We start from the raw sequence: 288,358 nt of genomic DNA on the forward strand, positions 1-288,358 counted from the left end.
TGAACCTCAAATTTTTTCTCTGTAAAATGAGGATAACACTTATGATGCCTACCTCAAAGTGTTATTTTTTGAGGAAAGCACTATTTGTACCTTAAAGTGCTGTGCTAAATATCAGTTATTGTCCTCATTACCAAAGCCTGCTACAGTATCTCAAAACCTAGCCTTAATAAGTAGACGATCCTATCTACATTTTGTGTGGTTGATTAAAATCTGTGCTAATGCTTGGGTCCCAACAGCCTTTGGTGACTGCTGACATGGTGCAAGGATCGTGTGGTGAATGATAGGATCATAGATTTAAATCTGGGAGAGACTTTAAAGGTTATGAAGTCCAACTCTCTCATTTGACAGGTGAGAAAAGTGAGGGAGGCCGGAGAGGCTTAGTAACTTGGCCAGGTTCACAGAGATACTAAATGTCCCAGGAGAGTGAGCTTTGAATCAAGTCTTCTTGATGAAAACTCCAACATTCTATTCACTACATCATGCCACCAAAGTCCTTTTATATTCTAAATCTGTTTTATTGTTTATATTGAACATTTACTACCATAAGAAAACATATAGATTCATGTTTTCAAAAAGTCCTATTTTGTTTTAATATCCAGGGCCACATTTATAACATTGTTTTTATGGAACCGACTATCCACCTTGTTCCTCCCTGTGTCATATTTTCATGGCACTGATTAACAGTTGGAGAAGGTATCCACATAAAAAAAGAAAAAGAAAAAAGTGTGAAAGTAACCAAAGTGCACCCGTTCAGTGAGGGCAAGTCTGGCCACCACTTGATCACAAGGAAGTCCCATAGGCCTTTCCTCAGAGTTAATAGATTCTTTTTTTGGACACAATTCTGAGAGGCCTGGAGATCTTATTTCTCAGTCCACAGCATATTAGAAGCAGTAAGAGTCAGGGCTGGTGATACAGGAAGGAAAAGACTATTGGAAGGAGACAGTCATCATTGCTGACAGCCTAACAATCAAGGGAGGAAACAGAAATTTTTTAAAAGGCAAAAATAAAAAAAAACCTCAGCAAAATGTTTTTTAGTGTTTGGCAAACAGATTTGTTCATCTCAATTGACTCTGTGGACATCAACCAGTGATCACTATTCTTAATGAGGGTATTAAGTAATTGAAAAAAATTTAAATAACGTTCATTATACTCTGGATAGGACCTACACTAATGCCCTCCTCTGCTTCATCATGGTGTTCAGGAGACCCTAGGATCCTAAAAGAACACAAGTTCTGGAAGATTCTATTGAAGTGAGGCTCCTTAATAGATTGACATCAGAGAACTAGCCTGGTTATTTGGAAAGATTCAGCACCAGAATAGTGCCTGTCATGTGACTGGTTTTTTGATGTGGGTTTTTGTCCACATCGACTCATGAAGACTATTTGGAGCTGATGTGATATGATACAGTGGAGAGAACATCGGATCTGAAATCAAAGAAAGTAGGTTCAAATCCTGGTATTCATGCTCACTTCTTATATAAAATGAGAAGTAAGAAAGTCAGTTAATTTCCCTGGGCCTTAAGTTCCCTGAGGAACTTTTACAGTTCCTCAACTGTAAAATGAAGCTATTGGACCAAATAATGTTCAAGGCCTAGCTCTTGACCTGTGATGTGGAAAGGATACAATTTTCATCAGTAGATATTCTATAAAATCACAGTCCTTTTGAAGCATTGAAGTGACCAATTTAAGAAGGCAAAGGAGTTCATAAATTATATTTCTGAATATTTTCCATCCCCCCCAAAACAGGATTTTTCAAAATTTGGTGTACATTAAGAGGTGAGTTTGTGTTATCCAAAATATTCACATATGTGGTTCATCCAATTTATCCTAAAATATTGGGAAAATGAGGTGTTTCTTTGGATCAAGAAGGTACTTCTCCTATTTCTGGCAGAGTATGTACCTAGTAGTGGGTAGGACCAAATTGCAAATTCATTAATTCAGATGCTACTTATATTTTGATTGTCAGTTCTAATGATTTGTTTGAGTTATAGATATCTGACTTTCTTACAATAGTTAGTGCCAGAACTGACACAATTTAGAATTTCCATTACATTTTTTCTTTGTTTTTTGAATGGCGACTCCACTAAGACTTTACTTAGTGGAATTAGGAATACTTGGGCAGCTACATGGCATAGTGGCTAAGGGTACTGTCGCAAGACATGCAAGACCTGAGTTCAAATCTACCCTTGACTGACTTATCATGTGACCTAGGTAATCTACTTAATCTCTGTCTGCCTCAGTGTCCTATAATAATATAGCGTATTAATAATATCACCTACCTTCTAGGGTTGTGGTGAAGATCAATTGAGATAACTTACACATACAGCACTTTGCAAACTATGTAGAAGTAAATTACATAAAAATATAAATTCCATATAAATACTAGGCTATTATTATTTTTTCCATAGTGTCAGTCATCATCATTATGATCATCACACCTTCAAGTCCCAGCTAAAATTCCACCTTTTACAAGCAGCCACTCCTGATCCTCTTTAATTCTATTTCCTTCCCTCTACTGATTATCTCCAATTTATCCTCTATATAGACTGTTTGCACACAGTTGTTTGTATGATGTTTCCCCTATTAGCTCTTTTACCTTCCTTTGTATTCCTGGCTCTTATAACGATGCCTGGCAAATAGTAGGTGCATAATAAATGTCTATTGGTCTACTGACAGATATAACATCGACATGAAAAAAAACATTTTTTTCTTTTTAAAAAATTTATTCATTTATTTTTAGTTTACAACATTCAGTTCCACAAGATTTTGAGTTTCAAATTTTCTCCCCCTCACCCCTCCCTAAAACAGCATGCAATCTAATATAGACTCTAGATAGACATTCACATTAAATGTATTTTCACATTACTTATGTTTCAAAGAAGAATTATAACCAATGGAATGAACTACAAGAAAGAAGAAACAAAACAAAAGAGAGAAAAAGCAAATAGTGTGCTTTGATCTGCATTCAGACTCTATAATTCTTTCTCTGGATGTGGATATCATTTTCCATCAAGAGAACTTTTGATTTGTCTTAAACCTTGAATTGCTGAGAAGAGCCAAGTCTATCAAAGTTAGTCATTGCACAATGTGGCTGTAACTGTGTACAGTGTTCTTCTGGTTCTGCTTCCCTCACTCAGCATCAGTTAATATAAGTCTTTCTAGGCTTTTTTGAACTCTGCCTACTCCTCATTTCTTATAGCACAATAGTATTCCATTACATTCATATACCACAAATTTTTCAACCTTTCCCCAGTTGATGGGCATCCTCTCAATTTCCAGTTCTTGGCCACCACAAAAAGAACTGCTATAAATATTTTTGTACATGTGGGTTCTTTTCTCATTTGTATGATCTCTTTGGGATACAGCCCTAGAAGTGATATTGCAGAGTCAAAGAGTATGCCCATTTTTATGGTCCTTTGGACATAGTTCCAAATTGTTCACCAAAATGGTTGGATCAGTTTACAACTAAATCAACAAAGCGGTAGTGTTCCAATTTTTCCACATCTTCAGAATTTATAATTTTACTCTTTTGTCATATTAGTCAGTCTGATAGGTGTGATGTGGTACCTCAGAGTTGTTTTGATTTGCATCTCTCTAATCAATAGTAATTTAGTGTTTAGATATCTTTAATTTCTTCCTCTGAAAACTGCCTGTTCACATCCTTTGACCATTTACCAGTTGAGAAATGACTTGTATTCTTGTAAATTTGACTCAGTTCTCTCTATATTTTAGAAATGAGACTTTTATCAGAGATACTAGTTTTAAAATTCTTTCCCTGTTTTCTGCAAGAACAATATTTTTAATAGATTATCTCATGCTGAACATTCATAATCTCTAAACTATGTAGAAGGAAGGCTTTCAAAATATGAAAACAGTGGTAAAAATCAGAACCATGTGGGAATAAATATGTATTGTCCTATCCTATGTGCTACTAGAGTAGAACTTAAAACATTTTTAGCGAATATACAGAAGACAAACCCACGTCTCAATGTTTTCATTCAGTTATAACAAACTGATCATTTAATCCACCTATACAATAACAATGCGCCAAATGCTAAAGATAAAAGAATAGGATAACAGAATAGCACTTGTCCCAGAACGTTTCTGCCTGAGCACCATAGAACACAAGAAGAGAAAGAAATGAAAATAACTATCACAATCATTTTTTAGGAATCTCATAACCATGATCCTGATAACTGACATTTACATGGAACTACCAGCTTCGAAAATCATAACTGGTATTTATGTGGGCTTTGCAAAATTCTTTATTCAAACAATCTCTTGTGAGAGTCTCATCAGCCCTGTGACATAAGTACTGTGGATATTAGTGTCTCCATCCATCTTTATAGATAAGGAAATTGAGTTTCAGAGAGATTCAGTGATTTGCCCAAAGTTACACAGGTAGAATGTGCTGAAGCAAGAATTTCGGACCTAGTTCTTTCTAATTCATAACTAAGCCACACTGTCACTCATGTAAATTGCACAAATGATAACATTTGATATTGATATATTTTTCTAACAATGGCTATTTGGCCTAGAAGATAAGACTAAATGCATTTTCTTTTTTAAGTATATTTGTAAATGATGACAAAAATCCAGATTAGAAAAATTTCAGCATAAAGTTAATACAAAATGAAAAGGGGGCTCACAAGTTTTTCCTGAAAAAGCAAATGAGGAGTTAATGGAGTTGGTTATATCATATACTGAAAGGCAATATGAAACAGTTTCATGAGACTTTGGGGCATTTTGTATTGCAGTATTCCTGAGAAGTAGTTACAAAAAGACCACCATGAAAATAACTGCAACTTTTATACAAATATATGTTACAAAGAATGAAAAAGTAGAGAAATTTTATGAAAAACTTAATAAGACTGTCCCAATTAAATCAATATATACTTTAGTGCTTACATGCTTTCTTTGAGACCCAAATTAAAGTATGAACATGGAAAAGCATAAAATGGAACATGGAAAGCATCAAATAACATTACAAAAATTGAAATTTATTATGTTTACCAGATTTTTAAACATGAGTTTTAAATTGAAGTCATTTCTGTACCATTTGGCTCTATACAATCAGAGCTCTGACTTAGAGCAAAGATCAAAATTAGTACAAAGCTATAAGAATAAAAATAACAAAGTATATGCCATTCATTAAAAAAAATGAATCCTGATCTATTTAAATATGTTATTGGCCCTTATCTTCACCTTGCTCCCACTAGAGGCATGAAAATGTAAAGAAGAAAATGAAAAAAAAACTTTGCTAAGAATTTTTTGTCAAACTCTTTATATTAATAATAAAGTGTGGAACCACCACACTTGGAAACCAACATCACAGTCTCAGAGATTATTATAAAGGAGGAAGATGCACTAAAGAGAATGATAGAAAAAAGTAGATGGGTATGATGGATATGATGATCAACTTAGCTATTATTATCAGTACAATGATCCAAGATAATTCCAAAGCACTTATGATGAAAAATGCTATTCCCTTCCAGAAAAAGAACTGATGGAGTCTGAATGCAGGCTGAAACATACTTTTTTATTTTCTTCATTAATCTTGTTTTTGTTGGGGTTTTATTGTGAGTTTTTTATCTGTTTTCTTTTGCAACATGGCTAATATGGAAATGTTTTATATAACATCACACATACAAACTATTTCTAATTGCTTGCATTCTCAAGGAGGGGGGATGGGAGGAAAAGAGGGAGAAAGACAATATGGAACTCAAGATTTTGAAAAAGGAATGTTAAAATTTTTGGTTTGCATGTAATTAAGAAATAAAATAAAAAGTAAATGTAAAAAAAAGGTGGGGAAGGGAAGCAAATTGATTAGAACAAATGTGGGTAGAGAAGCTTTGTGCTTCTAAGGTGACACAATTATTGGGTCACAAGTTATCTGAAGGAGTCAAAAATACCAAAGGTTTGGAAAAATATTGAATACTACTAATGCCAATAAAAAGGCATTCTTTCATTTCCCAAGTCATTGTGTACCACCAGTCCTAAGAGGACAATATGTAAGTGAACCTTAACCTCCCATAGCAGCCATCCACTAACTGACCACATAGGTGAGACATGTTTTGAATTAAAAGTGAAACACTGCTATAAATTCCTTGCATTTCTTAGAACCTTTCTTGGACCTCCCTTGTACTCAATTTTAGATACTCTTTTGTAGACTCTTGCTTTGGTCTTTGATTCTGATTCTATTTCTAGTCTTGGATCCTTAACAAAGGATTCTTGATATCCACTAACTACTTCATCAGAAAGCCATGCCCTTCTTCTCTGTCCCTTTTTGCACGGTTTTCTGATAGTCTGGTTCTGATTGTTTCCTTGCGTTAGTCTCTCTCAGACTAAGTTGACTGTTGCTCTTGACCACTGCTGACTTTCTATGAATGAGCTCTGTCCCCCTTAGACCTATCCTGATTTGCTACCGGTTAACAATTCTCCACCTATAGTACTTTGCTCTGATAGACTGCTGTCCATTCCATGCATTTGGCCAGGATAGAAGTATTTTGAAGCTAGTGAAAGTAAAATAAAACAATGGGTGTTTTAAGAGAAAACTTTCAAAACTTACCTCCTAAATTTTACTAAAATAGGAGGGGCCATCTTCTGGAATCTTGGTCACCAGAAATGTGCTGCTATGATTCATAGAAGACAACTTTAAAATACATCTGCCTCTTTGAAGGTCTAATTTGTCAGGGCATTTTGCTAATTAATGAGACATAAGCTATTAATAGTTAATTTTAACTAAAAGTGAGGTATCCTACTTCCTACCTGCCACTTAATGGATAGCATCCCCACCAAAAAGCTACCCAAAGATTATACCTGATATATAATGTGATCTCATCATCTCAAATGGATGCAATGTTACTTTAAAGCATTCTATAAATGCTGGTCATCATAGATTATTATCAGCATCCTCAAAACCCATGCACAGTGACTAGGACAGTCTAGCTAAATTGTTTACTCAAGTATTTTTTTAATCTCTATGTTTCTGAAAAGCTTCCTCAACTAACTTCTGCTTTCTCTTAACAAGTCCTATCAACAGGATCTGTTTATTTGTGCTGACTCAATGGAAACAGAATCAGAGTTGGGAGAAACCTCAGAGGTTATTAAATCTAAATAGTACCTGGACAAGAATCCTCTCTGCCATCCCCCCCACTTCATACATGATGATGGCTTCTCCTTCCTTTACTAAAAGACCATGAATAAGAGGGAGTCTACAACCTCTCAAGCGTAATTGCTCTTCCCCAAGTCTTCTCTTTTTTTAAACTAATCTACTCCAGTCTAAAATTACCCAATCTAGTCATCTCCAAGATGACTTGGCAAAAAGGCAAAGGGATTCCGGGAGAGAGCTAATTCATCTGAAAATCAATGACTCAGGGAAAGATTTCAATTTGAATGGCCTGTATCTGGTAAGCAGGCTTAGAAATGAAGGCTAAAAAAAGTAGGAAGAGGAAGACAAAGTTTTTGAGGGGGAAAAAAAGAATTCTAACTCATGTAAAGTGCTTTGTAGACCACAAATCACGATGTAAAAGTTGGCCATTATAGAGGCAAAGGTAGAAAGAGTCTTCAAGATACTGGGATCAAGTTCTAGTTCTGTCTCATAAATTAGCTATGTGACCTGGACAAGTCAATTCACTTGTATGTACTTGGTTTCCTCAGCTGTAAAATGCTAATAATAGTATTTCTACTCTCCTACCTCACAATATTGTCACAAAAATGTGCTTTTTAAACTTTAAAGCTTATGTAACAAGTAAATATATTATTATCATTATTTATTTCCTGCTATCATTGCCTCAAATAAACTTAGATAAAACAATTTTAAAATAATTTTCTCAATCATGTTGCCAGTCATGAGAATTATGTGTGTCAGACCTCCGGTTTTTACTTTCATTTTAATATTTATAACAATAAAATATCCTAAGAAGCATATGGAGGTATTTAGTATATCCCTCACATTTGTACAGTAAATATGATAAAATTGTACAGTAAACTGTACATTATTCACACACATTCTTTCATTTGATCCTTATAACCCTGTTAAATAACCAAGGCAGCATTTGTTAACCCAGTTTCATCATAAGATACAGACTTAGAGACATATTATTTACCCTTGTTCACACCACGTCTTCTACTCTAAGTCCAAAGCTCTTTCCACTATATTATTTTGCTTGTAAAAAGGGGTTGACTAGTGGTTCTCCCTTTCCACTGTAAACAAAAAAGAAGAAACCAACTTAAGCAGAAAAAAAATATGCAATTTAGCTATAAGGAAAAATTTCCTGACAGGATAAATTGTTAAACATTAGAATGGGTTACTGAGAAAGATTGTGCAATCTTCTCCTCTTATTGGATCTTTAAAAATAAGATAGAATCTTTCTGCTCTGATTTAAATGCAGCTTTGCCTGGAGAAAGATACACTACAGCAGAGGTGGCAAACGCTTGGTTTTTGGACCACATTCAGTCCACAGCATGCCCAAGTGTGGCTCAAACCAGATTAACATGTAATAGGGAAATATTTAACAAAATAAAGATACAATAAAACATATATAATGTTAATATGTATTTTCCTTAGTTGATATGCATCCCACAGGGATATTTATGTATCATTTAGTTTCCCTAATTTCTATCTGAGTTTGACACCACTGAACTAGATGATTTAAGAACTCTTGAGACTTGGTAATCTATGATGTGTGATTGTCAGAATCTGATTTTTTTCCTAGTGCTCTATTCATTAAATCACTAGGTGGAATACAACTAGCCATTGGACCTCTTTCCAATAAGTTAAGAGGAACTATATGGTTAGCTAGTCTATGCATGAAGCCAAAGAATTATATCAATTCCTGTTTTTAAATTTATTTGACCTGCTTCAGAGCTACATAGTCATATATTCTGGATCAAAGGAAAAATACAACAAGCTATCAGAAAGAGATTAAGAACTAATGAATCACCCTCACACAAGATCACACAAGACTTGGCAGTTACTACCATAAAGGAAAAGAGATCTTAAAATATAATATTCTGTAAGTCAAAAGATGAAGGTTTACAACTAAGAATAATTTACCCAGCAAAAGTGAGTATAATCTTATGGAAAGGTGAGGAAAATAGTAGAGCTTTAGTAGAATATAGGGCTTTCAAGCATTCCTGAAAAAAAACAAAACAGTGTTAAGTAGAAGCTTTGAAGCAAGAACATAAGATCCAAGAGAAAAATTTTAAAATAAATATTGTAGAGCATTAGAAGGAGCTACACAGTGATGCAGTACTTCAGTTCTAATAGGAGCAAAGAAGCATGTCCCTTAAAAATCTTAATATCTTCAAGGGTCATTAAAAAAGATTAAACAAGACAGAAAACCTAGGGTTATTTATTTATTTTGGTGATGTTGAGAAAGAAAAGGGAGGGAAAAGAGAAGAAACTAGGCAAGAAAGGACAAGGAAGAGAATGGAGTGTACAACCTCACACAACAGGAGTACACAAGATGAGGAATATATAAACGTGTGTGAAGGATTAGGTATAATAGTCATTGTATAAGCCTTATTTTCACGTGAACTGGACAAAAAAGGATTGAACACATATATGCACACACTTACACCTTTATACAAAGAGCTGGATATAGAAATGCATTATACTCAACAGGAAATGGGGGTCAGGGAGAAGATAAAGAGTTTGAAAAGGAAGATGGAATTAGTCATAAGCAAAACAAACTTCAATGTCAAAGAGTAATATATCAAGGGACGATTAAAAGGGAAAAAAAATAAAAAGTAAAAATTTACAATCAGTGACCTGGTGTAAAAGAGTTAAGAAGGGCAGCAAAGCAGGCAGGTGGTCAACAAGTATTTATTAAGCACTTAATATATATCAGACACCAAGATAAGCTTTGGAGATATAAATATAAGCAAAAAGACAATCTTTGTCCCCAAGGAACTTACATTCTAATGGGGAAAAAAACACGGAAGAGACTTAGAAGGTGTGGAGTGGGAGAATAACGGATACCCCACAGGACCAGGCTTCACTGGTTGAGCACACTCCTCTTTCACCACATTCTTCTTCTTTGTAAGGGGCAAGGGGAATGAAGAGAGGAAAAATTACATTTTAATAGTATTCATATTAATAGTCATATCCATAAAAATAAATAAGATGAAATTATCTTATGATAGAAGAATGAATTGGAAAGTGTAACCCAACAATTTTTAAAATTGTTTAAATAAAGACAGGAACAAAATCTATTGTATTTTAGGGACACTAAAACTAAAAATCAGGGTAGTTAACAAGATATCAAATAAAGTGACAGTAAAAATAGAAATGACTAAGAAGAGATAAATGAGAAACCACATTATGAATAAAAGCACATTAGATAATGAATCAGTAGCAACACTTTATACCCTGAATGGCAGAGCATCTAAATACTTAAAGTAAAAGTTAATAAAATTGCAGAGAGAAATAGACAGCAAAACTGTAATGATATAAAAACTCAATGTACTCCCTTCAGGTCTAGATAAATCTAAAGAGGCAGCTAGATGGCATAGTAGATAGGAAGCTAGACTTAGGGTTAGGACAATCTGAGTTTGAATCTTTCCTCAGATACTTGCCAGTATTGTGACCCTATGCATGTCACTAAGAATCTCTCAGATTCAGTTTCCTAATCTGTAAAAGAGGGATAATTATAACATATACTTCACAGGCTGTTGTAAGGCTTAAATGAAATATCATATATAAATAACTATGAAAACCTGAAAGCACTAGATAAATGTTAGCCATTGTTGTCATTATTATTATTCACCAGAACTAATTTAAGGTCTTAAATGGAATTTTGGAAAAGTTAGACATTATAGCTATTTGGCGATTACTGAATGGGAATAATCAAGTCAAATGAAATTAATAAGAATTTATTAAGCACTTGCTTTGGGCCAAGCACTATGGATACAAAGAAAGGAAATATGATCTCTGCCTTTAAGGAGCTTACCTTATAATGGGGGAGAGAGCATGAAAACAAATACATACAAACAAGTTATATGTGGGAAAAACTGAAGATAACCCAGATGAAAGGCATTAATATTAAAGAGGACAGGGAAAGTTTTCTTGCAGAAGGTGAGATTTTAAATGAGACTTAAAGGAAGCCAGGGAAGCCAGAAGGTAAAAATGAAAGAGTTCCAGGTATAGGAAACAGCCAGTGAAAATGCATGGAGTTGGAAAACAGCTATCAAATAGATCTGAATACATTTGATCCAAAAAGGAAATGTTCTTATTTTTCAGCTGTGAATAATGCCTTTACAAAATTTGAATTTATGTTAACATATAAAATTTCACAAAATGCAAAAAAAGCAGAAATATTAAGCAATCTCTTACTGATCATGATGCAATAAAAGTTCTAGCCAATAAAGGAGTTTTGAATGAAAGATTAAACATAGAGACTAAATAATTTAATCCTAAAGGATCAGTGGGTCCAAGAACAAATCATAGAGACAATAGAAAATTTCATCAAAGAAAATGAAGATGTGACATCATAGCAAAACTTCTGGAATGTAGATCAAGAAATCCTTAACAGAAAATTTTTATCTCTAAATATTTTCATTTGAGGCATCTAGGTGGCATAGTATATAGAGCACCAGATTTGGAGTTAGGAAGACATTAGTTCAAATCCAACCTCAGACACATACTAGCTATTGGAACTATGAGTGTCACATGACTTCTTTGAGCTTCAGTTTCCACATCCATAAAACTGAGATAATAATAGCATCTATCACACAAAGTTGTTGTAAGGATCAAATAAAATAATTTACAAATAACATTTTGTAAATCTTAAAGTATTCTATAAATACTATTATTTTTTTCATCAACAAAAGAGAAAAACAGATTAATGGATTGGACATGCAACTAAAATAGCTAACAAAGCTACAAATAAAAAATAAATACCCAATTTAAAATCCTGAAAATAAAAGAAGAGATAAACAAAACTGAAAGCAAAAGATATCCCCATTATGTTTATAAATAAAATTAATGACTTTTGGGGGGGGACAATTAAATAAACAGTTAACTAGTCTTATTATTTAAAAAGGAGGAACATCAAAGTGTTGGCATCAAAAATGAAAAATAAGAATAATTTACAATAAATAGAGATGAAACAAAGGAAAGCATTAGAAACTATTTTGCCTAATTATTTGACAACAAAAGTGATGAGATGAAATGGATGAATATTTACAAAAATATCAAATACTCAGACTAGCAAAACAATAAAGAGATTATTTAAATAACCTATTATCATAAAAAGAAATTGAATAAGTCAGAAATTAACTCCCAAAGGAAAAAACCCCAGGACTAAATGGATTTACTAGTGAATTTTATCAAATTCTAAAGAACAGTTTATTCGAGTATTATACAAACTATGTGCAAAAACAGGAAAATGAAGTATCCTATCAAACGTGTTCTGTGATACAAGTATGGTTTTGATACCTAAACCAAGGAGAGAAAAAGGAAACAGTGTTCTGTCACTAGAATTCTCATGACAGAACAGGAGGATAAGGATGCTCTTTCCCTACTTCCCCTCTCTCCTCTTCCATATGGAATGTGAACTCAAGTAGTACAGCTTGTGCCAGAACGCTGAACTGCTCCATTTTATCATTGTGAGCTTGAGAGGTTTGGGGTATTGGGCAGAGTTGACTGGCAGCCAAGGAGAGTTTCCTCATCCAAGAGAATGCCACCAACGGGGAAAAAAAGCTCAACTCCTGGCCTAGCTTGCCAAGAGACATGAACTTTGAAGAAGACAGTGCAGAGGCAGGATAAAATACAAAATGATTAATTCACAGACCTGCAAAATACTTCATATTTAGATGGTTTTAAGTATTAATTCCTGGCACAGTATGCCAGGAGTTAATGCTACTATTTGTTTATTTTGCTTAACACTTGTCAACATAAGCTTTGTGAAGCTTTTGTGTTGGTTAGCATTTCTTTCTGTGCATGTACATGCCTATCCAATTACCCAGTTCTTATGATGTATTGAGTCTCTTTCTACTTCTCACTTTGGGGAGACCCTAGACATGAACCATAACCTACACTCCCCAGGACACAAGGTTAGAGGATTTAATAACCCAAAAATTATGTGAAAAGGGACCCCAAGATTCCCCTTCTGAACCTAGGCTGGACTGCTCACACAGGCCCAGTGAAGACTAGGGGAAAAGAATAGGAAAATTCTTTAGCTCCTGAGGCTCAGCAATGGCTTTCTATTGTTAGACATTATCTAACTTGAGAGGAAAATTTCCAGAGCATATTTAAAATCAACAGAGAAGTCCCCCACCTGCTGGAAACAGTGAAAAACATTTGGGACGGTGGGTGGTTAAAGAGAATTGGGCAGAAGGAAAGGAGTTAGTAATCAGTTCGCCCTCTTTCCTCCCTCCTGTGCCTGGGGTTCTGAGAACTGATCTTTGGAGCAATATGTCTAAAATGGTGTGGGTGTGATCTTGCTACCCACTTCTTACATAAAAGAGTGAGACTTCATAGGCTTATAATTGTTAAAGTACTGGGACAGCCTCCAAAGAGAGGCTCTCCACAAGTAAAATGTATGACTTAAAACAGCTTAGACCTAATTGAATAGTGAATTTCTAACATAGCAGACATGTGGGAAATATTGCATAATAAAAAAGTCCCCCTTTATGTTTGTACAGGGTATAATACATCAGTTTTTCAATCTCATCACAACAGAACCTGTATTTTGCAAATGTCATTGGCTTGATATCAATGTGTCTTGTCTTGGTTATTCAAGACATTGATAGTTGAGGTCTTCCTGGGAACAAAAATCTCATGGGTAAATGTATATTCAGTACACCACCTTTGGAAAGAAGTATTCATTCTGAAGAATCTTTTGCCTTATATGCTAGAGTTAGCTAATCCCTCAGTCATCAGTATCTTAAATTAAAACCTACCCCAAAGAGGAAGCATTAATTAACAATGCCTGTTCCCACATAATGTCAACTCAGGTCTTGAAAAGAGTACTGGCATTTGAGCAGTTTGCACACATGGAAAGGTTTGGGCACTGTGATGGTGTTTACTGCAGCTCTGGGGATGATGTTCAGAGATGATGGCCCATCTTCTAGGCTGCCACTAGGTGGTAGTATGAGAAGGACAGAGATTCCTGGGCCTTTCAGATCATAAGACCATAAATTATGCTTTTTCACCACTTAAACTCAAGTACATAATAGGTAAGTTTTCTTTTAACTTAGCTATTAGGGAAAATTATTTAGATTTTTTTGTTATGAATAAATCCTTTATGTTAATACCATCCATCTATTTATATGTTATCTTCTCCATTAGAATGGAATGCCTTAGGGGCAGGTACTGTTTTTCTGCCCTTTTTTCCTATGGCTAGCACTTAGCACAATGTTTGGCTCACAGTAAGTGCTTAATAAATGCTGAGTGACTGAAATCTGCGTATTTGTGTGTGTGTGTGTGTGTGTGTGTGTGTGTGTGTGTGTGTGTGTGTGTGTGTCTGTATGTCTCTGTGTCTGTCTCTCTCGTCTGCGTCTCAGTCTGTTTCTGTCTCTTTCTCTCTATGTGTGTGTCTCTCTCTTTTCTCAATTAATTCATATCAGTTTTATTTACTTCCTTGTGTACATGCTACATTGCCCTCATAGAATATAAGCTCTTTGAGGTCTACGATAATTTAATTTTCATCTTTATCTCCACATGCCTAGCATGGTCCCTTATATATAGAAGAGGCTTAAGTGCTTGTTGAATTTAGTCCAGTCCTATAGCTTCAGTAACTGTTGTTCCAAGAGTGTCTTCTTATTAAATTCCTGGTGACATCACAGTGCAGAAGAGAGTGTACTAGGTCTAGTGTCATAGAAACCGGGTTCAAGTCTTGGCTCTGCTCTCTACTTATGACCTGACTTTGGTCCAGTTGCTTCCCTTCTTAAGGCCCCCATTTTCTTCATCTGTAAAATGTGAGGCTTAGAAAGTATCCATAGCAGTGCTTACTGTAGGTCCATAGCAGTTCTTATGGTAGTAGCCAAAAAAAAAAAAAAAAGGAACAAAATGAATAGCCAATTGGGAAATTAAAAACAAATGTGGTGGTATGTTAATACAAAGGGATATTATTGAACCATGAGAAATTAAAGATGTGAGGGATAGAAGCTTGGGAAGACTTGTGTGAAGTTTGAGAAAACTTGTATAAATTGATGTAAAATAAAGAAGGCAGATTCAATTAAACACTATACAAAATGAACAAAGTAGCACAAAGGAAAATGACACTAAAAGAGATAAGAATACTGATGACAAACCTTGATTCCAAAGGACTATTGATGAAACTTACTTCCCTCCTTCATGGAAGACTTGAAGTGATGGACCTATGTTATAAGAGTTGGTCAATGGGTCAGTTTGTTTTGTTTAACTGTTTTTCTTTATTATAAGAATAATTCTATGTGAGGGAAGTAATTAGGAAATTATTTTTTTAAAAAGCATCAATAAAACAGTGTATAAATAAATACATATAGTTAGATATAATATTATATATATAGATAGATAGATATATAATAGATCTCTCTGAGATCCTTTCTAGTTTTAAACCTCAGGATTTAGGAGATGACTGATCTATTTAGGTTGAATTCAATATGTTAAAAGTAAATGCAGTGTAGATACTTCAATTTCTACATAAATCTAAAGTTACTCACCCACAGACTCTGGTTGATCTGAACTGGCTATTCTGTAAGCCCTTTATTACTAAAAAATCTTTTTGAACCCAACCACCCCCACCCAAATCAAGCAACTTAGGTTAGTTTATGATTGTTGTCATTGTTATTAATAAATTTGGTTACTATTTTTTTTGTTTTTATAGAACTCATTTCTGAGGAGAGGAGACAGACAGGCAGGCAGACAGATACAGAAACAGAGAGACGCCCAGCAGGGCTGCCTCTCCATAGAATTGATCCTTCCCTTATACCAAAGAAAAACAGTTAAACAAAAACAAGTGATGGAATGATTACACCAGAAGGTAGGAGTTGTTTTATTATCTCTTCTCTAGGATCATTACTGTTTTTATTTACTCAAATATGACCTCCTTTTTACTGATCTTCTCATTTTCATTGTTGTGGTGATCATTGCATATGTTTCTCTTCTGGTTCTGCTTACTCCATTCTACATCAGTTCATGAAAATCTTTCTGTGCTTCTCTAAATTCCTCATATTCATAATTTTTTTACTAAAAAATAATATTCTGTTACTTCCACATCTTATATTTTGTTTTTCCCTTGCCCAATCAATGGTCACCTACTTTGTTTTCAGGTTTTTCCTCCCATAAAAAATGTTGCTATAAATATTTCACCATATATTTGAACTTTATTTCTGTATTTTATTCCTTGAGGTATATGCCCATTAGTGGAATTTCTGGGCTGAATGTAATTAATAGTAAAATAACTTTTTCTTGTTTAATTCCATATTATTATACACAATACTTAGGTCTAAAATGTCACCAAAAGTGTATTAATGTGCATGTCTGCCCACAACCTCTCCTGTGGGGAACTCCTTCCATTTGGCAAGTATTTGGCCAATTTTCAAAGTGTGGAGCAAAACCTTGAGTTGCTCAAAATTGGATTTCTCTTACCATTCTGGAGCTTGTTTTAATCTGGTCATTGACCATTTACAATTTTTTAACTATTCTGTCACCCCTTACTAAGTAATGGTTATTTGGATATCAAACTTTATCAGTAATATTTGATGCAGATATTTTTCCCACTTGACAGTTTCTCTTATTTTATATATTATTGATTTTGTTCACGTCAAAGCTTCCTAATATTATGTAATTAAAATTGTCTATTTTGCCTTTTACCATTACCCCTATTCCTTGTTTGGTGAAGAATTTCCCCCCTTAAATGATGAATGTTGGAGAAGATGTGGGAAAATTGGGACACTAATGCAGTACCAAATAGTTTTCATGATTACTGTTTAACAATATAGTTCAGGATCTGATGAAGCTGTGCCATCTTCATTCTTACTTTTTCCATTAGTTCCCTTGAGATTTTATACCTTTTGTAGCTCCAAATGAATTTTATTATTAATTTACCCAGCTCTATAAATCCCCTTGGTAATTTTATTGGTACAGCACTAAAGCTATAAATTAATTTAAGTAGTATAATTTTTATTACGTTTACATGTCCCACTATGAGCACTGAACCTCACCAATTATTTGCCTTCCCTTATTTTTGTAAATAGTGTTTTGTGGTTACGTTTATCTAAATTTTGAATATGTCTTTATAGGTCAACATTGTGTAATTATTATGTAATAAATTTGAATGAAATTTACATTATTATTATTTTCTTGTCTTTTTATTATAAAAAATACTAATGATTTTGTATGTTTCTTTTGTGTCTTTCAGGTTAGGTTTTAATATTTTGTATTCTGTTGCTTCCACAGACCAGCAATGATACATTGAAAATATTACATGAGTCCTTTCTCTAGGGCTCCCTAACCATTTTTATAATTAGTGGTCTGCAATAACATTTTATTTAATGTCTTATAACACTGTAGTTTGGGTTAGGTGGCCTACAGAAAGATTCTTAGCTAAAAGCAGGCAAATTCCTATCCCCAATCACCTCCTCTGAGGGTAGTTTAATGATTGTCAGTAAATTTTCCCTTGGCCTTGGACCAATGGGAGAAATAATTAATTGATATAGTATAGGGAGCATGACAGTTGGAGTTACAAAGACCTGAATTCAAAATTTGCCTTAGTTATTTACTAGCTGTATGATCATGGATAAGTCAGTTTCCTCATCTGTAAAATGGGGATAACAGTAATTACTTCACAGGGTTGTTGTAAGTATTAAGTGAGACATTTGCAAGGTACTTTGCAAGCCTTAAAATGCTATATAAATACTAATTTTTATCATTATTACCTCCAATAATGGTCTCACCATTATATAGAAAGAAAATGGATATTAGGCATATACTAGAAGTTGTAAGAGATATATTTTTAATTTATGTATTTTCTAAACTCTACATTTTTAAAATCTTTTCCATTTGTTAATCAGTCCCTTTTCTTGGGGATGTATGCAGAGGTGTTCTTGAGCCAGCTCTAACTGGCTTTGGAGAGCTAAGTGTTAGTCTTCAGTATAAGCATTTTACATGGCAAAGAGCAAACACTACAAAGCATCTATTACTTTGTTGATTATACAGACAATAAAGTAATGGAGAAAAACTCAGTAATGTAGATTAAACTTTTCAATAATCTGGTTGTTAAATATTTATCAGCCTACCCTTGTATTATGATAAATCCAGGTGATGAAATGTAAATTTCCATGCATCCAGTACTTCAATATACAATTTAAAGTATAATTATTGACAGTAACTAAAAGATTTATATTTTTCTGGTGGCTTTTTCCATGTATATCTGTCTTCTTTCCCTATTTAGTTTTTAAAGTCCTTCAGGGTAGATATCATAATTGTCCACTTCTTTTCTATTTTCCCACAGTGGGAATGTTGCTACCTAACAAACTGATTTTGTTCACTTTTCTAATGAAAGAATAAGTGAAGAGAGAAAATGAGATTTGGGATTTTCTGTGGATTTTAAGTATACCTATAGTCTGTTTCTCAACGCCATGGTGACCAGAAAGTTGAACATAAATTAATACACATTCCAAATTGATGGTTTTTACTTAATTTTTATTAATTTGATGATTAGGGGAGGGGGAAATAACCAAGACATAACTTGTTTAAAGAAATAAATCAGAACAATTGTTCTAAAGAAAAAAAGTAAAATCTAATATCTTTTTTCTTTTTCCCCCCAGGAACACTGATTCAGAACTGGGTTTTATGGTCTTATTAGGCAGAGACTTCTGTGGATTAATTATAATCTGTGGATGAATTATAATCTGTGGATGAATTATAATCACTTTTTTCATAATAGCAGCTCTCTTCTCTGCTACCTCTGTCTGAACCTAGCTCTGCTTCTCCAAATTCAATGTTGTCAAGCCAAGGGGGAATAGATCAGAGATGCTGCTTTTCCCAACAAATACTAGCTAGGGAGGCTTTGGGTCTCCAAGGTCTAAGTTCAGTTCTAAAGGGTATATTTTCTTGTCTCTGCATGTGGTTAATTGCCATTAACACTAAAGGGAGTTACTCATGAGCATGCAGAAAAGCCTATACCCTTAAGATTTGCCCAAGCATGAATTTCATGGTGCCAAAGTAAACATATTTTTCTCTTTGGCTCTATCTTCCTTTCCTTATGAGCTGAGAATGCTCATACTTGAATAAGACTTGAAATATTGAAATGTCAATGCTTGCTGTTTCTTACCTGGCTCACCCAGAGAGAGTAGTTTTAGACAATGCAGTCCTCTTCACCTATTTGATTTTGAGACCTAGATCACCATTGCTTCCTTTCATGTGAGATATGGAAACATCCTCAGATTGCAAGGGTTTTTTCCAGATTCTCATTGCCCTCAATTTTCAAATAGGTGGGAAACTTAGTGGGTATATTCCAGTGGTGGTAATTGATAGATTTTTCTAATGTTAGATCAAGGACTGAGTCACTGTCATTCCAGGTCTGGAGAATTCAAATTCTGGGAATGTCAGACATTGTCAAAGCAATCAGTTTCAAATACCTACCTTAAATCATGACTTGGGAGTAAAACAGGGGTAAGAAATTTAAAAGAAATACACTCTTAAACTCTTTGAGACAAGACAGCAAGCTCTAGAGGACTGGTTCTACCTACCCAAAAAGCGAAATAAACCTAAGCTATAGACAGCCTTGTTTGTGCAGCACTTAATGGGCCCCAGGGGGAAAAGCGGCAGCTGTTTAACCGGGAATGCCTATCCAATTTTTTTCTTCAAGCTCCCTGCTCTGTTTCATAGATTTCAAGGCTCAAAAGGCCTGAATATGTTTGCTGTGGTTGTAGAAAGAACTTTAACATCCTAAGGGTCTCTTAGTAAATTTCAATCATCCCTATCTTGGTATGTCAGCAGCCATTAGTAACAGTAAAACATTTCCTATTTCTTTGAACTTAGTCATGACTATGCATTAAGTAAAGGACTTCATACGTAATTAAATCTTCACCTGAACTAGGGTTGGAAATTAGAGAAATAACAGTAGAGAATTTGTTTTTTTAATTCCTTTTAAATATTTAATGACTTCTATAATCACCTAATTCTCTATTTATTTTGGCATGAATATAAACTCCTAATACCGCGGAAGATCAGCAGTAACTTGTGAACTTAGCAAGTCACACGAGGTGGTGACAGGAGCTCACCCAAACCTCCACAAGTCAGTCAGAAGAAAGTTTTGGACTCAGGTCTCACTAAGTTCACCCACTGACTGGAACCATACTTCCTCTTTTCTGTTTATTTTGACATACAAAGTACACAAAACAAGCTTGTACTTTCCTTTTGAATACTGTTATAGTTGGCCCAAGTAGTAATATAAAGCAGTTCAACAGGTTTTACTATTTGAAAAACTAAAATATTGTAAATAAAAAGTATCTACTAAACCTCAAGCTGGGAAATGAAAACCTGCACAACAACACCACCAGCCATAAAACAACCCTAATCACTAGCCCCAAATTTTACATGTGTATGTATATATATTACATACATATATATGTAAAATATTCTTTATGCTTCCTCTCTTTCCTTCTATTCGTCTCTATGGAGCACTGTGCCCTGTTAGCACAATCCTTTTGCCCTAAAGGACTGAATCTGCAGAATTTGGGGTGAAGAGAAACAGCTCAGGCTGCAAAGATCATTGGATTCAGAGCTGGATAGGACCTTAGAACTAACCCAGAGAAGTTCCCTGAAGCAAACAACTTTCCCTCTTCGTTGTCCTCTGCCTCTTGACTGAACACACCACAGACCATACCCTGTTCCATCCCACTTATTACAGTGGCTGTTCCAAATTTTTTCATCCCTCTTCAAACATTCTAAAATGTTAATCCCCCTACCCTCTTACCTAAGAACTTTGCCTCATATCTTACTGAAAAAAAAAAATTTGCTTAGAGCTCCCTTTTCTTCCCTCGGTTACATCCCACATCACTCAAATGCCGTATGCCACTATCTTCTTTACTTCTGTCTCACATGAAGAGGTGGCCCTGCTTCTTACCAATGCAAAATATAATGTGCTAGGCAGGTTCCCTAAAGTACACAGAGTGAATGAGCTATTTAGATGGGAGCAAAAGACCTCAGCTCAACCAAGAGAGAAGTACCAAACTCACCCAAAAGAAAATTACCCCAAGTCTCTAGGGAGGCAAACAAAGTCAGGAACATACTGAAGAGTCGGCTTTCCCCTAATGTCTACAAATTCCAAAGTCTCTCTCCCTCCTTCCTTTCTCCCTCCCCCCGCCCCGTCTCTCTGTCTCTGTCTCTGTCTCTGTCTCTCTCTGTCTCTAAATAAATGGGAGTAGGGGGAATAGGATACAGGTAGCAATGGTAACTGTTAACAAAATATTTTTTGAAGCAGGTTTATCTGATAAAGACCTCATTTCACCAACAAATAGAGAACTGTATCAGATTTATAAAACTGAGCCATTTCCCAACTGATAAATGATCAAAACACATAATCAGTTTTCAGACAAAGTAATTAAAACTATCTATAGTCATATGAAAAAGTATTTTAACTCATTAATAATTTGGTGAAAGGCAAGTTAAACCATTTGTGAGACACTACCTCATGCCTATTAGATTAGATAATAGGACAGAATAAGTAAGTGACAAATGTTGGAGGGGATGTAGGAGAAATGAGGCATTAATGTACTGTTGTCAGAGTTGTGAACTGATTAAACCATTCTATAGAGCAATTTGGAACTATGCCCAAAGCGCTATAAAACCAAGCATACCTTTTGACATAGCAATACCAGTACTAGGTATTAAGATCCCAAAAGAGATAAAAAACAAAAAGGAAAAGGGCCTATATGTACAAAAATATAGCGGATCTTCTCTGGGGGTAAAGAATTAGAAGTTGAGGGGATGCCCATCATTTGGGGATTGGCTGAATAAGTTGTAGTATGTAATTATGATGGAATACTATTATACTATAAGAAATATGAACAGGATGCTCTCAGAGAAACCTGAAAAGACTTACATGGGTTAATGCAAAGTAAAATGAACTGTGTACAAAGTAACAGCAATGTTGTAAGATGATCAGCTGTGATTGATTTAACTATTCTCAGCAATACAACAATCCATGACAACTTTGAAGGACTCAGGATGAACATCCCCAGAGAAGGAACTGATGGTATCTGAATACAGATAAAAGCAATTTTTTTCACGAGTTTTTTGGAATGTTTTCTTTCACAATATGACTATTATGGATATGTTTTTGCATAACTACACATATATAACTTAAAAAAAGAATGTCACCTAAAAATAAATAAATAAATTCTAATGATGCTAAAAAAAAAAGAAGGAAAGAAATGAATGGATAATGCGGAGGTTGAAGAAATAAATGTAAACAATTCTTTCCAGGAGTTTGATGTGTTGAAGTATTCCTTATTTCATTTATGTATAGTCATATGTATATATTATGGAGATGTAAAGATATTTTTGTCAGTTTGATAAACACACTTCAAAGTTGTTTCCTAAAAAAGAAGGGGGGGAGTTCCTTTATTGTATTTCCAATGCTTTGGAAGTGCTTTAATAAGTGATTTTTATAAATATGTTAAAATCATATGAAACTCAGTCACAAATGGGCTTAAAGACTATAAAGCATCAAAGTAGAAAGAAGTCACATTGTTCTCAGCTCAGGAGGCCCCCTAATGCTACCTGAGACAGAAGCATGCACTGTCATGATGCTGCTCAAGACAGAGAATTCTCTATACAGTGGCACACACCTCAAAGAAGTTGCTCTGGATGGAGATGCACACCTCAGGGAAAATGCCCCAAAACAGAGAACTGTTCTTGCAGCTACTTGCACCACTCTCCATTGGGAATGAAGGAAAGGATAACCTCTGTAGCATCATCTAACTGCTGCAAAAGCAACCTGTTGGGGTGTAAGCTCAGTTTTCACATGGACAGTCTCAGGCAGGTAAAAGTGAAGACTTCTAAACCTCAGAGTTCTGACGAGGTCCCCCAGGGAACAGCTGGGAATTGAGGAGTGAAACGCGAGCTATCTTGTGTATTTCTACCTCTTCTCAGTGGGAAACTTGCTGGGGAGAGCATCCCACCCTTGAGATTGGTCCATGGTCTGAGCACACCTGTTGTTAATTAGCTAGGGACTGAGAGCACGCACGGTATTCACGTGCAAACTATGCGTCGGGAGAGCTTAAGTAGGGACAGGAAAGCCTGAAGGCCCTCTTCATGCTGAGGGGCCCTTGGAGGGAAGAGGGTCCCTCCCCTCTTCCACTCCCATCCTCTTGCTGTATGATCCTTGCCCCTTGGGAGAAGGAGGGTTCCTTTCTCCTGGGGAAGAACTCGCCCTGCATATGGATACATAACTAAGACCCTGAATAAAGCCTAACCCTTGTTTGACTCTGGAAAGTCTCTTCTCTCAATACATTTATCCAGCTGATCACTGAAGACCAGTGAAAAGGTAAGAAGGTAGCTCATTCGGCCTCTAGGCCGAACAGCAACCGGAAGAGGGGTGACAGTCTCTGAGGAGGTTCATCCACATCAAGGAAGTTTATTGACCTACAGAAGCCAGGCTGTAGCCTCTCTTTTGGTGCATGTGAAAAATAAAGTCATTTCTTAGTGTTCAGAAATCAGGCTTGAGCCTCTGCCTCAGTTCCAGTACTTATTAAAGCAAGGAACACTCTCACGAACTGTTTGGGGATTGTTACTGAGCTGTGAGATTCTCACCTTGTCCACTGGGTTTTGGTGTCATTACAAAGCACTTCAAGAGTCTCCCTGAAGAGTTGAACTCAGTGTTTTTATCTGCCTACTGAAAAAATGCATTTCTACTTCAAAATTTCCTTAAGATTTTCCCTACTGAGTAACAGAATGTGAAATCAGCCTACTTTGAAGAACTTAATCATGTGTGAAAGTAAATATTACTTTATAAACTCACTTTCACATATTAGTAGTTTCCATTTTAAGTTGTTCTCTGAAATTTGTTAAATTACATTGAATTGAGTCAGCTTGATCTGACTTTAAATCCCATTTCCCTTCCATTTAATCTTAAGAGATCTGTGTTTACTGGAAAGATCCCTGGTTTTGGAGCTCCATGCCTTGGGCTCAAATCTTCTTGACTTTGGGCAAATCACTTGATTTTTCTGGGCTTCATTTTTTCCATCTTTGAAATGGAGCTGGACGAAATGATCTCTAAAGTTTCTCCAGCTTTAAGGACTATAATTTACTCCGAGTTTCAGAAGATAATTCAGATTTTAAAGAGAGCATAAAATATAAATGCAATTGTCATGAAAATAGTACAACATTTATTCCAGGAAAGCTTCCATTTTTTAACTTAATTTTATTTTCCTATGAAATTAAGGGCATTCTTTGCATGAACAAAATTCATTTATCTAGGATAAGAAGAGGAAAAAAATCATTCCATCAAATATATCTGATAAGAGTCTGATATCCAAGCATATAGGGAACTTGAACAAATATATAAAGCTGAGCCATTTTCCAATGAATAAATGGTCAAAAATATGAAAAAACAGTTTTCAAAAGAATTGTAAACTATTAATAACCATATGAAAGATTTCTCCATGAGTGGGAACAGATTTAGTGAAGACTTCTCAGTAATATGGAGACCCCTCCTTAGAGTAGAAGAGACCTTAGGTCCAGGTTTTGATTCCTCTAGAGTCAGATGATTTCCATATAAGGCTATACAGTGCATTAGGATCAATTATTGGCTATGGCTCACTAACTCCTCAATACCTAATTTGCATATGCGCACACAGTCTGCAGTCCTCACTTTGGTCTGCCTGATTTGCATAAGTTCTCAGCCCAATTTGCATGAGTCCAGTCGCAATCAATGCTTCATGTGCATATATCTATACCCTTTGACCCAGAGATGCTACTTCCAGGCATACCCTAAGGAAGGCAAAGACAGAAAGGTCCCAAAATATTCATTACAGAACTTTTTTATGATTGCAAAGAACTACAAACAAAATAAATGCCCATCTAATGGGAAATGGCTAAAGAAATTGTGATACATGGAAGTAACAAAATATTACTTCATCACAAGAAATGGTGAATATGATTAATTCATATAAGGATGGGAAGATTTATAGGAACTGATCCAGAGTGAAATATAAGGAACAGGAAAATACATGTCTATAATGTAAGTGGAAAGAACAAAAAAGAAAGGGGCGGAAGGAGGAAGGAAAGAAGGAAGAGAGGAAGGAAGGAAGGAAGGAAGGAAGGAAGGAAGGAAGGAAGGAAGGAAGGAAGGAAGGAAGGAAGGGAGGGAGGGAGGGAGGGAGGGAGGGAGGGAGGGAGGGAGGTTGGGAGGGAGGTTGGGAGGGAGGTTGGGTGGGAAGAAAGAAACTGAATGTTATATAATTATAATGATTATAATATAATTATAATAATTATAAAGTTTGGCCTTGGAGAAGAAAAGAAAAAATCACCTCCTTCCACTGTATAAACTGTCAGACCTGGTTGAGGTGTCAGATAGTTTGGAAGAATTGATTTTTTCCATTTTTAAAAAATTGTTTGTTTCAAGAAATGTTGCTGGATAGGGGAGAAATTGGGATATATTCAGAAATGAAGGGAATATTAAAAAAAAGACAATAAAATGTTTTTAAAAGAAATTATGAACAATTTACATCAAAACAAAGAAACTAAGGAGGATTTTTCAGGATTTCCTTGGAGAAATATAAGATACTAAAGATAGATAGTCTTTCAAAGAATTCATCACTGTACTAAAATAAAATCCTAAATTCCTGCGGCATTGACCTAGGAGGAGATATTTCCAAAAAAGGACTATCCTTTCCACCATATTTGGAACTGGGAACATTTGCCCACCAATGAGTCAGTCTGACACAAGATCATCATTTCTGAATATGCATTATAAAAACCAGTTGAAGTTGTTCACCTTTGAACATATTTTTCTTTGAGGTTGAAATTTTGCCATAATGTCATATTTGTAATAATTATTTTATACTAGTATAAAATACTTTCCTATTGTAACAGCATTTTAAAGTCATAAATGTTAAAGAGATGGGGAAATTATCCTAGGCCAATAGTCATTTAATCCAAGTACCCATTCTACAATTTCCTCTAGATATCCATTGTGACATTTAGCTTTCCTGTTAAGAAGTTTCTTCCAAATACTTTGTGTTCTCCATGGTGTTTCCACTGCCTCCACTAGTATGAATCCTAATACCTCCATACCTTAACATATTGTGAGATTCTTGCCCATGTTTTACCATAAATTACTTTTGCTGCTAAAAAGGACTAGAATAAGAATGTCTGGAGCGCTGGAGACCACCCAATTCAATCAAGAAATGTTTATTAAGTACCCACTATTCACTAGGCACTGTGCTAGATGCTAGCAATACAAAGGTAAAGATTAAACAGTCCCTGCCTCAAAGAGTTTATATTCTACAAAGGAAGAAAACATAAACACATATGAATATATCCAAAATACATATAATATAAATGCAAATTTTTCTAGAAGAAGAGGTGTTAGCAACTGAGGGGATCAGGAAAGGCTACACACATCAAGGAATGTCATTTGAGCTTGACTTTAAAAGAAATCAGAGATTCTAAGAGGCAAAGGTAAGAAGAGAGGACATTTTATGTAAAGCAGGGGCAGTTAATGCAAAGTTATACAAACAGAATATCAAATGTAATATGAAGAACAGATAGGAGGACAGTTTAGCTGAACCGTAAAATGATCAAAAAGGTGTAATATGTAATAATAAGATTATAAGACAGGTTGGAGTCAACTTGTGAAGGGCTTTAAAAGTCAAACAGAGGACTTTGCATTTGACCCTAGAGGTAATAAGAACCTTCTGGGATTTATTGCCAAGAGGTCAGACCTGTGTTTTGAGAATAGATCTTTTAGGAATTAATCAGAACCAACACTAAGCCTTAACTTTGTCACTGAGACTCTTCTTAAAAGAGATAATATAACAGTAATTAGTACAGGTTAGGAACTAGGCCTCACTTTTAGGATCAAGATTCTTTAAGAAGCCTCTGTAGCGAAAAAAAAATCATAAGCTCTAATTGGTTAATTCTTTTAAAAATGATACACCATTCTATTTGAATTTTCCAGTCAAAAATACCATTAGAATGAAAGAACATGCAACAAAGGGACTCCTTTTGATAAGTGATTATACAGAGCCTGCAGATAAAGCTCTCTAATGCTGTGGTATGTCCTATTATAGAGAATCATTTTAACTGCTTCAGATGTCAGAATTTGCACATCAGATCCAAACCTCGATAAGATGAAATCCTATTGCTACAGTCGACAGATATTGTATATTACATATTAGTTTAAAATACATTTATGAAAAATATAATGTTTGACATATACTGTTTTAAACCAATAATAAGTTGTATGCTGTAAAAAAAAAAAGTATATTTTGCCTGATCTAAAGCAATAACATCTGAGGATGAATTTTCTGCATTTACTTGTCTGTCATAAATGCATTTGAATGCAATATACAATGACACAATGTTCTTAATAAAACTAAATGTTTTTTAATAAATGTGCAAGTGACTTGAAGAAAAGTCTTATTAAAAAAAGAATAGATCTTTTAACATTGCATGAACACTACTACGGATACAAGTCACCCACTAGTTAGTTATCTTTTATTGTTGTTATATGACTAAGTCATTAGTAATAATAATAAGGTAGTAAAAATCCATTTTAATTTGATCTATTTCCTAGATTTTTAAATTTGTATCATGTGAGAAATCAATGTGGTTAATAAAGCAGAAATTCTGCCTATGCCTAATTCAGAGAGAAAGAGCCTCTGACATTCAGAAAAGTATAGATCCCCACGTTAGACTTCCATGACTTCTCCAGTTACATAACTGTTTCTGTGGCTTGTAAACAAATAGTCCCACTGCTTGACAATTCTGGGAGCTGTGCAGTTTTGTGCTGCCACAGATTTCTCTGTGGAGGTTGGGTTGCCGAGTGTTTTAGTCCTTCCCCACCCCCTCCATTCATTTTCCTTTTTTTCCTCTTTCTTCTCATGTGTAAGTGGGCTTGGTGAAGAGAAAATTTCAAGGGAATTAAACGGAAGAAATAAAGGCACTGTGAATATAGACCTGAGACTACCAATTTATACACCATAGGCACACAAATATAAAAATTAAAGGTCTCATTGTAGCCCAAATTCGCCCACATTGCACATATATTGTTGTTGGGGTTTTTTTTCCCCCAAGACCCTTTACACTCTTAAGCATATGCTTTCATATAAAGTAGGCTTTGGTTCTCATCTTTCTCCCACACAAGTAGCTCTCATTGACTTCAAAGAGAGCTCAGTATGCAAAAGATACGGGGGTGTAGCAAGGGATGAGAATCAGGGGTAGTAGGCAGAATGTGGGTGAGTTAACATTAGAGGCAGTACCTTCAGAGTTACCTTTCTCTGGCATATTAATATTTATAACCTGCACTGCAGGCAATTATAAGTTTTATGTATTGGTGACTGTCTAGCAGATAACCTAGTTTAAAACAAATCTGATTCTACTTTACAGAAATAAGTCAGAAGGTTCAAGATTGTTGTGTTATGGATTTTTTTAGCTAGTATTTCTAAAGAAAATTAATTGATTTGTCTAGGTCATTGTTGGAGGTAACATCTACATTAACAATATCTATTAATAATCCATTCAGGTATTTGAAGTATATGTCTATAGACTTTTGTTTGAAGTATACATCTATAGACCCTAAATGCTCTCTGGAAAAAGCAGAGGATAGAGTTTGGTTCAGACCTGTGATTCCATTTATGTAGAGAAATGCCTGTGCAGAATACTCCTTCCCACTAAGGAAGACTGGTAAAGGGTCTATAGCTTAGAATCTTAGTGTTTTACATGGGTTACTGAGCAGTCACAGAGTCAATATGAGTCCAAGGCAAGACACTGCCACTGTGTCTCTAACAACCTACTATAATACAGGTGTGTCATATTATGCATTTACTGGGATTTTGTATTGCTGATGAAATTCTTCTAAAAATGGCCGAGTCCTTTCATGAAGCACCTAATACAGCCTTAAACATTACTAAGCTACAATGAATTAAGGCTCACAGCACTTCAATACTCCATGTGATACCATTTTTTTTCGAGCTCTTGAGGAATCTTCTGGACTGTAAGTCAAAAGAGTTGGGTTTGAGTCCAGATTCTGCCACCAAATGCCCAAGTAAACTGGTGCAGATAATTTTAGCTTCTGAGTCTATTTCCTCATGTGCAAAAAAAAAATTGGGAGAGGAATAATAAGACTTACAGCCTCCTCTCTACAAGGTTGTTCTGAGGAAAGTGCTTTGTAAACTGCAAAAGTCTTACATTAAAGCTATTATTATTAACCATAGCACTACAGTTTCTAGACAAACTTAGCAGAGGAAATTGAAAGCTGGAAGTGAGTTTATATTCTAAGCCTCTCATTTTAAAAATGAAAAGGTTAGACAGGTAAATGACTTCTATGAGTTTACACAGGTATTAAGGAGAAGAATGAGGCATCAAACCCAGGTTCTCAGATTCCAAATCCAGCTTGCTTTCTACACATATCCCTTTGCAATCTCTCCCCTCCCCACTTGCAGAAGGACATACCCTTTGACAAAGCTACAGGTGTTTAAACCATTCAAGAAATCACTTTTCTCATCTTTATCTCTACATCCCAGAGTTCCGAGCCTTGACAAATATAACAATTTGAGCAATCCAAAAATGGAAAAGGCTGTCTCAGAGAGTCAAGTGAGTCTGTCTTTAGAGACCCTTAATACTTAATAACCACTCATGGGGATGTTGTAGCTGATAATTTGTGATTTGAGCTGACTTTAAACTAGATGATTTCTTGAAGTCCCTACTATTTTATCTCTATTATTGATTAATAATAGCTTTCCAAACTCCTAATTTCACAATTGTTCTTTGAATCAAATAAGTGTTAGCTCATATAAGTACATAAAATCTTCTTCCCCTCCTCCCATCACCAATAGTCAGAATAGTATCCTGTCATCACACTGGTTCCCAACGACTATTTGTTGAATGAGTGGCAGAATGGATTACACGGTTAAAGTACATAAATATAGTTTAAAGTAAGAGCTTAACATCATTATATATTTTCAAGCTTCTTCAGCCTTACTAAAGGTCAAAAAAAAAACCCACAAAGCCTTTAAATACATTTTGGAATCACATATTTTAGTTCATACTCATTTTTACATCTCAGGATAAAAGAAGTTTTCTTCTTCCTCCTGATGTTTTCAGGCTTTATTCTCTTCTCTTTCTCCTCAATCCCTCTGTCTCCTGGAGTTCTTTAAACAGTCTTGGTACAAAAGAATGTTCAGAACCTTGAGAGCTTTAGTTTCCTGGTGGTCTTTTCTTTTCAAAATGCACCAGGGGCGTTGGACCAAGCTGTGCAGCAAAAACTTTTGAAGTAGCCAAGACCTTGTCTTCTGCTGGTTGTAGTAGCTTCATCTCCTGATCAAGGAGTGAGAGCAACTTGTAATTACAGGAGGTTCAATGTTTTCTTTTAAACATAAGAGCATCCTGAACAGTTTATTGGTGTAATAAGTAGCTCTCCATGTGTAAAATTTTAATTGTAGCTCTGATATTGCTTCACATGATCCTAGTTTGAGAACAAGGGCAGTTCCAACTTCTGGCTACTCATAAGTTAAACTGGGAACGTGGGATAGGAGCAAGCATTCATTAAGCATCTAATGTATGTCAGGCACTGCGCTACGTGCTTTATAAATATTATCTCATTTGATCATTGTAACAACCCTGTGTGATAGGTGCTATTATTATCCCCATTTTACAGCGGAGGAAACTAAGGCAAACTTGCTACAGCCACACAGCTGAGTAAATGTCTGAGGTTGCATTTCAACTCCGGTCTTACTGACTCCAAGTCCAGGGTTTTATCCAGTCTGGCTGTGACAACTGGCTGCCTGGGATGGGATCTGCCTTTCTCAGGCCAGGTAGTCAGAAGTATCAGGAGCAGGAGAACTATTCCCAAGCTGATCCTTACCTTTGTGCACCACACTGATCACACCTTTCTAACTCTGCTACAAGTATTAAAGATTTCAGAAGAAATTCTGGAAAGAGTAATAGGTTTATTCTGTAGTTTTAAAAAATTGATCATCAAATTTTATATTGTTAATTTGTAACCTTCCTTCTCAAAGTTCTTTCTTTTCTTCTTCCAAATATTTCTTTTCCTTCAAAAAGGCAAAACCACTAACTAAAGGAAGATAGTCAAATTGGAAAGCTGCTTTTTTGTTTTACTTTAATAGTCAAGAAAATTATGAATATGTGAATAAGATTTTACTATGCAACTCATTTTACAGTGGAGGAAATTGAGTTCAAGAGGTTAAATGGCCTCTTGGACATATATGCTGCTCCTGATTCTTAGAGAAGGGCTCCTTCCATGACATGTACATTCTGACAGTTATTTTCTTCATGTCACTAGATCGTGTGCTGAAAGTATGATGACCCTATGTCTAGGGTATTGAAGAAAAAAATGCTCTTCACTTGGGGCACAAACCTGTCAGATACAATTTTATTAATTTAATTATTTTAATTTTGAGCATCCATTTTACCTTTGAAAATCTCTCTAGAGTGGAGATGGGAAACATACAGGGGGGGAAATCTAAGCAATGAAAATACAAAAGATGTCAATACAAAACTATTTTAAATAAGCTAAAAAACCCATTCAAATCCCACTTTCAGCAGAAAGTCTACTCTAGCTCTCTCCCCTCCTCCATTCCCTTCCTTCCAAGTTTACTTTCCGTGATAGATAGATAAATAGATAGATAGATAGATAGATACATAGATACATAGATAGATAGACAGACAGATAGATAGATAGATGGATGGATGGATAGGTACCCATGCATATATGTTTATATGTATACACACATATATTACATACATGTATATCTATTACTATTTGCATTTTATCCTTCCTATTTCCAACCCCACCCCCACACAACATGCCAAGAATATAGGATCCCTGAAAGCAAAAACTGTGTTTTGTCAATTGACAAAAAAAAAAGGAAGGAAGGAAGAAAAAGTCTCTGACACAAGGCATTTTCAAGTTAAAATTTATAGTGTTTCCAAACAATAGAAAAAATTCTACAAGAAGGTAAAAGATAAAACATAGTAACAAGTTCAGGTAATAGTTTGATTCATCAGACAGAACATCAGTCATTTAAAATGTCGGCATGCCCTGGAGAAACATTTTCCTAAACCATTCAATGCCTCCAAGGATTCTCTTGTCTAACTATTCAAAGGTGAACTCAGGAAATATTTCTATTAAATGAATTAGTCAAAAATTTCTTCCTTCTCTTATTCTAATCAGGTGCAGATCTCTGAAACAATGGACAGTATAGATACTAGTAGTGTCAGAATCCCCACAGTTAGGTGTTAGGCCTGCCTTTGCTGGAATGTGGAGATGACATTAGATAATTAGCTTAGTTACCAAAGAATTGAGAGATCAAGGTCTACAACCAATGAGAACCACAGTAGCATTTGGGGCTGTGGTGACAATGAGCATTGGATAGACCTGTATGTCACATTGACAAAGGTCTAAGTCTCCAATAGATGGAAAAGGAAAATTTGTGGAGAAGTTAACTGACCCAACGTCTAGTGTTAGACTATTTCTATCATAGTACCAGATCATTCAGGACATGTATGTATTTCATTCTTAAAATGTTATCTTGCATAATGCTCTATATAACTGTGAATAATTGCTAAGATTATTATTTAAGCTACATGAAAAAGAGGTTACTGACATAGGCTGTGGATACATGGTTTGGCTCTACAGTGGGGTCATAAACCTAGGACCAGAACCACTAGTTTTGCTACTCACAAAATAAGATAAACCACAACAAAGTAGGACAACTGAATTTTGGGGTCTTACACTCAATTTGTAGTGATAAGGTAGATCAAGATGGTGTGAGTGACAGAATATCAATGACAGGATATTTAAAAAAATATTTTTGACTCATCTGCCATGAAATGCTTCCATGGTGACAGTCTATCCCCCTTTTCTATTTCACAAATCTTATCATGCTGTTAATGATCCTCATTCAAAAAATAAAACTCTGCACTATCTGGAGACTGATCTATTTAATTCAGTTCAACAAGTGTGTATTAGATACCTACTCTGTACAAATCACAAAGTAATGGGTGCTATTCCTAGCAGATGGCTATTTCCAAAAGGGTCTGTGCCTCTAGGGTAACTCCCCTGGGAACACCTATTTGGTTCTGTTAATAGAATTAGTCCAGCTTCAAGTAGCTCACTGTCTAGTAAGAGAGATGAAATATGTGCACAAGTGACTATAAGAAATACTGGCATGAAAGGAGGTCATAAAAGAGCTATAATAAGCTTTAAGAATTCAAAAAAGGGAGAGAATTTCTAGCCTAGGCAATGAAGGAAGGGTTCAGGGAGAAAGTTGGATTTGAGTAGGTGGATTGGAAGGAGAAGGTGTCTCAGATGTAAGAAATGACATAAAAAATGAATATAAAGGTATACCCATTAAATCAACTAACCGGGAAAAATAAATTAAAAATTGTAAGCCAAGCAAAATAAAACAAAAAGGAACACCAATAACAAATGGAAAAGAAAATAATAAACATTCATGAAGTGACTAATATTCAAATTTTAAATAATTTTCAAAATAATCAAAAATAAATAAAATTTTTAAATAATGAATGTTTTTTAAAATATAATTTATTTTACCTTTTCAACATTCACTTCTACAAGATTTTGAATTCCAAATTTTCTCCCCCTCTCTCTCCTCCCCCCAACCCAGGGCAGCATGCACCCCATATCCACCCCTTTCCTCAATCTGCCTTCCCTTCTATCACCCCCCCCCCCTTCCATCCTCTTCCCATCTGTTTTCCTGTAGGGGAAGATAGATTTCTATATCCCATTGCCTGTACACCTTATTTCCCAGTTGCATGCAGAAATAATTTTTAACATTCATTTTTAAAGATTTGAGTTCCACATTCTCTCCCTTCCTCCCTCCTCACCCACATTATTAAGAAAGCAAGCCATTTGATGTAGATCATACATGTGTAGCCATGTAAAACACTTCCACAATAGTCATGTTGCGAAAGACTAACCACATTTGCCTCTATCCTGTTCTGCTCTCCATTAATCACATTCTCTGCCTTCACCTATCCCTCCCACAAGAGTGTTTGCTTCTGATTACCCCTTCCCCCAATCTGCCATTCCTTCTATTATCCTCCCTCTCCTATTCCCTTCCCTCCTGCCTTCCTGTAAGGTGAGACAGATTTCCATACCCAATTGAATGTGTGTTATTCCCTCCTTGAACCAAATCCAATGAGAGTAAGACTCACTTCTTCCCTCTCATCTCTGTCTTCTTCCCCTCCATTGTAAAAGCTCTTTCTTGCCTCTTTTATGTGAGATATTTTACTACATTCTACATCTCCCTTTCTCCTTCTCCCAGTACATTCTTCTTAACATTTAATTTTATTTTTTAGGTATCCTCCTTTCATATTTAGCTCACCCTGTGCCCTCTGTCTATACATATACATATACACATACACACATACACACTTGTATGTATGTATATGTGTGTGCACGCACATGTATATATATGTCTATGCACATATACATGCATACACATACACATATAATATATACACATACATACATACATACATACATATTCAGTCTACCTACCCTAATACTGAGAAAGGTCTCATGAGGAACAAATATCATCTTTCCATGTAGGAATGTAAACAGTTCAACTTTAATGAGTCCCTTATGGCTTCTCTTTCTTGTTTACTTTTTCATGTTTCTCTTGATTCTTGTATCTGAAAGTCAAATTTTCTATTCAGCTCTGGTCTTTTCAATAAGAATGCTTGGAAGTCCTCTATTTAATTGAAATACCATTTTCCCCTGAAGCATTTTACTCAGTTCTGCTGGGTAGGCGATTCTTGGCTTTAATTCTAGCTCCTTTGACCTCTGGAATATCATATTCCAAGTCCTTTGATCTCTTAGTGTAGAAACTGCTAAATCTTGTGTTATCTTAATTGTGTTTTCACAATACTTGAATTATTTCTTTCTGGCTGCTTGTAATATTTTCTCCTTGACCTGGGACCTCTGGAATTTGGTTACAATATTCCTAGAAGTTTTCCTTTTGGGATCTCTTTCAGGAGGTGATCAGTGGATTCTTTCAATTTCTATTTTACCCTCTAGTTCTAGAATATCAGGGCAGTTTTCCTTGATAATTTCTTGGAAGATGACTTCAAGGCTCTTCTTTTGATCATGGTTTTCAGGTAGACCAATAATTTTTAAGTTATCTCTCCTGGATCTATTTTCCAGGTCAATTGTTTTTCCAATGAGATAATTCACCTTATCTTCTATTTTTTTTCATTCTTTTGGTTCTGTTTTATATTTTCTTGATTTATTATAAAGTCATTAACTTCCATTTTGCTCCATTCTCATTGTGAAGGAATTACTTTCTTCAGTGAGCTTTTGAACCTCCTTTTCCATTTGGCCATTTCATTGGCTTTTTGGATCTCTTTTGCCATTTGGTTCAGTCTATTTTTAAAGGTGTTATTTCTTCTGCACTTTTGGAGTCTCCTTTAGCAAGCTGTTGACTCATTTTTCATGATTTTCTTGCATCATTCTCATATATCTTCTTAATTTTTCCTGCGTGTCTCTTACTTTATTTTCAAAATCTTTTTTGAGTCCTTCCATGACCTGAAACAATTTCATATTTTTCTTGGATGCTTTGGATGTAGGAGCCTTGACCTTGCTGTCTTCCTCCAATTGTATGCTTTCATCTTCCTCAGTGAAAGAAAATACCTTTTCACCAAGAAAGTAACCTTCTATAGTCTTATTTTTCCCCTTTTTCGTCATTTCCCAGGCAATTACTTGACCTCTGAGCTCCTTCTTAAGTTGAGGGTGCACTGCCCCAAGTTTCAGGGGCTTTGTGCAACTGCTTTCAGAGATATCTCCAGGGACCTGTAAATTGTCAGCTCCTCCAATATGGTATGATCAAAGGCAAGGTGTTTATTCCTCCAAACACTCTTTTGTGCCCTGGATCTGTGAGTAGGGTTTCCTTTCCACAGCCACCACCAGCTCTGCCATGCCAGTGCTCCTTCTCACCCCAGGACTGCCACCTAGGACTGCAACCCAGATCAGCTGCTAGATTCCCCCACCATCTATAGGTCGAGAGTTTCAGAAGCATCCAGCCCCTTGCAGCAGTGGCTACCACCACCCTGGGGCTAGGGCTAGGGCTGGAACCAGAAGAGGTTCCTCTCTCACCCAGGTGAGAGAGCTTTCCCACTGACCTTTAAAGATGTCTTTGGTGTTTCTGTGTTAAGAGGTCTGAAAATAGCAGTGCAGTGATTCCGTACCCTGAGGCCTGCTCCAGCCTGCATGGCCTACTCTGGGCTGTGCTTACCTCCAAGCCTGTGCAATAGACTCTTTCTGTTGGCCTTCCAGATTGTCTTGGGCTAGAAATCTGTTTCACTCTATAACTTGTGGCTTCTGCTGCTCTAAAATTTGTTCAGTCATTTTTATAGGTATTTTGAGGGGTTTGGATGGAGAACTCCAGAGATTTGCTTCTACTCTGCCATCTTTGCTCCATCCCTCTGAATTTTTTAGTAGAATGCTTTCTATAGTTGTTCATAAAATTGTCACTGTTTAGTAAAGGTCAACAAGAAGATATCTTAAGAGGGAAATAATTTTCCTTTTTAAGAGGAAAACTTACTTGTTCAAAATGCTACTGGGAGTCAAGCTCTTTCTGCCATTTCTCCCCAACTTCTCTGGCAGGAAAGTCTGTACCAGAATGCAGAAATTTATCCTCTGGAAATCACATAATCATAGATATAAAGCTAGATGAGGATTAAGAGGGAGGGTTCTTAAGCTGTGGTCCATGAACTCCTCCCCCACAAAGAGTTTGTGGGCAAATTTCAGGAGGTTTTTAAACTATGATGGGGAAAATTAAAATTAATTTTAATATCATTGATTTCTTTTGCAATTATTTGTATTTTTATGCTTTTAAAATATTATTTTAGGAAGAGGTCCATAGATTTCACCAAACTGCTAAAATAGGGTCCATTAAACAACAAGAAAACTGCTTTAGAAGCCCTCCCATTAATCAAAGCATCACTTTTGTGTGAAATTCAATATTGAGGGGTTCAAAAATAACAACAGGCTGTGTGGTTGTTTAACATGCTGATGTGTAGAATACTAAAAGGAACTTTCTGTCCTACAAATCCAATTGTTTTGCTTTTAGTTTTGTGATCTCTCTGGATAACATGATCTGTCATGGCATAAGCTTTCCTATTCCTCATCCAGAAAAATATGGCATTGCTGTTATGACTTAACTATGAAGTACCTGGTTTTCTTCTGCTCTAATTCATTATTTGACCAAATTTATGCTCTAAGGTAGATAGAAATGTCAAAGAATCTTAAATGTGTTCGATATCAAAGTAATTTTTTTGGTCATGAGAAGTCAATATAAATACCATCTATAAAATTACAATGGTATCACACCAGGATAAAAGTTGGGTGGAAAGAGAGGAATTCTTTTTGAAACAAAAGGAGAGACCTAATCCCAAGCACCCAAGTGATGAGACTGAATGTATGTGAACCTACATTTCTCAAGTAGATGGCCAAAAAACAGACTTCTGCTAATTCATCATGTCGAAAGGTAAAAAGCAGAGACTATCATGGTTGACTAGCATTTGTTACAATACATGCATGTTAATATGGCACACTTTGGGATTTTTTGGGATGTTCCAAATCTCCATAAGGAAGGTTCCCACAGCAATGATGACGTGTCATCAAGATGTCAAGACAGGTCAATATTGAGTCTGTCATCTTGCTCCTGCTTCTTGCTCTTCCTCTTATAGACTTCTGAAGCACATAGAACCTTTGAGGAGGTCATCATTTCCCTCCCTGTGTTCTTGGCAGAGTGGTTCAATCTTTCTCGACTTTCCAAAGGAGAAATTCCCTTTCTTCTCTTCTTGGTTTGGGGCAATTTTTAATGACTGTACCTGTTTGTTATGCTGTATGACCTGCATTTCTACATCTTCATTAGATCTGATTGCAGATCTCTATCAGATGTCTTTTTCAGCAGTGATGTACAAAAAGGTATGGCTCGATTTAGAAACTGAACTGCCAAAGGTGGCTGCACATATTTAGATTTTTTTGAGGATGGTTGAAGATTTGTTTCTCAAGGACAATTTGGGGATTTCATTCTGGCCTTATTGAGCCTCTGAAGGATCATTCACTTTTGTATCACAGCATCATAACACTTCTTAAATTGTAAGATAAAATATAAATTATGTACTATTTTACCTTGATGCCCTTTTCAACATGTATAGTTTTGAATGATACTTGCAAAGGTATAAAATTATGGATATATTCATGTTCCAACTTTGCTTGAAGTTCTACTTTTTTCAAACTAATGCAGATGGCAAACACCATCTCCACAACAATGGGCAGCTGTTGAATGGAGTTTTTTTGACCTTTGCATAGTTTAAAGATACTATATCATTAACCCATGCAATGATGTCTTATCTGATCATAGTCTCAAGTCATTGAAGCAGAATACACAACTGCCATTTCCCAACATAAGCATCAAGGCTTATAGCCCAGTAGTCAAAAGGAAGTATTCCCTGGCCTGTGGCACTGTCTCACTGCTGTTACCTTCTCTCTCCCTCCCTTTAGTTTCCCCACACTGGTCCTTGTTCTTATATATGAGAATATAGCTATAATAATAGTAGTTCACATGTATTACAGAATTTTTCTGTGTATGAAATATCTTCCTCATTAAATCTCTAATAGTCAGAAGGTATCATGTCCTGTCTAAGTTTTCTTTTTTCCTTGCTAAAAATTCCCAGGTCCCCAAACCATTTCTCATGTGACATATTTCCACATTCTTTATTGTCCTACAGTTTTTTTCTGAATGATCTTCAATTTCTCAACACAGGACGTATTTGGCAATAAAGGTGAAGGATAAACAAAAGATATAAATAATAATTTAGTTACTCATTCAGAAGTCAACTCCAGATGGTGAATAAGTGCAAAATACATAGCTGTATAGTGGATTCTTAAATAATGCATCTGTATAGTCGATATGCTTCAACATTACAAATGAATACAAACTTCAAAAACACAAATCACAACGCAAATTTCAAAAATGACAAACTAGCATTTGGGGGCTGCCATTACTATCATACACTGAGTCTACTATAACCAAAAAAAAAAAAAAACCAAAACCAAAAACACTAGGTCTTTTTCAAGGGGCTGTCAAACCAAGTTTCCACTATTCTATACAGGGGCAGTTGATTTTCTGAATGCAAATTTAGACTTAGGGAATCTAATCTTATTAAATTTCATTGTTTTTTTCTCATTGCTAGGATTTTGAACCTGGATTCTGACAACAAAACTATTTTCCTTCCTAGCTTTGAGTCATCAATAAATTTGACAATATAGCACCCAAGTCGTAATTCAAATTACTAGTAAAAATATTTCACAGGACAGAGCCAAGTTCAGAGTCTTTTTGGAGGCCTCTAGAAACTTCCCTCCAAAATGGCATGCTAAATTACACACACACACACACACACACACACATATACATAATATGTGTATGTATACATGCATATACACATGTATATTTTATATATTTTCTAAAATTGTTCTTAATATAGATTCATGGTTTTTCATACAATCACCTTTTTTTGGTTCTTTATATCTGGAAATCTTTCTATTTATTGACATTTGTGAAGTTCACAAAAATAAAGAAACTTCCCTCTAGGTTGGCATTGGACACTCTTCGAATAAGATTGGTTAACTAAATAGAATTTCATCTAATCATATGCAGCCCAAAGTTTTCTATCTTATCTGCAACAGTATCCAAAATGATATTTAAATACAAATATGAAATCAGGGTCTTCATTTTTCATTGATCCATTTTGCCACAACTAAATTTAGTTTGCTAACCAGAATTACATTATAGCTTTATTCAAATGAAATTAATTTTTACTGAATTTAATAAGCATTTGCTGAAAAGGAAAATATTGTATGAAATGATGTAGCATAAAGAAAGTGGAACCAAAAGGATAATAGAAACAATCATAGCTTTGATTATAGTGGAGCCATCATAATTTGCCCCTAGAACTGAAATTTAGAGAGCACTGATGGTGCCTGTATGCTTTCAATTACAAGTGAGCTTAGTTAGCAACATGAATTAGTTAAAACAATAAGGTACCATATGACACTAATCAGCTTCACCCCAGGTGAATTTCTCTCTGCTCCATCCCCTGGAATGGGGGTGGGAAACCTGTGGCCTCGAGGCCACAAGTGGTCCTCTAGGTCCTCAAGTGCAGCCCTTTGACTGAATTCAAACTTCTCAGAACAAATTCCCTTAATAAAAGGATTTGTTCTGTGAAACTTGAACTCAGTCAAAAGGCCACACCAAAGGACCTAGAAGGTCACATGTGGTCTCAAGGTCACAGATTCCCCACCCCTACCCTAGAAGTAAGACCCTTTGGGGAGGTGACTGAAGGTCTGAGGTCTCTTCTTTCTCACTTCAAATGAGTTTTTAAAGTTAATCTGAGAACAACTTCCCAGAGTTTACCTCAAGCACATTTTTTGGTTCTTTTCCATATTTCAGAAATGCTAGTTATGTTTCAATAAGTACCATAATGCAAATGAAGACAATACTAGAAGGAAACCAAATGCATGTTAAAAAAGTGGACAAGTTGGTAAGAAATCAAAGAATACATCTTTTCTTTCTGTTAAATAGTAAGTTACAAAAACAGAAAGTGGCATATATTCTCAGTCACAATCATTTTATTAGGCGGCTTTGCTACTTTCATAGACTGTAACTGCTGTGCATATTTGAACGTTAGTTGGGCTATGTCAACTAGATGGATCAATGATTCTTCTTAAAAAAAAAAACTTTTCATCACAAACTTGAAAACAATTTAAAAATGGGCCGCGGTCTCTATTTAAACCAACAATAAAAGAAATCCACATGATCCCCCTCAAAATTCTAAACTCAGAAATTTGTGGTTTTCAGCACTCTAAGGATTTAATGAGCAACGAGCACATGGCGCAGTGGATAGAGTGCCAGGTCTGCAGTCAGAAACACCTGAGTTCAAATCCAGCCTCAGATACTTACTGGCTGTGTGACCCTGGACAAGCTACTTAATTCTGTTTGCCTCAGTTTCCACATGTGTAAAATGAGCTGGAGAAGGAAATGGCAAACCACTACAGTACATTCGCCAAGAAAGCCACAAATGGGGTCACAAAGAGTCAGACCCAAGTGAAACGACTGAACAACAAGAGTATGGATTTAATACTAACCAAAAGAATAGTTTCTTCCACCATGGAATTGTTACTGACAAATCTGCCTTTAAAAGACAGTAGATTTTCCTGGATAGGTACCAGAATTAACATAAAGTGCCCCTTAGGAAGTGGATAGTGTTAATTTCAGGGTTTGATTTTTTTTCTCCTATTTGAAATAGCAGAATGGAAACTAAATAGAAAACAATGTCTCAGATTTGCAAAAATCAGATGTCTAGTTTCTGTAGCAAATGATAAATTTTGTGAACATTAAATAGTAAGAAAACATACAATAGTACAAATGATGTCTCAATCAGCATTAATTTTTTTAGAATAAATTTGAATTCAAGGAGATTGTTCAAAAAATAAAACTACCTCTGTGCAGAGCTCTAAAGGAAACTTTTCCACTATTACTTTTATCAGGCATAAATGATAACTTCTCTCTTTCCCATCCTACTCCTACATTTGATGGAATATTTCCCTACCTACTCCCTGAACCCTTGTGTCTATACATTAATTATTCATAAAAATGAAGCAAATAAACTTTAAAATATATTCAGAGTTATACATTACAAAAGCATGAATATATGTTCTTATACAGAATATCTCAAAAGTCTTAGTGCAGTTTTAAGCTTTAATAACTTCAGAAGTATAAATGCCACAAACTTATAAAAACATCATTTGAAAGGTTAATTATTTTAATTTGTTTTCTATTTATGTGGTTTTATGAATTTTAAATAATAAATTTTAGTTTTAATTTTAAGAAGGTGAGCTATTTTGTCATGCACTGAGTGATGATACTTTCTCAGACTGGTAGAGCAGTAGAGGAGGCCCTCTTGCTTAGTCACCTGCTTCACTTGATCTATATCAGACTTTTTTTTGTGGGGTCATGTCAAAACTGTCATGTATGCATCAAAACCTCCTTCTCTGGATCATCTTACAGCTAGAATTACAAATATAATTCTTTTAGTTACTAAGCAGCAGCTGATGAGAGTTTTAACAAAATTTGAAAATTCAGCACAGAACAATGGTTATAGAGGACTCTAGTGAGAAACAACAATATTTAAAAATTTTAAATAATTAAACTTTCAAGTTTTAAAAAATTTGTAATATATCATATATAGATATACATATGTATATATTTCTAAACTTATTAAAGCATTAAAGCACAGTAAGATTTTTGGCATACCCTGAATTTTAAAACTGGAGACTTCAAATGTAATTTCTTTCAAATAATTGCTGGTGTTAAAGTTCAAAATCTTGTTTTATTTCGTAGATCAACATAAGTACCCACCATGGAATATAAACACAAAACACAAAACACCATTTCAGGGGCCAATGGTTTTAAGTAAGGGAAGAGTATGATCAGAGTTTTTAAAGATAGTGGTGTAAAAAATGGCAACATTCTAACTCTGCATAGCTACTTTCTGTGTGTCAGTTATATTTTTAAAAAATTGTTTCTAGTCGGATTCATTCATCTGATAAAATCAGATACACTATATATAAAATGAAAAGAATGGCCAGTATAATAGCAATGTGGCACAGCAAAAAACCTGGCTCAGAAGTTATCTCTGATGCTTGCTTCCTGTATTATCATGTCTAACTCTTCTCCTCTGGGGTTCAGTTTCCTCATCTATCATATGAGGGAGGTAGACCAGATAACCTCTAAATTCCATCTCTAGATACAAAATTCTATGACTGCTGAATCAAGGGTCCATCAGTAGTGATGAAGCATTTGATTCAAAAGAACAAAATGGTACTTTCTAATAAGGTGTTTCCAATCTGTACATCAAGATAAATAATCCTAAAATAAGATTTCTTGAAAGAAAACAGAAAAGTCTGTGTTCAACGATCTTCTAATCATAAATGTCAGGTGAAGTAAAGAGCGAGAAGGGAATATCCAAATCAATGAAGTCACAAATGTATTTGAATAAAGGATCTATCTATAAAAAACTGGGTTAACAATTCCTTGCCTGAAGTCAAGGTTCTAGAATAGGTACCTTGAGATACGTTCTATGAGCCTTTTCTGAATCTCTTTAAAGCTAATGCCTTCTCCCTATTGATTACCTTCCTGTATACTTTGGTTTGTATGTATCTTAAGTCACATGAGACTGTGAACTCCTTGAAAGCAGGAATTGTTGTTCACTTTTCTTTGTATATTCAGCACTTCTCATAGTGCCTGGCAAATAGTAGGTGCTAAATAAATGCTTGTGAACTTGTTGATTTGATTCCAGGAAATAATTATTTTCAATTGTTGTCTATTAAGTATTCTCCTCTATAAATATGCTCAACAAACACTTTTCCAAAATTTGCGCACACAGTTTATATTCATCTTAGGCCAAACTATCTTGTGCTCTAAATCAGTGGTGTGTGATTAAATAAGGTTTTACAAGTATAATGAAAGTAACCTGATGTCTCCATGTATATTTCAAAATTATATTAGATTCCTTGGTTATAAAAATATAGTTTTGTTCAATGATTCTTCAATCATTAGTGTCAAATGAGGCATAAAACAGGGAGAAGTAGGGACATCAAAGATATTAGCCATGATTATGGAGATCCAGCACACAGATCAAATTGAGGAAGGAATTCTTGTGGATGGAAAGATCCTTCTGATGCTTCTGTTTGGGCATGATTTTGTACCAGTTGCATTTAGCTCCAGAATACTTCAGAATTTCCTAGAGAGGTTACATAACAGCACAAAGGAGTTTGACTTAACTATCTCACACAAAAAAAGAAAAAACAAGTGGATAACGAATGTTGCTTATTGATGATAATATGCTTACAGAGTCTATAAAGCCTGTCCATCACTGAAGGGGGTGAAGGAGAATGGACTGGCTCTCTCTCCACTATGCCAAGGTCCCACCTCTAACATATATTGTCTATGTTATGCTAAGGAAATCATTCAACTTCTCCAGACTGTAGGCTGCTCTTTAAGACTATGACTTGCTAAGATGGCGAATAGAAGGCTTTTCCTCATGAAAAGATTCCCTAAGTCAGAGTCATCACAAATCAGTTCAGATCCATATCCATATCCCTATCTCTATCCCTATGAAAGACATGAGAAATAATGAGTTGGGCCCAGAACTGAACAAGAGGCAGAGAACAGGTTGAAGAGACTTTAGGAAATTGCAAATTTCTCTTAATAATTCCAACCTTCTCTTGAAACAAAGGACCGAAATTTTAATATCGATATTCTATTGGTGTCATATGGCTGCAACTCATGAAACCCTACAATGTTTGAAGAACTGGAAATTAGGAGCACCCAGAGAGCAAAGGACAGGTAAGCAGCATTAGCAAGCTATAACATATACAAACAAGGAATTATGGAAAAGAACTAAAGTAAAAAAAAAAACTCAACTAAGAAACATGGTGCCATGGAAAGCATGCTGGATTTGGATTCAGAGGACCTAAGTTTAAATATTGCCTCTGTCACTTATTACCCATGTGACCCCAGACAAGGCATTTAATCTCCCCAGACCTTAGTTTACCCGATTGTAAAATTAACTATTTTGACAATCCTATGATATGCTGAGGGTGGGAGTTCACAGATGGACATAGATTGTGCTTGACTGATATCTTTACAATGTCAAGAGAAAGCAAGAAAAGCCCCCAGCACTCTGAGTAGAGCCCCAGAGTCTAGCTTGCCAGAAGACATGAAAAAGAGTGCCAAAGAGGTAGTAGCAGCATTGGAGAAAATATCCATGGATGAGATAGAGAAGCTCCAAGATTCTTCTGTGCATTGAAATACTGAGTTCACTCAGTATGTATCAACTATCAGATGCAGTAGAAACAATGCCAAGCCTGGAGTCAGGAAGAACTAAATTCAAATCTGATCTCAGATGCCTAATAGCAGTATGTCCTTGGGTAAGTCACAAACCTCTCTCTGCCTCACTTTCCTCGTCTGTAAAATGAGAACAATAATGGTACCGACCTTGTAGAGTTGATATGAGGATCAAATGAGATAGTATTTGCAAAACACTTAGTGCATGGCACACAGTAGGTGTTTAATAAATGTTTATTCCATCCACTCAGAGTGAATATTAATGCAATATAGTTTTATTTATTTAAGACTATGTTACATTACCAATGCTTTATATGAACATTGACACTGCACTTCAACCTACCTTGTCCTAGATGACTTGTCCCTTACACAAGCCTCACAATTATCTGCCTCCATGCTTTTGCTCGCATAATTCCTCATGCCTGAAATGCCCTCACCACTTCCCCAGTTCTTCCTTTTGAAATCCCACCCATCCATTAGGGCCTCTTCCTTCTTCACCACACTCCCAAGTCAGAGATGATATTTCCTTCCTCTGATCTTAAATAGCATTTTTTAACTTCTTATACTCTTATTCCATTCTATTCTTCATCATAATTACACCATAGTTACTAGATAGTGTTGCATATTTTTGTGTGTGTGTATGTGTGTGTGTGTGTGTGTGTGTGTGTGTGTGTGTGTGTGTACTGTAGTCCTACTAGATGCTGCACAAGGGCAGGGATTATGTCTTAATTATTTTTGTATCTCCCCCAATGCCTAGCACAGTGCTTTGCATTTAGTATATGCAATAAACATTTGTTGGATAAATAAATAAATAAAGTTCATAAAAAAGATAAAAATGACTTATACACAGAATAACATTGAAAGAATAGAGCTTAAATTTTCTAAATAAGAAAAACCTATTATCTAATTGTTACTAGGGTCATGAGTCCATCAAATCCATACTGTTGTAGCAAATAGTAATTCAAAATAATGTGGGTGAGGAATATGATCACCTTGAAGTTGGTTTAACTACAAAACACATAATGACCCAATTATCTACTGGGCCTCATTGAGGCATCATATTGACCATGGATTCTCAAAGGGCATGCTGATAGAGAAAAAGCTTTGTACAACTCCAGAAAAGTTTCAAGTATGGCATTGTAAAGGCTTCAAGTACGACTCTAAGAATGAATGATATCTGTTGATCATGAAAAGACCAGCCTCACTAAATTTGGGACAAAGGTCAGATGACAAATGATGAATATTTTCAGAAATGGCATTTCTTGAATCTACTATCTCCCATCTACCAAGTCTTAGAAAGGGCTATCAGTAAAAGGATTGTAGGCACCGGTAAAATAAATTATAGATCCCTGAATAACAGAAATACAATGTATGCTTAGTCCCAGCAAGTACCTGTACAAGTGATATAATAATAACTTCTAAAATAGCTCACATTTATATAACACAGAGTTTACACGGTGCTTTTGAAAACTGATTAAATTTGGTTAGCTCAGTATATATATATATATATATATATATATATATATATATATATATAATGCAATCAATATGAATTATTTTTTGTGAAACCAGCTTCCTAGCCCAAAACCTGTTTGTAGCTATTATCCACCTTTGATCACTAATTTCAACATTCTGCAGGGTAACAGAAAAGAAAAGAAACAAGACAACCCAGAGATTGAGGGTGGGAATGTGAAATCTTGCTTAGACATAAGGATCCTATGGATTAAATCTGAAAATGGATACAGGAGTAGAACATGGAAAGACAGAGGAGAATGGGTACTCTGGACTGAATCTATCCTTCTAAAGGCAATGGAGAGATTAAGCTCTGAGTCTTTTCTGAAGTTTTTCATTATCAGTCTCCAAGCTTCATAACAGAGAAGCTCTGTCTATTCAACTATATTTTTTTCTTTTCCCTCATTTTCTAAAGCTCCAGCTTGAATGACAGAACATCCTTTTGTTTGACAATCTGGGATTTTAAAACTGTTGAGATAAAACTTACTGGTGTTGGAGAAGACATTTCTGCTAATGGTCTGATGACTGTAAATGCTTTTTTTGGTCATTATGATGACTAGCAGTATTTTATTTTCCTGACTTAGCCTCCTTAGGTTAAGTAAACAATGAATATGTTACTGACTTGGGACAAAGAACATATGCATAGAAATGCTTTCCAAATGCCTGGTAGACATCAGCCTGAGAGTAGCAGTTCTGACATATAACACCAGTTTAATCCAGGCTAACCAAACTGAATCTCCACCTGCTAGTCTTAGAGCTAATACTGTATATTTCTTCCAACTGTATTGACTCTGGACAAAAGTACTCTGCTAAAAGGAAGTCTAGGATATTGACTTTTTGGGTTGCCACAGCATTTAGCAATACCCTAGGCATCGGAACTGTCTTATTTAGTATCATGCTACTCACTACAAGGAAAAGGGATCTAGAAAATATGCTTTCAATATTTCCTGCCCTAAATCAAACAACTCTTATTAGGCTATCGCAACCTAGAGAAGTAATATTCCAAGAACAAACACCATCAATAGGATTGTCTTTATAAATGAAGATGAAAAGCATGTCTTAATGTAGTTATAGGAAGTACATATTATACATATACGCTGAAGGATCTATATCTCATCATATAACTGCTCCCTTCAGACACACAAATTGCAGTCCATCCACACCTTGGTATCCTATGGGACTTTTCCCCATATCCTTCTTGGAATCCTCTATGAGGAGTCCCCAACATTCTAGAGGCCTTCCACTAAGTCTCTAGGTGGCACAGTGTATAAAACCCTGGGCTTCCATATAGCCTCAGACACTTGCTAGCTGTGTAACCCTGAGCATAACATTTAACCTCTGTCTGCCTTAGTTTCCTCAAATGTAAAATGGGGGTGTAATAGCACTAACCTCACAGGATCAGATGAGATAGTATTTGAAAGTTCTCAACACCATGCCTAACACATAGTAGGTACTTAATAAATGCTTGTTGCCTTTCTCTTTTCCTCTTGACTCGACCATAGGTAGCAACAGAGCACATAGACTATCCATTTGTTAATTGCTTGCTCTTGTAACATGATTTCCCTATATCCTCCTCTGGTCACTTATCTCCTTGATGATGTCATTTATAATGTTTTTGATGCACACTTCTCCATTAGTAATATGATATTCACATTCACAATTAACCTCCCCATTGCCCTTAGAGGGACATATAAATTTCATTATTTGGTGACCAATTCTGTGATTTGTAGTAACGTACCATCATCAGAAAAGTATTAATGTTAAAAAATAATGGGTCTTTGTTTTCGTTTAGTTTAAGAACACCAAAAACACTGAGGAACTTCCAAAATGCAATCAAGGCCACTTGATTTCTCCAATTTAATTCTAGGATCAGTTCAATGTCCATGTGCAGTATCCATCTAGGACATATGTGCTGATGATGGAACCATTCCATAGGTTGTCTATGCAACCAAATGCGATAATTATATAATAGGCATTCTTCATTGGCCTGGGTTTACGATATGTATGAATATATATATATATATAGAAGTATTTAGAGGTAAGAGGAGACCAGAAAAAAAGCCCAGTCTATAAGAGCCTACATATGGTATTTGACTCAGGCAATCCCCAGGTAGATTTTGCAGCAGAAGCTGGCATTAACACTCCCCAGTTCCACCTTCACTGTTACAGTCAGTCCATGAGGCATTTCTTTACTATGTGGTTATCAGACCAGAACCATTTTCAGAATTCTGTCCCTGCTTCAAAGTCTATAAGAACACTTCATTAGCTAAGAACTCTGCAAAAATTCATCAGGACCAGGCCTGATATTCTGAAATGAATTATGTTCTGCTAGCCACGTGATGAAGAGGAGGTTCTGTGACTGGCTCATGGGGTCATGCTTGCTGAATGGTACCCCATTAAACTGGTATGTATTAACATAAATTTGTATATGTCATGTATCTGTTACATATAAATTCAATGAATACCTATATATCTGTATATTCTTATTTCAACTAATCAACTAATCAGCCTGCATGTGACTTGCATGATTGAAGTCCACAACTTCAGCCATGTATTCTGATCCTGTGTAATTCTTTTCAACAGAGAAGACTAGATGTGATTTTACTGGTATAGGGTATTTCCAGATGAGGCAACTCCATGTGTTTATGCATGTCATTGCCTGCTCTGTAACCTGTAGTCTTAAAGCAAGAATTCTTAACCATTTATCTGTCATGGAGTCCTTTGGCAATTTGGTGAAGTCTTTTTAGAATAATTGTTTTAAATGCATAAAATAAGTATATAGAATTATGAAGTAAATCGATTGTATTGAAATATTGTTAAAATGCTAACATTTCAGGTACACCACTATAGGCTAAGAACCTCTCTGAGAATTATCTAAAGAATTCTCGTCAATATCCTTCCATAAATGTGGATGATCCATCCAATTTTTCAGAGGTCCACCTCTCAGTAGTTTAATAGTTAATAAATGCCAGTGTAACACTAAGGATATTTAATTAATCATTTGCTGTCTATTTTGTCATCCAATAACTAGTTCACATCTTTGTCTGGTGGCACAACTACTTGACTTCTCTTATGCCTCTTCTTTTGGGTAAGTTTCTATTAGGAATATGCTAAAAACTACTACACCCCATATACATTTTCCTATTGTCTTTTAGGTCACCCAGAATACTGGTTCTTCTAAGATGATGGTTTTCCACAACACATTATCAGTAATACAGAAGCAGCTTGAGATTGCTGAAAGTGCTACACAAATTGCCTCTTTAGATATTCAAAACTAGCTATTCCATAGACATCTTAAACTCAACACTTCCAAAACTGAATTCATCATCTTTCTCTCCCCCCCAAAACACTTTCTGAATGCCTAATTTTCCTATTACTGTTGAGGGTACCACCATTCTACCAGTCACTCAGGCTTACAACCTAGACTCCTCATTCTTTCTCACTCCCCATATCCAATCAGTTATGAAACTCTGTTGTTTCTACCTTGAAGATATCTCTCCTATATGGCCACTTCTTTTCTCTGACACAGCAACTACCCTGGTGTTCCAAAAGCCTGTTCCAATAACCTGCTGTTTGGTTTCCCATGCCCCTCCCCAACTCCAGTTCATTCTCAAACTAATCCTCCTAAAGCACAGATCTGAGCATATCACGTCACTATTCAATACACTCTGGAAGCTTCCTAGTCCCTCTCTGACCAAACAGAAAATTCTCTATTAGTTTTCAAAGTCCTTCATAAGCTAGGTCCTTTCTACTTTTCTAGTCTTCTTATATCTTCTTCCCCCATCACATACTCTGCAAGGGCAGCTAGGTGGTGCAGTGGATGGAGCACCAGTGCAGGAGTCAGGAGGACCTGAGTTCAAATCTCACCTTGGACACTTGACACTCACTAGCTCTGTGACGTTGGGCAAGTCATTTAACTCCAATTGCCTCATCCTGGGTCATCTCCAGTCATCCTGATGAATATCTGGTCACTGGATTCAGATGACTCTGAAAGAGAAGTGAGGCTGGTGACCTGCACAGCCCTCCCTCACTCAAAACAGTCAAGTGCAAGTCATGTCATCATTTCTCTGATGGCATGGTCTTCTTCGGCAATGAAGGAAGGACAAACACACACACACACACACACACACACACACACATACACACACACGCTGCAAGCCAATGACACTGTCCTTCACAACACTACATCTCCCAACTCTGAATATATACTCTCTATACCCCATACCTGGAAAACTCTTACTCTCCTTGTCATTATTTCCTAGTTTCCCTGAATTCCTTAAAGTCCCAACTAAAACCCCATCTTCTTCTAGAAACCTGTTCTGATCCCCTTTAATTCTAATGCCTTCCTTCTCTTGATTAAATTCAAGTTAGCCTTTTATGCATTATGTCTTGTTTGAAGATAGTTGTCTGCCTGTTGTCTCCCTGATTTGACTGTGATCTTGAGAGCAGGGATTATTTTTTGCCTTTCTTTGTATCCTCAGTACTTAGCATTGTACCTGGCACATAGTAGGCACTTAACAAATAAATGTCAATTGGCTGACTGATAATCCAACTGCCTCTTATTCAATTCTAATTCTAGCTCATTGTCTGTTTTTAGTGTATGCCCAAGATCTTACATTTTGGAGTTCAAATATGGTTATTCCACTGCCATCAGTCAAGAGGTTAAGTTGCTCAATAAATGATGGATGATTTCATAAGCTAATAAACTCATACATTTAAAACTGGAAGGGCTTTAATAGTTATATAGTTGGACCCCCTCACTTAACATATGAGGAAACTGAGGCCCAAAGAAGTTAAATAACTTCCCCAAGATCACAGAAGCAGTGACAGAGCTGAGATTCAAACCAAGTCCTCTGATTCTAATCCAGAGTTGTATCCATTGTCCCATGCTGCTTAATTTCACATCTATTCATTGACCTTCCAATTTCATCTCCAAACGCTCTCAGTATTTACTGGTTTAGTTGAGTCACATAGTACAAGCTACTCTATGCTTTATTTCCCCTCCTTTTCTTTTTATTCTCTACCAACTAGATTAAGGTAATGATCAGACTAAGATCTCAAGTTCACATTTGACTAGCTGAAAAGAACTTTTGAAGAGTGTGGTCACAGAAGGATTGCGTAGTTTTAGGGAAATTATTATGCAAGATTAAGAGACTATTATTCCAATTTGATGAAACAAAATATTCATTTTTACCTTATCCTGAGCTATGTAACTATATTTTATCATTTTGTTAAATCCCTTTGTTCAGGAATCCTTTAAATGAGGACTTCAAATTGACTTAAGGAGAGAAATGTCTGAAGGCATGGGGGAATGGGAAATATGTCAGTTTGGACATTCCTCTCTCAAGAAGAATAATGCTTGAATATAGAATAATGACAAATTAATAAATATATTTCTGGCAGGTTTGTGCCTATAATATGAAGTATAGTATTAATATCTTATTTGATGATCATTATCTGCTATAATGCTTTGCAAATAAGCTCGTACTCTAAACTTGTAATGCCTTTGACTACTATATCTTTCCACTTGGCAAAGGGATCAAATGTTAGCTGGATGAAAATGTTTTTGAACTATTACAGTCTTTGTTGCATGAATTATTTTTCATTTATTAAAATTCCTTAAGAAATGGTGACAAATAGAAACAATCTCTTCACTTTTATGCCTTTTCCACAGGTTGCAGAGTTGTAATTACATATACCATCTCTTTTTCATTTTTATATTTTTCATTTCAATGTTAATTTTAAGGAGTCAATGACGAGATTGCAAACAAAGAATTGATTCTGAAATAAATCCTATGTCAGGAACTGTTTCCTGAATAAGACATAGACAATTTCATTATTTGTAATTTTGTTCAGTGTTTAAAATATCCAGAACCTCCTCAGTCCATTCTTGGAAAAAAATATTCAAGATATGAGATATATATATATGCATGAGACGAATGAATAACCTATAATAATCATAATTAATAATAGCTAGCATTCATGTTGTGCTTTATGATTTGCATAGCAGTCTATATGTTATCTCTGTAGCCAGTTCTTGCACATAACCATGTCACCTACGGAGGCACTCATGTGGGAGACAGCAGAGACATACTTCTTGGAGAAGACTTCTTGCATTATTCTACATTATAGGTAAGAATAGTCTCTCTCTCTCTCTCTCTCTCTCTCTCTCTCTCTCTCTCTCTCTCTCTCTCTCTCTCTCTCTCTCCCTCTCTCTCTCTCTCTCTCTCTTTTTCTTTGTAGAAGCCAGGTGTACAGACCAGATGGGCTATGGACTTGATATTTTGTGGGACGGATGCTGTCTAGGAACTAAGATAAACTGTGAATCTAATCCCCCTCCTCCAGAAATAAAGGGAGGGGAATTATGTTCCCAGGTGCTAAGAAGATGTTTATATGTTTGTTCCTGGTAAACCTTTGAAGTAAATTTTCCTTTGTAAAAGAAAAATTGACTGTTAAATGGTACTGGGAAACATCCAAAATTGAGGGAATGAAATCAATGAGGGTTTGAGCTAATGGCAAAAATCCTAACCCCTTTCAAAGGTACTGGAGAACATGGGGGAGGGGTAAAATATAGCATACCTAGCCTTCAGGCAATTGGGATGAGGGTATTCATCAATATATCTCATTCAATCCTTATAACAACATTGTAAAGTAGATGGCATTATTATTCCCATTTTACAGATGAGGAAACTGAGGCTGGGAGCTGTTAAGAGACTCACTTAGGGTTACACAGCTAATCTCTGAGGACAAATTTGAATATAGTTCTTTCTGACTCCAAATCCAGTCTATTCATTGTGTCAGTCTACATATTTTGGCTCATTTAATTTCTTAGTCCCAAAACATATTAGTAAGCACATTTTCACCATCCTTCACTATTTACTTTCTCACTAAAGCATCCAAGTATCAAGTTATATATTGACTTAATTTGGTGAATTTTGTCAAGTTTTCCATGCACTGCCACAGATGTTGACATATAAACTACCACTATTATACTGATGGTCTTTTTGTTTAAGCTTTTCATGAGTTTTATAAGAAAAAATAGTCATAACTTCCATAAAATGATGTTTCCTTTTGCTCTTCGGTTAACAGTGGAACTAGTTTTCAGAGTGAATAGCTAGTTTAAATGAGTCATTTTGGACTTGTGTTTGCACATGTCTCCTATCTTTATCCTTTCTTTCCAAAAAAGCCTATGAACCATCTTTTTTTATGGTTTAATTTATGGCAAGAAATCAATATGAATGTTATTCAGTTCCTCAAGTTCCATTTCAATGCAATGGTCATTTGATAAAGATCTCATCTGAAGATTATTAATGTTAATATGAATATTTGTCTTAAAAGTGTGTGATTCTTAGCACTCACTGCTCCTTTCTGACACTCCACCACCATCACTGACTGCAGTGATCTTTGTACTCATAGATCAATTTCTAATATATGGTGGTCATTTTACTATTTGCAGTTACACTTCAAAATATAACCTAAGATTCCCAATGTATTCATTCCCTGAAGAAAAATACTTGGGTTTTTAAGGGCAGTAAGCAATAACAAATATGAATTTAAAAAGCATTCTTAGGTACTTACAAAATGTACAAAGCACTGTGCAAAATTTTTCTTTATTCTAAAAAAATACATTTTTTTTAGCTAAAATGTTTACTTAAGAATAAAAGTCAACTTTCTGAGTATCTATTTTGTTAAATGCATACTATTTTATCTATGGCACATTTTCAAACTATGATCTTACTACTATTGCAATGACACTTATGTAGAAATCAAACGTGGTATAAATATAGTATTATGTCACTTTTCAAAATAACATACTTGTTAAAATAATATTAATAACTTATACCAAATATATGATAATGAATAATTCAGTACAGTATCCCCACCTGCTGAATATTCATAAGGTATACATATTTTCATTTCTACATTTAATGGGCCTCATACTGGACTCACGTTTCCCATATTACTCAGGTTCATTGTAGATGAATTGTTTGAGGTACGATCCCATACAGACTCTATTTCATAGACCAGGCAGGAACTGCTAATAAAATAGTAAAGCATTTAATTGAAACACACTAGAAAAGGGAATAAGAGAAAAACAGTAAGATCATTTATAGCAGCACCCCTTCCCCATCTTGTCCTCCTCCTTTAATTAACTGTGAACAATTTTCCATTGACACACACCAATGGGGAAGAAGAAAAAATTCCTTCTGCAAAAATTCATATTTTGCGATGAGGAAAGACTACCTTGTATTGAGGCTTTTGCTAACAGTTGGCTTCTGATGCTGTCACTCTCAAAAACCTTGCCTACATTGCTGCTCATAATCTCTAAAGACATTTCTTGGTCTATATTTTCCCAAGCTTATTTGCAACCATTTATCTTACTTCTTGATCACTGCTACTTTTGCTAAATGTTATTGCTCTTTTATATTCTCCCTAGAGAGTCAGGCAACATGGTAGGGTAAAAGCACTTGACCTAGAGTCAGAATCTTCACAAATCCTGGGAAGTAGCTGCTATTATTATCGCCATCTTAAAGCCGATGAAATAGCAAATGGAGTTTAACTAGCAAACATATGAGCCCAGATTTTAACCCATATCTTCCTGACTCCACATCCAGGTCTCTATCGACTATACTACCTCACTGCTCCAGCTTATTACATTATAAGATCCTTAAGGGCAGGGACTGTATTGTTTTTCATCTTTGTGTCATATCCTCATGCCTAGTATAATGCTTTGATCATAATAAGCATTTATTGTTAGATTGAATTGCTTTAATTTTGTACCAATTACACATATATCTTATATGATAATATTTATAAAGCTCTTAGTACAGTGCCAACACATACTAGGTGCTTAATAAATATTTATTCCCTTCCCTTCCTTAGGCTGAATAAGACGTATACACAGATGGGTATCATACAAGGTAGAATGTGATATAGGTAAAGGATAAGTCAAGACAAAACACTGTAAGAAATATGAAAAGAGATCATATTAAGCTAGGGAAGGTGTGTAATTGAAGAAACCTTTTTGAAAAAGGTGGCACTGGATCTGGCCTTCAAGGAAAAGGATTTCATTAGGAAGGAGGAAAATATAAACAGCTGGATACTTACTAGCTGCATGACCCTCAGCAAGTCACTTAACCTCTGTGTGCCTCAGTTTCCTCAACTGTAAAACAAGGATAATAACAGCACCACCTGAAGGAATTATTGGAAGAATCAAATGATTTAATATTTGTAAAGTGTCTCCCACAATACCTGGTCCACAGTAGGTACAATACAAATGCTTACTCCCTTCCCTTCTTTGACTGAAGACTTCATTCAAATTATGACTTTCTTAGAGTCACACTGGTATAAAATCAAACACAGATTCATAGATTTAAAGCTTGCAAAGACAGTTCAGCTCAGCATTCTCAAACCTACAGAGGCTTGAAATGATTTGCTTGATGTCACACAGGTAAGGAACAATGGCATTTCAACCTAGGATCAAGTTACCTTGTGGATCTATATCGACTACAAACTATATATTTTTGAGCTCTGCCTAACATGTTTACTTTTAATAGTCTCCCAGAGGACATAATTAGTGCAGAGCAAAGGTACTTAATGAAATGGCAAAGTAAGAAAAAGATCAATGAATATTTTCCCAGAAACCTAATGTGTCTTCTACTACAAATCCATCATCAATAGGAAGAATGAATATCAGTAGAAAATGTTTATGGAGAGGCACATGTGTTGGTTGTTGTCCTTTGCTCATGAAGAGGACCAAAATGACATCACCATGTTGAAGTCAAGGTACAGTGTGACTAATCAGATCAGTACAAGCTCAATTGGTCTACCACAGGTCAAGCACAGATAATCCACATGAACATTTGGAGTGGAAATGTCTCTAAATTTGCACATCTCATGGGTTTTTTTTTTCTCAGTTAATGCAATTCTACTTTGCTCGTAGAGCACAGCATCTTCATTGAGGCAAGCACACTGTGCTGGGGGTGGGGGGTGTCCTTTGCCAGTGTCTCTCATGACATGCAATCGATTCCACAGTTCTTCAGAGAGACATAAGTTCTCTTCAGAGAGAACTTCATGTGAGCTCTTTCCTTGCATAAGTTCTCTGTAAAATGGTCTTTTAGGCAAATGTATGTATGGAATCCAACCATGGCCAGCCCATCAGAGTTGTGCACTCTGCCATAGGGTTTGAAAGTTTGGCAGTTTAGTTTGAGAAAGCACCTAATTGTCTGGTACTTTATTTTGCCAGGTGATCTTCAGAATCTTCCTAAGACAATTCAAATGGAAGCAATTCAGTTTCCTCAGCACAGTGGCTATGTGGACCTTCAATTTTGTAAGCAGTCTAATACCTCTTCTCTATAACACTTTCCTTCAGAGCCTCCCAAACAATGATCTAACTCTGGCAATGCCAGAATCTATTGGTACATCCCTGGAAAGTATGCTGCCAAAATAAGTGAACTTATCCACAGCATTCAAAATTTCTCCATTCACTATAACACATCAACGGTATGGGGATGGCTGCTGAAGCCTATGTTTTCTGGGTGCTAATTGTTAAACCAAAATTAGCACAAGCAGCAGAGAATCGAGCTTGTTGCGTTTAAACCTCAGAGGCTGCATTGAGTGCACATATGCAGGCCACAGATGTGAGCAGAGTGGAGGGGCATCCAGGTAAGAAATTTGTGGCCAGGGCACATGCTCAGATGAACAATACATGTCTCCAACATGGTAGAGCCATTGATATCTTGTGGATATGTTATCATGATGCTCCTATCAGGCCTTCTATCTGCTGGTAGCCATTGGACATTGCTCTGTCAGACACATCTCCACTGGATATATATAGTCTCTGGTAGACTTGAATATTGACATGTCAATCATAATTCTCCTAGCTTCTGTTACTCAATTGAAGTCCTCATAGGACTTACTCTTTTAGTATAAGACCAGAGGTTTTTTTATAGCTCCTTAAGAGAATCAATAATAAGGAGTAAGTCTACTCAAACCTTGCCATTTTTCTCCATACTGAATGAACTGTCTTGTTCTCTCAGAGATTTGGCTAAAAGGCAAACAGGAGGTTCTCAACATCAAATGCCAAGTCTTTGGGACAAATAATCAAAAACTTCTAAGTTAAGTAGCTAGTAGACTAAATCTCAAGTCTGTCTTTTCTTTAAACTACATTTCCTGATCATGGAGCTTGAGGTCTCTATGAGTAAGTATATTCTAATTCAGTGTGAGTTTTCCCCAATCCATCCTGAACATTTCTGAAGGCTACCCTTGGTCCATGTTAGTGTTATTTGCCTAATGACTACCAAATAGCTCTGGGATTCAGGGTTCCCTGATTTTTTCAACTCAAAACCTCTTCAGTTCTCTCATATACATAAGGGACCAGGGAAAAGCCTCAGAGATAAATCTACTCTCCAGGGGTAAGGTCATGGTTTCCTCTATCTGCCAAACCATACTCTTGGCCTTTCACATGCAGATGCTGCCAGCAAAGCTTGAGTAAACTTTGGGCTCACCTTTATAATATTATCAATCAATCAACAAACATTTCCTAAGCACCTATTCTGTGCTCAATACTAGGGATACAAAGAAAGGACAAAAATAATCACTACTGCCAAGAAAGTTATATCCTAAAAATAGGCTACATATACACAAATTAGTATGAAAGGATGCCTACAAGAAGTGGCATTGAGTTGAGTCTTAAAGTAAGCCAGGGATTCTAAGAGTCAGAGGTCAGGAGGGAGAACATTCCAGATACACTAACTTGAGATGAAGTAGTCCACTATGGCTGGACCAGAGTATGGATGGAAGGGAATAAAGTGTTTAAAAATACTAGAGAGATAGAAGGCCAGGTTGCAAAGAGCTTTAAATACCAGAGAGAGGAGTTTATATTTGATCTTAGAGAAAACATTTTTTAAGTACAGAAGAGAACAGAAGGAAGGCCAGAAGGAATCACAGACAAACAGAACAACTTAGAAAGTTATATGCTGAACTTTTTATATACTTGTAAAGAAAGCTGTATATAATAGAGATTCACATTTTCTTGTAAAGTCTTTTTCTGTTCAGTGATATAGATAGAAATAAATTTATTTGTTTAGGTTCAGAACTTTTTAAAATTGAAAAAGAATTGGGAGTCATTGGAATTTATTGAGTAGGGGAGTGACATGATCAGATTCACTTTAGGAAACTCACTTTAGCAGCTGACTGGAGGATAGATTGAAGTAGGGAAGAGATATGAAATGGAGAGTCCAAGCAGAAAGATATTGCAAGTCTAGGCAAGAGGTGATAAATCCTGTAATAGGATGGGGGCTGTGTGAGTGAAGAGAAGATGTGAGAGATGCTATAGGGAAAGAAATTACAGGGATTGGTGCTTCATTGGATAAATGGGGAGAATGAGAGACAGGAGAAAAGGCTAAAACCAAAGTTGAGAATCTGGTGGAGTGGAAGGATGATGGTTCTCCTTGACAGTAATAGGGAAGCTCAGACAGTCATCACCATCCCACCACCATCATCATCATTATCATCATTGACATTTATATACTGCTTTGAAATTTGTATAGTACATCATCTGTCATTCATGACCCTGTGTGATAACTAGTATATGAGGAAACTGAGACTCATGGAGGCTGAGTGGCTATTTTACACAGCTAGTGCTTAGTGGAGATGGGATTTGGTTCCAAATCTAACACTCTACACTAGGAGCATCAAACTCAAATAGAAATAAGGGCCGCTCAATCACATATGAGGATCCCTGTGGATCACATACTGGCTTAGAAAACCACCTGTTTATATGTTTCATTTTTTTTATTAATTCATCACCAAATTAAAATTAGAGAGGAACTATATTTTCATCTGGTTCTGGCCATACTTGGGAGTGTTGTGGGCTACATGCATCCCTGGGCTGTATTTTGATACCTCTTCTCTATACCATGCCTCTGAATGACAATACTTTTTTTCTATTTAGAATTTAATAACATAGATCAATATTGTTTCAGATTTCTAAAGTTAAATTTTTTCTAGTTTATTCTTATTACAGAGCACCAAATTGCAGATGAACAAGCTGCTTCTACAGTCTGTCATTGGGTCAATGCAGATTGAACTGAACTTCGTAAATACCTTACATCTGTACAATGATGTTTTGTGTTTACAGTCAATATACCAATTCACTGAAAGGCTCTGGAGTGCCTTCAGAGGCATAAGAAAAATTCAAATTATATCTGATATGATGTTTTATGAAGAAGTGGGTAGGTGACTTCAGGGTCAGGAAGAACCAAGTTAAGTCTCACTTCTGACATGTCCTGGGTAGTACACATCAGCTAAATGACTCTGTAGATAGAGCATTAGACCTTAAGTCAGGAAGACCTGAATTCATATCCAACCAAGGACACTTACTATGTGATCCTAGACAAGTTACTTAACTTCGGTTTCAATTTTCCCATTGTAAAATAGGGATAATAATAACCCTCTTGTTAGTGTCTGTCCCTTCTATGTGTAGTAGATTCATTGCCAGGGAATACTCCATGAGATCCTTTAACTCCCACTCAAAAGGGCCTACCTAGGACTTCTGGACCTCTTGAATTGACACAGTTGCTTCCTAGCTGGAACACATTCATTTCCGGTTACATATGAACTGAAAGAAAATACAAAAGAGGCAACCCAAATTTAGGCTTAGGCTTGCTACACTAACTTTAGTGATTTAACTAAATGTTATATGCTCACAGTTGCATGGAGAACAAGGTGACAAACAGGTCAAATTATTCCTTTCCCCACCTCCATCTTGAGAAGTGGCACAAACAGTACTGACATGATTCTCAGGCAGAAAGAAAAAGCAAAGTGTAGGCAGGTGAGAATACATTCTTTTAAACATCCATCGGAGCTGGTCAGTCTACATAGTCAATAAAAGAACAACTTCAGCATCTCAAAATGCAAATGAGTCCTTTACCTGTGGGTCACCCATGATCAGAAAGAGACCCTGAAGCTTCCATGAGGCTGACTGAAATCAGTAAGGGAAATTCTGAATTTATTCTATGGAATGGCCTTCATCACATATGAGAAATATAATAGACATCATGTAAATTTAGGACAGAGCTTGAGTGAATGATAAGGTATCAACATCAGAATGGGTTAGAGTGGCTTATCATTGACACTCTCAGTCAAGTACAGCGATAGGAATGTGTAGACAAACGCACTTGGGAATAGGTCTCTTGTCCTCACTCCAGAGGCAAGAAGTGTGGGTGGTGGCCAGGACGTGTGCTCTCCTCTCTCTGGAGAAGACTCAGAGCTACTGAGGGCCTAGGTTTATCTAAGATTTTCAGACAAAGGACTTGCCATGGCACCTATTACAATGCAGATAGGGCAATGGAGTGAACAAATATGAACCTGTAACAAAAGGTGGCTTTCTAAAAATTAAGCAGGAATAGTTACTCAGAATGAGAAAGGTAAAATTATAATTATGTAGCACCAACAAGCTCACTGGGGAGTTTCACATGCTATTTCTAACAAGAACTGAGTTTAAGCTTTGAGCAAACCAGAAGTCTGTAACAGGACAAAGGAGAATCATAGTCTCCCTCTGACTATTCAACAGTCTATATACACATATATGTGTATGTATATATAGTATATAAATCTTATATACACATATATGTACACATATGTTTGTGTTTATTTATACATATATTCATATTTAAATTAATCAACAAACATTTATTAAGCCCTTACTACATTCCAGGCACTGATGACACAAAAACAAAAGTAAAATGCTCATCCTTACCTTCAAGGAGTTTACATTATAATGGAGGAGACAATATTCACAAAAATATGTACATACAGATTAGATATAAAATTAACAGAAGCTAGTTTTGGGAGAGAGGGCAGGGGAGAGCAGGAAAAGCTTCAGATAATTTACTATAGGTGCATATGAAGAAAGAGTCCAAATACTTGTAGTCTGCCCATTTTTTTCTTCCCATCCTTCTGGGGAAAATATTTAAATTATTTTTTTTTACTACATACTTTTTTTTTTTAAAGAAGAAAATGTTTAGAATAAATTGGCAAATGGGATAGGAACTGGGCCTTGACTTCAGAGCACAATTCCCATTAAGAAAATTCCTTCTACCAATGCCAATTGATACCTTATAATTTTATGAAGGTGCCTAGAGCTACGAATGGTTAAGTGACTTCTTCAGGGTTACCTAGCCAGTAGGTGTCAGAGGGAGGACCTGAACCCAGCTCTTCCTGATTCCAGAACCAGTTCCTCTATCTACTACTCCAGGAAAGTGGAATTCCTACTAGCTCTTACTACCTTTCTCAATTTTTGGAGTAAAATATTCAGGACAATAGATGATCACCTACTGCAATCAATATCAAGAAATATTGACTAAAAAGATTTTCAAAAAAAAATTTTAATTGAATCGTGTAAAATTAGGGTTACTATAACTGAAATTCTCTGAGGTAAGAAACTGTCTTTGCAATCAGTAAGTATTTAATAAACATGTACAATGTGTCAGACAGTTTGGTAGGGGTGGTGAAGTTACAAAAACAAAAATGAGATAGTCTCTACTCTAAAGAAGTTCACGTTCTATTAAGACAACATGCACTTATATAATTTATGCAAATATATGTATCATACATATATACACAAAATACATAATTGCGGGAGGAGAGCACTAAATAGCTGGGGGCATCAGGAAAGCCTTTATATGGAGGGTAGAGCTTGATTATTGATGTAAAAAGGTATTCTAAGAGGTGGAAGTGAGGGGAAATTATATTTCAGGCCTGGGGGTACCTTTGCCAATGCTAAGACATATACCATGGGAAATTGATCATTGTGAGTAAAGAATAATGGGAAAAGTCAGTTTGGCTGAATTGTTGAGAGTGGGAAAGGGTGTTGTTAGGAGTGTATTGGTAAATGTTTAACAACCAGTTCTCCAGGGGACAAAGTATATGTATGACACACTTTTGAACTGAACCTGCACTATTAACATCTTCTACATAACTTTCTAAGTCCAGATAAGAAACAAAACAATAAAGCAAGGCCTGATTTGTAGAATTTGGCTATTTTCGAGGTGTATTATTCTCACTGAATATTCTCACTGAAATTAAGTATGCCCCAAGGAATGAATGTAAAATAAGGCTAGAAAGGCAGGTTAGGGTCAAAGGCAACTAGAAGGTACAGTGGAGAAAATATTGGTCCTGGAATGTGAAAGATGTAAATTCAACTCTTTCCTCAGAAATTTACAAGTTTTGACTCTGGATTAGTTACTTAACCTGAACATCAGTTTTCTCTTCTGTAAAATGGATATAATTATAGAATATACCTCACAGAATTGTTGTGAGTGTAGTGGGGGTCGGTGCATGCACAGAGCCCATCAACTTGTTAATACAACCTCTTCACATGGTAGATGATAGGGAGCTTGCTTCTGGGAGTATCATGATGACTTACAAGGGAAATAAATGCCTTGGAGAGAATGTGAAAGATGTGTAGACTTTCTGTAATTAGTTCCAACCAGCTAACCCCATGATGAGGAGGAAGCTCTCAGATATGCTTCAGAGGTATGCAAAAAGACTTGTCAGCATCTGCCTACCCTCTTTTGCTTCATTTGTCCTAGGGGGAATCTCAGTTCTTTTCCTTATGGTGTTTGGTGAGATTTCTTCCGCCCTTTGTAGCTAAACTCCTTAAATAGACAGGCTACAAATGGTATATCTACTCTCTCTCCTCTTGTTCTGTTCTTAACCCCTCATAAATCTGGCTTCTAACCTTATTCCCCTGACGCTGCTGTCTCCAAAGTTACTAATGCTCCTTAGTTGTCAAATCCAAAAGCCCTTTCTCAATTCTCATTCTCATTAATCTCTCTGCAGCTTCCATTGATCACTCTCTCCTCCTTGATAGTTTCTTCTCTCTAGGTTTGTGGACACCACTCTCTCCTGTTTCTCCTACTTACCTTGATTGCTCTTTCTCTATCTTCTTTGCTGGATCCTTTTCCAGACCATGTCCCCAAACCCTAAAGCTGTTCCTTCAAGGTTCTGTTCTGGGCCCTCTTCTCTTCTCCCTCTATACTATCTTATTGGTGATCTCATCAGCCCCCATGGATTTAATTACCATGACTATGCTGATAATTTTCAAATCTACCTAACCTGCCCCAAACTCTCTGCTGATCTCCAATTTCAATCTAGCAAATCCAACTGCCTTTCAGAATTGAATGTCCAGTAGACATCTTAAATTCAAGGTGTCCAAAACAGAACTCATCATCCTTCCCCTTAAATCCTCCCTTCATGCCAAACTCCCCTATTATGGTAGAAGGCAACACCATCCTCCCTCCCAGTGCCTCAGCATCTACTTCCACATCCCCCTCCCCACCCCCACCAATATCCAATATGGTTGCCAAGGTCTATTGATTTCATCTTTGCAACATCTCTCCAATACTCTCCCTTCTGTCCTCTGACACTGACATCACTCTAGGGCAGGCCCTCATCACTTCATGTTTTCCTGGAGTATTGTAATAGCCTGATGGCAAGTCTGCCTGCCTCAAGTCTTCTCTCTTCAGTCCATCTCCCATTCAGCTACTAAAATGATTTCCCTAAAACACAGGTGTAGGTCCACTCATTCTCTCTCATCCTCTCTGTCTCTCTCTGTCTCTCTTTGTCTCTCTGTCTCTGTCTCTGTCTCTGTCTCTGTCTCTCTCTCTCTCACACACACACACACACACACACAACCTCACACTCACTAAACTCCAGTGGCTTCCTATTCTTCTAGGATCAAATATAAAATGTACTGTTTGGTATTCAAAGCCCTTCATAGCCTAGGCCCCTCCTCCCCTTCCAATCTCCTTCTACTTTACTCCCTAATATAAGCTCTTTGATCCAATGACACTGGTTGTCCTGGTTATTCCGTGAACATTACACTCCATCTCTCGACTCAGGGTATTTTCTGTAGGTGTCTCCCACGCTCTCCCTCCTCTGCTCTCCCAACTAGCTTCCCTGGCTTCCTGCAGGTCCTGACTAAAATTCCACCTTCTATAGGAAGCCTTTCCCAGACTCTCTTAATTCTAGTACCTTATGTCTGCTGATCATTTTCTATTTATCTTGTATATACCTTACTTGGAATCTATTTGTTTGCATGTTGTCCCCCCCATTAGACTGTAAGCTCCTTGAGGATAGGAACTATCTTTTGCCTTTTTGTATCCCTAGCACTTAGCAAAGTGTCTAGCTCATTGTAAGTACCTAATAAAGGTTTATTAATTGAAAGATTGATATCAAAGGAGATTAAGGAGTAATGAAACAGGAGAACCAAAGGAAAGCAGTATCACAAAAACCCAGAGAGGAAAGAGTATACAGGAGAAAATGGTGGTCAGCAGTGTCAACTGCTGCAGAGAGGTCAAGAAGGATGAAGACTGAAAAAAGGCCATTAAACTTGGTAATTGGCGAGAGCAGTTTCAGATACGTGATGAAGTTATCAGACTGTATGGGACTGATGAATGAGTGAGGGTAGGGGAAATAGAGATGACAAGTATAGGTAGCTTTGACTATGATTTGGCTAAGAAAGAGAAGTACGTGGTGATATAGACAAAGCACTGGACCTCAGTCCAGGACCAGGAAGACCTGATTTCAAATCCCACTATCAAACTGCAGGTACTCACTGTGTCACCCTAGGCACAGCACCTCTGTTTGTCACTGTTTCCCTATCAATAAAATGGGGATAATAATAGCACCTACTTCCCAGTGTGTTGTTAGGATAAAATATTTGTAAAGTGCTTTGTATAAAAATGCTAGCTTACACACACACACACACATACACACTGATAATTTAAGGGAATAAAGATTAAAAGGAAATAATATTCGCCTTCAATTTTAATGTACTTTTTGCCATATAAAAATTATCTATGAAGATTAAAAAGAAGATAAAACTTAAGATGCACAACAGATTGTCCTTTGAAATATGTTAGTTTTTCTCCTCCAACCTTAATAATAAATACTATAATAATATGTAGTTAATACATAATGATAAATAACAAAGATAATAAATTTGAAGCTATGCAACAGATTTTTCAGGAATAGCTTTTCCTTTTGTTAAGCAAATAATATAGAAAGGCCAAAAAAACAACCCATGTAAACAATTTTCCCAGTACTGTGTTTTTCTTATATGCCTTTCCTTATTTTCACTTATATAGAAGGTTGAAGATAGAGAATACATTTTAAATAAATACATTTATGTTATCATAAAAATATAATTGTCTAAAGGTTTCAAAGATAAGCAACATTATTCATTTTTACGTACTATTAATTCTCCTGAACCAGGAAATTTGTAGAGGAAGGATGTAGTTTTTGTTTTTTAATTTATTTGATTCTTTATTCATGGAACAAAAAAAGCACTTTCACAACACAACAAAAAAGATGATTGCATGTGAAACAGCAAACTCACCATACCCAACTTGCTATTCCTTTTAAATATATCATAAAATTATCATGTAAGTTTTTTTCTTTTTCTTTTCCTTTTTTCTTCCCTTCTCCCTCCCGCACCTAGTGATGGCTATCATTAAACACAAATATGTGTATATATGTGTGTGTGTGTGTGTGTGTGTACACACACACACACATATATACACATGCATACACATATGCGCATATATATGTAAAATTATTCTATATATACTTCTATTTATCAGTTCTTTGTATGTAGATAGAACCTTTCTTCATATGTTCTTTATAGTTAATTTGGGTATTTGTAATAGTCAAAATCACTTATTCACTCAAGGTCAATCTTAAAGCAATGTTGCTGTTACTGTATACAATATTCCTTTGGTTCTGCTCATTTTTCTCTTCATTATTTCATGTAAATCTTTTCATGTTTTTTTTAAGATTATTGAGCTCATCATTTCTTGTAGCACAGTAGTATTCCATCACAATCATATACCACAATCTGTTCTGCCATTCCCAACTTTATGGGCATCCTTGCAACTTCTAGTTCTTTGCCACCACAAAGAGAGCTGCTATGAACATTTTAGAACACATGGGTTCTTTTCCTTTTTCCTAATCATCTCTGGAAATAGACCTAGTGGTGGTATTCCTGGGTAAAAGATTATAGGCAGTTTAATAACGCTTAGGGTATAATTCCACATATAGTTTTTAAATGATTTACATTCACTTATGTTAAAATTTGGAATATTCCTCCCAAATTGCAATTTCAAATCAATTCAACAGTCATTAAGTGCAAAATATATGCCAAGCAGTAGAAATACAAAAATTAAAAGTCAGTCTGTCAAGAAACTTCAAGTCTTTTAAAAGAAATGAGATGTATACATAAATAACTCTAATACAAATAAAAATATAACGCCTCTTTGTTGTTTAGTCATTTCAGTTGTGTTCAACTCTTTGTGATACCATTTAGGGTTTTCTTAGCAAAAGTTCGCCATTTCCTTCTTCAGATCATCTTACAGATGAGGAAACTGAGGCAAACAGGGATAAGGGACTTGCCCAGGAACACACAGCTAGTAAGTGTCTGAGACCAGATTTGAACTTAGGAAGATGACTTTTCCTGACTCCAGGCTGAGCACTCTATCCACTGTACCACCCAGATATCCTGATAATGCCTCCATAAAAGACCTAATGCCATGCCTTATTGTGGCATGGAGGTAATAAAAGCAAGATAACGAGTTATTATGTATGTCATATAGAGTCTTCTTGTTCAAGGAAGTATTGGACTACATGGACTTGGATTCTGTGAAACTATGAGAAGGGAAGAGGCAGGCTTTCAGAGGAAATTTTTCTACACTAAACCATATTTTTACAGTCACACAATTGGCTAAAAGATGTAGCAAATATAAGAGCTCACGTACAATAAGAAACCCTAAGTTCACTAGTTGAGTTTTCCACTGTCACAGAAGATATCTGGAGCAGATTCCAAGTCAAAGAGAGATATAGATAATGAAGTTTTCCAGAGGCTTCTCTTTATGGATGACATTGTGCTGGTTATAGCAAATCCTGGAACACTGTGGAGCCTTTTGGATGAGAGCCATAACCATTCAAAAGATTTTGGCCTAACAATCCATACAAGCAAAACCATGTGTATAAAAAATGCCTATTGTCAAAATTATAACATACAGTATGATGGACAGCCTGTACAGCTCATTCATCAGTATATATAACTTGGACAGACACTTTAAATGGGTAACAAGTTGAGCCCAGAATTAAACAGGAGGGGCAGAGTGGGCTAGATTACCTATGAGAAACTGCAGAGCTCTTTTGATGAGCCCAAACTTTTCCCTAAAAGGAAGACCCATCTTTTTCATACCAATAGTCTATGGGTATAGTGTGGCTGAGTTATGAAATACTGTCGTCACCAAAGAATTTAAAATGAGTATTATTTAAAGGGCAACGAAAAGGTACATACTGGGTATGAGCAGGCTACAATATATAAATAAGGAACTATTGATATCATCAAATAAACATATAATTGAAAAGGAAGATGGATTGGTCTGCAGCAAAAATGAAGGATAACTGTTGATAGAGCAGTAGACTTGAGTGCTGTTATCACAATGTCAAGAAAAAGTGAGGAAAGGCCTCATTTCATCGGGTAAAACTTCCATGGTGAAATTATAGTAAGAAACAGATAAAAGTAACACAGAGAGTGAAGAATGGAAGGTTATAATTTGCATCACTGAAGGAAACTCATGTCACTTATACCTATAACAAATTCTTTCCATAACTCCAGCTACTGAAATACTGCTCTTCATTTGAGGTACGGCTCAAATGTCACTAGTGCCAAAAAGCTTTCCTTGATCCCTTCAAGACACTGAATGAAGAGTGGTTACAAAGAGTCAAAGATTCCACTAGAATTTTGAGTCTGTATGATTAAGAGAAAGGTGTTACCTTTGAAAGAAAAAGGGGTGAGTTGAAGTGTGGCTTCTGGGAGGGAAGATGATGATCTCGGTTTTGTACATATTGTGTTTCAGGTGTTAGCTATGCTTCTAGGTATAGAGGCACCATAAATAATTGGAAAAGTGGGCCCTTAGATTAGAGGGTAGGACTAAAGATAGATCTGGTAGTCATCTGAATAGTGGTAAGAACTGAAATGGCAGGATTGAAGGAGATTTCTCAAGGAAAGATGGAAATGAGATCAAGGACAGAGTTTTGAGGGATGCCCATAATCAGTGTGAGGAAAAGAGAAAAGGAATCTTGTTTCAAGAGTACTACTGAGGAATGGTCAGAGGCAGAAGGACCAGGAAGGAGGAGTATTATAGAAGACAAGGTAGGAGAGAATAAGCAAGATGAAGGGAATAAAAAATTGTGTTAAATGCTATAGAAAGTTGAAGGAGTATTAAGACTGGCAAAAGGAAGAGAATATGGTAATCTGATACATAAGATATCTGAAATACTTTAAGTTATTGTTTCTAGATATATTCTAGGTAAGTAACCAGTATTTACTGGTTAGGGTTAGGGTTGGTTAGTTACACGGTTACACTGGTTAGAAACACAGTTTCTAAGGAAGAATGTTCTGAATTCCAACTTGGAACCTGGGATGTTGGTAACTCATCACTGTTGCCTAGCAGGAAGGGACTAGAACATCTCCCCTTCCTTCCCTAACCCCAGTGACAGCAGCCTTCCCCTTCCCCCCCACCCAACCTTTTTTCCTAAGCTACTGTTGAAAAAGGAACAGCTGAGGTCCATCAATCATCTGGTCTTCACTTCCCCACCATTCCTCATGGCAAAGGCCCACAGCTCACAATCATCCTATAAGGTTAGTTATTTATGGGGCCTACCTATAGTTTATATATGAGAAAAGAGCAATGATTCCTTTGAAGTGCTGTTCAAATATTTTGTGTCTGGATTTTTTTTAAAGCTAGAGTAATCCTGTATTAGGACAGCAAGGTGAACACTGAGCCCAGGGTTGGAAAGATCTGAATTCAAATCTGGCCTCAAACACTTATTAGCCGTATGACCCAGGGCAAGTCATTTCACCCCTATTTGCTTCAGTTCCTCATCTGTGAAATGGGAACAATCTGGAGAAAGAAATGGCAAACTACTCCCACGGAATTGCATACAGTTGTAAATGTCTGAACAACAACAATCCCTGTATTATGGATCAACAAACAACAACACCCAAAAAATTTTCAAGGGCGACTGAATTTTTGGCGTCATTCAACTTAATAAGTATTTATTAAGCGCCACACCAAATACAGCAGGGTGTACCATAGAAATGTTAATGAAGCTAAAAGTATTGCTGTAGAGATTTCACCATGCTTCAATAAATTAAATTATAATACCGGACAATATATAGAGTCAGATGGGCAGTACCTCAGATAGAGCACTGAACTTTGAGTCAGAAAGACTTGAGTTCAAATTCTGCCTTATTTACTATTTGTAGGAACCTGAGCAAATCAGTTTACCCCTGCCTCAGTTTCCTCATCTCTAAAATGGAGATAACAGGACCTACCTCACAGGAGTATTGTGAAGATAAAAAAACACATGAAAAGTGCCTTCCAAATGTTAAAGTACTACAGAAATGCTAGCTAATGTTTTTAATATCAAATGTAAAAATATGTAATGAAGACATTGTAAAGAAGAAAGTGTAAATCTATGGAAGTGGTAGAAATGTATCTTGAAGAATTGGGATCAGTGGAGAGAATTGTAGATAAAGAAGTTGAGATATTATCTTCACAACCCTGTGATACATGTGCTCAATTTATAGTCTAAACAAATGGTATTATTTTTAAAAGTTGGAAACAATAAGCACTTCTTTCTGAAGTGGAATGCTGGTTATAGGTGTGGTGACCATACTTTCTCAAGCAAGAACTGAGCCTGAAGACCATGTCATATGAAGATAGTTTGGAATTAAATTGAAGTTTTTTCAGACTATTTCAAAAATTTAAGAAATTAGTCTGTGCAAGGCACTGAGCTAGGTGCTGGAAACTTTGGATATTTAGATTGGAGAAGATTAAAGAGAGAAAAGGTAACTTTTCAAGTATTCAAATATTTGTCAGGTGGCAGAGCAGTTAGATTCTCCATCAAGGGGGAAAGGAGTAATGGCAAGGCAATATCTCAAGTATCAGGGGGAAGCAAAGAAGGAAGAGGGAGGTAATTCAATTTAATTAGATAAATCCTTGATGGTAATTAGATTCCCACTCAAGATGCTCTCTGGTGTATACCCAGAGAAGGGGGAGGGGTGGTAGCTTCTGTTTGCACTAGAGTTTGGCAAGAACCTTCTAATTAGGAATCAAAGGCAGCTAAGCAAGATAGCTTCAACTGATGAGAAGCAGGAAGCCCACCATGAATAAATTAACTTCATTTGAGAACTTCTCTGAAGCAACTTTGCAAATAGTTCATTTAAGATTGTAATAAGCCATAAAAGCCATTAAGAAGAATGACAAAGAGGATCTCACTGAAAACAATTATGGAGGAAAAGGTAAATTTTACAGTCACTTGCAGAGAGTGGATTGTAATTTGGGTTTCTGCCAGTACCAAATTAACAATTAAAAACATACTAAAGGGAAGGTGGTTCTCCCTCCTAGAGGCCAAGTAAAAAGGAAGCTAGATCATCTCTCTACTCTTTAGGTTAGTGCAAAATAAAGTGTTCCTTAAAATAATGGGAAAAGGTATTTTAAGCAGGAAACAGAGAAGAAAAAGGATCCAAAGAACTAGAGGGAAATGTTGAAAGATATAAGAACAAGGCACAAATCAGCAAGGGGAAGAAAGACATTTGTAGTTAAATTATAAGAATAAGGCTTGAAATTGAAGAGGGATTGGGACACTTGGGAAATAGCAGTTTCATATGCTCCAAGGAATGATGGTATGGGTCCACAGGTGCTTTTAAGAGAGGTCATCAAGCACAGATCAGAAGAAGGGAGGTTAAGCAGCGATGGTTAGTGGCTGTTGACTGCCTGCTGAGAGATACCAAGATGGCTATTTGCCAATTTAACATAAAGAACAGAGATGTCTGTTCTCCACCCTGGGCATGTGTCCATAATATGATGGAGAGCCACTGAGACTTGATAAACCTGATACTACTATCCAGTCCTGGTGATTTATGGGGAAAGAAATGATACTACCAAAAAACTCCAAAAGCTTTGCTAACCATTATGAAGTACCAGGGAAGGGACTAAAGACTTTGGGTGCAAAAGTCAAGTTTATATCCCTGCTGTTGATTGAAGGAAAGTTTATTAGAAAAGTAGGGTAGGAAGTTACTAACAGCTACCTTAACCACCTTTTCATCCTAAACTCAAGTGGAATTAATCCAGGATCTTAGCCCCAAGAGTTAGGGGAATAAGCAGCGCCTCCCAGGCCACTGGCCATGACACCATCATGCTTGTGAAAATGTGACCTGGAAACTGCTTCTAAAAGTGCTACATCTCCTTCCTGCACAGCAGCCACAACACATGAAGGCAACAAAGTACTTAGCACTATTGAATGGTTCAACCATTTTCTGAAATAGGTATGGTTTTGAAATAATATTAAATAAGGTGAATTACTATCTCCTTTGAGGCTGTATCCCAAGGACTATTCCGTCTGACTGTTGAAACCTATGGAAAGAACACTGGCTCTGGAATTAGAGGACCTGTGTTGAGATCTCACCTCTGATATTTACCACCTGTGTGACCTTGGACAAGTCACCTAACTTCCCTCGACTTCATTTTACTTATATGTAAAATGAGAGGGTTGGACTAAATGGCTTCTGAGGGTCTTTCCAGATCTAGAACTGCGATCCTGTGATCTCATATATTTATCATGTTTCCCTGGAGAACTGCTTCTGAGCAGGAATTGTCTGGTGAATTTCTTATTCATATGCTCCATGCTTTGCACACTGTAATCACTTCAATGAGTTTTTATTCATTTATAGAATTGTTCCCCATAGCTCCATGGTTAAAAAAAAGTGAAGCAGTGAGTGAAAAAAAATCAAAGAAATAAATTTTGGTTCCATTTAAGGACAAACTTTCTAACAATTAAAGTTATCTATATATTAAATAGATTACTTCAGGAGGTAATGAGTTCCCCCTTACCAGAGATCTTAAATTAAGGACTGAGAATAGTTGTCAGAAATATCATACAGGGGATTCCTGAACATTTACAAGTTAAATTAGATGACCGTTGATGTTTTCTGAGATTCTATGATTCTGAAACATAGCATAAGATATACATTTAACGGAAATAGGAATGCCTTTTAAAGTGATATAATTTTATATTCATATAGTTTCCTCTAAACTAAGTAGTTGTAAATTTTTTATTTTACTGTGTACTGTAGGTAAATGAAAAACAGTACATTATAAAGAAATATCATGCAGCAAATCAAGCAATGGAATTGGTCCTTATAGTACAACTATATATGGGACATTTTATTTTTTGCAGTTCATTTAGAGGAAGAACTTATGAACATAGTTCACCAAAATATGTCAGTAAAAATCACAGCAATCTTAGTACTTTCATGAGATGTCTAGATACCGAGAGAGCATGTGATTGACAGTGGATACAGAGCTGGGGTCAGAATGTCCAGAATTAAAGTACCCCTCTGATACCCACTGGCTGTGTGACCCAGGCAAGTCACTTAACCTTTTAGTACTTTATCTAACTCTCTAAGACTATGTGTAGCAAAGGTGCTAACTTGTATTGGTAGAGAGTATCTTTATCCAAGAAATCCCCATATCAATGAAATAATAGATCCATTCTCTAACCCTGCTTGTAGATATATAGTGAATAATCTGTCCTCCATGTAAAAAAACAAAACAAAAAACTTTCAAAAGAAACCACTGTGACCCTGAGCCCATAACCCTGTTTTTGTGACAGTTCAAGTCTAAAGATTTTCTGGCTTATCTTTGACTTCTTAAAGTTCAAAAGGCTATCTTAGGGGGCTATAGAAGCCTGACACTGCTTATATTGAGCAAGTCAGCATGGTTACTTTTCCTGTACTTTTTTTTTTTCTCATTCTTCTGAACCCTTTTCAAGGGAAGGGGGGAGAGAAGAGACAGGAAGAGAAGACAAGAATATGCTCTCACTGAGATGGTGCCGGTAGAAAAAGTCCCAGAATGCTATGTGCTAAACTGGTGCAATGAATAGGAATGGCTGGTGGAAAAAAAAAGGGCCACTACAAGAGAGCCATGGGCAGGTTGGTGGAGAGCAGACAGAGTGCTGGGCCTGATATCAGGAACATTCATTTTTGTGAGTTCAAATCTGGCTTCAGACACTCCCTAGCTTTGTGGTCCTGGGCAAGTCATTTAGCCCTCTTTGCCTCTGTTTCTTCATCTGTAAAGTGAGCTGGAAAAGGAAATGGCAAATCCATCCAGCATCTTTACCAAGAAAACCCCAAATGGGGTCATGAAGAGTCAGACATGACTGAAACTCATTAACAATCACTACCATCACCACCACCACCACAACTACAACAATGAGGAAGCCAGAATGGAGCAGAATAGCCATGAAGACAGAAAGAAAAGAGCTCCATGCGACATCACAGGCTGGAGATGGGAGGAAAGAAAGAAAGGATTCCCAGAAGGGACTTACTGTAGACATGTGGAATTCTGGGCCGCAGATGCAAGCCCCTCAAATGGTGACACAGTAGCAACTGGAATAAACAAATGATATCTGTGGAAGCATGGAAAGCAGCAAACAACTACAGAATTTGGTAGATGTGCATAAGGATGCAGAATCTTTGTCACAGGACCAGCAATCACAATGTACTCATCCTGTTAGGACTTCCCTATTGATGCTGTGAGTTTGTTCCCTGCTATGACCCTTAGGTCCAAGTCCCATTTATGTCCTTATCTGCTTTGTAATAAACATTTTTATATCCAAAGTGCTTCTTGGTTGCTTCAAATTCTAGCAGGTGAGTTGGCTGGAATACATTACAAAGGGGCCAAATTCAGAGATTTTGAAAGGTACCAACAGACTCTCTGGATGGAGGCAAGAGGCAATCATTGAATATCCTCTAAGATCAAATTTATTCTAGCTGAGTAGAGCATGTGGGTTCCATATGAATTCCACTGAATGGCATCTCCTTGAAACTTTCTTGTTCTTTGATTTTTGTGTGTCACAAAGGATTTTTTGTCCTACCTCTGACCATTCTGTCTCTAATGATGCTTTTTCCTTAACTTGATACCTAAACATGCACATTTTCTAAGTTTCCTCTCTGCCTCAGTGACCCCATTCAATTTCACAGCTTACTTCATTGTAGATAGCTCCAAAATTCATCCTCATACTTCCAACTCCATGTATATTTCCACCTAGATGTTCCATCAGCATCTCAAACTTTTCTAAAACTACAACAATCACTGACCCTCCCCCCCAAAACCCCACTACAGTTCTTTTTTCTTATTTTCCTAATTTGGTTAAAGCTATTACCATTGTCCAAGTCATAAAGACTCAATCCCTACCTCCACCCCCACCCCCAGTCATCTTTTACTCTTTTTCTTTTGGTTCCACATTCACTCAGAAGTAGTCTTCCTTCTTAAGATTTCTATGTCTGTCTATTCCCTTCAATCCCCACATGGTAATAGGTGGTTATAATACACCACCATATTATAACCATAATACCATGGTTTCATGATTGTAACTGGTCATTCTCCTTCCAGTCTTTCTCCCATTCAATTTCTCCTTACTCTTCACTGCTACTCCTACCAACAACTTTTCACATTAAGCTTGGGGGCAGGGTTGGGTAAGGCAGGTCCCACATCAATCCCACTTTTGGTTAGGGTATAATGCCAAAGTGATACCCACAGCAACCACTATGGATATGCATGCATATTTCTAGGGTAAATTTGCAAAATATAAACTCTCTTCCTCAAAGTTGAAACCAAGATATTTATTCAGATACCAGAAAGCCAGTTTCACCATAGTAACAACAAAATTTGTTCACATTGCCAATAAAGGGAGCATAGTCATCCCCAAGCCTTCCCTCTGTCAAGCCTCCCCACAAACAAGCTCCCTTAGGCAAAACCACTACCTCTCTCACTCATGCTAGTGCTCTTCTCTGCCTCCTCTCTCTCTTAACTTTATCTCATTCTTTCCTCCTGCTGTACCCTTCCTGTTCCACCCTTTCAGTAAGCTCTTCCCACCATCAGCAACATATGACTCAAGCTGTGGGCTGGCCCAAAGCAGGTCACATGGACTTATTAAGGGGCAAAGAAGATCTTCAAATTCCCTTAACATTATACAGGGCCAGAGGGTTCTGGATATTTATGTATTCCTTGCAACCTCCTTGATGACCACAGGTCATGGAAGATCAGGCATATGTCTTACTGGCCTTGCAATATTAACTGTCAGAACTAGAGGTCCAGAACATTGGGCTGTGATGATACCTGGGTCAGACCTCCACAGAAAATAAATCCCTGGGAACACTGATAAAAGGAAAATGACTGGTTTAAAAAAATAACTGTAAGCACTAGAATCATCTTTCAGGAATCAGGTCAGTGCTGGAGAATAATTCATTAGCATATTCCTTTAACATCTTGGCCCAGATGAAATTGATCCTGGAGATTCATCCACAGGATTTCAAAGATTTGTCCAAGGAGGAATTTTGTGGTCTTATGGATAGCTGGGCTACCTGCTTGATGGGACACCTTGAAGTGTGGAGTTTGGCTCAATACTTGATAAGTTAGAAGCATTCTTGGCAAGAGTGCCAAGCCAAATATGATGATTCCATAAAGTTCTAGACTGCCAATCAATAGATTTGCCACCTACAGCTGGAGAAAAGATTTATGCTGAGCTATTCAACCTCCTTCTTAGTGCTGGGTCAAGGCTTACTTTGGAACATGTCAGACTTTTGCGAATAAATTTATAGAAGGATCATCTGTTCCTCTCAAAGATAAATTTATATAGATGGAAAGAGCTGATACCCTGCCTGCCCTGATAAGGCACTGCATCCATAATGAGTACAGACTCCATTCCTGCCTAAGACTATTGTGGTCTTTTCTGTGATGAGTCATAATCCTCCCCATCTTCTGAACTCCACACCAAGGGTCACATCCAGGTACCCAGTTGGTACAGAATCCCTGCAGCCTATAAAAATCTAATCTTGGTTTCCAGGCCCCTTGGGACAGCACCTGACTCATCTGTTCTGTTCTTCAAGCTAAAATTCCTTGACTAACTAATGTTCTGGGTCCAGGAACTTTAGAGAATTTCCTACATACTAACTTGGTCTGGCAAAGGCATGAGCCTACTCAACACTGGATATCAATAGTATTGCAAATGAGAGAGAGAGAAAGACATCCTCTGAGATAAAAATGAGTGACCCACAAGACCCAATACCTATGGTGATGACATTACTTTTGACCTAAAGAACTGACTCAATTCAACTCCCAATTCTAAAATATATTGATAGTCTAAAATTGTGGAACTCAGTGTCCCCAACATTGCTTTGGGGGTCATTTTCTCATATGCCACCCTATCCTCTTCCATGAGCTAATCCTAAACAAATTTATTCCTCATTTGGAGCATATAGGCAACATCTCGGAGTAATATGGCATTCTACCATTGTCCACATCGACCACAAGAATGTAGAATGCCTTCAGACTTCCCACTAGTTCAATCAATGTAAAATCTGTTGAAATTTGTTTTTTACGAGAGTCAACTCCATCAAATTCACTGGTGTCTAGAAGAGGATATCTATACTCAGGCCTGGCCATTTGTTCTCTAGGTGGGCATAATACTTGTGACTCAAGGAAAACTGATCTCATATGGAAGCAAACAAGCATTTATTAAGAACTTACTATGTACTAGACACTATGCCAAGTGCTGGAGATAGAAGGAAAGGCAAAAAATAGTCCTTGTTTTCAATGAGCTTGCAGTCTAATGGGGGAGACAGTATGCAAACTATTATGCATAAACAAGATACAGAGAGGATAAACTGGATCTCATTGGGAAGGCACTTAGGTTAAGGAGGCATGGGAAAAGTTTCTTGTAGAATGGGAAACTTTAATTAGGACTTGGAGGAACTTAAGAAGTAGAAATAAAGAGGGACAGAATTCCAGGCATGAGAGACAGCTAGTGAAAATGCATGGGGTGAGAAGATGGAGTGTTATGTTTGAGCAACAACAAGGAAAGCAGTGTCACTGAATCACAGAGTATGTTAGGGGGAGTAAGATGAAAAAGACTGGAAAAGTAGGAAGGAGCTAGGTTGTAAAGGGCTTTAAAACCTAAAGGGTTTCACATTTGATCCTATAGGTAACAGGGAGACAGAGTTTATTGATGACATGGTCAGATCTGTCCTTTAGGAAAATCAATTTGATAGCTAAGTGGATGACAAACTACAATGGGGGAAGACTTAAGGCAGTAAAGTCAACCAGCAGGCCATTACTGCAATACTCTAGGCATGAGGTGATAAGGACCTGTACCAGGATAGTGGTAGTGTCAGAGGAAACAAGGGGGCATATATGAGGGATATTACAAAAATAAAAATAACTTGGCCATAGATTGAATATGGGGGATGACAGTTAGTAGGCCTGGATGTCACTTAGCCTCAGAGGATTATGGTGCCCTCAATAGTAATAGGAAAATTAGGAAGCAGGGAGATTTTAGAGGAAAAAGATAATGAGTTCAGTTTGAACATGTTGAATGTAAGATTTCTATAAGACATCTAGATGCCTATAAGATATCAACAGGCAGATGAAGATGTAAGATTAAAAGTCAAGAGAGAGTATTCTGCATAGAGATGATAATTCAATCCATGGGAAGTGATGAGATCACCAAGTAAACAGGAGAGAGGGAGAAGAGGAGAGCCCAGGGTAGAATCTTGAGGGACAAGCATAGTTAGCAGGTGAAATCTGGATGATCTCATCAAAGTAGACTGAGGACAGCCCAGAAAGGTAGGAGAGAGCAAGGAGAGTGCAGTGTCATGAAAACCTCGAGAGAGAAGAAAGTATCAGGGAGAAAAGAGTGAATAACAGTGCCAAAGGCAACAGAAAAGTCAAGAAGTATGAGTTTTAAGAAAAGGCCATTAGATTTGGCAATTAAGACACTATTAGTTATTTAACTCCTGCATCTTCATTCAAACTTTCCACATCCCTCCTGATGAGCAGGAGTAAAGATGGGAAAGAGGGGTGGCATCCATCTCTGCGGAAGTACTGGCAGCTACAAAGGACGTTGCAGTGCAGCCAAATCTGCCTTTTACTGAAAGAAATTTTCAGGCTCCATATCGTTCTTTCACACTCTACTCCCAGTAAGGCCACCTGCTTCTTCTACATTCAGACTGTTCTGTTCATAACATTCCGCACCCTCCCTGCCCCGCCAATAAATGTCCCCCTTTCTATGTCTGATCACCTTCATTCTGATGGACAGACAATGGTACAAGCCAAAGAAAAATACTCCTAGTGCTAAAATTACTGTCATGAAGATAACTTAATTGTCACAATGTCCACTGTGGAATTTCATTTGTCCTTCATTTGCTTAGTCCATATGTTGACTCACAATATGCCCTTCTATACAAACGATGACTTAAATTCATAATCTCTTCCTGACACTCATGCTATATACTTCAGTCTCCAAAGTCAATGATTTACTGAGAGAATCGAAAGCTTCCTAGGTTCACTTGTACTTGTATATGTGCAGCCAAAGCACATACAAATAGGGGGCCTACTTCCACTGGTAGCCCTTAAACATTAGTATCAGATGTGGCTATCAACCTGAAACTCCTGTACCATCAGATCTTCTCAGAAAGAGATAGAAAGATCAATAAGCACCTCTTTTCTACTAGCCAGAGCTACCCTCCTTATTTGGTAATCACCTCAACCCTGAACTATACCCTCAAATCCACTAAAAATGGATTGGCAGGAAGAATGTGTGGTGCTGCATATCTTTGACTCAAAGAGGCATTAGAATCACCTGAAATACCTGCTAGATTGACATATCTGTGGGCCTGAAGAAAGGATATGCCCTAGATTTGGCAGTCTTCTCCCACCAATACAACCCTACCACTCCAGAGGCTTGAAGCCTAGGGAAGCTTTCTTGTGAGGAAGAGTGGTACACAACCGAGAGAGACGAAGCAGATGCGACTAAGTCATCAGGATATGACTGAATTCTGTCCATGCTAGTGAAGAGCACCAGTGGCAGCTAGACTTCCCCTGAAATAAAGACCTAGACTTCAAAGAGGCAGATTGACTTTGGATACAGTGTTAATTTCTCCTACTTCCTGAGGTTTAGAATACTAAACTTCAGCATATTTCCTTGGCTTTGAGCCCTGAGTGGTAACTGACTCATCCCTTATCTTAGCTCTTTGAATATTGGTGCCCTCCATTCACTCTGGTAACTGAGTTGAAAAGATACAAGATACAGGTAACTGACTTGTCTTTGAACTCCCCTGCTCCCCATTTGTCTTAATCTTTATCTTTATAACCCAATCCTCATAAAGATTAACCCTCCTCTCCAGTTTCCTTAACTATTGGCATATGCCAATCTGGCTTCAGATAGAATCTGACACCTCCCACCGCAAAATCAACAATTTCAAATTGTCTTCTGTGCTTAAAAGATGAGGTACTGTTTCCCAACAGATGGTATGAATGCGCAATAAGCCGAAAACCAACCAAACAGGTGGTTATATTCTTCTACCAGATCTGAGACTGCTATGCCCTGAGAATTTTTGTAAAAGAAAATATAAAAGTTTTGCTCATCCATCCCATTTACAGGTTTCCTAGTCCTATCTGTGACAGGGAGGGAAAAACATAAGTGTCTAGGATCTATCATAATGAGCATACACTCAATGACATAAGTATTTTGAGACTGACCTACTCTGTAATGAACTCCAGACCTGCTGGACCAGATGGTTATCTTTATCAAGATGGATCATTGTGGGAGTGTGGTGTGGATGGAGAAGGGACATCTACAACTTCATTCACAAATTACAAGATAGTGGGAAGATAGTATTCCAAATGCACTTTTGTCAGGGTAAATAAGTCATACTGTTTGAGTCTGCAGAGTTCCTGTGGTTTTTCAATAGTTCATGAACTCTTTCTTTCTAGGGCATGTGGAACTGGGGAGTAGTAGTCCATCTGGACCATATCCCATTTGACTCTGAGAATACTGACCAATATGCCAGTCCAAACTGTACTTTAAAGCATTGCCAACTCTACCTCTTTGCCAAGCTGGAAAAATGCCACCCAAAGCAGTGGGAAACAAGTTCCTAGACATTATCATAGGCCAGCAGGGGATGTGGAAGGAATGGTCTAATGGAGTGTTCAGGATCCACTTAGCCCTATTCTGTTGAATCTTTTTATCAGTGATTTGGTTGACTACATAGCTGACATATTTATCAGATTTACAGATAATGTGAAGCTAGGGAAGTTAACACACTAGATTGACAATGTAATCTATTTGTGGGCAATAGCAGTTTGATTTTTGTCCTTGTAGCTCCACTATCTAATACGCAGTAAATACTAAACAAATGCTAGTTTAATTGAATTGGACAGAATCAAGATTCAAAAAGGTCTCAGCAACCTAGAACAATGGGCTGAATCTAATGGGATGACATTTATCAGAGATCAATGTAAAGTTCTCTGTTTGGATTCCAAAATTTAACCGAACAAGTACAAATGGTGATTTATAGCTAACTGAACTGGGTGATTAATAAATGTTGAATTGAGTTATGATGGATTGTGAACTCAATAGGAGTCCAAAATATAAAACAGCACCTTAAAAGCTAATGTCATCGTAAACTGTATTAACAGATACAAAGTGTTCAGAACAAGAAGTGGTAGTTCCACTACACTTTGCCTTGGTCAGACCACATCTAGAGCATCCAGAGCCATCTGTTCTGGGTCCTTCCTTTTAAGAAGGGCACTGAGAATCTGAAGCATGTCCAGAAAAGGGCATCAAGGTACTAATAAGATTAGAGATTGTAACAGACCAGGATTGTTTGAAAGAGCCAGATGTTTTTAACCTAAGAAGATATGGGGATGGGGGGTGTAGGTAGGAGGGGGTTAACTGGGATTTGATAGCTGTCTTAAAACACTTGAAGGGCTGTCATGTTGTGAAAGGATTAGAATTATTCTGCCTGTCCCCAGAGTGTAGGAGCAATGTGGGTGAAGGGGGTGAAGGAGTTGCAGAGAGGCAGATTTCAGCTTGATGAAAGGAAAAACTTTTGAATTAGAGCTATCTTAAAGCACAGTGGGATGATTCAAGTTCCCCTTCACTGGTGGTCTTAAGTAGAGGCTAGATGCCTAGTTAGGGATGCTGTGGAGGGGACATTCCTTTTTGGGTACAGCTTAGAATCAATATAGTAAAATAGAACAAGTAATGGATTTGGAATCAAGACCTGGGTTCAAATTCTAGCCCTTCCACATACTATTTATATGACCTTGAGCAAGTCCCCAAACCTCTCTCTGTTTCAGGTTCATCTGTAAAATAAAGGAATTGGAATAAATTACCTGTGAGGTCGTTTTCCAACTCTATTATCTAATGTCTTCTGAGGTCCCCTTCAACAGTGAGAGTCTATGAAATAGCCTTAAGTTAGAACCACTGCTTCAGTGAGCACTCCCATCTCAACCAAAGATTTTAATGGTATTTCATGTTTGGTGATTAGTAATATTCTTAGCCCTGGCAACCAATCTCACCGACCTAATGAGGTGTATCTGAAGGAATTCTGCAGGATACCATAGGCAGAAATTGACTGTGGTAAACTCAAGCATTTATTTTGGCTTTATCTTGGCCCCCATATTAACTTGACTAGACTCTCTCAAATCATTCTTACTGATTAAAGATGCTTCAGATATGGCAAAAGGAGATATCTTCTCACAAGTTGCCAGTAGTGTGGTTGAACTGGTTCATATTGGCTCAAAAGAGCTGACTATTAAATTTCAGTGTACTTATATCTTAGAAACCAGCAAATACTACAAATCAGACTTTGTTGATGACTTAGAGCAGGGGTGGGAAACCTGTGGTTTTAAGGCCCTCTAAGTCCTCAAGTGTGACCCTTTGACTGAATCCAAACTTCACAGAACAAATACCTTCATTATGGTATTTATTATACATATTGAATGTATTTATTAGGGGATTTGTTCTGTGAAATTTAGACTTAGTCAAAGGGTCACACTTGAGGACTTAGAGGACTGCATGTGGCCTCAAGATAGCAGGTTCCCCACCTAAGACTTAATAAAGTGATGGAGAGCCTTTGGGTACTTCTGTAAATCTACTAACTGTAAAGACTGAATTTGATTCCTGAAGGCAACATTTGGAAGAGGACTGGCATCTCACATTATTATATATGGACCATTATATATGGACCTAAAGCAGCATCTCTGGACTGCCCAGAACTGTAATTTGTGATCTTAAGCTGGTTCAACTTCACCATAGTTTATATATCACAAGATGATAACAGCTGAAGAGCCAACACACCATTGTAGAAGCTGGAATATGGACAAGTCACTGCACCTTCAGCCACTGTTAACAAAGAGGCTAGAGTCAATCCACTATCAGAGGGCTCAAGATCCCCATGCTGAGCCCAGCTGACCACCCTTCTTGAAGTTTCCAAGTTGAGAGAAGATCCATATCCATTGTTTTCCTCTACAGATGTTCACAATCCTGTATATTTCCTAGGAAGGTTCAAAGGAGAGTGATGCTTTTGTCATGAAAATCAGGCAAACTGGACCACTCCCCTTTCCTCAGCATGTTTTACCATACTGAAACATTTGCTCTTACGATTCCACATGCTTGGAATACCCTTCATCTCCTCACTCCAGTCTCTGCCTACAGACACCCTACACCTGCTTCAGGATCAGCCTCAAATGTCCCTTGTTGAAATCTGCATTCCAGTCAGAAGTGGCCTCTCCTACCTCTAAACTTACACAGCATTTAGTTTGTCCTACTCCTGAATTTGTTAAATACTGCCTTGTACCGTTGGTATTTGTGTACACACCTTCATCTTCCTGACTACATTGTATACTTGAGGGCATTGGATACTTGTATACTTGAAGACTACAATGTACACTTTATACATATTGAATATGTCTACATGAGCATGCAAATAGTTGTTGAGTCCTGAACAAACTTGTCATTAAAAGGCATGTGGTTTGTTCTCTGTTATGTCTTAATATAGTTTTAGAGCTAGATTAAAATAACCTGCAAGTAACAATAATCTTCACCAGTTTGATACACTTTGGGGGATAACAAAGACATTTGTCAAATGTTATTCCAAGAGTAAAAAAAACTCAGAGCTCTTTTAATTTCAGTTCAGCCCTCTTTCCTTATCCCCACTTTGCCAATGCAACGATAAAACAGATTTAAATTCCTTCAGCTCAGGGATTGTCATTTGGATGTTATTGTAAATCACAGACATTTAAATAATTATGGTTACCTCAATGAAAACTCAATAAAAGTACTTAAGCAGTAGTTAAAGCTCGAATCTCACTTCTTGGCCTTTTAGTTTCCAATTTATGTGGTGGTCCAACTCTGAATTTAGTAGTTAGTCAAGCCTCCCTCGTTTCAGAATCATACTTTCAATAACTCAAGAAGCCTGTTTTAGACAGTTAACTCCATCAAAATATTAACATATACTCCCTACATATCTTACAAAGATAGTGGGATAACTAATGCCAATAATTTACTTTTGACGGTTGTTCAATCAATCCCAACTCATAACCCAACTTGGGGCTTTCTTGGCAAAAATGCTAGAATGGTTTTGCCATTTTCTTCTCCAGCTCATTACTCACATGAGGCAAACAGGGTTAAGTGACTTGCCCAGGGTTATCCTGTGTCTGAGGCTCCTCAGGTCTTCCTGACTCCAGGACTAGTACTCTATCCAATGAACCACTTCGCTGCCCCTTTTGACTATTTGTGAATTTCATTACAAAGATACATGGAATTTGTGATTGTAAAATATGTGCTGTAAATATGAACATATTAAAGTATTTTGTTGTCCTTCCACCCCACCTTCTGTTTTAGTTATCTTTTTTGAATTTAAATAACTTCTTTTCCTTTTATTGGATATTATCCTTATGCAGATTTAAGTTAAAAATGAAAAAAGTGGTTTTGCTCTAGTGAGATAGGTAAAAGCTGAATTTTTCTGGGGGTGGCAGCTACTAACACGAACGAGGGAGCAAATGTTACTTTTTATCTTGTTTGGTCTACTAAGGAAATTGGAGCAAGGGTGTATTGGAGCAAACTCCATACTGGCTGGCTAATTGTTAAATTTTCTGTGTGAACATTTACACATCAGAAATAGGCAATCATTGCAAACGAGGGCTTGTTTTGTGAATTGTCTAGACTATCAAGTGTTAAAACTTAAAAGTGTCGCGCATATATTATGCTCCCCCATCATCCGAAGATTTAACATTTACCAGCACCCCCGGTGCTACCCTCAACACTGCTTAAGCTCAGAGGGTAAACTAGTAGTAAGTGGCATTTATATATCGCCTAAAGATTTTTGGAGTATTAGATCCATTATCTCTTCGGAGCCTCACAACATCCCCCTGGAGCAATCAGGATCACTCCTTTTTCTCCCCGGGGGTTTGACCACACCGCACCAAAGAACTAGAGGCTGCTGGGAAGAACAACAACGCAGAGGCTGCTGGGGCCTTTTCCCGGGTATGGAGCCGCGGCCCCCGTCCCTCCTTCCGCACCATGAAAGCTGCGGGGGGTTCGGACACGTTGTCCTTCAGCTGTGGGGTTCCCCACGGCTCAAGGCCTCACGACTGGGGATCTTGATTTTGCTAACTCATGCGAGGGCGGGGGATAGGGCGTTGGGGGCGTCGCCTCCGGGGAGAGCAACCCCGGGGCGCTCGGCGCAAAGCCTGCGGCGGGGCTAGAGTCAGAGCGGCGGCCCCCTCGCCGGGAAAGTGGCAGCTTCTAGGCTGGGGGTGGACGTCAGGGAGGGGGCCCGAGGGTCGGTGGCACTCTGAAACACCGGGGCAACGTGGCACAACTCCAGTCCTCCCACTAAGCTAAGACACACACACACCTACGATACTCCAGTTCCCCTTTTCCTTCCCCTGCCCCCTCTTCTTCCTCCTCCCCCGCCTCCCTCACCCCACGTGACAGGAAAGGCTACGACAACCTACGTCACCGGCATCGCCCTCCTTGTTTCCCAGAGGCTTCCTCCCGCGCACAGCACGCACGGGGGCGGAGACGAACGCTCGGACGAAGAAGGGGGAGGGGGTGGGGGGCAGGAAGGAGGATGAGAGAGGGGCGGGGCCTGCGCGTTGCTCCTCCCCCTCTTCCTTCCCGAACCAGAGGGAGCTCCGGGGCCTCGGCCAAGGCTCCAGCTCCGCCGGAGGTTCCCGGATGTGCGGCGGCGCTCCGTGAAGCTCCGCCTCCGCCGCCCCGCCGTGCCCCGTCCGTCGCCCCCTCTTCGCCGCAGCATCGCGCTCTCTCCCTGTCTCTCCTCTCTGTCTCTTTTTCTCTCTCTCTCTTTCCTCTCCCCTCTCCCTCTCTCTCGCTCGCTCTCTTCCTCCCCCTCCCTCTCCCGCCCTCCTCCCTCTCTTTCTCGCCCGGAGGTTGCGGGTCAGTGCGAGCCACCGCAGTGAGCCAGTCAGCGCTCCGCCCCGGCGCGAGTGCGAGGCTGCTGCCGCCGCCGCCGAGCCGCCCTCCCCCTCTGCCGGCCCTGCTCTCCAGCCGCCCTCCGCCGCCCCTCCACTTCTCTTCCTCTCCTCGTCATCCGTGTGGTTAGTTTCTCCTCCGCGGACGCTCCCTCCCCTTCCCCCTCGCGCGGCCCTCCCCCGCGCCCCCCCAGGACCCAGAGCCCCGACCGGGCCACCCCGCCGCCGCCAGCTGCAGCTCCTCCCTGGGGATCCAGCCCGAGAGCCGACACCCGCCCCTGCGACCGAGCCAGCCAGCGAGCGGCCGACCCAGCGTCCGACATGGTGAGAGAGAGGACTCCCCCCAACCCCCATCTCGGCGGGTCCTGAAGGCGGGGGCAGGGAGGCGGGGTGGGGGTGCGTTGACACCCCTGCCCCCACCCTCGTCCGCTCTGCTCCGACCCGCCGTCTGTGCGTGTGTGTGCGTGCGTGTGTCTGTCTGTCTGTCTTATCTCGGTGGGGCCGAGCTCGCGTGGGCCACTGCAGGTCCGCCCCCGGGCCCCCTGGGCAGGACCGAACCTCTCCTGCGCCTCTCAGCCTCCTTCGTCTTCCCTCTGGCTTCTTCCCTGGCCCCCCCCGAGATTTCCCTTCTGGGAGGACACCCCGCTTCTCGCACTCGTCGGTTGCTGCAACCTGCTATGCCACCCACACCCTCGCCCCTCCAGCGCCAGCTTGTGCCCCCCCAGTCCCTCTTTACCCCACCACCTCCTTGCTCTTTCTCCCCAGATCTGCCTCATCTTACTCTTTCTCCCCCTCTTCGCTCTTGATTTCTTTTCCTTCCCCCTGGACCTTTTTCCTCTGTTCCCCCGCCTGGGAATGTCGGCCTGATTATTTACCTTAAGAAAATAAAAACAAATGCCTGGGGGCGAATAGCATTGTAGTGCCTGCGGTCCTTTTTAGCTGGTATTTCTCTCTCTGCCTTGACTACTGAACAGGAAGAGTCTTAGAGGGAAGGGAAGGGAATAATCTTTTCCTTTCCCGTCTCCTGTTGGCATTTATTTTGATGCTGATTGCAGCCGTACGGGAGTTTTCTTAGTGGGCTCCTTTTCTCTCAAAATGAGCAAACAGGAAAAGTCCAACACACATTTAGTGGTAGACCAGAGGGTAGATCCAATCCCGAAGGACAGGAAGGATTGTTTTGAATGTTTGCTCATTACCACGGATTTTTTCCTTACTACCTCCAAAAATATCTCTCCTGCGGTGGTGGTTGTTTTTGAATCATGGCGATTTAAATTTGCCTTCCGAGCTCTAACGTTAATCCCCAGACAGGATTCACTGCTGTAGTGTTGGAGGCTGACGCTAGGGGTGTGTCTATTGCTTCTGCCAGCATTGCCAAGAAATCAACGCCCTGTTAGATCTGCATTTTGCTTTACCTATACTTTTCTTTCCTTTGCTCTACTGCTGTAACTTATTTTTTTATTATTAAAAAAATCTGTTTTACATTATCAGTATTACATTATCAAACTAGACACGTGATGCTTCTCTGGAGCAAGCTTATCAGTTTTGAAACCAAGAGTCTAGCAGTGTTACTTCCCCTCACATTTTCTCTAAAACTAACAGGGGCTTTTTAAATGAAATTTGATGCTAAGGAATATTTTTTGCTGTTATGATTTCACAGAGTAATATATGTGGTCAAGTGTTTTTCTATAAAAATTTCAAAATGGGACTACTAAGTCGTGGGAAAGAAAAAATATTGATTTATTTTAGGGAGGCACAACAAAATTAAGCTTATGAAGTAGGGTTGTTTTTTTTTTTTCATTTTAAAGGCCTGTACAAGTTATAAATGAACTCTCAATGAACTCTGAGCAATATAATAGAGAAGTGTAGTTTGTATGAGTGTAATAGCTGTGACATGTAAAGATCTTGCCAATACAGTAATCAAAGAAGATCCTCTTTTTTTCTTTAAAAATCTTTATATTCTTTAAATATTGCAGAGTTTAGATTCTATTAAATTTTTGTAGGAAGAAAATGATAAAAGATCAGATTCTTGAATAGAATGCACCTTTTTATCTGTCTGGCCACTAGGAATCATTGTCAGAACTTTGTCATTGGTATTTTAGTAGTTTCCTTGGATTTATGCTTTTTACTTAAGAATCAGAAAACTATTGTTTGGTGAATTAAATTGCCTTAAGTTTGACCTAAACATGAATATATAGTACTTTCATGTGATTTTAGTTATGTAGTATATAGCAGGGCTGAAATCAAAAACTCCCTTTGATATTTGATGAATTTTCAGTAATTGTACTTTAGTTGTTCAATTTACTCCTTTCCTAATACAATGTATCTGGTTAGTTTTGTACTACTTACTATCTCTCTCCCCCCTTCCCCCCCACTTACTCACAAATGACTATCTGTTCTTCATAGAATATCTTTTTCAGTATGTACTTCCTGATTCACCCTTCCTCCTTTTTAATTCTACCCAATACCTCTCATCTTCATTTTCTAAACTATATTTCTGGATCTAGGAGACTGGAAAAATGATTTTTTAATTGCGGTCATGCAGGATTGTTCAATGGAGTACTTTTCTGCCAGGCTCAAGATGCAAACCTTTCACTTTATTTATAGAAGGACCCTAATACTTGGGAAAAGGAATGTCTTTAATTGAGTTACGAACAAACTTTATGTCTTCTGACCCTTATTTATTATTTTTCTGAAATTAGTTTACTTAAATTATCTTTATAGATTTATGGTAGAAACCATGGGAGTGGTTGTAGGTGATTACTGCAGGAATCTTAAGAGATCCTTTGGGTACAGCGAGGGGTGTCATGAATCTCTTTGGCAGTCTGCTGAAACCTGTTTACCCCTTCTCTCAATAATGTCTTTAAATGCATAATGAAATACATAGAATTACAAAAGAAAACCAGTTATGTTGAAATATAGTTGTCAAAATGTTAAAAAAAAACAAGTTCAGGGACCTCAGGTTGAGATCTCTTGATTTAGTTCCACCACATTTTTCAGGTGAGAAAATTAACAGCCATAGCTTTGTTTTTAAAATGAGAGGATAGCACTAGATGATCCCTATGGCCCATCTAGTCTCCATGAGTCCATGAGACTGAGAGGTCAGTGAGGATGGAGAGCCAGACAAGGAAAATGCAGCATAAAAATAGCCAGGGGAGAAAAGTTGATATATGAAGTACACACTGAAAGGGATCTCAGAGTTCATCGGTTGAATGCCTTCATTTTACTGCTGAGGAAACTTAGTTGCAGGTAGGTGAAATGACTTTCATAAATTACATTTCTTGCCTTGTCCAAAACTTGGTTAAAAAAAATAGATCATCTACTGAGAGTGAGAGGGATGAGATTTGGGGGCTTGAGCAATTTAGATAAGATATGGAAGAGAGAGACAGAGACAGAGAAAGTAAAACTGTGAAGATTGCCAAAGAATAGTTAAGTCTTAGGTATAGGTGAGAAGAGCTAGGGGAGTAGATGAGGGACCTGTTCAAAAGAGATTGAGAACCATTGACAAAAAAGAAAATTGTTATCTCTAACAGTTTTTTTGCTTTGGGAAATTTTATGTGGCTTCTGAGGTAGAAATTATTCCTCAAACAAGTGACTCGGGATGTGCAGATAAAAAGTAAGTGGGAGCAGTTGGCTAGATGAGGTTGAAGAAGCAATAGTTGCTAGCACATTTACCAGAAATATTAGACTGTTTCTGTCATGCGTCATTTGTCACTGTTGACCACCACCTCCTCCTAAATACTCTCTTCCCTATTCTTTCATGCACTGCTCTCTTCTGATTCCTATCTGTCTGAATACTCTTTCTCTGTCCTCTTTGTTGAGGCAACATCTTTTTGCTCACATTCATGGATACCCCAGGGCTTTGTCTTATGCCTTCTTTTTTTCCTTCACATTCTTTTGAAGTTCTCGCCAGCTTCTGTGGATATAGCTGTCTCTTCTATGCAGATAACTTCCAGATTTGAATATCTAGCCCCAGTCTTTCTTCTAGTCATTTGACAGCTGCCTATTAGATACTGCCAAATAGATGTCCCATAGCTCAACAGATACACAACAAAAGTTAATTACATTCCTCCCAACCATCCTCTCTTACTAACTTACCATTTTTTATTGAGGGCACTGACATCTTTCTCCATGTTTATAGCTGAGTCATCTTAAAATATTTCCTTCTCACATCCAGCTAGTTGCTAGGTCTCATCAGATCTACCTTCTTTCCATTAACACATCCACCACCCTTATTTAAGCCTGGATCATCTCTTGCCTAGACTATTATTAAAGCTTCCCAGTTGTCTCATTGCTTCAGTCTCTGTGTAGCTGATATTTCCAAAGCACAGAATTGACTGTCGTTCCCCTGCTTGAAAAATTTTGATCTCTTTCTTATAAAAAATACAAGCATAGGTCTAAGACCTATGATTTCAATAGTATAGGGACCTTCCTCTATCAGTCTTGGCTGGCACCTTCTCTGCAATATGTAGTCTTAGAACAGAAGTTGATAACCTGTCTTGTGTCATGGACCCCTTTGGCAGTGCTTGAAACCTCTGGATGCTTGTAAAGACATAAAATAGAATTCATAAGATTGCAAAGCAATTAAATTCAATCATATTGAAATAAAAATGCAGTTTTTTTCTACCCAAGTTCATGGACCTCTTGGAATCTATCCAGAGACCCCAGGTTAAAAACCATCATTGTAAAAAGTTGCCTAGAGCACTGAAAAGTTAAGTGATTTGTCCAAAGTCCCCGTGTCCCAGGATGTGTCAGAGGTAGAACCTGTACCCAGGTCTTTCTGGTTTTGAGACTGTCTTGCTAATAGACCACATCTAGTTTCCTATTCCAAGTTTATTACATATTACTCTCCTTCATGTACTCTGTGTTCCTGACCTGCTTGCTATTCTCCATACATGATATTCTATCTCCTGAGTGTTCTTTGCATAAGCTGTGCCCATGCCTGGAACGTACTCCCTTCTCATTTAAACCTTGTTGATTCTTCATCTTCCTTCAAAGCACAGCTCAAGTCCCACGTCCTTGAAGACGATTCTAATTCCTCTACCTTCCCCTAGTTGTTAGTGCCCTACCAAGGGAATTAGTGTGTATGTGTTTATGTAGTATTTATATGTATATATAGTATTTAATTTCTTGTAGATGTGTTCATTATGCCTCAATACAATGAAAGTTTTTTAAGAGTGGGAACCATTTTGTTTGGTCTTTGTATTCCCCAGTTTCTGGTGCATAGTAAAGTACTTAATAATGCTAATTGAATGGACACCAGTATTCAGTTTTTAATTGGACAAGTATTTGAGTGATAAGTAGTTTGGGGTTGACAGATGAGGTCAGAAACCAGACTGGAGAGAATTGAGAGAATGAAAAGGAAAGAAGTGTTGGCAATCTAGAACATAGAACCAGATTCAGTAATAGGAAATTTAATAGAGATAATGTCTCAGTTATGAAAAATCAATTTCAGGGTGAAGTTATGACATATATTAGGTGCTGTGATTAGATTATAGGAACATTGGTCACAGCTGGAAGCGATCTTAGAGGATATAATCTGTCTTTCTCCTTTTAAAGATGGGAAAACTAAGGTTAAATGACTTGCTCAAGGTCACAGAGTAGCTATCCAAAAGAGCAATTTCTGCCCAGGTACTCTTAATGCAGGGCCAGTGATTGCTTTTTCCAAGCTTAATATCAATCAGCAGTGTGATTTGGCAGCCAAGAAAAGTAATGCAACCTCAGGTAGCATTTAGAGAGCCATATTGTCCAGGGCTAGGTAGGTGCTATGCTCTGCCCTCACCATCTTATAGCTGTTGTATTGGGTTTAGTTCTGGGTGCCATGTTTTCAGAAGGATGTTCGTAAGCTGGATAGTGTCCAGAGAAGGAGAGCCAGAATGATGGCAACTTCATGACATCTAAGCATAGGCTGAAGGAATTAGGGCTGTTTAGCTTAGAAAAGAGAAGATTTAGAAGAGATATAAGAACTTTCTTCAAGAATTTAAAGGCCTCGAGGGCAGAACTATGGACAATTGGTAGATGAGGCAAATTTAGGTTTTATAGAAGGAAGAAGTTTCTTGACAATTAAAGCTGTCCAGAAGTAGAATGGGTCACATTGGGGGAGGGAGTAGGTTCTTCCTCACAAAAGGTAAAGGCTTACTGACCATTTAGGTATCATGTAAATGGGATTCTCATTCCAAGGAGAGGTTGGAACAAATTGCCTCAGTGGTCCTTTCCAGCTCTGAGATCCTGTGATACTCAGCTCAATACACTATCTTAGGTTCTGTAGGGAATAGGGATAAGGATTGGACGTGTTATTTTATTGATAAAAAGAATTCTTGATGAGGAAGCTCACTCTTATCAGTGCTGGTCAGCACTTTCTGTGCTCTTAGAGAGTTGCTTAGAGCACTGAGATTTCAAATGACTTACCTAGGGTCCTACAGCTGGTCAGTTTCAGAGGTTGTACTTAAACCCAAATGTTTATGATTCAGAGACCTGAATGTAGAAGACCATACTGCTTGTGGGATACAGGAGGATAGTCCCTGACCTTCATTTAAAGCCTCTAACCTAAAAGGGAAGGTTAGCTACATATAAATAAATTCTAGTACAAAGTATGATATGAAAGTATAGTACAAATGGTGTGCAAAGTCTATGTTAGTTCAGAGAGTCAAACAATTATTAAGCACCAACTATATGTCAGGGACTGTATTAAATTCTGGGGATACAAAGAAAAGTAAAAGCCAGACCATGCTCTCAAGTTAACAATCTAAAGAGGAGATATGAAAACAGTGTACAATCAAACTAGGAGGGCATGATTCTAAGTAGTAAGAAGACTGGAAAGGTGGGTGGTCAGGGAGTTAGGTCATGAACAGCTTTGAATGCCAAACAGGATTTTATATTTGATCCTGGAGGTGATAGAGACCCACTGAAGTTTCTTGAGTAAGAGAGTGACATGGTTAGACTTACACTATAGGAAGACTACTTTGACATCTGATTGGAGAATGGACCAGATAGGGCAGAGACTTGTGGCAGGCAGAACAACCAGCCAGCAGGCTTTTTCAGAAGTCCAGGTTTGAAGTGATGAGAACCTGCACTGGGATGGTGGCAGTGACTGAGGAGGCTGTGAGGGAAGGGGGATAAATGAGATTTTATGCATGTAAAATTGATAAAACTTAGCAACAGACTGGATATGGGGGGGAGGGGTGAGAATGAAGAATCAAGGAATACCACAGAGATTGGGAACCTGGGTCAGTGGGAAGATGGTGGTATTCACAACAGTAATATTATATTTGAGAGTAATCTTTATAGAAATAATAATGAAATCCATGGGAACTGATGAGATCACAAAATGAAATAGTATGAAGGGAGAAGAGGGGCTAGGACAGAATTTTATGGGACATTCACAGAGAGAGTAACCTGGATGAAGATCCAGCAAAAGAGATTGAGATAGAGCAGTTGGAAAACCAGGAGAGAATAATGTCATGTGAACCTAAAGAGAAGAAACTGTCAAGGAGAAGAGGGTGATCAACTATGTCCCAGGCTGCAGAGAGGTCAAGAAAGATGAAGGTTGAGAAAAGTCCATTAGATTTAGCTATTTAGAGATCATTAATAGCTATGGAGAAAGCAGTTTTGTTTGAATGATGAGGTTATAGAAGCCAGACTAGAGAGTTAAGAAGAGAATGACAGAAAAGGAAGTGGAAACACGCATTGTAGATGACTTTCTCAGAGAGTTAAATCACTTAAGGCTGAGAAGTGGAGGGCAGTTAGGGAAGGGAGAAGTTGGTATTTGAACTGGCACTTGAAGAATGGGTAGGAATTAAATAGGGAGAATTGGGGAAGTAAACAGTGTAAGTAAAGACACAGGATCAAGAAACCACTGGGCATATTTAGAGAACCACAAAGTAGTCTCTAGGACATGAGATTGAGTGAAATGGAAGACTGAATCCCAAGTTAAGGAGTTTGGAATTTCTTTGGTGCATAATGGAGAGAGATTTTTTTTGTGCAGGAGAGTGGCATGAACCTTATACTGTGATTTAGGAATATTAAATTGGCAATAGTGGAAAGGAAGCATGGCATAGGGGAAAGAAAGAAGGCTAACTTTGGAATTAGGCTTTGTGACCCTGAGCAAATCTTTTAACCTTAGTACTTCAGACAGCTAAGTATAAATGACAGAAGAATTGCTGATTGGCAGCAATGGATGGTGTTATAACAGCAAGCACTAGAAATTCCCTACATTGGTGGAATAACAGTCTTACTTCCTCCTTCTCCCTTTGACTTGTCTTTCCTTCCTTCCTCTTCTCCCATTCCTCTAAAAATGATAACTATAACCACTTATCCATGCTAGAGAAACCTGTCATCTTTGAGTCTTCCTTCTCCTTCAGCTCCCCACCTCAACCCCACCATATCTAATAACCAAATCCTATCATTTCTTTCTCCACAATCTCATTTATTGTGACCATCATCCTGATTCAGGCTCTTCATTATCTCTCACTTAGATAGTTCTGACAGCCTTTCTCCAGTGCATTCTAGATGTGTTAGTAAGTAATACCTTCAAGATTAAATTCTTTTGAGAAGCAAGTAATCACCCTTAATTTATCTAATTTGTGAACCAGTTTGGATAAGTATGGAATAAATATAAATATAAAACTTTTGTGAGATGAGAATACTTTATAATTCATTTATTGAAGTTTACATTTTAGGATGTTAATGTAATTCTCCTTCATGAGTTTTTGTTTCAAAGTTAACTTGATTTCATGGTGCAGTTTTGAAAATGATATGTTAACTTGAAATAAGCTGCTCTAGCTCTCCCTCTGTTGCTAAATATTGGTATGCACTTGAGGAAGTCACTTTACAGTCATGGCATTCAGTTACCTTATCTGTAAAATGAAGGGTTGAAATAAATGATGTTTTCAGTGCCCTTCCAGTTCTGGGAGTCTTTCAATGCCCTTTTCATTCTTCCATCATGCTTATGTGAGGGAATTTTTGCAATTGCTGTTCATGAAAACACTGTTGTTTGTTGTTGAAATAATATTAAATCTGAAGCTCTACTTCTCCCTTTTTCTTTTGGAGTATATTTCTGTTTTGTTCCACCCCACTGATTTTCCTTCCTCAAAATGCTTCCAGTAGTAAAAGTGGTTGAGGCATCTGGTAGCACAGTGCTGGGCTTGGAGTCAGGGTGACCTTCATTCAGAAGCAGTCATTCAGAAGAGGCACCTATTAGCTGTGTGACCATGGGCAAATTACTTACTTTCCATTAGTTTCATCATCTGTAAAATATGGATATTAACAGCACCTACCTTCTGGGCTGTCATGAGGATCAAATGAGATGGTAATTGTAAAGTGCCTATAGTGGTAAAGTACAGGGCCTGACATATATAGGAGGGGCTTAATAAATACTTGTTTCCTTCCTCCCTTCATAAGCATGTTTACATAAGAAAGATTTAACTTCGTCTTCATTTGAATATTGGCTTATGGTTCTGCTTTATTTGCTTTACTCAAAATATGAGTACTACTTGAGTTCAACTCCTACCCTTAGTTTCTGGTCACAAGACCTTGGCCAAATCAATTGAACTATCTCAACTTTAGTTTCCATGTCAGAAGAATTGGGCCCACATCCTACTGTTGATACTTCTCATCCTCTGCCATCTCCTTCTCCTTTTGCTTCAGTCTTTCTCAGCATCAATCTTTTGCAATGAATCCTGGCTTCTCATTATGCGACCAAAGTACCCCCTTCATCTTCAGTATTTGTCCTTTCAATGAATAGTCAGAGTTAATTTCTTTAAGTATTGACTGATTGAGTCTCCTTGCTGTCCAAGGAACTCTCAGAAGTCTTCTCTGGTACCACAATTCAAAACTGTCAATTCTGAGGCTCAGCTTTTCTTATAGTTCAACTCTCGTAGCCATACTTTACCACTTTGAACCTTGTCAGAAAGGTGATGTCTCTGCTTTTTCGCTTTTCTTTGCCATAACTTTGCTTCCAAGGAGAAAGCATGTTTTAATTTCATGGCTGCAGTGATCTTAGCGTCCAGTCTTCATCTCAGTAAGCACATAGTAGGTGTTTAAATGGATCTAGTTTTATTTTACAAATGAATATGAGGTTCATAAATCTATGTTGGGGTTAGGGATGGGGTTTGAATTTAAGGAAGCATGTTGTGGTAGATAGTGAACTGAATATGCAGGTGCCTTTACTACCTGTGTGACCTTGGGAAAATCATTTTATCACTCTGAGCAATTTCCTCTTCTGTAAAATAGAGGAGTTGATCTCAAGATGACTATTGACATTGCTTGTTAATCCAGATTTGAGATGCTATGATTTTAAAATCTATTATGAAGAGAAATAGTTGACTCTTATTTTAAGGGGATAGTGGGAAGGAGAAAAATGAAGGTGAGTGAGCCTCAGATTTTTCTAATTAGTGTTTCTTCAAGATAACTCCTGACTTGAGCTCTACTCCTTGTATTATGGTAGTAGTTTGCTCATTGCTAGTTATTACTATCTTGTAGTCTAGGAGATTAGGATTGCAGATTTAGAGCTGGAAGGGACCTTAGTGGTCTTCTAGTCCTGATGCCTTATTTTTACAGATGAAGAAACATAGGTCCAGAGGGTCACACAACAGCAGATTGTAGATTTGAACCATAGTTCTTGACTTTAACTTGGCAGTCTGTTATAAAGCTAGAGAGCTTCCCTATTGCATAGCAAATAGGTCTGTGGCAACTAAATTATATACCACAGCAATACAGCTACTGAGGAGGGCTTACAAATAAGAGAATCTTAATTTTAGCAGGTAAAGAGAATTATAGAACTGTTGTAATTGCCTGCAAATTGTGCTGTGTTTGTGTTTCTGCCACAGATAATAATTGTATGTTATTAAGTGAAGATTAGGCTTACTGAAAGAGGAGAAATTTTTTTTTTCTTCAGTTTGAGGAATGCCTGTTGTTCACCTGGTCACATAAGATGAAGTATTCCCTGGCATGGTGGGAAAAAAAACAAACAAAAAGAAAATGAAGTAGCAAAAGTCTCCTGAAGCAGATTCAGTGAGTGTGAAGTTGGAAGGTGGAAGAATATGATGAGAAAGTTAGAAAAAAAGGGACCTGTGAGTAGTTGGAGCTATTTAATAGGTCTGAAACTCTTCCCAGAAAGAGTGAATTTGGAAAGATTTGTTCCGTGGAAGGATAAGTGAGATCTATAGATACCACAAAAAGTAAAGACTTTAATTACTGGCCTTAGAAAATAAAGGTTTGTCCTGGTTATATGTGACTCCTTGCTGAAAAGTTGAGAGGTAGCCATATGAAAACATGAGGTAAACAGTTAGGAAATGTTCTATATTCTTAGACTTTGTATTGGATTGAAGGAGAACTTTCTGAGATTTTTCAAACCAAATTAACATTACTTATTTCTGGTGATTTATGTGTAAACAAACAGTTACTGCCAAAAGAAACTTGGAAATCATTTCTAGATTATAAAGAACTAGGGAAGAATTGAGATGGGGAGTGACACAAAATGATGGTTTTCATTGTCACCATTGCTGGTGATTGGAAAGTGAGGACCATAAAAAAGGCAAGTAGGATATGAAAAGTGAACAAGAAAGTTTAATTAGAGGATGAGATTTTCCTTTCTGGACTGTGGTTTACGATGAGGATACTAGATGATACTTTTGGCTAGGGATGGAATATTTTTAAGAGGACTAATTAGGAAGAATGTATTTTCCTTGAAGCTGGACAATCTGATTTAGAAGAAAATGCTGTAAATGGAGGGAAAGGAAGAGAAGTGCCCATATTGCGTGATTACATTCTCATAAAAGTAGCAGATGTAAGAATAGCATTATGGTTTCCTAATAAGCCACAGAAGATGATAATAGGGAAGAAGGATCTAATAGGGAAGAGGGATCTAAACAGTAACCATGAGCTCAGAGGTCTATACAGAAGCAAATACATGGAGTATGTGTAATATATGGAGATTTCAGTGTAAGGAGATAAATATGACTTAATGCCACTGAGACTTGGTGGGATATGACTTAAAATTGGAATACAGCAACAGATAGGAATATTTAATGCAAAGCATGGAGGAGTGTTATGATATTGTTAAGCCACAGGGACCTGGGTTTAAATTCCTGCTGTAATACTACCTGTGAAACCTTAGGCAACTCACTTATTCCCTGGTCCTTGATTTTCTTATCTGAAATCTGGGGGGTTCAACTAGAGTATTTCTAGGTTTTCTTTTTGCCCCATGTCCTATGAAGGATATTGAACATCAAGAAGATAGTTACCTATGTGAAAACATAGGAACTCAAAGGAGAATCATGGTATTGAGCATTTAGTTGAGTATCAAACAAGTAGGTGTATAATACTAGCTACCAGACTAGCTAAAGGAAATAGACAATTTTCTGGTATAGATCACAAAGATGGTACAGAGACCAGATAGTTGTGATAAGGGACTTGAACCTGACCCAAGGATGTCCTTGCCTTGTTAATTTCATCTTTCAGAAGGTGGAAAAATTATTAAGGAGAGGTGTTATTCTGGTCCTGATTCTGATCAGTTCCTTCTTATGGGAACTTGGTGAAGTAGAAATGTTAGAAACCTTGGAAGACAGTGAATCTGCTGAATTCATGATAAGGAAAGACTTCCCAGATAGAGTCTGTACTTTTAACCAGTGGTTTCCAACATTTTATAGTATGAAAATTCGATAATTCTTGAAGATCCCCTCTTAGGCAACTGGTAATAAATACAGAGTTCTGGCAAGATCCTTCAAGAATGAAATTAGGAAGGCTAAAGCCTAAGATTGTAGGTGTAGAGCTGGTCAAGACCTTAGAGGTGATCTAGTCCAACTTACTTATTTTACAAATGAGGGTGATCTGGCTGTAACATCTGTCACTCTATTGAGTGCCATTAGTCTATTAGTCAGCTAATCTGACTGACTATTTGAGGGTGTTCCTTTCCTTCCTAACTTGGTCCTTCATCTGCATCTCTCTTGAATCTGTTCACTCAGAGATGACCCAATTGTAGCCTACTATTTTTTGCTTGAGGATGCAAAAGCGTTAACCTGTGTTACCTTGGTGTAGTAGGCTTGTCAGGTCCCTCCTCTGTAACACTCAAAAGTAGACATTCATGCTAAAGAAGCAGTCTTGTGAGAACAAAAAATTATGATTAATACTGTCCTTGATTTGGACACTATGCTGCTTTGCTTGTGTAACCCAAAATTACATTAATTTTTTTCAGTTGTAGTGTGATGTAGTACAGAGATGTACTACAGAGATGTTAAACACTGAATGCTGCCTATGATACTCCTGAGTAGACCTGAATCAGATGAAATGTAATGGGGAAATATTTAACAAAATAAATAAAATACCATGTTGTTCATTTGTGGTTTTCTAAGTCAGTACATGCTTGCATGGTGGCCCCCATTTCTTTTTGAATTTGACACCACTGGTGTAAAAGGCCAGTTTTGGAGTCAGGAAGACATGAGTTTACGTCTTCTTTCCTCTAAGCCTGTCAGCTTTGTGAGAGGCCATTCTCTTCCTCATTTCATACCTAGCCTTGATCACTGAATGAGCGTTTTCTCAGTCAAATTTGAGACCTGTTAAAGACCTTACTTTAAAAAGGCTAAAAGTCTCCCACTCTATCCAGAGCCATCTTGATCCATGTCTGACCACAGGACCCAGGTGGCTCCAGAGGAGAAAGCGAAGCTGATGACTTTACACAGCCCTCCCCTATTTAAATTCAATTCACTTGCATGTCACTGCATCACCTTCCTGATGTCATGGTCCTCTTCAAGAACCACAAATTACAACAATCAGTTTTGTGACCATGGACAAGTCCCTTGCAGCTCTTAAGAGAGTAAGTTACAGAGAGTTGTAGATTTGCATCATTAGGCAGTTTCCATTCTGGGGAGTTCTCTATCCTAAAGAATCAGAGGTCTAGATTCCTCCTTCGAAAAAAAAAAAAGACGAGCTGTAGTACATTGAGAGAAGGGTGACAGGCATGTTGGAGGGATTGGAAGCTATGCTATTATATAAGGATTATTTGAAAGAACAGATGATGTTTAATTTGGAAAAAGGGAGACTTGGCAGGGGTAGATAAGATATGTGGATACTAAAAGTATCAAGTGTTAAAATACACTAGTTACTTTGTGACCTCGCTGCTGTTGATGCTTCCTCCAATAATGCAGATTGCAGCCCACTCATGCCTGCCTATTCTTTGTAGCTCTTACATTTAAGTTCCTCATGAAGGGCTTCACCTGTGTGCCAGGTGGCTACCTTGCTTTAGACCATCTACTCTCTTGCTCATGTTCCTAATAGTAGCTAGCATTTATATAGTGCTTTAAGGTTTGCAAAAAAGCATTTTTGTTTGTTTTATGCTATTATCTCATTTGATCCTCACAATAGTCCTGAGAGGTAGATGCTTTTACTATCCTCATTTTACAGGCAAGGAAACTGAGCCAGACAAGTGACTTGATTAGGGTAACACTGCTAATAAGTATCTGAAGTTGGATTTGAACTCTGTTCTTCCTGATTCCAGGTTCAGTGCTCAATCCTTCATGCCACCTAGCTGTTACTTTGATACTTTTTTCCCCCCACTTCAGTGTAGTAATTACATTTGTCACATACCAAGCTTGCTATTGCTCTCTGGGTCATACTTATTTTCAGTTCTTTGAAGGTTATAGATATTCCATATCTTTTAGCCATATTCCAATAATACTGACATAAAAAGGTGGGCCTTTGTTTTAGGGAGCTGTCTGGGGCTACTAAAAAGAACTTTGTAAATTAATATTTAGAAATATTTGAGGGCCTGTCTGGTGAAAAAGGAATTAGATTTGTTCTGTCTACTTGGTGTCAGAGGCCACCAGTCCATGGAAATTAAAGAGGGAAGGCGGCAGATCTTGGCTCACTATAAGAAAATATTCCTAATAATTAGAATTGTCTCAAAATGGGTTGGGTTATTTCGTGTGGGGTGATGGTGTGGTGGTAGCTGACCACCAGAGATTTTCCTTTGTTACTACTACAGATTTTCAGGTAAAGATTGGATGATGACTAGTTGGAGATATTGTGGACTAAATTTGGGCTTTGGGTAAAGTAGTACTAGAGTGCCTTTAGTGTATTAGGCTTATGGAGAAAGCCCATGGGTTTCTTTGATTTCCTGTGGTCTCAGATCTTTTGATTAAGCATTTTAGCATATGGTCAATTGGTCACTCATCTGGCTGCTATTTTCACTTGTTTTTGATGAATGAACAACTGCCATAGATACACTAAATGCAAATAATTATAAAAAATAATAAAACTTTTGTATGTTTTTTTTAGTTAAATAATTTTCAAACTTTTTAAAAGTTGTGGTATCACCTATGTGAGTATGCTTTCTATCCTAGAATTCATATCCTAGTTAGGTGTTGAGGTGGTGTTAGAAGGGATGTAGCATGCAATAGATTAACTTAACTATACTTTTTTTTTAAAGAAATCCTTTGATAATTTCTTATGTCCTTAACGCATTTTTTCTGCCTACCCTCCTTACAGTTTCCTAGTCCTAGTTTGTTTACCACTTAGCATGTTATTAGGTGTTTATTCAATTTAACACATTCTTTATTTTTAAAATTTTACCCACCTTCCCCCACACACGCACATCAGAAAGAAATCTCTTGGCACAAATAAAGTAGCTTTATAAGGTGAATACAATAATTAGCTAATCAAATCTGAATAAATTGCACAGATTGCACATCTCAAATTTACAAGATTATTTGAAATATGAATTTCCATCTACTATCACTAATAATGAATCTCATCCTAATTATTATTTTGTGCCTTAAGATATTTACTAAAATAGTATGAAGATATCATAATTAGAAAAACAATAACAAATTGAGTTTTTGATGCCCTAAACAAGTTGTCACTATAAAATCACTGCATACTTTCCTATCTGTATACTTTCAAAAAGCAAGCAAACACAATTTTCTAACCTATTTTAAGATCTTCCAAATGAGTTCCAGAGTATTTAGAATACGTTTGTTAAAAATACAAAAATGAAGTACCTTCCAGTTAGTTTAGAAGGAAAAATTTTAGACATCAGAAAAGATGAAAATTTGCTAATCAAATATCACCAAAAACTTTTACATAATAGGTAGATGGCATTGAACATTACTTAGTAAAATGCAGCCAGCATTTTGTTTTCTTTCCCCCCCCCCAGAAATGACAGCCATCAAAACCAAGTATTGAAATAAACTGAACCTTGGAATCAGACCTTTGAATTATTGTATCATGAGGTTATTTTCCAAAACAATGAAGCATATTCATTAACATTGCTCTTAAACTTTTAATACTTTTTTGGTGAAAGCAAAATTTTTGTACCCTGGGATACAATAAAATTAAAATATATTTCCTGCTGAAATTTTTATTTGTTTATAATATATACAGAATTGGGGTAGCACATGTTATAAATCATAAATATATATGTATATATATATATATAGAGAGAGAGAGTATGTGCTCAATAACTTTTTTAATATAGGATTACAGGACCAAAAACATGAAGACCACTGAGTATTTAGGATAAAATTAAAGCTCCAACGACTCCGACTCATCTTTCCAAATTTATTTCACCCTACTCCATTGCACTTGCTTGATGTTCTAGTCAAATAGGACTGGTAATTATTCTTGATTTTATCCTGCAGTCTTCCACCTCTGTTTGGTAGTATGAACTGTCTTGGAATTCATTTCTTTTATTTCTTTGCTTATTGAAATTTTATTACTTCAAGGCACTTCTCACAAGGTGCCACCTTCTCTAAAAGCTTTAATTACAATATTCATGTCTTCTTTAGAAGAACTAAAAAACATTTTCCCCTTAAAAGCATATATAAACATTGCTTCCTTTCACAATTTGTATGTTTTTAAAAAAATTAAATACACTAAAAATCTTATATAGCTTGCCATAGAAGAAATAATATTAGAACATGCTGACTAATCATTGTACCTGGAAGAGGAGCTTGTTCTCTGAAGAATATATACATTGAGAGTTGGAAACTATTTCTTTGGGATGAGAAGTTAAAATAAGTCCAGAAAATAAGAGAGAAACCTCTGACCTAGAGTTATAATGTTGAATCTTAAAAGAGGACTACATATTTCAAAATTTTAAAAGAAGTTTTGAGTTGATGCCTTCTGTTTTCATAAATTGTCATGGTTATCCCAAGTGCCCTTCCCCCTTCCTCTCCCAGAGAGCCATCCCATATAACAAACTATTTTTAAGAGAGGAAAAAAATTAGAACAGCTGATGGGGTGGGTTGGGGGGGGGGGTATCCTCTCATTTTTAATTCATTTCCTTCTTGCCCTTTATAATTTTGTTACATTCACTTTTGATTTTCTGTATATGGTTCTTGTCATTTACATTGTTACAATTACTGTGTATATTGTTTTCTTGGCTCTGCTTTCTTTACTTTGCATTAGTTCATATAGATCTTTCCTTCCATGTCTTCATCATTCAAATAATTTCTTACAACACAATAATATTCCACTATATTCGTGTACCACATTTTGTTTAGCCATTCCTCATTTGATGGGCTTGTGCCTTATTTTCAGTTCTTAGCCTTCACAGAAAGTGCTGCTATACACATTTCGGAGTGTGTGGAGACTTATTTCTTATTGACAGCTTTCTTAGAGTATAAGCCCAGTGATAAAGTCTCTTGTTCAGAGGGTATGGACATTTTAGTTATAAGTTTACATGATTACATATTTCTTTCCAGAATGGTGGTACCATTTCACAGATCCACTAACAGTGTGTTAGTGGGTCTATCATTCTATAAACTCTGCCTTTTTTTGTCATTTTTGCCAGTTTGCAGCGTCTGAGACAAAACCTCAGGGTTTGTTTGTTTTTTTTATTTGCCTTTCTCATTGTTAGTAATTGAAGCGTTATTTATATGGTTAATAGTTTGCAGTTCTTCTCTTGAGAACTGTTTATTCATATTCTTTGGCCATTTATTTTTTGGGGAATGGCTGTTAATGTTAAATATATTTTTATTGTTTATATATCTTAGATACCAAACCCTTATCAGAGAAATTTGATGCAAGGATTTTTTTTTTTTCTGATTCAGCCAGTTCCCTTCTATCCTAGATGCATTTTGTCTCTGAAGAAGTTTTTCAGTTTCAAGTAATCATTTATTTTATCTTTTGTAATTGCTTTAATTCTTGTTTGGTATAAGAATACATCTCTTACCCACAGCTGTGAGAGGTATGTAATGTGTTTCTCTTCCAATTTAAGGTTACATATCCATTTAGTATGTATTGTAGTGTGTGGTATAAGGTATTGGTTCAAAGCCTAATTTCTGCCAGGCCAATTTCTAGTTTTTGCAGCATTTTTTATCAAATGAGGAATTTTTTTTAGGTAATTTATGTTTTCCACTTTATCAACTACTCAGTTATTGAGTTCTGTTATTTCTGATTCTCTCCTATCTAATCTGTGCCGTTGACCAACCCAGTTTTTTAATTACATACCAGATTGTTTTGATGACTACTGTGTCATAATATACTTTAAGGTTTGGAAGTACTATTTCCCCATAATCGCTATTTCTTTTCATTATTTCCCTTGATAATTTAGATTTTTTTGTTTTTCCAAATGAATTTTATTTTATCAGGTTCTATAAAGTATTTTAATTGGTCATTTGATTACCGTTAGCAAAAAGGTATAAATTAATTTTGGTAGTGTTGTCATTTTTATCATATTAGCTTGGCCTAGCCATGGATATTGAATATTCCTCAAGCTATTTAAATTGTTCTGTATTTCTTTAAGCAGAACTTTGTAATCATAGACGTCTTTTTTGTGCTTTCATCAGTCAATGCCCAGATATGTCATGCATTTCATAGTTATTTGGAATGGGATTTCCCTCTTTGTTGTTTCTTGTGTTTTATTATTATATAGAAGTGCTGTTGATTTTTGAGGATTTACTTTGGAGCCTGCAACTTTGCTCAAGTTCTTAATCATCTTAATGAGTGTTTTTGATGCCTTAGGGTTTTCCAAATAAATCATCATGTCCTCAGCAAATACAGATTGTTTAACTTCTCTTTACTGATCTTTATATCTTTCATTTCTTTCTTATTGCTATTGGAACCATCTCCAGAACCACATCATATAATACTAGGGGAAGTGATCATCCTTGCTTCACTCTTCTATTTATTGAAAAAGGTTATAGTGTGTTTCCATTGCTTCTTTTTGATTTTAAGTAGATTATTTTTATATTTAAAAAAAAAACGATCCCTCTATGCCTATACTTTGTAGGGTTTTTAGAACAAAAGAATATTTTTCTGCATTTATTGAGATGATTATGTGATTTTGGATCAAATTATGTTGCTTGTTTTCCTAATGTGAATAATGCTTTCAACTCTGGTATAAATTCCCCTTCCTCATAATGAAAGATTTCTTGGATACATCACTACAGTCTATTTGACAGGATTTAAGAAAATTTTTTTGAGTCAGTATTCATTAATGATATTGGCTTTAGTTTTCTTTCTGTGTTTTGTCTTGCCCTGATTTAGGTATTAAGGCTGTATTTGTCTCCTGAAACAATTCTGTTAGGTTCTTTATCAGTTTTACAGAAAGATTTGTGAAGCATGGTTACTGTTCTTTTAATAGTTTGATAGAATTCTCCTGTGAATCCATCAGGACCAGGAGTTTTTTACTTTGATAGTTTCTTAACAACAAGATCTACTTCTTTTTTGGTTATTTAAGGGTTATTTAAGACCTCTATTTGGTCTTCTTTTAGTTTGGGTATTTTATATTTTTGAAGGTATTCTTCTATTTCTTTTGTGTCCTCAGTTTTGTTGGCATGGAAAAACTACATAATAAATGCTGATTATTTTTATTTCATATAGTTTTGCTATGATTTCACTTCATTTATTTGCTATATTTTATTCAGGTTACTAACATTTTATCAATTTATTAGTCTTTTCAAAGAACCAGCTTTAGTTTTATTTATTTTCTTGTTTCTAATGTATCTGTTTCTCCTTTAATTTTTAGTATTTCCTTTTTTGTTCTTAGTGTAGGTTTGTTGTGATTTTCTAATTTTTAAATGCACATTCGGTTCATTAATTCTCTCTTTTTCTGTTTTGTTAATGTATATGTTTGTAAGGATTTGATTTTTTTCCCCTGAGGACTGGTTTAGCTGCATCCCAGAAATTTTGAATGTTGTTTCATCATTTTCATTTTCTTTTCCATAGTTATTGTTTCGATAATTTTTCTTTTGACCCATTTGTTGGTTAAGTCTCATTGTTAAGTCTCCATTTCAGTCTGTATGTTTTATTTTGCAGTCCCTGAACCAGTTATGCTATTTTTATTGCATTATGGTCTGATGAATATATTAACTATTTCTACCTTCTTATGTTTGCAAATATCTCTGTACATGGTCATATCTAGTACATGGTCAGTTTTTGCAAAGGTTCCATGTGGTGTTAAGAGATGTATAATCATTTGCTGCCCCATTTAGAAAATACCGTTAAGTCTTAACTCTAGTTTCTTCAGGTATTTGTTCAGTTCCATGTTTGCCCTTTTTGTCAGACTAAGCCAAAACTAAGAAAAGGATATAGAAGTCTCCTGTCATTATTGGGTTACTATCTTTGTTTTCTCCTATCTCAGGTAATATTTGCTTTATGAATTAGAATGCTAAGGCATTTGGAGTGGATGTTTATTACTGATACAATTTGTTTGTGGTTCCTTTCAGCCTAAGATACTTCTCTTGTTTGTAAAATATCATAAAAATATATTTTTGAATATTTGTTTTTGCTTTGTCAGTATGAATGTGACTCCTTTTTTTGGTTGTACTTGATGCCTAGTAAAAAAAATTTTTCTGTCCCCTCAGTTTTATTTTGGGTGTGTCTTTGTCTTTTAAATGTATTTCTTGTGTAAGCAACAGATTGTAGAAATATTTCATTGGTTACTTTTCAATATTATTGGATTGCTTAATCCATTCATGAATGAGTTAGGTTTATATTTTCTTTCATCTGTCTTTGTTTTTTTTTGAAGTTAGGATTTTTCTCCTTTTGCTCCAAGTACAATTCTCTACTATGTTTCTTCAGTAGTAGTCTTATTCCTATTGTCTCTCTTTCTCATTATTGATCCCTTCCTTTCATCTGTTACCCTTTTCCCCTTTGAGATTTTATTTAGTAGTTCTTATAGTCGTTTCTCCCTTTTTTCTTATCAGCCAAATAGATTCCTCCTTCCTCTCCTCCCTTTTGACTAGTCCTGTTCATAAGTTTTTAAAATTTCATTGTTTTAGATGCTTTGCAAAGAGGATTTCTTTCTCATTGTCCATCCTTTCTGTCTGCTCTAGCCCCTGTTCTCAGATTCATGACTGCTATAATTATTGGTAGCAAATTCACTACTGTTGACATACTTGTTACCAGTTCCCCATATTAGTGCTTTGAATGATCTACCGTCCTCCTTGACAGCTGTTCTCAGCTGCTCTCACACCCTCTTACTGTCAGGCTTCCATTGTTGTAACTATACTTTGTTTACATATAAGAACATCTTTCAAAATTGTTGCTTCAATATGAATTGGAAGTGACCAGGTACTAAAAGAATTGTTTTTTCTCTTTTCATAGTAACAACATTAGACAAATTTGGGTATTATTTACAAAGTTAACTTCTTTTAGAACTTTTTCATATCTTTTAGCTAAAAATTCTTTAGCTTTCCACGTTTTCTTATGTTGTAATTAGACATTTGGCCCAGTTGTTAATATTTTCAATTGTATTTTTGAAAATAAAAGTAAATGTTCATTATTTCAAAGACCACAATTTAAAAAGAAATATTAATTTGGTAGAGCATAAGACTGTTGTACTTAGTGAAATCAAATGAGAAGAATCAGTGGTTATCTCTTGTGAACCTGTTATATAAAAAGATCTCTGTTCTAATAAATCTTTGGTACCTGCCCATATATCAGAAGTAGCCTCTTCATGCATTCTTTCTTTTTTTTTTTTTTAAATCTTATTGTTTAATGTGAATGTTTACCTCAGCCTTCACAGAGACTGGAGGTTGGGTAACCAGCCAGGAGACTTTTCTAATTGCTTAGCCAAGATAATATAGGAACCTGATTTAGGTTGGCAACTCTGGAGATAATGGGACTTTTATAAAGAGAGATGTGGCAATAGAATATATAAGACTGTGTACTTAATTTTGGGGAATGAGGAAAAGTAAAAAGTTGTTGGTTTTGAAGTTTCTTACTTGTGACTAGAAGAATGGTGGTACTCTCAACGCAGAGAAACAGGGCTTTTAAATTGTGTGGTGTAGATTATAGGTGCTATAGAAGCTCAGGATGGAAGGAAGTTCTAGAGCACTAGTCTTGAAGTTTTCATGCAGAAGCTAGGACTTGATATAGATTGTTTGGGTTTGTTGAATATGAGGCAATACTGGACTCTCATGTGAAAAGACTCTAATAGAAGATGTAATGGTATAAGCTAGGTCTGGGAAGTATCAGTTAAGTTATATTTAAGTGAAGTTCAGTTCTCTATCAAGAGACATATCAAAGTTTAAAAAATAATTTAAAGTTTAATTTTTTTCTTTAAATAAACAAAAAACCTCTCTTCTCCCCCTATCCCCCAAATGTCATTCTTATCTTGCACAGGGACAATTTGGGTTCTCTTTGGATTGTGTTGTTTGTATGGATGGCAGAGTCTTGGAGCAGCTGCTGTGGCCCCCTCTATCTGTGTAAGCAACCTGATGGTTCTTAAAGCTTGATCTATGCTTGCTCATATTAGACTGAGCATGTGCAAAAAAAAATGTTGCTATTCTAGCTTTTTCCTGGTGCTCTTGGTTCTGACGTTGAAATCCAGGGATATAGAAGTTAATTTCCCAAAACAACTGATAATAGTTGGTTCCTTTGTTCCCATCCACCTGTATCTCAGATCTTGTTCTCTTCTCACCATAGGCCATAAAAGTAATAATAATAATGATAATAGTATCATTTGTGTAGTGCTTTGAGGTTTGCAAAGCACTTTATACACATCTCATTTAATCCTCATAATCCCTTGAAGTAGATACCATTATCGCAGTCTTCCAGATGAGGAAACTGAAGCTAAGAAAAATTAAATGACTTGCTCATAGCAAAGGTAGAATTCAAACTCAGGTCTTCCTAATTTCCAAATTCAGCATTCTATCTTTATACCTTCTGGCTGCCTAAGGAAAACTCAGTTTGACTTACAGACTTTTAAATTTACTTGGTACAATGAAAATGATGTTAATTAACAGTGTTAAACTCCAAAGCAATAGCCACTTCTGGAAATGTTTGAATTTAAAATTTTTTTTCCCTCTCTTGTCTCCCCTTTAATCTCATGGGGATGGGACAAGCATACATAGTACATAGAGTACTATTACTATATTTGAAGTCAGGAATATTCGAGTTCAAATTCTGCCTCAGAATTTCATTGTTTCTTTTGCAGAATACTGTATTACATTCATATATTGTAAATTTTTTTAGCTATTCCCACTCCCCACCTCACCACCCTCAGTTTACAGTTTTAGCTACTATGAATAGAGCTGCTGTAAGTACATTTGTGTGTATGGGTACATTTCCTCTTTATAGATCAGAGGTTCTGAAATGTTTTTATGTAATAGATGTGCCTTCGGTGATTTGATGAAGCAATGGAGCTCTTCTCAGATTGATGTTTCTGAATGTGTAAAATTAAATGTATAAAACTGATATATTAATATATCAAAATATTGAGGGGGAGTTCATGTACCCCAAGTTAAGGACCTCTGAACTAGATCATCACTATGGTTCCTTTTAACTGAAATTCTGTGAGACCAGGAAAGTTAGTTAGACCTAAGAGGAAAGACAAGAAGAAAAGGTACGGTCAAAGGCAAGTGGGTGAATGAAATGAGGCAGAGATAAGAACTAAGGGGAAAAAACACACAATAAGTTTTGAGGTGACTGTTAAACAAATTAAATTACATTTGTCTTACCCTTTTATTTACTTGGACTTTGAGGATAGAGTAAGTTATATGTTATCATTTCCTTTTTGAGTTGTAAATTAGTATGTAGTTGCTACATCTTCATCTTTATATGCACAAATAACACACCCTGGGTAGTTTACTATTGCTACTGCTACTGTTACTGCTGCTACTATTGCTAGTTATATTAAATAGCATTAATATAGCTCTTTGGGGCTGTAAATATATATTATCTCATTTTGTCCTAAGAACAACCCTGTGAAGTAGATATTATTATTATCCTTCTTTTAAAGATGAAGACATTGAGACTGAGAGAGGTTAAGTGACTTTTCCAGGGTCACCAAGTTACCAAGTGTCTGAGGTAGGATTCCTATTTAGGTTTTTCTTTCTCTAAGTCCAGCGTTCTGTCCCACTATGCCACCTAGCTGCCTTTCCAAATGAAATATGAAAGAGAAATAGAAAACATTTTTTCCCCAATTTATTTCTAGTTTTCAACATTCACTTCCATAAGTTTTAAATTTTCTCCCCCATTCTTCCCCTTCCCTCTCCAAGATGACTTGTAATCTGTTATGGGCGAAAATTTTTGTGTTTGTCCTTCATTTTTGAAGAGGACCATGACATCAAGATGATGACATGACTTGCAATTGACTTTGATTTGAATGAGGGACAGCTGTGCAAAGCCACTAACCTCACTTTCTTCTCCTAAGCCATCAGGGTCCAGTGGCCTGATACTCAGCAGGATGACTGGAGATGACTCAAGATGCAGTGGGAGACCCTGGCCCTTCCAGGCTAAGGTCTTATCACATTCTCACTTTGAGTGAGATACACCCATTCAATGAATAGGTTTCTTTAAGTAGTTACCCAAGGGATGGCCCCCTTAATAGAAAAAAAAAAAATCAAACTGGGAGGGGAAGGGGTTCTTGGGTAAAAGAGAAACAATTACTATTTTAGTAATTACTAAACTATTAAAACAGTACCTTGCACATAATAGGTGCTTAAATGTTTACTGAATTGAACAAAAGGGCCTTCCAAAGAAAAGTATGAGTGAAAGTACAGAAACGAGAACATGAGACATATACAGCAGACATGCTAGTGGTCCAGTTTAGCTGGATCAAAACATATATGTAGAATTGTGTGATAAAAGTGTAGAATCTAACATGATAGTATATTTCCATACAATTTTATCATTATGCAAACTACATGATTCATGCCATCTTAGAATCTCAAAGTGATTTTGGTGCATGCACAACCAGTCGTTAAATTTACTTTTGGAAGGTGTCTGAATCCTTTCAAAGTCTGAATAAAATAAGTTTTTTTTAAAAATTGAATCTGACTCCTTCAAAATCCAGTTTGGCCAATAGTTAGTATGGACTGCACATGTAAAAGGTTTGCTCTTTTCTTTTAAACAAATTCTAATGTTGATTCAACCTTTCCATTGCACTTACCTCAATTATAGTGTACCTACCCATAAAACAGCATTTTTAATAACTATCTCCTTTTGTGAGAATCAATCTATTACTGATTTAAATAACTTTAAAACAGATAATTAAGAGATTCTTTTTTCCAATATAAAGATTTTTAAAAATATTTTGGAATGAGAAATTAGACATTTGGGGGCTAGAAATGGAAACTATGTAAAATATATATTTTTGCCCCTAGGTTTCAAATTCAACTATGACAGACTGACAGCTGCAAAATGTTCATTATCTGACAGTTATTTGGGGGATATGTGTTATGTTTAGTGAAAAGCTAATGTGTTGGTCAACTAAAATTCAGTTATATAATATTTTATTAGTTACAATGCAAGTAAGTCTCTTTTTTAAAAAAAATGAAATGTATAACCAAAAAAAAAAAATCACCAAGAAATCAATGAAATCCCATAAAAGAATATTGATTTGTGCCTGGAAATAAAAATAGTTGACCTGCAGAACTAACTTCTACTAATTTGATTTTGTGAACAATAGTTCACATCTGGAGCAGGTAGATGGCTCAGTGGCGAGAGCTCCAGGCCTGGAGTCGGGAAGCCTTGATTTCAGATCTGACCTCAGACACTTAATAGCTGTGTGATCCTGGGGAAATCACTTACATCTGTTTGCCTCAGTTTCCTCCTCTGTAAAATGAATGACAAAGGAAATAGCAAACCACTCAATGTAAAGAACATATAAAAACCTAAATCAAATTGACATACAGTATCTCACACTATTTTAATTGACATTGCAGTAAATATTCCCAAAATGCAACCTCATTAGTTGCAGTGCTCGTGTTCAACATGCTTAAAATACTTGGGAAATATGACAGGTTTTTGTTTTTCACTATAATGTTAAATTTTTATAATTTTAAAATGTGATTTGTGTAGTTGGAAACTAACAATATAAATAATATTTTTAAAAAATTATTTTTGTAAATAAAATATGTAGGCCATTAAATCTTTTATCCTAAATATGTTATTACTTTAAATGTTTTATTACTATAAAATATTTTGACCCTAAATTCTCAGATGCAACTTTATTCACAAAACAATTACATTTTAAAAAAGTTTATTCAGGAAATTATGACTTTCTAAAAAGTCTTATGTATGTGAAACTGTAGTGTGCTGTTAAAGCATGGAAATGAATGTGTAGAAATGGAATATTTAGAATTGTTCAGTTCATGTCACAAGTTCCAAACCTGTTATTAAGAATTGTGTGTGTGTACTGAATATGAAATATATGTATTGTATATTTGTTAAGAATTTATGTATATTTATATTCTGTTCTTTATATATAATGGTTGTTTTTTTCTTTTGGTAGATTAGAGTATTTTGGACAATAATTGAAAGACTTTGGTATTTCATTATTTTCTCTGGTTTTACAAAGGATGTCAAAAAAGTCAACAGACTGGCAAATACTGTCAAGAATGACAAAAATATATGCAGAATAGTCAGTTTCTGGGCCTCCTTGACTGCTGGGTGCCTTGCCCACTTCCCTTCCTCTTATCTCCCCTGGAAGTCAACCATACTTTAGCATATAAGTAGATGGAAAAGCAGGTTAGAGCACAAACCAGAGAACATTGGGTATTTGGGGGCGGCTTGTTATGTGTGTGTGTTCGTCCTCTGTTGCCGAAAAAGACCATGCCATCAGAGAAATAATGACATGACTTGCACTTGATTTTATTTTGAGTGAGGAAGGGCTGTGCAGGTCACCAACCTCACTTCTCCTCTAGAGCCATCTGAATCCAATGACCAGATATTCATCAAGATGACTGGAGATGACCCAGGATGAGGCAGTTGGGGTTAAGTGACTTGCCTAAGGTCACACAGCTAGTGAGTGTCAAGTGTCTGAGGTGAGATTTGAACTCAGGTCCTCCTGACTCCTGCACTGGTGCTGTATCCACTGCACCACCTAGTTGCCCCAGGTGGCTTGTTTTATGCAAGGGAAAAGAAAGAGGAGCAAACAGGAAGGGGATGGAAGAATGTCAGAGACAAACTTGATACCTTTCACAGTTTGAAGTAGTTCCTGATTATACAACTCACAGACATCATCTGTGCCACCTTTGGCATGGACATAATACTATAGGCACTAGTGGTAGTGGCTTCTTAAATGACTAATGCCATTTTGGTAATGTGGTTAGCTTATGCTGAGTGTTAATGAGGACCAGAGTTTAACTCTTACTTGTTTTCACTTCTGAATAGTAATTCAGTCTGTGCGTAGGTGATAGTGCACTTTTGATTAGTATTTTGTTACATGATTAATGTAAAATCTTGTTTTCCATATAGCATATTTTGCCAAATACTATATCCATTTAGGTGGACATAAGTTCAGTAATCACAAGCATTTCAACATATGCAATTAAAATGTTGCCAAAAACTGTGTTGTACCCTTTTTTATCTTGATCTTTCAGTGTCTTTTTTTCCTTCTGTTTTTTAATCAAGGAACCTATTGTGTATATAAGCCTTTGAAAATTGACCATATTTGTAGTGACTTAATTTTAGGATCATAGTGGAGGAGGGAAAATATCTTGGGATGTAGAAACCTTTGGATAATTTTATTAAAAGTAAATTTATTTGATGTATTTTAAAGGTACACTTTAATTGTACTTTGAAGGTTTGCCTAGTGTACCTATACAATACCTGTACAATAAATTTGTTTTTAATAAATATTTGTTGAATTTATGAATCAGGTAACATTTGAACACTTTTCTGTGCACAGTACCCTCAGAAGCTATGTGGATATCTTTGAAAGATGCAAATATATTCCTTTGCCCTTTCCAGTTTTGTTTGGTTGGGGAAGACATGTTCTTGTAAAACAACCTTAACAAATGCAAAATGGTATAAAGGGAGTACTCATCTGATACCTGCAGTTAAGAGGTTTTTTTTTCTTTTGGTCCAGACCTGTGTTACCATTGATGTAGGGGAATTTCCAGCAATAAAAATCCTTTTACTACTTCAGAGCAGTAATCAATCTGCAACAGATAACAGTCTAATTTGCCTCAGGGATTGCATCCTGAAGCTAGGACTTCTTATCCATTATACCACCTCAAAGTTTTGTAGGGAAGTAAAAGTTGGCCTGATAGGAAAATACTAATGAATGTGACAAGTTATAAAATAATCCCCACGTAGATATACCTCTTAGATTAACACTAATGTCTACTAGCTCTATCCCTTCCATAAACCATCCTTTTACACTATCTCTTTTAGAGTCTATTATACAATATTCTAGGTGTGAAATGGTGAGGGCCTGCAGTGATGGCTATTGGAGGAGGGAAGGAGACATATTTAAGAGATGTTACAAAGGTGCAATAGATAGGTCTTGGCAACAGAGATAATGAGGAATCCAGGATGATTTCTAGGTTGCTAGCTTGAGGGACTGGGAGGGTGTTGCCATCTGCAGTAATAGGGAAATAGTTCAAGGAGAAAGATAGTAAGTTCAATTTTGGATATGTTGACTTGAAGATGTCTGCTGAATATCCAGTTGAAGATGTCTGAAAGGCAGTTGAAGATGTGTGATTAGAGATCAGTGGAGAGGTTGGGGCAGGATAGGTAAGATTATTCAAGGAACACTATTTAGTCTGCTTCATAGTTCTGTAGAACTCAGTTTATTCTTAAGGCTTTGAAGCTAAATGTGCTCCTATTTACTGTTTTCTCCTTGTAGTAATCTCATTTTATCCTGGGCATTATGAAAGACAATTGTCTTTATCTTAAGGGAGTTTATAGCTTTGTTGGATTATCCCCAACAGTCCAACTTCTGCCTGGATATTCAACTAAACCCCCTGTGATTCTCTGTTCCCCCTATATCCCCACTTATTCCCTGCTCTCTCTTCCCTGGAATACTGTGCCTCTTCAGCTTAGCCTTTTTGAACCCTTAGATTCATTTGAGACTCAACTCAAATGCTTTCTTCTTCAAGAGATCTTTCCTCTTTCCTGCTCCACTCCACCCAACATCACTTTGTATATGTTGTGTATGTTACTCATCTGTGTGTCTGATGTATCTCCCATTGGTATGCAGGCACTTAAGGAAGGACTGTTTCATTTTTGTTCTCATGCTTCCAGTCCCTGGCATATAATATGCATCCAGTCAATAAGCATTTATTTAATGACAGCTCTGTTATGTACTCTGCTAGATGCTGTGGCTACTAAGGCAAAAGTGAGAGACCGTTCTCAAAGAGTTTACGTTCTATAGAGGGAGACAACATATGCTTATATAAATGTATGTACAAAATAAATACAACATATACCACTTTTTGGGAGGGGGTGGGGGCACTGGCTTCTGGAGAACTAGGAAAGGCCATGTGTAGGTGGAGGTGTTGGAAGTGTTTGAGCTGAGCTTTGAAGGAACCTAGGGATTCTAAAAGGGTAAAGGGAAGGAGGGAGAACAAAATAATCTGGGCAAATGTGAAGTTGTCAAGAAGGCCAGTTAGATTATAGTGCAGAGTGTGTAGAGGGCAGCAATATGTAATGAGCCAGGAAAGGTAAGGAGGACCTGGTCATGAAGGGTTTTGAATACTGAACACAGAAGTTGGCATTTGATATTTAGAGGCAATAGGAACCTACTGGAGTAGCAAGAGAGTAATGTGATAGAGATGGTAACTGAATCTAGGGAAGTTGAGGTCACCAAGAGAGTGTGAAGAGAAGTTTACCTTTATTTAGGGATTACTATGTGGATAAAGGTCCAGGAATACTGAGAAGGGAGTGTAGAGGAAGGTAGAAAGAGAGACAGATAGTAGGGTCACAAAAAAACCTAGAGAGAAGAGAAAATCCAGGAGGAGAGGGTGGTTGACCACTGTTATGTGCTCAAGAAAAATCAAGAAAGAAAGGCTTTGGGGAAAGGCTATCAGATTTGGCAGTTAAGAAACCTTTGGAAATTTAGGAGGGGATAATTTTAATGTAGTTGGGAGCTAGATTACAGTGTCAGAAAGTGCCAGAGAGGAGGGAAAATGTAGGCAAAAAAAAGCAGATAGCTTTTTCTAGGAGTTTGTCTGTGAAAGGGATGAGAAATAGACTGTTAAAAGGATCAATGTGAGAAAGTTAAGTGAGGGTTTTTTAAGTGTAGGGGAGGTGTTGGTCCATTTGTAGGCAGCAGTGAATTGAACTAGTTGAATTGAACCTGAAAGATTGAAATTGAGGGTGGGAGATGATTTGGAAACATTGCCAGAGGAAATAGGAAGGGATGGAATCAAAACTACATATAGAGAAGCTGATCTTGGTGATAAAGGGACCATCCTTATCAGAGACCAGAGGAGAGCATCACTTGGATGATGTCAAGGAGTTTTGAGATAGAAGGGGAAAAAAGGGTTGGCCTCTATTTATTCACTAAAGTTTGAAGTGATGCTCTGCTGAGAAGAAAGGGAGGTGGAGGAGCCTGAGGCTTGAGAAGAGAATGATAGGAACAACTACTATGGGAAATGCAGTAGAAAATCAGGGAAGAATTAAAGGATTGCCTTAATCTAATGAGTAAACCATTGAGATTAGTTAACATAAATTTCTAATGGACTTATTTCATTACCACATGATTAAATTTGTGGTTGGATGTTTATAGGCTTGAGTCAGCAATTTATCCACAAGAGAGAAAGGGATTTCAAAGCAGAAAATAGTGTTATATGTTCAACAGGTTAACTATAAGGTCAAGATTGGGACGGGAGGAAAGTGAAGCTAGAGCAGGGATAATGCGTGTTGAATGATAAAGTAAGATAAACACACATGAAAAAATATAAAGAAAGGCAACACATAATTACTGCTGCATTTTATAAAGTGTTTAGTTTCATCTTTTCAACTTAAGGATTCTTGGCAAGTATCATTTCTGTAAAGTCTTACCTAATTTCCCCTTAATCCACTGGTATTTTTCATTCTCCCATCATCATCTTGCATTTATGTATTATGTAAATTTTGTATTTCTCAGGAGAATACAAGTGCAGTGGTGTAGAAATTAACTGGGACGCAGTGAAATAATTAAATGTATCAGCATATGATAAACCTTACACTTTTTACGTCTTTAAAAAACTTTTAATAAATTATATCCTCCTTTTGCTACAGCAACTTGCTTTACATGACTTGGCATTGAACGTAGGAGGTTTTTGACTGACGTTCTTTAATTCTTCATCACAAAATCACACTTATCACATTGGATATTATTTTTACCTTTAATAAACAGTATATTTTTCAAGTCTAGTCTTGATTATAGTCAATGGCTTTTCAGTGGGTTTTAATTTAAATTAGGTAAATTGTCAGTCTGTTGAAGTATGCTTACCTTTTTCTCCTCAATACATATCTTAACTTTTTTCTTTAATGATGGGTCGGTCACATGGTGCAAGATTGTGTTTCAGTATTCTGTCACCATTTGGGAATTTCAAAAATTCTAATAGTTTTGCTTCTTGATTTATCAATATATTTATTGGAAAAGACTTCTGGAAGTAAAAAAAAGTCAGCAAAACATAATTTTGAATATTTTTCAATCTGATGCCTAGATTTTAAAGGTTCACCTATATATACTTTTTTTTGATAATTTGCCTTAAATGAAAATGTGAATTTAATAAATAAAAATGACCTTGCCTGACTGTTTGATACTCTAGTCTTTGTATTTTCTTTCTATAACAAATGTCTTTTCTTCATGGCAATAGTTCACAGGTTTTATGTTCTTTTTACTGGATTTCTCACTGTTCTTTCTGATTCTGGAGTCCTTTTCTGCACTGGAGTAGAATTAATGACAATCCCATCCAATTGCCAGATCCCTCTGAAGGTGTTTGTTTTCTGAAGATTCATTAGGCTGTTTTGCATCAATAGTTTGTCTTGATGATGGTGCTTGTTTTTAAGCACATTTTCTATTGGGCTTTGGTGGGGCTATAATCCTATTTTATTATATAGACTTGAATAATCCTCAAAATGTTTGAGTTTTTTCTTCCTCTAATAATAGTTGAGTTACAACTTCTGCATATTTTTTGAAGTAATATCCATTCTTAAAAGCCATAGAATTAAAAATACAGCCAAAAAAAGAGCAATGAAATGCATATATAGCACAAAATTCAGCATCCAAGTGTCAAGAGTTGGGGAAACCAGCTCAGTTTAGTTTCATCTGGTCACAGTCTAATGTTATGAGTCAGCCTAGTGTCAGTAAAAGCACACATGACCACTGATGTCACAGAAAGAAACCATATTAAAATTATTGCTTATCCCAACTAATACATTCTTGTGAGAATTCTTACATGATAGGGGAGATTTAAAGAAAGATGTCAGACTTCAGCTGAATCTTAAAGGATCTATAGGACTTAGACAGAAAAGAGAAGAGCATTTCAAACTAGATGAATAATAGGAGTGAACTAAACTCTTTGACTAAACTGTTGACATTCTTAAGTTTTATCTGTCCAGGGATTAATAAAATGCATTGTTCATGTAGATGTTTTATAAACTTATGTTGAAATTAATTGAAGGCCAGCTAGAGAGGTTAGAATGAATACTGACCTGTACAAAGTAGAGAGTACATGTATAGATACAGAAAGCGGAAGAAGGCAGGCAGTGGAAAGATTGAAAACAGTTTAAACGTGTGCTTACAACAGTATGTCTACTCTCTACCAGCTGTTCCTTAGCCCCATTAATTTCTAAACCTCTTTGCAATCTTGTTCCAAAATTACTCTCAGAAATTACCAGCTACCTCCTAACTGCTAAATCTGATCACCTTTTCTTAGTTCTCATTCTCCTTGACTTTTCTAACCCTTTTTGATACTGTCCATCTCTTACTCTTCTTTGTTAGTCTTCCTATGGTGTCAATGTTGCACTCTTATGTCACCTGTCAAACTGTTTGGTCTCAGTTTCCTTTGCTGCATCTCCTTCCCACAGAGCCCCCTTTCCAAAGTATGAGTGTCCCTAAAAGTTCAGTTCTGGGCCTTGTTCTCTTCATCTTGTCATCTCTACAATGATGACTTCCAAAACTAAAGGTCTCTCCTGAATTGCAGTCCAACTTGCAAACAGAGCAAACAATTCTAAATATCTTCACCTTGACGTACTATAAGCATTTCAGACTCAATATGTGCAAAATTGAACCTATTACCTTCACGTGTCCTATTCCCAAAACTGCTTCTCCAAATTTCTCCAGTTTTATTAACACTACCATCCTCCCAGTGATAGATTTATAATTGGAATAATTTTTAACTTCTTCCTTTTCTTTTACCCACCTCTACCCTCTCATATTGAATAAGTTACCAATACTTTTTGATGCACCTCTGTCTTATTCTTTCTCTTCTTTCCACCCAGTGCATGACTCTAGTTAAAGTTCTCATCATCACCTCATACCTGAATTAGTTTCTTCCATAATCTCCAGAGCTTCCAAAATAATTTTTCTAAAGAACATAGGTTTGACCAGGTCACCCCTCTGCTCAAAAATTCTTCATGGTTTCCTATTGCCTCTGAAAAAAATATTACTTCAGCTTAGGTTTTGATTCTGTTTCCATCTGACCTTTCTTATGTCATATTATTCTCCTTCAGAAAAGCTGTGTTCCAGCCAAGTAAGACTAATGGCTGTATTCTCTATATTCAGTCTTTGTCTCTTTGTATTTGCACAAGCTATGCTCTCATGCCTCAAAATAATTTCTCATTTCTGACTTTTAGAATTTTTTCCTTCTGAATTTCAGAACTTCTTTCAGGTGTCGCTCTAAGTCTTTTGTGATTTTCCTTCTTCATGTTCCTTGTGCTTATTTATATGGGTTTGTTTTGCATTTTGTTCCCTCAGTATAAAAGCTCCTTGGAAAAAGATATTGTTCTTGTAGCCTCAACTCCTCCATTGTAATACTTACATACTTTTTTTTTTTAATTGAGGGAAGGGTCCGGACCGGTGTATGGAGTTTCTAGTGCTTGCTCTTCCAGTGCACATATCGCCCATCTACAATTTAAGCTTAGAGTTACCTGAGTCTGCTAAGAGGAGAAGTGAATTGCCTGTTGTTGTATGACTGGTTTGTGTCTGAGGCAGGCCTTGAATCCAGGTCTTCCTGACTCCAAGGCAAAAATATCCCTTGTTTCACTGTGCCATTTTGTTTTTCTGCTTTATATGTCATCAGTAGAGTGTTAATACATGTTTAAATTGAATTGAACTTAATAGTTGAATAAATGAAGTTTTCATTGTAAAACATTCAGGAGTAGTATATAGTTTATCTTTGGCCTGATTTTTGATGAAGGATTTTAAGAAAAAATAGTTAATGTCTAATACCTTTAGTACTCCAAACAGATATTAAAAAGGCAGACATTTAACGTTCACCTTACCCTCCCAAGTTGTTTTGACAAGTATAGACCTGCTATTGACTAGATTTATTTTGTAAGCTAATAATAACAGCAATAATGCATGCTAAAAGCATATTATCATTAACTAATATTTGAGTATAAGTTGGTAACACCAATAGTAGATGATTTAACCAAAGTCATATTAGATTTAACATGCTAGGAAACTTTAATCACTGAGGATATTTTGCTTATGTTGTATTTCTCTCTCTTGGTAAGAAGAAAATATATGAAAGAACACCCCATATCCCCTCAGTATTAAAATATGTCCTGAGGAATCTCTTCAGCGTGGGTTGTCTTTCCTCCTCCCTCCCCTTTCTGCCCTTCTCCCGAAATTAAGTCACTGCTGTTGATCTGACTTATCATCCCCAGAACAAGTCACAAAGTAACAAGAGCTGAGCTAAGAGGGAACTCAAGAGGGTATGTCCAGCCCATACCAGAAGAATTCCCTTTGTAACATACCCAACATGTGGTCACGTAGTTTCTGTTTTGAGTCTTCTACATATACTGATACCATATTCCTTTCTCATCTCTTTGTAAGTCCCTAGTGTGGAAACTCTTGCTATTAATGTGATTTCTTGTAGATCAGATACCCTTTGGAGAAGTTATAAGTCCTCAGACCTATTTGGTTCCCCTGGCCTGGATTCAGCAGCATCTTCAACTTAGAATCTAGAATTTCAGTTAAATGACAATAGAGATCTTTTGGTCCAACTCTATTCATTTTATAGATTAAGAAAATGAGGTCCACAGAGATTATATGAATATCCAGAGTCAAATAGTAAAGAGCAAAAATGACACTAGGAGATATTTCCTACCTTCTGTCCCACTTAACTTTATACCGCACCATTATCTTCCTCTCCTTTCCTTCCCAACATCCCCTTTGCAAAGAGTTAAACTGTTCCAGTTATTGTTTTTAGGCTATTTAGCTATTTGTAGAAAGGAAGGTTGTATAGTATACCCTATAGTCATTTTGAGAGAGCAGTATACTTTATTTAGTAAATTACAGAGCAAAAGGTACTTTGTAATGGTCAAGGTACAGAGGATTAGGAAGTTGCCCTTTAATTGGATTAAAAATTAAGAAAATATCTTTTTCTTCAGGTCAAAATAATCCATCAGTATTCTTGAAAACTTTATATGCAAAACTAAGAGATCTATGTTGTCATTGAATCACAATAGTAAATAAAATTGATTTTCAAAATGATTTTATGAGGAAATGCATATTTTTGACAAAGAAGAGGTACGTTCTCCAAACATCCTTCAAAAAACAAAACCCAACACTCTTTCGCTTCCTGCTGTAACTCTCCAGTTTTGTTTAGTACTACTTTAATCTTTAAAGTGTCAGTCAGGGTTAAAATAAGTAGAAATAAATTTTATAGAGGGGTACTGTAAACCTCTGAATGCCCTCAAAGGGTATGCTGTCAGAATAGTCAATAAAATTTATTTATTAGATTTAATTGAGACATCATTGCCTTATTTGGTTGTACTTTTTAATACTAACAAGCTATAAGTATTTTGTTGTTATTAGAGGACTCCTTGTTTCTTCCATTTATAATTGAATGTCAGTTGATTTATAAAACTCTTGGCTCTTTATTCATAGTCTTGCAGTATATGAAATAATTGAAACATCAGAGTTTCTTGGTTCTCATTTCTATTTCATGAAAAGCATGATTATATTCAACATCATTCAAATTATAAGATTGCATAATTTGTTTAAAAATAACTGTAATTATTGTAGTTGATATATACATTGAGTGGAACCTAACCCTTTTGCATATTGGTACCTAATATATGGAAAAACAGATATAAAAGCATGTAGCTTGAAATGCCACCTTGTGCTTAGTACATTGATGGTTACCACAGAAAGTAAATTTAAAAGTAAGTCTGGAAAAGGTTTTTTTTTTTAAACGAGTGACCATGAAGAAATACAACACTAACCTCTTAGAGTCAGAGGATTATAGGTGGTTTTGTTGTTGTTCATTCATTTTAGTAGTATACAACTTTTTGTGCCCCCCCCCCCTTTTTGGGGGAGAGGGAGCAGTTTCTTGGCAAAATACTGGAATGATTTGCCATTTTCTTCTCTAGCTCATTTTAAAGATGAGGAAGTGAGGCAGATAGGGCTAAATGACTTGCCCACAGTTACACAAGTGTAAGTATCTGAGGCCAGATTTGAACTCATGAAGATGAGTCTTCCTTAGTCCAAGCCCTGTGTTCTATCCACTGTGCCACCTACCCTATATAGGTGGTTAATATTTTCTTAAACATTCTTGTCTTGATTTTTTAAATTTTGCACTGCTGTTCTTGTTCTTCCGTAATTTCTTCTGTTCTCCTTGACCTTTTTTTATGTTTTTCATTTTTTTCTATGGAGTGATAAAAAAAAAAATTAAGTTGGAGGTAGGAGAAGATGACTAATGGTTTAAGAAAAATTACAATATCTTTTTATTATAAGCCCTAGAGTAGCAAGGGAAATGCACTGGACTGAATCAGGTGACCAGGTTTGCCAAATGAGCTTTGTTAACTGTAAGGCAGGTCCTCATTTGTACATCTCTCTTAGGAGGAGGTTGGACTAGATTTTAAAGCTTTTCGACCCTCCACCTCCACCCCAAAATATTTAATGGGGTTCTTTGTTTACAGAAATAAATGATCTTCTAGCATCTTTGTGAAAGGAAACAAAGATTTAGATAATTTTAGTGAAAATGGATTAGTTCTTATATACTTACGGATTTATAATATTGCTCTTTACAATAGTGAAAATTTCTACCCATCTTCTTCCTTTAACTTTTGAAAGAACCTCCCCAGTGCTCTTGGAGGCCTTCTTCCAAGTATTCAACTGGATATTATAACAACACCCCTCCTTTTCTGATGCTACATTTCCTGGATATCTTTTACTATGAAACATGAATTTGGAGTTGGTCACCATTGGACTAAAGTTGAAAATTCAGGGAACCACATAGCGTTGACCTTTTAGGCCTTTGCACTAGTCCAGTTGGGACTAATAAAAAGTTACCTATCCTGTAGGATAGTGGCAAGGAATTAAAGAGAGGGAGTCAAATCAGGCAGCTAGTGTCATTGTAATAGCTTTCTGACAGGCACTGTGCCAAGTACTGAGGATACCAAAAAAAGGCAAAAAACAGCCCTTGTTCATAAGCAGTTTATAGTCTAATAGGGATGACAGCATGAAAACAGTTATGTTTCAAAGATAATACACAAGATAAATTGGATTATCACTCCAGTAAGCCTGAGGAAAAGAGCCTAGCTTCTTGCTAGGACCTGCTGTGTTGACACCTCCTGTCCCAGTCCCCCCAGAAGTCTTTTCAGGCAGAGATTGAGGTCCATGAAATGTAAATTATTCAGATTGTGAGGAACCTGAGAACTTTGAAGTCCAGTCCCCAGGAAAATGAAAATATAAGGCAAAAAAAAGATTGAAATTACCAAAAATCTCAAAAGTAAGAAAACTCAGAGAATTTGAGTATAATACAGCAGATTAAGCTAACAGAGAAGATGTTAAGAACAGAAGGAACTGTTCCAGATCAGCTAAAGGAGTCCAGACATCTATGAATAAATATTCGAAGACTACAGAAAATTAATCAACTTGATGAGGCAGAGGGCCCTGTAGATTCCCAAGAGAGCATGGAACAAGATAGTCCTGAATGGCTTTTAAAAGAGAATGTTTGTCTTGCAACTGGACTTCTATGACTATGGAAAAGAGAGTTGGGTTGATGACTGTACAAATGTACCTCACTTAAATCCAATTCATGCACAAGTCAAGACATCGCCCTGTGATGTTATTAGCCTTCAAAAATGAACAACAGACTGGTTAAATTGAACTGTTCCAATGACAAAGAACAAATTCTGCAAGCAACTCAGAGAAAGACCTACAAATGTAAGGGAAAGAAAATTCCAATAATGAGATCATTTGGCACCCACCAGAAATCATAAGAGGGAATGGAATAATGTGTTTTAAAAGAGCTGAGTAGCCTGAGCCCAAACTGTAATGGTGGAGAGGAAGGAAAAGAGGGGGAAAGATCAATGTTCAATGTAAAGACATTTGAAGAATTTGTAGGAAAAAGAAAAAAAAATCAGACCTGAAAAAAGTATTTGATTTTCAAACACTCCAGACAGAAATACAATCAAAGGATACAAATACAGCAACCAAAGATGTCAACAAAATATCATGAGCAGGACCATTAAAAAATTGTTTCTAAAAAGACATAAGGAGACAGGTAAAAGCAGAAGTCAAATAGAAGTAATGGTGAAGAATCAATTCTGATCATCATGAAATGAACCTTTCAACATTCTCCCCACAAATGAATCATTGGTTTTTTGTAGGACTGAATTAGAGAATGGGAAGGCACGTAAAAAGGAAGAGCAGAATATGTGATATGTCGTAGTCAAGTCAAAAGCTAACAACAATAGGACAGTAACTCTTGTAATCCTTCAGATAGAAGAGAGCTTACAGGAAACTTGGTTAGGTGGCAAAAGGAGGGACTGAAACAGGAAATCTTGTTTCAGTGGTGGTGGGACCACTGATGAACACTTCCATTGGGAAGGAAGATACTCTCTAAAGGAAGATGGGGAGTTTACAATGGGGTATAATCTGTAAGGATCTTGGTGCTTAGATCACTTATCCTAACTGAGGAGATGGGGATCGGAGCTCTTGGTAGCAACTGACATCAAGAAGAGTAGGAAAGCATGGATGCAGGGGCTTTTACCTATGTAAAGGATAGGAGAGATCAGACCCAACAGCAGTTTGGGAAATCTCTGGGAATTTTAGGTGACAACCGGGCTTAATTGTGGAATGTAGTTGTTAAAACATCTAATGTTGAGCCACAGTAGATAGAGCTCAGGGCCTGGAGGCAGGAAGATCCAAGTTCAAATGTAGACTGAGGCACTTTCTAGCTATGTGACACTGGGTTAGCCATTTAACCATCTGTTTGCCTCAATTTCCTCAGTTTAAAATGGGGATAATAGTAGCATTTACCTCACAGGGTTGTTGTGAGGATTGAATGAGCTGTTTGTAAAAAGTGCCTAGTACAGTGCCTGACAAATAGCATAAATGCCTATTTCCTTCACCTTCCCTTTTGCTAACACTTGGAAGAAAAAAGTCAAGTTCCAAACCTATCCCTTTTTGGGAACTGAATTTGGAAACGTTCTCATACGAAATCTGCCACTTGTTAAAGACACCTACCTTATCCCATATGGCTGAATTGTCAAAGAAAAAAAGTAGCAATGCCTCATCCCTCCCAAAAGACTCCAGTCCACATACCATATACCCCCTTAAACGACTCTTATTTAGGCCTATCATCTCTGGTTTCTTCAACCATACTTCATATAGCATGAATTTGCTGTTATTGCTTATCTCTTCATTCAAGGATCTGCCTGATCTTTATAATTTTGTTAAATTGACTTTTAATTTTTTGGTGTGTCCTCATTTCCATTTATATTATTGTGTTTACTATGTATGTTGTTTTCTTGGCTCTGCTTATTTCACTCTGCATTGAATTGTATTTAGATCTTAGCATGCTTCTCTGTGCAGTGCTATTCGATTACATTTGTGTACATTCCCCATTTGATGGGCATCACTTTATTTCCAATTCTTATCTATCACAAAAAGGCCTGCTATAAACATTTTAATCACTTTATTTGCATAATTCCAAATTGCTTTCTAAAATGATTATACTGTTTCACAGCTTCATCAACAGTGTGTGCCCATTTTTCCACATTCAAGTGTTACCATTTTGGGGGTCATTTTTACTATTTTGCAGGGTGTGAGGTAAAACTAGAATGGTTTGTATGGCATTTCTTTTATTATTAATGGTGCATTTCTTCATGTGGTTGTGAATACTTTGCAGTTCTTTTGAGAAGTATTCATATTTTTGAGCATTTATTGTGAAATGGTTATTATTCACATGTGTATATTTATGTATATGCATGTACACATATGTATATCATACACATATGATACATAGGTATACACACGTGTGTATGTATCTAAGTATGAGAAGATATACATAGATAACATGTTTTTGCTTTGTCAAACAGCATGGTTTCAACTCCTGCTTCTTTGGATTCACTTAATACATAGTAAATTTTTCTTCATCCTCAATTTTACTTTGTGTATATGCCTTTAAAAAAAATGTGTTGCTTGTAAACAACAGATTGTAAGGTTTTGTTTTCTTATTCAGTCTGTCATTCTTTTTTGTTTTATTAGATTGCTTAATCCATTTGCATTTAAAGCTACAAAAGTTAGTTTTATATTTTCCTCCATATCTAAAACTGGGGTTTTTAAGTTGTTTTCCCTCTCTTCTGCTGTAAACATAATATTATATTCCTTCAGTTATTTTACTTTAAATTTTTTTCCCACTGGCTCTCTTCCCCTCACTCCTGATCTTCTCATTTTCCTTTCCCTCTAGGGCTTTGTTTATTAGTTTCTCTCTTGGTTTTATCTGATTAAATATTTCTACTCCTTTTTTTCCTTAATTAGTCAAGCAGATTCTCCCTCTCTCCTCTTCAGTTCATCCTGTTCATTCATTTTTTCATATTTTTTTCCCCACCTCTTTCAAAAGAGGATTCTTTTCCCTCTGTTACTGGTTTTCTTTTTCTGCTTACTCTAAACCCTCATTCTCTGATTCATGGCCCCTATAATCTTCTGGTATCTTTTTTCTCTCTCTCTTTCAAAGCTTCCATAGTACCCATTCTAGGCTGTATCCTTCAGGAACTGTCTGCCACTGCCTTATAGGGTTTATCCCATGAATTCTGCTTTTCTGTGGTGCCTTACTCTCAAAACAATGCCAATTATTGCAGTTATCAGAGAGATCTCTGCCCCATGGTAAGGAACCTCCTCTCCAATCTCTGTCTGTATCCTTTCTTGTTGACCTTCTTTTTTCCCCTCTACATTTACCTGGAACCTCCCTGAGTCCATTTTTTCTTTTTCCTCCTAGTGCCAATTTCCCTCAGAAGTTCCATCTCCCAGTGTAAGTAGACTTTTCATGCGACAAAACCTTTAGTCCTCATACAGTGTAATGTTCTCATTTCCCTTAACCCAAAGGAGTACTCATCATTGGAACCCCCTGCTTCCTCCAAAGTAAGACCTCTTTCTTTTCCTCCTCTTTCAGGCTTTACCCCCTTTTCTTCACCTATTCTTCTGTAGGATCTTGTTTTTCTGAGACCAAAGAGGTCACCCTCCCCTTACAGATAGCCCTAATTTACTCCTCTCTATTCCCCTGTTCCCCAACCACCCCGCTTTCTTCTTGTGTCTGCCTGTATTTCAGTGTAGTCCCACACAGGAAGTTTTCACAATATGGTTCTGTCCATGATGCCCTGTCTCAGTTCTTTACTGATGCCTCTCCCAGATTTCTGCCTTCACCTGTCTCCTTGTGTGCATTGTGAAAGAAATCTCTTACTAGTCTTTCAGTTCTCCCTCAGTTGCTGTTGTTCTTTGCATTTATTCACTTCTGCGTTTCTTTGTTTGGATGTTTGAGATGCAAATAATCTCTTCAGTTCCAATTATCTTTATAAATATGTGTCAAGAACTCTTCTGTATTACTAAACAGTCATTGTTTTGTCCTGTATGGTTTAGGCTTAGATTTTCAAGATAGGTCACCCTGGGCAGCACCCTGCGCTTCAGTGCTCTTTGGAACACATTATTCTATTCCCCCTTTCTTTGTAGTGAGTGCGGAATATCATTGCTTTATTCAGATTACTTTGATGGCTTGCAGAACTTGTTATTTCTGACTTGAATTGCAGTCTTGGGGTTTTTCTGGATGCTATTTGTGAATTCTTTCTATTGGAATTTCATTTTCTATGTTCAGAAGTTCTAGGCAGTTCTCTTCTATTATATCCTTCATTATGGTGTTAAAGTTCTTTTGTCCTGTCAGGTTCTTCTGAGAGACCTATGATCCTTGGATTATCTATGTGTATCTTGTTTTCCAGATCCATATATTTTATTTGCATAGTGAGCACATTTTATTTTGATGTTCATATTTTTTGCTACTCTTCTTCTAGATTGTCTTTCACTTATGTATTTGCTTTCCCATTCTCTTTTTTATTTGTTTGTTGAAGCTTGCTGTTACAGATTCAAAATGTTCTGTTCTGCTCATTTTTTTATTGCAGTGCAGGATGTAAATTCTGCTCTTGTAATTCCGATGTCTTATAAACCATGGTTACATGTTATCCTGAATTTCCACAGAGTCTTCTGTCTTATCAAGTGTTGGATCATTTTCCTACATTTTGCCGTAAGATGCCTGAGTGCATTTACTTGATCTAGAGGTCATGTTTCTGTTATTACTGTTTTTCCTGTTGACTTATCTGTTTATGTTTAATTATTTAACATAATTTGAGACTTCTTCTTCCTGAAATCTTTGGTATTTTGAGTCTTTTTTCAACCCTGTGTTTTGCTTATTGCTTACTTCTGACTCCCTCCCCCTCTGGGGTTTCCTTGAGGACTGGATCTCAAATGTAGCCTCCTCCCACAGTTCACCAGTCTAGGTCTCTGCTCTACCTGAATTTTCGTTGATCAGAATTGACCCCAACTGGATGCTATGCTCTTCCCCCAGCCTTGGTGGGAGAATAAGTATATCTCTTCTCACCCCTGCCCCTCCTCCCACCCCCAAAACTTGCTGGTGTCCATGTGCGCGTGCGCGCGCGCACACACACACACACACACACACACACACACACACACACACACACACACACACACAATCCTTTTCTGGTGACCAGTCCCACTCCCCCGTCTCCTTAGTTCTTTGGCCAGACATTAGCAGTTAAGAGCTGGTTACCTTGGCACCAGCATTGGTGCTTCTTGGGTATATAGTCCCTGTCAAGGTTTTGCTACCAAAACACTTTGATTAAATTGGCTATTGAGGCCAAAGAAACACCTCTACAAGCTGGAACCAGGGTCTTGATGGTACTAGAAGGAGGAGAGGTAGGTCAAAGGTATAAGGGTGAGTTTTGATATAAGCCTATATGGTATCCTTGAGTCTGTTATTGTAGCCTCCCTACTGGTAGTGGAGGGACGGGGGGGATACTGAGTTGTTCAGTGAACATCATTTCCTAGGCTTTGGATTTTGTTTTTAACCTTATTCTCAATTCTTGTCATCCTAGACCATGGAAACAACTGAAGTTGCACTGTCTTTGGCATATAATTTCTGTTCTGGGGAGGTTTGAAAAGTAGTGGGGAATTAGAAAAAATGCCTAGTCTGCCATCTTGTTCACATGACCTGGAAGTGCTTCACCTTTTCTTATATATATATATATTTTTTTTTACAGTAATTCACACCCATAGGCCCCTAATCTCTGTAAAGAAAGGAACTATACTTCTTTTCTTACGTCTTCTTCAGGCCAGGCTTGGTCATGGCAATTATAGTGTTCAGGGGTTTGTGTATGTATGTGTATTATTTTCCTGATTTTACTTACTTATTGGCTTAAGATTTATCTGAACTTGTTATTATTAATTAGCCTTTCTGAAGTATAATTACTTTGGTTTTTGTGTATAAACTCATTTTTTGCATAGAAAACATGTAGAATTTTGCCATTTCACATGCTCTGAACTAAAATATTTACATTTAGCATATCATAGGACCAGTTGGTTATTACTAATCAGACTTTTTTTTTTAATTTCAGGGAAATGAAGCAAGCTACCCCCTGGAAATGTGCTCACATTGTAAGTCAATTCATTATTACTGTTTTGACCTTTTTAAAACCAAGCCAAGCATTTTAAGTGTTTAAAAATGATACTAAATTTGTTGAGTAATTATAAGCTGTTGACATATTTATTTGTGTTTATTTTAAAAATGCAATATAATTTGTGGTAGTTCAATTTTTGAATTAATTTTTCTCGAATTTTGGCTATAAACTGCTCTAAGGATTTAATAGGTTAAATTTGCTTCCCCATATGATGGAAAGCTTAGTTTTAGTTGGACCAATTCAAACACTAGAACACAAAAAATGGCTGATGTAATTATCCAACCTGTTACTCCCTTTGATAACACAAAGGGTTAGGGATAGGGAGTAAAAATAGAATGGATGAAAAATACTATAGGAAAATGGAATGGATGGAAATATAAACTTAATAATCAAAACTATGAAAGGTATAAACTCATCCATAGCACAGAGAAAGACAATAGGTAAAAAAGCAGCATCTAATAATGTTATTTCAACAACATTACTTGTAAACAGCACGCTTAAAACAAATATTCACACAATTAAATAAAGAACTGGAACAAAATCTATTGTGTTTCATTTGGCCTAAAAAGCAGGAGTAACAAAAAATACACTTGGCTAAAAAGTAGTTAAGGAAGCTCCGGAGCATTCACATACAAAATGGTAGTAAAAATATAATACTTTAAGATATATGTCACATATGTGTATATTTGTGTGGGTGTATGTGTATGTGTGTGTGAAAAAGAGAAACCAATAGCTTTTCCTCTATGGATAAATAGTCAAAAGATATGAACAAATGTTTCATTTTTTATTATTATTTTATTTGTTTTCAGTGTTCTACAATCACTTCCATATAACTTAGATTTTTTTCCCCTTCCCTCTCCAAGACGGCATATAATTTTATATAGGTTCTACTCATACATTCCTATTAAATACATTTTTACCTTAGTCATGTTGCATAGAAGAATTAAAATGAATGGGAGAAATCATAAAACAAACCAAATGTAATACGAAAGAAAATGATCTGCTACATTGTATGATTGAATTCCATAGTTCTTTCTCTGGATGTGGAAGGCATTTTGCCTTAAGAGACCATTGGAAATATTTTAAGTCCTTGCATTGCAATGAAGTTCTAAGTCTACCAGAAAAAATCCTGGCACGCTGTGGTTGTTGCTGTGTACAAAGTTTTCCTGGTTCTGCTCTTCGCTCAGCATCAGTTCATATAAGTCCTTTCAGGCCTCTCTGAAGTCTTCCTGTTCATCATTTCTTACAACACAATAGTATTCCATTACATTCATATGCCACAATTTATTCAGCCTTTCCCCAATTGATGGGTATCCCCTTGATTTCCAGTTTTTGGCCACCACGAAGAGGGCTGCTATAAATATTTTTGTACATTTTATGATCTCCTGGGGATACAGTCCTAGAAGCAGTATTTCTGGGTCAAAGGGTATGCGCAATTTTGTAGTTCTTTGGGCATATCAACAAATATTTCTCAAAAGGAAAATTGCAAAATATTCACAGGTACATGAAAGAATGCTCCAAATCACTAACAGTGAGAGAAATACACATCAAAATTATTCTTGCGATATGCCTATCACAAAGATAGGCATACTGGTGCATTATTGGTAGAGCTATGAATTTATACAATGATTTTGGAAAATAATTTGGAATTATGCAAATAAAGTAAATAAAATGTCCATCCCCTTTCCACAGAGATTCTGTTACTGGAATTACACCCCAAGTAAACTATTTGCAATAAAGTCCCCATATATACCAAAATATTTATACTAATACATTTTGTGATAATAAAGAAATGGAAATAAAGTAGATGCCATTCTATTGGAGAATGGCCAAATTGTGGTACATGAATGTCACGAACATTATGGTGCTGTAAGAAATTATGAATGTGATAAATGTAGAGAAGCAAGATCTATGTGAACTGGTCCAAAATAAAGTAAGCAAAGCCAAAAAAAAAATAGACACAATGACTACAACAGTATATAAATAGAAACAACAACCACACATACAAAAATTAAAAGTTAATATTGCAAAATGAAGTGACTTAGAAGATAAAGAGGATACTCCCAACCCATCCTTCAGTGACGTGGAATATTGCATATGAGTTGGACTTTTTCATTTTATTTCAGTGGTTCTCCTGAAAAATTAGCTTTTGACAAAATCCAGAGCTCATTTTTGTTAAAAACATTAGAATATGTAGGAGTAAATGAATCTTTCCTTAATATGCTTTTTTTGACCTTTTTTTAATTTGTAATGGACCCCTTTGGCAACTTGGTGAAGTCTTTGTATTCCTTCTCAGAATAATAAGTGCTAAATTTCAGTTAGAGGTAAGAGAGAATAAAGATGCAGTTTTCTTTTTCCCAGCTGAGTTCACAAACTCTCTGAAATCTATGATGGACTCCAGGTTGAGAATTTCTGTGGCAAATCTGTCTAAAAACAAGAACTAACATTAAATGAAATTAGGAAAAAGTAGAGGCTTTTCCAGTAAGATAAGGGATAATTCAAGTATGACTACTGTTACCACTACTATTCTACATAATTCTAGAAATGTCTGCTAAAGTAGTGTGACAAAAAGGTGAGTAATAGGCATAAACAAAAAGGAAATAAAACTGATGATATGGTGAACTATCTGGAAAACCTAGAAGAATCAACTGAAAAATTAATTGAAACATTAACTTCAGCAAAGTTGCTGATTATAAAATAAATCCACAGAAGTCATCAGTATTTCTTTACATAGCCAAAAAAATCTAGTAAAATAAATTAGATGAATTTCACTCAGAGTAACTACAACTATGTATTAAGTATTTGGGAATCTCCATACTAAGTATATACAGGAACCATATGAGTACAATTACAAAACCATCTTTACAGAAATAAAGGTTAGGGTATATATACTCTTTTTCTCATCTCAACCTGATCTTTAGTTTCCATCTTTCTTTATTGTGCATTTAGTATTAAGAAGTACTATATCTTTGGGTAATGTTACGTAGAACTTATTGTATAAAATAGCATTCTTGTTTCCTGTTCTATCGTTTTAAAGTCTTGTGGGCTGATGCTTAGTTTTAGTATTCTAAAAAATTTTTAAAAATAATTTGCTATATCCTTCAATAAGGTAAGACCATTATCTTAAAATATCCTAAATAATTTCAGTTATACTTCTGTACATTTTCCTGCAGTATATCTGTGGAGTTTTTTGTTTTATTTTTATCTTTTTGATATTTGATAGAAGAGCATATGATATTCTGAGCTTAGATAAACTTTTTATATGGTGGTAAAATATTAATTCTTGTTTTATTAGGTGACACCCACTTTTTTGATATGACACCCAGCTTTTTTTAAAAATATGTTTTGGTCAGAGATGGTGACATGATGTCTTTAGGAACTGGCTTATAATTCTTAGACTTGTTTCTTGATTGTAACTGATAGATGAATAAAATATTCTATGAAAAAATATTTTATTTCTGTCATTTTCATAGCACTTTCATTTTCAAGTCAACCCTTCTCCCCACCTAAAGAGCCAGCCCTTGTAATAAAGACTAAAAAGGAAGAATAAAAAGGAACTCAGCAAAAGCTACCAACACATAAGCAGTGATTGGCAAGATAGTATTACATTTCCATAATCCCTCAGTTCTGCAAAGAAGGAAAGAGTTAGATTTTTTTAGCTCCATTTTTTCCAGTGCTTCTCTAGGTCTGGTATATATTCACATATAGTTAATTAATTTATTTGTTTGCAGTTTTCAACTGTCACTTCCATAAGTTTTAAATTTTCTCCCCCTCCCTCCCTGAGGTGGCATGCAATCTTATATGTATTCCACATATACATTCTTATTAAACACATTTTCACATTAGTCATGTTGTATAGATGAATTAAAACAAATAGAACAAACCATGAGAAAAACCAAATCAAAACAAAACATAACACAAGAGAAAACAGTCTGCTTCATTCTGTGTTCCGATTCCATAGTTCTTTCTCTGGATGTAGATGGTATTTTGCCTCAAGAGTCCTTTGGGAATGTTTTAGGTTCTTGCATTGCTATGAAGGGTTAAATCTATCAGAAACAGTCCTCACACACTGTGGCTGCTACTATGTATAATGTTCTCCTGGTTCTGCTCATTTCACTCAGCCATCAGTTCATATAAATCTTTTCAGGTTTTTCTGAAGTCCAACTGTTCATCATTTCTTATAACACAATAGTATTCCATTACATTCATATACTACAACTTGTTCAGCTATTCCCCAGTTGATGGGCATTCCCTTGATTTCCAGTTCTTGGCCATCACAAAAAGAGCTGCTGTAAATATTTTCATGCATGTGGGATCTTTTCCCATTTTTATAATCTCTTGGGGATACAGTCCTAGAAGCAATTATTGCTGGGTCAAAGGATATGTACATTTTTGTATCCCTTTGGGCATAGTTTCAAATTGCTCTCCAGAATGGTTGGATGAGTTCACAGCTTCACCAACAATGAATTAATGTTCTAACTCTCCCACATTTTCTCCAACATTTATCATCTTCCTGTTTTGTCATGTTAGCCAATCTGATAGGTGTGATGTGGTACCTCAGAGTTGTTTTGATTTGCATCTTTCTAACCAATAGTGACTAAGAGCATTTTTTCATATGGCTATAGATAGCTTTAATTTCTTCCTCTGAGAACTGCCTGTTCCTATCCTTTGACCATTTATCAGTTGGGGAATGAATTGTATTCTTGTACATTTGACTTAGTTCTCTATATATTTTAGATATGAGACCTTTATTACAGACACTAATTGTAAAACTTCTTTCTCAGTTTTCTGCTTTCCTCCTAATCCTGATTGCATTGGGTTTGTTTGTGCAAAAACTTTTGAATTCAACATAATCAAAATTATCCATTTTGCATTTCAAAATATTCTCTAACTCATGTTTGGTCATAAATTTCTCTATTCTCTATAGATCTGACAAATATGCTATCCCTTGCTCCCCTAATTTGTTTATAGTATCAGCCTTTACACCTCGATCATATTTGGACTTAATTCTTGTATTACGGTGTCAGGTCTGTCCCCAGTTTCTGTCCCGCTATTATCCAGTTTTCCCAGGAGTTTTTGTCAGACAGTGAGTTCTTATCCCAGAAGCTAGGGTTCTTGGGTTTATCAAGCAGTAGACTGCTATAATCATTGACTACTGTGTCCTGTGTACCTAACCTATGCGACTGATCTACCCTTCTGTTTCTTAGCCAGTACCAAGTGGTTTTGATGATCGGTGCTTTATAATACAAATTAAGATCTAGTATGACTAGGCTACCTTCCCTAGCATTGCCTTTCATTAATTCCCTTGATATTCTGGACCTTTTATTCTTCCAGATTTTTTTTTATTATTGTTAATCACACTACAATCAGGTTCATTTCTTTCTATTTTCACTTATATTTGTTTTCTTTGTTGAACACTTGTTTTCTTGGTTCTGCTTGCTCTGCATCATTTTATAATCCCATGCCTCAGATTTTTTTCATATTTGTCATTTCTCGGGACACAGCAATATAATTCATTAAATTCATGTACTACAATTTAGTTGTTCTCAGTTTGATTTCTAGGCATGTTAGTCATTCCCTCTTAACATTGCTGCCTCAAATCTCTTCACATTCCAGGTGGTCCTACAAAAAGCTGCCAAAATGATTTGCATTAATCACAGATCTGACCATATCACTCACTACACTACAACTCTAGTAACTTTTTCTTGCCTTAAGGACAAAAACATAAGCTCTTGTGTTTAACTTTTAAAGACCTTCATTACTTCCAAACCAAACCTTGCAGCATTCTAGAATCCAGTCAAACTGACCTTCTCACCGTTCCTCACAGACAACACTGCATCATTTGTCTGTGTACTGGCCCTTCCCCATGCTTGGCCTGCATTTCTGCCTCATTTGTTGTTCTTGTTAACCCTCTCCTTCAGGATCCCACTCAAACAGCACCTTTTACATGAAGCTTTTCTTGCACCTCCCAAGTGCTACTGCCTGCCCTTCCAACCTCCCTTATAATTTAACTACTTTTTATTTCTTATGTATGTGCTTATTTGGGTACTTAACTGTGTTCCCCATTAGAACATAAGCTTGAAAACAGTTTCTTTGATTCTTTGTGTTCTCAAGGTCTAGCACAATGTCTGACACGTATTAGGTTCCTAATAAATCTTTCTTGTACTTTGAGTTCTAGATCTTTGTTACCACAAAAGTTTTGATGTGAATAATGTCGTGTATATATAAGACTTATCTTTTCTGTCTTTGACTTTTTTGGGCCATGTGCTTACCATTGTGATCTTTGGATTAAAAGGTATATTAGTGTGCTTGTTTTTCTGAAGATTCCCGGTTTTTGTCATGTTTGACAATTTCTTGGGTACTAGAAGAAACCTCAAGATTCTTTTATTTTGCCTTTCTCTTATTATTGATGCTTAGAACATTCTTTTATATAATTTTTAATAGTTTGTAAATCTTCTTTTGACGGCTGTTCATATTTGATCGCTTATCCATGGGAGAAAGGTTCTAGGTCTTATCTTTTTGTACTAATGGCCTTATCAAGCCCTTATAAAAGATATGTAATGCAAAGAATTTTTTCTAGAGTTTTCCTTTTTTAGTCTAGTTGTATTGATTTTGTTCCTCAAAAGCTTTTCAATTTCTTGTCATCAAAATTATGTTTAATATTTTGTGATTAAAATACAGTAGTTGGGTGATGCAGTAGCTAGAGCACTGAACCTGGAGTTGAGACAACTGAGTTCAAATTTGCCCTCAAATACTTAGTATTTGACCCTGGGCAAATTACTCTGTTTCCTCAACTCTAAAGCAAAGACAATAATTACACCTACCTTGCAAGGTTGTTGTGAATATTAAATGAGTTAATATTTGTAAAGCACTTGGCACATAATAGGTACTATACAAATGCTTAATCTCTTCTTCCTTATGATTGCTGGAATTCTTTGTTTGGTAAAGAATTTTTCCCTTAGCTTTAGCTGTAAAAGGTAACTAACTTGGTTTTGTTCTTTTTTTGTTTGTTTGTTTGTTTTTCATGGCATGATTTTTAATATTTGGGTCATGCATCTTTTGAGTTTATTGTGGTCTACCTTCTAACAAAAAACCACTAAGCATTTATTAAGTGCCCGCTAAGTTGCAGATGCTAAGCTGGAATGGTCCTTGGCATGGGGGAGCTTACATTCTGCTGGGGGAAACAATGTGTGCATGTATAAAAGGAGTTATAAAATACAAGTTAATTTTGAAGTGTACAACAGTATCAGGTAGATCAGGAAAATCTTCATGTAGGAGGGGATGTTTGAACTAATTTTTGAAGGAAGCTAGTGTTTCTAAGAAGCAGAAGTAGAAGAGAGGAATACAAAGAAGCAAAGAAAGATCCACGTGAACTGTTGCAAAGTGAAGTCAGCAGTGCCAGGAAAACAATACATGAAGACAAAAATATAAGTGGAAAGAAGAACCCCTCCCATACACACAAAATCAAAACCAAAAGTGAATGTTGAATAACAAAAAAGAACAAGCGTGTCTTGAAAGAAAAGACACCTCCTACTCTTCCACCCCTTTGTATCATGAGAAATACATTTTGCTACATTGCATATATTTTCAGACTTTTTTGCTGTATTGACCAGTTTTGCTGGGGTTTTCTTTTTTTTTCTCTTTAAAATATCATATATTATGTGAGATGGTCCTTTGAGAGGAGGAGGAATACTGGAGGACGTATTGGTGATGTAAAAAAAGACATAAATTTAAAAAAATTTAATTACAAAGCGAATTACAGAGATTCATTCCAGTCCTGGGAGGACAGCCTTCACAATGACCCAGAGACACCAGAGGTGGGATGTCATGTAAGGGACACCATGAGGAGCAGTTAGACTAGAGATAACATGTGAAGACAACTAATGTGTAATACATCCTCAAAAACACTCTATAGCCACAGGGCTTTAAATGCAATAGAAATATTTGTATTTTACTTAGCTACAGTAAAAGAGCCACTGCAGCTTCTTGAGCAGGACAGTTGATGGTCTGTGCTTTAGGCATGTCAATGTGGTAACCGAAGTGTGCAGAGGGGAGAGATGAGCTTAAGGAAGCCATTATGAAACTTGAAACAGTCTGGGCAAAAAATTTTGAGGGTCTGAGCGAGGGTGGTGACCACGGGATAGGAGAGAAGGGAGCAGATGCCGGAGATGTTGGAGGGGCAAGGGACTATGTCTTTACTTTTCTTTGCATCTCTGGCACTTAGCATTTTTTCTAGTAAGTACTTGCAACAGCTGGGTGGCACGGTGAAAAGAGTACTGGGCCTGGAGTCAAGAAAATTCCTTTTCCTGAGTTCAAACCTAACTGCAGATACTTGCTGTGTGATCTTGGGCAAGTTACTTAACACTGTTTGCCTCAGTTTCCTCATCTGTAAAATGAGCTGGAAAAGGATGTGGCAAACCACTCCATTATTTTTGCCAATAAAACTCCACATGAGGTCATGACTGAAACAACTCAACAACTAGTAAGTACTTAATAAATGCTTGTTGACTGACTCACAATGCTGTTGTGTTATCATATAAATGGTTTTCCTGGTTCTACTTCTTTCTGTATCCTCTCATATAAGTTTTCCCAGGATTCTCTGACTCTGTCTCTGTCATCATTTCTTGTGGTGCAGTAATATTACAAAATACTGACATAATTTGCTTGGTCATTCTCCCAGTTGATGAGGTACTTCCTTCTTTGCTATGATATCCAAAAACACCTTCCACAAGGGATATTTCCGAAGATATAAAGCACTGAAAGGAATAAAAGGTTCATAATTCAATCTCAAAATGGACCATCACCAATTGGCTCCCAATTATTTTATTCATTTTATCATTATTTTGAATGACACTTCCATATCATTTCTTCATGGATTTTGTTATTGCTTTATAGAAGTGTTGATTATTTCTGTGAATCCTTTTTTTTACCCCCTGATGGATGCATAGTTGAAGCTGTTGATTACCCCAAATATTCCCCTTGATAATTTTCTGCTATTTTCTGGGTAAATCATCATGTCATCAGCAATAGGGTATGTGTAATTTAGAGCCTTAAAGAATTGTCTTGGGCCATTGGAATTAAAATGGCTTGCCCATGATCACACAGGTAATGTGTGTCAGAGACAGATTTGAAACCAGGTTTTCAACTTTCAAAGCTATGCCATGTTGTCTTTTTCTTAAGGATACATCATGTAAAATAAGTAAATACAAAATTAAAAAAATAAATAGAACATTTGCAATACACTTTATAGTTTTTATTATATTAGAACATGAAAAATAAGTTTATTTTTCCTCATTATATGCTTTCCTGTCTATATTTCTCACCATAAGGTGTATGTATATGTATGTATATATGTATATACACACATGTGTACACACATGTGTATGTATTCCTATTTTTGTTTCATATACATTATAAAACTATTATACACAACTTAATACTAGATATTTCTTGAGGAAGCATGGCATAATGGATAAGAGATAACCTTGCACAGGAAGATAAAGTTCAAACTCAGCCTCTGACATGTTAAGTGTATAATTCGGAAAAGTCTAGGTGTGTCCCAAGTAATTCTCTTCAGATTGTTAAGTTTCCAACGGATTGCTGGTCTGTATGGGTGTGAAGCAAGTTACTATGCTGAAAGTTTCCTAAAGAATGAAATAAGTATAAACAGTCTCTTTGTGCAGACAGGAACCAGGTGATACTTTTTCAGAAGTATTTTGTTTTTAATGATTGTAGTTTTTTTCCATAGATCTCAATAAATGAATTGGGGTTATTATTAGTTAAAAAGATAAAGCATTGATGTTTTGTTTTTTCCATGTAGATGTTTTTATCTCACCCATAGTCAGGAGCTTTTGAGGGTGTGAAATGCTGAAAGTGTCTTTATAGCTCCATCCCCTCAAGATCTTAGCACCGTGCTTTCTTTGCACATATAGTAAGTCATTCTTTTAAATCATGGTTAAATTTAATTGAACATTAAAAAAACAATCTGGAGTTTACTAGGAGAATGTTAAATGGGGAGAATTATTAAATAGTAATTAAATATGGCACTGCAACAAGTTTTTTTAAGACCAAAATGATGAAGTTTGAAACTTGCTCATCCAGTGCAGTTCTTGTCTATGTTCTTCTCTAAGTTTTCTGCAGAGGGTCTACCCAACATGAGTCCTTTCTTGCTTTCTCTTGACATGGGGAAGAAGTAGTCAGAGCATTCAGGCTCTCCACTTTTTATCCCTCACCGTATGACCAATCCTTCTCTTCCCTGAACATATATTTCCCTAATAATATCTTTTACTCTTCTTTTTCAGAGTTTCTCACTGGTTATATGTTACATCCTAGACCTCTCATTTCCCCTTGGGTGATCTTCATTTTCAGATCCCTGGAGATTTAGCAGGAGGGAGAGAACTGGTCAGATTGCCTTTAGGAAATTGCAAATTGCTCTCAATGAGGTTAAGTACTGCCTGGAAACAAAAACCCATTATTTTAAATACTAGTCTTCTGCTTGTGGTTGCAAGGCATAGAACACAATGTCTGAAGAATTGAGTTATATATACCTTGAGAAAAATCTGTTGTCATTCTATTTTTATACAATGCAATATAGTAATTTCTCAGACATTTGTAATTTTACATCCATATGTGCAAGCTTAGGCTTAAGGTAAGCTTAGATTAATTTAGGAAGCATTGATATTGCCTGAATGATTTTCTTTATGTTATTTTTGGATTTTCATTGTGTTGTTAAGCCATTGTGATGTTCTCTTTACTTCTTGAGTCTTTTGGCCTCCCTGGCCAGTGAAGGAAATGTATACTCTTGGGATGATTTCCTCAAAGCTGAGACTTTGGTTGTAACTTGGCATGATAACTTGGAGGAGTAACTGAGTGCAAGATACTACGTTAGATAATATAGAGGGTAGATTAGATTAGGTCACACCTACACAATTGGTTTGTTTCAATGGCAAACTAGACTCAGGCTTTAAAGCAATTTTTCTTGTAGAATTATCTTCCTTGTTTGGAAAGAATTGCTAATTATAAGATATAAGAAAAATTTTCTGAAGATAAATTTCTTTGGGTTGTTCAGTGTATTGGATATGGAGAGAGTATTCTTTCCTTTTAAAATCTTACATACCTTACTTTAAAAGTCTATCAGATTCAGAAAGAGTGCTTCTTTTTTGCAAAATAAGGCATCTTCAGAAGCCTTATTCAACCAATTACTGAAGAAAAAACACTATTAAGAGTTTTCAGTTTGTCTTTCTCTGAAATTTATTTGCAGGTCATTTGAAGTGATGACAGCTTGTATTTGTTAATAGATTTTTTCTGCTGCTAATCCCTGCATTCATTTTCCTTATCCTAGAGAAAGGTGTGAAACCAATTTTCCAGTGTGGACAGGTATAAAAGGGCCTCCCTTGCCTCAACTAGTTCATTCCTGTAGTTGGTAAATTTTATAACAGATTTACTGATGAACAGCAAATATTATGCAAACTTAGAGAATTTGAAGATCTTGTGCCTTAAGCCTGCCATATTGGCCTTATCTGTAAAATAGTGAGATTATTTTCTCTTCATATCAGATTTGGGAATTGGAAGGAACCTCAGAGTCCAACCAATGCCTGAGTAGGAATCCTGTACCTGTGTGTTATGATTAAATTATCAGCACAAAGATAGGCTCTACATATATAGTTTGATGTATTAATATCTAATGAGGCATAAACCATCAGTTCAGTATATCATTGTGTATTAATACAATCTACTAATTTGATTTTTTTCTAGCCTGTAGATAATGAACAGCCCACATGTCCCAGGAGCTATTGGATTGAACCTCTGTTACTAATTAAGAATTGAGCTCTTAGCTTTGTTACTTCATTATTCACAAGCACTTTCTAACAAATTGTAAAAGGAGATTCTGGGAAATGATCAGTATATATGAATAATGGGAATGAGGAAGGAGGATTACCATATACATAAAGATAAGAGAAATGTTAAAGCACTGTAAGACTGGTGAGAATCTTGGCTAAAATTGGCATAAATAGGGATTATTATTATTTTATTAGTTTTACCTGGCCTTGCATATTGTAGTACCTCAATTAACTACTGTCCTTGGGGAATGGTGTCTTGTGGGATTTTCTGTATAGCTGAAGCTATTTATGAAAATTAGGTGCTAAAATTTTTATACTACTTTGATGAAAAGATTTCTATAATTTGCATATAGCTCTGTCTTTAACCATTTCTTGAATAAATTTTGTTGTCATGAGCATCACTTATTTACTGTGATGCCTTCTTCAGCTCTGTTGAGGAATGGCCTGAGACTGTTTAGAATTAAAATCTTTTTATATTTTTTTCTGGCTCCTCTGCTACTGCCAGACTATGTAATCAAAACAGTAGTTTACTGCCTCTGGCAACCCCTATTCCCTTTTGGGTTGAGAATTCAGGCAATTTAAGGTTTCTAAGTGTTGTAAATATGTATTGAATTGGTCAGTCAGCCAGCATTTATTAAGCACTTACTATATGCCAGGTACTGTGCTAAACTCTGGGGGGTAAAAAGAAAGGCCAAACAACAACAGTGCCTGTTCTCAAAGTGTTCAATCTATTGGGGGAGACAACATAGAAATGATGATGTGTAAAGAAAATATATTCAGGATAAAGTGGAAATCATCAGTAGAGGGAAGGCACTAGCAATAAGGAAGGGGGATTGTGAAAGGCTTTTTATAGGATATGGAAATTTAGTGGGGACCAGAAGGAAGCCCCAGAAGCTGGGAGATGGCAATGAGGAGGGAAAGAATTTCAAGCATGAGGGACAGCCAGTGAAAATGCATGGAATTGGGAGATGAAGAAAGTGTCTTTTGAGGAACAGCAAGGAGACCAGCGTAACTGGATCACGTTATATTGGGAAAGAGGAAGTTATCAGAGGACTCAAAAGGAAGGGGACCAGGTTAAGAAGGTCTTCAGAAAATTAACAGAAGGATTTTACATTTGATTCTGAAAGTTATAGAGAGCCACTGAAATTTATATTAAATAGAGTACTTGAAGGGGATTCTTTGAGAAAAATACATGTAGTTAAACTGTGATTCCGTGTTTAAATTATATCCAGATATTGAATACCTGGATTTAGGGTCATCAGTTATTATTACTAATAAGCAATAAGCCTTTGAGTTTTTGTTTTTTGGCAGAGAGACAGGAAGGAAGATAATTCTCTGCTGTATTTTGAATAGGTGTATTTCAGATAAGGAAACCATTACTGTATTTATACTGCCAAAATTCTGTTTTCATTTGTAGTATTTAGAACATAATATTTTGTAAATATTAAGCATTTTTAATGTTTATCCATTTTTCTTTTATGTGATTTGAAAAGAATATTGTGCATTGCTAAATTTTACATCTCAGTAAACCTTCATTATTAAAAAACCACAAGTTCTTGTTTTACAGTGAAAATCAACGGAGAGTTTGGGTAGGAATTAAGATTTTCTTTACAACAAATTCACTCATTGCAGTTCCATTCTGTTTGGATTACCTTTATGTAGATGGGTACTTCCTTTTTCAGGAAATAAAGCAGGAAAAAAAAGACATTGTTTCATTCTAATTTTTTCCAACTAGTATTCTATCTTTATTTTACTACAAACTAATTTAATAGCATGTTAGAGTAAAACTAGGACTTGAGATAATTTGAATATATCTGCTGTCTTTTACAACCCTGAATGCCCTGTTCCTTGTTTTTTTTCCTAATTGGGTAAGAGTTGCAAATGCTGCTGTGTTGTAGTTGCATAACCCCCTCCCCCCTCCCACTTTTTGTAATCGTAAATCTAATGTAATTTTTTTTCTAAAGGTTTGTTTTTTAGAGAAATTAAAGTGGAAACCAAGAAATCTTATTCACTTGAGGAGGAATAGATCTATTATAACTTTTGGGTGTTCAAAATTAATTTTTTAACACTTAAAAGTTTTTGTTTTTTAAAGCTTAGTAGGTTATGGGGGAAAAAACATTTACAATCTTCTTTCAAGGTCTGTTGGAGGGAGGAGGTGACCCAGGATTCTCAAAAGTTTTGTTAGTAGATGGTACCTCTGATGGCAGTTTGCTTATGGAAGGAAGGAAAGGAAGGAAACAAGCATTTCTTAATCTCCTATTGTGTACAGATGTTTTCTCATTGATCTTCACAACAGCCCTGGGATGTAGATGCCCTTGTTATCCTCATTTTGTCTGAGGAAAGTAAGACCATGCCTAACTGAGACAGACCAGCTTTAAGTGACTTGCCCAAGGTCACAAAGCTGGTAAGTGTCTGAGGCCAGATTTGAAGTCAGGTCTTCCCAGCTTCTGGCCCAGTGCCTTTGTCTTGTACTACCTCGCTGCCCTGTGGACAGAAATATCCAGGGAAGATTATTACTAGAAGGTTGCCCTTAAGGTGAAGATTTGAGGGGAAGGGATTCCCCAATTCATGGTCATCAACTAAGGTAGGAAAAGGTGCTGATCTTTGTTGCTGAAGAAAATACCCATATGGAATCCTAAAACTTTTGAAGTATTAAAAAAGAATCTATTCATTCTTTATACTGTGAAAATAAACAAGGACCACATAATTACACAGAATGAACCTGCTTAAAAGATAATTTCATTAGTTAAAGATTTGTATGAGGCAAGGGGAGGGTACCGAGGTGGAAATTGCTCTGTCAGAAGGTGATGATAGTTTTGGGAATGACAGTTCAACTTACCCTGGAACCCAGTTTCCTTGTCAGTAAAATGAAAGGGTTGATATAGATGTCTTCTAAGACCCATTCCAACTCTCTATATGATTTTAAAAGGCCTAAAACTGGGCATATCCAAAGAGTACTTTAAATTTATATTTATTTTGACTATACTTTAAAAATTCACATTGTCACTGTGCGTAATAAATTAGTCCTTAACCTAATGTTTGTTTATGAATTCATTTTGTAAAGTTTATATCACAGGAAAATACCTGACCCTAAAAGAGTTTTTAAGAGAGGAAGTTTAAATTCATTTAACAACTTTGGGGACTGAGGGGAAAATACATAAATTCAAAATGACAGTGATGATATCTCTTTAATGATTATGTTTTCCTTGATGTCTGTGCTTCCAAACGTTATAGAGTTCTACAAGGGAATGTGACACAATAAGTGTTCTGGTCAACTTATTCAAAATAATAGCTTGCAATTAACATGACACTTTAAAAAAGTCTTCCTCATAAGAATCTTGTGAGGTAGATAGTACAGGTATTATTTTAGCATTATGTAGTTGTAAATACCAAGGTGTAGGTTTTGATTTGCTCACAGTTTTACAAATGAATTCATGTCTTAGAAATAACCTAATCTGTCTCCCTTGTTTTACAGATGAGGAAACTGAGACCCATAGAGTTAAAATGACTTGCCTGTGTTCTTCTTGTAGTTAATTAGTGACCCAGTTGAAATTTGAAGTCAGATTCCCCTCCACTTTGCTTAATGAATGTTGATTGATTAACTTAAGTCCTATGCTTTACCCATTTCATTGTGCTATTTCTAACAGTTGAGAAGAAATAAAAAGACAGTTAAATTTCGGGAAATTTAATTATCTTTTTATTTATAAGATAACACAGGCAAGAGAAACACTTTAAAAACCTATGAGACACTAAAGACTGACATGAATGATTAATTTTATACAAATGAAAAGGGGAAATACAAGTTAAATATTTGACAGCTTCCATCTTTAGAAAGCTCATTTTTATTTGGTAACAATTTTGGTGGGGGGAAATGGGGGAGGCAAGGCAATCAGGTTTAGGCGACTTGCCCAAGGTCACACAGCTAGTAAGTGTCAAGTGTTTGAGGTTGGATTTGAACTCAGATCCTTCTGACTCCAGGGCCAGTGCTCTATTCACTGCACCACCTAGTTGCCACTTTTACTTATTTGTTTTTAAGTTTTTTGCGGGGTGTGGGGGGGGGTAGGGGTGGGAGGTGGAGGGAAACAATTTTTGCTTGTTACTCCTTGCATTGAGTGCCACTTGCACAAAGCCCTGAGCTTTGATGATTCATAATTGAGCAGTATGTTCTTTTTTTTTGGTGTTAACACAAATATTGACTGTTATCACTTATCTCTTTTATTCTTTTAAATTAGTTCTTTTATGCAACTAAATCAGTTATGTCTTAAATACCTTTTATTACTTGATTTTGAAAGTGAAGTTCAAGAAGCATAGGATTTTAATATTGTGTGTTTAAGATTATAACCCAGGAAATATATTCTTTTCTTATCCCAGCTTTTGATCTAATGTGGGGGTCTTACCAGCAAGTATTAAATTTAACTACTCTTTCCAGTTTCTTTATTTTGATGTGAGAATGGGCTTTACTGACACGTGAATATTTCTTGGAAAGAACATTGGATTTGGAGTCAGAAGGCTTGGGTTGACCGATAAAGTTGTTAATAGTACCTTGCTACTCATTTAATAGAAATCTCAGTAGTGTCTTTTAAAGGTAGTAGTCTTTCTATTTCCTCCTTACCCTTTTTCCTCTTTCAAAGAAATGTGTGAAAAGATGACTTTTTGACCTTGGAAATGTTCGAAGATTATAAAATAATTGAGAAAATGTTTCCTTCCCTACATTCCACCCCACCCTTCCTCTCTCCTCAAATTCCTCATAGTACTGTCTTTGAACTCCCTTTGTACTTCTTACTCTCTTTTTTTAAAATCATAATTATCTGTATACATTTTTTTCCTCTTCAAGTTTCAATTCAATATTTCTTAGATGCCTGCTCTCCATTAGGATCTTAGAATACAAAGACAAAAATTAGAATCCCTGCCTTACTTTCTATTAGAGACATTTAATATCTACACATACTGTTTGAGCAGGGAAATAATAGTAATAATGACAACTAACATTAACATGGTGCTTTAAGATTTGTAACTACTTTTCATGTGTTGTAATTTACTTTTATAGCAACTCTTTTAAGTGGGTATTATGACCCTCATTTTATAGATAAATGTGATTTCACAGTTCTTCTTTCTGACCAGCATTCTGTCTGCTGAAAAGCACTTACAATTAGGGGGGATCACAGAAGGCCACACAAAAGAGTTGACACCTGAGCAGAGCCTTCAGGGAAGATCACAATTTTGAAAGACAGAAATAAGAATGAGAAGTATTCCAAACATTTGGAATAACCTGTACCAATACACAGAGGTGGACTTCTAGGCAGAACCCCTGGTTCCCACATAGTTTCTTTAGCAAAAACCAAAAATCGGCTTTAAAACTAAATATCATCAAGAAATTCGATAAGCAACTACAGTAAGGGGCTTTTACTTCACACTCTACAAAAAAATCAGCTAGAATCACATAGATAATAATAAAAGAGATTCTCTCCAAAGCCAGCAAGAGCAGAGGATATCCCCAAGAAAGCCCTAGGTTGGGCCAAAACCCACAGCAGGGACTTGGGACCTTAGAAGTCACTAGGAGTAATAGTGACTGGAGCCTCAGATAGATACTCCCCATGGGCTCTGAGGTCCCTGGTACTGTCTTGATTCACCATAATGGACCTTGAATATCTAACACTCTGAACTCTTGATGTCTAGGGGAGCCTAAACCCTGCAAGTTAGAGATCAGAACAGGAAACCAGGTGACCTAGGACAAGACCAAATACAGCCAGCCACCCTGTCTAGAAGCGTGGAATGATCCTGGCCCTGGCATAAAGCCACACTTCAAGAACTAAAATTGGAGAGGTGAGAAAAACCAAAGAAATACTGACCAGAATAAAAAATTGTTGTAGATCGAAGATGTCCAGAAATCCAACTTAGAAGAAAGTAACTGGGTAAAAATAGTAAGCAGAAACTCAAAGGAAAAAGAGATTTTCTTTAGGGACTACATAAATACTTAGAAAAAATGAAGAAAATATATTTTTAAAATGAAATAAAAGCCCATGAGGAAAGAATTGGAAGGAGAATAAAAAACTTAGAACAAAAAGTGGTAAATCTTTATTCAAGTAACAAGCTCCCTGAAATTAGGATAGGATGAACAAATCAGCAACTTTATAAGACAGCCAGAATTATTAGAACAAAATCAAGATTGGAAAAGGTAGGAGAAAATATAAGATATTGGATATCAAAAAGAGCTGATCTGAAAAACAGGTGAAGGAGAGAGAATTTAAGAATCGATGAATTTTCTAAAAGCTATAATTAATGAAAAGAAAAAAACCTAGTCCCTGTATTTTGGTAAAAACTGGCCATAACTTTTAGAATCAGAAGGCAAAGTGAAAACAGAATCCACTGATCACCTCCTGAAAGAAATAGCCAAAGAAAATACCCAGGAATGATATAGTCAAAATTCGGTATGTAAAAGAAAAAAATAGCAAGTACCAGGGAACCACTGTCAGTAATGCACAATACGTGGCAGAAACTTCTACTATGAATAAGAGGAGATTGTGGAATCCAGTATTCCAAAAGGTAAAAGAGTAAAGACCTACAGCCAAGAATCACTTTTCTTACAAAGCTGAGTAAATACTTCAAGGGATGGCCCTTGGCTTGCAGACATTTCTTTTTTTTTTTTTTTAATTTCAAATCCTTTATTTCATGAACTTAAACATTAACAAAAGTTGAACAGACTGTAAATTAAAGATTGATGAATCTGTTTAATTCAAACAGAATATACTCAGAAAGTATAACTTTTCTTCTAACCTAAGACACTTATAATGTAAGAAATAGCACAGGAGAACAAATGACTTAAAAGTTATGTAGTTCACTGGGTAATGACTTTTAAATTTATAAAGATACATACATATTTCTCCAACAATTCAGTGCTGGTCTGCAGAAGACTTTGCTGGCCTTGTGCTATATAAACGCTGACTTTCCAAAGCCAATTTTTTTATTTCCTGAATTCAAGTTGGTTGACTGTTCTGTTGAAGCTGAGAGACACAAATATACATATTCCGGTTACGTGAAAGTAACAAGTCATACATTATGTGAGTAATTAGAAGGCACTAGGTGATGAAGCACTAACATTCTAATGAGGGGAGAAGAACTTAACAACAACAGAGTGCCTAGGGGTATATTGATTCTGTTCTGAGGATTTGAAGGGGAGAAAAAAGGAAAGGGAAGAGGAAAAAGAAGGGAGTGGAACTTGATATTTCTTACTTGAGGTAAAAAGAAGAGTACATGGAGGAAGGAGTGGAGTTGCAAACCCCCTCTCCCCCAGGTTTGGTGTAGAAATGAGTGAAGATTAGGGGTGAAGGGAAGGCAAGAGAAACGGTAATGGGTAATTGTGGGTAGGGAATAGTCTCAATAAAGCAAACCTCTTAATACTGATGGGGAAATAATGATGCCAAAAATAGAAGACTTTTGGTACATTGTTTTAAAATGCACAAAGAATAGAAAGAAATTCAAAGGAAAGCATAGATAAGTAGGACAGTTTCGAAACTAATGTTTTTATGTACTGTACTTTTTTAAAAGCAAGGAGTATGAAATGGAGATTTATGGTTTCCTATACAGTCCCTTTTTGGTGGTGTTCTATGTATGTGGAAATATTCCCCCTTTTTGGTGTTTAATTTCAGAATTTTAAAAGTTAATTTAAAAAGATAGGGGGTAGAAAGGAGTTTGGGGAAATTAATTACCTTCTGGCTGAAAGGTAAAGTATTCAAAGAGGGAATGATTATGAGTGAACCTACGAAGGTTGGAACCAGGTTTTAGAAGACCTTAGAATTTCCATTTTATCCTTGAGCTGTCAAATCATGTGCAGCAGTCTTAAAACTCCATTGAGTTTAGCAGTAAAGGGTTTATAGGTGAGCAGTGATATTTAAGGCCAAGGGGTAAAGAAGTAAATGGTTAATAAGAGAGTATAGGTGGCTTTCTAGGAGTTTGGTTGTGAAAGAAAAGAAATAATCAGATTATCTTGAATGAATGGGAAGGTCAAATGAAAGTTTTTTGTTTTTTTTTAACATAGGGAAAATCTAGGTATGAATGAAAGCATTGGGGAAGGAGCCAATAGATAAAAATAGATGGAAGATTAGTGACAGAGGAGAAATCACCAATAGGATAACCTCCTGGAAGAATTAGAAGAGGTTGGACTGCAGAATGCAAGTCAATGTACACCTCTTGAGATGGTAGCACAGAGAAGTAAGGTATCTGAGAGCAGGGTCTGTGTTGTGTATCTCTTTGTTAGCTAATACTTTGAACACAGACTCCTGATTTTTTATGTTGAATGTATAAATTAAAAACACTGGTGTTCTACTTAGGTAGTCTCTTGATGTTATCCAAATTCTCTAAACAACCCAATCCAAGGACTGAGATGGAAATGTGTTATAGAGATCTCTTCTCAAATCTAATGTTAGAAAGGGAAGAGAAAGGCACAGATACTTCTAAATCTCATTCTTAAGGGAAGCAAGGCCTAGTAGGGGAGCATATTATACTAGCCTGCCTCTAAAGTGACCTATGTAAATTAATAAATCTCCCATCAGGATTATTTTTCAGTTATCCAACTTTTTTCTTCCTTTCACATCTCCACCACCCCTCACCCCCAAATAAAACACTTAACCAGAAATCATTGTCACATGAAATAAATTTCCATATTGGCCACATCCAAAAATGTGTATCTCCTGTATATTACCCATCATTTATCTGTTAGCCTTCATCATAGACCTCTGAAATCATGGTTGATCAGAGTTCTTAAGTCTTTCAAAATTGTTCATTTGTATAATATTGGTGTTTAAGTAAAAATTGTTCTCCTAGATCTGTACACTTCACTCTGAATCAGTTCATGCAAGTGTTCCCTTGTTTATCTGAAAGTCTTTGTCCATTTTTTATGGTACAATAGTATTCCATTACATTCATATATCATAATTTGCTCAGCTATTCTCAAATTTGTGGATACCCCCTTAGTTTCCAGTTCTTTGCCATTACATAAAAAATTTTATATTTTGGTTCATATGGGATCTTCTATTTAATTTCTTTGTCTGGCAAGTGGCACTGCTTGGTGAAAGGGTATGCATACTTCAGTGATTTTTTTTTTTGGCATAGTTCCAGGTTATTTTCCAAAAAGGCAGTACTAATTCATAGCTCCACCAGCAGGGTATCAATATGCCTGTTTTCCTGCTGCCTTTCCAGCATGTCATTTTCTCTCTTTTGTCAACTTTGCCAATTTGGCTATGGATAGCTTGAATTTCTTTAGAACTACCATCAGAACTTTTAAAAAGTTTTTTCTAGCTTTATACCCCTTTTCTTCCCTTCCCCCCCCCAACCCTGGGTGTGGATGAGCTTGAGGGAAGAAGAGATCCCTGGCTCCAGCTTCCTCTGGTGCTGGGCTGAGCTGGTCCCGATATTGGGGGGACCTTGTGTTCCCACAGCAGCGGTCTTGTGGTCCCTTGGTTGAGGCAGGTAAAGAGAAGGGAGAGGCAACCTTGCCATGCTTGCCTGGTCTGTGGCTGGTGTGACCCAGAGACCTCTGCAGTTGGGATGGTTCTCCTGGCAGGGAGTGGGGGGGCAATTGGCTCCACTTTAGGGCAGAAAGAAGAAGTGGGGCTCTGAGATTCTAAATGGCCTTTGGCTGCCACAGGGGAAAATAGTATAGTGGAAAGTGTATGAACTGGTAAGTGACTTAGGTTGTACTCTCAGCTTTTCTAGTAATTTGCTCAGTTTGAGCAAGTTATTTCACCTCTTTGGGACTATTTCTGTAAAATGCGGTGGCCTCTAAAGTCCCTTCCAGAAATAATTCTATATTCAGTAATCTTTGAGTGTAAAGAGATCCTGAGACCAAAATGTTTGAGAACCACTACTCTAAACTGACGTACCCCTAAACACTAATTTCCACTACATTTTCCACAGCTGATAATCAGCCCTTGCTTGAAAATCAACAGTAAGGGAATACTTATCACCTTCCCAAACTGCCCACTCCACTTTGGTACACCTCCAATGGTTGGGAAGTGTTTCCTTATTTTAAAACTAAAATTGCTTCTTTTTGGTTTAGAAGTAGTAAATTTAAAATGAAAAGGAGCCTTAGAAGTTATTTAAAACAGTGATTAATTAACTTGCCACAGATCACACAATACAAGGGTAGATCTGAGATTCAAACCAGGTGCCCTGGCTCTAAAGACAGTGTACTTTACACTGTACTTCACAGAACCACATTGTTCTTAGCTCTGTCCTAGGAGGCCAAGCCCAGCAAGTTTAATCCTCCTTCCACATGAGAATCCTTCAGGCTCTTTGATACATATCATGTTTTCTCAAAGTCTTCTTCATACTAAAGTATCACCAGGTCCTTTAAATGATTGTCATATGGTGTAAACTTAGGGCCCTTTCCATTTGTTAATATTATTCCTAAAAAACTATTACCCAGGCTTCTGTTGAGCTGGCACAAAAATTCCTTCATTTTTTTTCAGACATATGTATATTGATCTGTGCCACCCTCATTTTATACTTGTGAAGTTTATTTTTTGAGTGCAGATGTAAACTTCTGGTTTGAATAAAATCTTATTGTATTTGGCCAAACTAGAGATCTTTTTGAACTCTTGCTAGCATAGTAGCCCTCTTGCTGAACTTCGTGTCAACACATGCAGATTTTATTAACATGCCATTTAAGCTATTATCTAATTCAGTGATAAAAATGTTAAACACCACAGGTCCAAGGAGATTGATTTTGAATCTCATTTCTGCTACTTACCTTTCTGAACTTGTTTGGGAAAATAATTTACTTTCTCTAGGACCAAGGCTTAAGATCTGCCTCATAATTTTTTAGCCTATCTTGTATCTTATACTATGTTGAATTCAATGTCAACTTTTTTTGATATCATGCACTTTTGGGCCCAAAAGAATTAACTATATTCTTTTCATTGTTTCTCTAAGAATCCTATAATAACATTGATCAAATACTATATTATTCTCTTTCTAAAATGTTTCCAACTAAAATGTTGCCTGCATCTGATATTTATTAACAGTACTTCAGATCCAAGATTTGACATATTAACTGAATTTTTTATTTTCCCTAGTTTCATTCTTTGGAAACAATGTGGTGGTTTCTTATACATCTTTGGCAAAGATATAGATTGGTCCCTGATAAAAGAATAAACATCTGGCTAGGGTGTGATTTTTTAGAGTGGGACAATAGTGCATATTTTAAATATATTTTTAAAAAATAATGTGGTGGTAAATTGATGTGAAATTCTTGGGACTAAAATATTTTTTTTGACATCTTTGAAGAATCTTCTAAAGTCATTTCAACAGGTTTTTACTGATGAATATATAATGTATTACTATTACCTAGCATGTGGTTTTGGTCCCAGTACTATGTAGACACTGTAACTTTTAAAAGTGACTTATACTTTAAAAAAAAAACCACACCTTTGTGTGTATGTATGTACATGTATGTGTATACACACATTATATATTTCTTTTAAAATAAACTATTTGTGTACATGTTGCTCTCCCTAGTAGAATACAAACTCCTTGAGGGCAGGACTTACTTACTTTTTTGTATCCCTAGCACAGAGTCTGGCACGTAATAAATATTTGTTGTGTTTAACTTTTTTTAAAGAAAAAATAAATCAGAAAAGTCTCTTTTTGTTGCATATATTTTAATAATGGAAATAATTATTTAACCCACAAAAGCAGCTGATAATGAACCTTTGTTTAAATCTGTTTAACTCATATCTAACTAAAATTTTAAACTATAAAAAATTAATATTAGAAAACTTTCAGTTACATATTCTAAGTAATTTCCTTCCCCACTTTTTATATAAGCATCTGTGGAAGGTCAGCAGCCAAAACTAAGGAAACCAGACTCTAAATGTTTATTCCTTTACGAATTAGAATTATACTCACGCCATAATCTGCTTTGCTCATTGGTGAAATTAAAGTACTATTTTCAAAAAACAAAACCATATATGTCAAAATGAGTATTCTCTCCAAAATAGTTTAGCATAATACTTTGTAATTAATAGGCACATCATAATTACTTGTCCTTTTAGGGTTCAGTGGTGTGCTAAAAAGAGCACTGCATTAGAAATATTGGGTTTCTTTCCCTTCTCCCTTTAAAACATTGCTGCTATTGTTGTATAGTTGTGTCTGACTCTTTCATGACCCCATGGGTGTTGGGGGGAGGGTTTCTTGGCAAAGATACTGGAGTGGTTTGCCATTTTCTTCTCCAGCTCGTTTTACAGATGAGGGACTGAGGCAAAGAGAGTTAAGTGACTTGCCCAGGGTCACACAGCTAATAAGTGTCTGAAGTTAGATTTGAACTCAAAAAGTGAGTATTCCTGATTCCAGATCCAGCACTTTCATCTGCTGCTCCACCAACCTGCCCATGGCTCTCTTGTAATGGCCCTTTTTTTCTCCCACCCACACCCTTATTCTGAAGTTAGATTTGAACTCATGAATAATGGTCTTCCTGCTTCCAAACCCAGTGCTCTATACACTGCATGACCTAGCTTCCCATTAAAAGATTGGGCTCCTAAGTCTTGGTGGGCACTGCTGATCAGCACAAGAGTTCTGACCACTTCCATTTCCAACCTAGATTAGTTCCCCCTTACTCCCAAGCAACCTAGTAGTACACCTCAGGACCTCTTGCCATGTTAGTGAGAAATGTAGTGCAGACATTCAAACCGAATAGCTCACTTCAGGTCAGAACTCCTGAGTTCAAGAGATCCACCATCTTCAGACTCTCAGGCATTTGGGATTAAAGACTTTTGCCCTCTGGAAATTGGGTTCCAGTCCTAAATTCTCCCACTGATAAGTGATGTGTCTTTGGAAAACAATGTCACAGCTATCCTTAAAATGAGAAGATCGGACCAAGTGATCTCTAAGGCTTCTTTATAATCATGTACCATTACCCCTCATACTGTAAAAATGTTTTTATCAGGTATTTGTATTTTAGAATTTAAAAATGTTACATATTTGATGTTTTCCAATGGGTTGTCAAGTCCAGCTTGGTAAACGATAGGAAATATTTTAATTCTTAGAATTTGTTTCTAGGAAACACTGTTGTTAATGAATTCTGCAAAGTTTTTGTTTGCTGTAGTTTCAGGTAAATAAATGTCCTATAAAGGCCACAAAGTATAGGACAAAATATGGCTTTTTAATTTAGTAATCAGTTTCTGTATTGACTTCAGATTTGCTTTTTCCATATTTTACATGGCATGTATAGTTTGTCAGTCTTTAAATGTTTTGGTTTCTGAGAGATTTTTTATGGAGTTGGATTTTTTTGGAGTGTTTTTTTTTTTTGAACATTTTCAATGAAGATTCTGAGACTGTTAGCTCTGCGCCCCCTAGTGACTATAGCTGCAGTGTTTTGTTTTGTTTTGTTTTGTTTTGTTATCAGAAGCTTTATTGGATATTGTTAAAGAGCATTACGCTGGGAGCCCGAAAGCTTGGATTCTTATCTCTCATCCACCACTAAGCAGTTGTGGGACTTCAGATAAATCCCTAGACCGGAATTGCTTTAAAACAAGTGTTTTGAATTTACATATTTTCTGATGCCTCTGAAATATTATGGCTACATTTCAAGCTTATTTTTTAAATTGGAGTTCATTTTTTTCAGCTTTACAGATGGTCTCTGTTGGCACAAAGGCCATCTGTAATTGAGGACAATAAAGTGTTTGGTTATTGTTGCAGCTATAGGGTTCATCTTCAGTAAAGCAAAAGAGAGGGCAGTACTGTTTCTACAAACACATGCTTATACTAGCCGTTATATTGTTTTAGTTTACAAAGCACTTTATATAGTTCTTATTTGAGCCTTATTTAAACCTTATAAATGGGAAGAGGGCAATTAAGAACAAAATCAGTGCAGCTAGGATAAGAAGGAACATTGTTAATTGGGGGTAAGAGGGGAATGTTTGCATTAAATGTCTTTTATGAGGATTTGACCACCAAGATATGCAGGAAATACATACACACAAACACACACACACATATGTATGAAAGATTTTTCCAAAGCACTAAAATAAGTGAAATGCACATTTAAAAAATTAAGGTTTTACCCTATACCCATAAAATTGGCAAAGATAATAATGGGTAAGAATTGATAGATCAATAAGCATTTAACTTTTGACTAGACACCAGCACTGTCTGTGGGCCTGGAATATAAGTACAAAGAATGAAAAAAACTTCTATATGTAACAGGAGAGATCCAGTCATTAAAAAAGAAGGGGTCCTTTGGGAATGTTTTAGGTCCTTGCATTGCTGTGAAGGGCTGAGTCTACCAGAAAAATTCCTCACACACTGGGGTTGTTACTATGTACAGTAATATACTGGTTCTGCTCCTTTCACTCAGCATCACTTCCTATAAGTGAGGCAAAATGCCATCCACATCCAGAAAAAGAACTTTGGAATTGGAACGCAGAGTGAAGCAGAATATTTTCTCTTGTGTTGTGTTTTGTTTTGTTTGACTTTTTCTCATGGTTACTCCCATTCATTTTAATTCATCTATGCAACATGACTAATTATGAAATTTTTATATAAGAATGTATGTGTAGAACCCATATAAGAATCTGTGCTGTCTTGGAGAGGGAGGGGAGGGGGAGAAAATCTAAGACTTATGGAAGTGATTGTAGAAAACTAAAACATAATTAATTTAAAAAAAATTTTAAGTTTAAAAAAAAAAAAAGAAGGGAAAAGCTAACTGGCATAGTAGAAAAAGCACCAACCCTGGAATCAGTAGTACCTGAGTTCAGATATGGCCTCAGACACTTACCAGCTGTGTGGGACTTTGGGCAAATAGCTTAACCCCAATTGCCACCAAAAAGAAATGTCACACACACACACACACACACACACACACACTTTTTGAGAAGTGTTTTTTGTTTGTTTGTTTTTTACCTCCATTAGTCTTATTTGGGGTGAGGAGAGGAGAAATTTAGCTTCCCTCCTAAGGTTTAGGGCTTTTAACACTTATGTACAACTGAGTGGTATAGAGGATAGAGCAGTGAGCTCACGTCTGGCCTTAGCTGTGTGATTGATCCGGGCAAATCACTTAACTCTGCCTCATTTTCCTCATCTATCAAATGAGTTGGAGAAGGAGATGGCAAACTACTCTAATGTCTTTACCAAGACACAGGGTCACGAAGAGTTGGACAAAACTGAAACGACTCAACAACTTCTCTACTATTCAAGATTCTTGATTCTAGAAGATCAGAACAAAAGTATTGAACCTCAGAGGCAGACTTTGGGCAGGTTCTTAACCTCTCTGAGTCTTTTTGCTTCAGCTTTAAATTTAGTGATCTTGTACCTTCCTGGGGCCATGGGTCTAGGCCAGATATCTTGAGATCTCTGCTAGCTAAAAATTTAACTAAAATTTTGTTCACCCAGCGCAAATATAATTAAGTAGAGTGTGCAAGTGGTGCTGAGGATAGTCTGACCACAAATAAAGGAGCCCAGGAAAGGTGTGCTTGAAGATTACTTTTAGGTGAAGCTCTAAGATAGGGGTTGCCCTGAAGAATAAATCCGAAGTAGCTAGCCCCTGTCCAGTTTTCTCTTTCAGCTTGTAAGATGTGTGAACCTGTTTGTTTTTTTCTCCCTTACCTAGAAAGACTCAGCATTCTCTTCAAATATTGTATTAATCTACTGATGACTTTTTTTCATAAAATTTCTTGCATATCTGTTTTCATTCTTGACCTTTCAGCAGCATTTGATCGTGCTTATCCATTCCATCTTTTTAAGTATTCTTCCCCCCTCTGAATTTTCATAACACTGTTCTCTTGGTTTTTCCCATATATCTAGCCAGTCTTTTTTAGTATACTTTCCTGGATCATCATCTATGTTTTCCCCTCTATCTCCTTCTCCAAATGTGAGTACCCTAGGAGAGCTCTGTCATAGGCACTCATCTTTTTTACCTTATACCTTCTTTTTTGATGATCTAATAAGTTACCGTGGATTTAATTATGTCTATGCAAATTCTTTCCAGTTCTATATATCTCTAATCTACAGCTGCCTATTAGATGTTTCCAGTTGGATGTCCCTTAAGTATCTTAAACTCAACTGAGCTCAAGTGTTTTTCACTAACCCTGTCCCTCAAATTCACTCTTCTTTGTAACTTTTTCTGTTTCTTTTGAGAGTACCACCATCCCTCCAGCCTTCCAGGTTTGCAGCTTTGGAGTCCGTCAATAAACATTTGTTAAGTGTCTTTTACGTGCCAGGAACTGTGTACTAGAGAGAAAAAGGAAAATCTAGACTCTCAAGAATATTACAGAAACAAGCCTTTTAGCTGTTTTTTTGTCTATACCACCTCAACTACATCTCTCACATCTGTTTTCTTCTCTTTATCAACTTAGCTGTTACCCTAGTTTAAGCCTTCATCACATTCCCTTCCATACTATTGCAGTAGCCTCCGAGTCTTTTTGCCTTTCGTCTATCCCCACTGTCAAAATTGTCAGATCAGTTTTCATTAAAGCTGCCAGATGGATAGTCCTAAAACACAGTTTCAAACATGTCATCTCTACTTAAAAGTCTTCAATGCTCTCTTGTTACCTCTCCTCTTTTGTTTGATATTTAAAGGCTTTCATAGTCTGACCATCACCCACCTTTCCACACTCCTCTTATGTATTATTTTCCTTCAAGTTCTTTATTCCAGTCAAACTGGCCTACTAATTATCCCTACATAACATTTCATCTTCTTCTATGCCTTGCTCCTGTGGTACCCCCATGTCTGGAATGGACACCCTCTTTGCCTATATTTCATTGATTTCTTTGCTCCTTCAGAACATACCTCAGGTAACTCCCTTCCTGTAGGAGACTAATCCAGATTCCTCCTCTCTCCAGTCATTAGTACTCTCTTCCTCTTGACTGATTTTGTATTGCTTTAATCGTGTGCATGTCTTATATCTGCCATAGAATGGAAACTTCTTAAGAACAGAGATTGTTTAATTTTTGTTTCTGAATCCACAGCGGTTTTTAGCACAGTTCCTTGCATGTAATGGGCACTTAAGAAATGTTGGTTGACTTTGAATTCGTCTTACATGTTAAGATTATGTGTATTAAAATTGATACTGCCATATAAAAATCAAATATAATATTTGTGAAGAATTTAGCACAGTGCCTGGCACATAGTATGTGCTATAGAACTTACTAGCTATCATCATCATTAAGTTACATACTCAAATCTCTTAAAGTATTAAGAACTTTAAATTTGTTTATAGATTGGCCACTTAATATTATCTAGGTGGTCCATTTATCAGCAGATTACTACTAACAGTTATATGTTATACTATTCTTAATAATAGCAGTAGCTTTAATACTTTGAAGATTGCAGAGTGCTTTATATTTATTCTCTCATTTGGTATCTTACAAACAATCCTTTGAGGTAAATGCTATTATATTCCCACTTTACAGATGAGGGAACTCAAGCTGAGAAAGGTTAAGTGACTTTGCCAGGATCCTACAGCTAGTAAGTAAGGTAGGATTTGAACTCATCATCCTGACTCCCAAGTCTAATGCTGTATCCACTAATCTATCCTGCCTCTTGGAAGAAAGTTCATTTGTACACACTTTCTTCCTTTAATCTTCATTGACCCTGAAGCTAGATATTTGGTGGTAGTCTTAGTCTATTATTGGAATATTCTTTGAGGAAAAAAAGATACCTGATTTTAACCATTTTTCCTTTTGTTTTCAACGTTTCCTTAAAATTTAATAATCAGTTGCTTGCAATGGCTTTCATAATAATGTAGAACCCAGTTCTCATTTTTCAACCTTCTGAAACTATGGACGTATGTTTGATACACTAACTAAAAGTTAAATATGTGGGTATTAGTTTGAGCTATGGTTTTAAAAAATCACTCTCTTCATTCTTATAAAATGTGGAAAGAACAACATGGTTCCCATTTGGCAGAACATGCACAAAAACAGTATCTCTGAGTCAGAAGATGAGTCAAGAAGGGTGAGGCTTGTTTTTTCTTTTCCATCTGTTTTAAGGGAGGGAGTATGATCCTTAGTAGTAGGAAAACTTGAGTGAAAGGTTGTGCTAAAGAGGTGATTATCTGTTCCTCAGCATTTAACCAAGTGGTTTCCAAACTTTATATAGAAATTTTTCCCTTTTTAAAATAAAATTGTCACCACACCCATAGGTTTTATATAAAGTAATCTGTGCAAATAATTTAAACTCTTCATTTAAATAAGGTTAAGAATATATTACCATTTATGACACAAATTTGTAACATAGAGCAAAAATAGTAAAACATGCAGATATTTACTTACTGCTTTGTAATTTTTATATTTATGGTTTATTTAAAAATCATTATATGATATGAGTGGGCTTTTTTCCAGCACATGGTTTCCTTGAAACTATCACAAGACAAATTTATTAGCCATTCTTGTTCACATGAAGTGAAGTTAAATATACCATTTGTCTCATTTCTCAATAAAAATAATCATGAGGCAGATAGTATATCCAAATTGCAATAAGGAGGCAAATTTTTAACTAGTGCACGTAGACCCTTTTATCCTAATATTGATTAATCGTTGTCAGGGTAGAGTCCATTGTAATTCTCCCACATTATATAATTTTCATAGTTTAAATCTGTCAATTATATTGAAATTTTTCTCTTTATTGCATTGCTAGCAATATACTAGCAAAGTAACAAATCCTTCTTACCCTCAGTTTCAACAACATAATGTAATTACATCTGTTGTTTCATCTGTTGTTACATCTACTTAAAATTTAACAAGAAAATAAAACCCCAAACCTAAGATTTTCATTTCCTAGTTAACTAATCCACAGACCTTCAAACATGTAGGAAATTAATTTTCTCGCTGCTATAATATTTCCAAGTAGAATCATTTAGAGTCACCTTACATGTAATAATGATAACAACAGTAATAATAGCTAACATATAGTATTTTAATTAAATAAATTGTAATTTTAATTAAATAAATTTGTAAAAACTTTACAAATGTTATTTCATTTTATCCTCACAGTAGCCCTGGGATAAAGGCACTGTTATTTCCCTCTATTTTACAAGTGAGGAATCTTAGGTAGTCAGAGGTTAAGTGACTTGTCCAAGGTCACACAATTAGTAAAGGTCTTGAAGACAGATTTAAACACAGGTCTTCCTGACTCCTAAGCCCAGAACTTTGTCCATTTTGCCACCTAGCTGCTACATATAATTTGTCAAGTCTTATTTGCGATGAGCCATTTTTTACAATTAGCAGTTTTATAAGCTACCTTATATAATACAAACAGTCCATTTGATGTTATGGGCTTGGTTTGAAAGTTTACTTTTGTTTATTAAAAACCTAACTTTCTTTGAAAATTTCTGATGTCTTATGCATATCATTTCAATTGATTAAGCTTCATGCAGTTTGCAGCTAAAGCATTTATACAAAGCAAACATAGTGGTCTTTTTTCTGTATTAATAACAGCATTTGTGGAACTCAGTGATCATTATGGTAGATCATATTTTCTGGATTTGGGCCTTTTACTTTGTATTCCTGTATTTCTACACTGTTTAAACTATCTTTGCTTTTAACTAGTATTAGGTAGATATTACAGAGTTTCTCTTCAAATTGGTTATGTTTATTTGTATTATTTCAATTTTTTAAAAATTAGAGACAGTATTTTAAGGTAATTGTAGAAAATTTCAGACAACTAACTGATCATTTTTATTCTTTTTCAAATTGAAGGTTTTTTGGGAAACCAAATTATAGCTAACAAAATGAAGGATATTGAGAAATATAACGAATGAATAAATAATAATAATTTAAAAAAGCACTATGTTCCAGGCACTGGAAATTCAAGAACACACATGAATTTGTGTGCACACTCCACCTGCACCCCCATCCCATGTTTATATATTATGTAATATATATATTGTAATTATAATATTCTATTGCAGCACATACAGGGCAGTGGTAACTGAGGGGAATTTTGGTCTAAGGAGCCACAGAAATAAGTTGATGCATAGGGTGGGCAGTCCATTGACATATTCTTTGTTAAAGCAATTTAGTATTGATTCAGTTTCTGTAACCAAAGCAAGAGATAGAAAGTGAGATTAAAAGGTGGTATGTTTATTGCAACAGAGTAGATGACAGTATGACTCAAGGGGATATGTGGAGGCTAGATAAAATAGGAAAGTAGAAGATGAAGAGGGCTAGGTGAGTTTGTACTTGCTCATCAATTAAGACAGGTAAAACCCCCAGGATAGGAGTTCCAAAACTCCTCCAGCTATGGTTGCTAGATTTCTCTATGAAAGTTCTCATCCTGAAGTGGAAAAGTGGCAGATAGTAGAATATCCTAATAAGCACATCACTTAATCTCTCTGGTACTTAGTTTCCCCATCTATCGAATGAGATTAGAAAAGTAGCCTCTCAGGTCTAGATCTGTGATCATATGAACCTCAGGTTTACATACTTCCTTATCAAATGCAGAAGGCAGCTTGTGGTGTGGCAACAACTCATTGATATTATGAGCCTACAGTACTGACTATAGTAATGGTGACAGATCATACCTGTAACAAGATTTGACAGGCACTGACTGAATCAGAGAGGGAGACAAATTGACTTTGCACTGCTCTTTCTCACTTAAATCCAGTCATTTGTAAGTCATGGCATCACTTTCTGGATGTCATGTTACTCTTCAAGGACAAACAACAAGGAATCGTCCATCTGCTGTATTAAATAATTACTGCTATGCAGTCACTATGTTGGATAAGATTTGTTTAGTTAGTCTTGCTTTTGTCAACTCTTATTTGCTTTCTTTTAAAAACAAATGTTATTTTTCACAGCCACATGGTTATAATCAGTGAGTGCAGAAAAAAAAGCAATTAAAAAAATACAACGCTCATTTGTTTTTAAAAGCCTACAAAGCATAGGCATGAAAGGATTCATCCTGAAATTGTCCTCAGTGCCTCGGGGCTTCTTATTCAGGAATATCCAGCCACCCATGCCACCTTTTCAACCTGGAATACCCCTCTATAGGACCTGTACCCCTTTCCCATTGGCAAACTCTTTATGGAGCCAGCATTCTGTAGAGAGGCCTAGGCCAACCTTCATTCCTTTCCGATTCTGTTGTTCCCTGACTTAACACAATTGAAAACAATATTCCTGCACTTTCATTACCCTCTGCTCCCTGCTTTTCAGCTCCCCATTTGTGTAATATATTTATCCCCATTAGAATATAAGCTCCTTGAGGAGGACTGATATTAGCTATTTGCTTATATTTCTATCTCCATTGCTTAGCACAATTTCTAGCACACAATACTTAACAAATCCCTTCTTCACTCCCTTCCTCCCTACTTGTAATTTTTTTAATCTGTGAGTTCATTGGTGAATTCCTAGTGAGGAAATTCCCTTCACCAGAGTTCTACATCAGTGTTCTACAATTTAGTCTTAATATTGTCTGGGAGTGGTCATATAGCCAATATGTATCCAGAGGCAGGATTGGAGCCCATGGCTTCATGAGTCTTAAGGCCAGTTTTTTGTCTGTTGCACTGTGCTGGGTGTCTCACGACAAAGTATGGTACTAAATTAAAAATGGATATTTGATCTGGAAATTAACTGTTCTACCGCTTCACTCTCACACACAGACAACACACACACACCACACACACACAGACACTTTTCACATATTTATGTGAAAATGTACTTACATTGAAGGGATAAATTCTTACCTAGCCCAGAAGACAGGCTATAAAGTAGATGATTTTGATTACATGGCTTGAAAAACTTTTACATGAATATAACTAGCGCACCTAAGATCAATAAGCATTTATTAAGCATTAGCTAAGTTCACTGTGCTATAGGTGCCATGGATCTAAAGAATGAAATAATACTGTCAAGGAGCTTATTTTCTAAGAAGGGAAACAACTGCAGGAAAAATTTTATGAAATGTTGAAAAGGTTCTGATATCCAAGATATCCAAGATATATATGCAACTAATAAAAATATATAAATCCACAAGCCATTCCAAGTACATTAATAGGCAGGGAGAGAGGAAGCATTTTCTAAGTGCTCATTGTGTGCCTGGTGTTGTGTTAAAGCACTGGTGATACAAATACAAGCATAAACAAAAATACTTCCTGTCCTCCAGGGGCTGACCATGGGGGAAGACAACACAGAGAAGGAAATTGAAGGAGGGGGGGTATCTGTCCTGGAGAATGGTGTTAATGTGCAGAAATTCAGGTGCCTCAGTGGAAAGGGAATGGTGAAAGTTGGCTGACCTGGGCCCTTCCCCAAAATGGAGGCCCCAGGAAGAACTTGCCTGTAAGAACATGGGTTAGCATGGTTTAGAAATGTTCCAGGGTCAATATGTCCTAAGTGCTAAGGAAAGTTCAGGGTGAGGTGGCAGCTGACCTGTGGTGTCAAATTCTGACTAAATAGGCAAAGGACATAAATAGTTCTCAGAAGAAGAATTGTAAACTATTAACAACCACTTGAAAGGATGCTCCAAATGTCGAATAAGACATGTAAGTCAAGACAACTCTGAGGCTTCATTTCACATGTAGCAAGTTGGAAAAAGAGGACAAGATAGGAGAATAGTCAGTATTGAGGAGGTCTTCAGTAAAAAGAAAGGCCTCTGTATTTGCCAAAATATTGATAATAGCACTTCTGTAGTAGCAAAACCCTCAAACTGGATGCCTATTAATTAGTGAATGGTTTAACAAATGAGGGTATTTGAATGTAGTGAAATATTGAGGAACTTCCGGGTCATGCGACTTCACAAGTTGGAGAACTAGACATTTTCTTTAATTCATATGACCTCTCAAACCTCCCCCAAACAGAAAACAATTGTCTACTAGAATTTGTGGCTTAATGAGACCACTCATCCTAACTTGGCCCCAGGGGTGGTAGGGAGAATCAGAAGTCTTTGGGCAACTGGGGGAATGGGAAGGCATGGACCAAAGGTGGAGGTTTTGAGGCAAATGGGGAAGAAGGGTGATGAGGGGAGGCTGTAGGTCAGTGTTGAACTGCACAATCAGGGACATGGAAAGGGGTCACACCATGGGGCAGTGTACTCTGTCACCTGCAGGAACTGCCATTTTTTTTTTTTCTGTAAGAGAGGCACAATGGGATAAAGGAAGCATGGTGAGATGGAGGTAAGTTCTACAAGGCAGTGATAGAAACTGATTAGAGGGAAGAACCCAGAAAAGATACCACAGAAGTTTTGATTCCATGAAGAAAAGAGTGAATAGAAAGGAACTAAATTATAAGGGCGATGTCCAGAGAATAAAAGTCTAGAATGGACAGAAAAGGAGGCTTGATAGTGAAGAGAGCAAAGGACAAAAATCACCTCTGGAAAGGATCTTAAAAAATGAAATTTTAATAATTTAGAGGACTAGTTGAAGAGAAGCAGAGAAAGAATCTACTTGACCCATTGAGAGAGAAAGAGAGAAGAATTAAAAAGCAGGAGAAAAAAAGGAGTTAATAAGCAAAACTCCAAGGGGAAAGGAATAACAAATGGAAGAGAGCCAGTAGTGATAGGACCTTAAAAAAGATTAAGTTACCAGGACTGAAGAGATGTGTGTTTACAGCAGAAGAGGGGGGGAAATCATAACTTGTAAAAAAAATATTAAAGACAAATGGAAGAAGATATAACCTAATTCTCATAATTTTAAATATGAATGGATTAAACAGTTCAATAAAATGAAAATGAGTAACAGATAAGAAAACTTCATAATCTGTTGCTTAAAAGAAAAATACTTTATAGACGTATGTAGTAAAATTGAAGGGGTGGAAAAAATTTACCGTGCATTAAGAGAATCCAAAAAAGGAATTGCAGCTATGCTGTTTGAAAAAGCAAAAACAAATATTCAAAAAATAAAAAGAGATAAACAAGGAAACTACATTATGTTGAAAGGAACCAACAAACAAGTGTCTGTATTAAATTTGTATGCTCCATTTGCCTTGCCACCCAAATTCTTAAAAGAAACATTAAATGAACTATAAGAATATATAAACAGTAACACAATAGCAACAGGAAACTTCAGTGTTCCTCTCTGTTTTAAAAATGAACAAATTGCTGGAAAAACTAGAACTAAAAGACTTGTAGCGTCTTCTAAATGGAACTGCAAAAGAATAATGCATATTTCTCAGAACCAAATGGACCGTATTAGGACAGCGATATTTAAAACAAATGTAAATGGACAGAAATAGTAAATATATCGTATACAGAACATAATACAAATAAAATCATTGTTTTGGGGACCACAAACAAAAGACAGAACCAAATGACTAAACAATGAAAACTTAATGAGTGAGTCAGAGAAGAAAATAATTACATGAAGTCAATAATGATGAAACAATACCAGAATTTTGAGGATGCAGCTAACATGATCCTGGGGGGGAAATCATACCTCTACAAATGACAAAATAGACAACATTAAGAAAAATTTTAAAAAGAATTGCTGAATAGAATACACATTTTTTTTAAAAGTTACCCGACAAACTTAAAACAATCAGGAAGGAAATATTAAAATTAGAGATAAACTGGAAACCAAAAAGACTATAGAAACGATTAATAAAAAAAAAACCTAAAAGCTGGTGAAAAGTCTAATAAATTTGAGAAATCATTAGCTAATCTTTTAAAAGAGGACAGAAAATCACATCAGTAAAGTAGCAAATGAGCAAGATGAAATGACAACAAAACTAGAAGAAATTAAAAGAATAAACAGAACCTATTTATATGGTAAAGTGCTAACAAAACTGAGAATACAAAAGAAATAGAGGAATACCTTCAGAAGTATAAAATATCCATACTGTTGCAAGATCAGATAGAGATATTAAATAATCCAATCTCAGGAAAAGAATTGTAATGATCAAAAGTGGGGACCTCTTGGACCCAGTTGATTCATAGGAGAATTCTATCAAACTTTTAAAGAACAATTAGTACCCATACCTAGCAAATTATTCTCAGAAATTAATAAAGATAGCCAGCACCCTATCAGGATCCAAAACACATTCTTGTCAAACATTTCAGAGATTTATCCAAGAAACATGACCTTGGATTTCCAAATGGATTTTGTTATTACTTTATCAAATTCTATTAAGTATCCTATCTCTTTTAATCTGTATTGAATTAACTGGTGGTATTTTCATTTTTACTATAATGGCACAACCTAGCCCTGCAGCATAAAATATTACCCCCAGCTGTATCATATGCAGTGAGGGTACCTTAGAACCTTTTCCAGTCAACACAAGAGTAAAGCAAAGATGCTCACTCTCCCTTTTATCATTTGAAATAGAGAAATACTGGCAACGGCCATAAGACAAGAAAAAGAAATTAAAGGCCTAAAAAGACAGGTAATGAAGAGATTAAACTATCCCTGCTTGTTGATGATCTGATGGTATATTGAAAGACTAATAAAAGTTACTGAGGCAATCAAAAAAAAACTTGAGTTGCAGGCTACAAAGTAATCTTTCAGAAATCAACTGTATATTTATACTAATAACAATCTAAGAAGGAATAATGGAAAAGTAAATCTCATTCCAATTAATTACAAAGTACAAAAAGTATTCAGGGATTGATCTATCCCATATAAAAGATTTGAAGTTCAGTTACAAAGATTTACAGACTAGACGAGATAATCAGAGGCAGTGGAACTCAGTCGCCCAGGCTTCCGTTAAGTGAACAGTATAAATTGCCTAGGAAAGAACTCTATTTGATCAAAAACTGCTGGGAAAATGAGAAAGCAATCTGGCAAAAATTAGACTTAGACATCTTACACCATACTCTACAATACATTCTAAATTGATGAAAACTGTAAATATTAAAAATACTATTGAAAGTTAAAAGTATATCATATACTTCTCACAGCTGTGGGTAGGAGATACATTCTTAACCAAACAAGGGATGGAGATAATTACAAAAGATCATATAGGTAAATTCGATTACATGAAATTGAAAAGTCCCTGCACAGACAAAATTAACCCACCCAGGATAAGAAGAAAAGTGGTCATCATATGGGGGAGGGGGGAAATCTTTGCATCTTATTTCTATTATAAGTATTTTATGTTCAAAATATATAAACAATTAACAAATATACATGACTATCTTTTTATTTATAAGATAACACAGGCAAGAGAAACCAAACATAAATGGTTAAAGGATATGAACAAATAGTTTTTTAAAGAAGAATTTTAAAGTATTCACAACCACATTAAAGAATGCCCAAATTCACTGATGATGAGAGAAATAAAAATCAAAGTCTTCTGAGGTGTCACCTCTTATCCTACAAAGTAGCAAAGATGATAATAATTGGCAGTACTTATTGTTGGAAGGGGGTGATAGACACATTAATTCATTTGTTGGTGGAACTGTGTGAAATCGTACAGTTATTTTGGAATTATGTAAATAAAGTGAGGACAGTGTTCATACCCGTTGAACTAGAGACTCCATTCCTGAGTTTTTACAACCTAAGGAAGCCATGAATAAGAAGAAAGAGTCCTCATTTACTCTAGAATATTGCAGTACTTTTTGTCATAGCAAAGCAGCAGAAAGTGGTAGGTAGGCATTCCCCATCTATTTGAGGAATAACCAAATTGTGGTACATAAATATCATTGTTACTATGCTGTAATAATTGATGTTTGTAAGGAACACAGATAAGCCTGTAAAGCCTACATGACCTGAGAGGAAGTGAAGGAAGCAGAACCAAGAAAACTATATAATGACTACGAGTCAATGTAAATGGAAAGTAGAAGCACACACCAAAATAATAATTAGTGAATGTCCCCAAATTATAAAGATAAAAGAATGATTCAAATAAACAGACAGGAGGACACCCCTACCCCCCAACTCTTCTTCCTTCAAGGAGACAGAAGGTTTACAGGTGTTGCACATTATACCTGATTTTGAATTTTAAAAATATTATTTGTTACGTGGGATGTCTCTCTGGGAGAGGGAGGGGGATAGACACTGGTGAAAATAGTGATATGTAAAAAAAAACCCACAAAAACATTTTTTTTTTAAGATGTGGTTAAAAATGATGAATATGACCAATACAGAGAAACATGGAAAGACATGAACTGATATCAGGTACAGGAAATGAATATTCACAGTGACTACCAGAGTTTAAATGGAAAGAGCAAGGACAAAACAGTTGAAACTGAATGGTACAAAGATGTAATGGCTCCTTCCCTGCAGAGGTGGGCGGGTTGTGTATAGGAAACATCATATCCCTTTTTCAATGGGTTTATTAGCTTTCTTGAACTTTTTTTTTCTCTTTTATTCTTTCTTAAAGAGGATGTCCTTCTAGCTGCTTAGAGGCAGCAGTGAATAAAAACACTGAGCCTGGAATCAGGAAGACTTGAGTTCAAATACTAGCTAAGTGACTTTGGGCAAGTCACTTAACTTCTGTATGCCTCAGTTTTCTCAACTGTAAGATGGTAATAATAATAGCACCTAACTTGCAGGGTGGTGGTGAGGATAGGATGTTTATAAAGCATTTAGAAGAATGCCTGGCACATAGCAGTCACCTAATAGAGTGCTGGGCCTAGAGTAGGAAGACTATCTTCCTGAGTTCAGATCTGACCTCAGACACTTACTAGCTGTGTAATTCTGGGCAAGTCACTTAACTCTATTTGCCTCAGTTTCCTCCTCTGTAAAATGAGCTTGAGAAGAAAATGGCAAATCACTGCAGTATTTTTGCCCCCAAACCCCCCCTGAAATGGAATTATGAGTCAGATACAACTGAAAAGCAACTCAACAACAATAAAAGATTGTTTCCCTCTTTCTCCCATCCCTCACTTCCAGGAAGCAGAGGGGGAACAATATATTGGTAAATGTAAGTGTTGTAAAAAAAAGAAATGTAATAAAAATTATTTTTAGTTAATTTTTGTAGGAGTATGAAAAAAGATTAACCATTGTTCTAAAGTTTTTTGGAAAAAAAACACTTTAAACTATGCTTAAGTACGATTGTTCTAAGAATATATTACAGAACTTGTTCTAGAGATCATGCTACTAAAGGTGACTGTTACCTAGTTTAGAGAACTGTTAGCTAGGTGGTGTAGTGGATGGGTGATCAAATCTAATGTCAGGAAGACTTACTTTTGCCAGTTCACATCTGGCCTCAGACACTTGCTAGTAGATGTGTGACCCTGGGTAAGTTATTTAACTCTGTCTCAGTTTCCTCATCTGTAAAATAAGCTGGTGGAGAACATGGCAGACCACTCCAGTACCTTTGCCAAGAAAATCCCAGATGGGGTCAGGAAGAGTCAGACATAACTGAACAACAACTAAACCTAATTCAACAAATTGATATTCAGCATTTAAATTTTTCTTGAGGGATAGAACTATATTCATATTTTGTGGTGTTAGCTGCCTCTAGCATGTAGATATTCAAGTACCTGTTGGGTGAGTGAAACAATTAGTCTTTTTTGCTTACTGGGGAAAACTTTGCATTTTGAGAGATGCCCTCTGTATGTGCTTTTCTTTTAGAGATAGAACTTGAACCCTGGTCTCCTAGACCTAGGGCAGGGACCCTCTGTCCATCAAATCTGCCAATTTCTTATTTCCTGAGGTGTGTAATTTTCAGGTGTAGCTAACCTAGTATATAAGCTCACTCACTGTCTATAAGGTCAATCCCATAGGTTGAGGGAATGACACCATAGCTTGTAACAACCTGAGGCATGAGAGGTAGATACAGAATGCCTCTATAGGTTATTTCCCTTTGTACTTTTAAATAATATACTTGAAAATCAAAGAAATATTTAAAATAATTATTTTATATTTCCCTGAAAGGTTGAAATAACAAAGATGTAGAACTAAGGATAGGTGGTCAAATCAATGCAGCAACAGACTTACAGAATAGTATTTCAGAATAATATTACAGAATATTATTCAGACTTACTGAAGTAATTTTTTTTTCATTCTTAAACATTACTATTTTAAATGATGGGATAATCCTAATAAGACTGCCCCTTATAAGACTTTCTGTAATTAGTTGTTGGCGTCCCATAGAAATGAACTTAGGGCAAATAGATTTTTGTATTGTGGTAGAATTTTATTTAAATTAAGACATTGCTGGGAGTCTCATTTCAAATCATCACTATTTGGAAATTAACTATAGTTTCTGCCTTTGAGGTTTGGAAAGGAAGAGGTGTTGTGATACATGAACTGCATCTTGGTTTGTGTATTAGGTGGGTTCAGGCAATTAAGGTGTATTTGAGGAGGGTATGTGAAGTGAATTGAGGGGTAAATTTAAAAGTTTAGCTATAGCTAAATTTTCTTAAAATAGATCTCTTTAACATGATAAAGCATTATTTTGACTGAATGTTTACTATCACATACCCCACTTTAAGGATTAAAAAAACTTATCTGGGGACGTAGCCTTTGCATAACTTGAAATTTGAAACTTACTCAAAAAAAGAATAGGCATTTTAGGACAAAATATTTTACCATATAGGCATATCAAAGTGTCAAAAAAAAGAATAATCTTGGGAAGGTAAACCCATTTGTTGAAGATGACAAATATTCTTGTACATTTTCCCTCTACATCAAAGCCTACTTAATTAAGTTTACTGACTTAAATAAGGAATAGCTTATTAAATTTAATTTTTCTGCTTTTATACAATTGGAAGGGGTAGTAGCAAGGTTTTTATCATTTTATGCATACCTGAAACATACTTAGAACTGCTTCTTTCATTACTGGAAACTACAAAGATAAAGTCTCAGCTTTATTATTAGCTTTCTAACAAGTTAAACATTTCAGACAGAATGGTCTTTCTTTGGATCTTATGGTTTCTGAGAGATTGATTGCCACATTGTAACCACTGACTGTAGAAGACAAAGCTTAGCCTTCCCTTAAATCTTTTTTTTTTTTTTTTTTTTTTTTTTTAAGATGAGAGATTTTTACCTGAGTATGCATGGACAAGGGTTGATAGATATCCAGAGAGTCCATGAACTTGGATGGAATTACGTCTATACTCTAACGATTATGAATTGCAGGCAACAAAATAATTGTTTTGAGACAGGTACAAAGGTTCCCCAGGCTGCCAAAGGACTGTATGACACAATAAAAAAGTTAAAAGAACCCTTCTTTAGAGGGTCTTAGGTGATGTCTGTGTCATACTGCTACAAAATCCCTGGGCATGCACCAGCCTCTGTTATTCTTTGGCAGCTCAACATTTAATAGAAGGCGTAATATCAATGAGGGCATGGAATTACCTGTAAAGCCAAAAGTCATAATTTCACTGTTTCTTGCTTACCATCATAGTTACAGTGCTGTCATCAACTAACTGTCATTGCTGTATATATAGATGAAAAATTCTAGCAATAAGACAATATCTCTGATAGGAATAAAGCATTGATGCCTATCAAAATAATACATCATCAACCTCATAAGGACACTAGCCATCAATTAAACTGTTAATGTTAAAAGCAGAGTTGTTAAACACAGCAGGAAGGGGGCGTGAGTCACCAGCATTTATTAAGTGTGCTATGCCAGGGTAACCACTGAGAATACAAAAAAAAAAAGGTAAAAGACAGTCCTTATCCCCAAGGAGTTCACAGTTTAATGGGGGAGACAACATTGAAACAAGCCATATACAGGATAAACTGGGATAATCTCAAAGCGAAGACACTAAGATTAAGGAGGACTGGGGAAAGTTTCGTTTAGGTAGTGAAATTTTAACTGAGTCTTGAAGGAAGGAGAGTTTTCTAGGTATGGGGGTTGGTCAGTGAAGATGCCCTGCAAACTGGTGCAGGAAAAACTGGGGCAGACTTTCATTAACTAAACGATGATTGTACATTTCTGTTCTTCTCTTCCTTTTGCAACAACCAATCAAATTTTGCAAACATCAGAGAAGACTTCTAGTAATGTTAGTGATGGGAAAGGTGCCCTCCTTCCCTCTGTTCCAGAAAAAAGAAAAATCACAAACTTTTAGGAATGACTGTCCTAATGTAGCAGTTAATATTACAGTATGAACAATTTGAGGACCAAGTGATCACATTGCTAGAATAGAATATTCAAATGCCAAAGCTAAAACTTATTTTATGAATATTTTTATATGAAAAAATATAGTACATATAATACATAGGTAAAAAAAAGATATTTAGACCATTTCTTGGTCTGGACCACTTACTGCCTTGTTTATTCTAATATATTTCAGTCATTTACATTGTTTACCTTTTTAGTCTGTTTAAAATCTAGGTCAGAAAAGGAAATGGGGCATGGAAGACAATCAGTTCTCTTAATTTTTTTGTAAAAGTAAGCCAAACATGGAGGTTGTGACTACTACTTTCTAGTAAAGTGCATAGTTTTTGTAACAGTTGTTTTTTGTTACTAATAACTGGAAAAGCCTTTTCTCCTTGCGTCTGGATTTGGGGCTATTCATGCTATTCAAATTGTTAGCATAGTACAGCATAAAAAAAATACTGGATTTGGAATCAAGGAACTATTAGGTTCAGATCCTGGATCTATGACTTAGTACCAGTGTGAGTTTGGGCAAGTTTTTTTATTTCTCTTAGGCTATTTACCCATTTGTAAAATAAGGATGTTGGATTAGAGGACTCCCAAGATCTCTTTCAGATTTATATCTATGATTCAGTCAGTCAAAAAGTATTTATTAAGCATCCCCTATCTGCCAGGCACTGCTGAGCACTGAGGATACAAAGGAAGGAAAAAGACAGTCCCTATCCTCAAGGAGCTTACAGTCTAATGGAGGAGGCAGCATGCAAACAACTTTAACAAATGATATGCAGAATAAATTGGAGATCATCTCAAAGGGAAGGCATTCACATTAAGGATGATTGGGAAAGATTTATTTTAGAAAGTGGGGTTTTTGCTGTGATTTGGAAGCCAGAAGGTAGAGATGAGGAGAAAGAGGATCCCAGGTGAGGCCAGTGCACCACAGAATGGCTGAGTACAGGATAGGAATTAAAATACAGAAGCCTGGAAAGGTAGTCAGGGACCAGGTGATGAGAAGCTTTAAAAACCAGAGGATTTTGTATTAGATCCTGAAATTATAAGGGAGCTATTCAAATTTAGTGAATGAGAAAGAGGGTGAAATGGTTAAGACCTGCACTTTAGAAAGATAAATTTGACAGCTGAATGGAGGATGAACTAGGTTGATTTCCTCCTGGAGAGACTAGAGACAGAACAAGACAACCAGTAGCCTGTTCCAATGATCCATGCTTAATGTGGGGAGGACTTGCACCAATGTGGTAGCAGTGTCAGAAGAGGAGATCTTGTGTGAGATACATTTTGAAGGCAAAATGGACAAGACTTTGCAACAGAATGGATATGGAATTGAGAGTGAGGAGTCAAGGATGGCTTTTAACTTCTGTGAAGTTCCTTAAGATTAGAACTTTCCAGAAGTGAAATGGGCTACCAAGGCAGGGATCACCCTGACCTCCCTGACTGGAGACCTTTCAAGTAAGGAGAGATGGATGACTTACCTATGGCGCTTGTTATAGAAGAGATTCTTGTTCAGCTGTGAGTTGGAAATATCTGTGATTGTAATTGTGACCTGCCTCAGGTCATACAGCTGGTTGGTTCAATGAGTTTGTACTGGAATCCAGTGCTAATTTTCCCTAAAGTGCCATGCTCTTTCTCATATACCATGCTGGCGATATGATGTGCTCTTTATTATTTTAAAGGAGAAGTGTTTTAAAATAAGAATTGAAATTGGATGATCTTCCTGTATATAAATTGTTTGGATTAAGAATAAGAGGGGATAGTGCTTTTAAACAGCATAAAGGATTTAGTTGTCTTAGTAGAAAGCCACATGACCACCAAGATAAGATAAGCATCATTAAATCCTTCTGTGAAATCCTCTGGACTCCCACATACTGTTAATGAAGCACACTTTGTGTTATTATGGCAGGCATTGGCAAAAAAAAAGGTAACAACTATAAAATTTGTTTGTAAAACTTATTTAGACTTTTGTCAGAGTGGTATTATAGGAAAGCAGAGTTAAAGTATATGCTTGTGTCATAATTGGAAATAAAGTTACTAGACTACCAAAAAAAATAGTGATTTGCTCTATGATAAACTTAGTACAGTAAAACTGATTTTTTTAATCATCTGCCACCTTTCTTTTTTTCAGTTGATGCTGATGAAATTAAAAGGCTAGGAAAGAGATTTAAGAAGCTTGATTTGGACAATTCTGGTTCTTTGAGTGTGGAAGAGTTCATGTCTTTGCCTGAGTTGCAACAGAATCCATTAGTTCAGCGAGTAATAGATATATTTGACACAGATGGGAATGGAGAAGTAGACTTCAAAGGTAAGAAATTAGTCTTAACATAGAATCTTAATAGATAGATGTTACAGTTCTTGTTTTCACAAAGTTCTTAACATTTTAAAAGTCTTTTTGTTCTTATTAATCCATATGGCAACAATAGAGTTCCCATACATATCAGGATCAGAGAATATACTCATTTATGACAATTTATTAAAATAGAATATATCATTAAAGCATTAAGAGTTAAGAGATTTATTAGTACAAAATTAGTTCAAGGAAAATAAGAAAACTGATACTTGACTCTTCAAGATGCGTTAGTAAATTTTTTGATCAAGTTGTTTTCCTTGTGCTTAAAAAATAAGTTTCAACTTTGATTAACTTTAAAAGTGAATTTTGTAGCTTATGGAAAGATATGGTATAAAATTTTAAATGGATTGCAATTAGTAAGGTAAAGTATATGTACTACCTTAGCCAGGATTATTTTACCGTAACTAATATGGATTTTACAATGACAGTCTGCTATAGTGCTGCAATTGTTTTACGGATAGATATTATAAATTTAGTTCTGTTTTCTTATGAAAATTTGGACATTTTCATATCCTTTAATATTTACAGTTGTGATTGTTAAATTCATCCTCATTTTGTTGTTGGTTGTTAAAAAACTAGCTTTTTAATTGAGAAGCCACTTCTATATTAATTTGGGGTTTGATGCACACAGTGTCATCCCCAACAGGGCCCCATTATCTATAAGAAATCTCTCTACCATATAGTAGGAGCTGAATTGAATAGTTATCATTGTCTCTGTTGGGGTAGCTCTTGTTAGGCAAAGTGCTTACTATCATGGTCAGAGTGTCAGGCAGTGACCTTATTCAACCAATTAAGCTACAACCTTTTGAACATAACTCATTCCATTGATGTTACAGTGCACTTGTTTATGATGGCATTTTTAGATTTTTGAAAATGGGTGGAAATCTTTTTTTGTAAATGAATACGTGAAATAACCTTTATTTTTCAATGGGAAAACAACTCTGATTTATAAATGCTGTTTTTGTGCTTTCTGCATTTTAGAATTCATTGAAGGAGTTTCTCAGTTCAGCGTCAAAGGAGATAAAGAACAGAAATTAAGGTGTAAGTATCTTAATTTTTTGACACTGTAGTACCTGCTTTTAAAATGCATAATATGTATGTGGTACTTATTATATACTTTTAAACAAAGAAAGCTTCTTTGTCCAAGAATTTTGGTGTAGATGTTAATAGTCAAAATCCTAGTCAAGCATTTTTTGAGAGACCTGTACCTAACAATTTTTTAATCATAGGATTTAGCGCTGAAAGGGGCCTCAGAAGATCATGTTCCTCAGTTTACAAATAAGGAAATGGAGGCTGAAAGAGGTGAAGTAATTTGTCTAAAGTTGCCAGGTTGCCACTATTAAGGCTGAGACTTGAATTGAGTTCTAATGACTCTGGATCAAGTGGATTTCTTCCTTTTTACTATACCACTTTCTACTTATTTTGGTTTTTAGCTAGGTAGGGAGAAGTATTTCACTTTCCTAAAACTTAAACTCTCTCATCAAAATATTTTTCATAGTGTCAGTTCTAATACAGTACTTAATATTTTAACTACTTGGAATAATGCGTATTTCAGAATATTACAAATTGTTGATCCAGTTACAAGTTCTACTGTTACATGAACTTTTTTTCAAAAAGTCTTTAGCCTCAACTTTTATGAAATATATTACTGTCATATCCTGAGATAAAAGTTCCAAGTTTTTGCTGACGCATTGTGTCTAGTGAATATGGATAAATGTGTTTTTTTGATAGAAATACAATAAAACTTTCTAGTAGCATGTATAGAATAATTGAATGCACATGAGGCCTGAGAACTAAACCCATAAGTATTGGTAATTAAATTGCTTTCAAATTTCTTGTAAAATATTAGGGACTTCTAGAATTGTTTATGTAATATTAATGATACATCATTAATGATAGTGATAATATTAATGATATATAATATATTAATGATATTATTTATATAATAATAATGATGACATTAATGATATGTAATATTAGTGATGTGTGCATCATATTGACCTTTAACTATTCCTCACTTTTTTAAAAGTTGCTTTCCGAATCTATGACATGGATAAAGATGGCTATATTTCCAACGGGGAGCTCTTCCAGGTGCTGAAGATGATGGTGGGGAACAACCTGAAAGATACACAATTACAACAAATTGTAGACAAAACCATAATTAATGCAGATAAGGATGGAGATGGAAGAATATCCTTTGAAGAATTCTGTGCTGTATGTATTTACAGATTTTTCATTTAATTATAACTTATAAAAGCCAGTAGTTTGGGTGAAAATATTTTTAAAAACATCTTGCATCTAATTTGCTGTATTATATCATTTAGTTCTGCCTTGCCATTCTACATAGATAGCCTGTTTTTGTATCACAGTTTTTCAGTTGTCATATAAACAACGTTAAACTATTTTTAAATGAGCTGTGTCATATTAAAACCATAAAATTAAAATATTTTAGTAGTTGTGGGTAATTAATACTCATTGATGGTAACTTGACTAAATATTGGTAATATCGTATAAATTAATGGCACCACTAACCGAATTTTCATTGAGTAAATAAAACTTTTAACCATTAAGTTTGACTAGTCTAGTCTAGTTTAAATTCTATGTTGACATTTTATTCTGCATATTTCTTTTACATGTGATGCTGCTTATTGTTGTTAAACCCAAGAAAACCTGGTAAACCACTACAGTGTCTTTGTTTAACAGTTGATTTAATTGTGCAATCTGTGATGGTGGAAATAGTATTTTTTTGTTCTTAGTGGCTCCTGTGAGGCAGCCAGATGTAGTTGAAAGATTATTGGACTAGAGTCAGGAGATATCCAAGTCCCCCTTTTATCTCTTTATGTTGTTTATATATTTATGTACTGGTTATATGACCATGAGCAAGTTACTTAAACTGAGTTTAAGTTTCTTAATTTCTGAAACAGAAAAAAAGTAATAACTATTCTATTTGCCTCAGGGTTGTTATGAGTATCAAGTAAGATAACATTTGTATGTGTATTCTCGGAATCTAATTTAGAAGGACAGACTCACAAAATATATTTTCTAAGGGTTTATGAAGTGTTGGTGCATAAGGAATAGTCTAAGAATGAGGCATGAAAGGACTTGCCATACCTAGGAAAGAGCAGAGCCAGTCACTGGCTGCATAAGAGGCCATGGGAAGGGGAGAAGTATTTGGGGACAAGGCTCACAAGTCAGGCTGCTGCCAGTTCTTGAACACCACACATTGTCTTTCCACTCCCATCCCATTTCTCCTTTTCTCACTGCGATGGCAGAGAAAGCTTGCTTATATACGTGTTAATAAAGTCTCTGTGTATAAAGGATTGAAGGAAGATTCTGAAGAGAAAGCAGGCTCAAGGAACATGATTTGTTTTACCACCAGAGAAGGAATCTGTTGTTGAGGATGAAAAGTGGCACAAGACTTGAAGGATATGTGTGAGGCCAGTACCAGATACCAGCTGGAGAGTAAAGAGGGAAGGAAGAAGTTTCTTGAGCAGCTTTAGGGATTTATTTTCCTCTCATGTACTCTCAAAAGCAGCAGCAGTATAGGAAGAGCGGGAACTCTCAGGAATGTTGGCAGATTATAACCTTACCCAAGCTGGGGTGTCTTTTGTTTTGGTTTGTCAGGTAGCTAAATGTGTTCGAGTCAGGAACTGTGCCTGTGTTTGGGATGCAGATGATTTTACTTTTAGATAAAATATATCAAGATGTTCATTATAGTAGCTATTTTGTTAAATAATATAGTAGTAGCTATCTTATTAAGATAATGGCAGTAGTAGATATCTTATTAAGTAATAGCCATTTTATTAAATAATAGTTATAGCTATGATTTAAGTATTAGTAGTAATTTTGTTAAACAATACTGGTTTGTTAAATATTAGCAGCAGTTCTATTAAATAAGTTTTAAGTAATATTAATAGTAGCTATTCTGTCACATAACAGAATTTATACATATTTAAGTCCATAAGAAAATTACACAGTAATTTGCACTCATTTAGTAGCTGTTTTGTTAAATATATTAGCTGTCATTAAATGACAGTAGCAGTTTTATTAATAATGGTAGTGTTAACTATTCTATCACATAATAGAATTTAAGTCCATAAGAAAATGATACACAGTAATTTTCACTCATTTGTCATTTCATTTCTTAATAGGCTATTCTTCTAGAATAATCAGGGAAGCTGTATTGGATTTTCAGAACAACTTTTAAAACTGAATTTTACCATCCGATATTAAGTTCCCAGAGCACAAAGGAAAAGGCCTGTGAAGTTAGCTTTTCAAATATAACTCAGTGTCATTTTTATCCGGATTAAAAATTAATCATCTCTTGACTTGGGGAGGAAGAGAGAGAGAACCCATGAGAAATTGTAACTTGGGACAACTTTGTGAGAAGTTCCAGCTTCTGAAAGTAATAGATTTGAGGCAGCTGCTTGTTTGTTTGTATTGTAACTTTGGCAAGGTTATTATTGCATTAATAAAGAGAGATTTCTCAGCTTGTGTTAAGCTTCATTTGTTCCTGTCTGTTTCAGGTTGTAGGAGGCCTAGATATCCACAAAAAGATGGTGGTAGATGTGTGACTCTCTTTAGAGCACCGCCCAACACTTTTGCTTTCTTCTCCATCTCTGAAGATCTGCTCAAGACGTCCAGCAACGCTATCTGTGTATTTAAATGGAAGTATTTTTCTCTGTGAAGCCACATTTTCCAACATGAGCCTCATGAAGCCAACTAAGTGTTATTGAACTCTTATTCTCTCAATAACTCCGTGTAGCACTTTAAAGTCTGAAGGACAGCAAGATGGAAAAGAGCATCAGTGTGGTGGAGAAAGGGAAGGGTTGGCTTTTTAATTTATTTTTCTTCATCTTTTATAACAAGGAAATATCTATATATACATATGTAAATATTTATATATAGATATATGTAGCTTTCTATATGTAGTAGGTTGGCTTTAATTTAATATACTTGATTCAGAAGCAAAACTAGAATACAAAAGTGCCAAGCAGAACATAAACAGTTCGAAATATGGATATATACTTACTTTTATTTCACACAGTTTTATATATATAGTAGAAGTCTGTAAAATTTAAACTGGGTGTTAGGTCATCTGTTTTCCTTTTCCTGTGATATTCAGATGTCTCTTGACAGATTGATAAAGCATTGTTAACTTCCTGCTATTTACCTTAATTACTTTTTTGTAACACAGGAGTCTCTAATTTTATTTATACCTGTTAATATATATTACCAGGGACTGTGTCTCTTTGCTAAGCAGCTTTTACTGCACTTCTGACGAATGAAATAATGTAACTTCAATGCGAATGCCAAGAACTAGTCCTTGTGTTCACATAGTAACTGTGCAATGCTTGTGGCCACTTCATTCTGTTACTTAGTAACTGTGGAAACAGTTGCATTTATTAAAATATCCCTAAGCAATGTAAATTATCAGCTGTAATGGGTTATTTTATACATGACAGCTGGATTTGTCTCATTGCATTGCTTAAACATGAGAATTTGAGACTATCATGCAATTATCCAGAATTCTCACTTTTGATACATTGTGTAGTGAGATAAAATGTTTGTCGTTAAACTTAATGTTGGAATCATGTTTCCCTTCTGCACTAGAAGAATGCAGGTAATGTAACCTATTGTAGGTAGTCTAATTAACTAATATTTAATGCGTGTGTATATGTATTATGTACACATATATTTATACACGTATATTTCATACAAGGGGAAAATCTTGTTAACCTATGCCACAGAAAGAAGAAACTTTCCATTATCCAAATTTGTACTATATCTCTGTTACAGGTCTAGAGAGTTTTTGACATTTATTTCTAGATTTGCCCAAATCATGATTTGTAATGCTAACTTGCTATATTTGTGTGACATAAAAGTAGTGAATCATGTTCAACCAACTACCCTTCCCTTTCTGCAATGGTACTATTGGCTGGAAAAAAAAAATGTTATTAAACTTTTAGGGCAGTACAGTCTTTCCTAGTTTTTCTATTTAACTGGTTTTGTAATCAGCGATAGAAAAGTAAAGTTGTATGAACCTTCTTCAGTTGAGCACCTCTCTGCCATAGCTGTTCCTTCAACTGAGTGCTGCACATCATGGGCTCTGTCTGTGAGAGAGAAACCCAGGTGCTTGGTGTCCTTGCATGACATGGAGTTTTGCATGTAGATCGATTTGAAATGTACCTCTTGTTTACATAATTTGCATAATTTAAAAAAGATAATGTTGCCAAACTTTGGTAAATGTTAATGTTCAAACTGAAAATCTCCACTACATGTAACTTTCTTCCTCTGGATCAGTACGTGGCTTATAATCCCAGCCATTGGTTTGATCTGTTCCAGTGTCAACTGCCATGTGCTCTGCTTCAAGGGGAAACTAGTCTTTTGTGAATTTTTTGTACATAAGTATTTGTTACATATATTTTAGCAAATGCTTTCTATTTCTCTTGCTTGTGCATATCTTGGCTGGCGTTATAGAAAATAGTGCAAACATCATTTCCTTATTGGGGGATTTTTGTTTTGTTTTTCTAGTTTGTGTTGGGGGGAATGGTTTATGTTGAATGTTAGTTTTTCTTCTGCATGCTACATCATGTTGTGTGGGATCTTTAGGAACCTTCATACTATATGAATAAAAAAATAAAATATTTGAAACTTGCTACCATGTGTTCAAAGTGATCTGTTAAGTAATCCACAGCTAGGGAGCAGACATTAAATTCTAGCATCTTGATAAAAGGAAAAGTACTTCCTACTTTTGACATTCATCTACAGTTACAAAAAGTCATGTTAAAAAACTTGATATATTTTATGGGGGGGTGAGGACACACAAAAATGAGAAGTGTCTAGTTCTTTGTCACTGAAGTAGGAAATGTTATTCATTTTTGATTGATGTATAGAAATTTTTTTAATAGTAACCAATAGTGGATAAGTCCTATACCTTAACATGGATCCTAGAGTAGCTAGATAAAACTCTACCCTTCGATTATACTCAACTTCAATTATGCATAAATGAGAGCCCCTTTCCTTTCCCTGTCCCCCAGTAGGGTCTATTGGTTTGAAACAGGACAAGGTAGGCAAGGTCTTTTCTAAAGAGGACTTGAAAGGGAGTCCAAAGTCCAGTCCCTTCTTTTACAGATGCAGAAATACAGTTTGCCAGATCATATACAGAAGACCCCCCCCCCCCCAATTCCTTTGCCTCCAGATTCAGCATTATTTTCATTTGGATGTCATAACTTGGCTAAAATGGAGCTTAATTTCCCCTCACATCTTCTCATATTCTCCTGGCCTTCCAAGCTCACAGCCCTTTAATTTTTTAAGCTATTATCCTCATAATCTTTATCTTAGATTTTTCCTGGGACAATACAACATAGGGTATTAAGAAAATGTTATGTGAATTTCCTAAATCCTTCATTATCTTGTATCAGCAGACATAAGAGAACTTGACACAATGATCTTCCAAGTTCAAGGTCCCTTCTTAAATTAAGGTAGTCTACTGGAAAGAAAACTTGAGCTCTCAAACCAACTATACCAACAATGATCTGTGATTTCCAGCAAGTCATTTTACTACTCTCTGGGCCTCTTGTATTTAGACTACTTCATTTCCAAGATTCCTTTGCTTATTAATTTGAAACCAAAATGAACAAAAACAGTATTTTTGTTTGTTTCAATGTTTATTTAGTTTACTTAGAAATTTAGTTTCAATAAAGCTTTTTAGTGCCTCAATGTATCCAATCTTATGTGTTTAATTTTTAATGCTTAATTAAGATATGTGGCACTGGCAATATTAAACACATTTGAAAAGTGCCTAAAACATTTTCCTCAATGACTTTGGTGGACAGAGTTTTCTTCATTTTACAAACAGGATAGGTATCCAGATTAATTTCTCTTGGGTCACAGCACATATTAGTGAAATAATAAACAAGCAGTTATTATCACCTATAAATTATCTTTCTTGCCATTAAGGAAGTATCACTTAAGGTTCAGAAACTTTCCTATACAATCCAAGGAAGAACTCTCATCAGAACTCTTCTCTAGCGAAGTCAATTTCCTTCAGAATTAAAGAGGAGGAGTGACATTAATTTTATTAAAATAGCACATACTATGTGCCAGGAAATATTTAATTTAATCCTCACAACAACCCTGTGAGGTAGGTGCTGCTATAATCCCTGTTTTATAGTTGAGGAAACAAGCAGACAGAGGTTAAGTGATTCACCCAAGGTCATACAGCTAATAAATGTGTTAAGGCCACATTTGAACTCAGATATTACTGCAGGCCTTGTACCTGGAGACCCAATTGTGAATCTACTTTATGCTAAAGTAGATAGTTACATTATACCTAAAAAAAGACAAATAGCTTTCATATTATTTAAATATAAAAAATTAAGTCTAATTAGAATAATTAGAAAAATGGTTTTTCTTTTGTTTCTGAATAAGAAAAGGGGACTTTGGCTTAAAACAAATACTGCTTCTCTGCTTGACGCTGTTGCTACCTCTTCATGCAATCCTCCATCTTCAGAATGCAAGTCCTTAATTCCGAAATTAAAATCGATCTGCTGCTCTGCTAGCCACAGCTCGGATGTTACCATAGACCTTGGATGGAGGACTTCCTACGGAAGGGAAAAAAAATAAAACCATATTCAACATTTACATGAAAAGCTATGAAATGACTAGAGAGCTACAAATTTAAATTCATCTAATAATGTTGATAGGAGACCTGTCTTCAATTATAAGTAGTACCAAATTAGTCCCCCAATATAAGCCATTTACCTAAAATATAATCTTTCAAAGGAAAATATAAGCAATATACTGGAAAAAAAAAAAAAACACCTGATCACATACTTAGGTTTTATACAAAAATATGATACATGCTCAGTCCTACACATGGTAAATTTCAAGGAATCCCTTATTAGAACAGTATTTTAAAATCCTTTTATCATTAGACAAAGATAACTGAAACACAAAGTTTCATCCTGTGCCAGAAACAGAGAATTTTAAGATAGTTATTTTAAGACAAATTTGTGATTATATTACTTGGTTACAAAGAGTAACTGACACTTCGGATAACTAAGAAAGGAAAGGTGGCGTAGAGGAAATAGCACTAGAATTATCCTTAGCAAGTCATTGTGAACCTCAGTTTCCTCATATGTCAAATGGGAATACCCCTGTAGCACTTCTCTCACTTTTGCTGTAGCAAGGTTCCAGAGACAGTGTATGTACACTACTCTAGGGTGTTATGTAAATCAGTAAATCATGATTTCTATATGAATTTAAATGGAGGCAAGCTGGTAAATTATAAAATGTTCAACAATTCACTCCTTGTCAATTTTATTTTAAATAATAATGAATTACTAACATTCTGATACCCAAAGAGATATGAGCTGTATTTCTGAAAGCCAGTAGTTAAACCTCAAGAAAAAACATGAAAAATCCCTTTGTTCCCTCAACAATAAATAAAAGGAAGGAAATTCTTTTCCATCATCACCAAAACTTCACCTAATTTTTACTTCCTAATAAGTTAATTTTCTCACTGTATAGAATGATGGTAGAGATTCTCTAGTATCACATTACTATGTTTCCAAAGAACAAAGTAAAGCTATTAATTGCATTTACCAAGGATGAGGTTGCAGATGGCTGTTCTTGCCATTTTAATATTTTGGAAAGAGCCAAGGATATGAACTTTCCTGAAAGACAAAATAAGGAAACATGTCTGTAATATAAATACCATTTAAAAAAAATAACCACTTAATGAAAAACAAGACCTAAGCTGTAAAATTATCTGATATTTTCTTAAGAATCATATATCATACTGTAGTTGTAATTCCATGTTGTAACCACTGGACAATCAACAATTCATCCAGTGTTTCTGACCCCTTAACATAGAGATTCCAAAAAAAAACCCAAAATGAGTTCAACAGGCCACAGCAAGTGTGTTCATTTTAGTTATAACAGATACTCAGGCCTTTTACCTCTCCACCCTCCTACCCCACTTGCCTCAAAGAGGGGAATAATACTCAAAAGGACTTTTGTTGCCTTTCCCTCTAAAACTTTAGAGAAGTAAATAAACAAGTTGCTAGCACAGCAAGATGGAAAGAGGTTTCCCAACAAAGTCAGGAAAAAAACTTAAATCTGAAATCTGGTACTTGCTAGTTGTGTAACTATCAACAAATCACTTCACTTTTCTCACCTTTAAACAGAGTTTATCTGTACAACTTGACAGGGTTATGACTCTGTAAGTTTTAAAAAGAACTTTGTTCATATGGGGGGTGATTACTTTTTTAGCATGAAGATGGCTTTTTAACTGTGATCTTACCACGAATACAATATAAATAGCATTATCATGAAACAAGATCATAGTAAATAAAATGGTTAGTATTAGTGCTATGCATTGTAAAAGTTAAAGGATGTATTCTTCCTTACTAGAGGAAGGTACTTCAGAATGGGTAATGTTTCAGTGTTATGTCAACACAAAACGCAGTGATAATTTTTTAAGAACTGAAAAAGATGTTCATATGTTGCTACTTGGTTTTATGCCCCCACAATGAGTTATAAAAAACAATGTGAAAGTTTTGGTAAATATTTTGGTAAATAGATCCTTAAAATTCTACTAACTAGGGACAATTAGCACAACTCTTACATAAAAAACATTTCTGCTACTAGGGGTTCTGCCAGGATCATGGACTAAAAAGAAGGATCAAAGTGCTTTTATCACATGTGGATTTCTCCAATCACAGGATCAGAGATTTTGAGTTAGAACAATCTATAGAGCTCATCTACTCCAACCACCTCATTTGGGCCCTGATCCACTTCAGAGGAAGAAACAAAAAGATGAAAAATCTTACTGACTTCTAAGCTAGGAAGGACCTAGGCCTCAAAAAAGATTTAAGTAATATGCTGAATGGCAGCAACATTAACTAATTTTCTGCAATGACTAGAAACAAGGCTTATACTCCTCCTCTGCTTATCCAACAGGTATAAGGACATAAGAGTTTTATTCACAGAAAGTAATTAACAAATGCTTCTTGACAGATTGAAAATAATGATACAATGGGTTTTGGACAAAGGCAAAAATCACCAACCCAGTGGAACCAATGGCCAGAAATAACTGAGAAAAAGCCATTCCTAAATTTAGGCTATAGCAAGAGTAAACAACTTTATCAAGCAAAAGTTCACTGGTAACTTTGGGGCAGAGGAATCTGAGAAAGTCAGACTATGGGGTTGTGAAAAAAGCAAGAAAACAAAGCAGCAGAAGCAGTGCGTACAAATGACCCTTCCTAGGAAGGTGGCTGTGAAAGGGAGAAGAGATAGCATAAGAGTTTGAAGGGATGGCAATTCAAGTAAAAATAAAGTTGAAGGAGAACTGGGCATATCTGTAGGAAACAGAAGATTCTGGAAGGTCAAGAGAAACTGAAGGGGCGAGCTCACAGAGGAGAATGAAGAGATGAGATTAAGCAGAGAAGTTAGCTTTGTGAAGGAAAAAGGCAGCCACTTTCTGAGACTGGAATAAAGGAGTAGACAAGGGGGAATAGATAAACATCAAGTTTTTCAAGATGGCGGAGTAGAAAGACACACATACGCAGGGTCTCCCCACACAGCCCATAAAATACCTGTGTAGAGGGAATCTCAACAAATTTTGGAGCAGCAGAAATGGAGAACAACAGAGTGGGGGAGATTTTCAGCTCAGGGTGACCTGAAAGGCCCACAGGAAACTTTGGTTGCACAGGACACGGAGTGGAGCCCAGCCCAGCCTTGGCCTTGAGGTGCATTTAGGGTTAGGGTTAGGGTGCGAGGCGCAGCATGACTTTGGGAGGAGGACACCTCAGGGGCGGAATTTCTAGTCACAGCAGCAGCTGTAGCGGGTCCGCAGATCCTTCAACCCACAGGCACCAAAGGTCAGTGATGGGATTTTTTCAGCTGGCTGGGAAGGGAGAAGGGCCTTTTCATAGCTCTGGCCTCAGGCAGCGGCCACATTGGGCCACATCAGGCAGGCGACAGCAGTTCTCCAGCAGCCCCTACAGCAGCCTGCATACATTGTTGGATCGTGAAAACCCCTGGGGGCACTGAGGAGCTGAGTATTACCTCAGCCCTGTGTAGAGGCCCTGAGGGAGCCAGGCTTTGTCTCACACAGAATGGCAGCCCTGCCCATCCAGCTTATCTGAAAATCAGCCCCCAGCGCTGACTTGGTGGAACTGAAGGCCAGGTGGCTGTGGAGAAGTAACTGCTCCCTGCTTCCAGATCAGTGTACACGCTAGATTGTGCCACCTTGGAGGAACGGAGATCTTACAGATTCTCAGAGTATACTCTTGACAAAGGACCCAAAAGTCAAGTAACTGATTGGGAAAATGCCCAAAAAAGGGAAAATAAAGAAGACTATAGAAGGTTACTTTCTTGGTGAACAGATATCTTCTCCTACCTTTCTGATGAGGAAGAACAATGCTTATCATCAGGGAAAGACATAAAAGTCAAGGCTTCTATTATCCCAAACATCCAAAATAAATATTCAATGTTCTCAGGCCATTGAAGAGCTCAAAAAGGATTTTGAAAATCAAGTAAGAGAGGTGGAGGAAAAACTGGGAAGAGAAATGAGATGCAAGAAAAGCATGAAAAGCAGTTCAACACCTTGCTAAAGGAGACCCAAAAATATGCTGAAAAAAATAACAGCTTTAAAAATAGACTAACTCAATTGGCAAAACAGGTTCAAAAAGACAATGAGAAGAATGTTCTAAAAAGAAGAATTAGCCAAATGGAAAAGGAGGTTCAAAAACTCACTGTAGGTAAACATCAAGTTTTTGAGAAACTTAGTACGATGCAATGAAGCTTCTGACAGCTGGTCTCTACTTTCTCAAAGTAGGTGAGGTCCTCAAGAAATAGGACAAGTAAGGGTATAGGGACTCTTAAGGAGAAGCAAAAGGACTTGGATTAGTGCTTTCAAGAAATGCAACAAAGCTGATTAAAAAACAAAAGGACTGCCATGCATGAGGGCCCAACTGACAAATTTATAGTGGGCCAAGTTGGCACAGTGGTGTGACATCCTCCAGTTCTGTTCAGCACCATGTGAACTGGGCGGGGGGGAGGCAAGGCAGAAGTTAGGAGCAACCTAGAACTGATTTTTGTCAAAGTGTGATCAAGAACAGGATAAGAGATTTAAAAGTGGGGACCAGCATATAGATGAACTGGTAATGCACTGACAGGATCAATTAGTAAGGTATCTAGATGGTAGGCGGCTGGAACAATGGCTAGACAGGATGAATGATGGATGGAATGTACCTCAAAAAAAGGTGCTGCTGAATGATGGTGTAAGGAAGACGATCTGGAAATAGCAGTAAAGAACATGAGAGACTTAGAACTTAGAACCAGAGAGAGTGGCTACCCTTCTATTCTTAAAGAAGTCAGATTCTCTTGAGTATACGAAAATGTTAAGAGTACATTCTTACTCTCTGTAGAAGTGAGAGTCTAGAGATATCAAATATTGCATCTGTAATCAGACCAGTTTGATCACTGATGACTTTTGGTTGTTTTGTGATGAGTGTTGTTCTCTGGAAAATGATGAGAAAATTAAGGCAAAGAGGGCTAAGTGACTTGCCCAGGGTCACTCAGCCAGTAAGCGTCTGGGGCTGGATTTGAATTCAGGTTTACCTGAACCCAAATCCGGAATTCTATCCCCTGAGCCACCCTGTTGGTTATAATTCAAGTAAATAACTATTTACTCTATTATTCTGTACAGCACATATAGCCTTGCATGACTCACTCACTTAGTCTCATTTTCCTAAACTGTAAAATATGGTCCTGAAGGTCCATTCCAGGTCTAGATCTGGTCCTCTGAATATTTCTCTGCTGACAACTATTAACTGTGCCATTTTTAATGTCCTTTATACCACTTCCTGCACATCAAACCACTGTTATTAATGTCCTGTCATCTAATGATGGCTAATGTAGGTGCAGTCATTGAAAAGAACTCAAAAAACTTAACTTTTACAGAATTAATTTGAGAATCAATGAAGATAATATATGGGAAAAAGCCTTCCGATCTATAAAGTGCTATACAAATATAAGCCACTGTTCTTCCAAGTCTTTGTTTACTTAAACTAGAAAAATTTATCAACAAGCATTATGTTGTGCCAGGAATCGTTTTCTAGGAACCTTCCCAAAACTAACTGATTCCTTTAAATTCAGCAGCTTCTGGATTCATTTTAAACCAACATATTTAAAAGCAAAACAAATTAGTAAATTTATTAATTAGGTAAACTACTCAAATAAAATGCTAAATACAAAAATAAAATTTTGTAAGGTAACTAAAGTATATATTTTATAAGGTAACCAAAGTATACAGAAAATAATTGCATGTTCTTAAACTAACAAAGTAATTTTTAAGTAAGATATTTTTAATACATCAATTATTTTCTAAAAATTTCTAAGGCTTTGTGTATTCTTCCCTTTCCCCTCTTCCTCCTGCCCAAAACAAAACAATTTTGTCCTCTTGAGAAGAAAAGATTCTGGAAACTCAACATCCCTAAGCCCTTTCCCTGAATATCACAAGTTTCTGGATTTTCTAGTAAACTCTCTCCTCACAATCATCCCATTTACTTTGTGGTTTCATTACACTGTATAACCTTTGTGCCATCTGTCTGTCACTAAAAAGCTGATCTAGGTAGATCAGCTTTCACTTGAATTAGGGTTAATCTGAGCTTCATTCTTAGCACTTTAAAGTCCTTTCATCTTCTTTGTGAATATAGGTGGCTATTTTCTAGATATTTTTCAAAGGTTTTTCTTGAGCACAAACATCATGCTTTACGTTTAAAGCACCTACTTGACAAATTCTTCTGCGGATACTATTTGAAATATTGATTTTTAAAAAGACAAGAAGGAATCATAGTTCTATACAGTCAGCTCATAGTTGATGAAAGCATCTCACACCAGGCTCTAATATTAATATTCCATGAACAACTTAATGTATTTAAAACAAAAACTGTAAAAGCAACTTTTCCTTTTGAACCAGAAAAGTCTAAGTTATAAAATAATTTTCTCTTTTGAGGTTTTATACTTACAAATCAGCCAAAACTATCCGTGTCCGTGTCACGTTTTCTATGGTAAATTTAGTCTTCCCTCCCTTCCCAGCAATTCTTCCTATTGCCCTAGAAAGGTGGTCTCCTTTTAAAGGCTTTACTAAATTAAAAAAAAAAGAAAAGAAAAGAAAAAAAGTTTGTCAGGGAGAGATTCAACAAATTACAACCTTAAGCATCACCTAAATTACGTTTTACTTTTTATTTATCCAACATTTATTAAGTATCCACATGGTGCTAACTGTTAGGAGAGATAAACAGAAAATATAGTACCTGCCTACAAGAATCAAACACTTCCTAACAATACAGTTAGGAAGATAAGATATATACACAATTAATTATGCATAAATTTGAATATCTATGTAAGAAGGGTACAGACAAGGTGATTTGTGTTCAGAGGCAAGAAATATCATTTCTCAAAGGAAGAGGCAATGAAGTACTTCCCCTTAAAGAAGAAATGCCAGCAGATAGGTGATACTTCTTTAATAGTATGACTGGTGCAATTCAAAAGATCTGTTAGAACTCAGAGGCCAAAGTCGCTGAGCACTTGAGTTGGACTTTGAAAAAATGTATGAATATGATTTCAATAGTAAGAGATTTAGGTGAAGCACAAGGTGACATTCTAGGCTGGGGAACAACCTAGGCACAAAGAACAAATGTAGGCAAGTACAAACTCCTTCTCTACTGCAGGATTATTTCTAAGTGCTAAAACACAAGTCAAAAAAGGAGGATGACATATTTGAGCAGGTTAGCATATAAGGAAATCAAACATAACTTTCAAAAGTTTATAAAGGTAATACAATAGAATAAAAGCACTTACCATCTGTAATTTCAAAAGATTCTAGGAAGAGGTCATCTAACCTAATGAGAGCAAGTGCATCCTAAAAATTTAAAAAGATGAAAAGTTAAAAGTTAATTTTATATAAAAATGCTAAATAATGAGGAAGAGAAATAAAGAAATAAAATACAGACCTCAGAATGAAAAGTGTCAATTAGTTATTTCTCCAAGGGTTAAAAAATTTATATGGAACTCCTAGCCCACAGCTAAAGTTAAACACCCTAGAAACTCAATTTTCAAGAGGTGCCATTATCCATGAAAACTTCAGGTTCAGTTTTATCATCACTTTAGATGCAATGAGATCACTCACCTCCACCTGAAATCCAAGAATAAAAGCTTTCACAAAATCAACAGCTTTTGTAAGAGCACTTGCATCCTTGGTTTCTTTACAAGTCTGTAAGAAAACAAAACACTCGGCTGAAAAATCAAGTGTTTACATAGTTTTGTTTGAACCTAAGTAGAAGAAAAAGTAAGCAAGTCTCTCTGAATTACTATCAACTCCACATACACAAACTTCCTCAGGCTCCACAATTTATGAACTTTCACTTCAAAATACTTCAAGCTTGCCCAGCGATCCCCAGTGGATTTTAACCAACAATCACTAAGCATACAGTCTCTTAGGCACTAGGGATACAAAGATAGAAGTGAGATGAACCCTGCCCTTAAGAGAGCTTCTGTTGTACTGAGAGGGTAAACAGAGATAGGGAATAGATCTGTACTTTCTTTGGAATACGGAACTCCCATGTGAATAAACTCCCTCTGCTAATGCTGGTCAGCAGTCACAGATACTGAGTTGCCTATGACACTGAGAAGCCTAACAGAGGGAAGGCTTGGGGATGGTGCTGCCCTCTGCACTGTTGTTGTGTGTAAATTTCTGTGTTGCTATGACATATTTGGCTTTCTGGTGTCTGAATAAATGTTTTGGTTCGGTCTTCCCTGTGGAGAGTCTGTTGCATTTCATGATTCAGAATTGCACCAGCACATTCATGGCTGTCACAGGCGCTGTGAATATTGTGTTGGTGCCACAAGATGGGACATGGAATGTTATATGCAGAGCACTGTAAATATGAAAATTTCTTAGAGGCACAGATTATGTTGGGGGTAGTAAAGCATAATCATCTTGCAAAAGTAGGAATGGAGTCATACTGAAAGGGGCTTCATCAAACACAGGAGGGAGTATTTTTAAAAGCAGGCACTTCTTTCTGTGGCAAAGTAAAGATTGCTTTGACCATAAAAATGCCCCATTCTCATACTAGAGCTTCATATATTTTTTTTAAGTATAGAAGCATATTTAACTGTCACACATGTTGAGGAACCTTCTCTGGGAACAGGAAACTGGGAATAAATTAGCTGGTGTTAATACAGATAGGTAGCACTAAGCTGAACCTCATCACAGTTTCCTCTGGCACATAAGGTTATGGCGCTTTGAAAAAACACAACTCATGACCATACCTTCACAAATATCTATAAATACCCTAATGCATCCAGGAGGACATTTGGAAAAGAAGCCAAGTGCTCTGGTTGTACAACATTTTCCATTCTAAACTAGTGTTTTTGTTGCACTCAATCTGCTGACTCTCAACACTGACTCTCCTACCACTCAAATACAGGCTAGGTCAATCCAAAATACACAAACTTTCCTCTTACCATCTGACTCCTTTAAAAAACCCCAACAGAAAAGTCAGTGCAGCCAAATGTGCCTCGATTCAGCTCTTTCCCAAAGCCCTGGCACATCAGTTTACCATGAGCAGTGGCTCATGGTAAACAATTTGTATGTAACCCTGCCCCATAGTTCTCTTATTTTCACTCAGATCCATGGACCATCATTAATATTGGTCTTGTTATCTGATCACAACAGGATTATTTAAGCCATAACATGATATGAAGCAACTGAAAATTAATGTGTGAAGTGACACAGTAAGGTACGTACCACTTAAAGTGGCAGAACCACTGACTACTTAAGAGAAACAGAAGTGGAAGCAGACACTTTATTCATTTATGGTTGGGGCAATTCAAAATAGCTGTTACAACTCATGGGCCAAAGCAGCAGAGCTACAGTCAAATGCTGAGGCTTAAAACGAAGAGGAAGCCAGGATCTCATGTACAATATTATTCTGGTGGATGCAATGAAAAGAAAAACCCGGAAGGCACAATAACCTAGTCATGGTCAATAAGCAGAAGGATTCTGGGAAGTAGGAAGAGCTGAAAGTGTTTTAGATAAGCATCTCTCTAGCAAACAAAGCAAGTTAAACCTCTCTTCTCTTCTTCCTTACCCTCTAAATCAAATCACAAGCTTGAAGAGCAAGCGATACTTAAGTGACTAAATGTAAACTTCACTATTAAAAGTGATTTCAAGGTTCACATCACATTCAGATTCACTAAAAGAGAAAATATTTGTTCGACATGAGTATATTTGACTTCTAAAAAAATACCAACTTCCTGCTATGTACATACAAAGCATATAAAATACAAATTATAAGATGTAAGGAAAGAAGTGAAGTGGGAAAAAAAACTACAATAATGGAACAGCATTAAATAAAAGGAATTTAGTCAATGGAATATGAAATGACCAGCTTCATGAAGGTAGTGTAGATTTGAAATGTATGCTGAAAAATTAGTAGAATTTGGATCCTGCAGTCAGGAGGCAATTCTTGAGAAGAAGATTTGCATCATGGGTACAAATAGGGAGGAAGCAATGGTCAGGTAAAAGGTTAGAAAAACATTAAGTATACCAACCAACATGAGTGGACAGTGTTTTAAGGTTAGAAAAGTGATTACCAAAAGACTTAAAAGGCAGAGTGAGTTTTGGCTCTCCACTGACTATAAAGAAAATTCAGCAAAGGTTTTTGAGTTAAATCATCAAAAAGAATCTTAGAGAATATTTAATGAAATGTCCTAACACACACCACATCCCTGAGGTCATCATTCAGCTTTTGCTCAGGAGTTTAGTATATTAATAAGACAATGTTGATAAATAATAACACTCTAGTTTTGAACATCTCTACTTGTGAAAAAAGTTCGCCCTTAGAAAGTGTTGAATCTGATGATTTAAGCTTCTGAAACCCACTGACCTTCCTCCTGACTTCTACAGTCATAATCTCTCTTCCAGATGAATATGTGAAAGGCTATCATGTTACATAATTCCACCTCATCTTTTTTTTTTTTTTTTGAGTCAGTCAACGAACATGTGTTAAGTACTATGTTGCCAGGCACTATACTAAACCCTGGGAATAAAAAGAAAGGTAAGAGACAACACCTGCTCTCAAAGAGCTCACAATGAGGGAGATTACGCATAAATAACTGGACACCCAGTTTGAGAGTCTGAAAGGCAGTTAAAATTTTGAGACTGAAAGTCAGCAGTAGTTAGGGCTAGATAAATAGATCATAAGCAATAAGTTAATTGGATTCACAGAAACTGATGAAATCACCATCATAATAGCCCTTCACATCATGAAATAGTAAAGAGGAAGGGGAGAAGAGTAACTGGGACAGTGTTGTGGGACACCCACAGTTAGTAGGCACAAACTGGATAATGACCCAGTCAAGAAGACTGAGAAGCAGCTGTCAGAAGAGATAATCAACAATGTCAGTGGCTGCAAAGAGGTCAAGAAGGATGAGAATTGAGGAAAAAAACATTAGATTTGATAACTAAGAGACGTTAGTAACTTTGAAGAGAGCATTTGAGGTTGAATAAGATCAGAAGATAGACAGATGAATAAATAAAATAAAGAGAGAAGACAGAGTTAAGAAGTGAGAGAAAAGGAAGTGGAGGCTTTATTGTTGATGACCTTCTCAAGGAGTTTAGCCACAAGAGGCAGGATAAACCTCCCATTCTTTTCAAGGATTTCTCATATGCTGTTTTTCAAATTCCCTCACTATCTTTGAATGACCACACTAAAAACAGTGTAATTCTAGTAAGATTAATTTGGTGGCAAAGAGAGCCCAGAGGAATCTGAGATAAGGAAACCAGTCAGGAGGCTATTAAAACAATCTCAAAATAAGGGGGGGAACACCTAGCAGTGAAAATGGAAAGGAAAAAACTTGTTTCATTTTGTATATTTAAAAGTATATTTTCTGTAAGTATAAAAGTATGTTTCTATATTTCAAAGTCAGAAGTGCTTCACTGGAGGTAATCCTTGGTTCTTGAGGGATATGCCAGCACAAGCTCTGGCCAAGTTAAAGAAAGTTTTGATTACAGGTAAATTACAAATGTTGTGAATGGACCAAACTAGTTAAGTATGGAAAAGCAGATCATGAATAAGTTGACCACTAGTTGGTGAAATCTTTGGACATGATAAAAAACAAGAACAAAAACAGACCTAATTTTCTGTAGCTCCCTTCAAAAGGTCCAGAGAGAGCCCTGTGGGATATCCAAAGGGTGTGGAATAAGGATGGAAAAGGAAAGATAGAGGGGGTCCTAATAATCATAGTTTTTAGAACATTTAATTAGATGCTACTGAAAGAACTAAACCATAATAGCACTAAAACTATTGCTTTAATACAGGCCTGTACAACATGTGGCCTGTGGGCTGCTTGTAGCATGTCAAAGGATTTCAGGTAGCCCACAAAAAATGTAGAGGAAAACATCCTTTATACGCAAAGGAAATCCTTTGGCATATGCAGCCCACAGGTTGTGCAGGCCTGCTTTAATAAAACCACAAGAGGCAAAAGAAATTGCTGCTAAATGGAAGGATGAAGAAAACAAAGATCCATTGTGCAAATCTAAAGCAATGCGAAGGCTCAAGAGCACCACTACCACCACCAAAAAAAACCCCAAACAAACCAAGAAACACAACATATTTTTAAAGGATGAAGGGAAATTCTACAAAAAACATGACAAAGTCCTTCAAATTACATCTTTAAAATACCTCCTATTGATAGCATAAGGCCTTTTAGATTACAGAATATTACAATCTCCAAAGAACCACAGTAAAATGGAGAGATGTAAGATGAACATAAATAGGATAAAACTTTATTGACTATTTTTTAAAAAGGTTATTAAACAGAATAATAACAATAAGGAAAAGGGGTGATCATGCTTCAAACTGTGTAAGAGAAAGAAATATTTGTTTGGAAAAAAGTTGGTGTTCTCCTTACCCTGATTTCTATATTCCTTGACTTTAAGTTAAATCGTATTTGAAGACCCAGATGTTCTACAACAGGTGTAAATATTTTCATCCAGTTCTCTTTTAATGGAGTGTATCTGTTGGCAGGCACTGGAATTTTCCTCATTTCACCTTTGCCACCCTAAAATAAAGATGCACAATTACGAAATAAGAGAAAGTTGATCCCCTTATCTCTTTCATGGAACAAAAACTAAACATCACATTTTTATGCAGTAAATAAATAAAACCACTAAAGCCTATTCCTGACTCCAGGGGTCATGGAAGTTGTATTGGGTTCCTGAATGTTTCAACTACCAAAGTTCTCTGCAGCTTCTACCACCACCAGGCTTGTGCCTGGGTTCCAAAAATACACTGTCATCCGAGGACCATTATGCATGTGCAAGTCACTAAACTAGGTGGTGGAAAAAAGAGGTTTTTAAGTGACATAGTCCCTACCTTCCAGCAGTTTACAGCATGACAGATAAATGTAATACAAAGTGAAATCAGGGAGAAAAGTCAATACGCCGCCACCCCTCTATTGATGCAGGTCAACCCTTTCTGTACAACTTACAGCCTCAGAGAGTGACCTAGATCACTAAGAGGTTAAGTGGCAAGCCCAGTGCCACCCGTTCAGAGCAGAGACTTGAACTCAAGTTTTCCAGATTACAGAGACCAGCTCTATCCATTGTGCAGTGTTGCCTCCAGGCTCCCCCATCCCAGAGAGCATCCCCCGCCGCCCACATTTCTCTGTCCAGCAACTCTGAGAGGGCAACCAGTTAATGCCACAGATTACTGCCTCTTTCCTTCTCGTTCATTCCCCTGCAAATCTATCTAATTGTATTACAACGGACTGAAAATAATTCAGGTCACTACACAAAAAAATAAAACAAAGGGCAACAAACTCCACAGATACTTCATCTCGGAAGGTGTTGCAACTTCTCTGCGGACAGCTAAAGAAACAGCCACGAAACTTCACTCAGGCTTCCCCTCATCTCGGTCAGTACTCGGATCCACCGGGGACCCCGGCGCTTCAGAGCTCTGAGCCAGGGATTCTCCTCCTTCGTGTCGCGGGCCCCTCTCTCAGACTAAAGGACACCAACTGCCTCGTCTCCCCAGCCCGACCTCCGTCCCCCGCCCCGCCCCCTCCAGACCGTACCGAGAAAGCGTCCCCAGACAACGGAGGAAAAACCGGCTTCTTGTGCGGCCGGGGCCCCTCGCTATCCATCTGGCCACCGCCGTCGCGGCCCTCCGGCTGCTGCTCCTCCGCTCGCCGCTTTCTGCCCCGTTTGCCGGTCGTGCGAGAAATCTTGGTGAAACCGTCCCCGTCCTCCGCCGCGCTCTGCGTTTCCATCGCCGCTTCCATGACTCCCCACAGGGAACGGCTACTGCAGAGGTTTCCGGTTCTCGCACGTGCAATGGGACAAGGCGCAGGCGCGCGTCGAAGACCCAACACGTCCCTTACGTCACTGGATAGCTCCACCTCCTTTTGGCCCTTAGCAGGCTGGCTGACGTTGTGCCTAAGTCTTTCCATCTCTTCAGCAGCCGAAGTTTTGATGTGAGCCGCGCGGAATCTCTTTATCCGGAGTGCAAGGAAGTCATGGAAAGAATAAGAGAGGAAACTTTCGGTCTGAAGCTGCGGACTGTCGCAATAACTATCAGGCATTGATAAGGACAACTAAATGAACTTTCTCTGTGGGGGGCAGTGAGAGGAATGCGGAGTACGGCAAGCGGGAGGGCCAAACGGTTTCTTGTGTGGACAGTGCGTAGCGAAGACTCGTTGCCCAGTTGGCTACGACGCGGTTAACAGCGGGGCACCTGGACCCGTCCTGCCATGACGGCTTTCGAGAAGCCTCAGATCATCGCGCACATCCAGAAGAGCCTCAACTACACGGTGTTTGACTGCAAGTGGGTGCCCTGCAGTGCCAAATTCGTGACTCTGGGCAACTATGCCCGGGGCACCGGCGTCATCCAGATCTACGAAATCCAGCACGGGGACGTGACGCTGCTGCGGGAGGTGGGTGCCGCCGGCCGGGCCTCCCCCCGCCCTCGGCGCTGCCCCCCGGCCCCGACTGACCCCGTCCCCCGTTGTGGGTCTCCCGAACTTCCAAGAGGGACGGCCGCTCAGTCAATAAATATCGGTTAAGCCGTGCGGGTCCTCGGGCTGAGTGCAGGGGACACAAAACGAAGCGAACCGTTAAAGTCTATTGCGGGGAGAAGGCGTGCCGAGCGTGTAAACAAAGCCAGAACTAAGGGTCGGGGAAGGCTGCCTGTGGAAGGTGGGATTGTGGTTGTGATGTAAAGGAAGCCGGAGAAGTGGGGGAGGGGGGGGGCGATTCCAGGCGTGGAGGACAGCCAGAGAAAACGCCCCCTAACGAGATGGAGAGTCTGCTTTGGGGAACAGCCAGGGGGAGTCGAAGAGTTCACGTTAAGGAGGAAGACTTAAGAAGACTGGAAAGGTGGGAGAAGGGCAGGTTGGGAAAGGCTTTGAATGCCAAACAGTAGATTTTATGTTTGCTCCAGGAGGCAATAGGAAACCACTGGAGTGAATATTGAGTAGAGAAGTGATGTGATCGCACCTGCATTTTAGGAAACACGTTTTAGTGGCTTGGGGGCAGCGAGGTGGTGCAGTGGATAGAGCACCAGTGGAGGAGTCAGGAGGGCCTGAGTTCAAATCTCACCTCAGACCCTTGACACTCACTAGCTGAGTGACTTTGGGCAAGTCACTTAACCCCAACTGCCTCATCCTGGGTCATCTCCGGTCATCCTGATGAATATCTGGTCACTGGAATCAGATGGCTCTGGAAGAGAAGTGAGGCTGGTGACCTACACAGCCTTCCCTCACTCAAAACAAAGTCAAGTGCAAGTCATGTCATCATTTCTCTGATGGCATGGTCTTCTTTTTAGTGGCTTAGGATGAATTTGGGGAGAGATTTGAGGCAGACTCAACAACAGGCGATTGCAGTAATTCAGATATGAAGTGTTGAGAGTCCGCACTAGACTGGTGCCCGTGTCAGGAGAAAAGGGGGGGTGTATTGGAGAGATGTTGCAAAGGTGAAGTGGACAGGGCTTGGCCACAGCTCAGATATGGGAGGGGAGCTGGTAGTGCAGGGTGACTCCTAGGTGGGATTGGGAGGATGGTATTGCCCACTGCAGTACTAGGAGGCAGGGAAGGGGGGAAATGAGGTAGAGGTAGGAAATAATGCGTTCAGTTTTGAACATGTTGAGTTTAAGAGGTCTAATACATCTAGTTGGAAATGTTTGAAAGGCAGTTGGAAAAGCTAGATTGGAGGTCAGCAGAGAGGTTAGGGCAAGTTCAGTAGATTTGAGAGTCTACTGGGATGGGTAGGAGGACAAACTGGAGAGATTGGAGCCTTAAAAAGCTAGAGAAAAGAGGGTAACCATCAGATTCAAAGGTTGCAGAGAGATTGAGAAGAATAAGAAAGAGAATTAAGGAAAAAACCATTGAATTTAGCATTTAAGGCAGGAGGGCAGAAGAGATCAAGGACCAATAATGAAAGAGAATGGAAGGATCCAGTGAGGGTTTTTTGGTTTGTGTTTTTTTAGGAAAGAGTCACAGGTATGTTTATAAGTAATAGGGAAGAAGCCAGTGAAAAGGAGAGATTGAAAATAAGTGATAGAGTAGGGATGACAGAGGAAGCAATCAGTTAGAGAAGACATCTAGGCAATATGAAATGAGAAAGAGGGTTAAAGAAGGAGCAAACGGTCTCAATTTTTCTGTAACATATGAGGCAAGGTTCTCAGCTAATAGAGTGAGGGGACAGGGAACTATGAAAGGCATGAGGAGGGATAAAAAGGTTTGGAAGAGTCACTGTGGAGAATGAGATAGTGAGTTGTTGAGGATTGCCTGGCAGCAGTGCGGGCCTAGTTGAGGTTATGTAACATAAATATACAGTGGATCCAGTCAGAACTGTTATATGATTTTCTCCACCCTCATTCTCTTCACATGTGTAGGAGTGAAGATGGTAGAGGGTGGGAGTAATCTAAGGCTGAGGCTTGGCAGGGCATAATTAACAATATGATAAAGGAGCTAAGGACTCAGAAGGGCATTATTGGGTTGAACTGATTCACCGAAGGGTCAGGATGGGGAAAAGAGGATAGAGAGTGACTAGTGTAAGGAGATAGCCTGGGAAAAGATTGAGCAGTCAAAAGACTGGAGATCAAGATGCGGAAAAAATAGGACTGGCTAAGGGAAGGCAGGAGAAGAAATGGAAAGCCAATAGATTATCATCAAATAAGTGGGTTTCTAAATTCTTGAACACTGAAGGGGTGCATTTGTGAGTGATAAAATCAAGAGTGTATGGCTCTGTATGGTTGAAGTAGGGAGTTGGAGTGGGTCATGGAAAGTGAGTAGATTGAGAAACCAACAGGCTAGGGTATTTGAGGAAGAATTAATATGTATGTTGACATCCTCTAATATGAGGGCAGGAGTTGGGGAAGAAAGCTAAGTTGTGAGCCTTGTACTGAATTCAGTGAGGAAGGAAGGGGAGAAATATAGCCACCAGCTACCTGGATTTTGATTGTGTGGTAGGCCTGAATTGCATGAACCTCAAAAGAGAAGTTATTTAGTGATGGAGGAAAAGGGAGAACCTGCATGTAGCAATGGGGAGCAAAGAGTGTTTCAACTCCTCTACTTCAACTAGCAAAGGTACACTCATTCATTTGTGGGGGTGGGTAAGTCTAATTGAAGTTTCCTTTCCATTTTTCCTTCCCCATCCCCTCTGATCTGGACAATTGCAACAGTCTCCAAATTAAGTCTCCTCGCTTCTAATCTCTCCAATTCATCCTCCCCACTGCTGCCAGATTGCTCTTCCTCTAAGGTACAACTCTACTATTTAAAGACCTCCATTACCTGGCTCCCAGCCTTTCAAGGTTTATTTAATAGTATTATATTAGTCTTCTTTCCAGTTAAACTGTCCTGCTTTTTTCTTTTCTCACTGGAAAATTTCATCCCTGCCACTAGCTACAGTTGCTTGTTGATATTAACTCTGGTGCCACTTGGCTGTATATACATTTATTAATCTCAATTATTAATGATCTTTCAAATTACTTTCTATATACTTTGGATTTATTTATTTTCATACCTGTTGTATTATGAACACTCACAAGATTGTAAATTCCCTGAGGGCAAGGACTGTTCGGTGGTTTTGCCTTTGCATGCTTACTGCCTTGCACTTCTTCGGCATTTAATAAATGTTAATTGAAATGAAATCCAGAAGCTATCCACATATACATATACATATACACATATACATACACATACATATATATATAGCTGTCCAGGAAAGGTGAAGTCTAAGACTCATCCAAGCCTTAATGGCACCTGATTCTTCCAACCTGAAACTGTTGTGTTCACAATTTGCCAGGATCCTCATATCCACTGCCTTTCTTCTCCTTGTCCTCTCACCCTTGTCCTCACTCTGACCTTCTTGATGGTCTCAGAGTAGTCAGATTTTTGAAATCTGAGTTCATTAAGAAAGCTGAGCACCTCCTTGGTGCAAGGTACTGTATATGAGACAGGCTCCCTGCTCTTGGGGAGTTTACAGTCTAGTTACAGATTTAGAAAGGCCTTTAGAGATCATCACGTCGAACCACCTTACCATAGGGATGATAGAGACTGAAGCCCAGAGAGGTTAGGTAACTTGCCCAGTGTCACATGGGTAGTCAACAAAAATCAGGATTTGAATTAAAATTCTTTTAGTCCAGATTGAGTACTCTTCATTACATTCCTCTCCTCCCTTGGCCCCCAAGGTCAGAGAGAAAAGACTAACAAGCAAGAAATCACATTGACTTACGGGTACATAATTTTACAGTATCACAGAATTTTGAGAGTTACAAGAGACCTCAGTGGCTAAAATGTTTAGCATTGTGCCTTCTATAATAGGAGATGAATGGTTTTGTTTTTGTATTTTAATTTGACAGTCCGTAACTGCTAACAATCTCTTTGATAGTAAAAAATGAACAGATTTTTTAATTATTTTTTTCTTGGGCAGGACATTTAACCTCTGTTTGCCTCACTTCCTCATTTGTAAAATGGAGATAATAATAGTACCTATTTTTCAGGCTTGTTGAGAGGATCAGATAAGAATAATTGGAAAGCACTTAGAAACTTGCCTGGCATATAGTAAATATTATAAATGTTAGGCATTGTTATCATTATTTAATTGTATAAATTATTCTCCTGATTCTGATCATATCACTCAGTATCAGTTCATACAAATCTTCCCAGGTTTCTCTGAAACCATCCCTTTCATCTTTTCTTACAGCACAGTTGTATTGCATCACATTTATATATCATAGTTTGTTCAATCGTTGCCCATTTGATAAGACATCAGATTCGCATTCTTTGCTGTCCTCAGAAAGACTCTGAAGATTCTGCTAGAAAGAGTGAGGCTGACGACTTTGCACAGCTCGCCCTCACTTCATTTCAATTCACTTGCAATTCAAGACATTACCCTCCTAATGTCATCGGTCCTCTTCCAGAAGGAAGGGCGAGCACCAAGTCTTGCTAGTGGTGGCATGCCCTAGCTGTGTTTATTTGAACACATCTTGGTTAGAATCTGTTTTGCTTAGGACTGATTCCCTCCCTTGACCTACCCTCCTTCTAGTGTCCCTTTCTTACCTTTCCCTCCAGTTTCCTTGTTGAGTGAGTTGTTCTTCTGTACATGACTGTAAGTCTTCCCTCCATTGACCAGTTAAGGTGAAAGTGAGATTGAAGTGTCAGCAACTTGCTCTCCCCACCCCTTCTTCTTTGTTAATATAGATTGCTGATTGTGTGAGATAGTTTTCCCTATTCTAAATCATTGCACCCTCTCCACCCCCAGTGTATTCTTCCTGTCTTGTTCATTCTTCTGTTAAAATCATCGAGACATAACTATTCCCAGGTCTTCTCTAATTATACTCCCTTTAAGATCCCTGAAGATGATAGGGTTCAGAGGAGGCACAGGTATCTTCTTCCCATGTTAGAATTTAAGTTGTTTATTCTTGTTTAGTCTCTGATGATTATTTGTTCCTCTTTTTTATCTTTCTCCTAACTCCTGTGGTTGATTTTAGTGTTTCTGTTCAGCTCTGATCTTTTTATCAGGAATGCTTGGATGTCCTTTGTTTCATTAAAGGTACATTTTTTTCCTCTGTTTATTATACTTGATTTTGTTGTCTAAGTAATTCTTGGCTGTAAGCATGTTAAGTCCTTTGCCTTCCAAAATATTAATCCAGACTTTCTACATAGAAACACTGACCATCTTCCTCTCCCAAATTGATTCTTTTGTGAAGGCAAATGAGGCCATCTTTTGCCTCAGTTCTTACCAAGCCTTGTATTACTGACTGGTTGTTGCCTCAGACAAACTGAGACCTGGGAAAGACCTTTGCTTTAAAAGGTCAAGGTCTCCCACAGCATCCAGGGCCATCACCAGTTGTCCTGAGCTATGTCTTGACACAGGACTCTGAAGGTTCTGCTAGAAAGAGTGAGGCTGACAACTTTGCACAGCTCTCCCTCACTTCAGTTCATTTGCAATTCAAGACATCACCCTCCTGATGTCATTGGTCCTCTTCCAGAAGGAAGAGTGAGCAACCACAATATTGATAGTGGTGGCAGCTAATTGTGTGTGATCCTGACTGGCTCCTCAGTACAGCCAGTTCTTGCTCTGTGTAAGTGGACTGTTCCACAGACCTCCCCCCTTTTGGGGATTCATATATCAGCCTGGGCTGGTGAGATATCCTGCCACACACCGCTGGGGAGTATAATTTGCAATGCAAATTTGCTTTAAGTTCTGTCTATACTTGAATCCTCTCTTTTTGTTGCTTTCAATAGTTTTAATCTGGAAACTCTAGAGTTTGACTGTAATGTTCCTTGGAGTTTTCATTTGGGGGTTTCTTTGAGGAAGTGTTTGGTAGATTTTTTTCTTTTTTCACTTGGCTTTTTGGTTCAAAGAGATCCGTGCAGCTTTAAGATTTATTGAAACATGACATCTAAGCTCTTTTTGATTATGGCATTCAGGCAGTCCAATGATTCTGAAATTTTTTTTCCTCTTTGTTTTTCTGTGAGATACATTTCATCATCATCATCCTTATCTTCTTCTTTTCCTTCTCCTCCTTCTAGTCTTTTGCCTTTGTTTTAAAATTTCTTGTTTTCTCACAGCATCATTGGCTTCTATTTGCCCCATTGTAATTTTAAGGGAGTTTGTTGCTTGGGCAGTTTTGTACCTCTTGTGTCAAGCTGTTAATTCCCCCTTTCTAATTCTTTCTTCTATAGCTCTCATTTCTTTTCCAGTTTTTTTCCTCTTCACTCTCATTTCATTTTTAAAATGCATTTTAATTGTTTTTAAATTGAATCATCTTTTCTAAGAATTCTAATTGAATTCATACCCTAGCTGTGGTTTTATTTGAAGCTTTCCTTTGAATGGTATGGAGTCATTTTCTTATTCTTGATTCATTCCTTAAACATTCCTGTCACTATAATAGCTTTTTGTGATGGAATTCTTTTTTTATTTGCTCATTCTTCCAGCCAGCTTTAAGCTTAATATTAAGGCTAGTCTCTGCACTTTTGAAGGAATGGTCTGGACTGGTCTTGTTATTGCTTCCTTGAGATGTTGAGTGTTGTGTTATTCTAAGCTCTCAGGGACATCTCAGGTTAGGGACCTTTCAGGCTCCAGTTCTCTTCCCCCTATTTCCGAGTTCTGCAAGTTCCTGTCTTGGGTTTGGGCCTGAGCATCAGTAGATCACTTCTTATCTCAGCCACTGACAGACAGCTGGGAATCTCTGCTGGTTCCTCAGTCCTTTCAGTTGTGTCCTATTCTTCTTGGCCCATGAGGAAATTGAGGCAAACAGAGTGAAGGGATGATAATAATAGAAACTATATTCCAGGATTGTTCTGAGGTTCAAGTGAGATAATATTTGCAAAGTGCTTAGCATAGAGCCTAGCACAAAGTAGGCTGCTGCTGCTACTGCTGCTAGTATTCCCTGGGGGATTGGGGAAGGCCTCCTGCCAAAGGTAAGGTTTGATCAGAGTCTTGAAAGAAGCCAGGGAAACTGAGAGCGTGAGGTAGAGTAGAGCCTTCCAGGCATGGGATACAGCAGGAGAAATTGGCCATTGTAGCTGGGACATACAGAATTTTTGAAGGGGAGTAAAATGTAAGAAGACTAGGAAAGCTTTAGAATTATACATGCAAAATATTACGTTTGGATCTAAGGTGAGCAAGGTAATTTATTACCTGGGAGCTTGATGCAAGTTTCATGGAGGCAGTAACTTTTAAGGTTGGATTTAAAGAGGGGGTGGAGATTCAACAAGTGAGAAGGAAAAAGAAATGCCAGTAGGGTGGAGTATCAGGTTTGCATTCTCAAGTGGAGGAAATGAAATCAAACCAAAGATTTCCTGAATAAGAATTAGCATCAGTCACAGGATAGCATCTGAATCTGACTCTAATCTGTCTTTCTAATAATAGCTAACATGTTTATAGTGCTTGTGTGTTCCCCCTGCTTGAAATAACTTTCCTTGTCTTTCATCCCCTAAAACCTTCTCCATCTTTCAAGGAGCCCATCTCTTCCATGAAGCCTTTTCTGATTTTGCCTGCTCTTTATAGTGACCCTTGATTCCTAGAGCAATTATCTATACTATCCATGTGCTATTTGCCTTGCCTACCTGAATTTAAAGATTTAAAGACCCTACAGGAAAAGGACCATGTGTTATATTTCATTGCATTCCTTACAGAATCTAGGATGGCTTTCTTTTTCTTCAGCATTCAATCAGCAAGCTTTTTAAGTACCTCAATGTGACAGGCTATGTGCTGGGTTCATAAGTACAAGGAACAAGACAATCTCTATGCTCAGGGAGCTTCAACTTTATAAATAGTGAAACACTAAATTGTTTAATATGTACTTTACGACTTGGAAATTTGAGCAGATGAGGATGGCTTTGCCTCCATTGAAGTTAAAAGGCATTTTGCAGTATAAACATCAGTGTCATCATGACAGCAGGGCGTTATGCTGGCCAAGAGGAGATCAAGCTAGTCTAAGTACTGCTCATGCTCTACTTCTCGCCTGTGTGCTTCAGCTTCATATTCCACAGGCTGCACTGGTCAGTTCAGATTTACGTGTGTGTAGATTCATCACTTGCTTTTTCTTCAGATTCTTCACTCATTTATCCCACTGTCTCTGCTCTTCTCCATCTTGTAGTATACTATATATGAACAAATGCCTTCATATTCACCCCACTCACTCACTTCCTCCTGGTTCTGCTCCACCTTCCTGTTGCACCTCTTCACCAAGCTACCACATGTGACCCAGGCTTCCAGGCGATCCAAGCAGATCCTGTGGGCTTATTAATTAATGAGAAAGATCTTTCCATTTTACTTACTATTACAACATTACACATAAGGTTGTCTTTTGTAGCCTCTGGCAGCTAGATTAAGTTTTGATTTTATTTGACTAAGGTTTAAGTAGTATCAGGATGGGGAGATACCGGAGTTCTGACAAGCTCTATCTTTGTTGGTATTCAGTAATTCAAATGTTACCTGCACTATCTGTAATTTTGGTTCATAGATAAGAAATTAATTTTGACAAATGTTTGATATATTCTTTTCTATAACATTCCTTACTTTGAATAGTAAGTTTATCAACAAACTCATAGATCCAGTTGCTGCTTTCAGACCACCTGTCCAATGTGGAGAAGGAAAACTGTTTTGTAACATTTTTAATATTTTTGTATTCACTCTCATCTGTGGTCTTTTGCAACCATATAGACAACCAATAAATTCAAAACTATAAGATTCTTTTAACCATAATGATTTACCTTCAGAACCTATAATTGGGATTCTTAGTTTGGGGTCTGTGAACTTGTTTTTTTCCTTTGTATTTTGTTTTATACATATAGAAACATTATTTTGAGGAAAAGTATGGGCTGTATCATCATGAGCATGCAAAAGATACTCTTGACACAGTAAAGCTTACGAACCCCTCTAAGTTCTGAAAGGTCTTTCTGAATCATCAGAGAAAATGATACTCACTGTAGTTTTAAAGTTAAATAGATGTTTCTTTATTTTTATTATTTGAAAATTGATAAACCAAGTATAACACATTACTCTTTGTGTAATCCTTCTCATTATACTAACAGTGCCACACAAATTACCTTTTTGAAATCTAATTCAGTAAGAGTATGGCATGGAGTAGGTGATGAGAAACAGTACCAACTGATATTGGAAATGTAATGTCAAGTTGGGGAGTGGGAAGGAAAATATAAAAAGGGATCGGTTGATACAATAGAGGAAAGTGAGGTCAGATTCAACTAAAGATATTCAAACATTGATTAAGTCCCTCTCTGCAGCACACTTTTGTAGACACTGGGAAGACAAATTAAATTAGATATGATCTTTGCTCATAAAGAGCTAGTAAGAAATAAGACAATCACAAACTGTTTTTGTTACGTATAATAAAGGACAAATGGGTTCTTTTGTTATAAGAAAACTTTCTAAGAAAATAGATTGGTATTCCTTAAATGGAATGTATTTGGATGTCATTTAAAGAATTATTAACTAGTTGCAAGGAGGGAATATGACTTCACCAATAACTAGTGGAAAGGATGGTTGGTAAAGGGCCTGATGTCTTGGGAAAACTGTTCAGAGATGGAGACCTGTAATTCCTTCCTTGTTTGTTCCCTAAGTAGCCACTTAGGATGTCTAAAGAGCCAAGGTTAATAACATGTAAGACAAAGAGTTGGGAATAAGGGGAGTATAGCAAATAAAGGTTAAAGAGACTCGGAGCAGCAACGGAATCACAAAAGTCAGGACCAGAAGGACAGAAGAAAGGTAAAGTAGTTACCTGGACTGGGATCTGGAGACTTGAATTCTAGGGCTAGTTTGGCCAGTACTGCCTAGGTGACCCTGAGTACATCATGTAGCCTGTCTGGACTTTGGGTTCATCATCTAAGAAATGAGGAGGTCATAGTAGCTGATCATTAAGATCCTTTCCAATTCTATATCAATTTAACAAGCATTATTAAATTCCTATGTGCCAAGCACTGTTAGGCCCTGGGTATACAAAGATAAAAACAAAACTCTGCCATCAAGGAGAATATAGTCTACTATGGGGACACGACATATACATAGAGAAGTCACCTGGAGCAATCAGTAAAGGCTTCTTGTAGGAGGTGGCACTTGACCTGATCCTTGAAAGCAACTGGAGATGGGGATGGGGTGAGGATGCAGATCATCCAGCCACGTGGGATAGAGATGGGTGGTAAGGTGTGGTGTCCAGGGGATGGCAAGTAGCGTCATTTGGCTAGAATGTAAAGTTGGTGAGGGAAAATAATATGCAACCAAATGGGAAAAAGGAGTCAGATGACAAAGAGCTCTAAATACCCAAAAAGGGAATTTTCATTTTTTTCCTGTTTACAATAAGGAGTCACTGACATTTTTTTTTTTAAAAGGGAAGTAACATAATCAGAACTTCTTTAACAGTAGAAATTTAGCATCTATGTGGAGATGGATTAGAGTGGAGAGAAACTAGATGCCCGCTAGGAGTTATTGCAACAGTCTAGGTTAGAGGTGCTGAATTTAAAAGATAATATAGAGGCAAATTACAGGGAATTTACAGGCAGCTGATTGTACAGGGTAGGGGACAGTGAGGAAGAGGGAAAAGTTGAGAATGATACCGGAGTTGGGAACCTGGATGATTAGAAGAATGCCTGTGCTCTTGACAGAAGGAGGGAATTTGAGAATTAAATTTAAAGGGAAGGGTAGTTCTGTTTTGGAGATGATGAATTTGAGTTGCCTATGGAACATCCATGTAGAGATATCTGACAGACATAATTCAGGACTGAAACTGAGAAGAAAGGTAAGGTTTGGCAGCATACTGATTTGGGAGTCATCTTTACAGGGATGATAGTTGAACCCATGGGAACCAGTGAGGTAACCAAGAGAGAAAATGTAGAGAAAGAAGAGTCCACGATAAAGCCCTGGGTTATAGTCATATATAGAGTTGTGACATGAATGAGGATGCCATAGGGGAGACAGAAGAATCAGCTTTGACAGGAAAGCCAGTTATGGAGCACTGTGGGAGGAAAAAGACAGGCGAGAGTATCTAAGGCTAGACATCAGCAACTACAGTGCCAAGTTCTGCAGAGAGAACGAGTAGGATGTCAAGGGAGAAAAGGCCACTAACTTGAGCAGTAAGGAGATCAGTGGTTAACTTTAAAAGAGCATTTTCATTCAGGGAGCAGAATCAGAATCCACACTTCAAAGGATTCAGAAGTAAATGTGAGATGAAGTCAAAGCACTGAGTGTAGAATATTTTTCTGCGATTTTGGATGTGAAGGGAGAAATATGGCTTGAGGGAATAATGAAGTATTTTTATTTATTAAATTAATTATTTAATTTTAAATTCTATAATATAATAAATTCTATATTATATATAAATATAGTAAATTTATAATATGATAAAAATTTAAAATTAAAGTATTATAAAATAATAAAAAATAATAAAAGGTATAGTAAAGTAGTAAAGGATTTTTTGGTTTGTTTTTAAGATGAGAGATCTCTTCATATGTTTGTAAGTATTAGAGAAGAAACTAATAAATAAGGAGAGATTGGAGATTAGGGAGAAAGGACAAAATGTAAGTAAATGACAAGCCCTTGGAAGGGGATAGAGATCAAAGACAAAATACTGTAAAGTGATGGGTATTGGCAACAAGAATGGCCACCCACTTCTTAGTTTAAGATTGAAACAGAGGAGGAAAGACTGGGTGGGGATGGTGTTAAGTTTTGAAGTGTTGAATTAGGGAAATGAAGGAGCTGCAGTCAGACTGCCTCAATTTTTTTCAATAAAACATGAGACAAGGTCCATTACTGAGAGGAAGTTGGGGGGGAGGTGGTATAGGTATCTTATGGAGAAGAACTAAGACTGTGGTCATGCAGTAGAGTCCATTTGGGAACAGTAAAAATATTGAGGTGCAACAGTCAAGACTCAGTTGAGAATTACACCACCTAAATTAATTCTGGATCTAGTTAACAAAGTTGTGTGACTTTCTCTAGTGACATTTAGTCATTTAAAGTAGTAGTGGATTATGAGATTAGAGAGTCAAGGGCAGAGAAACTAAAATTTAAACTAGTTAATTACATAGAGATAGGATCAAGATTTTGAAGGAAGGAAAGTGAGCCCAGAGCATCATTGTAGTGATCTGGGAAAGCCAAAAGGGGTAGTGTGACTGCAGGTTGCAGTGAAAATTCAGATTCAGTCTTAGAAAGGCACAGGGAAAGATGGAAGATGAGACTTCATTGTCTTCTAGAAAAATTTAACGGTTATGAATTGTGGAGATGGAACCCTTTGTTGTTGGTCAAGGGGTATAACCCTGTCTTCAGGTGGCTGAGGTGAACTGAAAAGGTTCAGAGCATGGGGGATGAAAAAGTCCAATTAGGGGAAACAAAGTCTCAAAGGATATATTACAGCACACTGGCGTATCATGGATTTTCTCAGGTACACCATAAAATTTTGAGTATTAGTTGAGCTTTTTTTTTTAATTTAAAAAATCCCCAAAGAGTTTAAGTGGAAGTATAGTATATCTAGTGAATAAATGTGTCTAGGGAACCTTTGCCAGCGTGTCATGTTCTGCAGGGAAAAATGTCAGAAGCACATAAACATTTTTCTTTTTTGTTTAGTTTTTCTAGCCTTGTAGAAAAAATAACTTGAGTTTGTTCTAATTTCCTATTTTAGATTTCAAGGAAGAATGTAATGTATTAATGGATGAAATTCCCCTATTTGCAAATCAGTAGAAATAGCAAGTTGACAGCCTGTGAATACCTATTAAAGAATTAAGAGGAAAGGAGAATATTTGCACAAATTCAAAAATTTGTTAAATACTACTCTTCCTTTTTTTCAGTAACATGACATTTTTAAATTATAGAAAAAAGGCTTAAGGAAAACATGATTAACATTTTATCAGAAAGTATTTTTATTATATTTTATATTGTGCATCTTATTTAAATTCCATAATAGTTCCATAAATATTGTGGATTACAGATGAGTGCTTAGGTGAATAATTTATTCTTTTCCCCCCACATCAAGATTGAAAAAGCCAAGCCCTTCAAATGTGGAACATTTGGTGCAGCATCTCTACAGCAGAGATATCTAGCTACTGGGGATTTTGATGGAAACCTGAATATATGGTAAGATTATTTGAGATGTGTTTAGACAGATGAGATAAAAAATTCTTTGGTATTCCTATCCTTATGCCTCAGGAAAAGTATTTTTTTTTTAATTTTCTTGTTCAGTCTTAATTTGGTTTTAAGATAGATGTTATTCAGATTTTGTTTTTAGTGTTCATATTCAAGTGCAGGTTGAGAATGTTGGTGCATTTTTCTTTAGCTGATGCAGATATTGTTAACTATGAAAATTTAAGAAAATGCTGCTATATTCTTACTATAAGGATATTTATGTGAAGATCCAAACTTATAAAATTGAAAAATTATTTTGTATTTATTTAATGACAAAAGTATCATTTTCTTCACAAAAGGATTCATTGACTATGTTTCTTTGATGAAAGTTCCCACTAGTGAATTTAAAAGCTGATTTTCTAAATCAAATATTTATACACATTTTCAGGAACATAACTATTGTATAAATTAAGGTAATTTATACCATATAAGGAAACCATAAGTATGCCAAAATCTTGTCATCTGTATATTTTGTCAGAGTTATCTTTTCATCCTACTGGATCAGGAGTCTAAGGACCTAGAGTTTGATCAGGGCTTTGAAAAACACTTTGTGTTTATTTGTGACTAGGGGCAAATGGTTTCACTTCTCTGGATTTAATTTTCTTACGTGTAAAATAAGAGGATTGGACCAGGGGTTCCTTAAAATCTATCATTCCTAGCTCTGAGTCCTATAACCTTTTAATTTTTAGAAGCATCACTCATGTTAATGACTTGAAATATAAGAGTATATGGACAAGAAATGCCCTCTACAGATTTATCTTGGCGTTCTAACCCATACCACTTTAAAGAAAATTGTCCTAAAATGATTTTTTAGTAGCTTAGTCTTTCTTATATCCTTCAGGAAATTGGGGCTATTCAGAACTCTTCTTTGTATTAACTGTTCTGTGGACAAATAGCATCCACCAACATGCATAGGACCTAAGGTGAAATATTAAAGCAGAGAAACATTAGGAAAGGCTCCCCCAGAAAAAAACCAAGGGTATGAAAGCAATAAGAGAATAGATTGAGACATAGGAGTTTGTATAAACCAAGGCATATTGGCAACTCATGTATAACTTATGCATAGTCACATCTAAGTTTGAGTAGCAGGATTTAGACACTTCCTGATTCCAAGGCTGAACCTCCACTCAGTACATATAAACCTTGTCTTACTAAACAAATAGACAAGGTTTACAATTCATGAATAGTCTTTTTTTTCTTAAAAAGAGGTATATAATACTAATTATTAAAGGAAGGAAAGAATAGGAAAGACTTCCAACAGGAGAAATGAAAGGAGTGAGAAAGGAATTGGAGAAGAGATTGGAAAAAGTCTGTTAAAACTACCTATGCTAGGACAGCCTTACCTCTCAAACTTCCTGTCTGGGATCCACATTTCCGCATATGTCTTGCATATGTCTCTCTCTTTGCCAACCATTATTAAAGCAGTTTGGAACATTTGGTCTACATAACATTGTATCACTGCTAATATTTTAAATAATTTACAATATTTAAGCACAGTTTAGAAAAGAGATGAAATTATTTCAGTGGATGAAGCATTATCTGGAATTCACACTGAAAACAAAAGCTTATAACCTCTATTAAGGGAGATTTTTCATTAGTATAAAATTAAACTGTTTTCTCCACATATTTAGATATTAGTAAAAAGTCTTAACCAAAATACTAGTACCCAGTTTGGTTGTAATCTAAACTAATTTGAATATACTTTTTATTAAAGTTAGTACAAGATTTGGGGATGAGCAGTGAGGTATTAAGTGGAAAGACAAGACAATAGTGTGAAATGCAGAACATTTGAAAGCTAATATATTTCATAGAAAACTTTCATAACAGAACCTTTATTTTAAATGCAAATTTGAACGTTGTATTTATTTTATTACCAAATTTTAGTGGAAGACTAAGTTTGCTTGTTTATAACTGTTTTCTGTTGTATAGGAATTTGGAAGTGCCACTGATGCCAGTGTACTCTGTAAAAGGCCATAAGGAAATCATAAATACTATAGATGGTGTCGGTGGCTTAGGAATTGGAGAAGGAGCACCAGAAATTGTAACTGGAAGCCGAGATGGTGAGTCAGAAGACTGTATCTTTTCCAGGGAAAATCCATTCGTCTTTGTGGACATTGAAGTAGAAAAGTCTTTTTGAACCCCTAGTTATAACTGTTTTCATTCCCTCATTCAAGTCTACATTATCTATAGAGTCTTGTGATAGTAATTTTTCCCATTCTTACAGCACTCTTGTCATTTACAGCCTTCTTTGATACTTCATCTTGTGAGGTGGGCAGGACAGGTGATATTATCCATATTTAACAAATGAGGAATCTGGGAGTGAGAGGAGTGATTTCTCTGTGATTTACCTCTGATTCCACAGCTGGTGTGTGGCAGAACTGAGACTCGAACCCAGAGATTCTTAGACCTTGTCTAGGCCTCTCTTCATTATGCCATGCTTCTGCTAGAGGACAAGTTAGAGTTTAAAACCAAGTCATTTTATGTTAGTTTTTAAATAAAACTAAGTGATATTAGATAAAATTAGTGTCTTAATGTAATGGCATGACACTTATTGTTAGCTTTGTACTGGACCAAATTCCTGAAATCTGTTTTTCTGGGAACCTTGTAGACTTTTAGAATCTAGCAACTACAGTATAGTGTGAATGGCAACTTCTCTTTTTCTCCTTTTTAAAAAACAGGTTGAGTGCAAGTAAAAATTGCCAAATTGACAGCCATTAAAAAGGCAAAAGATTCTATTATAGCCACTAACAAAATGAGACTGTATCCCAGGTATCTTGAGTGCCAGTGCCTCTGCTCTTTCCCAGGCCAGATTTCTTTGAGACTTTACAGAGAGAGGGAAGGGACGTAAGGACACGTAAGCTTGCTTGGGGGAGAAGGAGAAAGGGGTTCCTTGAAGGAAAACATGTCTGGTGATGTCAGGTTACTGGAGAGATAAAGAAAAGAAGATAAAATTTTCTCAGTAGTGATTCAGAAGCAGTTTTTTTATGACTCATGTTTTATAGTCACAAGAAATACATATGTACATAAATTTTCAAAAATTATTATGATTTATTTTAAATGTATTTTTTGTATATTTCTATACTGGTTGTCTTCCCTGGTAGAAACTCCTTGATGGCAGTGACTTTCATTTTTGCTTTTGTATCCCCAGTGCCTAGCATAGTGCCTGGCACGTAGTAGGCAGTTAGTGAATGTTAATTGATTGATTTTCTAAACTTCTCCCTCCCACTGGCTGCCCTGTATATATTAAGGGCAGCCCTGTATCAGTACACACATTCCCATCTTTCTGGTGTGATGTAGGAATAGAAGGTGAATCCAGTTAATAAACTTAAATAATTATATGTTCAAGTAAAAGGCAGAAATAGAAATTCAGTCATTTAGTAAGCATTTATTCAATTTTTATTGTATGCTACATGCTACATTAGATTTTCTGCTGTCAACGATTTTATCATCCAGAAATTGGTGAGAGAAGAAGGATTACCTTTAATTTTATTTGCTCTTCTCCTCCATTACTAAGAAGATGAAAGTTGGTTTGGAAAGAAATGATATTTTTGAGTCCTACTTAAGGTACAGCTTATAATAGGCCCTTATTAAATATTTATTAGTTGACTGGTTAAATTGCTTATTGTACCTTTACAAGTCAGATAACATGAGTGAAAAGGGGGAGGTAATAGAATGAAAACAGCATTGAGCATTTTGTAATAGGTTAGCATCAGACTAGAACAAAGAAAGCCATCTATGATCTGAGGTAGGTAACAACTATGCTTTGTGAATGAAACCTAGATTATGGATTATTTTAGAATGGCTTTTTAAAATTCATTACTCTGAAAAACCAGTCAGGTGATATTGATGTTATTTCTGTGATTTATAAACGCAGTATTACTTAGGATTATAGGATGACAGATTTAAGGCTGGAAAGGATCTTGGAGGTCATCTAATCTAATCCCTTTATTTTTCACATATGAGTAAATTGAGGTACAGAGAGAATATGTGATTTACTCGAAGTCCTACAAGTTACTTCCTGTGGATGTCCTCTGACTCTGTTTCCAATGCCCTTTCCATGATACTATTTCCCTGTTATTACAGGTGAGAAAACATGTGAATTTTCTCTGGCAGCATGGTACCGAAAACACTAACATAGACACTTTAGCCTCTCAGTATCTGGTTTTAGGAGTATGATGCAAGAACGCTAAAAGAAAACTAATTGATAACCATTAATTTTACCAATTCCTTTTTATTCCTGGTAGGAACTGTAAAGGTATGGGACCCCAGGCAAAAAGATACTCCTGTTGCTAATATGGAACCTGTACAAGGAGAAAGCAAGAGAGACTGTTGGACTGTTACATTTGGTAAATTATTAATCATTATTTGCATTTTTAGATATCAGATTATGAAACACAAGAGAGCCCTCAAAGACATTTTAAGAGTTATATACATGTAGCACCCTTTCAGGATTATCTGATTGATACAGAATTTTTTAAAAACAGAATATTTTCTGGATCTGGGGACCAGCAACTTTTTTCTTATTTAGCACAGAATGCCATCAGCAGGCTACAGAAGTACCTCTGAGTGACACTAGACACCCAAGCAAATAGGTTTGTCAAAGAAAATAGAAACAAGTAGAAGGGTAAAGGAAAAGAGAGGGAGATGTGAAGAGTAAGGAGTAGCAAAGGGCCACCAGTTTATTGCTTCCAATAAGATTCAGTTCACTTGTGGCAGTTTGCTCTCCCCATTTGATATATGCTTAAAACTAGAAGTACTAATATTGTAAACTTGTGTTCTTGTAACTGTTTAAACTTAGGCTATTAATAACTGTAATGTATCATTGTCAAAATCAGCAGCGTATCGATAAGAATTCTAACAGTCTTTGTTGCTGTTACTTGATAAAGTGATGAGAATCTTTGGAATGTTCTCTTCCATCTGTTAGTATAGATATCAGAAGTGGAGAACTGTCATAGTGTTGGTGTAGGGAGCTCCTGATAAGGACTCCTTCTGCCATAGTTGATTAGCACTTTCTCCCAGCTCCTTTTCACAGACAGGTGCATGGGTCACTGAGAAGTTAGGTGACTTGTCCACAGTCATAACCACCATGTTTCAGAGGCAGTACTAGAGCCAGTCTGGGGATCCCAAATCTATCTCCCCCTCCCCTGGACTGGGGTGCCTCTCAGCATAGAGCCATGGCAGTTATAAAAATATCATATTCTTACATGGTACATTATTATAAATGGTGATCATTAAAATGCTAGCATCCTTTGCAATGCATACACTCTATCACGATGAATGACATTATTGTATTACTAATCATTATGATGGTGACAGTAAGAAATATTCCCACTGGCTCTTTGTTGTCTGCTGTTCTTAGGTTGGATTTTATTACTGGTGGACCATTTGAAACCTGTGCTCCTTGTACCAGCTGTCCACCAAGACTAGAGGAGAGTCTTTCTAGGACAGATTTCTTTTCTTTTCCATTATTTTCTTTAAATCTCTTATTTTGTTCTCAATTACATGTGAAAACTTTTTAACAATTTAAAAAAACATTTTGAATTCCAGATCCTCTCTCATCTCCTTGAGAAGGCAAGAAATTTGACAGACTATACGTGTGAAATCTTGCAAAACATATTTCCATATTAGCCATGTTGCAAAAAAACACAGACCAAAAAAAAAAACACCCAAGAAAAATCAAGTAAAAAATGCTTCAATCTCTATTTATACTTCAGTTCTTTCTCTAGAGGGGAATAACATTTTTTATCATTACTCCTTTGAGAACTGCATTAGATCCTTGTATTGAGCAGAATAGCTGCATCATTCACAGTTGGTCATCATACAATATTGTTGTTAATGTCTACAATGTTGTCTGTCTTCTACTCCATTCACTTTGCATCAGTTCATATAAATCTTTCCAGGTTTTTCTGAAACCATCCTGCCTGTCATTTCATGTAACGCAGTAGTATTCCATCACAGCCATATACCAGAACTTGTTTAGACATTCCCCAGATGATGTGCATCTCGTAAATGTCCAAATCTTTGTCAACACAGAAAGAGCTGCTATAAATATTTTTGTACGTAAACGGCCTTTACTTTTTCCTTTGATCTCTTTGGGATACAGATGTAGTAGATGTATTACACAGTTTTATAGCCTTCTGGGCATAGTTCAAAAGTGCTCCAGGTCAGTTCACAACTCCACCAACAATGCATTAGTGTGCCACTTTTTCCACATCCCTCTCAACATGTCATTTTCCAGTCTAATAGATGTGAGGTGCCATGTCAGAGTTGTTTTAATTTACATTTATCCAGTCAGTAGTGATATAGAGCATTCTTCATGTAACTGTAGTTAGCTTTGATTTCTTCTTCTGAAAAGAGCCTGTTCATATCCTTAACCTTTTGGTTGGGGAATGACTTGTGTTCTTAAACATGACTCAGTTCTCTATATGTATAATAAATGAAACTATGTTAAAGAACTTGTAAAAAATTTCCCTCAATTTTCTGCTTTCCTTCTAATCTTGGCTCCATTGGTTTTATTTGTGCAAAACCTTTTTAATTTAATGTAATCAAAATTATCCATTTTACCTTCTGTAATCCTCTCTATTTCCTGTTTGGTACTAAATTCTTTCTCCATAGATCTGACTGGTGAAATTTTCCGTGCTTTCCTAATTTGCTTATGCTATTATGCATAAATCATGTACCCATTTTGACCTTATTCTGTTATACAGTGTGAAATGTTGGTACATACCTAGTTTCTGCCAAATTGCTTCCCAGTTTTCCCAGCAATTTTTGTCAGATAATAAATTCCTATCCCAAAAGCTTGTATCTTTGGGTATCAAATATGAGATTACTATGGTCATTTAGTTACTGTGTGTGGTATACCTAATCTATTCCACTGAACCACCATTTCTTTCTTTTTTTAATTTTTTTGGAGGGAGGAAGGCAAGGCAGTTGGGGTTAAGGGACTTGCCCAAGGTCACACAGCTAGTAAGTGTCAAGTGTCTGAGATCGTATTTGAACTCAGGTCCTCCTGACTCCAGGGCTGGTACTCTATTCACTGCACCACCTCGCTGCCCCCACCCCTCTATTTCTTAACCAGTACCTGTTTATTTTTATGATTACCATTGTGTAATACAGTTTGACATCTGGTACTGCTAGGGCACCTGACCCTGTTGATAGGAGGCACTGTCCCAAGGTCCAGGTTTTATGTGCTGCTATTTTCAGAACTGGTTCTGGGGGCAGGGGTGTCTTTAAGTTTTTAGTGCTTTCTATGTGTTGTGATCCAAGGAGAGGTATGGTTGGTCACTGCTCTCCTGCCTTGTGCTCTGGTCTTTACTCAGGAAGGGTCCTTGTTCTCCTGCAGCCACAGCAGCCCAATGCTTCCCTTGGCACAAGAACTGTGACCAGGTACCCTCTTGTCCTGCATCCACAAGCACTAGTCCTGCTTTCTGAAACCAGGGCCCCTAATCCTTTGTGAGCAACGACAAGGACTCTTGTCCTGGAACAAGACCAGGCCCCTGCTCCCCTGTGGCTACAAGTAACATTGCTCCTTTTGGCCCTGGAACTGTGACTTGGGCTCTTGCTCTTTTGTGGTTGCATGCGCTAGTGCTCCTTTCTGCCTTGGAACTGAGACCAGGGCCTGGACCTTTACTCCCCTAAAGTCAATCCTCTTTGCCCTTGAGATGTGACCCAGAATGGCAGCTGGGCAATGCAACAGACTCCCAAACCCAGCACCAGTAAAGGGTCCCCTGTAATCTCTTTCTGACCAGTTGTCCAACCCCATTACCCAGCTGCTGAATCTGGTGCTGACTGTTGCAGCCACCTCCAAGGCCTGCTGCTGGCTTTGCCATGGAATGGACTGTTCTGTCCCAGACTCCAACCTCCGCCCCATTGTGACAGACCCTTTCCTACCAATCTCCTAAGTTGTCTTGGGCTGCAAACATGTTTCACCTCAACCTTATGTTGGCTCTGCTCCTCCAAAATTAGATTTGTGGTGTTATTTTAAAGTTGTTTGAATTGGAATTTGGAAGAGTTCAGGTGAGTTCCTGCCTCTCCTCTGTCATCTTGGCTCTGCCTCCAGCTTGATTTTCTATTTCTGTATTCTTCATCTACAACATAATACTGTGTAGACAGAAAGTTTTCTTTAAGTGGATGTTCAATGAAGGAATGAACTGTTTAGTTGCTGTTTTTTTTTTAAACTGGACATTATTTAATAGGAATAAAAAAATTTTTTTCAAGATGTGAGCTTTTAACTGTATTTCTACTTTATTGTAACCCCAGCACTTAGCATAGCCTGGCACATACAAGTGCTCAGTAAATGTTTTTTAATTCATTCAGTTACATGTAGTATTTGTATTATGGGGGGAATTTTTTAGAACTTGAAGAAAATAAAAGCACTTATATGGCATCTTGAGATTTGTAAAGCTTTTTACAAATATTCTTTTTTTATCCTTACAACAACTTAGTGATGTAAATACTGTGGGTATTGTTTTCCTCATTCACAGAAGAGGAAGCTGAGGCTCAGTAAAGCTCTTTGTTCTCTCTGTATTTACATAGTTCAAAACCTTTCCAGTCTTCTTATACCTTACTTCCTACCACATTCTCTTGTACTCTTCATTCCAGTGACACTGGCCTCCTGACTGTTCCACAGACAAAACATTTCATGTCTTGGCTCCAGGCATTCTCTATGGCTGTCTGCCATGCTTGAAATCCCTCATCCATTCCAGTTACTGGCACTTTTAAGTCCCAACTAAAATCCCATTTTATACAGGACCTTTCTAAAGTCTCTTAATTATAATGCCTTTGCTGTGCTAAATATTTCCTATTTGTCCTATATAGTTTGTACATATTCATTTGCTTCTTTTCTCCCTCATTGAATTGTGATCAGAGACTGTCTTTTGTAAATTTTTGTACAACCAGGTCTTAGTAGGTGCTTTATAAATGTTGATTGATTGATTAAGTAATAGTTTATAAGGGACAGGGGAAACTTTTCTAGCTGAGTGCCAAATCAAACATTCTTTCTACCATGCTGATTTTTGTGGATGTTAAATCATCTCAAAAATGAACTTTCTGGGGTGGAGCTGAGATGGCTGAGTAGAAGCAGCTTCCAAGCTAAGCTCTCCCAACATTCTCCTCCAAGCCATTTTAAAATAACATGTCAAATCAAATGAGACATTTTTCCAGCCCAAGATAACTTAGGAGGGTCGTAGGAGAGGTCTGTGACACAGGGTTGGGAGCTGACCCAGAAAACATGTGGTGGCAACACCACCAGTGAGCCTTGGAGGTAGCTGCGACAGCAGTAACAGCTTTGGGAGCTCTCACCTCAGAGATGGTAAGGGGATTCAACAGCTGGTCAAAAAGAAATTGCAGGAGACCCTGAGCTAACGCTGGACATGGGACTGGGTGCTATTTGGCAGCTCCATCACTGCCAAAATGGTGCCATGCAGTTCTAGGTCATAGTTCTAGGGCCAAGAGGAGCAGCTGCAGGGGAGCAGAACCTTTCCTGGTCAAAGACCAGGGCATATACCAGGAGAACAGTGACCACAACTCCCACGGTATAACATCACAGTATAACAAGCACTGAAAACCTACAGAATCCCCACCGCATGACTATCTTTGAAAACAGTAGCACAAAAAAAGCCTAAAGTTTGGAACATTGACACTCCACCATACTCTACCCCCACCCTAAGAACAGAGACCAGTGTAAACATAAAATTCAAAATCAAGAATAGGCAGGGAAAATGAGCAAATAACAAAAAAAGAACCTAGCCATAAAAAAAAAAGAAAAAAACTTACTGTGATGACAGAGAAGATTAAGACATAAACCCAGAATAAGGCAACAAGATGAAAATAGCTACAAGCAAAGCCTCAAAGAAAAATGCAAATTGGACATGGGCCCAGAATTCCTGGAAGAGCTAAAGAAAATGATAAGATGGATTGAGGAAAGGTTGGGTAAAAAAATGAGGGTTATGCAAGAAAACGATGAAAAGCGAATTAACAGCTTGGTAAAAGAAGCACATAAATATTGAAGAAAATAAAACCTTAAAAGAAAAGAATTGGACAAGTGGTAAAAGAGGCACAAAAATTTGCTGAAGAGAAGAACTCCTTAAAAAAATAGAATTGGCCAAATGAAAAAAGAAGTACAAAAGCTCACTAAAGAAAAATAGCTCCTTAAAAAGCAGTCGGGCAAGTAGAAATTAAGGACTCCGTGAGAAATAAAGAAATAATAAAATAAATGTCAAAAGAAGGAAAAAATAGAAGAAAAAAATGAAATAATCTCATTGGAAAAACAACTGACCAGGAAAATAGATCAAGGAGAGAGAGTATAAGAATTAATGGGCTTCCTGAGAGCAATGATCAGGAAAAGAGTCATGGCATCATATTTAAAGAAATTATCAGGGAAAACTGCCTAATACATTAGAACCAGAGGATAAAATAGAAATTGAAAGAATATACCAATCACTTCCTGAAAGAAGTCCCAAAATGAAAAATTCCAGGAAAATTCTAAACAAATTTCAGAGCTTCCAGGTCAGGGAGAAAATATTGTAAGGAATCAAAAGGAAACCATTTAAATAGGGTAGAGCCACAGTCAGGATTGCACAAGATTTAGCAACTTCCACATTAAAGGAGAAGAGGACAAAGGAGCTAGGAATACGACCAAGAATAACCTAACTAGCAAAACTGAGTATAATCCTACAGGGGAAAAAGTGGACTTAATTCAATAGAGGTCGTTCAGGCATTTCTGATGAAAATACCAGGGCTGAATAAAAAATCAGACATTCAAACACAAGTCAAGATAAAATGGTAAACATGAAAGTGAACCTTATGTATGTCTATATGGGAAGATGGTTCATGTAACTCATAAGAACTTTATCATTAATAGAATGGTTATGAGTCTAGACAGAGGCCATGGATATGAGTCAATTATATTGGGATGATCTCAAGAAAATAAATAAAGAGGTAAAATAAAAAAGGAATGCACTGAGAAGGGGGAAGGAAGAGAAAGAATGTGGAAAATTATCTCACATCTAAGGAAGAGTTTTATAGTGGAGGGGAAAATGGAGAAGTGGCAGGCAACGCTTGAACCTCACTCTCCTCAAAATTGTATGTTGTTTACAAGAGACACACTTGAAACAGAAAGATGCAGAGAAAGTTAAAATAAGTCATTGGAATAGAATCTGTCATGCTTTAGCTGAATTAAAAAAGGCAAGGGGTAGCTATCACAATCTCAGACAAAACAAAAGCAAAAATAGATCTAATTAAAAGAGGTAATCAGGGAAACTACATCTTGGTAGCTAAACATGTATGTATGATATAGCATCCAAATTCTTGAAGGAAAAGTTAAATCAGTTATAGGAGGGAAAAGACAGTAAAACTGTACTAGTGTAGGACTTCAGCTTTCCCCTCTCAGAGTTAGATAAAGCTAACCATAAAATAAATTTAAAAAGAAGTTAGAGAGATTAATAGAATTTTAGAAAAATTAGATATGATAGACCTTTAGAGAAAACTGAATAGGAATAAATGAGATTATACCTTTTGCTCGGCTTTACGTGACACCTCCACAAAAACTGACCATGTATTAGGGCATAAAAACCTCACAAACAAGTCCAAAAAAATAGAAATATTAGATGCACCCTTTTCAGGCCATAATGCAGTAAAAAATTATATTCAATAAAGGGCTATGGAAGCATAGATTAAACTTAATTGGAAACAAAAAAATCTAATACTAAAGAATAAAATTGTCAAAGAACAAATCACAGAAGCAATAAATAATTTCATTAAAGAGAATGACAGTAATGAGACAGCATACCAAAATTTGTGGGATGCAGCCAAAGCAGTACTTAGGGGAAAATTTATATTTCTAAACACATCAATAAAAAAGAGAAAGAACAAATCAGTTCATTGTATGTGCAGTTCAAAAACACTTTAAAAAGAACAAATTAAAGATCCCTAATTAAACACCAAGATAGAAATCCTCAAAAGCGAAGAAGTTACTAAAAATGAAAGTTCAAAACAAAACATGGGCTTGATTTTAAAAAAAATAGGTAAATGATTGCTGGATTTGATTTAGAAAAATATAGAAGAAAACCAAATTACCAGTAACAAAACGAAAAGGCTGAATGTACCACCAATGAAGGAGAAGTTTATGCAATTATTTGGAGCTCTTTTGACCAATTATATGCCACCGAAACTGACAATCCAAGTGAAATGGTCATGAGGAGTCAGACACTACTGAACAACAATAAGAAAACAAAATCATCAAAACAGTCTGGTAATGACTAAGAAATAAAGTGGTAGAATAGATTAAGTATACAACACATGGTAGTAATATTTTGATCTCATATTTGATAAATCCAAAGATCCAAGCTTTAGGGGCAAGAACTCATTATTTGATAAAAATTGCTGGAAAAACTGAAAAGCAGTTTGGCAGAAAGTAGGCATAGACTAATCTCACATTGCATACCAAGATAAGGTCCAAATGGGTCCATGATTTACACATAAAGGAAAATACAAGCAAATTAGGGGAGCATGGACGATTTTACCTATAAGATCTATGGATAAGATAAGAATCTGACCGGACGAGGTAGAGTCAAAGTTAGAAGGAAAGTAGGAAACTGTGGGGGGAGAGGTGGCTATTGCAAGTTCCTCTGGTAAATGCCAAGTTTCTCAAAAATGAGGCCAAGATTTATAAATAAGAGCCATTCCCCAATTGATAAATTGTCAAAGATTATGAAGTCAGTTCAGAAGAAGAAATCAAAGCTGTCAATAGTCATAAGAAAAAGATCCTCTAAATCACTAATGTTTTGAGAAATGCAAATTAAAACAACTTTGAAGTAACAACTTAACTATTGGACTGCTTTCTTGTTATTATTGTTTGTCCTTCATTCTCAAAGAAAGGATCATGACAGAAAAGGAAAATGACAAGTGCTGGAGGGGATATGGAAAAAATGGGGACACTGACTGTTGGTGGAGTTGTGAACTGATCCAGCTGTTCTGGAGAACAGTTTGGAACCATGTCCAAAAGGCTATAAAATTGCACAAATCCTTTGACCCACTTATATCACTACTACATCTGTATCTTAAAGAGATCAAAGAAAAAACTATATGCATGAAAATACTTAAAGCAACTCTTTTTGTGATGGCAAAGAATTAGAAATTGAACAGATATCCATCAGTTGGAGAGTGACTGAACAAGTAGTAGTATATGAGTATGACTGAATACTGTATTATTCTATAAGAAGTGACAAGTAGTATGGTTTCAGAGAAATCTGGAAGACCTATATGAATTGAGGCGGAGGGAAGCGAGTAGAACCAGGAGACCATTAGACACAGTAATATTGTAAAGATTATCAAGTGTAAAAGACTTAGCTACTCTGATCAGTACAGTGATCTATGACAATGTAAGGACTCATGATGAAAAATGCTATCCAACCTCCAGAGAGAACTGATTAACTCTGAGTGTAAATTGAAGCATAATTTTTTCACTTTATTTTTCTTGTATGTGTATGGGGTTTTTTTTTGGCAACATTGCTAATATGGAAATGTTTTGCATGGTTTCACATTTATAACTGATATATTGCTTGCCTTTTCATTGGGAGAGGTAGGTGCTGGAGGGAAAGATAGAATTTGGAACTCAAAATTTTAAAAAAGAATGTTCAGAGTAAATAATCATTTCCTTTTGAATAGAAACCCCCTCCCCCCCAAAATGAACTTTCTCTTGTTCTACTTAATTTCTTTCAACATTTTACTCACAGCATGTAGGCTTAAGTTTAAATGTGTTAAGTTAAACACCTCATGGTTCGTTAATGGGATGAGAATAAGGATGACATGATAGTCTCTGAAGTCCCTTCCCAGCCCCAAATTTGTGACCATGTAAACATTAAACTATACAGGGGTGTTTTTCCTGTATTAAAAACATCTTCCTTGTAGTGCATTGCATAGAACTTTTTGAACTATAGGCAGAATAAAGGTTTAATACAGTAACAGTATTGTGAATATAACAGTTCTTTCTGTGTCCCAGGCTACATGTCATACTAACACTGCTTTGAGGATGTGAATACAGTAAATTTAACTGAAAGAGAAATCTGTTATAACACATATTCATCAGACGTCCATTTAGTAGTCAATTCTTTATTAGTGAAGATATCATTTTGGCCCAGTATTTATATGTAGTACCTGGAGGTATAATACAAGGTGTTATTATTATTCCTAATAAAAGTTAGGCTTGTGGAATGTTAAAAAGAAGAATTTTTGGAGGAGGCTTTAATAGTAAATAAAAATTCCCTGTTAAGCTGACACTGTTCTATTATAAGGGCTATAGATTCTTAGTCAGGAAGCAGTAGGTTGGGAGTAACAGTAGTAGGGCTTTGAGGCTTTAACTTTTGGATACAGTGACCAAATGTTTTGGTTTGACTGGAAAAGTCTTGATTTTTGCAACTTGTGTTGAGTAAACAGGTATTTAGGGAATCCCTATCCTCGACTTCCTCACATATTTCTTACTGAAAAACTGGTTAGAGAATTTAATGTTCCTCGAATGGGATTCCAGACTCCAGGCATGGCTATTGTCAGAAGGATAAATGCAGTCACTGCAATATCTGTCTACTTAATCTCCATGGAATGGAACAGAACAATGCCCATTGTTACGCTTTGCAAATGCCTGACATTTGCTTTAGATGACAAGTAAAAAATAGTAAATAATGCCGCAGTCTAAAACTTGCCTTTAATGTTGTATGCAGTTTATCAGTTTTGATGATCTAATTCATTAAAATGGGATTCTGTATGTTTACATTTTTGTATGTTTCTGTATAGGTCATACATTCATTTTCTTATTAACAGGGCAATTTGTAGGAGCTTTTTGTTTTGTTTTGGTAAAGTAATGATTTTAAATTAGAATGTTGTACGTCTGTTTTCTAGGCAATGCTTATAATCAAGAAGAACGTGTTGTATGTGCTGGCTATGACAACGGAGATGTCAAACTATTTGATCTAAAAAATATGTCCTTAAGATGGGAAACAAATATCAAAAATGGGGTAATGTATATTCTGACTCTTGGTCATTTCACTGGACCTTTTTACAATCATCTTTTTACCATTGAGTTGGAAAAGGACACACATAAACCCCCTTAGCACAAAGGCCTAAGCCTTAAGTATGAATAATTCACACTCAGCCTTGAAGTCCCACAATTGCATGCCTTCAGTGGAGAATGCTCCACTTATGATTTTCCAAAGTTCATTTACTGTACAGATAAAGATACGGCTTTTCACCTACGTCCATACAGTGTAGCACAAAATATGTTGTAGTTCTTCTTAGAAAGAAAACTTGTTATAAGGAAAAGAGCCTTATGTACCAGCTCAAGAAGTAAAATGGATACTTTGCATTTTTTCTTGTTGGCTCCTAACTTTGAGAAAGCTTTGTTCAGTTCAAGAGTATTAACGGATTATTAATGATGACATCCTCATAAATATTTGTACTCTCAATTTTTAGGTTTGTAGTGTGGAGTTTGACAGGAAAGACATCAGTATGAATAAACTAGTAGCTACGTCGCTAGAAGGAAAGTTCCACGTTTTTGACATGAGAACTCAACATCCAACCAAAGGGTTTGCCTCTGTTTCAGAAAAGGTAGAGTATAAAGTAAATGTCTTTGTTAAGAATTGTTTTTTTTATTTTGATGGAAGAAGATAACTTCTCATTTAGGCCCTGAAATATCTTCTAGGACTTTTTGTAAAAGATATTTTAAGGCTTTACAAATAGCATATGGGCAGGTAGATTTCTCACATTCAGATGTAACCTTTAAACATTTATCTGGTACAAAAAACAGATATAGGAGGTGAGAAAGAGAGTGAAGAGTCAAAGACAACACCTAGGTTTGTGACTGGTAGGATGGTGGTGCCTTCGACAGCATTAGGAAAGTTAGGATTGATTTATAGGTATTTGCAAAGGTATTAAAAACTGCTAATGATCTCTCCATCGACCAATATTTTGTCCTTTTCATTGTTGTAACTAAAGTGAGTTTATTAATCCTTAGTACCATCCTACAAATCATGTTTTTCGTTTTGGAGTTTAGACAAATCATCTGGTATTAAAATGATGACAAAGCAAGAGAATTTAAGGTTAAAATCCACTCTATCTACTTTTTGCCAAGAAGAGGTTGTTCCTTTTTTGGGTATTTATTATATCAGGTAGGCAAAATTTTTTAATGTAATAATGATAATATAGCTTTCTATAGGGCTTTACAATTTTCACACTTTTCTTTCCTCACAGCAACCTCACAGCAGTCTAGTAGATATCTATTAGAAATGTTACTATCCATATTTTACAGATGAAGAATCTGGGAGTGAGAAAATCACTTCTAAACAAGGTTGAACGCAGGTCTTTTCAGATTCAGGGGACCCGGATTCAAATACTGGCTTTGCCACTTTACAACCTGTATGACTCTATGCAAGTCATTCATCCTCTCTGGCCTCAGTTTCCCCAGAAATGAGAAGCTGAACTAGATGACCATGCTGAACTTTTCCATCTCTCAGTCTGTCTGTTATTTTGTGAATTTGTTATATCATTAATCTAAACATCCTTTTGAAAATATTCTGTGTGGCAGTTATTGTCCTGTCATTCTCACCATTTTGGTCATCCTTCTCTTAGCTCCCAAGGTCTAAGGCATAATTAGGGTACTGGGTGAGAGGCCACTGCCCTCCCAAGGACTTAGCTGAATCCAAGGAACATCCTCCCCCAAATCCCTGCAGCATAACTGACCCGCTGGGAATGCAGAGAAGAGCTCTCAGTGGTCCCTGACCCACTGGAGCTCTCATTCTCTTCGTAATTGGAAGTAGCAGTAAGAAATTGCCTAATTATAGCACCTTCAGGAAGAAAACATTTCCCAGGAAAATCTAGGAAACTAGCAATGGAAGTTCAGGTGAGTTGAGCTTATGATTTTGACAAAAAAGGCAAGAAAAGATCTGAGTGATTTTGAGGAAGATGCTCAGGAAGGAAAGATGACAGTAATTGAAAGACGTGGAGAAGAAAGACCTTCTCCAGCCATTATTCATGGAGCAGGTGAAGGAGATATGGGTGTGAAGTTCAGAATATGTTGGAAGGATTTGGAGCTGATATTAACAAGGCTCTTCTTGCAAAGAGGAAGAGATTGGAAGTGTGTGCTAAGACTTCTCAACGCTGGTGTTCAGAAAATGGAGCATGTTTGGAAAACACCGCAAGAGCAGAGGCAAAAACTCAGCCATGAATCTAAGTGCCTGACATTTCAGCAGCGGGATGTGGATGTTCAGGAAGGTGAGGAACAGGAAGAAAAACGAACTCATCTGTTTGAACAACAGCAAAAGGTGTTTCAGCAAGCCAGAATAGTTCAGAGCCACAGACTAAGGTGATCCAGCAGCTCTATGAGTAATTCTTAAAGAATATGGAAGTCTTGGAGAAGAACCACAACAGCCTTTTCACAGATGCACAAAATGAACTTAGAAAAGAGATGGCCATGTTACAAAAGAGAATTAGGATGAATACTCAGCAGCAAGAAATGGCATGTTCACTCCATGTTATTGTGGTGATTCTTGGAAGAAAGAACTTAGACTTAAGTAATATGATACAGTTACAGTTGTTAGCTAAAGAAAATACAAGTATTTGCTGTGGCTTAAGAAAGCTAGTTTAAAGGTTATCTGTTATATAGCTTATCAGCGTAAGATCCTCTTTGTTTTATGTTGACTGAAAATGCCTGTGTGAATAGTAAATAGCAAGTTAAGATGTAATACTTTTAAAGTTCTTTGGTATTAGTGAATTTTTCCCCCAATAGCAGTTAAAAACTCATGGCTTCTAGCAATAAAGATTAAATTAAAATAAAAAAAATAAAATCCATTTAAACAGAAGTGAATAATTGCACTATAGAAAGTGGAAAAGGACATTTAATATCATAGCATCTTTATTTCTTTTTCTAAAATCTCCTTGAACTTCCCTCCTAAAAATAATAGAATGCTGTTACAATGAAATTCATTATTACATGAACTGAGGAACTGAGTAATTAAAATCACATCACCTGGATTGTAACCGTACTGGTATAAACTGTGTTGGTTCTGTGTCCTGATATCAGTGTTATAAAAAGGATTCCACAATAATTCCAGTTATCAAATGATCTTAGATTTAGAGGTAAAGGGTCTTTAGAGATGGTCTATTACAACCCCTTCGTTTAGAAAGGGATTAGAAAAGTGGGGACCAGGGGCAGCTATAAGGTGGTGAAGTGGAGAGAGCACTGATCCTAGAGTCAGGAGGACCCGAGTTCAAATTCAGTCTTAGACATGTACTAGCTCTGTGACCCTGGGCAAGTTACTTAACCCCAGTTGCCTCCATAAAAAAAGAAAGAAAAGAAAATTGGGGACCAGAAAGGTTAAATTACTTACCAAGAGTCACACAGGGTCCTCCAACTCAAAATTAGACTCTCGTTGCATCATGTGATTGCTACTTCATTTTCCTTTTCTCTTGATGGCTTTTAAAAAGAAGGATATGATTAAAAAGTTTTACCAAACCTCTGGTAGCCATTATAAAGAATAAAACAATTACTTTCCTAAAAACTGACTAGTTTTAATTTATGAAAATCTGTATTTGCTGAATTCCTTTTTTAAGTGTGTTCTTATTCATCATTTTAATTTGTAATCAGTGGTATGACTGATCCTTCTTAGGCTCATAAATCTACTGTGTGGCAAGTCCGGCACCTGCCACAAAACAGAGAGATCTTTATGACTGCTGGAGGTGCGGGGGCCCTTCATCTGTGGAAGTAGTAAGTCTGTTCTTAATACATATGATTTCTTCTGATTGGTTTGTGGTTCCCAACATAAGCTTGGTTTTTTTTTGTTTGTTTTAAATTGCCAGTGAGCTTTAAATAAAAACAAATTGAATTTTTTGTATTTATTCCTTTTGACGTAATTTGAAATTTCCTTTCACTGGGTTTTGTTTTAATAAAACTGTTTGTTTTATTACAAGAAAAATAAAGTTAAATATCCCGTATGGGGAGACTTTAAGGATATAGAATCATAGAAAATGGCATTTTTATTCTCTTCAGTTTAATTCATCAGCCTAGTAACCAGACTAATCAGTGTCCTTTGAATGAAGCCTTATAAGAACAAAGAGTTTAAACTGCTTCTGATGCCCTTAGTTAAGCAGAATAAACTTGGAAGAAGAAAGATCTTTTTTCCAAAATTTGACACAGGAAAAAAGAAAACTTGACAATTTAATGAGAAATGACAGGTATTTCAAAAATAAGCTTTGATTAGAAGTATAAGAAACTAAAGGTAGTTGTGAAAAACAGTGTGGCAGTTGGAAAGTACTTGTCAGAGTAATCAGGGTTAGACAGGGATAGAAATAAAACTAAAGTTGCCTCGGAATCACTTAGCCAGAAGATTAGATTCAGAAATAAATTCATTTGGGAAAAATAGTTGAGAACTGCAGTTGCTGTAGGTTGGAAGCTCAAACAGGAAGCCTCAGATGTGCTTGCTAAACGCCAGGCAGATTTACTAAAAAGTCCTACTTTTTATTTACTAAATTTCCTTTTTTTTATTTACTAAATTGTATTTAGTAAATTGCCCTCTTTTTTGGTCCTTCATCCCATGTCTTCTCTCACTGATGGGAGTCGGTTATATCTTTTCTTTGGTAAGTGTATGAACCATCCTAGATGGCTTGTAAAAGGAAGGAGAAGGAGGAATAAAAGTGAAGTGGAGAGAGAGAGAAAAGTCAGAAATTCATTCTGGAGAGCAGAGGCCAGAGCCTCTGAGCTAATGTTCCGTAAACCAGCCCGCATTATTTACATAGAAGAATAAGTCTAAAAGCCAAATAATTTTTCCCTCAAATTGAAACTAGAGTTACTGAAGGTTGTAAGTGTACAGATGACCACAGAAATGCTTGGGAAATGATCACTGGGTTTAAAAATATAAACTACACTTGATTAGAAATAAAAGAAGCTAAGCTAGTAATACCATATGCATATGTAGACTGGGGCTGTAAATCAGAATGTGTTAGAAAGAGGGATGGTAGGACTCTTGGGAAGACTTCATTGTAGCCAAGCCATGCATCTCTGGAGAGTCTGGTTACCTGCGTGGCTTTTATTGTGTCTTTGTTTAGGTGCCCGTGGGTTATATGAGTCCCTGGGCCAAATCCTGTGGATTGGGCTGTGCTATAAGCTCAGGTTTTAAGCACAGAGGCTTAAGCAGTTGCTGGGTAGTAATGATATTGTGTTATGAGATCCACCATTGTGGCATCCTTAACATCTTCTAAGCCCTTCCTTATTCCCTTTTCATATACCTGGGTCAGAAGTCACAAGACCCTTGCAATTAGTGGTGTATACTATATTCATGTGTGTGGTAGATACTGTGTATTTATATACACAGTCCAGACTGATTTTACTACTGTTGGATAGAAAACCCTTCCATTGATTTAGATCATGGGATCCTAGATTTAGAACTGGAAGCAACCTTAAAAGACCATCTAATCTATCTAACTCCCTCATTTTGCAGATAAAAAAAATGAGCCACAGAGATCTGCAACCTCCTTGTAACTTGTTGTTGCTCAGGTCACTGAGAGGGTCCGTGATTGGCATCAGAGGCATGGCTTTAATTCAGGTCTTGTTGCCTCTTATACTATGTTTATGTGTGTACATACACATACAACTATATACATATATATATCAAAAATACATGTACACATATGTTGTGTTGTATATATGTTCTATAAAATGTGTTTGTAAACATGTATTTGTACATATATTTAGAAATATGAAAATCTTTGATACCTGAATGTTTGATATAACTTAAAAGGTATTTCCCTTACAGATTTCTTTTCTCTATTTAATTATTTCAAGTTTGAATCCATCACCATTTATTCATCCCTACGTAAAGAATAGAATTATGGGACCTTGGGCCCCAAATTATGTTCCCCAATACACTGAGCTTGTTTGCCCTTGACCATTGATGTCTAACTGATGAGAATGGACTAAAATTAATGAGGCATATAAAAACGTTAATGGATGATGGGGTTTTTTTCATTTTTACGTGTTCTTTTAAATACTTAACAGCTGCAGCTCTTGCCAGCAGACATATAAGCAGAAGCTTTCCACTTAAACGATTTGTTCATCTGAATGTTTTGTTCCTTTTAATTAAAATGAGTGGTAGACAAAGCATTGAAGTTATTCCCCTCCCTCTTCTTGCTCCACTTTTGGTTTGCTGTGTGCCCCTTTATCACTCTGCCTCCACTAGCCTCTGTGAAACAGAGTGATAGTTGAAATACTCCTTTAAAAGATCCAAAGATTAATAAATTGGTATTGACTAATAATTGGTATTGACTAATAATTTTGAACACCCTAAATTATTTTTTCTCAATAACAGGTATTATTTAGAAGTTATTAAGTCTCAATTCCATGTTTTTGTCTGTAAAAACAAATAAAATACCTTTATAATCTTTTCAGAATTTTAACCTAACAATATTCTAAGTTCATACCCCTGGAAATTGTGAGCAGTTACACAAAGAAATTGAAATTGGGTCTCAAGAACCCTAGCATTCTAAAGGAATAGCAGATAGTAGTCTAGGGGTGTGGACATCAAGCTTGTGTCGTTGGAATCTCCTAGGAATAAATTCTCAGTTTGCAGGGTGGTGAGACAAGCCTCAGTGACTGTGTCAATTCTGTATTTCAGAATTACATTCCTATACATAGTGTACAGAAATAGCCTCTAGCTAACAGTCAGAGTAAGATGTGCATTTGAGAGATCAGCACGTTCATTAACATGTTTTATTAAAATCTCTTTTGGCAGAAGTAGAGGGATTATAATTAGTGCTCTGTTTCTCTATGTGTGTAGATGCAAGCACTGAACTCAACATGTTTTCAATTCTTATTTTTCATCTCTTTGGTTTTCTTTTCAGTGAATACCCTGCTCACCGTTCAAAGAAAGACTCCGAGGGCGTGGAGATGGGAGTAGCAGGTTCAGTAAGTCTGCTACAGAATGTAACCCTGTCAACGCAGCCCATTTCCAGCCTGGATTGGAGCCCAGACAAGAGGGGTCTCTGTGTCTGCAGTGCATTTGATCAGACAGTGAGAGTGCTCATTGTTACAAAGCTCAATAAAGTTTGACCCAAGAACCTTGGACCTGTGAACTTCCAGGGAAACATCTTAGAGTTTAAGACGTCTGTGTAAAAGGATGATGGTTCTGTTGTGATCCACTGCCACTGAACAGAGCTGAGGTTGGCTGGTACAGAAAATATAAACAGACATGAAATGTGGCCTGGGGGTTGGGCATGTGGAATGCAAAGGGCTGTGCTCTTTTCACCCGACTTGAGTGTTGGCTTGCCTACTGCAGAGCATTGGACTGGTGGGTTGATGAGTTGCTTCTAGAACAAAGAACAAAGAAATGTATTTTTAAAATTTCCAACAAAACATCTCTATTTTTTATAATTTTGCCTCTATTAAATGTGTAATACATCTCCAAAGTTCCAAGATTTTCTTTTACAACTGTATTTCACTGTGATGTATACATTATTGTAGCAGAAATCATTTATTCTGTTTAAAAGAATCTGCTTTGACGATTACTATGAATTAACCTTAGTAAAGATGTTCGCTCTGTGGCATTTCAGTGTCAGGTTCTTTGCAGGATATTATTTGGTATTTATTTTATTTACATAAACTCAGAGCAGGTCAGTAAATCTTTTCTCACCAATATTGCTCATGAAATATACTATAAAATATTAGAATTAGCAAGTCACTTTTAACAATTTAATAAAATTACTCTTACTCTTGAAAGAGAAGTTAAATTATGTTTGTAAGACTTTTTCATTGTTTATCATGATCATTTGTGGTTATTAGAGATGTACGAGATTTGGGGGTTTAAGTAGCCTCTTGACATTTGGCAAAGCTTTTTTTTTAATGTATTTTATATGTAAATAAACTTCCAGTATCTAAAATCTAAAGGAGACTTTATGTTGAGTGTCCCCCCTAATAAATAAGGGGCAAAGGTAGTTATCAGATATGCTGTCAGGAGCCAAGCAGTAAGAAATGCTACTTGGAATCAGAAAAAGATTTAAAAAGTATATAAGAACTCAAAAACAGCTTGTTATCCTATAGCTACTTGATGTCAGGGAAATCCATTCTCTACATTTTGTTACGCTCCTGGTGAAGCGCTCTCTCCACCAACACAGATCAGCACCTTTAGAGCAACTTATGAACCTTAAGAGCCCTGCCTGGAACCCCTAAAGGGTTCCATCACTTTACCAAGCTTTCACAGCCAGCCAGTGTGTATCAGGGACAGGACTCAGTGCAGGTCTTCCTGACTGCAGGACAGGTCTTCTGTACCACAATCCCTCCCATCATTTTATTACAGAGTAGTCATCAGTATTCTTAACAGCAATCCCAGGAAATTCAGAGGTTTGGCATGGTCTTCATGTAACTTACACCTACAACAAACTGTAACATTAGGAGAAAACATCATCAAAAGTAGTTCATTTTTTTCCTTAGTAGGAGATGCTTCAGTTATCCAGATAATCAGCTTTATGTAGAATAGCTCCTTAGTTTTATGGTGGAATAAAGGGAGCGAAAGTTTTTGAGCAGAGGAGGCCACTGTTAACCAGTACTTTTGCCTTTAATGCTTAAACAACAACAACTTCGCTTTTCCTGTGTGTAAGAACTTCGCTTTTCCTGTGTGTAAGAACTCAAGGCTAAATGCCATTGGCCTCAAAGGTTGGCTTCGCAGGGAACAATGACTGCTTCTTCTTTCACGTTTCTAGGGGCAACCTTGATGAGCTGGAGGTTTTCTAGTAGCGTTGCTCACAAGCCTCCCGAATTGATGGGCTTCCCAATGATTATCAATTAGCCAGCCAGACTTAATTAGTTTTTAGAAAGAGGTATCTATTAAATACGTATAGTAACAACAATTGTTACAGAAATGTTCCCCCCCAAACTGGGGCATACTCTCTCCTTTCACACACAAGGCCCCTGGGAAAACTGGACTAAGACTTAACTCACATGGCCAAAGAGCAGTATCACCGATCTTGATCATTGGGAGTCCTTTTCTCCCTTTGTGGAATCCTCATGGAAGTTCCCCTTAGATGATCCTGTTGGGCTTTGAGAGTTGGTGCCCCACAGAATCCTGAATCTGTGTCTCTCAGCTCTTGACATAGATTATGCCATCAGATGGTGCTTCTAGGGGAACTCCAACTCTTCTTACTTTTCTAAGTTCACAATTTTATCACCTGATTGGTGAGAAGGAGGGTGTGTGATATTCTTGGGGCTCATTTCCATGTCATCCCACACACCCCTTGCTATCTACTTTTTCAAGTGAAAGGGTCTGCCTTTTTTTTAATTTTTAAAATTTATTTTAAACTTAAATACAAAATAATGAAAAAAATTACCATGTTCACAGTAGAACATAAGAGAGAATTCAATATCACGCAATAAATTTCCATTTCAGGAAAACCTATATAATGAATATTACAAATTATTTTCAAAGTTGTCCATCTTTTCTTTGCTTCCTTATATGTTTCCTTTTGTCTTCTGCTGTACACTTTTTACCTTACTTTTCCTCTTCTTCCACTCCCCCCCGAAGGCTACAAGTAAGCATGAATATATTTCATATGTGTGTGTGTATATATGTATATATATATATACGCGTATATATATATATACATATACACATATACACTCAAACGCATATCCATAAATACTTCCATCTGTCATCTGTTTCTCTGAATGTGGATAGCATCTTCCTTCATAAGTCCAAGTCTTTCCATATTTTTTTACATCTACCAGCTCATTGTTTCCTATCTCACAGTATTCTGACCCAATCACATTATGTCTGGGAGATTGTCTGTGAGGGTTTTTTCCACCAATTTTATGTATTCCCTCTATATTTGGCTACATAGGTTTCATTTATACAGGAAAATTTTCACTTAGAATAATCAAATTTACACTTTAACACTGTTCTCACCTTATAATAGTGTTTAAAATCTGATACTACTGAATCTAGTTCCTTCACATCTTTTTCTCCTGGTTTCCTTGAAGTTCCTGACCCTCTGCTCTTCCAAATCAATCCTGTTATTATTTTTTCTGATTCAGTAAGATAACTTTTTCATAATTTAATTGGGATAGAAGAAGTAAAATTGTCATTTTAAAAAATTATATTAGCTTTACCTACCCATGCACAATAAATATTACTTCAATTATTTAGATCTAATTTTGTATAAAAGGTGTTTTGTGTTTATATTTGTATAGTTCCTGTGTCTGTTTTGGCAGTTATACTCTCATTTTTTTATACTGTCTAGTTATTTTATATGGCCTAAAACTGTTGATTAATATAGCTGACAGTGTAGTTTTCCTATTTTTCTCTTTTAATTATATCTGATTTTAGCTTTACCTTTGTCTGAGATCATGATTACTAGCCCTGTTGTTGTTGTTGTGTGTGTGTGTGTGTGTGTGTGTGTGTATATATATATAATATATATGTAATAAATTCTACTCTTGACTTTATGTTTATGTGTAACTCATTTTTATAGCATTTCCTGAAAGTAAAATATTGTTGAATTCAAATTTTTATCTGCTACCCATTTCCATTTTATAAGTGAATTTATCCCATTCATATTCTAAACTATAATTACTTGTATATTTTCCTCCTTCCTATTTTCATCACTATCCTTCTTAACCCTATTCCTGTCCCTCCTCATTACTTTACTTCTAACTGATACCTTGCCCTCTTCTCCCTTAATCTAACCCCCAAGTACCCCTCCCTTATCTCTTTCCCTTTTATTTCTTTCTGAATTTAGAAGATTTTTATACCCTTCTAAATATATATATTGTTCCCTCTTTATCGCATTCCCTTTAACCTGTACACTCTTCCATACCCCCTATTTCCTATCCTTCTCTTATCCTCTCCCTCCTCATATCCCCTTTCCCTCTTATTTCTTCCTGAGTTTAGAAGGTTTTTATGCCCCTCTAGATATATATGTATTGTTCCTCTTTAACCCATTCCCAACGATTAGGGTTCCAGAGCTACCGGCGTCCTCCCCTCTAACTCCTCTGTATCAATTCTTCCTCTCACACCTCATTTGCATGAGATACTTGCTCTTTATACCTTTTCCTACATTTTGCTTTTTAGAATTGCATCATACTGAACTCTATCCAACTCTTTCATTCAAACCCCCCAATTATTGATAATCATGCGTAAAGTTTATATTTCACATATTAAAAAGTGTCCTTATTGAGTCCCTTGTAATTAGTCTTTGATGTTTAACATATTTCTCTTGGATCTTGTATGTCAAATTTTCTATTAAGTTCTGGTCTTTTGGCAATAAAGTACTGAAAGTCTGTCAATTCATCGAATATTTTTTTCATTCAGGATTATACTTAACTTTGCTGAATATAATATTTTCGGCCATAACTCCAGTTCTTTTGCTCTTTGAAATAAAATGTTCCAAGACCTGCAGTCTTTTAGTGTAGCTGCTACTAGGTTTTGTGTAATTCTAATTGGAGCTCTTCCATATTTATATTGGTTTTTTTCTTGTTATTTGTAATATTTTTCCTTAGGGGGTTTCAGAATTTGGCTATGATATTCCTGAATGTTTTCCTTTGAGGATCTCTTTCAGGTGGTGATCATTGGATTTTTTTCTCTTTCTACTTTCCTCTCTTGTTCTAATATGTCAGGACAATTTTCTTTAATTATTTCTGTCGTATTTTATCAATATTCTTTTTTTGATTGTATCTTTCAGGTAGTCTGATTATTCTTATGTTTTCTTTTCTTAATCTGTTCTCCAAATCAGTTGCTTTTCTCTTCTATTTTTTCATTTGTTATATTTTGTTTTGTTATTTCTTGGTCTCTTATAACTTCTCTGGCTTTCCCTTGCCCAATTCTAATTTTCAAGGAGTCATTTTCTTCCTAAGATTCTGGGTCTCCTTTTCCATTTGGTTGACTTTCTTTTCATAATCTCCTTTTCTTTAAAAAGAAGTTTTCCCCTCAATCTCTCTTATTTGATTTTTGAAGTCTTTTTTTGAGTTCTATGAATTCTTTTTGGGAAGATGACCATTTGATGTTACTCTTTGGGTTAGGAGAGGGTTTTTTCCTTCAATATCCTCTTCTGAAGATGAACGCCAGTCTTCTCTATTCCCATAGAAACTGTCTGTGGTTGGGTTCTTTCTCCTTTGCCTGCTCAATTTTTAAAAACATAGTTAGCAGCTTGTTATCATAATCACCTCTAATCCTGGCATGTAGGGGATGATGTCTCTGGCCTCAGGTCGTACTTGCTGTCATTTTTTTGAGCTTTGTCCTGGAACCAACCTCTGCGCTCCTTTCCTCCTCCAAACCACAGCTAGGACCACCTGGCACACTGCTGGAGTTGCTCTTGCTTCCTGAGAACCTTCCAGGTTCTCCACTCTGGCCTGGAGATGAGACCAAGAACTCAACTCTCTTGTAAGTGTCCACAGCCAATAACATTCCTGCCCCACTGCTTCTGCACTCACCCACTGTGTGCTGGTGGCTTCTCTTCCAGGACCGTGTCTCGGCAGCACAGTTGGGCCTGGCATCCCTTTTCAGCAGAGGCTACCTCAATTTTCCCCCACTCAGATGCCCAATTCCCCATACTGTCTGGGAACTGAAAATTCCTGTGGCTAAGATCAGGGCTACCTCCCAACCCAGCTAACCCCCAGGGCTCTCAGTTTGCTGTTTCTGTGGAGCTAGCCTGAAGGTGTTTACACTTACTTGGACCAAATGTGCATCCTGGGATCTTTCTTCAGATCATCTGCAGTTGTACCAGGAGGATGGCTGTTCTGCCCCAACTCTTGTTTATTTTTGCTGCTCTACCTTCACCCAGAGACACTGTTTTGTCTTGTTTTTGGAGGAAATCTGGAGAACTTGGAATTTTCCAACTTATTCTGCCATCTTTCCAGAATCCTCTCCAGGGTCTGCACCTTTAAGATGTTTCTAAGGCCAGAAGCTCCCAAAAGCAATAGCTGGAATTCCAGCTTCCAGACTCTGTGCATGTGTACATATGTGCATATGTGTGCATACACACACGTTGCATGCGTGCATATATATAGGCCCAGAAGTATGTCTAATTAAATGGAAACAATCCCCAGATGCTTCCTATGTGTCATCACCCAATTTCATCCAAAGGGTAAAGTACCTCACACTTTGTAAAACTGAATAAGGGTTTGTTCAGACTTAGTTTATACTTTTGATTGATTATATAATCAAGTTTTTATTAAACAACTACTCTGTTCCAGTGACTGTGCTGGAGATACAAATGTGAGATGTTTGTATCCTTCTAAGAGGTATATGTCTCCATTAATGGTCTCAACGTGGTTTGCAGGCAGAAGAGAAGGACCGTTGCTGGGTGCTTCCTATTTCCCTCACCTATCTCTAAGAGGGCTATCGTACTTGAATTATATCTGTGTAACTTCCCCTCCCTGCCAAAAAAACCCGCTGCTGATTAAGAGTGAAAGTTGCTTCCTCATCTGTTAGCCCTTAACTGAAATGTTTTCCAGTTTGATTCCTTCACACACACACACACACACACACACACACACACACACACACACACACACACACACACACACACACACACACACACACACACACACACACACACACACACACACACACACACACACACACACACCCCCTACAGGTTTCCCCGACTCTCTAAAGAAGGGAAGCTAGAAATTTAAAGTGAATGAACATTTACAAAGTAGTTAAATTCAAGGTAGTTTGGGAAGGATACTAGCAGTTGTATATATCTTGTAGAAAATGGTGTTGAGCCACATCTTAAAGGGAGAAAGGGGATCCAAGGCAAGAGTAAAGAGGGAATGCATTCCTTCCTCAATACCCCATATATGCAAGTGTGACCAAGAGATAGGTCATCTATAGATAGATTTAGATTTAAATCTGTCTAAGCCATATTTCCCATTCAGCTCTCCATTCTTTTTAACTTCTAAGCATCATCAAGAATCTCATGATCCTGCAAGATGCAGTCAGCCTTGGTATTCACACTTCATCAGTACTTTCTGCCCCAAGGATTAAAGGGTAAAGCCATGCACTCCAAAATTTCCATTTAAGGAAGGGACTGAGCACCTGGACCTGTGCTCTTTTGAACTTTGAATTTCACCACTTCATCATGCCCCACTCTAGGTTTTTTTCTCCCCCTCCCCTCACCCCTCCCTCACCCCTTTTTGTCTTCCTTTTGTGTTTTGTCTTCTTGAATTAAATTAGAAACTCCTTGAGGGCAAGGACTTTCTTTTTCCCCATATTTATATTACCAGTGCAATCAGTCACTTAATAGATGTTTGTAGATTGACTGTCTATATCTAAACATCTGTATATCTGGGAGTCATTTGCATATGACGATAGTTAAATCCATAGGCTCTGATAAGGTTACCAATAGAGTATAAATTGGAAAGAGGGTCTAGGAAATAACCTTGAGGAATACTCATAGTTAGGTTGGATATTGTGGATGATGAGAACAGAAAGGAGACTGAGAAAAATTAATCAGACAAGGTAGAAGGCAAACGAGGAGAGAGTAGCGTTAGGAAATCCTAGAGAGGAGAGTGTGTCCAGCAGAAGGCTGTCACCAGTTTCAAATGCAGCAGATAACTGAAGAAGGATTAGGTCTGAGAAAAGACCAATAGATTTGACAGTTGAAAATCACTGATATCCTTGGAGTATAATTTCATTTGAGTGATGACTGGAAGTTAGTTTCTAAAGGACTGAGGAGTGAGGGGAGAAGTAGTGGAAGCAGCAGGTGTAGACAACTTTTTCAAGGAGTTTAGTTGAGAAAGTGTCCATGGCACATAAATGAGAAGGGACTTCTGGGAGAAAGAAAAATTCATCAGTAACAAAGAAATGGACCTGGTCTTCCATCATAAACTAATTTCTTCTCTCCAGAAACCAACATTTGAGTGAACAAAAATTGGTGGATTTTTAAAATTATTATCATTAACAATAGCCTTTTTAAAATCCTAAGCAGCCTTTCTATTCATATACAATATGGAAATGTGCAGTGAAACATAACTATAAGTCTTTCTATAATATCCAGATGAACCTAGAAGATGTACACAAAAGGAGAAAGAAACAACTATGATGGTTTTTTTCCAAAAATTGGACTATATCTGCTTAGAAATGCATGTGACTGATAGGTCACATACATTATGAGTTTTTATATTTATAGGAGACAATGGTTTCTGTGAATTTCTAGCAGCTGTGTAGCCTATTACAAATCATATTACTGCTGGAACATAGAGTCTAGTGAAACATGACATTGAATTCTGCCTCAAATGCTCACAGCTCCAGCCTGACCCCTCCAGTGTGAGGCTTTCCCTATCCCACATAAAGATAACTCCTTTCTGGCTGTACATTTACAAGTTATAGTGAAGATGCTTGCTCTGAAGACCTGGGGTGCTCTGCCCCCTGGTGGGAATATCTGTGCATGGCAGACCTCTTGGAACATACACAAGAAAAAAGTGGAGTTTATCTTTGAAGGACAAATGGAAAATCTTTCACGCTTCGTTTCCAAAGGGCATATGCTTCTAGTTAGCGAAATCTAAACTTCAAGAGAAAAAATGAGCTAACAATAGGATTCCTCCCTAAAGTCTGAGTACTCCCTTCTGGAAAGCTCACTCAGACATAACCTAAAAAAAAATAAGTTAAAAAGATATGCTTCCTAGGAAGAAAACACATAGTACAGTTGTGCTTCCCATTTATGCAACAGATTTATTTCTGGATATTGGTATATAAATATAATTTCCATAGATAGAATCTGATTTTTTTCCCCAATGTGCCATTGAAAGGTAACACATGAAGGTGCTAGGTGGTACAGTACCTTGAGCCTGGAACCAGGAACACCAGCATACAAATCTGGCTTCAAACACTTACTGGCTGTATGATCCTGCGTAATTCACTTAACTTCTGTCTGCCTCAGTTTACTCAACTGTATAATGGGAATCACAGCAGCACCTATCTTTCAGGGGTTGAGTATCAAACAATACATTTGTACTGTGCTTAGCAGAGTTCCTGCCACATAGTAGGTACTTAATAAATGCTTTCATGTGTATGTGTGTGCTTTAGTTACAAATCCTTTACATTTGGTCTACAAAGATTTACCGAACATTTCTTAGGCTCAGGCACCCTGCTATTGCAATGGAAAAGGTGAAAGGAGCAGGGGAACCTTCCCTGTCACTTACAGTCTTAGAGCTTCTCAGTGTTTACAACTGACTCACCCAGCATCAAACAACCAGTGTATGTCAGAGGAAGGCTATGACTGCTCGAAGGGCAGCTCTCTATCAACTACACTCCACTGTCCCTCCTACTTCAGAGAATACAAATATGTTATAATATAGTAGCCAAAAATAATTTCTGATTCTTTCTGAAGCCAATAATCACTTCTAATTGATCTCATTTGTAATTTCTGCATTTTTATGTTGGATTTTCTTAAACCCAAGTCATCTATCATCCAACTCAATTCAACAAACATTTATTAAGCACTTACTACACACAAAGCCCTGTAATTGGTGCTGAGGATGCAAAGACAATAAAAGAGGGTCCTCTCTCAAGTACCTTTCTTTCTGCTAGAAAGCCCCATAAGTACAGATGAGAAAATGAGGTCATTTGGGAAGAAAGAGATCAAATACAACTGGGGGTGGGGGGTGGGAAGCCACCATAGAATTTGAACCTACCCTCCATTAACCTTTGAAGGAGTGGATAAAAAGAGAGAATTGTGAAGAGTAACCATTGACCTTTCCACAGCACTTAAGGTTTAAAAAGTACTTTCTTCACAATAACCCTATCTGACAAGAGGAACAAATGTTACTCTGAGAAAGGTTGCGTTGATTTGCCCAAGATGATGGTAGAAATAGAACCAGAACCTAGGTCTTCTAGTTCCCTCTAATCAATCAGTCAATCAACAACCATTTAATTTATTGAGTAAGAATTATATACCAACCACTATTACAGAATCAGTCCCTGCCTTCAAGGAGCTGACATTATTTGGTAAGGGGCAAGGAAGGGGAAAGAGAACTATGTAAGCATTTACAAAATACATATAAACAAATAAAAAATGAATTCAGGGAAGAGGAACTAGCAGCTAGGATAACCAGGAAATACTTAAAGTGGCTCAAAAGATAGAGCACTGGACCTGGAGTCAGGAAAAACTAAGTTCTAATCCAGCCTCGGAAGTTTACCAATTTTGTAACCTTAAGCAAGTCACTTAACTTCTAGATGCCTCAGTTTCCTCATCTATAAGGTGGGGACAATAAAAGCACCCATCTCCCAAGAATTGTTTTCAGGATCAAATGAGATCAGACAGTGCTCTTAAAACTTTGAAGTGTTACATAAATACTAGCTGCTATATTGTTATGAACTGACCTGAACTTGGAAGGAAAATAGGGATCATATGAGGCAGAGTTGAAGAGGGAAAACATTCCAGGTTTGGGAGAACCTCCTAAGCAAAGGTACAGAGGGGGGATATGAAGTCTTTGTATGGAATAGTAAGAGGATTTGGCTGGACCATACGGTGACTGAAGGGAGGACATGGTTAAGAACCCAGCACATTTCCCGATGGGATTGGAAAGCATCTCTTTCCCTTGTGATGGATTAATGCTAATGTCCTTTGTGTAGTCCTTTGTTTGTTTGAGTTAATTACTAGTTGACTGCACACGTCTTATAAAATAAAGTCTGCTTAGCTAAACCAAGGAATTTCAATAATATGCTTTAAGGTGAGATAGTCTTAATGTCCTCATATATTTGGAGCTAAAGAAACCACCACTCCCAGTATTTAGTTTTCTATTCTGTTCTTCCTCAGTCTCTTTTATCCATAACCTGAAAGGTGCCCAAACTCATTATCTCAAATGGAATCATAGAATTTTTGAGATCACCTAACTCAATCTCCTCCTTTTAGAATGAAAGAAATGGAAACTTGGACAGAAGTGAGGCCTTTGAACATATTGTTCATGGCAGGGCCAAACCTAGAACCCAGATTTTTCGTTTCTTCTTCCAGTCTTGTTTTCGTATAGCATTTTCTGCTTTGGAGAAAGTAACCTCCTCTCTTGGTCAGTCAGGGAGCCATTAACCCTTCTCCCATAGAAAGACCAAGAACAGGTGAGCAAATAAAGCTTGTCATTCATTGATAAAAAGTGGAAACAAATAAGCTGTGTGGGAAAGTGAAGTGATAAAATTGTGTTTGCTCTTTGGAATGAATTTATTCTTTACCTGGGTGAGATAACATTGAAGCCTATAAAATCATTGATTTCGGGAAATACTTCTTGAGAACTAGAAAGCACCAGGTCTGGAATGAGACCCGTAAGCCCAGTGGTAAGGAAGCTATCAGTATCAGTAAATTGATTCCATTTGGGGGTGGCTCTTATCCAAGTGGCTTTTTTCTTTTTGGTCCACCATCCAAGAAACTGATAGGCTCCCAGTATAAAACCTTATAAATATTGTCTCTCATTTTATCCTCACAATCTTGGAAAGCAGGTGCTATTATCATTTGTCTTTTACAGATGAGGAAACCAGGGCAGGTAGCGAAGGATCACACAGCTGGTAAATGGCTGACACTGGATTTGAACTCAGATCTTTCTGACTTTGGGTCCAACAATAACCATTATATCACATAGTTCCCCTAGCTGCTTCCAAGTAGGGCTCTCCCAAAATGGAAGACACAGAAAAGAAATTCTCTTAATGTCCTCATATATTTGGAGCTAAAGTCCTTAGCACTGTCAAATGGTTTGACATCAGAAATTGATATGATTTTATTAGGGGAAATGACATTAGAGAAGTTACATTTACCATCTGCTTTACTGCTGCACTGTAAGGATCAAAAGATCACACACATTTCCATCTGACTTTAACTGAAACCTTTTCTGTCTTTTCCCTCTCATTAAAATGTGAGCTTCTGGGGAGCAGGAACTGTCTTGCTTTTCTAACTTTGCACACAGTAAGTACTTAATAAATGCTTCATCCTTCATTTGTTAATAGACAATTAAGTCCATTTCTCTCAGTTTGTTCATTCATCTATAAAATGGTAGTAGTGGTACCTACAGTATCTTCCTCATCAGTTTGTGGCAAAGCTTTGATGATATGTCTTTAAAGTACTTTGTAAACTAGAAACAGCAATATAAGTGCCAGTTATTATTATATTTTTCAATTATTTTTATTGATATCATTAACATTCCTAACTTTCCTATACTAGGCATATGTTAGAAGTATTGTTTATTCTACCACATTTTTCTGTTTCAGCTTGCAAACATTTGTTAGCACAGTTAGCTCATCCCACAAAATAGTACTACATAACAAGTAAGCATCTTTACGAAGGACCAGAAGAATTTGCACTATAAAGGAGAATAGAATGTGAACTCCTTGAAGGACTCAAACATTTTTTCTTTCCCTAGTTGTCTGTGTCTGGTACATAGTAGATGCTTAATAAATGCTTGTTGATTTAACTTGATTTGACAGAGAAGAGAGTTTCCTTGGCAATCTCAGCCTCTGGCTTGCTCATGGGTGATCTCAAATTTGAAGACCCTGGAATCTAGCTAAGAAGTATTATTTCCTGGGTAGCAAAAGCACAGAGGGTTGCCTTGAGAGTTATCTCATGTTTGGGCCTGGTTGGAAAGGGATTTCCAGAGCAATGTGCTTCTTAGAGAAAGAATGGTGTTACCTACAAGGTCACTGCAGCCAGAAGAGTAATAAGGGATAGATCTATATCATGATGGGGAAAGAGTCTGGGGCAGCCACTATGATGAATTATTTGTACGGTGCAAATCCAGTAGGAAGTGAGCTGCCTCTCCAGCAGCCCCAAAGCATGTCTGCTTTCTAGGGATGGCCCAAACTGCAAAAGACACTGTGAAGGACCCTGTGAGGGACCTAGAGATTACTGGAATATCCATCCTTGAGTTCAGTTCCTTCAGAAAAGAACTACTTTCAGTTCTGTATATATTTTCCCTGTTTGTAGTTTCCCACAATTCCTGTAGATGTAAAAAAAATTATTTTTGGACTGGTGTGTGGCTTTTGTAGTATATTTTGTTTGACATTGTAACTCTTGGCTTAAGGGGTCATTTACATAAGATTCTCCTTACTGGTGGAGATTGATTACTTGGTCCTTCTTTTTTATGAGAGACATGGAGAGAAGAGAGGTCCTGGTCTTCTGGATTCTAGCCTCAAAAGACAGAATAGAATGTCTTCAGGTTCCTGAAAGAAAGGAGGCTCTAGGAAGAAGCTGACTTGTACAGGAACTGGCAACCTTAACCACATCTTTTCCTCCAGTTTATTACGCTAGAAATTTCAGAAAATTTCCCCTTGGGTGAGATCTGGGGCGCTCTCTCTTCATTGAGCTGAGTTATCTTGGTCCTAAAAGGAGAATTTATTCACTTTTTGTAGTGTCTAGTATATATGTACTTTCTCTGATTTCTGTTTTGCTATCAATTTGGATAAATTGTTTAATTTGTTATTTGCTCTATACCTTAATTGTAGAATTAGTATTTGGTAGGAAGAGGGTCAAATCTAAGATAAAACTTGGGACACTGCCTCCCCATTAAAGGATAGCTTGAATCTAAAAATTATCTTGCCTAGGCTAACAATAGTTAAGGGATCATATAGATATAATTCTAGACTAGTACCTCATCTCTAAGGAGAACAGAGTAGCCAGCCTCTGGCCTCGACTTCTTGCTTCCCCTTCTGCCAAGAGTCAAAATCTCTCTTGAAGAAGGGTGCGGGGGAAGAGACTCTGGAGTCTAGATTCTTACTTCCCTTAGACTCACATCTATACAGACTCATGTGGACACAAATAACTCATCCAGGCAAAACAATACCTCCCTACCTCCCTCCCACCCCACCATTAAACTCTGTAGCATTTTCTATGGGATGAAGTAAAAGCTCTTCTCTATTATTTACCTTAAGTGCTTACATAGGAACTGGAACTTAGACATGAGATATACTTAGAGATCTTCCTGGAATGAACACTCCAGTTGGAAGCCATGAACCAAAGAGCAAATTACTCTTTTGATAGGCCACCAAGTACTGGAACTGTGTATCCAGAAACTTGATACAGAGGGGCCTGGGCAGCATGTATTACAATAGGATTGATTAGGCAGAGAAGAAAGGGGAGAGGATTTTAGATGAGAAGAAAGACATAATGAAGACATGAAGTAGAAAATGATCATGTGGTATTCATGAGACAGAAGATCAGCCTGATCAGATTAGAGAAATAAAGATAAACTGTCTGGGTTTCAGCAACATTCTCACTAAGGTCTTTCTTCAAGGCTTTTGTTATATCATACAAGTGACCCTGAGTCCACTGAAGCTGTGATAGAGGAAGATTAAGGTTCTGGTTGGTCATGCAAGGAAGAAAGGACATTCTTTACAACTCTGTCAACTGAATATCCATCATCATCTGAAGACCAGCGTAACCAAATTCATAAGTAAGCCAGAAAGTTGACCTGGTGTCAGGTAAGGAAGATTTTATCCAAAGCAACTCATTCATTGAAAGCTTCAAGGACAGATACTGTGCCTTATGCTTGTAATTTTCACAACATTCAGCTACCAGGTCCCTTACACACAACAAGTACTCACTAAATATTTGCTGGTTTGATTTGTGAGTAGGAATTATCAAAGGAACAATAAGTTGAATCATATGGCATCCTAGTGCCAAAACAATCAGCCCAGCAACATGTCAGCTAAGACCCACAGTGACTTATTAATAATAGGCAGGGGATGGCTGACCTAGGATTCTCCCTCTATCAGTCTTCCCTGGTGGCTGATGGTTCTGTTGGGAGCAGCCATTAGTATCCCCAGCACCAAAGACTATCTTGTAGGAGTGCATTCCTTCTCACAGTAGAAGGGCTACATACCCCTCTGTAGGGGATTAAGGTGATGAAACCTACCATTCGAATTTCTGGGCTACAGCCCAGCAAGGTGGAGAGAAAAATGGGATTTGTTAATTAAGGCCAGACCTCTCCAAAGAGCCAACAATTCTTCACCCGCCTTGGGGAAAAGTTACCTATGAGAAAAAGCTAGTCCTTCACTATGGGGATGTTATTTACTGGGCCCATGATAGCAGGATCCAAAAATGTCCAGATAATCCTGGCACTTATCCCCAGTGGAATATATCCATAAAAGCTCAAAGAAAAGATAACATGAATCAAATGAACCCATGCCATTTTACAAAAAAATTAAAGTGCCTACTGTCCAGGGGAACAATTCCTTTAGAGACCCTATAGCCATAGCTACTGAACACTAAGAAAAGAAAGATCTTTCCACTAAAGTCCTTGGCAGCACCATTAAATGTAAAATCTCTCTACTCTCTCTCTCTCTCTCTCTCTCTCTCTCTCTCTCTCTCTCTCTCTCTCTCTCTCTCTCTCTCTCTCTCTCTCTCTCTCTCTCTTCTCTCTCTCTCTCTCTCTCTCTCTCTCTGTCTCTCTCTGTGTCTCTCTCTCTGTCTATGTATTTTATCTATAGATACAGATGTTAGTTTATTTTTGTGCTTCTTTTAAAAAAGACGTAGGCATAGGTGTAGGGTGAAGAGCACTGGATTTGGAGTCAAGAGAGGTCTGAATTTGAACCCTACCTCTCACATTTTTCTTAGCAGTTATGTGACCATAAACAAATTTTTTCACCCCTTTGAGTCTCAGTTTCCTTGTTTATGAAATGAATATAATATTAACTGTAATGTCTGTCTCATAAAATTGTTTGGAGGCTCAAATGAGATCATGTATTTAAAGCTGTTTATAAACCTTAAGGGGAAGCTAGATGGTGCTGTGAATAAAGTGCTGGGCCTGGAGTCAGGAGGTTTTGAGTTCAAATCCAGCCTCAAGCACTTACTAGCTGTGTGATCCTAGACAACTCCCTTAGCCCTGTTTGCCTCAGTTTCCTAATCTGTAAAATGAGCTGAATAAAGAAATGCAAACCACTCCACTATCTTTGCCAAGAAAACCCCACATGGGGTCATGAAGAGTCTGACCCAAGTGAATGGCAACACATAAACCTAAAGGCACTCTACACATATCAGTCATTATTAATAAGCTCACCCTTGCTCTGTGTGTCTGTTGGCTACATAAACAAACAAAACACTTTAAGAAGACCTATCTTAGAGTTCGGAATCTGCTCCAAAGCAGACATGTATGAACACAGAGGAGCCATACAGCAAATATAAAACAGGAGCTAGACCCTCCAGTCCATAAAGCAGCCAAGTGTCAGTCCCACTTAGTAGGACTCAAGACAATTAAGAATTAACAAGTCACAGTGTTGATTACTTATGAGAACTGAACTCAGTTGACTAACAAACATGAGAACTATGAGATCTGTAGCCAGACTTATATCCAGCTATTCTGGGGGGCCAGAACTCCTTAAAATTAGCCTGACTTCTGTGTTCTGGTGTCTGTCTCCAAGCGTCATGAGCTGCAGCCCACTGGAAAAGGAAAGAAAGGCTGGGGTAGGGGTAGGGGTGAAAATGTGAGGAAAACTACTCCTCCTTCCATACTAAATACAGCAGCAAATCATACCTGCCAATAAAGGCCCATTAATCTTGAGTAAGCTATGGGCATCACATTTATTCAATAGCAAATATGGATTGTTCGACTAAACAGACCATAACTTATAACAGAGTTGCTACTAAATTGGGCTACTGGCATTCATCATTGTAATAAAATTGTCTAATTGAAAAAGTCCATATTGACAAACCAACAGGAAATACGTTGATCTAATAGTTTTTGAATTATTAAGCCTTAAGTTTCTTATTGCATATGACTGTTACGTTTTTAATAGGGCAGACCTTCTCTAAAAGGAGTACAAGGAGTTATCCCTAGAGAGTCTTGAGGTTGGAGTGAACTTTGCTCCAAACAATAAGTCATATTTGTATGATGCTTTAAGCTTTGCAAAGCACTTTCTTTTTTTTAAATTTATTTATTTAACTTTTAATATTCATTTTCACAAAACTTTGGGTTCCAGATTTTCTCCCCATTTGTCCCCTCCCCCCACCCCAAAACACGGAGCATTTTAATTGCCTCTTTCACCAATCTGCCCTCTCTTCTATCATCCCTCCCTTCCCTTGTCCTCATCTTCTCTTTTGTCCTGTAGGACCAGATAACTTTCTATACCCCTTTACCTGTATTTCTTATTTCCTAGTAGCAAGAACAGAACTCAACAGTTGTTCTTAAAACTTTGAGTTCCAACTTCTCTTCATCCTTCCCTCCCCACCCATTCCCTTTGGAAGGCAAACAATTCAATATAGGCCATATCTATGTAGTTTTGGAAATGACTTCCATAATAGTCATGTTGTGTAAGACTAACTGTATTTCCCTCCATCCTATCCTGCCCCCCATTACTTCTATTCCCTCTTTTGATCCTGTCCCTCCCCAAGAGTGTTGACTTCAAATTGCTCCCTCCTCCCATTGCCCTCCCTTCCATCATCCCCCCCACCCTGCTTATCCCCTTCTCCCCCACTTTCCTGTATTGTAAGATAGGTTTTCATACCAAAATGAGTGTGCTTTTTATTCTTTCCTTTAGTCGAATGTGATGAGAGTAAACTTCATGTTTTTCTCTCAGCTCCCCTCTTTTTCCCTCCACTAAGAAGTCTTTTGCTTGCCTCTTTTATGAGAGATAATTTGCCCCATTCCATTTCTCCCTTTCTCCTCCCAATATATTTCTCTCTCACCGCTTAATTTCATTTTTTAAATACATGATCCTATTCTATTCAATTCACTCTGTGCTCTCTGTCTCTGTGTGTGTGTGTGCGTGTTTGTGTGCCTGTGTGTAATCCCACCCACTACCCAGATACTGAAAAGTTTCAAGTTACAAATATTGTCTTTCCATGTAGGAATGTACACAGTTCAACTTTAGTAAGTCCCTTATGACTTCTCTTTGCTCTTTACCTTTTCATGCTTCTCTTCATTCTTGTGTTTGAAAGTCAAATTTTCTTTTCAGCTCTGGTCTTTTCATCAAGAATGCTTGAAAGTCCCCAATTTCACTGAAAGACCATTGTTTCCCCTGAAGTATTATACTGAGTTTTGCTGGGTAGGTGATTCTTGGTTTTAGTCCTAGTTCCTTTGACTTCTGGAATATGATATTCCACGCCCTTCGATCCCTTAATGTAGAAGCTGCTAGATCTTGTGTTATCCTGATTGTATTTCCACAATACTTGAATTGTTTCTTTCTAGCTGCTTGAAATATTTTCTCCTTGGCCAAGGAACTCTGGAATTTGGCCACAATGTTCCTAGGAATTTTTCTTTTTGGATCTCTTTAAGGTGGTGATTGGTGGATTCCTTGAATACTTATTTTACCCTCTGGTTCTAGAATCTCAGGGCAGTTTTCCTTGATAATTTCATGAAAGATGATATCTAGGCTCTTTTTTTGATCATGGCTTTCAGGTAGTCCCATAATTTTTAAATTGTCTCTCCTGGATCTATTTTCCAGGTCAGTTGTTTTTCCAATGAGATATTTCACATGATCTTCCATTTTTTCATTCTTTTGGTTTTGTTTTGTGATTTCTTGGTTTCTCATAAAGTCATTGGCCTCCATCTGTTCCATTCTAATTTTGAAAGAACTATTTTCTTCAGTGAGCTTTTGAACCTCCTTTTCCATTTGGCTAATTCTGCTTTTGAAAGCATTCTTCTCCTCATTGACTTTTTGAACCTCTTTTGCCAATTGAGTTAGCCTATTTTTCAAGGTGTTATTTTCTTCAGCATTTTTTTGGGTGTCCTTTAGCAAGGTGTTGACCTGCTTTTCATGCTTTTCTTGCATCTCTCTCATTTCTCTTCCCAGTTTTTCCTCCACCTCTCTTACTTGATTTTCAAAATCCTTTTTGAGCTCTTCCATGGCCTGAGCCCACTGAATATTTATTTTGGATGTTTGGGTTACAGAAGTCTTGATTTCTATGTCTTTCCCTGATGGTAAGCATTGTTCTTCCTCATCTGAAAGGAAGGGAGGAGATATCTGTTCACCAAGAAAGTAACCTTCTATGGTCTTATTTTTTTCCCCCTTTTCTGGGCATTTTCCCAGCCAGTGACTTGACTTCTGAGTGTCCTTTCCACACCCACCATGCCTCCAGATCTGCCCAGCCAGCGCTTAGGGTCTGAGATTCAAATGCTGCTTCCCAGCCTCAGGGCTTTGGGCAGGGCTGCTATTCAGTGTGAGATTAAGTTCAGGTGCTCAGGTGGGGGCAGGGCCACCACATGGGGCTCAGTTCCTTCAGGGGGTTTATGGGGATACCTTCAACAATGGAGCCAAGCTCCTACCTCCTTTGGGAGCCCCTGTCTGCTGCTGCCTCCCAAGGATGCCTGAGTTATGGGGACACCCCGCTCCCGCCTCGGCCAGCCAAAGAGATTCTCTCACTGACCTTTGGCACCTGTGGGTAGAGGGAACTGCATGGCTGCTGGAGATTCTGTCCCTGAAGCCTGCTCAGATCTGCTCCTCTCGGTGTCTCGAGGCCAAGGCGGGGCTGGGCTCTGCTCTGGGTCCAGTGCTCAATGTACCTTTCAGGTCAGTTTTTCAGGTCTCTCTGGAACAGAAATCTCCTCCACTCTGTTGTTCTATGGCTTTTGCTGCTCCCGAATTTGTTGGGAGTTCTTCTTTACAGGTATTTTATGGGCTGTGGGTTGGGAGCTAGCATGTATGTATCTTTCTACTCCGCCATCTTGGCTTCTTCCCCTGCAAAGCACTTTCTTACTGCAATACTTTGTGTTAGGTTGTGCAAGGATGATTATCCCCATTTCACAGATGTGGAATCTGAGGTGCAGAAAAGTTGAGAAAATGACTTATCCATGATCACCCAGCTAGGTAGAGTTCAAGCCCAGGTCCTTTCACTCCAGGCACAATTCTAGTGAAACACCTTTGTCCTATATTCCTAAAACCTTGCCTATGTAGTTGCTCTTCCTATGCTTTATAAAGTACTTTACTACCAGCAATCCTGTGAGAAAGTTAGTACAGTTATCATTCCCATTTTACAAATAAGAAAACTCAGGCTCAAAAACTTGTCTGACATTTACTAGTGGTAGAACTGTACCTCACTTTGGAAATATTAAAGTGCGTGATACACAGCAGTCATTTAACAGATGCTTATTGACTGACAGTGACTAAAGTGTTATATAAATGCGAGTTATTTTTATTACTGCTCTTGCTGCTATTATTATTAAGAAACCAGACCACAAAGGGCTGGCTATCAGGAAACATGGGTGCTTATCTTGGCTCTGTCGCTAAGTACAGAGAGACAGATATTACCCTGGAAAAAGAATTTAACCTCTCCAGGACTCAGTTTCTTCATGTGTTATGTGAAGTGATTAGATCTGTCAGGTACCTCCTAGCTTTGAAATTCTATTTCATGATTCTCTCCTTTTCTATCTTGGTATCAAGTATGAAAGGCATATGACTTGGCTCTCACCTATGCTCTCTGGATATTCTGACAGAGAAGCTCTCTCAGGTATTCAAATATGGGATCTTTTAGTAGATCCTTAAAGTGGATATGGGTCAAAAAGTTTGGAAATCTCTGTGATCAAGAAAGAAAAGCTCCATGAGATTTTATCTCTTTACCCATGAATATCCTAGAACATTAGGGATAATCACAAGCTGGTGACTGAGTTGGCATTGAGGTAATCTGGATTCCTAGATGGAAGATAGCAGGAGTCTAGCTATTTTAATTCCCAACAGAGATATACTTGCATGGTACTTACCATTAACTTACCATTACCATCCAACCATCAAACATCACAAAGCTAGACTAGTTAACACAGCACAAAGCCCTGGATGTCACAATCTTCCACTGATTTTGTGTATGATCCTAGATGAGTCATTCTTTTATTGGGCAACAGTCTCCTCCTCCTAAAAATGGGTTATTTTCTTATTAATTTTGAGTCTTGGAGGTTCCCCTGGAACTTTTTTCATTTCTACCATCTGAATAACTCTTTGAAAACTACATCTTGATGAAATCATGTGTACCGGATATAGTGAGCTGGAGTCAGTTTATCAACAGCTCAAAGTGGCATTGCTGCAGCAACTCTCTGAGATATAGGTTTCTCTAAGGCTATCCATGTCTTTTCTGCAATCTCTTTGATAGCTTCTTCATCAGGTCTTTGCAGATCTGGGTCATCTGCATTCATACCTTTCCAGCCTATTCCCCTTCCTTAAATCCTTCTATATTCCACCTTTTCTCTTATGTCTGCATGCACACATAGGTGTAGATTTCTTGAAAGAACAGTGACAGCTCAGAAACAGGTTGATAATTCCTTAGAAAAATATATTTGATTGAGAGAAGGAGTATTGTTACAAATCCTGAAAGAAAGGAATTGCTCTAATCCTTTGTAAGCGGCCCACCAGAAATAGGTTCCATTTAGTCTCCCATGAAATTCAGGATAACTGATGTCCAAGTTATGTGTCCTTGGGGACCTAGGCACTGGTTTAGACCTGGTGGGATAAAAATCAAGAGGAACTCTTTTAGGAAGATGTTGATGCTGAAATGATCGAAATAGGTTACAGAGAACACTTCCTGAACTAGAATTTCCAATGAATAATGCATGCTTGGTTATGGTACTCTAACTAGAATTCTGGCAGAAAAATTTGCTGTTCAATAGGCCTGTTTTCACTGTGCTCATGGGACTGGAAGAGGAAAAAAAAAGACAAAAATCACCTCCCCCTCAGTTTTTCCTTTTTTAGCTCAGTATAATCTGCACATATCTGGTTCAGTAACATTCTCTGCTGGAACTGGGCCTTGTGCAGAATGCTTTAGATATCTCCCTCTCCCACCTCTACTTCCACTTTTGTTCTCAGTTAATGTGGTAGACGTCTTTGGTGATAAGAAAAAAAACAAAACAAAAAAAGAAGCATAGATTCAGTGCTTTCATTTTCCTCCAAATTCTATCCTGCCTCCTCCCTCCCCTATACACATCCCTACCTGCCACTGTTGACTATAATAACTCTTATATTTCTAGAAGCACGAGAAGGCAAGGCAACAGGGCATGATATATCCAGTACTGGATAGAGTCAGGAAGAGCTGAGTTCAAATTGTGAGTTAAATGGCCCTAAGAAAGTCACTTAACCTCTCTATGTCTCAGTTTTTCTCATCTGCAAAATGAGGCATCTGGACTCTATGGACTGTAAAGTTCCTCCCAGCTTTCAAACTATGATTCTAAGGACCTAGTGGGAGACCATGGGACTAAATTACCTATCATAAAGTGAATTCCAATACATGTTAGCAGTCACTGAATAAGCTGAACCTTGATTACCTGAAAGGACTTTACTTCTTATATTTCAATAAATCTATCATGTTGTTTATGTAGACATAGACATTCAGGTGTTCCCTCTACCGGTGCACATCTTAACCCATCCAAAGCATCTCATCTTGTTTGACTCTTGCCAGCATTCTCTCATAGTCTCCACAGAGGATCAATCTGACACACTGGTGACCTTCCTGTTTTTTTTTTTAAACATTTTATCTGCATCACATGCCTGGGTTTCTTTATCTCTTACTCTTGTGACATGACCAGCCTACTTCCTTTTCTAATCATATATTTTCTGAGTGATATCCCTGATGCCTCTTGCTTATAACCCATCAATAGAAATGTGTTGTGACCTTTTTAGGTCTACCATGTGCCTCTCTATTGACACGAGTTTTTCATTAGTTAATTAAGTAATTGCATTTTCCAAGCTTTTATTTTTTCCCAGCTGGTGACACAAGATATTTTCTAACTGACTAGAGGAGGAGTCCCAAACTGCCTTTACAATTGTCCATCCTCCGTCATTTCACCGTCATTCTTTTCCTGGTCTGAGCTAGTTGTTGTTGATGTTTATCCTCCATTTTCAAAGAGGATCAATGACATCACAGGGTGATATCTTGACTTACTATGAATTGGATTTAAATGAGGCAGAGTTGGACAAAGCCCTCAGCCTCACTCTCTCTTCTAGAGTCATCAGAGTCCAGTGGCAGGACAAAAGTCAAGATGACTGTCAATGACCTGGGATGCAGTGGATAACCTCGGCATCTTTAATGTTTGACCTCTGCCGTCCCTGTTTATCTATCTTCATGGCCATTAGGACAAAGTGTTTTCATTTGTCCATTCTGCTGGGAGAAGTCTTCACTTGCTTGGGGTAGACATCTCCCCAAACTGATGAGTTTGTGGCCCATCGGTTATCCTCAACCTGATTTAACCCATCTGCCAAGATAGTTTACTGTGTTGTGGCCACTGCACATGTTACAGTTTCTTGGAGCGACAGGGTAGAATTGGCTGAAAGTGGACGCTAAAGGTAGATGAGTAGCTTTGAAAAGAACTCAGCAAGCCCTCATACCACAGGTGCTAGTCTTCCTTGAACACTCACCTACCCCTCTGAGTCAAGACATTTCCATTAGTTGACCAAATATTGGTTTTGTAACCCAAATGAGTAATCTTTAGTTTTGACATATAGTTCCCAGGTTAGATGTGACATATATCGATAGAAAGATGATCCTGGAAGTTGACCAACAGAGGAAAGAGACAAATACTAGATCATATGAAATCAGTCTGAATTTGCACCATTTTAATAACAGATGTTTTGACCTATACCATTTTGTCTCTAAAACATCAGCAGGGCTGACATTTTACGTATATAGTTGGTAAATATATAAGGTACATTGTAGAATAAGACAAATCTTCAAATTTACACACAGAGCATTGACTATGTGTAGAGAAACACTTGGCTCTGAGCAAAGTATTAAATTAATGTAATTTTATTAAGTTAAAAAAGTTAAACTTCAAGTGAATAAAAATGGTTTCGTTTTCAAAAATCCAACAGTGTGTTTTCTATTTATTTCATTTTAACATTAATAGCTAAAAAAACACATTTTAAATGTTAACTTTAAAACAGTTTCTAAATGCAGTAAAAAGTGTTTTCTTATTGTTAATTGCTTTTTAAGTCTTGAATCAAGATTCCTTCTGAACCTGGGCTAATCTTATCTGCCCACTTGCAGATTGGTTGGCCTAAATACATTCACAAAGTCAAAGGAACTGGCTTACAAAGCTTTTCTGCATTATCAAGTTGCACAAAAGGCAAATAACTGGCTAGGATCTGCTAGAAGCAAGTTCAGATATCAGGACAAAGAATGAGCTTTTAGATAAATTACAGATCATTGAGTGTAACCTTTTTGCTTTACAGCTGAAGAAACTAAGACCCCAAGAGTGGATAGGTCACTTGCTCAAGGTCACAAACCTAATTAGTGGAAGATCTAGGTCTTAAATTCAGATTTCCTTTTAGATAGGCAGATTTTAAGGGAAGGAACTTAGTGAGTTCAGAATGCTAGGGAAGAGAAGGAAACGGAGACCTGGTATCTATTAAAACCATACTGAAGAACTAAAGGAACCTCTTATCCTTTTTGCATGATTTATGGAAGATCTCAAGAGCAAAAAAGTACAGATCCAGGGGCACTCAACCTGAGGTTTCAGTGAGTTCCAGCAGGGACTGATTCTATTGGCTCTGTTTAATATTTAGCTCGTGTGAAGAATGAGGTGGAGGTTTATGTGGCAACTATTAAATTTTATGTTCTTCTCAGTATGCTTCCTTGTCTGATGATGAATGTAGCATTTCTTTATTTTTATGTCATCTTGTCGGAATTCCTTACATGAAGCTCTGGGTGATTGATTTGTTAGCCATTAAGTCTGATTTAATGTTTTCATGTGACCTGTTACTGCCATAAGGGTAATAAAGTAGAAAACATTTAAAGGAAGGAAGAAGTTACTATGCCCTAATAAGTCAGTTGAATTCTGCTTTCTCCTCCACTTGTGTACAAGATTACTGGGTCCAAGTATGTGTGTGAGGGCATGCCTATGTGCATACGTGTGTGTGTGTGTGTGTGTGTGTGAGATTCCTTCTCAATATAAACCCAGAAAGGAATCCTGAGGGCATTTTTCCTCCAGAGCTTCTGATAGCTACCTTTCTCATCCTTTATCCAGAGGAAAATACATTAAATTTTGTTATATTATCATTATCATCATTATTGTCATTACTACATTTACTACAATCTTTGGGATAGGTTTCCCGACATCTACTAGAAGCAAAAATGCTCACCCTTTCTAACCTGAATGTCCTGAGTTAGAAAATTAGCCAGGAGACCCGGGCTTTGGTTTTATTTATAACTCAAGATAAAATGTCTGCAGTAAACAGTTTATGGTTTACAAAGCCCCTCTCTTCACAACAGTTTAAACAACGCAGCGGAGAGTCACTCCTCAGTATTACAAATGAGGAAGCAGGAGGCTCAGGGACTCTAGCTCTGGCTTTTCTCTTCAATTCAATAAGCATTTATCAAGTGCCTACTGCATGTCAAGGGTCTAAGCAAAGTACTCAGAATTCAAGAACAAAAACAAAAAGCCTGCCCTCAAAGAGTTCCCGTTTTCACTGGGTTGTGTTGTAAGGATCAAATAAGATATGTGAAGAACATTTTAAACCTTAAGTTTTAGCTTAGAAATGCTAAATATGTACACAGATAAGTAAATAAAGAATAATTGCTGGTGGGGAGAAGGGGCAGGGATATTGTTAACAATGGGATAATTAAGAAAGGTCTTACATAGGAGGTGGCAAAAGTCCAAGTCATAAGGCAACATGCCACTGCTGTTGTTGTCCCAAATGTGTCCATCTGTGGCTGATCAGACCAACATGAACTCAGAATGCTCTACCACAGGTCAGGTACCAATAGTCCATGTGAATATTTGGGGTGGATACTCTAAATTTGTGCATCCTGCATCTTCTTTTTCTCATCTGCCCATTCCACTAGGGGAAGTCTTCACATGCTTGGGTGAACTAACTCATCAATGGGTTTGAGACCCCTTAATTACCCTCAACCCAGTTTAGCCTGTCTGCCAAAATGATTTACTTCAGTGTGACCTATAGCTTCTTGGAGCCACAGGTGAGAGCTGAATGGAACAGGTGAGCCCCAAAAGGGGAAAGCAGCCCTGAAAAGGGCTCTACATGGCACTGTGGGGTTCACAGGAACATTATAGCTAAGTTGTGAAGCAAGCAGGTCAAGAAGAAAATACTATAAGCAACTGGAAAAAGACAATTTAAATTCTGTGGAGCTAGAGTCAGGATAACAAGACTTAGAAGCTTCTATATTAAAAGACCAAAGGGCATGGAACATGACATTTTGAAGAGCAAAGAAGCTGGGTTTGCAACCAAGAATAATTTACCCAACAGAGCTAAGTGTAATCCTGCATGGAAAAAATGAATATTTAATTAATTAGAGGACTTTCAGGTATTTGTGAGGAAAAGAAAAGAACTGAACAGAAAATTTAACCTACAAGAATAAGGAGAAACATAAGAAGGTAAACATGAAAGTCCAGTTATAAGGGATTTGATAAGGCAAAACTTTTTACTTATATAGCAAGAATGCTGTCATTACTAGAGTAGTTTGAAAGAGTGTACAAAGATAGAAGGCTTGGTACTGAGTAGAGTATGATTGGATGATCCTAAAAAATGAAGTTGCACAGGGAAAAATAAAATGGAGCAATTATCTCATACAAATGAGGCATGAATGGGAGAACTGTTAAAGTGGAGGGCAGAAAGGGGTAGAGGACTGGTAGTGTTAGAATTTTATTCTCATGAAAATTGGATCAAAGAGGGAATAGCATATACATCTGAAAGGGTATAAAAATCTTAACTTACAGAGAAATATGAGGGTGAGTGGGGAGCATAAGGAGGGACTTTTAGAAAACTGCAAATCAAGAAAGAGGAGAGTAAGAAGGGAGGATAAGGGAGGGATTCTTAGAAGGGGTGTGGATTAGGGAGGCAGAGGTCAGGGCAGTGTAAAAAGAGGAGAGAAGGTTAAACAATAAGGGCAATACACAACTATTAAGTATAACTTTGAATGTGAATGGGATGAACTCATCCATAAAATGGAAATAGATAGCAGAATGGATTAAAAACTGGAATTCAACAATATGTTGTTTACAAGAAACACATTTAAAAATAAGAGATAAACATAGAGTAAAAATAAAGAGCTGAAATAGAATTTATTATGCTTCAGCTGATGCAAAAAAGAGGGTAGCAATCATGGTCTCAGACAAAGTTGAAGACAAAGTAGATTTAATTAAAAGAGGCAAATAGGGAAACTACATTATAATAAAAGGCTCCATAGATAATGAAGTAATATCAATAAAAACCTATATACATCAAATGCTATAGCATTTAAATTTTTAAAGGAAAAACTAAATGAATGATAGGTGGAAATAGAGAGCAAAACCATTATAGTGGAGTACTTCAACTTTCTCTTCTCAGAACTAGATAAATCTAACCAAAAAATAAGTAAGAAAGGAATTAAAGAGATGAATAGAATGTTAGATAAGCTAGATGTGATAGATGTCTGGAGAGAACTGAATGGAAATAAAAAGGAGTATACATTTTCCTCAGTGGTACATAATACCTTCACAAAAATTGATCATATATTAAGACATAAAAACTTTATAGTTAGGTACAAAAAAGCAGAAAAACTAAATGTATCCTTTTCAGATCATAATGCAATAAAATTAAATTTAATAAAATATGTCTAATAATAACACAAACTTAAAAATAATTACAAATTAAATAACCAAACTTTAAAGAATGAGTGGGTTAAAGAACAAGTCACTGAAACAATAAATAATTTTATTAAAGAGCATGATAATAATGACACAGCATACCAAAACCTATGGAATTCAATTAAAGCAGTAATCAGAGGAAAATTTATATCTCTAACTGATTACACCAATAAGATAAAGAACAGACCAATGAATTCAGCATGCAATTTAAAAAATTAGATAAAAAAACAAGTTAAAATTTCCAATTAAACTCCAAATTGGAAATCCTAAAAATTAAAGATTAATAAAAATTAATGTAAGAAGACCATTGAATTAATGAATAAAACTGGGAGTTGGTTTTATGAAAAAAAGTCAATAAAGTAGATAAACCATTGGTCAATATGATATTAAAAAGAGAGATGAAAACCAAATCACTAGTATTAAAAATAATGAATATGATGAATATACCACTAATAAAGATGAAATCAAAGTAATTATTGGGAGTTATCTTGCTCAATTATATGTTAATAAATTAAACAATTTAAGTAAAATGGAAGAATACTTACAAAAAACGAACTGCCCAGATTAACAGAAGAGGAAATAGAATATCTAAATAAACCTATTTTATTTATTTTTTTTTTCTTTTTTTTTCTTTTTTTTTTTTTCAGATTAATATATTTTTTTTTATTATTAAATTTATTTATTTAACTTTTAACATTCATTTTCACAAAATTTTGGGTTACAAATTTTCTCCCCTTTTATCCCCTCCCCCCCCAAACACCAAGCATTCTAATTGCCCCTATGACCAATTTGCTCTCTCTTCTATCATCCCTCACCGCCCTTGTCTCCATCTTCTCTTTTGTCCTGTAGGGGCAGATAGCTTTCTATACCCCTTTACCTGTTTTTCTTATTTCCTAGTGGCAAGAACATTACTCGACAGTTGATCCTAACACTTTGAGTTCCAACTTCTCTTCCTCCCTCCCTCCCCACCCCTTCCCTTTGGAAGGCAAGCAATTCAATATAGGCCATATCTGTGTAGTTTTGCAAATGACTTCCATAATAGTTGTGTTGTATAGGACTAACTATATTTCCCTCCATCCTATCCTGTCCCCCATTACTTCTATTCTCTTTTGATCCTATCCCTCCCCATGAGTGTCGACCTCGAATTGCACTCTCCTCCTCATGCCCTCCCTTCTATCATCCCCCCCACCCTGCTTGTCCCCTTATCCCCCACTTTCCTGTATTGTGAGATAGGTTTTCCTACCAAAATGAGTGTGCACTTTATTCTTTTCTTTAGTGGAATGTGATGAGAGTAGACTTCATGTTTTTCTCTCACCTCCCCTCTTTATCCCTCCACTAATGAGTCTTTTGATTGCCTCTTTTATGAGAGATAACCTGCCCCATTCAATTTCTCCCTTTCTCCTCCCAATATATTTCTCTCTCACTGCTTGATTTCATTTTGTTTTAAAGATATGATCCCATCCTATTCAATTCACTCTGTGCACTCTGTCTCTATGTATGTGAGCGTGTGTGCATGTGTAATCACACCCAGTACCCAGATACTGAAATGTTTCAAGAGTTACAAATATTGTCTTTCCATGTAGGAATGTAAACAGTTCAGCTTTAGTAAGTCCGTTATGACTTCACTTTGCTGTTCACCTTTTCATGGTTCTCTTCATTCTTGTGTTTGAAAGTCAAATTTTCTTTTCAGCTCTGGTCTTTTCATCAAGAATACTTGAAAATCCTCTATTTCATTGAAAGACCATTTTTTCCCCTGAAGTATTATAGTCAGTTTTGCTGGGTAGGTGATTCTTGGTTTTAGTCCTAGTTCCTTTGACTTCTGGAATATACTGTTCCATGCCCTTCGATCCCTTAATGTAGAGGCTGCTAGATCTTGTGTTATCCTGATTGTATTTCCACAATACTTGAATTGTTTCTTTCTAGCTGCCTGCAGTATTTTCTCCTTGACCTGGGAACTCTGGAATTTGGCCACAATGTTCCTAGGAGTTTCTCTTTTTGGATCTCTTTCAGGCGGTGTTCTGTGGATTCCTTGAATATTTATTTTGCCCTGTGGTTCTAGAATCTCAGGGCAGTTTTCCTTGATAATTTCATGAAAGATGATGTCTAGGCTCTTCTTTTGATCATGGCTTTCAGGTAGTCCCATAATTTTTAAATTGTCTCTCCTGGATCTATTTTCCAGGTCTGTTGTTTTTCCAATGAGATATTTCACATTATCTTCCATTTTTCCATTCTTCTCTCTTTGTTCTGTGATTTCTTGGTTTTGCATAAAGTCATTAGCCTCCATCTGTGCCATTCTAATTTTGAAAGAACTATTTTCTTCAGTGAGCTTTTGAATCTCCTTTTCCATTTGGCTAATTCTGCTTTTGAAAGCATTCTTCTCCTCATTGGCTTTTTGAACCTCTTTTGCCAATTGAGTTAGGCTAGTTTTCAAGGTGTTAATTTCTGCAACATTTTTTTGGGTCTCCCTTAGCAGGGAGCTGATCTGCTGTTCATGCTTTGACTTCATGTCTCTCATTTCTCTTCCCAGCTTTTCCTCCACCTCTCTAACTTGATTTTCAAAATTCTTTTTGAGCTCTTCCATGGCCTGAGCCCATTGGGTGGGCTGGGACACAGAAGCCTTGATTTCTGTGTCTTTGCCTGATGGTAAGCATTGTTCTTCCTCATCAGAAAGGAAGGGAGGAAATGCCTGTTCGCCAAGAAAGTAACCTTCTATAGTCTTATTTCTTTTCCCTTTTCTGGGCATTTTCCCAGCCAGTGACTTGACCTCTGAATATTTTCCTCACCCCCACCTCACCTCCTGATCCTCCCAGCCCGTGTTTGTGGTCTGAGATTCAAATGCTGCTTCCAGCCTCAGGGCTTTTGGCGGGGGCAGGGCTGCTATTCAGTATGAGATTATGTTCTGGTGCTGAGATCGGGGCAGGGCCACCTCTCAGGCTCAGTTCCCTCAGGGGGTTTATGCACAGACCTTCCGCAATGGATTCAGGCTCCCGCCCGCTTGGGGAGCCCCTGTCTGCAGCCGCCTCTCAGCTTCTACCTCCCGGGGGGGGCCTGTATTATGGGGGCACCCCACTCCCCTCTCGACCCGCCAAAGAGACTCTCTCACCCACCCCTGTCACCTGTGGGTCGAGGGACTTGTGCGGCCGCTGGAGATCCCGTCCCTGAAGCCTGCTCGGATCTGTTTCTCTCGGTGCCGCAGCCGTGGCCGCAGCAGGTCTGGGCTGGGCTTTGTGTCTGCAGCGCGACGGACCTTTTGTGAGAGGTTTGCAGATCCCTCTGTGGGTGGAGGGACCCGCGTGGCCGCTGGAGATCCTGTCTGTGAAGCCTGCTCGGATCTTTTCCTCTCGGTGCCGCGGCCGCGGCAGGGCTGCACTCAGCTCCCAGTCCCGGCGCCCAGTCCGCAGCGCGAAGGACCCCCCGCGAGAGGTTTGCAGGTCTCTCTGGAACAGAAATCTCCCTCGCTCCAATGTTCCGTGGCCTCTGGGTGCGGAATTCGCCGTGAGTTACTTCCCTGTAGCCATTCTATGGGTTGTGGGTTCAGAGCTATGTGTATGTGCGTCTTTCTACTCCGCCATCTTGGCTCCGCCCCCCCAATAAACCTATTTTAGAAAAAATAATTAAACAGGCCATAAATCAGCTTCCTAAGGGGGAAAAAAACAGCAGAACCAGCTGAATTAATAAGTGAATCCTACCAAACATTTAAAGGTCAACAAATTCCAATATTAAATAAATTATTTGAATAGCAAAGGAGTCCCACCAAGTTCCTTTAATGAAACAAATATTGTCCTCACACCTAAATCAGAAAGAGCAAAAATAGAGAAAGAAAATTATAGATAACCTTATTAATGAATTTGGACGCAAAAATCCTAAATAAAATACTGACTACAAGACTACAACAGTATATCACAAAGATTATACGTTATGACTAACTGGGATTTATACCAGGAATGCAGAGATGGTTTAACTTGAGGAAAACTATTAACATAATTGATTATATCAATAACAAAAGTAGCAATGCTTTTGACAGAATACAACACTCATTCCAGTTAAAAACACTTGAAAACATAGGTATAAATAGATATTTTCCTTAAAATGATAGGAATCATCTATCTAAAACCATTAGCAAGCATTATTTTCAACAGAGATAAGACAGAAGTTTTCCCAATATGATCAGGAGTGAAACAACGATACTTATTATCAACAATTATATTCAATATTATATTCAGAATTCTAACAATAGCAATAAGAAAAGCAAAAGAAATTGAAGGAATTCAAATGAGCAATGAGGTAATAAAACTATCTCTTTTTGTAGACAATATAATGATATATTTGGAAAAACCTAGAGATTCAACTAAAATTCTAATTAAAATAATTAATAATTTTATCAAAGTAGCAGGATATAAAATAAACCCTACATTTCTACATATCAAACCAACAAAACCTAGCAAGAAGAGACAGTAAAAGATATCCTGTTTAAAATAGCCCAAGAGTATACCCGCCCAGACAAACCCAGGAACCACATAAACACAATTTCAAAACATTTTTATACTAATAAAGTCAGATTTAAATAAATGGAAAAATATTAATTGTTCATGATTGGGCAGAACTAATATAATAAAAGTGACAATTCCACCTTAACTAATCTACTTATTCAATGCCATCACAATTAATTAACAAAAAATTATTTTATTGAGCTAGAGAAAAAACAAAATTCATCTGAAAGAACAAAAGGCCAACAATATCAAAGGAATTAAAGAAAAAATGTAAAGGAAGGAGATATAGTAGCACCAGATTTAAACTATATAATAAGATGGTAATTATCAAAGCTATCTTGTACTGGCTAAGAAATATAAAGGTGAATCAGAGGAATGGAATAGATATATAATACATAGTAGCGAATGATTATAGTAACCTTGTGTTTGACAAATGAAAAGATTTAAGTTTGTGGGATAAGAGTCCACTATATTACAAAAGCAAAATTATTGGGAAAACGAGAAAGCAACCTGGCAAAAACTGGGTATAGATCCAATATATTTCACCATTTACCAAGATAAGGTCAAAATGGCTATGTGATCTAGATATAAACAAAGTTATCATAAGTAAATTAGAAGATCATGGAACATATTATCTATCAGACTTACGAATAAGAGAAGAATACATGAATAAACAAGAGATAACATTGTAAGATGTAAAATGGATAACTTTGATTACATTAAATTTAAAATGTTTTATACAAATAAAACTAATATGGCCAAGCTTAGAAGGAAAGCAGAAAGCTGAGGAAGGAAAATGTATAGACAATTTCTCAGATAAAAGTCTCATATCTCAAATATATTGAAAATGCTGTCAAATTTATAAGAATATGAGTCATTCCCCAATTGATAAATGGTCAAAGTTTATAGCAGGCAGTTGTTGGAAGATAACAATCAAAGCTATATTTAATCATATGATAAAATGCTCTAAATCATTATTGACTAGAGAAATGCAAATTACAACAACTTTGGTATGCCATTTTACATCTATAAAAAATGATAGAAGGGAGGGGATGTGGAAAAAAATTGGGCACCAATACACCAAACTGATCTAACCATTTTGAAGAGAAAACTGGAATTATGCCCAAATTGTTATAAAACTGTGTATACCCTTTGACTCAGCAATATCTCTATTAGGTCTATTTCTCAAGATAATCAGGGAAAAAAGAAAAGAACCTATAAGTTCTAAAATATTTCTGGTAGCTCTCTTTGTAGTGGCAAAGAACTGGAAATTAAGGGAATGCCAAGCATTTGGGGAATGGGAAGTTGTGGTATATGGCTGTGATGGAATAGTACTGTGTGGTACTGTGCTGGATTTAGAAAAACATGGAAAGACTTGCATGAAATAATGAAGAGTGAAATGAGCAGAATCGAGAGAATGTTGTATACAGTAACAGCAATATTGTTCTAAGAATAAATGTGAATGACCAAATTATTCTGAGTATTATAAATACTTAAATCAATTACAAAGGACCTACGAAGGAAGATGCTATCCACTTCCTGAGAAAGAACTGATAAATATGATTTTACAGTATGGTTTTACATATATATATATATATATATATATATATATATATATATATATATATATATATGTCAAATGATAACCTTATAGCAAAAAAATAAATTAAATTAAATGTTAAAAAAAATGAAGTCAACATGGAATAGGGGCAGGAATGTTGGATTTGGTATCAAATGTTGTTGGCTCAAATTGTATATTCAAAATACAATTGTTCAATTGCTCAGCTGTGTCCAACTCTTTGTGACCCCGTGGACCATAGCACTCCAGCACTTTGTATTCTCCACTCTCTCCCAAAGTCTGTCCAAGTTCATGGTCATTGTTTTCATGGCACTATCTATCCATCTCATCGTCTTTCATCCCCTTTTCCTTTTGCCTTCAATCTTTCCCAACATCAAAGTCTTTTCCAACAAGTTCAGTTTTTTCATTTTGTAGCCAAAGTACTTAAGCTTCAGCTTTAATGTTTAGCTTTCTAGTGAATAGTCTGAATTAATTCCTTTTAAGTATTGATTTGATCTCTTTGCTATCTAAAGGACTTTCAAAAGTCTTCTCCAGCACCACATTTTGAAAGCATTGATTCTGTGGTGCTCAGCTTTCCTTATTGTCCAATTCTCACAGCTATCCAAAGCCATAGAGCTTTGACTATATGGACCTTTCTTGGCACAGTGACGTCTCTACTTTTTAATATGCTGTCCAAATTTGCCATAGCTTTCTTTCCAAGGAGCAAGCGTCTTTAAATTTCATGACTGCAGTCACCCTCTGCAGTGATCTTTGGGTCCAAGAATTTAAAACCCAACACTGCTTCCATTCTTCTCCCTCTATTTCCCAGGAAATGATGGGACTAGTTGCCAAGATATTAGTTATTTTTTATCTTAAATTTCAAGCCAGCTTTAACGTTCTCCTCTTTCATCCTTGTCAGGAGACTTTTTAATTCCTCTTCACTTTCTGATATAAGATTGATATCATCTGCACATGTGAGATTGTTGATATTTCTCCTGGCAGTCAACCTGAATTCCAGCTTTTGATTCATCCAGCCTGAAATTTCACATGTTGTACTCTGCATATAAGTGAAATAAATAAGGTGACAGTATATAGCCTTGTTGTACTCCTTTCCCAATCTTAAACTAATCAATTGTTCCATGTTTGGGTCTAATTGTTTCTTCTTGACCCATATATAAGTTTCTCAGAAGTCAAGTGAGATGATCTGGTACTTCTATCTCTTTGAGAACTTGTCACATTTTGTTGTGATCCACACAGCCAAAGGCTTTAGTGTGGTCAAAGAAGTTTTTCTGGAACTCCCTTGCTTTCTTCATAATCCAGAGAATGTTGGCAATTTGGTTTCTAGTTCGTCTGCCTCTTAAAAAACTAATCTGCTCTTCTGGTAATTCTCAGTTCACATACATGCTGCAGTCTAGCTTTGCAGAATCTTAAGCATAACCTTGCTGGCATTGTTTGATAATTTGAATATTCTTTGCCATTATTCTTCTTTAGGATTGGCATGTCAAATGATCTTTTCCAATCTGGTGGCCACTGCTGAATTTTTCCAAGTTTGCTGGCATGCTGAGTGAAGCACTTTGACAGCCTCATCTTTCAGTGTTTTAAATAACTGAGCTGAAATTCTATCACCTCCATCATCCATATTATTAGCAATGTTTGCTGAGGCCCATTTTTTTGCATGAAACATTTAATTGATATCTCTAATTTTCTTGAAGAGATCACTCTCTTTCTCATTCTATTGTTTTCTTCTATTTCTTTGCTCATTTAAGAAAACCTTATCTTTTCTTGCTATTTTCTGGAATTCTGCATGAAGTTGGATATATCTTTCCCTTTCTCTTTTACCTTTTGCTTTCCTTCTTTCTTAGAACAACCATTTTGCTTTCTTCTTCTTTTTTTCTGGAATTTTTTTTGTTGTTGCCTCTTGTACAATATTGAGAACTTATATCCATAGTTTTTCAGGCACTCTACCAGGTCTAACCCCTTAGTTTTATTCATCACCTCCACTTCATATTCATAAGGATGTTATTTAGATCATAACTATATGGTCTGATGATTTACTCTGTTTTCTTCAATTTAAGTCTGAATTTTGCAATAAGAAGCTCACAAACCGAGCCACAGTTAGCTCCTTTGGCCTCTTCAGCATCAGTGGTTGGGGTATGGACTTGTACTGCTGTGATTTTGAACATTTTTCCTTGGAGTCAAACAGAAATCATTCTATCATTTTTGAGATTATACCTCAATACTGATTTTCTCATCTTTTCATTGGCTATGAGGTCTACTCCATTTTTTTCTAAGGGATTCTTGCCCACAATAGTATGTTCAGTGAACACTTGAATTAAATTCATCCATCTCCATCCATTTAAGTTCACTGACACCCAAGATGTCAATGTTTAATCTTTCTATCTTCTGTTTGACCACATCTAGCTTACCCTGGTTCACAGATCTTATATTCCAGGTTCCTATGCAATAGAGATCTTGATGGCATCAGGATTTTTTTTTTGTCACCAGAAGCATCGACAGCTATGCTTCCTTTTGGTTTTGGCCCAGCTCTTTCATTAGTACTAGAATTACTTGCAATTGTCCTGTCCTCTTCCCCAGTAGCATGATGGAATCCTTCCAACCCGATAAGCTCATCTTCCAACATCATCTCTTTTATCATTATAGTACTGTTCATGGGGTTTTCATGCAAAGACACTGGCAGGGTTTGCCATTTTCTTCTTCAGTGGATCACCTCTTGTAAGAACTCTCCACTATGACCTCTGTCTTGCGTAACTTTGCACAGCATAGCTCACAATTTTATTGAACTTCACAAGCCCCTCTGCTAGGACAAAGCAGTGGTATAGTGGGAAGGGGGCAAAATACAATTACTACTTGTAATATACAGGCATACATACATATACATATTTATAATATATGTACATGTGTGTAAATATGTATGGATTTATACACATACACACACAAATGAGTATGTGTATGTGTGTGCACGTGCATAGTGCTCCCCTTTACAGAATGTAAGCTACTTTAGAGGAGGTGACATTTCAGTTGTCTTTGTATTCCCATCACCTGACACAGTATCAGACACATAGGAAAGAAAAACAAAGATGGAGACAGAGGCAGAGACGGAAAGGACATGCGAATAGATATACAGGTAGAGATAGAGAAAGTTTTTGAATATAGGAAGTATAGGAATTCTTAAGTCATCACTGCATTTCACAAAATATTGCCTATTGCTTTAAGAGAACAGATATGTATACAAAATCTCTGTTAGTCTGTCTATTTCTCCCTTTTTTTCCCACCCCCCATAGGAAAAAATGGCAGATTTATTTGTGTAGTTGTACAACTAAGAACCTAAAGAACCAACCTAAAGAAATTCCAAAATCCTATTTTTGGCAGTTTTTTCATCTCTATGCCTAAGGTGGAGATCCTATTGCCAGTCATGCCTGTTAAATGCCAGCAAAATTTGTAAACTAAAAAAAAGAACAAAGTAAAGTGAAAATCATTCAAGGATAGAATAATTCATTTAGGGCAGCTAAGTGATACAGTGAATAGAGCACTGGACCTGGAGTCAGGAAAATCTGAGTTTAGATCTGGCCTCAGACACTAGCTGTGTGACCCTGGGTACATCACTTAACCCTTATTTCTTTCAGTCTCCTATCTGTAAAATGGGGACACACTAGAAAAGGAAATGGCAAATCACTTCAATATTTTTGCCAAGAAAACCCCATAGACAAAGTCCATGGGGTCCTATAGAGTTGGACATCACTGAACATCAACAGCAACAAGAAGAAAGAGAGATGAAGGGGAAGAGAGAGACAGAAATAGAAACAAAGTTGGGTAGAGAGGTGAGCAAGGAGAGAGAGAGAGAGAGAGAGAGAGAGAGAGAGAGAGAGAGAGAGAGAGAGAGAGAGAGAGAGATGGAGAGAGAGTGAGAGAGATGGAGAGAGAGATATAGACAGAGAGAGAGACACAAAGAGATAGAGACAGAGAGAGACACACACACAGAGATGGAGAGACACACAGAGATAGAGAGAGAGAGAGGGGGAGAGAGATAGAGACAGAGAGACACACAGAGAGAGGAGAGAGAGACAGACAGAGAGAGAGAGATGGAGAGAGAGAGGAGAGACAGAGAGATAGAGAGAAAGAGATGGAGGGAGAGAGATGGAGAGAGAGGCAGAGAGAGAGAAGAGAGGAGAGGAGAGAGAGACAGAGACAGAGAGACAGAAACAGAGAGAAAGACAGAGAGAGACAGAGACAGAGAGATAGAGACGGAGCAACACAGAGAGAGAGAAAGAGGAGAGGAGAGAGAGAGACAAGCAGAGACATAGAGACAGAAAGACACAGAGAGAGAGATGGAGAGAGAGGGAAAGAGAGAGAGAGAGGGAGAGAGAGAGAGAAAGATGGAGAGAGAGAGGCAGAGAGATAGAGATGGAGAGACACAGAGAGAGAGAGACAGAGAGACAGACAGAGAGAAAGACAAAGAGAGAGAGAAAGAGAGAGAGAGACAGAGGGAGAGAGAGAGACAGAGATAGAGATGGAGAGAGAGGAGAGGAGAGAGACAGAGAAAGAGAGAGAGACAGAGAGACAGAGATGGAGAGACACACAGAGAGAGAGGAGAGGAGACAGAGAAAGAGAGAGAGACAGAGAAATAGAGATGGAGAGACACAGAGAGAGACAGACAAAGAGACAGAGAGAGAGAGAGAAAGAAAGAGAGAGAGAGAGAGAGAGAGAGAGAGAGAGAGAGAGAGAGAGAGAGAGAGAGAGAGAGAGAGAAAGAGGAGTTAGGGAGGGCTAAGTTGTCCACATGTCTGTTGAAGGTTTTTGGAGTTGAAAGCTGCTAAAAGAAAATAGAGCCAGAAGAGGAAAGAGGAGGGCTGTAGATGGTGGTGATGCAAATCGCCTCTCGCAGTCAAAGACAGATTCCTGTAGAGTCCCCTTTGCTCAGTTTCCCCCAGTGCCATGGCAGGTGTTGGAAATTAGCCCTGGGAACAATATACTCCCCCAAGAGACCTTGAGGAGCCTGAGGATGCCTGATGCACTATCCTTCCAAGCTCATTTTGGGACCCACCTTCTAGCAGAGGACCTGTGGTGGGACATCCTGGCTAAAGAGTAGCAAAAGTCATCCTCCAGCAGGCAGGGATTATCTGAGGAAGCCAGTGACACAGGTATGCTTGTGCACTATGACCTTTGCAACTGGATGGATTCATTTTATGATAGTGAAGAAGACAAATAATTCCTCTCCATCAGCCCTTAAGGATAACCACTGCAGGAAACACAGTCAAGTGCATATGTCCCTATTGTGGCCTTTTCTGAAAGGTACTGGAGAATTCCTAACCCCTGAAAGCTACAGCAACTGGATAAGAAACAGTTACAATATAATTGGGTATGGGATTTTGAAGTGCCCCACAAAGAGATCTGAAAAGTACAGATTTAAAGCTGTCACCTTGAGAGATTAAGATTTGAAAGGGTGTTTCTTTTTGTCATTTCCTTTTCTCGGGTTCTCTCCCAATCATTCCATCTCTCTTTACACAATTTACACAGGAAGGTTTGAAATGTTCCGCATTTAAAGACTTGAGGAAAAATCAGTTAATTCAGTATGACCAACTTTATATTCACTGGCCTCACATGCGTTCTCTCACTGGGGAGAAAAAAGCATGTCAGGGAGATATATTGCCACGGGAGGAACATAACAGGCTCAAATATAATTGCTCATTTTTACACATCCCCTGTGTCCTACTGGAGTAGATTACTTAGGGAGCAGCCCATTTAGCACACACTCACCTCAGACACAGATGGCCCGCATATGCCTCTTCTGGTTAGAACAGGTTTCCCCCAGTCCCTAATACACATCACACTCCCAGTAATACCAACCCCCTGCAGGCAAGTTGGACTGCTGACCCCAGCCACCTTGAGCTGCTCATGATTCTTGGGCTCCTGGACTCTGGGCAAAACAAACAGAACAAAAAAGAAACCGTTTCTAAGATTGACAGCATGAAGCTCTCTAATAAATGTCCAGAAAAATATGTGTTGTAAGGGGGCAAATTAATCTATTTCCAATTACTTTAATGTCAGAATAGCTAAACTCAATCTCCAGGACTATTTAGCTGTAGAAAAAAAATGAGCCTGAACTACAGAATGGGAAAGGAAGGATTGACTCAGATTCAGAATTGTAATTGGGAAGTCTGGAACCCACAGAAAATTCATTTGAGGGGGAATAGTGGGAAAAGGAGAGCAAGAACAAACTATATTTCACCCTGGCCATGCAATCATTCCAGGAGACTACGCATCTTATCCCCCATAAATTCTGACCCTAGCCTCCAAGGTACAATGAAGGTAGAAGATAGGATGGAGTCATGATGAGGAAAAGTGACTAGAAAGGGTCTGGGACTTTTAGGGAGAAGCTGTCTGTCACATAATCAGTGGAGGACCATGAGGCATGGATTCATGAGGCTAGAGGAACACTATAAGGAAGCACCACGTTCCCTTAAATATTGATGCCCTAGGAAAAAGCTCCAGATACCTACCCTAGTTGTGGCTCTGTAAAGTGGACATGAACAAAAAAGTTTTGGCTCAAAGACTGTCTGGGAACAGACAGATGTAGGAGACGGAGTCTATGTACTGTTACCATAGCCAGATAACTTGTAGGCATGATTGGAGGGGTACAGAGAGCCACCCTGATTATTGTCCTTCCCTTCTTGCCACAGAATCTGAAATTCTATCTATTCTTTAGGGCTTTCTAAAGACGTGAATTTCAGCAGAGCCAAGACAATGTTGCCTAAAAAGAATAACACATTAGCAGACTAATACATTAACAAAGTTTAGTTTACCAGATTAATCTATTTTCACTCATTGTCACCCAACAGATCACAAGGCCTTGAAGCAATAGGCCACAAAAAGATAAGCTTCTAGAGCAGGCTAGGAGTCAGGGCATTATTAGTTTGCCTTATTAATATTTTTTCCATCACTTTCTTAAGTCCAGACGATAAATAAAACAACAAAGCAAACCCTGATTTTCAGCATTTGGCAATTTCAGAGGTATAAATGCTTGCCCTGAAAATGTAACAATAAGCCTTCATGAGCTTCTTGATGCTGACTCTAGCATGCCCCTGCTTGGAAGGCACCTTAGCCATCATCTCATCTAATCCATACCTGAACAAGAATCCCCTCTATAACATATCAATCATTTGTCCAGGACTTTTTATATATCTATCAAATGGTCATCTGTTCTTTGCTTAAAGATCTCTAGTGAAGGAGGTTCCTCTGCTTCCCAAGTCAGCTCATTCCATTTCATTTTTGAATAACTCTAAGTGTTCCACCAAGGCTACCCTTTACTACTTCATGACCTCTAACATTTGTTCCTGGTTCTGCCCTCTGGGGCTAAGCAGAATAAATCTATTTGCTCTTCCAATACCTGTTTCATCCTAAATCTTCTAAGGGCTAAATACCTTGAATTTTCTCAACTGGTTCTAAAATGTTTTCACCAAACCTCATATGGCAGAATCTTGAGGCCCTTCACTATGCTGCCTGTCTTCTGTTGGATGTGCTCTGGATCATCAACACCCTTCCTAAAATGTAAACATAATGCTTTACAAAAGAGCTTTTGTGTCATAATTTAAGTATAGTGACACACCCAAAATCATAATCTAGTTTCTGAGTCACTTAATGTAAATAGACTTAATGGGACACCATGTTCTAAGATTAGATGATGAAAAATGTAAACATTATACTAACTTGTGAGATGAAACTGACCTCAAGAGGAGCAAAATGTGTCTGGGTGTTAATAAATCTCACAAACCTTGGTTTAGCATTTGGAAGAGGAGCTATGAGCACAGGGATTCATTGTGTTTGGGAAAAGACTGTCTGTGATCTCAAAATGCCAGCTATTAAGTAGCTTTACATCTGAGATGGAATTTACTCTACTGAGATCAGGGACTTGACCTCTGTATGCTCAGGCATGCAAACATAATTACCATTGCTGTAATCTAATTATAAAGGGTACACATGATATGTAGAGCAGAATCCTACAGGGCTGGTTAAATGATGATGATCAACTGTTTTCTATTTTCACTGAAGATACAACAGGAGAAAATGGCAGTGACCTATAATATAAGGCATTAAGTTTAGAAAGAAAGATTAATTTTGTGACAGAAAGGGCATTTAAATTTTAGAATGAGTTCTTGAAGGAGGTCATGGAATCAATCTTCTCCGTGAGTCTTTAAAATAAAAGATGCATAGCTTCTTTGGTGGTTTGGTTATAGCCCAGTAAAGGTAAGAGGATAGCTACAAAGGGTAGGGGAAGGTAAACTAAATGATCTCTTTGAAAGTCCCTTCTAGCTGTAGGATTCTGTACTTTGGGGAAGGAATCCTTTGAGCTGAGAAAGTAATCCCTCATGCAAATCTATGAAAGATTTCCTTATGTGGCTTTATGCAATTCTGGACTCCATCATATTAAATCAAAATTATTCAAAAGACTGCTAAAATGGTAGAGTGAAATAATTCTAGGAGGTTAGTTTCAGCTTTGCCTTATCTTTTTTTTGGATCCTGCAAAGAATCTGTCCTTGACCCCTTGCTATTGAACATTTTTACCAGTGACTTGGATAAAAGCATAGAAAAGCATAGATAAGATACATTCATGTTTCCTAGGCAGTGAACATCATTTTATTTAGCAAATTAAGGCATATTCTCTCCATGGTATCCTTTCCTCCCAATCTCCTTTCAACATTTTGGGTAGGTCTTTTTTTGAAAGACATTGGGCTAATCAATCAATAAGAATGTATTAGTATTTATTAAGAACTATGCTAGTTCTTAACATATGCTCCTTATTCAGGGAGTTTACAATCTGCTAGAATATAACCTAAATGAGGCATTTTTTTTTTACTCAGAACTTCTGTAAATGAATTTACAAAATTTTACAGAATTTAAGGTTCCAGTGAGGAACCTTAAGAATGTGTTCCTTGTTTTCTAAATCTTCTCTTATTCAAATGGACTTTAGAAATGGAGTTGGGAAATACCAAGTTACTAAGTGTATTTACCTGAAGTATCAACTACTTATAACACATTGCTGATACCCAGAAAAAAGCAAGTTAAAAGTTTTTAGGATAATTTATTACTCTAGTTAGGGCTAGAAGACAGTTATAAAAAATTATAGTGATATACTAATTAGAAGAAATGTGATCTTGGATCCATATCGGAACAAACACTCTAACCATTATAGATTGCTTTCCATTAATTTCCATAGTTTCCATATATGAGTGCATAACCTATTAGAGTACCTGCATTCAGCAAATGAGCTCGTGCATAAAGTAACTGGATATGGTACTCACTACTTTCCCCCACATCCTGTCATTTAATCCAACTGACATGTGTACAAGCCTTTTTGATCTATGTTAAGTATCTTTATCTGAATGCAGATCTCAGCTTCTTATCTCTTATTTCAAAAAATGCTTTAATCAGAGAGTAGGGACAAGTCAAGTTGAATTATAGGGCTTAGCTATGGGAATGGATTTTTTTCTCCTTTTTCTTGTCCCCCAAGAAACAAAGCAAGGTTGAGCAGGGACCTTTCTTTGGAGACATTTAGACATTACTATTTTGATTATTTGTGTTTGTTTGCCAAGAAAAAGGAAAGGCAAATGAGTTACAAATGAGGACCAATTCTAATTCAATTTGATTTACAAAATGCAGATGCCTCCAGAACTTTTCCTGAAGGAGGTGAGTGGAAGTTCACCTGAACCTATCCTAGGTTCAAATGACAGAGGGCTATATGGTTTGATGGGTTCACGGCCTTTTTAAATGGATGAATTGTAAAAAATTTTTACACAAACAAATTAAATGCAGTAAAAATTAGAAAAGAAACAAGTAAATCTAAAAAAATCTTTGCACCAAGTTTCTCAGATCTCATATCTAAAGATCTTGTATCCAAGATCTGTAAGGAACAGATTTAAATTTATAAGACTAAGAGCCATATCACAATAGATAAATGGTCATAGGACATGGTCAGTTTTCAAAGGAAGAAAGCCAAGCCATTGACAATCATATTTTTATAATGCTCTACATCACTAATATCTTAGAAAAATGCAATTAAATAACTTTTAGGTTCTACCTTATACCTATCAGAAAAAATGACAATGACAAGCACTGGAGGGGATGCAGGAAAACAGGCACAGAAACACCCTGATGGTGGAGCTGTGAATTGGTTGAGCCTTTTGGGGAAGCCATTTAGAACTTAGGCCCAGTGGTGTATACCTATATACCTATATATAAGTATATATACCTATACTTACAATGAAATCAAATAAAAAGGAAAAGGATCTACATGTACAAAAATATTTATAGCAGTTCTATTCATGACTGTTAAAAAAGTGTAAACAAAGGCCGTATTCAATTGGGAATGGTTAAAAAATTGTGATGGAATATTATTTCAGCACATAAAAAAGTATGAAATTAGCTGTTTTTAGAGGAAATTGAGAAGACTTTGCAAACTGAGTGAGGTGAGCAGAACAAGAAGGATAATTTACATAATAATATGTCATGAATAAAATTTAACAAAGGTAGACTGAGGCACATTATCTCTGAGCAAGATAACAATTTATTAAAAGTCTATGAACCTATTAATAAAGGAGTTAACAGCTTTCCTTGATTTATGCCAAAGACCCTGAGATGAAGATAATTCATTTTTATAAGGTTAAAACAGAGCAAATAGGGTAGTTTGTCATCATGGGATCACGGATGACATGATTGGCTACATAACTGAGATGTGGGGGACAATATGATTGGTTAGGAGCTGGAAATGAGAGCTAGCAACCATCCCCATCCTTTCCTCCTTTTCGTTGTTTGAGCACACCTGCAAAGTCCAAAGATAATGGGCCAGACTTTTTTGGCAAGCAAACCAAATATCCTTGAAGGATAGCTTAGTGGTGTAAAGATTCTAGACCAGGCTCCCTGGTGTCCACCACATTTCCCAATGATAACATTATTCCTTGAGACAAAAAAAAAATAAAGCAGTGACTAATAAGAGAACTGGATTTCTAAACTTAACTCATTGCATGCCAGCTGAATTTCTGAACCAAGACGTAGGCAGTTGCAAGACAAAATCAAGTTAATTTGAATAGGATCAATAAAAATGATACAGATCAATTTAATCTTCTCAAATAATGTCATAGAGGGAAAAAAGGCTTTTTGCTTTTCTTTCTCTATATAAGAAAGAATTTCTAAATCTGATCAATGCAATAATAGTTCAACAGAATGAAGGTGAAACATACTACTCACCGCCTTAAAAAGAGGTGATCAACTTAAAATGCAGAAGGTGACATACAGATTCAGACTTGACTAACATGGGGATTTATTTTACCAGGTTATGCATCTATACATTGAGGATTTTACTTTGGGGGGGATGGTGGTTATTATTTGTTCATGGTGGGAGTGTCATGGGAGGGACAGATTAATTTAGAAAACGCTCATTAATGGAAAAAATAGCGTAAGTTTTAAGAAAAATTAAAAGAAATGTTATAGATTATGAAAAGTTACCTTTGTAGCTAATGATTGAGAGAGGCAGCATTATCTAGGGAAAAGAGTATTAAGTAAGGGGAGAGGAGATTTGTTTTATGAATTTGTTTTGTTAGGAAAGGAGTGGAATCAGTAAATTCTAGATCAGTGAACTTGATTTAAATTCCCAGCAACATTCTAGAATGTATTGTTAACAGGACAATTAGTATACATCTCAAAAAAGAAAGTAGTGATCACAGTCAACATTTCACCAGGAGCAGATGATGTCAAACTAACTTTAATTTTTTTTGGTAGGGTTAATTAGACTGATGCCAGTGGAGACGCACATATTCATATACACACACATGCACACACACACACGCACACACATACACATTAACAACATTTATCTACATTTTAGCAAAGCATTTAGCAAATGCATTCTTTTCGTGTAGACAAGACAGAGATATGGGAACCAGATGATAATATAGTCAGATTCAGAATTGGATGAACCCAAAGAGTACTTAATAATTAGACTAGTTGCTTGGAGGGAGGTCTCCAGGCAGAGGTGTCATGAGGTTCAAAGGAGACAATGGATGTAACACACCTTGCAAACTTTAAAACACTACTTAAATGTCAGTTACTATCATTTTCATTAGCCTCCAGTCTAAAATGATGACATCATTTTCTGAGCCTTCTACTGCCTTCTTACTGAGCTCAGGCATTGTTGCTAAAGTAGTACAGCAATGTGCTGGAAAATGTTTAACAACCAGACTCTCTGGGGCAAAAATGTATGAACACACATTAAAGCTTAATTTGTGTGTTATTGACACTTCCTTAAGTCTAGAAAATCAACAAAATAGTAAATTTGTAGCAAGGAAACCATGGCTACAAAGCATTTTATCTGAAAAAGATCCGGGGGTTTTGAGTGTACTGCAAGTTTATGAAGAGTCAAGAACATAATTATGGTAATCAAGAAAGCTAATGTAACCTTTGGCTATTTTGAGAAAATTAGGAAACCCGAGAATAATTCTATACTTTGCCCTTGTTGGACCATATCTATAGCATTATATTCATCATATTATAGAAAGGAAATGGAAATGCTAGAGAGCATCGTACAAAGAAGGCAGATGGGATGCCAGAGAGCCTTGGGAGCCTTGCTTGAGTGACCTAGGGTTTAGTATGGAGGAGAGAAGATTTCATGGGAACATAATAAATGCCTGCAAGTATTTGAAGGGAGGTCTTGTTGGAAAAGGGATTAGATTTGCCCTGCTTGGCCCCAGAAACTAGAGCTAGGAACAATGGATAAAAGCTGAAAACCACCAGACTTAGGCCTAATTCAAGAAAAAAAAATTTTTTTCTAACAATTAGAAACAGCTAAAAGTGGAATGGAGCTAAAGTCAGCTAGAGGAGTCAGTTAGCAATAGGTCCTGAGTCAGGAAGAACTGAGTTTAAATCTGGCCGCAGACACTTACTAGCTGTGTGACCTTGGGCAAGTCACTTAACCTGTGTTTGCCTTAATCCACCAGAGAATAAAATGGCAAACCCCTCCACTTTCTTTGCCAAACAAATCCCATGGACAGGATGGTTCATGGGGTCACAAAGGGTGAGACATGACTGAACAACAACAACAAGGTAGAATGGGCTGGTTCAGAAGGCAATGGATCCCTCTTCTCTCCTCATGCCACATTACAGTAAGGTGAATGATCACTTGTTTCAGATACCACAGAAGGAATTCGTGGTCAGGTACAGACTGGAATAGTGTTTACTTCCCCTTCTCAGATTTTGTGATTCTCTGAAAATAAAACCCAGCCACTAATAAGAAGGGAAATGGAAGAGAGTAAGTTTATATCCAATGCCTACTATATGCTAGGCACCATGCTAAGTGCTTTACAACTCCTCTGACTCAGGAAGCTCAAAACACCCTGAAACCAAGACCAGATGGTATTTGAGAGAAGAAAGGAAGGATACTAGTTAAAAATAATGGCCAAAAGGACAACACTGGTAATAGTAATATTAGCAAAAACAAGTCACATTTGTATAGCACCTTAAGGGCTACATAGCAACCCGGGTTGTTAGTATAACTATGCACACCCCCATTTTACAAATAAGTTATTCCACGCTCAGGCAACCTAAGGGATTTGCCAATAGCCACATAGCTAGTTTCTGAGGTAGGATTTGAACTTCTGACTCCAAGTCTAGCTCCCTTCTCATTGTGCTTTGCTTCCTCAAAGTGATCCACCAAAAAGGCCATGAGATCCCAGAAAAGTCTTCTCTAAAGAGAATGAGTTCATTAGCTAAAGGCCATCATGTGCTATGGATCTGCCTGACCCTGGCTTAATTTCTCAGTGCCGGTGCTCTTATCTCACTTTTACCTACCTATGGGATGGCCTCAGCCTCAGTGAATTAACTTTGATGCTAATAAAACTCTAATTCTCACTAGATTAAAAATCACCTCTCCTCATTTCTTATAAACATGGAATTAGTATTCTTTCCCACATCTTGCCTCTGTTTCAGTGACCTCACTGTTCCCATTCAATATGACAATATACATAAAACTTAATTTCATGGTATAGACACTATTAGATAAGGGCAGAAGTGATACTATCACAAAACTGGCGATAACAACAAAAATACAAAAACCCACCACTGCATTCCCATTGAGCGTCCTAATCACTTTAGCTGGAAAAGTTACCCAGAACCCCACAGAGAACATGCTGTGCTTCATTCTGAGTTCGCTGTTTAAAATAAATTACCTTAAGCATTGTATCATATTTCTAATATTTGATCTACAGTATTTAGCAAATCCTATGAAAGAAAATTATTTGGAAGCATTTAAACAAGTGGGATGGGAAAAGCAAAAAAAAAAAGAAAGGAATGTGGGAAAATGAAAGAAAAATGGAGAGGGAAAAAGAAATGGGGAATAAAAAATACCTCAATAATTCTATGTACTTAAAACCCTCTTTTTGCTTCTACCACTAAGTAGCTCAGGAACACTTAAGTCAGACAAAGTAAAGACTGGTGGTTAGGGCAACATTCTAGATCAAAGAAGTCTTATTCCTATAGAGTCATGAGTTTTCCTGACCCAAGAATGTCTCAATAGTACAGTGGTTTTCAAATCTTTCAAGGCTTCAAAAATCCCAAAGGCAGAAAAGTGCTTCTTCATAGATATACCCCAGAACTTTCTATATTTTGAGAGGCACCAAAGAGTGGAGGATAGAATGAATGAATGAATGAAAAAAAGCATTTATTAAGCATTTTCCATATGCAAAGCACTGTGCTAAGCTCTGAGGGTACAAGGAAAACAAGACAAGCAAGAGATAGAAAGAAAAATTGTCTTTAAAATAACTGTGTAAAATATAAAATATTTGGGAGTTTACTTGCCAAGAGAAACCCAGGAACTATATGAACACAATTACAAAACACTTTTCACACAAATAAAGTCAGATCTAAACGATTAGAAAAATGTCAATTGCTCATGGGTAGGTCAAGCTAATACAATAAAAATGACAATCCTACCTAAATTGGTTACTTATTCAGTGCCATGCTAAACTAACAAAAAATCATTTTATAAGAGCTAGAAAAAATAATAATAATTCTTCTAGGAGAGCAGAAAAAAAAAAAAGCAAAGGAAGATGGTTTAGCCATACCAGATCTAAAACAATACTATAAAATGGCAACTATCAAAACTACTTGGTACAGGCTAAGAAATATAGTAGTAGCTTGGTGGAATAGATTAGATACATAAGACACAGTAGTAATATAGTAATCTACTGTTTGATAAACCCAAAGACTCCAGCTCCTGGGAAAATATTTCACTCTTTGACAAAAACTGCTGGGAAAACTAGAAAGCAGTTTGGCAGAAACTAGGTATAGATTCATATCTCACACCATATACCAAAATAAGGTCAAAATGAGTACATGATTTAGACATAAAGGGTGATACCATAAGCAAATTAGGAGAGCAAGGAAGAGTTTACCTGTCAGACCTATGAAGATGAAATAGAGAACATTATGAAATATAAAATGGATAATTTTGATTATATTAAATGAAAAAGCTTTTGAACAGATAAAACCAATGCAACCAAGATTATAAGGAAAGCAGAGAGTTGGGGAACAAATTTTACAGCAAATGTCTCTGATAAAGGCTTCATTTCTCAAATATATAGAGAACTTAGTTAAATTTATAAGAATACAAGTCATTGCCCAACTGATAAATGGTCAAAGGATATGAATAGGCATTTTTCAGAACAAGAAATCAAAGCTAACTATAGTCATATGAAAAATCTCTAAATCATATCAATTAGATGAAAATTAAAACAACTCTGAGGTACCACCTTCCATCTATCAGGTTGGTTAATATGACAGAAAAGGACAATGATAAATGTTGGAGGGGATGTGGGAAAATGGGGACACAAATGCAATTTTGGTAGAGTTGTGAACTAATTCAACAATTCTGGAGAACAATTTGGAGATATTCCCCACTGGCAATCAAACTGCAAATACCCTTTGATCCAGCAATAACATTACTAGGTTTGTATCCCAAAGAGGTCATTAAAAAAGGAAAAGGAACTTAATGATATAAAAGGAATATTTACAGCTAACTCTTTTTGTAGTAACAAAGAACTGAAAATTGAGGAGATGCCCATCAATTGGAGATGACTGAACAAGTTGTAGTATATGACTTTATGGAGTGCTATAAGGAATGATCAGCAGGATGATTTCAGAAAAATCTGGAAAGACTTACATGAACTGATGCAGAGTGAAATGAACAGAACCAGGAGAGAACATTGTATACAGTAATAGCAACATTGTTCCATGATCAACAATCATGATTGACTTAGCTGTTTTCAGCAATACAATGATCAAAAACAATTCCAAAAGACTGAAGATGGAAAATGCTATCCATAGAGAAAGAATTGATGGAGTCCGAATGCAGATCAAAGAATATTAGTTTAACTTTCTTTGTTTTTTTCTTTTATCCTGTTTCTTTTTTCCCAACATGACTAATGTGGAAATATGTTTTAAATGATTGCACATATGTAATCTTTATCAGATTACTTATCATCTTGGTGGGGGACACCAGGAAAAAAATTTGGAGCTGAAAATCTTATTTAAAAAATGAATGTTGAAAATTGTCTTTATATGTAATTGGAAAAAATAAAGTACTATTTTTTAAAAAAAGGAAAGAAAGGAAAACAAGACAATTCTTTCTTTAGAGGAGTTTAATTCTAATGGGGAAGACAGGACATTGTAGGTCTCAGATGCAGTTCTGATAGAAATGTCACACGATACAGCATAAAGCTGCAAAGTGAATGATAATGCATTCTCTTTAATGTCATTTCCACTGATAAAAGTGCCTTGCCTACCCCATAGACAACAGATGATCAGCATTGGTGGGTTCTTTGTAAGGATAGCTTCTTAGATGGCTTTAGGGGCTGGACTGGACCTAGGGCCAGTGGTCTAGGGAAGAGACTTGGAATCTGGAAGATATATGTTCAAATTCAGCCTCAGATACCTATTAGCTGTCCAATCCAGGGCAAGTCGCTAAAGGTGTCTTAGCCAGTTTCCTCTTCTGTAAATGGTGGTAAGAACAGTACCTATCTCAAGAGAGCTATCACGTGCATCAAATGAGTTAATTGATAGAAAGTACTATACAAACCTTAAAGAATGACATAAAATGTGAGTTATCATTACTATTTAAGAATATCCAGGAGAGATTGGATCCACATATCAAAACCAAATAGGACTGATAATAAACAGAACTTAGAAAGGTTACAGTATGATTAGTCAAATTTGTTGCAATTTATCTTAATACCAGGTTGCCTAAACTCAAGCTGCTGGTTCCTGCCCTTGCAGATGAGCAATACCAAATTGTTTTTCACCCATTCTGCCTTGAGGTTACAGACCTAATCCTAGTCCATTTCTACAGCTGATAATATGCATGTAACCTGAAGAGCCAGGATAACAACAGTGTAAATGGAGCTAGGAGAGATCTGGGTTTGAATTCTATTTCTAATGCTGATTAGAACAAATTTCATACACCCTCTTTGTTAGGGATAAAGCCTTAGGGGGCTATTAAGTAGAACGATTATCTATTGCATGACATCCAGGGTGGGCTGGCACATGGTCGTTGATCTTTATGTGAGCAGGTAACATGCATCTATATAATTAATTATATTCAGCTTCAACTACACTTACTAATGGATCAAAGTCTGCTGGCATGACACCTGGTAACTTCAATTATAGTGGGAAGAGGAAAAGAAGAAGGGGATACAAGAGTTTGGCTGATGGTGTTCATTGAGTTAATTTGGGGGGTGGAAGAGTAAAATATCTAATAAGCCACATTTGACCCACAGAACACATATTGGACGCCCAACAAAATAAAGAGGACACTGTCTATGCAAAGAAATGAAGTTCCCCCCTAATCTGTGGTAATTTAGCTCATTCTTTAATAGAATATAAGCTTCTTGAGGACAGAGTCTCTTTTATTCTTGTTAGTCTATACTCAGAGTCTTTTATAGTACCTTGTACAGCAGCAGTCAGTGCTTGATAATTCAACATGACTGCGGATTGAATTGTGTGAATGACTGAACTGAGTTAATTTATATGAACACTGCACAAATCATTCAACTGGACTTTATAGTTTCCTTATGATAAAATGAGGATAAAAATATATATAGTCCTTCATAAAATTAGCAAGAGGCTCAAATGAGGTCAGAGGTTCAGATGAAATCATGTATATATAAAATACCTTATGAATACTGAAGTATCATATGAATATTGACTATTGTTGTTATTGGTTGGCCACCTATCCTATAGTTGAGAGAGTATTTTATACAACATTTTACATTTTATATAAAATATATATGCACATATATTTTATATAAAATCTAAAATCTCTGTCCGTTCAGGTCATTTAGCTCTTTCTTAGTGGTTCTTGTCTTTATCCAGGTGTTATTACTCTCCTTTCTAATTTGTACCCTCAAAATATAAAGATTTGGAATTTTTCTTTTTGTCCCTTTCTCTTTAAAACAATTTTCTGCCAGGCCTAGAGGCCTGAGGGCTACCCGAGTCTTCTTACCTTACCTCTCGCAGGTCTTCTGCTGGCCAAACCAGATAATCGTATGAGAGAAGAGACCTCCCAGAGTCGAACAAGGGTTAAGCTTTATTCAGGGTCCTGGTTACAAGTGCAGGGGGAATTCTTCCTTAGGAGGGAGCGAGGAATCTCCCAAGGAGGCAAAGATCTTATAATAAGAGATTGGAAGCAGAAGTGTAAGTGGGGAGAGAGGGGGAGGGGAGAGCGAAGAGAGGAAAAACGGAGCCTTCTGTCCTGTCCGCGCCCCTCCCGCGCTCAAGAGCGCCTTCAGGCTTTCCTGATCCTAATTAAGCTCTCCGGCCACATAGTTTGCACCTGAATACCGTGCCTGTTAGATAACAATAGGTGTGCCCAGATCCGGGACAGTCTCGAGGGGGATGCTCCTCCCATCACGTTTCTCACGGGAAGAGGCGGAAATACACGAGATTGCTCGGTCTCACTCCTCGATTCCCTGGTGTTTATGGGGGGCCTCATGAGAACTCTAAGATTTAGAAGTTCCCACCTTTACCGGCCTGAGACTGTCCACATGGAATTGAGCTTCCATCCCCAGCAATTTTCGACTGTTAAATCTCAGCAGCATATTTGGGTGTAGATCTTTAGAAACTTCATTTTGGTAGAGTGTACTAAATTTCCCCCCTCCTTCTCTCTCTTTTAGATTTTAAAAAATTATTTTATTTCATTAAATATATCCCAATTACATGCAAAAATTAGTAACATTTTTTAAACTTTTAAATTCTAAATTCTCTCTCCCTCCTACTCCTTCTTGCTTCTTGAGAAAATAAGGGATTTGCTTTTGATTATACATGCCAGGTTATGCAAAACACATTTCCATATTAGCTGTGTTGCAAAAGAAAACATGAACAAAATAAGATAATAAAAATAAAGTTTAAAAATGTGCTTCAATATGCATTCAGAATTTAACAGTCTTTCTTTGGATTTGGATAGCATTTTTCATCACGGGTCCTTTAGAAATGTCTTGGATTATTGTCTTGATCAGAATAGCTAGGTCGTTCATAGCTGGTCACCTTTGTAATATTGCTGATACTTCATGCAGTGTTCTCCTGGTTTTGCTTACTTCACTTTACGTGAGTTTGTATAATTCTTCTCAGGTTTTTCTGAAATGATCTTGCTTGTAATTTCATATAGCACAATAGTATTTCACCATAATCATACACTAGAACTCCTTCATATATTTCTCAATTGACAGGCATACCCTTAATTTTCAATTCTTTGTCACAACAAAAAAGAGCTGCTATAAATATTTTTGGTCAAACAGGTCTTTCCCTCTCTTCTTTGATCTGTTTGGGATACAGACCTAGTGGTGGTATTATAGGGTCAAAGGATATGAAAAGTTTTATACCTCTTTGGACACAGTTTCAAATTGTTCTCAGAATGGTTAGACTGATTTGCAACTCTACCAACAGAGGATTATTGTGCCAATTTTTCCATATCCCCTCCAGCATTTGTCATTTCCATTTTTCTGTCATGTTAACCAATGTGACAAGTGTAAGGTAGTATCTCAGAATTGTTGTAATTTGTATTTCTTTAATCAGTAGTAATTTAGAATTCATGTGACTATTGATAGCTTTGATTTCTTCATCTGAAAACTGCCTGTTTATAACCTTTGCCAATCAATTGGGGAACGACTCATTTTTATAAATTTGGTTCAATATTTTAGAAATGAGACTTTTATCAGAGAAATTTGTTTCAAAATTTTTCCCAGTTTCCTGTTTTCCTTCTAATTTAGACTTAATTTGTTTTGTTTGTGCAAAACTTTTAAATTTCATGTAATTAAAATTATCTGTTTTACTTCTCATAATCTTCTTTCTTGTTTGGTCAAAAACTCTTCCATTAGCCATACATCTGATAGGTATATTTTTACCTTTTCCATTAATTCATTTATATAACCCTATATGTCTAAATCATTTATCCATTTCGACCTCATCTTGGTACATGGTGTGAGATGCTGATTTATGCCTAGTTTCTGCCAAACTGCTTTTCAGTTTTCTCAGCAATTTTTGTCAAATATTGAGTTCTTACCCTCAAAACTTGGATCTTTGGGTTTATCAAATATTGGATTACTATGGCCACTTACTACTGTGTATTGTGTACCTAATTTATTCCACTGATTCACCACTCTACTTCTTAGCCAGTACTAGATTGTTTTAATGATTACCTCTTTGTAATATAGTTTGAAATATGGAACTTTTCTCTCTTTTTATTCTGTTCCTTTTCTAAAGTCTGTTTTGCTTTTTACCGTTGCCTTCTTTTATATGTCCTCCCTCTTATCAGATACTCTTTCTCTCATTCCCTTACTCTACTACTTCCATGTTGGGTAAGACAGATTTTTTCTTACCAACTAAGTAAACACACACACACACACACACACACACACACACATTTCCTTTTTTCAATAATTTAGATGTAAGTCAGTTTCAATCACCCCCTGTAATGTGAATGTGATACCCATAGCAGTTGCTATGAATATATATGCATATCTCCATGGCTGGCTCACAAAACATAAAAAAACTCTCCTCCTCCAAGACAAAAATC

The 288,358-nt window shown here is 36.9% G+C and overlaps 3 protein-coding genes and 1 pseudogene across 4 annotated transcripts; 3 read left to right on the top strand and 1 right to left on the bottom strand.

The window, feature by feature from the left end:
* The first annotated feature begins 69,187 nt into the window (after nt 1-69,187).
* PPP3R1 (protein phosphatase 3 regulatory subunit B, alpha) lies at nt 69,188-182,130 on the top strand. 2 transcript variants are annotated; one of them, XM_072635377.1, is made up of 6 exons: nt 69,188-69,354; nt 130,301-130,340; nt 175,250-175,426; nt 176,453-176,512; nt 177,501-177,685; nt 179,998-182,130. In XM_072635377.1, exons 1-6 carry the CDS (start codon nt 69,319-69,321, stop codon nt 180,043-180,045), a joined length of 546 nt encoding a protein of 181 aa, XP_072491478.1. In that variant the 5' UTR covers nt 69,188-69,318; the 3' UTR covers nt 180,046-182,130. The 2 variants fall into 2 exon arrangements, with proteins under 2 accessions (XP_072491478.1, XP_072491477.1); XM_072635376.1 differs by lacking the exon at nt 69,188-69,354 and adding an exon at nt 85,742-86,383.
* A 992-nt stretch (nt 182,131-183,122) lies between these two features.
* PNO1 (partner of NOB1 homolog) lies at nt 183,123-197,933 on the bottom strand. Its single transcript, XM_072635374.1, has 7 exons — nt 197,627-197,933; nt 196,463-196,612; nt 191,676-191,759; nt 191,348-191,408; nt 190,513-190,630; nt 185,081-185,151; nt 183,123-184,077 (listed from the first exon to the last, which is right to left on the bottom strand). The coding sequence occupies exons 1-7, from the start codon at nt 197,831-197,833 to the stop codon at nt 184,010-184,012; spliced, it is 759 nt and encodes a 252-aa protein (XP_072491475.1). The 5' UTR covers nt 197,834-197,933; the 3' UTR covers nt 183,123-184,009.
* A 20-nt stretch (nt 197,934-197,953) lies between these two features.
* On the top strand, nt 197,954-234,608 carry DNAAF10 (dynein axonemal assembly factor 10). Its single transcript, XM_072635373.1, has 8 exons — nt 197,954-198,484; nt 211,540-211,640; nt 213,618-213,748; nt 215,933-216,034; nt 226,581-226,696; nt 227,151-227,285; nt 230,342-230,439; nt 233,568-234,608. The coding sequence occupies exons 1-8, from the start codon at nt 198,302-198,304 to the stop codon at nt 233,773-233,775; spliced, it is 1,074 nt and encodes a 357-aa protein (XP_072491474.1). The 5' UTR covers nt 197,954-198,301; the 3' UTR covers nt 233,776-234,608.
* Nucleotides 227,421-229,447, top strand: LOC140529875 (synaptonemal complex protein 3-like; annotated as a pseudogene).
* Nucleotides 234,609-288,358: the final 53,750 nt, after the last annotated feature.

This window comes from Notamacropus eugenii, chromosome 1 (assembly GCF_028372415.1).
Source record: "Notamacropus eugenii isolate mMacEug1 chromosome 1, mMacEug1.pri_v2, whole genome shotgun sequence".
In the NCBI taxonomy this organism is placed as follows: Eukaryota; Metazoa; Chordata; class Mammalia; order Diprotodontia; family Macropodidae; genus Notamacropus; species Notamacropus eugenii.

Bases quoted from the DNA above. Each gene is read 5' to 3' on its own strand.
- PPP3R1 (XM_072635377.1), top strand. From the start codon at position 69,319: ATGGCAAAGGCCCACAGCTCACAATCATCCTATAAG. The intron at 130,341-175,249 runs GTAAGTCAATTC...TCTTTTTTTCAG, and splicing joins CCTGGAAATGTGCTCACATT to TTGATGCTGATGAAATTAAA. The intron at 176,513-177,500 runs GTAAGTATCTTA...CTTTTTTAAAAG, and splicing joins TAAAGAACAGAAATTAAGGT to TTGCTTTCCGAATCTATGAC.
- PNO1 (XM_072635374.1), bottom strand. From the start codon at position 197,833: ATGGAAGCGGCGATGGAAACGCAGAGCGCGGCGGAGGACGGGGACGGT. The intron at 185,152-190,512 runs GTAAGTATAAAA...TTTGTCTTTCAG, and splicing joins CGGATAGTTTTGGCTGATTT to GAAAGTTCATATCCTTGGCT. The intron at 184,078-185,080 runs GTAAATGCAATT...TCCCTTCCGTAG, and splicing joins CATCTGCAACCTCATCCTTG to GAAGTCCTCCATCCAAGGTC.
- DNAAF10 (XM_072635373.1), top strand. From the start codon at position 198,302: ATGACGGCTTTCGAGAAGCCTCAGATCATCGCGCACATCCAGAAGAGC. The intron at 226,697-227,150 runs GTAATGTATATT...CTCAATTTTTAG, and splicing joins AAACAAATATCAAAAATGGG to GTTTGTAGTGTGGAGTTTGA. The intron at 227,286-230,341 runs GTAGAGTATAAA...GATCCTTCTTAG, and splicing joins TTGCCTCTGTTTCAGAAAAG to GCTCATAAATCTACTGTGTG.